Source organism: Mesocricetus auratus, unplaced genomic scaffold (assembly GCF_017639785.1).
Source record: "Mesocricetus auratus isolate SY011 unplaced genomic scaffold, BCM_Maur_2.0 Super-Scaffold_4256, whole genome shotgun sequence".
Lineage (NCBI taxonomy): Eukaryota > Metazoa > Chordata > Mammalia > Rodentia > Cricetidae > Mesocricetus > Mesocricetus auratus.
The window spans coordinates 4,250,871-4,535,780 of record NW_024429182.1 but is presented as its reverse complement, the minus strand read 5'-3'; the positions used below and the strand labels follow the sequence as shown (position 1 = coordinate 4,535,780).

General features: G+C 49.6%; 4 protein-coding genes and 3 long non-coding RNA genes across 13 annotated transcripts; 4 read left to right on the top strand and 3 right to left on the bottom strand.

Annotated features, from left to right (window-relative positions):
• Nucleotides 1-56,373: 56,373 nt before the first annotated feature.
• Nucleotides 56,374-89,850, bottom strand: Ccdc186 (coiled-coil domain containing 186). Of its 2 annotated transcripts, none has more exons than XM_021227049.2 (16): nucleotides 89,832-89,850; nucleotides 81,115-81,785; nucleotides 78,629-78,755; nucleotides 77,523-77,651; nucleotides 76,330-76,542; nucleotides 75,399-75,518; nucleotides 69,420-69,524; nucleotides 68,822-68,920; nucleotides 68,576-68,662; nucleotides 67,714-67,856; nucleotides 66,226-66,481; nucleotides 65,197-65,386; nucleotides 63,695-63,775; nucleotides 62,030-62,240; nucleotides 60,760-60,979; nucleotides 56,374-60,066 (listed from the first exon to the last, which is right to left on the bottom strand). In XM_021227049.2, exons 2-16 carry the CDS (start codon nucleotides 81,777-81,779, stop codon nucleotides 59,962-59,964), a joined length of 2,751 nt encoding a protein of 916 aa, XP_021082708.1. In that variant the 5' UTR covers nucleotides 81,780-81,785; nucleotides 89,832-89,850; the 3' UTR covers nucleotides 56,374-59,961. The 2 variants fall into 2 exon arrangements, with proteins under 2 accessions (XP_021082708.1, XP_005063194.1); XM_005063137.4 differs by lacking the exon at nucleotides 89,832-89,850 and adding an exon at nucleotides 89,222-89,433.
• Nucleotides 89,851-93,567: 3,717 nt separating this feature from the next.
• Nucleotides 93,568-131,283, top strand: Tdrd1 (tudor domain containing 1). 3 transcript variants are annotated; one of them, XM_040742341.1, is made up of 26 exons: nucleotides 93,568-93,690; nucleotides 96,402-96,735; nucleotides 99,095-99,153; nucleotides 102,218-102,362; nucleotides 104,288-104,393; nucleotides 105,052-105,112; nucleotides 106,005-106,112; nucleotides 106,364-106,546; nucleotides 106,964-107,107; nucleotides 107,246-107,417; nucleotides 108,275-108,346; nucleotides 111,120-111,287; nucleotides 111,373-111,480; nucleotides 112,154-112,324; nucleotides 113,564-113,806; nucleotides 114,505-114,642; nucleotides 117,404-117,514; nucleotides 118,243-118,413; nucleotides 119,523-119,795; nucleotides 122,530-122,649; nucleotides 124,003-124,119; nucleotides 126,346-126,513; nucleotides 127,927-128,154; nucleotides 128,651-128,697; nucleotides 128,777-128,869; nucleotides 130,757-131,283. In XM_040742341.1, exons 2-25 carry the CDS (start codon nucleotides 96,408-96,410, stop codon nucleotides 128,867-128,869), a joined length of 3,534 nt encoding a protein of 1,177 aa, XP_040598275.1. In that variant the 5' UTR covers nucleotides 93,568-93,690; nucleotides 96,402-96,407; the 3' UTR covers nucleotides 130,757-131,283. The 3 variants fall into 3 exon arrangements, with proteins under 3 accessions (XP_040598275.1, XP_040598267.1, XP_040598265.1); XM_040742333.1 differs by having other exon boundaries at nucleotides 93,690-93,795; XM_040742331.1 differs by lacking the exon at nucleotides 93,568-93,690 and having other exon boundaries at nucleotides 106,008-106,112.
• Nucleotides 131,284-137,192: 5,909 nt separating this feature from the next.
• Vwa2 (von Willebrand factor A domain containing 2) lies at nucleotides 137,193-172,448 on the top strand. The gene is made up of 14 exons (XM_040742328.1): nucleotides 137,193-137,342; nucleotides 140,312-140,373; nucleotides 144,809-144,883; nucleotides 146,295-146,428; nucleotides 153,371-153,480; nucleotides 156,281-156,472; nucleotides 160,099-160,232; nucleotides 160,791-160,923; nucleotides 163,258-163,313; nucleotides 165,761-165,868; nucleotides 166,907-167,479; nucleotides 169,522-170,073; nucleotides 170,384-170,509; nucleotides 170,881-172,448. Exons 1-14 carry the CDS (start codon nucleotides 137,302-137,304, stop codon nucleotides 170,973-170,975), a joined length of 2,391 nt encoding a protein of 796 aa, XP_040598262.1. The 5' UTR covers nucleotides 137,193-137,301; the 3' UTR covers nucleotides 170,976-172,448.
• Nucleotides 172,449-172,778: 330 nt separating this feature from the next.
• On the bottom strand, nucleotides 172,779-271,435 carry Afap1l2 (actin filament associated protein 1 like 2). Of its 3 annotated transcripts, none has more exons than XM_013117101.3 (20): nucleotides 270,892-271,435; nucleotides 210,800-210,928; nucleotides 205,381-205,455; nucleotides 204,140-204,234; nucleotides 199,593-199,683; nucleotides 196,059-196,142; nucleotides 190,572-190,777; nucleotides 188,736-188,915; nucleotides 186,253-186,342; nucleotides 184,530-184,614; nucleotides 183,959-184,063; nucleotides 181,217-181,428; nucleotides 179,784-179,929; nucleotides 178,928-179,039; nucleotides 178,106-178,354; nucleotides 177,858-178,026; nucleotides 177,396-177,551; nucleotides 174,942-175,135; nucleotides 174,718-174,840; nucleotides 172,779-173,981 (listed from the first exon to the last, which is right to left on the bottom strand). In XM_013117101.3, exons 1-20 carry the CDS (start codon nucleotides 270,905-270,907, stop codon nucleotides 173,955-173,957), a joined length of 2,544 nt encoding a protein of 847 aa, XP_012972555.1. In that variant the 5' UTR covers nucleotides 270,908-271,435; the 3' UTR covers nucleotides 172,779-173,954. The 3 variants fall into 3 exon arrangements, with proteins under 3 accessions (XP_012972555.1, XP_040598255.1, XP_040598252.1); XM_040742321.1 differs by lacking the exon at nucleotides 270,892-271,435 and adding an exon at nucleotides 264,919-264,972; XM_040742318.1 differs by lacking the exons at nucleotides 196,059-196,142; nucleotides 270,892-271,435.
• LOC121139206 lies at nucleotides 238,430-241,698 on the bottom strand. Of its 2 annotated transcripts, XR_005876061.1 has the most exons (3): nucleotides 241,635-241,685; nucleotides 239,393-239,525; nucleotides 238,430-238,923 (listed from the first exon to the last, which is right to left on the bottom strand). It is a non-coding gene; the product is annotated as an uncharacterized LOC121139206 (long non-coding RNA). The 2 variants fall into 2 exon arrangements; XR_005876062.1 differs by lacking the exon at nucleotides 239,393-239,525 and having other exon boundaries at nucleotides 241,635-241,698.
• LOC121139207 lies at nucleotides 259,548-261,693 on the top strand. Its single transcript, XR_005876063.1, has 2 exons — nucleotides 259,548-259,959; nucleotides 260,279-261,693. It is a non-coding gene; the product is annotated as an uncharacterized LOC121139207 (long non-coding RNA).
• A 10,837-nt stretch (nucleotides 271,436-282,272) lies between the features above and the next one.
• Nucleotides 282,273-284,037, top strand: LOC121139196. Its single transcript, XR_005876050.1, has 2 exons — nucleotides 282,273-282,369; nucleotides 283,483-284,037. It is a non-coding gene; the product is annotated as an uncharacterized LOC121139196 (long non-coding RNA).
• The last annotated feature ends 873 nt before the right edge of the window (nucleotides 284,038-284,910 follow it).

Sequence of the window (284,910 nt, the reverse complement as noted above, 5' to 3'; positions counted from 1 at the left end):
AGCAGAAAACTTGCCCATGCAGATGGCCCCCTGGGCCTCCATGGCTCCTTCTCTAACTGTAGTTCCTGTGCCCAGTGACCTTGGGGAAGTCAGAAGTCTCCCCACAAAGCCTGCTCCAGTAAGTTTGCTTACCGTCCCCTTTGGGAAGGTGGAAGAGGTCCTGTCTGCTTTCTTAGCTCACCGTCTCCTACCTTCCTCTAAGACCGCCTTCCCCTCTCCCTTTCCTAGCCACCCCACTCACTAAAACCCATGGGGCTCTTTTTATTAAGTGAACAGCACAGCTAAGAATAGCAAATATATATATATATATATATATATATATATAATACCCCATGCATCCAAACAAATAGCCCTTCCTTTTTAAAATTGCACTTAAAATTCCAAAGAAACCACAACTGAATAAAATAATCTGCTTCCCAAGCATCGGATTAGAAAACCTGTTTGCTCCTCACTGCATGAAAGCAGTCTAACGATTCTGAAACCACAGGCACTTGGAGAAGAGCAAGTCAATTTGGAAAGTCCCTCAACGCTACAATTTGGTGTTGAGTTGTAAACGCTAATAGTAACTATCTAGTTTGTTCTTTTTCTTGGAATAGCAATTTGGAGATGAAAAGTGCCGAGAGTTTGCTTTTTTTTTTCCTACCTTTTTTTACTCATATTTGTAGCTTGTGGGATATTGGGGGGAGTTTAGCTCCCAATTTAATAAACAGCATTAAATCTATAGGAACTACACTGACTTCAAGTATCTTGTCATTTTAACTACAGGATTTAGCTGCAGTTTTGAGACCCTTGTTAAAAATCCATTTAAAAATAGTGAACATTAATAGATGCAGCACTTGCATTTTCTGCATCGTGAGGAGCTTTTAAAGCCATTATAGGTGACCTTTTTTTAGGAAATTGTTCTTCCGCGAAGCATGATTGCACTTAAGTGAGTCTGTGATCAATCCTTAGATGGTACTCCCCCCCCCCATAGGTATCCCCAAGAAAACCTGAGTCACTTAGGAAGACTCCAGATTTGGCATGTGAGAAATCTTGAGATGGCTGGTTGGTGATTCCCCAACCCATGCAGGATTCTCCCTCAATGCAAAACCTCTGACAGTGGCATTGGAACAACTCGAGTATTAAATTGCTGGTCTGTCACGTATTTGGCCTTCACCCTGCAGACGCTTCCTTCACAGCTAACTCAAACTCTTTGTGGAGTTTTGACTCCTGGTTGGTCCCCGTGGCATCTGAAGTAGTAGCTCAGCTCTGCTTTTCTTACAGAGCTTTCCGGAGAGGTACGTGAAAAATCAGCACCAACCCTTTGTTAGCTTTCCTAACACATGTTAACTACATCTTTACAAGAGTGTCAAAGGTACTTTAGATGTTTTCCAAGGAATCATTTCTTTTTTTTCTCTTTCAAAAGATTGATTTTTTAAATTATTTTAATTATTATTATTGCATGTATGTATTGGGGGTGGGGTGCGTGCTGCAACATACCATGCGGAGCTCAGAGGTCAACCTCCAGGGGTCACTCCTCTCCTCCGGTCTCTTGTGGATCCCAGAGATGGACCTCCGGGCTGTCAGGCTTGGTGACAGGCACCTTTGCCCCCTCAGCTGTCTCCACGGTTCCTTCCCAGGCTTTCTATGCTTTCCTCAGCGACGTCACATTTTCTGGATCATCTCGCGTCCCAGAGATCTCTCCTAGCCGAAGAAGAGAAAAACCACAGCCCATTACAAAAGGTTAGCCAGCACAAGGGTGCCACCATATTGCTGGAATTTTGTTGGTTTTTGTTTTGTGTTTTCAGTCAGGGCCCTCAGAGCCACACAGCTCTGAAGATCTAAAGAGGAGGAGAATGCACAAGGTGCAGAGGTGTAACGTGCAAAGTGGTAATCTTTACAGTCCCGCCAAAGCGTCCTGCAAGGACGGACGGGACAGAGCTGGCAGAGCAACAGCACAGCTTGCTCCCCGAAGAGCACAGATGCACCACTCTTCCTCCAATCTTCGGTGTGGCAATACACCTGAAGGGCCTGTGTGTGCGTGTGCACACATGTGCGTGTGCGTGTGTGCTGTCCTCACAGCAGACACTCTCCGTCAACACGGGGGCCGCCTCCCGAGACCACTCTGGCATGAATCACAGTCATCCAGCTACAGACTCTTCGTTGGGGGTGCTATGTTCAGCCCGCCCCCCTAAGTCTGTCCTCAAGGCATTCCCACTTGGGGGAAATGAGGCAGCCCCAGCCCCAGAAGATGTGATAATGAGGCAGGTGTTGTTAACGTCCCAGGCATGTGGGCTGGAAGGGAAGGACTAAACCAGCTCCGTGCAATAGAAGCACAATGCAAACTGTGTTTAGTTTTGCGTTCACTAGAAGCTTCTCTTCTTGAGGAGGAGGAGGAAATAAACAGATGAAATTAGTGTCCTGGCATACAAATGATGTGTGAACGCATTATCGATGAGGTATTCCGTGTGTGTGTGTGTGTGTGTGTGTGCGCGTGCGCGCTTGCGTATGAGTGTGTATATATGTGTGTATGTGTGCTCTTCATTAACTTGACCATTTTGTTTTTCTATTTTAATTTCAGAGAGCTCACTCTGAGAAATGCACCCTTACTGAGCAGGACTCTAAGTGCTTAAGGCCAAGGAGCAGGCGTTTGCCTGAAGCTCATGCCCCGTGGGTGTAAGGCTTGTGAGTTCAGAAGGTCTGCTCAAGGCATAGCCAAACACAGATCCCGCCTGGGAGATGTACAAACTTCTGTTTGAAGTTTTGTCTCTGCATGCCTTTGCCACAAGGAATAGCAAAAAATCCCTTACAAACAAGTTGCGTATTTCTTCATGTATCGTACATCATACTATACACGGCGTATGCGTGTCCCTTTACTCTTGGGACAGACCCCTCCTAAGCATTATGTCATTAAAGGGAGATCATTAAAGGGAGAGCGAGATCCTACATGGAATCCTCGCTGCTCAAGGGGAATCGCATCTGTCGCATTTAAGACTTACATATTATTCTTTCCTCTGCATTTTATACATCTGTTTGTTCTCAGCAATGCACATCCATTTTGAACAATACTATGTTTCTTTTTCATTAGGATATATGAATGTGTGAAGAGTTTTTCTGTGACATTTTCATACAAACATATGGATGGGATTCACCCCCATCACCCTCTCCCAGACCTCTTCCTCCCTCCTTTCAATCTCTCTAGCTTTACTAGTCCAACTTTCAGTTTTAATGTCCTTTTATTAATTTCACATGATTGAAAATGTGTGGTACACAGCTTTGCAAGCCGGGCTGATTTTTTTTTGGCTTGGTTCTGTCAATTTTCCTGCAAAATAATATAACTTGGTTCTTCGTGGCTGCATATGCATGTGTGTACATGTGTGCATATATGTACTTATGCGTGTGTGCACATGTGCGCATATATGTACTTATGCATGTGTGCACACGTGTGCCTCTTGCATTTCCTTCTTCATTCATCTGTTGACACCTAGGCTGATTCTACAGCTTGCCTTTAGAAACTGCTGTTGTCAACGTTGGTCTCCAGGTATCTGTGGTAAGCTGACCTGATCACAGTGTCTGTAGCAGCTTAGCAGGTTTGGCCCCTGAAAATGACATGCTCTGTCCGGCCAGGCAGGCTGCAGCCACAAGAGGCCAGATGTCCATGAGGAGAGCCACATTTTGCCCAGGGAAGAAAAAACGGTGAATTTCGTTACGGCACCGAGGAACTGGGATCAGTATAACACCGTTTAGATTACAGTCCTAGAGCAAAATCTGAAATGTGTGCGAATAAACTGCTAAGTTGGATGTTTTGTTTCCCCAACCAGCATATTACTATATTGACATTCTGCTGTATCACAAATCAATTTGTAGTATTTACTCATTTATTTCTCTAGTTGTGTGTGGTGGCCTTATAGACAGTCTATTTATTTATCTTTACATATGTGTCAGCATTTTGCTTACATGTTGTGTGTAAGCGCTCCATGTACATGAGATGAGAGGTCACAAGAGGGCGTCACATCCCCTGGAACTGGAGCTGCAGACAGATGTGAGCCACCACGTGGACTCTGGGAACTGAACCTCGGTCCTCTGCAGGAGCAGCCACTGTTGAGTAACTCTCTGGCCCCGAGACAAGAGATCTTAAGTATCAGGCAGGCACTCTCTTCCGTTGCTCTTACTTAATCTCATGTATATATACTATATTTAACTTTTTATTGTTTAACTGACATAACAGTTTCATATATTCTCTGGTACAATGTGAGATAAATTGTGAGTGTGTGTCACATACTGATGATTTAATCAAGCTGAATAGCATATCCGTCTCCACACATAACTGCTCTTTTGTTTGCTAATTTTTCGTTTTTGGTTTTTTGAGATAAGGTTTCTATGTGTGTAGTCCTGACTGTCCTGGAACTCTCTCTCTGTGTAGACCAGGCTGGTCTCGAACTCACAGAGATCCGCCTGCCTCTGCCTCCTGAGTGCTGGGATTAAAGGCATGCGCCACCATTGCTAGGCACATATCCTTTAAAAAAAAGATTTTCTCTCATTACGTTTATTTATGTATATGTGTATGTGTGAATTGTGTATGGGTGTGTGAGTGTGTGTGTGTGTGTGTGTGTGTGTGTGTGAGAGAGAGAGAGAGAGAGAGAGAGAGAGAGAGAGAGAGAAAGAAAGAGAGAGAGAAGAGAAGAGAGAGGGAGGAATGGGTGTCCATGGAGTCTCGAAGAGTGTATCAGATTCTGGGGCTGCAGGCATAGGCAGCTGGTGTGCTACCTAATGTGGGACTGACCTTGAGTCCTTTACAAGAGTTCTTAACTCTGCCCTCTACTTATGATGCAAACAATTAAAATCTAACTTTATAGCATCTTTGACACATACAGTATGTTATTATTAATCATAGTGGCATGTCCTGCAATCGGTCATCTGGAACCTCTTCCTCTACTAGAGCGTCTGGGTCCTGCGACCTTTCTGGACTCCTCCCTCTTCCAGGCCTTGCTAACACCTTACTAGTCTTTCTGTGAGCTCACAGACAGCCTTTTGTTTCTCTAGCTTGTACTTCTGGAGTGTTAGCAGTGATGGAGTGAACAGGTTCTCCAGAAGTTTATTTATCAGAAGTGGCTGTCATCTCAATCTTAAAAGATAAAGATTTTGTCCCTTTTTTAAAGGGACCAAACATGCACCAAACTCATGTCCTGAAAATATCAAACGTAGACTTGTACATATTTATAGGTGCTTATGTACACACAAACACACACACACACCTGTGTCTGTGTGTCTGACTGTCTGATTGTCTTTTTACGTAAACTACGTGAATAGGACCACAAACCCTCATCTTAAAGTCCCAAGGGGCCATTATGCTTTTGGGTTCAGATCGTTTTTAATTTTAGGAAGATAAAATGGCAATAGAAGACATTACATGCTACACTAAGTAAGGTCCAGGTCAGGATCCTATAATCAAATATTAGTGTCTCTACTGTGAAATGTATGATTATTCATGCCAAGAAGATAAATAATGACTATAAATAGCCTCACGCCAGTTCAAGTCAGATTTTGCTGCCAAATGAGTTCAACTAAGGTCACATTAACTGCCAAGGGGACTATGGAAAGCTCTCTCCAGAGCTTTCTGGATCTGGGGATCTGGCATAGGAGGTTGTAGACCTGTGTGTTGACAGGTTCCTTTGTGGACCATGGCCTGCTCATGAGAGGCAACAGAGCGTTTCAAACCTATCACATAAGGTCTGTCAGTTCATCCTCCTGTAATATTACTCCGTAAACACAATGAGACAATAAAGGTTTGTCTAAACAGACTGGAGTGTGTGTGTGTGTGTGTGTGTGTGTGTGTGTGTGTGTGTGTGTGTGCTGATTTTTTTAAACCTAGGACCTTGTGCATGTTAGGCAAATGCTCTCCCAGTGAGCTATATCCCTTGCCCAAACAAAATAGATTTAAAAATAACTAAGACCGAATCCTAGAGCAGACTTCAGTAGTGAGAGGCATCACAGCAGTGAGATGAGAGAGACATTTGGGGGAAGCAAAATCATAAAACTAGTCTTCCATTTACCTGCACCAACCTCTCAGCAAGACAATGTCCTTGACAAGGTCAATTCCCTAGAATTACAGCTGGAAGACACCTTTAAGAACAGTTGTTGTCATAGTAGGGGCTTCAGCGATGGGTAATTTGTTGGGCGTGGCCACAGGTGCCTAGTAAGATCTCTCCCTGCAGTAACTGGTAAAGTACTTGCTGCAGAAGCCTGAAGATCTGAGTTTGATACAAAGTAGGGCGTGGTGGCATGTGTCTGTAACCTAGCACAGGGAGGTGGGGACAGGATGATCCTGTGATGGCCAGCCAGTGTGGGCAATCTGTGAGCTCCAGGTTCAGCGAGACCCTGCCTCAAAATAAGTCACAGGTGGGGCATGGTGGTGTACACCTTTAAATCCAGCACTCTGGGGGCAGAGGCAGGCAGATCTCTGTGAGTTCAAGGCTGACCTGGTCTACAAAGAGCTACAAAGTGAGACCCTACCTATAAATGGATATGGAGAGGGGTTGAGGAAGGCATCTGTTGTTTACTTCTGGCTTACACACACACACACACACACACACACACACACACACACGCACGCACGCACGCACGCACGCACGCACTCCAGAAAGATGCACACGCATTTCCATGTGAAGTAGTCACGGTGTCTTTCAAGCCCCCCCCCCCCCATTTCCTACCTCAGATATTTGCCACATTTGAAAAAAAAAGGTGAGTGTTTAAAACCCTCACAACCAGGCCAGTGCTGCAGAGAGTGCCTTCGTCTCAAGCTGCCTCAAGCTGGCTATGGTCATGTGCCTCGGTAGCTTCTGTGACATTTACCTCAACGGAAGATTTTCAATGCAATATCCATAAAATAAATATTTCTGAACTCACTGGGACTCTTTAATCTTCATCTTGAAGGTTGGAAGAGAGGAACAGCAGTGGCACAATTTTTTTTCAGTTTTTCTTGTTGTGTTTTCTTGTCCTCTGTCATGCAAAACACGGGGGTGGGGGGGGGGGTGCACGGGGAGAAACCCCTAAGGAAAAGACACGGGATTCCCGGACCAGCAACTTCATCAAAGCCTCCATTTTCAATTTGACATTAACTGGGAAAGAAATGATGAAGCAATTTTTTAAAGCACTGAACTGTCACATGGGGTGTGTGTGTGTGTGTGTGTGTGTGTGTGTGTGGTGTGTGTGTGTGTGTGTGTACAGGGATTTACAATTGTCCCTGGCATCAAATCATGACTTAGATTGGACAGTTTTAGGCCCAGAATTTCTTCTCTTTGTCGTTTTGAGAAATCTGATGGGAGGGGATTCTGAGAGTATAGTGGTTCCTGTATGAGAGCATCCCTTGTGGTCCAGCATCAAAGGGAGACTTCACCACCAGCGGCACCCTGCCCCCGCGAGGATAGGAGCTGTTCCCACACGCGACCGTGGACTTTTGTGGCCTGGGGAAGTGACAGCATCAAGCAGCCTCTTATCCTCTGGAGAAACACAAAGCTGTGACTGCAGTGAAAGGGACCCCAACCAGAGCTGTCCCCATTACTTGACTTTATCCAGCTGCTGGCCCTGCTCACCCAGCAGGAGAATTCCAGGTGCCTGGCTCCTCCTCCCCAACCCTTTGTCTTCCCTATCTGGGTGTGCATCCTGGCTCCCGCAGCTTCCCCCAAGAGCCAGGGCAGTGAGGATGGGCAGCTCCTCCTAGGTCGGCTGGCCAAGGCCTGCATAGAGTTTCCCTTCCTGTTGTTACTTACCTCTGAGGATCACTCCCCGCTGCCAGCAGGGGTAAAGTGCTCCAACATGGTGCCGGCTGTATTTGGCTGGCTCCTGTGCTGCTACTCGGCATGAAAAAAGATACCACCAGAGCTGGAGGAACAGCTCAGTGGGCAAAGCGCTTGTTTCAGAAGCGTGAGGACCAGAGTTCAAAACCCAAGCCCCCATGTGAAAAGCTAGATTTGGGGGCAGAGGTGGAGCTTGGGTGTGTCGTGGATACACAGAGACCCCTGGATCTCACTGGTCCTTAAAAAAAAAGTGGAATCGATACAGGGAGACACTCCACACCAATATCAATCTCTGGCCTCCACGTGTGCATGCGCACACATGGAGAAACATACATGTACCACACACATATAAAAGTAACAGCGCAGAGGCCCACATCTGATGCTCCCAAGATAACAGTCTACTAAGCCAAAGAAGGCAGACTCCTCCCCCCCACCCCTGCTATAGACGCCACACGCTATTGGTCCATTTCTACGAAACAGTCATGAATGTATGCTTGGACAGTTTCGTGCCTGTATGAACACCATAATCACACGTCCTAGCGTGGCCATGCACTGCTTGCTGGGCCGTGCAATCTTATGGGACCAACGTCACACGCACAACCCCTCATCGACCAAGACATCGTCACGCGCTGCATTAAACACACCGAGCATGGGCAAATCATAGAGCTAGAATATAGTGGTTTCCAGGAGCTGGGGGTGGGGGTGGGGGGAGAGACATGGTAAGCGATTGCTTAATGGGCCATGGAGTTTATTTTGGGGGTGATGAAAATACAGTGGAATCAGAGAACAGTGACAACAGCTCGAGCTATCCCCAAGCTGTGCACATTAACACACGGTTAAAATAGTCTTGCTGCCTGTTTCACACACACACACACACACACACACACACACACACACACACACACGGGGGGGGAGAGCGAGACAGAGAGAGGGAGACAGAGAGAGAAGGGGGGAGAGAGAGAGAGGGAGAGGGGGAGAGAGAGAGAGGGAGAGGGGGAGAGAGAGAGGGGAGGGGAGAGAGAGAGCCCTTTGCTGTGCTTGCATTTTGTTTAGATAAATCTTAGAACATTTTAACAAAAGAGAGAGAAGAGAGGAGAGGAGAAAGGGTGGCTCAAGGGATGGTTAAGTTGGTTTTTTATTATTTATTTATTTAGTTAGTTTTATTTGTTGCTCTTACTGAGACAGGGTCTCATGTAGTCTAGACTGGTTTCCAACATGCTAACTGGCTGTCTGGCTGAGTCTCAGCCTTGAACTCTAATCCCCTCGAGGGCTGAAATTACAGGAGTGTACTACCACACCCGGCTTGGGTTTGTTTTTAGCGGAGCTTGAGCAAGGCGGGCTCCTAGGACCGCAATGAACCGATGTAATCCTCTCTGGTTGCAGAGAAGGAAGTGACGGCCTCTGTACTAAGGCAGTCTTGGAGAGCAGACATGTAGATTCCAGTATGGTCCTGCCGGTCTATTGAGTGTGTGACAGTCAGGCTCTCGGGGCCTGCTTCCACAGCAGGAAAGCAAGACCGAAAACGTCCGGTGCGCAGCACCCTGAGACAGGGGACCTGCAAAGCCAAATCACATGCATGGAGAGCAGACCGGGAAGGGTGACGACGGCCGTTTGTGGGGCTTCAGCATGGGCGCATGGCCCTGGGGAGGCCGTTCACAGTGGGGCCGATGGAACGGGGCGGCCTTTGTGACAAAACACTGGTGGACAGTGCAGAAGCAAGTCTGGACCGGTAAACTGCTGTGTGCATAGCAAGCTGTTCGCCTGTTGTCTCGGGCAAACCGCTGGGCGTAACATATGCCCTCAAGTGTCACCCCTCTGCAGAAGGACGGGCTCCTGAAACAGTGTGGCTGACACGGGGGGGGGTCTCCATTCCGTTCCTGAGCTCTGCTGCTTGGTAAAGAGCACAGAGCTCACGGAGAATGAATAGCCCCAGGGAGTTCATCCAGTCTCAGGAATGGAGATTCCTGTTAAAACAGAAGCAAAGCAGGACAGAAAACCACCACGTCCCTAGTAGTGGCTGCCAACCAGGTCTAGGACCAAGTCTCCCACCTCTCAGACCAGCGCCTCCCACAGGGCATCCTTAGGCCAGGCTTCCCCCCCCCCCCCAGCGCCAGCGACTAATTCAGCTACAGCAGAGATTCCCAAGTTGCCTTTCCATTCTGAAGGAAGTTTATTTTATTCTCATTTATCTCCATTCCTCACTCACCTTCCAGGGTGGCGAGGGCGGGTCCCCCAGGATGCCTTCACAGTGCAGTCCTGAGCCTGACCTCAGAGGACAAATTCGGGATCCTAAGGGAGAGACGGCTCAGACGTGACCCATGGACAGGGTTCCAGGACCACTTGCTGATCTGAGCATGACTGGGCCGCCTCCTCACACTTGGCTGCGGTCTCCTGCTTTCCGTGACTGCCAACACCTTCGGGCGCCGCCTGGGGTGAAACGTGCCACACTCCCTTCCAGATCCCTTCTCTGTCCAGGGGTCAAGCTTCCGTTTCAGTGTCAGTATTTAGCAGTCTATCCTAGGCACTTTTCTGACCTTGAGGTGAGCTCACCCAAGGATGAATGAACGGCAGGGCTACATCAGCGTTGCGGAAGCTGTAAGTATTGCCCTGTTTGGACGGTTCTCAGAGTTAGGAGCAGTGTCCTAACTCAGGGGGCCAGAAAGTTGCTGGTAGGCAGTGCCTCCCAACATCCGTTGCCTCGGGTAAGCGGGGGCTTGGGTAGCTTTTATGTCTGCTAACCTTAGTGTCGGATGCAGGAAGGGTGACAGTCGAATTCTACCCCTGCTTAGGTCTCCTGTCGCTTTTCACCGTCTGCGTGGTTTTGCGCGCCAGTGACTTTCAATTAACGGAGGTCTTCCCATCAAGGAAACAATTTATTAAGCTCTAACTAAATGCCAAGCCCTACACTGGATAAGGGAGACACAATGACGCCAGCCTCGGTGCCAGGGACACTGGGGCCCGGGGGAGAAAGTGACCAGTGTAAGACTCCAACTCAATTCCGCGAAGCGCGGTTCACTGGGGAACCCTAGAGAGACCAGGGCAGAGCAGGTTGGGATGGTTGGGGGAAGCCATCATCTACGGTGCCCCAGGGAGATGGAACTTGGGTGCTGGATGCTTTTTGCCAAGAGGGAAGATTATTTATTCCCAGCCCAGGAACAGATCTCACAGGCAGGGAAAGACACCAAGAAAAGTTGCACAGCTTCATCATAAGGTTTCCAGGCTCTAAGGAGGCAAAGGGAGGCTTGAGGGAGAGGTAGGCTGCCCATGTGATCAAGACCGTGGCCTTGGTGGTTCTCCGAGGAAGGGTGTCCCTGGAGTGTGGGGATAAAGGAAAAGCACGTCAGCATGAGGTACACCACACCCGCTCCACAACACAAAGGAGGTTGGCCTGCTGGAAGAAGGGATGGAGAAGGGCAGGGCTGGAGAGACAGCTCAGTGGGTAGGGATGCTTGCTGTCAAACCCGACCCTTAGTTAAACCCCCAGAACCCACGTGGCGGACTCCTGAAAGCTGTTCTCTGATTCCTGCGTAGACGTACGCATACACAAAGACAAATGGGTAGATGTAAAACAAGTAAATAAACGAGACAGGACAGAAAGCAGAATCCGCCGTAAGGAAACCCCCCGTGAGCAGAGTCAGATGTGTGGCTCCAGGCTCGGGGGGTCTGAGGGACACTTGCCAGGGGAGAAGCCCACTAAAAAGCCAGGGAAGCAGCTGTGTGGCTGGGAGTGGGACTGAGGTCAGATAGGGTGTCTTGTTGGCCCAAGGCAAGGACTAGCTGAGAGTGAGAACGTCCAGATGGAAAACACACGCACCTCGAAGAAAGTCGGGGAAGTGTGGTGGGGAGGGGATGGCCTTTCTACAGCTTTCCTGTGACTGTATCCCAAATTGATGGTGTCTCTTCCAGCCTCTAAAGACATCCATCTTAGAGAGAGCTATCCCTTCTTTATGTTCAACTCCAACATTAATGTGCAGGAGAAACACATTGCATATTAACTGGTACTAAATCGACCCCCTGCACACACTGGAAAAGTCACTGGCAGATAGCTAGGGAAAATTTTAGTTCTTTAGACCGGAGTTGCTGTCCTCACGTGCCCAATTTTCATGCAGGACCTTCCCCCTCGTCACTGAAAGTCTGTGTGTGGCGCGCAGGGCCTGGCGTCAGGCATACGGCACTGCGTCTCTCACTTCAGAAACGCAAGAGCCCTGAGAACAGGAACTGCTGCCAGGAATAGCAGGGCGAATTCACCCACTTCCAGGAAGGTCACGCAGTGTGAGAGCAGGGTGAAGGCAGCTTGAAGCGGAGTCTTGGCACTGCCGCGGCCATGCCTGCCTGTTGCATAACTCACGGCCTTTGGTTCCCCCGACTGAGAGCACTTGTTGGCCTGGCATTTTCTGTTCCTCCGTCTTTCCAGCCACAGCGTGCTCATCGCTGCCTGTCAGGCGACCCTTCTCCTCTCAACAGCTAGCTACCTGTTGAGAGTCCTATTTTTAACGAACAATTATAACCTAAGCGCTGTCACCTGTCAGGTTGTAAATGCGCGTTAAAAATAGGAGCCCCAGACGCGCAGTCGTTAGACAGCAAAAAAGCCGGAAGCAACAGGAAAAGCCACGGTGGCGGGAGATGTTAATTACGTCCGAATTTATTACTCACGCTCACCCAGGGAAGGGCCGTAATGAGAAGGAGGGCTGTCGCCCTTCACAGGAACAGTTCGTGTGTTCTTCGGGGTGCTTTGTTTCTGTGGTACCCTGCTCCCGTCAGAACCCAGAGCAATTGCTTTTATACTCCCCAGACTTGGCTTAGCACTGGGGGGGGGGGGGCATACAGAACGGCCTCTGAGAGAGATGCCCACCTCAAAAGGAGAATGATTTGAAACAGCAGCTAGGTCTCCTTCCCAACGTCCGAGGCTCCACATCGACTTTGCTTGTGTGCCCCAGCACTTGAGGGAAGAGAACGCGGAGTTAACGCTCTGTGCTAGAGCTTTCTGGGGATGAGGAAATGGGGGTTTAGAGAGGTCAAGCAACTGGCCCCTAAGGAAGAGCCAGGAAAGGGCTGAGTCCCTGGGCACCCCACCCCCCAGCCTGACCCTGGCCGCCTTGATCCGGGATGCTTCTGTCTCCTGCCTGTCACCCAGAATGTCTTTCTAAGGGGCTGAGGCAGACCACCCTCTCAAAAGCTCCCCCTTTAGGCTGCCTGGTGCAAACCGCACTTGGTTGGATGGCTGTGACAACTTGGGTTTCAGGCAAGAGAATCTCCAGTTCATTTTCTATCAGGGAGCGGGGGAGGCAGAGGGGGCAACGGTTACAATTGTTCCACGTCCCCCTGTCCCCTCTAACTCAAACCCCTCCAGGACACCTTGGACAACTGTTAAGACTCAGGCTATAAAAGATGCGAGCTCCACAGCTCTAGCTTCACAGGTTGAGGCCCCCGGGGTTGCACCTGCTCTCTGTTCAGGCCTGGAGCACGGTTCTCCCTTCCCATGAAGTGTTTTTCCCAACACACAGGATCCTCCCCCTGACTGGGAGACATTCGCATTCTGCATTCACAGAACACTGGGACACAGCAGCCTATTAAGTTCATCGGAGCCGAAGGCCTTTAAATAGCAGTGTTTCATGTGACAGCTCCCACATCCACCAGCCGGGGGAGGGCAGAGAGCCTTACTAGTGGACGACTGGAAAGCATCTCAGAAATGCTGATTGCCAGGTGTCTGCTGGAGTCTACCCAGGTGCCTGTGACTACTAATATGAGATCCAGCCTGAATGCACCCCCAAACAATCCAAGAAAATATATGTAACCAGGTGTCCCGGGGTGAGGAGCGTGGCGCCATTGGTGAGTTTTCCTTGTGTCATTATGGATCTGGTACAAATAAGGCCACTCCAACAGCCACCAACTGGGGATCAAGTCTTCAAATGCTAGAGACGTATGCGGGGAAGATGGATGACTTTCCTCAGCTGCTCGTTGCCTTTAGTTTTTGGGTTCACCGTGGGACCTTGCTGGAGGAAGTGTGTCACTGGGTTGAACTTGAGGTTTCACCAGCCCGATGCTATTTCAGATTAGCTTTCTGCTTCCTGTTTGCAGATGGGGATGTGAGCTCTGAGCTGCATGTGGCTGCCATTGTCTCTGACCGGCTTTTATCTCTCTGGAACCATTAAGTCCCAAATAAACCCTTCGTTTTGCAAGCTGCCTTGGTTGTGGAAATTTATCATAGCAGTAGCAAATAATACGACACTCCACGTCTGCTTCAGTCAGGCCTATATGCTCACACATGTGTGTGTGTGCACACAGAATGCACATGTGTAACCACACACACACACACACAGTATTAGCTACTTCTCTATCTCTAGGATTACATACCACACTGAAGGGAAAATTTATTTGGGCTGATAGTCCCCAAGGGACAAGGACCCATCACAGTCTTAACAGGAAACACAGCAACAGACGTGGTGGTGGGAACAGCAGAGAGCTCACGTCTCAAACCAAAAGCAGGAAACCAAAGCTCACGGCATTTTAAACCTCTTTGGGGTGGTGGCAGCACACATCTTTAATCCCGGCACTCAGGGGGCAGAGGCAGGTAGGTCTCTGAGTTGGAGACCAGCCTGGTCTACAGAGTGAGTTCCAGGACAGCCAGGGCTACACAGAGAAACTTTGTTTAGAAAAACAAAGCAAAAACCTCAAAGCCTGCCCCCTAGTAACACACCTTCAGCAAGCCACACCTCCTAATCCCACCAAACCAACTGAGAATAAAGTATACAACTGCCCAAGACTAGTGGTCACCCAACTCAAAGTACCACGCACACAACTCAACATCTCCTTTTTCTTTTCAAAAGCATCTTGGAAATTTTCTAAGGAACGTGGTCAATTTCGCTGCAAGTAACCTCGGTTGTGAATAAAAAGTTACATGCCCACCCCTTCCTCAGACTTCATTCCATAGCTTCATGACAAGGATGACACTGTTCTGAGGGCTTTCAGGGCCCTCCCCTCCCCTGAAATGCCTCTACTGGGAGTCTGCAGCCCACAGAAAGAATTCTCAAGCTTCTAGAGAGAGAGAGAATGCTTCGCAAACCTCAAAGCCAACATCAGACTTTGATGAGGGAAGGACAGTGCCGTGGGTGAGGAACGCCCAGAACTTCTGCATTCCTCCCTCAGCTCGCCGAGCTGCAGATAACTTTTTCCACGGAGCCGTCCAACCCCTGTCCCTGCGAGACCTGGCCTTTTTTTTTTTTAAACAAGTCAGTAAACCAACAAGAACTTCTGTCAAGTCTGGTGTCTCTATATAAATGGGTACAAATTTAACTTGACACATTAATTTCTTTCTAGAAAACAATTTATATTCATAGAATCTCAGAGTTGGATGGGCCTTGATGGTCACCCAGTTCACAAGCCAACCTCGTGCTTTTGCGGACCCACTTCTAAAGAAGTCTGTTTCCCTACGTGTCCTTGATGAGGTGTAGACTTCCAACCTTCATCCCACTGGGGCAGATGGGTCTCAGCATTGTCTCATCTGTGCCTCTTTCTGGGTAGGGAAGCTAGGTTCTCTAAAGTAAGGAAAGTAGAGACTAAAAATCCTACACTGGGAGCTAGGGGTTTAGTGGTGGGTCCCCAGGATTGAAAAAGAAAATCCCGAATTAAGTAAAATTTCCATTGTCATTAACTCTAACTGTATTTAAGTTTCATTTCCTTTTGTTGTGGTGGGAAACTCTGACAAAAGCCACTCCAAAGGGTGGAGGGTCTATTCTGACTCATAGTCTATCCATCACCAAGATGCATGGGGGTGTCACAGCGGCAGGAACACGAGAGAGTTGGCCATTTTGCATTCCCAGGAGGTGGAGGAAAATGCCAGTGTGCCCAGCTTGCTGTCTGCACTAAGTATACTCCAGTCTCGTCTACGAGATGGTTACCCCACCACAATTAATGCAACCAAGATACCCCCCCATGCCAAGTTGGCAACTAACACTGGCCATCACAAACTCTATCTGAGGGGGCGGCAGAGCTCGAATCAGGCCAGCTGAGATCCAGAGTCCACGCGGCACACTGCCAGAATATTTTCACAAACCAGAGGAAAAAAACTGGGGAAGGACAGAACGGCCGTTTCAAGAGAGAGATTAGAATAGATCATTAGTGTGCAGAACCAGAAACCGGTTTATTTTGGTCGCCCAGTAGCTATAGTTATCGCTTATGCTCCCGTATTTCTCTTTTCTCTCTAGAAAAGTCTACACGTGTGGAAAGTCCAGCATTTGTAGTTTCACTTCGGATAGATGCAGAACCAAAAAGTTGCTGTGCCCCCATGGGACAGTGGCTGCAAAAATCAGTGCTGGAAGAGTGGCCAGCCCAGGAGCTAGAACAGACAGAGAAGGACGCAGAGGCTGGGAAACTGGGAGAATCTGGCTGAGCGGGTTGAAGGAAAGTCAAGGACAGCAGACCGCAGCAGGGAGACCAGGAGGAGTCCAATCTTGCAGTGCTAGCGTCCAGGACACTCGGTGTAAGTCTAGCCAGCAAGGACACTTTGTGCAAGTCTTACCCACCTGCTAAGTGACAAGGAAGTTCAGAGTGCTGGCCCAGGCTTTGGACAGCAGCAGGGGAGAGAGAGAGAGGGGGGATAGACAAGGAAGACCTGACTTAGATCAGGTCAAATACGTGCCCAAACCTCATTGCACTTACCTTCTGAGAGTCAGTGTGTCTTCATAAACCTTCTGCATGGGCCAGTAAGACACAGTGTGCACAAGCCAGAAGCACTGGCAAAGGAAGCTCGGCCAGCAAAGTGTTTATGTTGTAGCCCCAGGGTCTTTGACCCAGACCCAATTATTCATCTATGCATGCATGCATCCATCCATCCATCCACATATTTTTCTGTGCATGTGTATTGCATACATGCTTTTGTGTTTCCAACAGTGCACATGTGTGTGTAAGGAGGCCTGATGCTAGTATTGAGAGTCTCCCTCAACCACTGCCAGCCCCATTCATTAAGTCTTTCTTCTGAACTCAGAGCTCATCACTGTGACTGACTAGTCTAGCTAGTCAACTCACTCTAGGGATCCTAGGGATACCTGTCTGTGTGTCCTTCAAGCTTCGGAGTTACATTATGGCTGCCATACCCACTCCGCATTTACATGGGTGCTGGGATTTGAACTCAGGTCCTCACGTGTTTGAAGCCATCACTCTATCTACTGAGCCATCTCCCCAGCCCTCCTTATTTCCAACCACAATTGCTCAGCAATGCCTTTTGAGGACTTTAAGTACGCGTGACAGCTGGCCGTAGAAGACAGGATGCTTCCTGGAGGGCAAACACTCCTCCTAGTCACTGAAAGATTAGAGTGTCGAGAATTATGGGCAAGAAGAAGAAATTAAAAAACGCACAGCACACTTTGCAGAGAACCACGGGGGCCTCTGACTTACCAGGTTGAAAGACACATATTTAAAAAATCGCCATCAGCAAACCTTTGGTTGACTTCAAGGGAATATTTTATTGAATGAACGTGGTTCCGTGATGTTTTCCCTCTGTGTGGAATTAAGTCACTCGTGTTGGGATTCGCTTTGGTTTTCTGTTCTTCTGCCACAGTTTTTCCACCCAGGGAAGCTTTCCCTTCTCCCGTGAGTCACGTGGAATGGTGGTCTAGAGGGAGGGCTCTCTGACCTTATTTCCCTTGTGGTTTCACCTCATCCTTCCATGACTTCGTTGTAGGGCAGTTTTTTTTATTTTAAGGACCTCATGCTGGCAAACAGGAGTTGACTTACTAGAACATAACAACTTTCTGGAGTCTCCAGGTCTGTGATGTAATTACCACAGTTTGTTTTCTAAAAATGTTTTCATAATCCGTTATGTAAATATCCATATTTACATAATTTCCAAAACTCACTGCTCTGAGTCCACAGTGTTTCCAGCCTTGCTTAATTGTCAGTCATGTGGACACTGAGGATCTGCAGGTTTGAGCTCTGGCGTGTCATTTTGTCATCTTCAAGTTTAGAGAGAGCTGGGACTCAGAAGAGAGACTTCCCCTCTCTGCTTCACTGAAACGTCGTAAGCTGGCCGTCTGCTTCAGAGGGAAGACTCTAAGGAACGTGACCCTTGTGGAATTAGACCACAAGGAACCCCAGATGAGGTGAGTATTTGCAGGCACTGGCTTTACACTGTCAATCACCAGTGCTTGATCTCAGCTTAGACTTGTTCCCAACTAGGTCTTAAAGCTTCAATGAACCCATTTATATGAATATGCATTCTGCCACTCGGCTCGTTACCTTTTCTTGGCACCGTACATCTGACATCCTCTGCATCTGGCTGGTGAATCCCTCACCCCTCAGATTCCTCCCTGAAGTTCCTCTCTCTCTCCCGGAAGTCCCACCTATCCTCTCCTGCCTAGCTATTGGCCACTCAGCTCTTTATTAAACCAATCAGAAGGTGCCTTAGGCAGAGGAGGTAAAACAGATACATCTTCCCAGTGTGCAAAAAGATTGTCCCACAACATGCATTTTTTTTTTACTTTGAACAACCCTCCTCTATGCACTCCATTCTGACTTTCTGACCAGGCCACAGGTGAGAGTTGACAAAGTCAACACACGGGTGGCTGGAAATACTGAGCCCTGCCCAGGATAGCACAGTTCCTAGAGTGGTTGATATACCCTTGCTTGGGCTGTGGGGCTGGCTGTCGACGGTTTGAGTTTTGCTTGATTTTGTCTCTGTTTTAAGGCAGGAGGTGAGGGACACAGAGGAGAGTGCTCTGGTAGACCCTGATGCTCAGCGGCAGCTGAGACCAAAGAGCAGAGACACTTGCAGCTACTCTAGCAAGCCCTCTGCCGGGTGTGCCACCTTGACTTACATATCTCTTCAGACGCGTCTACCAAGGAGAATCCCGTCCGAATTTTTGCTTCAGTCAGCTGTCCAGTGTGGTATTCTCTTCTGGATGGTCCAGTCTGACTGAAGACGAGTTTTCCCTTGACACTCGATGGGTTACACGTGCGTGCGTGTGTGCGCGTGTGCGTGCGTGTGTGTGCATGTGCGCATGCGCATGCATGCGGGTGTGTGTGCGCGTGTGTGTGCTGTGCACATGCGTGCTTGCATGTGTGCGTGTGTGTGCGCGTGTGTGTGTGCTGTGCACATGCGTGCTTGCGTGTGTGTGCGTGTGTGCACACACGTGTGTGTGTGTGCATGCATGCGTGTGTGTGCACGTGTGTGTGTGCTGTGCAATGCGTGCTTGCGTGTGTGTGTGTGTGTGTGCTGTGTGTGCTGTGCACATGCGTGCTTACGTGTGTGTGTGTGTGCCTGTGTGTGTGTGTGTGTGTGTGTGTGTGTGTGTGTGTGTGTGTAGTCACTCACAGAAGCTAGGCAAGGGCTCCACCACGGAGCTTCATACCAAACCCCTTTTTGCTATCCCCTCCCCCGCAACAGACCAGTCTCACTCTTCTGGAATTTGTTGTTTAGCTCAGAGAGACCTCGAACTTTTGATCCTCAGTCTCAGCCCCCCCCCCCCCAAGTAGTTGGGATTTCAGGCCTTCACCACCAGGCTAGGCAATTGCTCCTCACGTGTTACCTTTTATTGCTGCCTGTGTTGCTATAATTCATTTTACTAACAATTTCTCTTCCTTTTCATCCTTTGAAACTTAAATGAGACAGTAAAGGGAAAGAATTTCAAACAAGGGGGAGGGTCAGATGCCATTCACGCCGTGGGGAGCTCTGCCGCCCTCTTGTCTTGTCTGCCAGTCAAGCTTTGGCCCCAGCTCCAAAGGAGCCTCTTCACCTTGAAGACAGTTTTCTGGTGGGACCCTAGTCTCACACTTGAAATCACTGCTCTTGGCAGCTCAGAGGCTAAATATTCCCTCTTGGGAGGTGGGACCCCAGCCCGAAAGATGGCTCAGAGAGGCCTGGAGCTGCCCTCCTGTCTACAGATGAACAAGCTTTACCAATTAAAATTCTTGCTTTCTCATTTCCATAACTTTCTCACGCCTTTTGAAAAGTCAAAGGAGCTATATAAGGACTGGCCCACGATTTGATTCCATTTCAGTCATCATCACGAAGCAGACATTAAATGCCTTCCTTCGGGGGGAATTCCTACTGTACGCAGGCATATAAAGTGTCCCCCCTGCCTCCGCCCCCCTATCCCAGAGGCACCACAATGGCTTGTGACAACAGGATCTGCGTGTTTATGTAACACAAAGAGAATGAACAGGGAGGTGGGGAAATGCCCGAGTAAGGACACCGACCACACAAACACGAGGGCCCGAGTTAGGGTCCCTTAGTGCCCATGTAAAAGGCTGGGAGCCGTGTCAAGTGCCTGCGACTGTGCAGCACCGATGGGCGGAGACAGTCCCCGGGAGCTTCAGGACTAGCCAGCCTAGGCAGAAAAATCCGGGTTTAGTCAGAAGCCCAGTCTCTGGGTGACGAGGCAACAGAGTGAGCAGGATGCTGGATGTCCTCCACGGGCAAGCTTGGGTACACCTGCATATGCTCTACACCAAACACGGGTACACCTGCATATGCTCTACACCAAACACGGGTGCACCTGCATACGCTGTACACCAAACACGGGTGCACCTGCATACGCTCTACACCAAACACGGGTGCACCTGCATACGCTCTACACCAAACACGGGTACACCTGCATAGGCTCTGCACCAAACACCTGCGTACACCTGCATATGCTCTACACCAAACACGGGTGCACCTGCATATGCTGTACACCAAACACGGGTGCACCTGCATACGCTCTACACCAAACACGGGTGCACCTGCATAGGCTCTGCACCAAACACCTGCGTACACCTGCATATGCTCTACATCAAACATGGGTAAATAAACAAAACAACTGCGGGGAAACCAAGGCTGGAAATGAACGTTGAGGCACTAAGGAAAGAAAACTGCAGCCTGGAGTGTCTGTTCTCACCACACAGGGGACACCGAGGGAACGGCTGGGAGGAGTGGTCGTCTACCAAGGGACATTGCGTGCACAGAGAAAGCCTCGGTGTGCCTGACCACTTACGGCTCTCAATGCTGAAGGTGGGCTCCCTGGCTGCGAGAGTTGTGCCCAGGCTGTTTGAATATGTGGGATGCAGAGTAAGCGTCTGGGGCACCGCTAGTCAATAAAACTTTACTTCTTGTCTTCTCGTTGGGCAACTTTCAAAAGCCGTGCGTGTTTAACTTTAGATGAGCTATTTTTATTTATTGTGGCCACATCAGTGCTTCTTTAATATCCTTTTTTTTCTTCTTTTTTTCTCTTATGTGCACTGGTGTTTTGCCTGCATGCGTGTCTCATGAGGGCTTCGGGTACAGGTACCATGGAACCGCAGTTACAAGTGGTTGTGAGCCGCCATGTGAGTGCTGGGGACTGGACCCCCGTCCACTGGAAAAACATCCAATGCTCTTAACTGTGGAGCCATCTCCTCAGGCCCCCTTTTCAATAGCTTAAGCGAATATATGTATGTTAGGGATGGGAAAACTCAGCCTTTTAATCAAACCATCCTAAAGAGTTGTCATAAAAAACAAATGGCAGCTGGGCGTTGGTGGCGCACGCCTTTAATCCCAGCACTCGGGAGGCAGAGGCAGGCGGATCTCTGTGAGTTCGAGGTCAGCCTGGTCTACAGAGTGAGTTCCAGGCCAGCCTCCAAAACAATACAGAGGAACCCTGTCTTGAAAAGCCAAAAACAAAAACAAACAAACAAAAAAATGAAATGGCATACAGCCACAAATACAATCAAGATGTTGAGGTTCCTATAACCCCAAATCCCTCTACGGTCTTTGCAGGAACCCTTACCTCTCATATCTGACCCTTGCCCCCCCCCCCGTCTGTTTTCTGCTCACGTAATGTGGCCTTTCCTAGCATGTCACTCCCAGTCTTACACTTCCTACCAAGCTCCAGAGTCTCACACTTTCTGTTGTACTTTCTGTTGCTGAGTAGATGCGCCAAAGCGTGTTTATCCATACACAAGTAGAAGGACATCTGGGCGGTGTCTACATTTTTGGCATTTACCAACAGAGACTTTCTAAGCGCCCGTACTCAGGTTTTATGTGTGAGCCTACATCTTCATCTGTGTACATATTTAGGAGTGAGTCTCGCTAACTACGTGACTGCTGGCCCATGGTAAGTGTATGCTTAGTTTTATGTTTAAGAAAAGAACAAAGCCCTGCCAAGCTATTTTCCAAAGTTATTGTCCTATTGTGCTTGCCCAACAGCGGCATGTGAGTTCCGGCTCCTCTGTGTGTGCTCGCCAGCACTTGGCATTGCCATTTTGAAATGTTCAGCCGTCTTAGTCTTTGTAGAGCTGTATCTCATTGTTGCTGTAGCCTGCATTTCATCTTGCGTAATACTGAGCATGCTTTTTATCGCACCGGTGCGTTTTTTAACTCTGTCTCAACTGTACAGAACCAGTTCGCCCGTGCTCGCAGGGGACATGTGTGCCATGTCTAGAGGCATCTTGGTGTCTGGTTGGATGTGTTCCACTAGCTTCTAGGGGTTGGAGTCCATGGATGGTGCAGTCCTGACAACGTAACCGCCTGCACCAATGCCTCCATACTGCCAAGGCACGAGGCGGCTATCAGGAAAATGCAGAGCAGAGGCCAGCTCAAAGGATATAGAGCCTGTGCGTTAGGTAACACGCATGTGAAATAGAAACGGGCCTAGGTTCTGACTCAGCCCTGGAAACACATACAAGTAACGTTATTATACAGGTTAAATTCAGCAATGTATGCATATGTACATACATATGCATATATACATATACATATATGCATATAACAACTGATTGAAAAAAGAGGCCACCAATTTGAAAGAGAGCAAGGAAGGGTCTATGGGAGAGGCTGGGGGGGGAGGGAAGGCAAGGATAATGCAGTTGTAACCTAGGAAATAAATCTCTGGTTGGTACTGTACACACTTTAAACTTTAAGCCCCAGCGCGTGCCTCAGTGAGAGACCCGGGCTGTTGCCAGTCTGGGTGCCTGCTGCCACATCCGTGAGTAAACACCAGCTCCTGGGCTCTCCTGGGCTCTCCTGGGCTCTCCTGGGCTCTCCTGGGCTCTCCTGGCCTCTCCTGGCCTCTCCTGGCCTCTCCTGGGCAGAGACTTTGGATTGGCTATGGGCCCACAGCTAGCCATGCTGTTCATCAACACTCCTGAAAAACCCTGGACTCCAGGGGCCACACCCGGCACCCCTGCTTCTCAGTGTTCAGCTGTAATGCAAGAGACAAAAAGAACAATTGGTAGCTGTGGCCGCTTGGGGCTTTCACGGGCTTTGCTCCCTAAGGAGCTTTGGGTGTCATTTTGTTCTCCAGCCACACAAGGGAATCGCGCATGAGCCATTTGGGGTGCGCCAAAGGCCTGTGTGGATTTAAGACACCCCACATCCAACCCTGCCCCCACCTCTAAACACCACAAATCAATTTTAAGAAGCAGTCGACAGGCAGATGTGACCCATCTGGGAAGACTGTTTAAAGGCTGCCTGTAGAGCGTACTCATTTTGGGATTTAGATGCAGCTTAATGCAGAAATAGAGGCATCTCTGGTCTGTGGGACCCAGGAGCTCGTCTTCAGAACAGATGTACAAAGAGCAGGGGGACTCTGGGAGATGGCGCCCTCTGTAAAGTGCTGACCATACAAGTATGAGAATCTGAGTTCAAATACCCAGCATTCACTTAAAAGCCAGGAGCTGGTGGAGCACGCCCATAATCCCAGCTCTGGGGAGGTGGAGGCAGGCAGGTCTCTGGGAGGGACTGGCCAGCCAATGTATCTGAATCAGCACACTCCAGGTTCAGTTAGAGACCCTGTCTAGGTAATAAGATGGACAATGATTGAGGAAGAATGCGTGCGTGTGCGTGCGCACGCACACGCACACACACACATACACACGCACTCACACACACGGAAAACATGCAGCACATACACACAGCACAAGGCACACAGACACATGACACACACGCATTCATGGCAAACACATCACACGCACACGCACACGCACACACACACGCACACACACACACGCACACACACACACACACACACACGCAAACACACCATGGGGTGGCAAGCAAGGGGGCAGAGGAGACAAGTGACCACTTGCTTACTAAAGCAGAATTCTGCCCTGAAACATTCTCACTGCAATTACCAGTCGTGCAAAGGAAAACTTCCTTCAAGGGCAGCTGTGTGGCTGTCTCTCTCCGCTCTCTGCCAGAGGGTTTGGCAGACACAGAAGAGGCTCAGGCTGTGGCACCTGACCTTCTGGAGTCCATTTTGGCACTAAGAAATGCTGGAGGGTCACCCTGCTACGGCTGAGTCCTCGTTTAGCTGGTGGTTCATAGCCGGAAGCTACCAGCCCCTTGCAGGTTCACACCCCTCACATGGACACTCCCACATAGCAAGCCCCAAATGCTCCGTTGAGTGCATCTCAGTCTTTGGGTGGCAAACGACAGTTGTCAAAACCCCCGCCTGCTGCAGAGCACCACCCAGGTAAAACACGCGAGATGATGCCGGCAGCCACAGCAACGCCGAATTCGTGTGCAAGATTTATTTTTTCATGCTTTCTCTCCACATTCATGCTTTCTCTCAACTTCCGTGGCTATCTCATTGTTGACTAATCACCGTGATAACACACCCGTAGAGCAGCGTGGTTCACAGGACGCAGGTTGGCAACGTAGAAGGTGGAAGAGGGTGCGTAGTGCCCACTGAGAATGCCTGAGTCCACAGCTCCCACTCAGGTCGCCTACCAAGTCCCGGGGCTGCTGCAGCGATGCCACTGAAGAATTAGCGTGTCCTCAGGCCCCATCCGCATGTGCTGGTGCCACCAGATCTGATTCCGCCGAGGTCCGTTTTTCTGCTCAGCCGCTGGATGCGCGAAGCAGCCCAAGGCAGAGGACGGGGACATGGAAGGCAGGTGCAGGGTTCTCCAGTGGCTGAGACCCATTCAGAACGCGCTGGTGAGGGTGTGGCTCTGCTCACCTCCCTTCACTCGGGTCACCTCAAGTTGATTCACCCTGCCCACCCTGCTTGCCTCTCTGTTGAGCTGAGATTGTGTGGCTAGGCTCTCACGCCTCCTGTATTTGTCACTGGGTGGAACCTGTCGCATAGCATCATGGTCAGGGCACTCACCTGCCACCTAGAGCCTCTCTAATTAGGTTCCAAACTCACTGAAGTACGGCTCACGGTGATCCCAGGCTCATCCCTCCCACGGTTCCTCCAGCAGGACCGACTCACCATAAGGTGGCCAGGAGAGATTTTTTTTGTTGTTTTTTACTTCATTCTGTGGCCAACTGCAAACCAGTGACCTGGAGAGGAGTCACCCGCCCACAAAGCAGCCCTGGGTATCTATCTCTCTGTGCAGAAGAACATTTTATTTTAAGAAACAGAGGGAACTGGACTGTCATCGTGAAAGCTCTCCTACAACTATGGTTGAAACTTCATTGCAAAGTCAAGGAGGCAGCGGAGGAGGGACAGGATGTTAGTGTTCTCACCGCTCTGGTTTCCACGAGAGAGAAAAGACACCCGGAAGCTCCCTGCAGTGCCGAACATTTTGCAGAACAGGGCTACAGGAATTCTCTTAGTGACTCATGATTTAACTGCTTTCATGAAAGAACATGAAAAAGAAGAAAGCCATGTGTTTAGGTCACTGGAGTGGTATTTTTAGCACTGGTATTGGTGTTGTGGTTTCTGATTACTCAATAAGACAGGAAATTAATTTGACCCCAAGATGTAATTGTCATACAGAGGTGGGGATGTTTGTGCCTTCCTTCCCGACACTTTGACATAAACTTAGGAGGAATCAATACTCAAGTTGAGGTATGGTGACCAGAACTGCCCCTGAGTTGAGGTATGGTGACCAGAACTGCCCCCGAGCCTATCTGTCTGCCTCTCGTCTGATTTCCACCAACCTTCACATTAAAGTCCTCTTTCTAAAACACCCACTGGGCGGTGGGGGAAACCCCTGGGTAGGAGAGATTGAGAAGTCTGCAAGCATGAAGCCTTGAGCTTGTACGTCCTGACCACACACAAGAAATCAAGCACGGCTATGCACACCTGTGGCCCCAGCCATACCTGGGCAGAGAACGGAGCCTGATAGCTCACTCTCCATCCCACAAGAGAGAGAGCTCCGACTTCCAGTTCAGTGAGAGGTCTCATGCCAAGGCAAAGAGCAGCAGAGGAAGACACACAAGCTCCTGCCCTGACCTCCATAGCACACACGCACACACACACACACACACGTGTGCGCACATGCGTACGCATGCACACACACACACACACTCCTCACACAGCTCTCTTCTGCTCAGAAGTCCACAAAGATAACCAATAACATGCCTTAGAGAGTCCACCTTGTGAAATAGGAGGCCCCTCAGCTGTCCCTTTATTTAAGAAAGGTCGTGAAAAGATGGCTTACTTATGGTCTTTAGCCAACAAGGTATAGAACTGAGAACTTCAGCTTTGGAGCTAGTGGGTGGCTTGTTTCTGTTTTGTCTGTCTTGGTCCCGCCCCAATAAGCTCTCACATCACAAATAGGCCCCCATCCCTGCGGAACACTGTTCTCCAAGTCCCACCCTGGTGCTATGTAGAGATCTTCCTCCCCCTGTGAGCCTGCTCTGCCCCGCTCCCCCACTACTGAAGTTTAGATAGAGGCAACAGCTCGGCCTGGGGAAGGTGGGAAAGAAGACATTGTGGGCAAAGATAGTGCGTGATCTTGTTTCATTTTGTTGGTGTGTGTGTGTGTGTGTGTGTGTGTTGCAGGGTGGGGGGCGTGTGTTCATACTATGGTCCGAGAGTAGAGATCACTTTCAGGCAGCAAACTCAGGACCTTGGGTTTGGCGGCAACACCTTAACCTGCAGAGCCGTCTCCCCAGACCTGCCCCAAGTTTTAACGCACAGGAGAGATAGATAGTAAGGTACGGTACCCACCGCTGTACCGAGGTGTGCTGAGACACGTGCTTCCCGGACACCTCAAATGGCCATCTAGACATGGGGGGGGGGTTGCCTGGCTTCCCCTACTGTATGTGCATGACCCATTTTCCCTCATGGGGAGGCTCTGGCTCCCCAACACTGATTCGTTTGCTTAGTTCCACCGCAGCTACTGTCTCCTAGTTACTACAGATGCATACTAACGGGGGCTGAAAAGTCCGCTTGCAGCTTCTGCTGCTCTGTACCGGCTGAGCATCTACGCTCCCGTGGTACTGCGTTCAACAATTACTTGGTTTGCCTGGACCTTCCCACCCTCCGTCGTGCCTCGCGGTTTATTTCTCTTCGAAATAAATCCGGGTCCTGCAGCCAAACCCCCCACTGAGCGCACCCACTCGATCCCGAAACACATTTGAGCTGATTCGCTTCTGTCAGGGTTCACTTGGAGGCCCGTCCTCCTATCTTTGCCGACATTATTTTTGCCTTGTTTAATATGTGAATCGTTCGCGTGACGGACCAGAGGACCCCGTGTGACGCTGGTTTGCTGCCTCACTGAACCATTCCTAACAGGCAGTCACCGTTGACCTTTTGATCGACTGACTGCTGATGATGGCTGGGGATTATGTGTAACAGGGACGAGTCAGTGAGAGAACTTTACGTGGAGATCCTGTAAGGTCATGCCTTTGACATCCATTCATGACAAAGTCCCACGTGCTCCAAAAGCCTCTAGCTTATCCAAGGGCATGGACCCAGATGGCAGCCTTGGGAAGCCCCATAGCCAAGGCACGGCATCTGGGATGCCACTCAGCGGAAACCTGTCCCCAGGGCTTTGACCTTGATGGGGTAGTGGCTGATGAGGGATTTTTTTTTTTTAGAAGCACTACCTGCAAAACCAATTGCCTGAGACAAGTGCCTCTTCCCCCTCTTTGTGGGAGAGGCTGCGGGAGGAAGGAAAGGGCTAACCTTCCCCCGAGGCCAGGGCAGCTCTGCACACATGGCGCTTCTCCGGTGCAAAGAGGGCGATGTTGTCATAGAGAGCCTGGCAACTGACCGGCAGCCAGGATGCCCTCTCCCTGGAGGAGAGATAAGAACAATGTGACTCATTAAATAAATCATTCTGAGAAAAAGGGCTTTAGTTAGCACACAGTCTATTTTGTCCCACTTTTTAATTATATTTATCAGTCATAAAAATCATTCACAAACTATTTATATAATTGGCCATAACCTATAAACCCAGGGCCAGTGGACAAGCTACTCTTTGAGTCAAAGACAAATATCCTAAGGTTCCCAAGAAATTCTGATGCATTTTGCTACGCGAAGTTTTCTTTTTCCTCTTCCCGCTCCGTGGGAAAGGAGGGAAACACACACAGGTTCACGAGTACCCTCTGGGTGCCTTTAGTCTGTGCTGATGTGGAGGAATGGTTCCTAGGACGGGAACTAAGCTCAGGAGCCAGGGGACTGTTGAAATGTCCACCAACTGGCCCAGCTGACATCCAGACTACTCCCCAAAGCCTTCAAGTCATCTCACCAGTTAGAGGAGAGGAATGAAGTAGGAGACTGGGTTAAATGTCTCCCCTTCGAATGCTGAAGACATCTCTCTGACCTCAGGATGCAGTTAGAGGAGTCAGCTGCCAAGTGGGCCAGGTGATCTCCCACATGGAGACGATATTCTGAAAAGGCCAGCCTCAGCACACAAGCACTTTTCAAGCTTCTCACACCATGTTTGACGGTTTCTAACTGGCACAAGAAAATCCCATGCTGGACCCAGAGTCACCACGGGAAGAAGTCAGTAAGGGTGTGAGGACAGAATTTACTGAGGTCACGACTGTTGTAATCTCTCTAGAAGACAGGCCATGGGCACTCAAATCAAAATCACAACACTAGGCTTGCTCCTGAGTCCCAAGACCCCAGGCCTGGTCCCTTTCTGTCCTCACTAGTCTGCTTCCCAGGTCCTGGCTGCCACGAGGTTCCCAGCAAGTTTTGGTGACTCAAAGCATCCTAAGGATGTGAACTCTGAGCCTAGGACTGCTTTGCTCTTGAGCCAGCGGCCCGCAGTTGTTTATGTTCTCAACTAGCTTAAAATATGGTAAAATAAAATATGTACCTGATAAAAGATGTATAAATAGTGCATATAATAAACAGCTAAAATTAAAGTCCTGCTACCCCACGTTATCATCTACCCCATGGATTTTTTTTTTCTTCTGAAGATGTCTCAGGGTTATCTGGTCTCCCAAATCCTCATTTCCAGCTCTGGACTTCAAAGCTACAGGTTTTCTTGGGTTTGCAAAAGCAGAAGGGTATGGACTCCTCCTTAACCCCTCCCAGTTGGCTGTGGCATTGGGTTTTGTTAAATTCAGAGCTCCTGATCAGGGGTCACCTCCTTCCCACTGTAAATGGTTCTGTGGGGCTGGTGGCTGATGCCTTTCTGTCCTTAGCCAGCTCTGTGCATGCAGTGGGCCACATGATAGGTGACCCCAGAACTGTGGCAGACAGTGAGATGTTGCACCGGAAGTGTCATGGAGTCCTGGTACCTGCTACCCGGGAATAAGTCTTCGTTTCATATTCCAATCAAGATGGATTTTTGCCTATCAAACAAGCAGTATTCGTCTGTTCTGATCACACAGTCTGTGCCCTCTCCAAAGAGTTAAACGCTGCACTCAGCAGCAAGCAGACGGGGGATAGGTGTGTGAAACCGCACGCCCAGGCAGCACACAGCAGGAATGGGCAGGCAGTCACACCGCCGCCGCCGCCGCTGCCGCCGTAGCCTCTGTGTGAAGACTGTCCTTAAGCCAGAGAGGGAACAAGGGCACCATCAACGCAGTCCGCAGTCCGGGGAAAAATAATGAGCATCCTCGCTTCAGACCAGCACAAGCCCCGCTGCAGGGGGTCGTGGGTCATGCCTGTAGGCCTGCTTTTCAGAAGATCTTCACCAACCCCTACGCTTGGAAAAGCACTTCCTGATCATAGACATAGGAGCACAGATCCCCACGACACAAGCAGCTTTTCCATTGGCCCTGTGGACCACAATGCTCATGGCGATGGTTTCAGTGACTCCGTGCAGACCTTCTCCTTGTCCTCCTGAAGCCCCAAGTTAGAGCCCTCTTGTTTCTCCATTGTCTGCCCAGGCTCTCTCTAAGCCTAGCTGTGATGAGCGGAAGAGTCCTATCAGTGTCCCTGCACAGTCTGACTGGGTTATTTTTTTTTCTGTCTGTTCCTAGGACAGACCAGTTTCCTGGTAATGTCCAAACGCACCCTTCCCAGGAAGGCCCTTGCCATTCTCTTCCCAACCCTCTGCCTCTGTTTCACCCTGGATTCTCTTTTTGTGGTTATGTCTTGCTGTTAAACCAGTCCCATGGTCTCTTCTAAATCCTCCTTTTGTTTCTGGGAGAATTTCTCAACTTCCCGCCTCCCCATAGTGAAAATCTCCCCCCCCCCCGGGGTTTTTGTAGTTTGGCAACCACAGCTTTCCTTTTTTTTTCCCAAGGACGCCTGGATGGCTTCTCCCACTGCCACGACCTCTTAGATCCCTCTGACACCATCGAGTGTCCTGAGTCTCCCTCACCGGGGAACTGTTTGCTCAGTTCCTCAGATAGGCGTGGCGATGGTTAGCTTTAACTGTCAACGTAGCACACTCTAGAGTCACTAGGAAGAGAAGCTCCCTGACGGATTGTCTGCATCAGCTTGTCCGCTTGGGGACTGTCACTAACTCAGTCGGTGTGGGGAGACCCAGCCCACTGCGGGCAGCACTGTTCTTTAGGAGGGCCCTGAGTTGGGTTAGAATGGAGAAGAAAGCCCAGCGTAAGTGAGCAAATGCCTGCATTTGATGCTCTTGGCTCTTGGCCATGGCTGTAACTGCACTACTGTCACAACTTCTCTATTGTCATGGGCTGTGACCTAGGACTGTGACAAATCCCTTTATAAATCCTTTAATTTCTTTAGAGACAAATCGTTTCCCACCTGTCTTTTTGTTGTTGTTATTGTTGTTTTGTTTGTATGTTTGTTTGCTTGTTTTTGCTTTTTTCAAGACAGGATTTCTCAGTGTAGCTTTGGAGCATATCTTAGAACTTGCACTGTAGATCGGGCTGGCCTTGAACTCACAGAAATCCACCTGCCTGTGTCTTCAGAGTGCTAGAATTAAAGGCGTGCGCCATTACCACCAGGTACGTAGGGTGTTTTTTTTATCATCCTAGGATGACAACAACAAAAGAAGCTAGAATAGACCCCTTCTTGATTTTTTCAATTAATTTTCAATTGACAGATAAGATTGTGTGTATTGGCAGCATGATGTTTCGAGCTGTGCGTGCTTGGAAGAATGGTTACACTTAGCTAACTAACACGTGCATTGCCTCCCACAATCATCATTTTGTGGCTAAGCGTTCTCCTAAGGCTTTTTCAGAGGATGACCAATTACCCCCGGGAGACACAGCAGCACCCTCACGCTTCTCTTTCTCATCTAACTGTAACTTCGTGTCTTTTGAGCAACGTCCAGTTATCTTTAAGAAGGACGGGGTCTTTTCCCGCCCAGTGCATTCTGTCTGCACTGAAACTTCCAGAGACAGATACAATGTTTTCATTCCACACCTGGCAGCCCGCACCTCTTCCTAAGTGAAGAGCTGTCTGCTTAAATAGCTTGTATGCAAGTAAAAGAATCCCCCCCCACACACACACACACATGCAGTTTTGCTCTGCTGGGTCAGAGGCCCACAAGCGGGTATCAGGAGAGCCCGGTAGTGTTTACAGCAGCAAGCACACTTTGTCTGAAGCCACTGTCCTCTGAGCAAGCTCTTTTGCCACATATGTGGCTCTGCCCAACATCGTCTCCACCCTAGGTGTTGGAACTGGGGATGGCTGTCCCCCACACGTGCTGGAGGATCTGGTGGAATCTCTGCACTCCCTCCCCCACCCATTTCCTTACCCCTTGCTACTCCATACATTCTAACCTCTCTAGCTCAGGTCTGTGGGTCTGGATCTGCTTTGAGATTGTCCTAGAAAGTCTCAGTATTAAAAGCTTGGTTTCTGCTGTGATTCTGAGAGGTGACAGACCCCATGAGAGGCTGTTGCACCCTTCCCCCGTGGGGGGTCTATTGACCAGCTTGTGACTAGCAAAAAACACTTCTTGTCCCCTCCTCCCAGTAAGGCCTGCATGCAAGTTCCTGTTTTCCGGTCCATCCTTATTGCCTAAATGCTAATCCCTGGTTTTGGCTCACCCTTTTGCCAGAGGGCCCTGGGAACATAGGCTTCTGACCTTGGTGGTTTTCCACCATGCCTGCCGCTGGTATATAAGGCTCCACTCTTGTTAAAATAAACGCCATTCTCCTTGCAAGAATGAGCTGCTGTCTTTGTCTTCATTTACATCCTTAGCCCTTTGCTCGGATCGTTGTGAAGTGTTGTAGTGAACACCGGCTCTCTACAAGAGGTGGGGTCTAGTAAAAGGGTGATCACTCATTGTCATCGGGGATGTCACCATAGCAAAACCTCAGTGCTCCCAAGAGCAAGTCAGTATGAATTCCTCCAGCTTCTCACTAGGCTCCCGTTGCCATTCACCGTGTGGTGATGTGACCAGGAGAGCCTCACCGGAGCCTGTGCACCTCCAGTACTGTGTATTAAATGAACTTCATAGTACCCGGTGTTGGGTACTTTGTGATAGTGACAGAAAACAGACTAATTAATTCAGGACCCAGACCCCTTCCATGTGCTAGATAGGAGTTCCTTTATGGCTTGCTAACACGTACCTATCAGATCTCCTCTTAGGGAGTTCACTGCGTTTAGAGGAAATGATTTGATCAGCTACAGAGTAAAAATGGGTGAATCTCCAAGCCATGTTCTTGTTACTAAAGACACATGCTTCAGTGCAGGCCACGGCGCAGGGAGAGGGATTTGTTTTCTTCCTGAATCATAGAAGAATGAGATGGGGAGGAGGAAATGGGGAAGGGGAAGTCTCGGATGGCGGAAACCCATGCACTACTCAGCTGCCAGCCGGGTTCACGACCGTGGAAGCCTCAGCGCAAGCACGTAACCCTTCCTGGAGTCCACTCACTAAATGCTGTAGCATGCCACTCCAACTGCGGCAACTGAACATCTCCAGAGGTCACCAAATATCCCCCGAGGGACAAAATGGCCCCAGTGAAACCCCTGTTCTAAGACACCTGAACCCACACAGTGCTTAGGAGGAGTGAATTCTTGGTGGGATATGGTGAAAGCTTTGCATTTCTGGTCAGGCTGACAGAGGGTCAAGCAGAGATAGCTTGAGGGACATGGAGACGAAAGAAGGAAGGGACTATGAGGAGAGAGGCCCTAGAGCTCAGAGATCTGGTGAGTAGGACTTTGCAGTCCCCGGGCTATGGTGTCTGGGGCCTGGGAGTGTGCCCCACATCTGTCTCCGGTCAGCCGTGGGTCAGCTCCCCTTTCCCTTTAATGGAGCCAAGTCCAAGCCATATACAACATGACAGAAATTCCTCTCTATTCCTGGCACATGACAGCCTGTCTTCCTTAGTATCCAGTGGCAGACATTCCATTCAGAGTTTTTAGTGGGCATCTAGAAGAGAGCTCAAAGTCACCCCGCCCAGAAGTCTTCCGGGGAGGCTGTGTCTCCTCTGTGGATCAGAGGTAACCGGCCATTAGTGGGAAACAACAATGAACCCCTCGAGCGGGAGACAGACATGGGGCGTCTTTAGGGCTGCAGAGGAGCAGTGGTTTCAGAGGCTTCCCGTAGGAGAGACAGAGTCCCAAGCGTTTGAGGTCAGGGTTTGCCTTGCTTCGGCACATCGGGTCTAGGCTGGTCGGAGCTGGACGCAGGGATCTAAGATCCGTGTCCAACCTGCCTCTGCTCTCTTCCCACGGGAACGCTGAGCTCAGCTTACTCAGCCTGGTGCCCCCAGCTTTTCCCTCAGCCAGCCCTGCCTGACCTCCAGAGACTCTTCGCACTTTACTCCCTCCCCTCCTCTCCTGCCAGATGCTAATCCTCCGTGGATTCTCAAACTCACCCTGGTGTGAGGAATGGGCAGTCAAACCAGCACCACCGTCTGCAGGCTAGGGTAGAAAGACTGGGAAACAATAACTCTGACGTCACTGCAGTTACAGCCCATAGCACATCAGCTAGGACAACGCCACACCTCGGAGATGACGCAATGGAGATTCAGAGACGCTAAGTGACGTGCTTGCCTGTCATCACAGAACTAGTAACTCTTGGTCTGAAGGCAAGCTTGTCATCGCAACGTTGCTGCGGGGTGTGAACGGAAAAGGCGTCCACTAGAACTTCATAGCTCCTGGTTATTTAGAGCAAAGGTCTAACTTTTGTGCTGTGTCGGGAGTTTGGAGTCTCGTGCAGCCCAAGTGAGCTAGTAGCTCATAGGTCAGGATGACCTCGAACTCCTGATTCTCCCACTGAGATGATAGACCTGTGTCCTAATGGTCCATTTTTAGGAGCGGCTTGAGATTCAAGCTCAGATCCTCTGCTGTGCTAGGCTGGCCCTCTACCCTAACAGTTCTAGCTTATGGGAAGAGTATTCCTTTTTAAAGTCGGGTCACTTTCAAATTTCTACCCATTAGAAAGATGTCTGAAGGTGGAATTTGAGGTCAAAGATGATAAACATTTTTTTTCAAGATTCATGTCACATTTTGCCACAGGCCCTTCCCCCCAGTTCTTTGCCACTCTGCCGGGTGGGAACATGCGCTCGGGACACTTACAGGGTACGCTTTCTTTAGCTGTGAAGCTGGGCATGACCCGTGCTCGTTAGGCGGTCGTTTCTGTGCTCACGCCCATCGCCTGCTGTGTTGCCCTCCTTTTCCTAACGTTTTGTAAGGTTTTCTTGTAAAACAAGGACAGCAACCCTTCCTTCCAGTGTCGAAATGTTTCTGTGGGCTTGTGGCTTGAGTTTCCACGTCGCTGGGGTCCGTAAATCCCTGTCTCTCTCTTCATTTGTTCGATTGATGTGGCACCCAGAGAGCATCCAAAGTGGGGGGTCTCCCCCGATCTTAAAAGGCTTTCTGTCTCACTTCTGTGCCAACGCATGTGCAATGCACTCTGCTATTTCAGATGTGGCTATAACTGTGACCTTTTACAGATGACCATCTCCCCCACCCCTCTCTGAATCAATCATGTCTCTACTGGTTCCCATCTTTAGCAGTTAAACATTCTTGTCGTCTGGGCTAACGCTTGAGTTCTTTCCCTGTACCGACGACGCTTTGTCTGCAGCATTTCCAGTGACTCTCCAGTCCCCCTCACTGTCGTCCCCAGATCTTTCCTCCTCCCTCCGTTACCCCTCTCCAAACCTTCCTTAGCTATGCAGCCATCTGCATTTTTTTCCACATGAAGTTCGGCATTGCTGCGCCGCGTTTCTTTAAGAGAAGGAAAAATCCCATTGCTATCTTGAAGGAAACCGGTTGGGGTTTCCTACCGGCAGTCTCCCTCACAATCCAGCTTTCTGCCTGTGCCCTCTCTGCCTGGGACTCCCTCCCCACCTAACTATGCCACCCTGTGACTCCAGCTGCTGACTGCCTGTGCCCTCTCTGCCTGGGACTCCCTCCCCACCTAACTATGCCACCCTGTGACTCCAGCTGCTGACTGCCTGTGCCCTCTCTGCCTGGGACTCCCTCCCCACCTAACTATGTCACCCTGTGACTCCAGCTGCTGACTTGAGTTGCCTGGCTGCTCCCGGGCTGCGCCATGTTCCCACTTCCTGGGCTCCATGGACACTGGCATCTGTGGGAGCAGAGGGAGCAGTTTATTCTTATCCTTTGCCCAGCAGCGTGACATCCACCGGAGGAGCGAAAGGAAAGGTGTTACGGGATTGGGGACCGGCACTTGCCATGAAAGCACATGGACCTGAACCGATCCTCATAGCCATGTAAGAAATAAATAGGTGAATTTGTAGCCCCAGCGCCACAGAGACAGGGGCGCGGGATGATTGCTCCCTAGGGCTCGATGGCAGCCAGCCTGGCCCAATTGGCGAACTCTGGGTTTCTCCCAGTGAGAGACCCTGTCTTCTGTAAACATGGTAGGGCCAGAGGAAGGTTCAGCAGGGAAAGGTGCTTGCTGCCCAGCCTGAGGACTTGAGTTTGAGCCACGTGACAGGAGGAGAAAATCAGTTCTCACAAGCTATGCTTCTCGTGAGCGTGCTGCTACCTGTATACCCCTCCCTCCCTCCTTCTCTCCCTCCCTCCCTCCTTTCCTCCCCCCCCACACTAAATACATTTTAAAAATTAGGTAGGTGACTCTCAAGGAATAACATCCAACGTTGACCTCTTGCACACTCATGCACACACACACTAAAAAGAAAACCAGTGCAATGGGCCAGGTGGAGTGGGCAGAGGGGTAGGGTAGGAGTGGGCCGGGGGGAGTGGGCAGGGGCTGAGTTTCACCCTGATCTTTAGACAGCCTTGGTCTCAGAAGTTCAGCTGGGCTTCCTGATCTCAGGACACCCACCCAGAGACCCCTCCAAAATCTCATGTCTATCAGATTTCTGGCTGATTGCAATGTTCTGCAGACCTCCCTTAGCCCAGTCCACAGTGAGATGGTTATGAAACTGAACTTCAGTTTTGACAGCAGTGCTTGAATAAACATCGTCATGCTTTGTTTCTCCAGGTCTGTTGCTAAATCCACTGCTTCTCCGCAAGTTAGAAGCCCAGTAAACAACTTCTGCCATGCTCTAGCATCTACCCAACTGTCATTTCACACGCTCTAAATGACACATACATTCTTGGGAGTTCGAGCACTGAAGTACTTGCTTTGTGAAGCATTTGACCCAGAAGTCCATGATTTAGGGCCTCCAGGAGCAACTGGGGAATAAAAGCAACCATTGGCTACAATGGTACCTTTCCATGTTGGGGTCATGACCTCCAAGGAGGACGTGTGATAGCGTTTTTTTCATACCTCCCCTTCTGCAACCAAGGCTGCAGGAAGGGTGGCTTTCGAAATGGAGCAATCCTCTCGTTGCACTTGGAATAGAAAAGGAATCCTATTTCCCTTTGCTTACATCCCTAACCGTGAATGCTCCGATATCTACCCGGGATATCCTGGGTAAATAATCACCAGCCCCTCCTTCTAAATCTGCACTCACACACTGAATTAGAAAGTAAATGGTAGGACGGCTCCTCCTTTGTGTGTGGGAGTGCTAACTTTTCAAATCTGTGCCAGGATTTCATAAACAGTGTGCTCAGTGGTCTCTCCTATATATAGGAGGAGCAGGGCGCTGCCTGGGGAGTGGGATGGAAAGGCTGCTTGCCTTTGTCACACCAGCTCACGCCCACACCCAACTGTCACCCATCCTGAAATCTCCACCATTAGAGATACTACTTTTGATCTTGACATAGGGCTTCAAGAAAACCTCCACTCAGGCACCAGAAAATCTCCACTCGGGCACCAGAAAACCTCCACTCAGGCACCGGGTCACGGTACTGTTGCTTCCTCAAGCTCAGCTCCAAGTTGCATCAGGCTTATTTTTCTATTGCAAATTTCAAAGGACTGGAGAGGCTTATAAAGGCTAGAAAATGGAAAGGGGAAAATAATCCTTTACCTTGGGGACACTGGGCAGGCATCCCCTAACCAAGCACGAGGCTGACACATGGATGGTGTCGTGGGGCTGCCATACTGTAGTGACTTCTCTAGTGGTGAGAAAAGTCTAGACAAACCCCAGGTAGGAGGCATTCTACAAGATCACTGGATCTGTCAAGATTACAATCATTGCTGGGCATTGGTGGCGCATGCCTTTAATCCCAGCACTCAGGAGGCAGAGGCAGGCAGATCTCTGTGAGTTCGAGACCATCCTGGACTATCAAGGGAGTTCCAGGACAGCCTCCAAAGCCACAGAGAAACCCTGTCTCGAAAAAAAAAACAAAAACAAAAACAAAACAAACAAAAAAAAAACAAAAAGATTACAGTCATTTAAAAAAAAAAGGAAGGCGGAGTTATGCCATTGTTCAGACCTGACATGACAGGATGGTATCAGGGGTGGACCCTGCTCTACAGAGAGAGCATTAGTGGAGAAACCGATGACATCCAGAGTCATATTGCACCAGTATGAGATGTACTAAGGAAGGGAGCCGGGCTGAATGGAGTCTGAGAATGGAACAGTTAACAACCATGCAGATTGCACGAGGGGGTTGACAGAAGTAACTGTACTATCTTGGCAGCATCATTCCCAAGTACATTATGCGGGTTCTAGAGGAATAGAAGCAATGAGGGCCCAACGATGGCTGCTTGCAGGCTGGAGAGCCAGAGAACCCAGTCGATGCTCAATCCGCGAAGCAAGCGGGTTGCCTCGGAACTCCTTATCTGGTGCTGAAGGGGAGGGGGGTTCTCAGAGAGCCCTTGTCCTTCCATCCATGTTGACAGGCTGAAGAAGCTAGAGTGTAAGGCCAGTGGAAGATGGCAGCTGTGGCAACAGACGTCCTGCTTGGGAGGAAGCAGAGACAGGCAGGGGACAGTGCCTTTCCCCTCAGGTCACTCATTGGAAGGCACCACACTTGGGGGCAGTTGTCCCGTCTCAGTCCTCTGTAGAAACGTCGTCACAACCACACTTAGACGTGAATCTCCTAAGTGATCCCAAATTACCGGAAGCTGGCAGTGAAGAGCGTCCGTCCACTCCAGCGACTGAGGAAACATGGGAGGGCACAGATGCTCTCAAGGGTTCTCTCTGTTTGCAGCTGATGCCCGGCTGCGTCACCTCCCATCACCGTGTTGTGGTGATACTTCATTTGCAACCTAACAAATAAAGCTCGCCTGAAGATCAGAGTGCAGAGCTAAGCCACTAGCTAGCCGCACACACACACACCAAGCAACTTGTTAACCGTAGAGGGCAGGCAGTGGCGACCACACCTTTAATCCCAGCACTCGGGAGACAGAGGCAGATGGATCTCTGTGAGTTCAAGGCCACCCTGGGCTACACGAGAGTGGATCAGTCTAAAAGAGAAACAGAGCTCAAGCCTTTAACGCCAGCACTAGGGAGGAATGTAAGGCGGGTGGAGACAGGAGTACAGTGTTCTCAGTCTGCAGTCATGCTGAGGACAGCATCGCCCCAACCTTGGTAGAGGTGAGCCATGACTCTCTAGTGGCTGGCTGCTTTGCTTCTCTGATCTTCAAGCGAGCTTTATTTGTTAGACTACAAACAATGTATCACTACACTCCCTCCGTCCTGTAGGTGCCCGGGGGTTTCCCTCTGCAATGAGCTTCGCTTGTTCCTTAGGCCTGGGCTATAGTGGTTATAATGTTGCCAAGGAGGGAATGGTGAGCTTGTGCCCCGCCCTCAAATGCTGGACTGGGTCTCAGGGGCACTTGTGTTGGCCATCAGGGCCCTAAGGGTCAGTAGTGTCTTCTCTGGCCTCCAGGTAGCCCCGCCCTCCTGGAAGACACGGCATTGCTCAATGGAGTGTCTGCTGGCCGAAGCAGGGCTTCACCATTCCACATCCTGGGCTCTTCCGACCAGCCAGACTCAGCCTCCCCACCCACCTCTCCTCTCTCCTCCCTTCACTCCACACAGAGCTCTCCCTCTTCAAGCGGGATGCATCCCTCTCCCGCGGAAGCCAGGCATCTAGGAGAAGGCCAGGCACCTAGGACACAGAACCAGGTATCTTTCCCGAGAGGAGCAGCATAGAATTGCTCTTTCCTTCCCAGTAAGAGTACAGTGGAAGGAAGGGGAAGCTAGGAGCTCTCTGGCTGATCCTCTGCCACATTAAATATCCAAGACACGGCCTTGGGCCGTGAGCACACGAAGAGTGACAAGTTACACAGAAACGGGGAGAATTGACACCACGCCTCCACGGCCCTCCACCCACCAGAGGGAGATGGGAAAAGAAAAAAAATGATGTAAGAGACTTTACCACCCGTGGTCAGGAATGCCCCACAGGCCACGGAGAAGAAAGTGGTCCTTTACTGTTGTACGCGATCCCAAGGTGTCTGGGCATGAGGACTGACAGCTGCTGCTGCACATGACATGGGAGCATTTCCTTTCTTGGTGTAAGTTTAAACTGCCCTGTCCTCGGAGACCTAATATTCGTCCCTCCCTCGGAGACATGAGAGAGCTCATTCCACCCGGCAAAGAATCAGAGGCCCTCTTGAAGCTCACGGTGGATGTGGGGATCAATCTCTGCAGCCCAGAGGTCCAGGCTCAGGGAAGTCTGGAACGCCCGTCTAGACACCGCTAACCATCACGATGAAGCCTGGGTACCACCGTGGACAGAACAGCTTCAGCCTGGGCAAAAGCAACGGGTATTGGGAAAGGAGCTCAAACCTCAAGGTGAAGAGAGACAGGTTGGAATTTGGGGGCGTGCTGGCAGGCCGGTGGCCACCAACCAGTTCACAGACAGTCTGGCGGCTTAGCCGACGGGAGGGAAGGCCCTCCTAGTGTGGGCTGCGGTGTCTTTACCAAAGATGGAGGCAGTGGGCATCCGCTAAACCATCCCAGTGACTGACCTGAGACTCTGTTACAGACTTTTTTTGCCCCCCAAGCTTCAACCTCCAGGCTTGGTAGGATTCTAGGAGTCACCTAATATGTGCTAATGCACTCCCGTTTCTTCCTCGAAGTGTCAGATTTGGTTCTTCGCTGTTTGCTATTAAGAGCGCCATATAGCATGTTAACTCCCTTTGTCCCTAGTTTATGTAAATAAACCACACACAGATGATTTAAAACATGGAGATGGAACTGAGCTGAGCTAGCAGAGAGTAAAGCATGGATTTGTTCTCTCCTCCTGTGTCGTCTGCTAAGTAACATCCGACGTTACGTCTGAGACCCCACAACCACCAGCGGACCCATGAGTTAATTATAATGGCTTTTTCTAGGTTTGGCTGTGGTTCTCGTCTTATAATCAAATGTCAGGCATTGGGGGGAGGGAGGCTTAGTCCGTGGGTTGCCGTGGATGTTTTAAACCAAGAATCTAAGGCTGTTTGATATTTTTGGCTTCGTAATTCCTATTTCCAGTCCTGATTTGGGAATAAAGCAACACTGAAGTCCAAATGAAAAAGAATTCCTGCACGGAAAACAGTCTGGAGTTTCAAGGTAAAAAGTAAAGTTAGGCAGCCAAGGTTCTTTGCTCTGGTCCCCCGAGTTTCCTTCTGTGCCGTTTCGAATTCATTCGGCGAGCTGGGCGTTCTTGCTTTCCCTACTCCTAATCTCTGCCTAAGCCCTTCACAGAATTTTGAAATGTTTATTCAATATTCAGCATCGTCCCCTTTTAAAAAACATTTAGTGTGTGTGTGTGTGTGTGTGTGTGTGAGAGAGAGAGAGAGAGAGGCAGAGAGACAGAGACAGACAGACAGAGACAGACAGACAGAGACAGAGAGTGAATGCCAGCACGTATGCCTGTGAAATCAGAGGATAATTTGTGGAGTTTAATTCAATCCCATGTGGGCTCCAGGGATTGAACACAGGTTGTCAGGCTCGGTAGGGAGGGATTTTTCCTGCTGAGCCATCGTACTGCCCCGTTTTGGTTTTCTGTTTATTTCATTCTGTTTTGTTTTCATGGCTGCAGACTTCTCATATCTTGTCCTTTCTCTTATCCAATGAGACTTTACACTCAGCCCTGGCACCAGCAAGCACGGTGTCTCTTTTTTGCTCTGCGATGTCCCAGGAAGGCAGAGCAGGGTTTCTTACCTTTCTCTCGCTGCGTCTCATGAAGTAGGGCTCCACGGAGGAGGTGGACACAGTAGCGGCAAGAGGACACCTGAGTGCCTCGCTTCTCATTCGACTTTGAAATTCCAAAGCCTGAGAGAGCACTCACAGACAGGATGACACCGCGCTCAGGCTTCCAAATACAACTCATCCGGGGCCAAAACTACACATTTCTAACTTGCCTTCATTGAGCATGCAGATTCTTTTTCTTATGACGACTCCTTAAACAATGTATCACAGCAACAACTTACATTATGTTTATCTGGAATTCATCACTACAAGTGATCTGAAGATAGTTAAAGTACATGGGGGAGGGGGTTATATGCAAACGACACCATTTAATAAAAGGTAACTCAAAAATCCATGGGTCCTGGTGTCTGAGACCAGGACCAACCCCACAGCTCTCTAGGGATAAATATGGCTTGCCTCCTGTGAGCTGAGGCCACTCTTCAGTATAGAACCATACGGGTTGTGAGTGCAGCTCAGTGACAAAGCACCAGCCCAGCAGACACAAGGCCCAGGGTTTGAACGCCAACACTTCATCAAAGGGAAAGCCTCTAGCAATGAAAACTATGAATGCTATTCTCTCTATCAAAAAACAAGTGTGAAGAGTTTTAAAGTCTTTTAGATATCCACCTTAAAGACTTCTAAATTTCTGGTTCAATATGGTTCGTTACACAGTTTATCAGTTTATCTCCCCCCTTCCCCCCATCCCCAAACACGGTTGCATTTGGAGCATAAATCCTTACGGCTTCTGTGTGCAAACATCACTGGCTCTTGTTTTTCATGAAACCCAGAATGATGTCACAGTGTCAGCTGTCCTGTGTGAGACATCCAAGTCTAACAGAACCTGAATTCTGTCACTGCCTTGGTTTAGACCGTGTGGCCCCCGTCTTAGACCCAGGCTGACCTCCACATGTCCAGACCCTGAACAGTCTTGGTAACTGAGGAAGAGCCAGGCAAACACTGCTGAAGGCAAGACTGTGTTCGGTGAGGGGTGAGGTTCCCAGCGTGTCACACACTGGGAGTCACACACAGTCGTCCCCTTATGTTTTCTGACACAGAGGATGCATGTAGTTGGATGGACAAACACAGGAACAAATTACTAGCATTATTTCTCAAGACTCAAATTCCCGAGAAGACGTGACATTTAGCTGTGTCTTCAAAAGTTTTTCTTTCCAAAGAGAACTTGGTCTCCAAACAGGACTTTTACAGACCCCCCACCCCCACCCTCAAAACACACTGTGGTAAGCTGTCTGTCCTGCCTATAGAGTGACAGCTTGCTTTTATTTATAGCACTTGGAACCCTTCAAAGTTCCTTTTCTTACCCCATCTCATTTGCGTCTCAAGAAAGAAAAGAGAACAAGTTTGATTCCAATTTTACGAGTGAGGAAATTGAATCATGTCCTTCCCAAATCCCTAGGATATGAGCCTTAGATTGTGCAAACTATGTTTGCTGTGTTTGAGGCAGAGCCTTGAAAGAAGTAATTATATTGAAACGGGGTCACTGGGGTGAGCGCTAACCCAATCCTACTGGTGTCTTTATGAGGAGAGATTTGGGCACAGGTACAAACACCCAGGCAAGCTCACACGGGCACACACCAAGAGAGTCCTGCAAAGACAAGAGGGAGGCCTCAGAAGAAACCAGCCCTCCCCACATGTCTGTCTGGACGTTTTGGCTTCCAATGTGGGAAGACAGTCTACTTTCTACTGTTTAAGCCAACTGTTCCTTGTATTGCGTTATGGCTGCCATTGCAGACTAACACAGGCTCCCAGGTTCTGAAGCTCCCCTGAGATCTCGTGCATATCAGCCAGAGCAAATTTCAACTCCCAAGCTCTGTGCTTTGTAAATCCTTTACGGACTAAACTACTTTGCATACGGGAACCAGTTCTGCTGCGTAGCTGGAGATGCGCGGTGGGTCTCCAGCTGACCGCTATGGGGATGACGGTGGGCCTCTCACTGACCGCCATGTTGTTCGGTTAGCATCTATAACACAATGTCTTCAGGCCTTGAGGGAAGGGCTAAGGCATCCCTCTAGCTATCCTTGCTTGTCCAGTGTCCCTTGTGCCCAGTCTCAGCTCCAGGGAGAGAATGACAATGACTCTGACTAAACTGACGTCTCAGGCAAGTCCAGTGAGAACAGCCTTTGGTGGGCACACTTACTTCCTCTAGACACCTGAAGCGTTCCCTGTCCCTTCTCAGCCAGAGACCAGCTCCAGGCTCTGCTGTTGATCTGCCCACTGCCTCCTGGTGACTCCTGTCTGTGGCCTTTCACTTTGCATTGGGACACGGAATTGAAACTCGGGTGTGAGCAGGGTTTTGCATGGTGAGTGCATTTCCCACTGTCCTCTTTGCCTTGGGACGGGAGGCTCACAGGCTCCAAACTGGGCTTAACCTCGGGAGGAAAGTTATCAAAACACAAGGAACAAGACTTCCTCTCTCACGGAGGTGGCCCCAGAATGGGTGGCTAAGGAGTTCCCCCTCTATCTTACGCCCCCCATGCTTACAGGGCTGTAACTGTATTCGTCCCTCCTGGAAGTGGGGTGGGGACAGGGAGTCAAGGCTGACTTTCCCAGCAGGCAGACATCTCACTATCTGGCTAAGATAGTAACCACTGAGAGTGACAGTGACATACTCCATACCCACAGACACAGGCAGCATGCTCGCTTTCTGGGTTGTGGAGCAAGGCTCTGCCTATGTCTACCACACATAATGACATTGCCATCCCACCCAGCTCCTAAGGGTTCTGAGAACGTGCACGTTCTTTCTTATTGATTTAGATAATGAAAAGCCCGGGTTGCCATTTTCTTATTAACATCTTTGTAGCTTCTAGAAGGGCCATTAGATTCATATCAACACGCACATACACTTGGCAATGGTCCCAAAACACCAATAAAAAGCCAATTTCCAATCTGTGATCTCCATGCCAAGTGGTGGAGTTGGACCCTTGCCTGGACTAAGGCGTGGTGGCTCTGGAGTTGTGAGAGTCTTAGACAAGTCCTACTGGGGGTGCGGGGAGCAGCTCCCCTACCTCTGTCTTTGTGACGTTTGCATTAAGGCACACTGTAGGGCCTCAGCCAAGCACCAGGGTAAGCGAGGAACAGGGATGGGAGACTACCGCCCATTTTAACAGGACCCCCCACGCACACACAACAGGACACTCGTGTTTTCCACTTGCTGCAAGTCTCTAGCTACATCTTAGGGAGGGTGACGGTGCTGGCGTTTGAACCCCCCGGGGGCCTTGACAAGCTGCACTCAGAAAGCACTCAGCCAGTGAGCTGCCTTTTGGACCCCTCATCCCACCCAAGTTATCATCAAAACTCCAGGAATGTTTCCAGCCAGCCAGAGATGCAAACCAACAGCTTCCCGAGGAAGGGTTCCCCAGATTCCAAGCCAGAAATGCATCAGGAAGAGAGGGAGTAATTTAGGGCCGCTCTCTTTCTGGCTCAGCGGACCCCATGGGTGCAAAAGGGAGGTGGTCCAGGGAGACCAGTGGATGCCTACCGAGAGATCCGCTCCTGGGAAAGTCCTCAAAGTCAGGTGAAGTGTAGGATCCTGAAGGAAAAGGAGGGCGGGACAGTGGACCACTCCGCGGGGAATCAAAGTCGCCGGGTGGGGGGGGGCGAGGGGAAGGGGGAATTCCGGGGGCGGGGAAGAGGGGATTGTGGCGGCTGACAGAAGTGGCTGGCTGGCTGGCAGCTCCAAAGGAGAGCTGTTCCCAGATGGCACTTTTCAAAGCCCCGCGGAGACACGGGGACAAAGGGATGAGAAGCTAAGCAGTGAGGTGCGGCTCCTCCCCGCCTTTGAGCACCAGCAGCCCCGGTGCCGCTCTTGGCCGCTCCTCGCTGGTGTCTTTTGATCCATCCACTGCTCCAGCCCCCCTTTCGGGGCAGCCAGAGGAGCCCAGGCGCCCAGCTCCCCAAGAGCTGGGAGGTAGGATGTCTTTGAAAGGGAATGACGACCCTGTTGGTTTAACAGGAAGCTGTCCACCCCGACAAAGCTGGATTCTTCTCTTCCACGCCCCCGGCCCCCAATCCTAGAAGCAGGTCCATTGCAGGAAAACTCCCTCCTCCTGGGAAGGTGACTGTCACTCGCAGAGGGCCTCAGTGGATAGATAACCTTAAACCACCGCCGCCTCAGTTGGTGCTGTTATGTTAGGGGGTGAGACTATAGCGCCTGTACCAGCTGGAAGACTGATCACCACCCGCAGGCAGGTCTATACTGACAGTGGCCTTGGCCACAGGTAGGAGGAAAGGCTCGAGACAGGACCGTTCCTCCCTCCAGCATCTCGTGGGAAGCCAACGCCTGCCTCTGATGAGTTCCTTAACACCCTATGAATGCTTAGCACACCACACCCTGCTCTCCTGGCTGGTTCCACTGGTTGTAACGACTTTAAAACACTTTAAAACGGCTGTCTCCCCTCTGTGTTTACAGACTGCTTGATCATTCCCATCCTGAACTCTTCCCGGATAGGAGACAGCTGCTCTAGAGCTCAGCCTTTCCAGCTAGGCTCAGAGGCTTATCCTTCAAGCCACAAAAAGAGAAACCCTTGAAAAGTGTCACCCAAACTCAGTTCAAACAAGCACCCCAAATTTTGGAGTACCGGCCGCTCCACCTAATAGCCCCCGAAGAACAATTTGTGAGATTAAGAAATTACGGACTGAGAGAGCAGGATAGTCGCTTGCTGGTCTTGGAGTGAGGCGGGAAGATGATGTCACAGTGATTCAGGCAAAGCGTCTGTCTGCAAGCATGTTGTCCTTTCTTCCAAATGTCCAGCCCACCCTCTCCTGCGGGGAGGACATAAACTTCTCAGAGGTCGGGACGCTCTCTCTGTCTCCTGGGTTAGGACTTTGGGCAATAGTGAAAGCACACTCACAATACACTGGCTTGGGGAGTGCTTGCAGCTGGGCGAGGACTCCTCTAACGGCTGTGACACCTGACTCTGGAAGGCAAGGAGCACGGCTCACATTACAGGTATCTGAGGATCCTGCCGACAGGCTGGGTGATAAGACTGAAGATACTCCCAGAGCTGGACTGTGATGACTGGTTTGATGACGTTCCTCTGCCATCTAGTGGCACCCAAAGCCCACATGTCCCTCCCAGAGAAGCTTCTAGCAGCTCCTCCGTGCCGGAGCACCTAGATTTATCATTATCTTATCTCTTTCGTTCAAACTGGATTTTCAGTCGGCCAGTGAGAGGTTCGGCAAGCGAGGGTGCTTCCCACAAAGCCCGGCAGTCTGAGTTTGAGTCCTGGAACCGTATGGTAGGAGACAGCCTACAGCGGTCTTGTGACCTCCGTCTATTCTCGGTGACAACGGCATGCACTCACAAATGAAATGAAATGTAAAAGTCTCCCAGGCAGCGGCGGCGCACTCTTCTAATCCCAGCACTCTGGAGGCAGAGGTAAGTGGGTCTCTGTGAGTTTGGCCAGCCTGGTCTACAGCGTGAGTTCCAGGACGTCCACCAGAGAAAGGAGAACTCATGAGAATGAACTTAGGGTCTGCTTGCTGTGATGGTCAGGGACCGTAGGGAAGTCACCTTACCGTGGACATCTGGCTTGATAGTCTGTGACAAGTGACAACTTGCCCCCCCCCCACTAAGTATGTTTCACAGCACAGAAACCACACACACATGTAAGAACATCCTTGGCCTCTCCGTGCCCGCAGACCAGGCATCCCACAGACTCCATGCTGTGTCTGCTCCGTGCCTTGCTCTCTGAATTGCTTGAGGAGGAAGCCAAGACTTCGATGACATCATGTTATTCACCCGACTGCAGCCTTCCACTCTGCCTGGAACCCGGATGCTGCCCAGAGAACCATGTTCCACACAGGTGTCCTGAACTCCGTGTTTACAACAGCTAACATCTATTCAGCACGATGTGACTGGGTCTGCGGGTACTTTGTGCTCTTGTTTCCCTCAGCTGTGACAGTAGTAACCGCATGTCATTCCTCAGAAGGTACATCCTTCGCATATGAGGAAAACAGGGCTCCAAAGGTAAAACCAACCATGGAGTCAGGACATGCTCGGGCAGATTCTAGAGCATACACTCTTAGGCATAAGGCCACAGCTTCCTTCAAGTTCATATTGCCCTCCACTACTGGAATTTTAGTGAACCTATCTACTTTTTTGGGTGATCAAAATTGCTTAAAAGTTCAGTCTTGGGCTGGTGAACCCCAGGTTTGGTCATCAGCACTGCAAAAGAATAGGAATTAAAAACAGGGCTGGGGAGCTGGTGAAGGTAGGTAGAAATGTTTGCCAGGCAAGTCTGAGGATCTGAGTTCGAATCCCCAGAGCCACATATGCTGTGCTCACAGGGGAGTGTCTGTGACTGCAAGCGTTGCTGCAGCCAGGTGGGAAGGGGAGACAGAGTTCCTGAAGCTTGAGAGCCTCATCTATGCAGCAGAACAGCAGCGAGACCCTCTCACCCCAGATCGATAATGTATGCAGCGGAACAGCAGCAGAGACCGTCTCAAACAAGACGGAAGGTTGTCCCCTGACCTCTGTATGCTCTCTGTGCCAACACTTCACACTTACACACACACACACACACACACACACACACCAATCAATCCAGGCTTGCCTCCACACATAATTATTTACATGTTTGGCCTTCTACCGGAAAGCAAACGAGAAACAAAGCCCAGTTCCCAAAGACACAGTGTGCTTCAGTTTCAAGACATACAGAAATGAAGCTGGAATTGAGTTGGAAACACACACACACACACACACACACACACACACACACACAGGCTAACTTTCACAGAGCTAACAGGTGCTATGTGGGTCACTGGGGTGGCAGAAATGCCTTCAGTGACCCTACATTGACCCTACATGCTATAGAGTTTCCTCCCGTGCCAACATCACCAAAAAGTCCCCTCCTCCGCTGCCAACCATTAACTGTGTAAATTCTCAGGGTGTGTGTGCCCAGCAAGCCCCTCCTCCTTCCGTGACAGTGTTGCTGGGTCCAACCTTCTGCAGATCTTGTCTATTAAGGTAGTATCTTTACCATGGGTAACGGAATTTAAAACTGGGAAACTGTAATTCTTTCTCTCAGTCTTCACATTGGCATGAACAACAAAAGTCTTTTATATATCTTTGGAATTCTAGCTGAATTTCTAAGGAAACTTTTCATTACAAAAAAAAAAGAATTTCTAAGAATACAAAAATATATTCCTAAGCTTAAAAAAATGTGAGAGCCTTGAAGACAGTGTTTTTTGTTTGTTTGTTTGTTTTATTTTGTTTTGCTTTTTGATTTTTCGAGACAGGGGTTCTCTGTGGCTTTGGAGCCTGTCCTGGAACCCGCTCTTGTAGACCAGGCTGGTCTCGAACTCACAGAGATCCGCTTGCCTCTGCCTCCCTAGTGCTGGGATCAAAGGCGTGCGCCACCACCGTCCGACTTGACAGTGTTTTTTCTTTTAATACAAATGTCTAAGCTCTGCCTCCCTTCAGCTAAACTGTGGCCCCACCCACTGCCAGGACAGTTTTTGTCACTGCTGAGCCGGACAACTAGCAAGAAACACAGTTAGTTCTGTTTTATGATGACATGGGCACTGCATTTTTTTTGTTGTTGTTGTTGCAATGCCCTGCAGAGTAAGTTGTATCTTATGCTGTATCAATTAAACTGAGGTACCCAGGGGAAAATGTGACCACACAGGATCCACTATGATACTGTTTCTATGCACGTATTTTATTATTTTTTGGAACTGTGTAATTTGGTCTTGTAACTGCTTCAGCAAAAAATGTAAAGAGGACACTGGATCTATCTATATGTTGAGAGTGTGTGCTTTCTTTACGCCTGGTGCTGAGTTAGGGTTGAAGATGCTGATGACGAGAAATGGATGTCACCATTTGTGAGCACAAGTCTTCAAAGTCGGCTGGCCTGAGTTCAAACCGATTCTTTGACTAGTCACCTAGCTAACTAATGGGGTGACCCCAATAACTCGACAGAACTTTGCTTAACTTGTCCATGCCTAAAATGGATTTATCTGTTGGTAAGCACCAAATGAGTTAATACAAGTATCTAAAGTGGTACACATTTCATTGTGATGACTGGAAGCAGAGCCTCTGTCCTGTGCACCAAGAGAAGTGTATGACTGTGAAATTGCCCCTAGACCACTGTCAACTAGTGTTGTCACACGTTCTAATCTTTAAGGGAAAAAAATCAGTCTGTTGCAGTGTGCCTTTTACAGGAGTTCATTTTAGATAGGGTACTGAGGCTAGACCAAAGAAACAACAGCACCCAGACCTAGCTAAGAGGGCCAGTGATTTTACCGGAGTTACTCCCAGGAGCAAGAGCGAATCAGATGGCTGCTTCATCACTAAGCTTGCTTGGGTGGTAGGGGAGGGCTGGGAGCCAGACACAGCACGAGCAGCTCGGCCAATCCAAGGGAGCATGTCTCTTCTCTCCCTGCGACTGCTACCTTGCAATCCTGTCAGCTTTGAGAGTTTCCTGGGGCTTGTGGGATTTTTTTTAGTTTTGTTTTTCTTCCTGAGCCTGAGCACCCCCAGCCCCATGAGGGGAGTGTTTCAACTGGGAGGAAGGAGAGCTACATGACTGTGGAGGTCAGGTCAAACCACAGAGATTCCGGTCTCACAAAAGTCCACCGACTCTGTTGTTATGCGGTTGTTGAACCGGTTGCATTGCTCAGCCAAAAGCAGACGAGTTCCCCAAGTGCCCAGGAGCCTCTTGTTCTGCTTTTCCATACTCGTATTTATGTATTTATGTATTTATGTATGTATTTATTTGAGACGGTGACATTCCTCTCACCAGACCTCCATTTAACTCACTTCACCTCTGGGATACACTGTGGACTTCGAGGAAAGCGGAAGGTTGAAGGATTCCGGTGCTGGCTCATCGGAAGTTTGGATTTGCTGGCTACCTGCTCTGCAGTCGCTCACCTCCAGGCTGGTCCTTGTAGGCCCGAGTCATTTTGCTGTCTACCCATCTGTTATTTATATTCGTTCCTCATCCCCGATGTCAGTCACGTGTCACTCACATCGTGGACGGCGCCAGACATTTCCAGCATACAGTTTCTCCACACATCTGCTGGCGACAGAACGCAACCCAGGGAGGCATTCCGTTTGATGCAGAGTGACAAAAATCAGCTTGTCAACGAGGTTAGACGAAACGCAGTCTTCTATTTGGAAGAAAATGTTTCAAAATAGCTTCTTAAACTATTTTAAAGCTGCCCTTCACCTGAAATCAAACACTAATATGGCAACCGATAGACAGCCTATACTTTATTTAGGGTGGTTGAGACTTTCATGTAAGAGACTGCATTGCAGCAGTTTTCAGATGGATGGTGTGTGGTGTTCACGGCTGTTCCCAGCCTTCTAGTTAACTCCTGAAGGTCCCTTCCATGCATATGCGCCTCACCATTTCTTGTTGAACATGGTAAATGTTGGCAACAGGAAGAAAAACAAGATGCCTTCATTTGGGCCAAGAATATGATGCAGGGGGCTCACCAGTTAAGAGCACTGGCTGCTCTTACAGGGGACCCAGGTTCAATTCCCAGCACCCACATAGCAGCTCACAACTGTCTATAACCACAACCCAGTGCCTTTCCACAGGCAAAACAGAACACCAGTGCATATTAAAAATAATTAAGAAAAAAGATGCAGATGCAGGTTCTGCCAAACCCTATTCCTGACGCTTCCTACGAGTCCTGCGTTACTGCCTTGCACATACTTCACTGCCCCGTGCAAGTTCAAGCCAGACCAAATCCCAGTGTGGAGGGGGGGTGGGCAGGAAGCCCCACGTAGCCAGGGAGCTATTATCAATTGCTAGCTTCTGGGAGAGGGACTATTATCCATTGTGCTCCAGAAGGCCACACATCCAAGACATATATATGTGTGTGTGTGTGTGTGTGTGTGTGTGTGTGTGTGTGTGTGTGTGTGTATCTGTGCTGCACAGACTGGTCTTGATGGATGTGTGTGTGTGTGTGTGTGGGTTGAGCACAAAGTTGGTAGGTAAGATGGGTGGATCTGGGAGGGGGGAATACGATTAAAGCACACTGTGCAAAATTCTCAAAGAACTCCAGCCACTGGGACGGATGCTTCCCTTGCTGACACACGGTCGTGCCCAGGAAGCGTGGGGATAGGGGGTTGGGAAGAGAACTACCAGGATTTCCCTGGTTGTGGTCTCATCAATCTACCCGCAGTCTAGGAAGCTGCTGACGCCAAAGCAGGGTCGGAGAGCACAGTGGACTACATACACGTCTGAAGGGAGGCTGCTCCCTCCCGGTCTTGTTCCAGGGGAATCAGAAATTGAACAGGATCCATTCAGTGAGTAAGTGTACCCCCTCCACTCCCTTTTCTTGTACCACATGCCATGGATGCTACAAGACCCTTAGAGTAAAAATCTAACCAGGAGTGTAAGTGCCCTCTGAAAGAGTTTTGAAAACAGATTATCAAGTGAAACACAAGGCCACCGTTCCTCAGCGGAAACCACCTCACCCACAGCTCTTCTGCCACACACTTACAGGGAGGTACTCCTCACACGCTGGCTGTCTTGTTTTATGAAGGCTGTATCGTCAAAGCAAGTTTGGGAGGACACATGCACCTCACCCTTAAACGTTTTCAATACTTAATAAATCCTGTCTTTGGTTTTTTGGAGACACAGCTTAGAAGCCCAGGCTGCACTTCTCAGAACTCTTTCCTACACATTCTCCCATTTAGACGGCAGCACTGCTCCGTCAGGCATACTCTATCATCCTCCAGCTGCTGAGAGAAAAATCGAAACTCAGAGAGGTTAGACACTTGTCTAGGGGCCGCCGTAGTGGCAAGGCGCTTCATAGCGCCTCTCTCTGATGGCCTTGGCTGGAGATGGGGGCAGGGAAAGGAGCCTGTGTTAGGCAGGATCCGAGCGAGGCATCGGTGTACCCACAGCATAGCTCAAGCGGAACCTGCCCATACCACAGTCGAGACTGCCAGGGAAACCACGCTGGTGCCACAGGCTTCAATCCCCGCTCTCCTCCAGACCTCTACCAAGTTCAACAGGCAACATGATGTCCTCTTCCTTTTCCCATGGCTGCAGTTGGGGGAGCAACCTCAATATGACTACTGGGGTGTTAGAACTTTTAACCTGGGGAGACAGCAGATTCATGCAAAGCATCCCCAGCCTGAATTCCTGGGAGGGGCTGAGAGTCCTTTTCATCTCACAGGGTGGTCTGAGCGCTGTTCCACAGTTCATGAGGACATCCCTGTCCCTCTTGTCTTTTAAATTTAACTGTGTTCCTTATTGCCACAAAGGAGAAACAAAACGTTCTGAAAATACAAAAGCAGTGCAGCCGGCCGTATTTAACCTCTGACCGGAATAGCCCCAAGTGCTAATTTGCTTTCCACGAAACACACCACAGCAACTCTGATGACAACCTGTGTCCACATATGTAGCTACTTTTGAGAAGGCTACCCAGGGTGGCTTGGGACCTTTGGGGACCGCGCTTCATACAGACAGCTGCATCTGGGACTCGGGAGCCCCTGGCTCTCCAATTACATCTGAACCCACCCTTTACTGTGCAACTCTACGCCACGCACCTCCAAACCAGCATTCCTCCCGTTAAACGAATCTGAGACTCGAGGCTAACCTGGGAAATCAGATGCAGTGCCACCTGGTTTCCTAAAGTGGCTTTTAAGAACTTCCCAAAGCGCAACCTCAGGCCAGGTCGGTGGGACTGCATAGTGAGTTTAAAGACAGCCTTAGGCATCTAGGTAAGTCTTGATGGGGAGGTCCTTCTGTACATATGCTTCTCTTACTGGCTGATGAATAATACACCGATTGGCCAGTAGCCAGGCAGGAGGTATAGGTGGGGCTACCAGATGAGAATTCTGTGGGGAGGTTGCAGATAGAAGTTGCCATGTAGCTGCTGAGGGAGCGAATTCTCCGGTAAGACCATGTGGAAATACTTAGATGAATAGAAATGGGTTAATAATTAAGAGAGCTGGCCAATAGGAGGCCTAAGTCATCGACCAAACAGTTTAATAATTAATGTAAGTCTCTGTGTGCTTATTTGGTGCTAAACGGCTGTGGGATCAGGCAGAACAGAAACTGTGTCTACAGTCCGATTCAGGGATACGGAGGTCAGTGGTGTGGCACCTCACTGGTGTGATATCTGAGGTTCAAACACTAGTGCCCCTAAAGTCACCTTTATGTTACACAGTAGACTGAGGGCAGCCTTTCAACCATTCCACAAGTCCCCATGCACCCAACACATGGGCACAGACACACCCACTTGTATGCCTTTTTAACATATCTTCTACAATCCAAAAACAAAAAACAGAAATGCTCAGCCGCCAGTTTGCTACTTACCAACAATAACAAGTCTCTGGCTTGACTTGTAATTAGGGAATCACCGAACGTCTTTTCTGAAAGTCCTATCAAGTACAAGGATGTCTGTTCTACTACATTTATAGCAGCATTATTTGTAATAGTCAGAACCTGGAAGCAACCTAGGTGTCCCTCAACTGAAGAGGAGATAGAGAAAATGTGGTACATTTACACAATGGAGTACTATTCAGAAAAAAAAATGGAATCTTGAAATTTGCGGGCAAATGGATGGCACTAGAAGAAACCATCTTGAGTGAGGTAACCCAGTCACAAAAAGAGAAACATGGTATGTACTCACTCATTTATGGATTTTAGACATGAATCAGGGGAGTGCCAGCATACAATCCCACTGCCAGAGAGTCTGGGAAACAGAACCTTCATCCAGCGACTGATGAAAGCAGAGGCAGATACCCACAGGCAAACACTGAACTGAACTCCTGGAATCCAGTGTCAGAAAGGGAGAACTGATAAGCAAAGGAGTTAAGACCAGGCTGGTTTAACCCACAGAAACAGTTGACCTGAACAAGGGGGAGCTCTTGGACCCCAGAGTGATGGCTGTGTGGAAAGCATGGGACTGACCCAGAACCCCTGAATGTGGGTGTCAGTGAGGAGGCTTAGGTAATCTATGGGGCCTTGGGTAGTATTTATCCCTGATGTACAAATAATAAGACTTTGAGTGCCCATCCCACAATGAGGGATGCTCTCTCAGCCCAGACTCTTGGGGGAGGACCTAGGCCTGCCTGGATGAAATGACAGACTCTGGAGATCCTCCATGGAGGGCCTCACCCTCCCTGGGGATCGGAGTGGAGATTGGGAGGGGGACTGGGGGGCCTGGTGGGGAGGGCAGGGGAGGAGGGGAGGGAGAGGGAGCTGAGATTAACACGTGAAACAAGCTTGTTTCTAACTTACCGCCTTTATTACAGGTGACATCCAGTCTATATCCAATGCACAGCATCGGAACTTCGTGCCTTCCCGAGCTGCAGACTCATCCATGTGCTTAGTTTATTATATCCGCAACAATTTAAAGCTGTCTCCTTCGCTGTGGGCCCGGGGGGCAAGGTACGGTGTGAGGTCTGACACTGAGGAAGACTTCCAGGGAGCAGGGAGAGAGGCTTCACTGCCCCACCAGTGACCTGCTTCCAACTGGGCCTCATCTCCTCATCACCATGTTAATAAGCTAAAACCCCATCAATGGATCAATCCACGGAAAAAGATCAAAGCATGCAGCATCCTGTGGCTTTTCTCAGTGTCTGGGTCCACCAAACCTTCAACACCTGAGCCTTGCTGAGGAAACTGTGGTCACTGTTCAAAACCATAAGCAGCCTGTGTGCTCTGCAGCTGCACGGGGTGAACACTTAAATTGAAGAATAGCTTTTTGCATTATACAGTCTTGAACAGGATCATCTGGGTCTCAGAAGGCACGGGGAACTGATGCTTTTTTGTTTGAAGTTGGTGCCATGGAACCCAGAAGGCATTCAGTCATGTACTTCTTAAAAGGTAATGTTTTCAAAAGGCAAGCACACACCTTTAAAAGAAATCTATTAAGTTGCAATTAGCTCTTAGGTGCTCACGCTGTCAGGTGTGACCTGTGCTGGAAGCTGACCTTTCCCAGCCGGCTTCACTCACAAGCTCTCCACATAATCCTTCACTCTGCCCACGTTCATCATACCAAACCCCAAACCGAGGAACAAGCTAGCTGCAATTCCAAACAAACATCTGGGTTGGCATGGGCATCTGGGTGAGAGAAGAGACTTACAGGGTGACGTGGAGCTGGGCACCGAGTTGATCTTACACAGGTGACTAGCCAACAAAGCCACGGATGCTCACACAGCAAGGGGAGCAGAGCTGTGTGCACTGAGGGGTGCTCACAACACAGGGGCTAATCACTGGTCAGCAAGTTTAGCGGACTGTTGAGGCAAGAGACATGGGGTGGGGCTGAACATACAAACCCATCTCCCACCCTTAAGGTTTAATTAGCACTAAAGACAACAATTACAAAAAACTACACCATGCAGTCTCTCCAGAAGCAAGCAGCTCCTGGTTTAGTGTATCTAGACGCTGGCATGTCAAAGGATAGGCAGTCCAGTAAAAAGCATGGCCCTTGGGTAATGAAAGATGACTGGGAATTGCCCACACTCCCTTCTGCTTGGGGTGTTGTTTTATACAAACTGCTGCTTAAGTGTTAGTTGATGACTAGCTGGTAGAAGCAGCGTGTCTGAGCACACATCCACTGGTTCCTGGAAGGCAACTATCAACACACAAGCTTCCGCTACTGTCAGTTAGCTGCATTCCAAGATCTGAATGTCAGGGGACTGTCCCAAGAAGGAACAGCTCATGTGATACGGCATAAAGCAAGCCCCAGAATCCTAGAGAGCTTCGATGTAACACCAAGGGATGTGAAATACTCATTGCGTGTCAACCAGAAGAACTCAACCCTGCTTTAGTCCACAACTGGTTCTTCATTGGGAAAGAAGCTGTAAACCAGGACACAGAAGCCCCATAGCTTTGTGAAATGTCAGAATGTACCACAAGGTTACCAGCCCAATAGGAAACTTCCTAGTCTGTGGGATTAATGTCTTCCATAAAAAATGTCTGGCTTTGCTATCTATAGTTTAAATTGAAAGTGAGACCTGACATTCAATTAAACCTTATTTCAATTGTATTTGATTGGATAAAGAAACACATGGGAAGCAAGAATAATCAGCGTAGTTTAAAAAGCAACACCAAGCAGTTTTGGAAGAGTCTTACAATGATGGCAAACTCGCTTGTTCAGCCATGTGAAATGTGTACATCATTACAGATGCCACTGAGATACAGCTTGGTAAACAGGCATTGCATATTTAATAAGTACAGAATGTACACAGACTCCCCAGAGGAGCATCACTTTATACAGGGTATTTACAGAATGCACAGTGTAATCCGGGGTCACCTATACAGTGCAGATGCCCACGTACTCGGGGATGGAGGATAGCAGACATCATGAAGGACAGCTGTGTGCGGTTCCAGAGTCCATTCAAGAAGAGACATACATTTCCATATGCAACTAAGTCCTCATATAGTTTGCTTTTCAAATATTTCTCTTATTCACCTTTGGCTGCACCCTTCCCCATTTTCAGGTCACTAGTGCCACCAACGAGTGTTAGAGAGTAACAGCATCAGCGTGAAAATGAACTGAAAACACACCTTGAGATTAGTAGAGTCAACAGTCCCGGGCACGAATGACATTTTTCATATAAAGAAATGTCCTTATGGGGCAACATACCACTTTTACATTATTAACAATCTCTGCGTTTTTTTTTTTCAGATTTAGCCTAAATTTTCTTGTAAAAATATTTAGAAAATATTTAGAAAATAATCAACAACCTGTAAAAGAGAACTTGGACATGATTGGACTCATTTCTGGACATCGAGCAGGCACCAGTAAGCCGTTTCCTAAATGGTAAAGGTCTAGCATCTCGCTATGGTCTTCGGTTTCCCTGGTTTCCCTCCAGAGTGAGGAGCTATGCAGGGGCACCATGGGACCTGCATGTGCTCCCAATGCTCCCCAGGTCAGAGCGTCAGGTCAGCCAGGACCTCTGGGCCATGGAGCTGTACACGTTCACTAATTCTTCTCAGTCCAGTAGTGAAGGGGCTGGCTTGAGAGCGAAGTCTGAAGACTGGTCCTGCTGCTGTCATGAGACCACAGGTCCCAAGAGTGGAAGGCGATAATCATGATACCTGTAGGGTGCCTGACAAGGTGTCTATTAGGTCACTCTAAATGGCTAGGTAGAACAAAACCAAACCACCAACAGTTGTTCATTCTGTCCAAACTCACCATGTTCAATCTTTGAGACAGACTCAAAATCCCAAGTGGCATGGGAAAAAAGGAGGCACGAATGCCACCCACCCCCCACCCTTTGTTCAAGGATACCAAAGGATTGATATATTTGTAGCTAACAATGAGCAAATATAACAAATCCCTGCTGGGGTCTCAGGTTCTTTACTACACATATTCAATCAGTAGGAAGACCTCAGAGATCTACAGTAGGAGCTGTTTATACATCAGTCGAGAACGTTTTCTCTTACACACACACACACACACACTTTTATGCATACTCTTGCTCACTTCTGACCACGTATGCAAGGGCTCAGGAGATGTCAAACAAAAAAGAAAATAAGATGTTTCCAGGTTTTGAAGTCTCACAGACAGTGGGATGATCAAAGTATGGCTTGTCGTAATAATGTTTTTAAATTTTCATTAGTAAGCTCTCCAAGTACATCATGGCATACATATATCTGTGCCAAATGTGTATATACTTTAAAGAGCACAGGTACGGATACTGTGGACAAGATCACTATTTGGTCTCTGTTATGCATGTTTGTGTCTTGGAATTAAAAAACGCAATCGCTGTAACTCATCAATCACTATCACCTGAGGAACCAGGAAAGTATAGCTACTACACTGTCTATGCTATGTAGATCTTTGGAGTGTTGCAGTATGTTCAGGAATAATTGGGAAAATAATTCAGAATTTATTGCACTTACCCTCTTATTTTATTCTAATAAATTATTAATAATAAAAGAGCAGACATTATGACTAATACTTTTTACAACTATTTAAAACTATTAAAAATAACTTTTGAATGCATTTTCACTCTGAAGCTAAGACATTTTTCAGATAACAACAGATATCACAAAAAGATACTATACTTACATCTAGTATTTAGTAAATTACATTTATAATCAATGTTGATTTAAGGAAATGATAAAACACATTAAAAGGGCATTGACATGATCCAAATTTTTAGAGCCCACACAATTCTATTTATAAAACAGAGTTTCATGTAGCCCAGGCTAGCCTCCAACTCACTTTGTACTTGAGGCTGGCCCTTAATCTCCTTGTACCTCTGGGACTGTGGCATATGTTACTATGCCCAGCTAGAGTTCACACCATCCTTTAAAGGTATCTACCCTCAAAGAAGCTCAAGTTCTTAAGAGGAAGAAAAATGTCCAAACACAAAACAAGCAGAGGCTTGCCAAACAGGCTCCGAGTCTCCCAGGACACAGAAGGCATGAACATAATGCAGTGTTCAGGTTCTGATAGATGAGACCAGAACCTGATGACAGAAACACCTGTACTGAGATTGGCAACATTTACGTATACATCTTAAACACTGTAAATATCCAACAAGATACAACAACCTGGCTCAAAGTTCCTTTGGCTTTGAAGATATAACTGTGTTTGAAATAATATACTGAAACATCACGTTTGAGGAAACAGTGTTTCATTATGCTATGTAATTAACTATCAAGAATTAAGAACAGATGGCCACATTAAAAGTTGACAGTGCTAAGTGCTGGCTTTTCTTGGGAATGGGGGGTCTTCATAAACACATTAGTTCAGTGATTCTCACCCCTCCTGATGCCACGATCCTTTAATACAGTTCCTCATGTCCTGGTGACCCCAACCATCAAACTTCTTTTGTTATTACTTCATAAGTGTAATTTTGCCATTGTTAAGAGCTGTAATGTAAATATCTATGTGTGACCCCTTGTGAAAGGGTCATGACCCACAGGTTGAGAACCTCTGCCTTAAGCCTGTTTGTTACATTTACGTCTATACAATGTCAGTAAAACTAAAGCATGTCATTTCCAAAGTCTTCATTTATATGTTCTAATGACTGGATTCATCTCATAGTTCTAAAATACAAGTCCACAGGAAATTTGTAAGTATACACATTTTAAAAATCATAGTTTAAAAACATTCAACAATTCCAATGTGAAAATGTAACTATGACAAATAAGGAATTCTGACAGACGCAAATAGTGCCTGATCACTGCTAGTTACCAGCAGCTAGCTTTCCTGTCTCGTTGTCATTACAATCAGAATTAAGTATTCATATGCCTACCACAACTCAGGGCTACTCTGTGATTCAGGCTAATTGTGGTGGGGTTTTGAGATGTTGCCCTGGCTGGCTTTGAACTCATGAGCTCTAGATCCTCCTTAGCCTTTGAAGTAGCTAGAACTACAGGGTGATCACTGTGTCCAGATCAAAACAAGAAAGCTTCATGATTTCTCTAGGTTTCCTTTCATGTTGCAGAGATAAGAATGGTTGGATGGAGAACACCTGTCTTTTCACGAATACCTGTCAAAGGCTGAAATCACCAAGGGAAGAACTACGGCAAAGGTTTTTAACCCTTGTACTAACGTTTAGCACTTTAGATATTGAGTCAGTGACAAGGTGGCTGAACTGTACCGCGAAGAAATGCACTTCACTGGGCTCACAGTTACGGCACACACACCAATGCACTCAGAAAAGGGCACTTCTACACAGGGAAGGAAAAGCAAGTATTCATTAGTTGACACAAAGCAAGGGCTGTTTCAGGACAGCGGACAGTGGCACCTGCTGCTCTGTGGCTGGTCTGTCTACTGGGCAAGAGCTTTTGTGCTAGGTTTCTTCGTCCTCTGCTCCAGTTCATGCTGGTGTTTAATAAGGCGTTCTATTTCTGTTCCAAGTGTTTGCAGGTTTTCCTTTAATAAGTGGGGAAGAGAAAACACACGTTCTGAGTATAATACAAGTACCCTGTGGACTGCTCTTGCCTAAACTGAAACTGAGTGATTAGTTCTTGGTACAGGGACAAACTAGACACACGTGTTTTAGGGAAATGGGCCTGTCATTTTTTTGTTTGTTTTGTTTTTTTTGAGACAGAGTTTCTCTCTGCAGTCCTGGTTGTCCTGGAACTCACTCTGTAGACAAACCATACTGGTCTCAAACTCACAGAACTCACCCTGCCTCTCTCTGCCTCCCGAGTGCTGGGATTAATAGAAATTAATCCCGCCCAAAGTTATAATCTTTTCAGTGCAGCTACAGCAAGTTTTAATATATAATGATTACTTAGATTTAAAACTATTTTTAAAACCTATTACTATCAAGGCCCATGCATACATAGCTAAGACAGAAAAGTTGGGTCAGACAACAGCTAGAAAAAAAAGTCACGAAATTCACCTAAAATGCTGTAATATTAAAAAATTATAATTAATTATAGTCATATGGAAAAAGCCATCCATGGTGAAGTGAAAAACCCACCTCAGCATTGGAGGCTGACTTATCTCTGGGTACCACGGTATCCTGTGTCAGGTAAACAGCCCTGTGCTAGCTGAGACTATGAAGAGGCATCGTTCTGCCACACTTACTGAGTGGTGATGAATAAGAAATGCAAATACCTTCAAAGTAATATTTTTTAGCAATGTATCTTCCAAAACAGCCTGTAATTTTCGGTTGATTTCCAAAGAGAGCTCCAGTGTTAGCCCACTGTCAGCGGGATGGGATGTGTATAAGGATGCCATGATGCCACCGCGTCTACTCAAGTGCACTTTGTTAAAGTCAGATGCTTCCGAAGAAAGTGTGCCTGACTCTTCTCGTAAAATGTAACTCTGAATTATTCTGCAAAACAAAACGATACTCTGTGTGCTTGCAGAATAAAAAGACCAATGAATCACAAGCATAAAGATGATTAGCATAAAATATACATCTGTCAGGCTAATAAATAACCTAACTTGGCGTAGAATTTTCCTTACTTGCTGGTCTCTTAAACTGTCCCTTTTTTATTGTATCGTGGTATTTACAGAAATATAAACACAGTTTTTCTGTGTTTCTTTCCTTACTTGTATGTAAATATTTTAGTCATTACTTTGTTGGTTTTATCTCTGTTAATTTCTATTAAACTCTATTTTGCCCTTTCTTTTAAAATCTACAAGCAAAATTTTCTATATGTCTAAAATTATTTCAGAATAACTTCAGAAGGCTTAGAAGACTTGCATATGAAGCACCTCTTACTTAAGTGTGGTGTTTGTGAGGACCGTGACGCCACACAGAACTGTGGCTTGGTCAAGCTGGGTTTGGGTGTAGCTGGGGTCTGTTCCTCACAGGCAATGGCTGGTCTTAGATGTAGTGAACTAACCTGAAGATCTAGAGTGCACACTGCTGCTGAGTGGGCGTGAGGGGTGACCTAAGGAACGGATGGACTAAAGTACAGGCTCTTACACCAAGAGGAGCTTCATCATTACCCCATTAGGTTCTCACCAGAGGAAAAAACTCTCAAAACTCCAGGCATCTGTTAGAGCCATTCACTTTTAAAAGCTAAATAATTAAAGAAAAAAGAGTCTAGTACCCCCCATTCACTATCTCTCCTGATGTTCCCACTCTTAAGGTGAGACTGGGTTTTCTATCATCTTTGTGTCCCCTAAACCTGGATCAAAACAGACGGAGCCCGGGATGCTGTAAGAATCACTAAGTCAGGCACAGAGCCACTTGCCTATAGTCCCAGCTACTCAAGTAGCTGATGTAGAAGGATCGTGTGAGCCCAGGAACGCAATGCCAGCCTGGGTAACATGGTGAACCCCATGGAAAAGATCAGCCAGCGCCTCACCAATTTCTGAGGCCACGCGAGTGGCCGTCTTCTAACACAGGCCGTGCTACCACAGTAATACATACTTGGTTTTCTTTCTTATCTCCTCTACCAGTTGCTTGACGTGGTCCTCCATGAACTCTATCTTCTCGTTCTTCCGGGCATGTGCTTTCTGCAGCCTCACTATCCTCTCAATCAGCATGGCCTTGTCCACTTCTGGGAAGTTGTCCACGGCCACCGAGGAGCTGGTGTTCTCTGGAGATCGGTCTTCAGCGCTGCTGCGAGCATTAAGTGACCCTGAAGACAGAAAAGCAAGCTCAGTCAGTGTGTGTGATCTTGGTCCCCCAACTCATTCATTCCACAGCACTGTCCAATGCTGGGCTACTTGTGGTAGCCATTCTTTTGTGAAAACCCATGACAGCAGTGTCTGTTACATCTCACAGGAACGAGGCGAAGAGCTGGCAACAGAGACAATCTTAAAAACAAAACCAAACACACAAGAGCAAGCCTAAAGAGTTCCAAGAGTAAGTGAAAAGAGCACTGAGGAGAAGGAGCAGCAGAGGCAAAGGGCGCGTGTGCGAGGGGAGAGGCGGAAGCGCACCACAGCCTCTGTTCAGCTGTACTCACGAGGCACTAGCGTGCTCTGGACACATGACTTACCCTCAGTGCACACATCATTTCTGCTAAAAATAGCAATTTACTCATAGGATTACACCCTCACTTAAAGCCATTACAACAAGGCATGCAGTGTGTGTGAGCCCCACACCTCCTGGACTTTGTGAATGCCAGTGTCCCAGCAGAACCTGGGAGGTCAATGAGCCTCTTCAACCATCACCAATGGCCTTCGCAGCCATGTTACAGACCTGAGCAAATGATGCCCTAGCCCCACTGCACAACCAAATAAAATGGCGTCAGCTGGGACCTAAGACACAGTGGTGATTTCGAACCAGGTACTTTCTGTTCACAGGTTGTTCCTATGGCAACTGCTGCTGAGGCTCTGAGCCTAACAAGATTAGGATAGTGCAGTGATTCTGTCTCCCTGTCTCCAGAGGGAGACAGGGAGACAGGCGGGGGTGGGGGGCAGGAGGGTGGGAGGGAAAGAAAGAGAATGAATACAGACACACAATTGTTGCCTCCATATGTATGAGAACCCCATCTATAGGTTCAACAAACCCCAGATTGGAAACACTTTTTTAAAAGTGTCTACACTAACCATGTACAGATTCTTATGTCCTAAACAAACAGCTTAACGATTCCCTCCTCCGCATTCACTGTGTTAGACAGTAGATACTATCCACACACTCTACACAAGTGATCTGCAGATGATCTGAAGTCTGTGGAAGATTACATACAGAGACTGCACCATCCTATAAAAGGTTCTATAACCCATTGCATGCTCTGGAGCCAACCCCTCAGATACCGAAGGAGAGGTATACGTATAACCCTGATGCTAGCTAAGGATGGCCATTCTATCACTTCTTAGTCGTTAGAATTGGGAAGGAAGAGAGTTCACACAAGCTATGGCTAGACACAGATCTAAGTTTCAGAAGTTAACAGAGGAAGTATTGCACAGAATACAGCAGTGGCAGGTAAAGAACACGGGGCTCACACAGAGCTCAAGACAAACCTGGAACCTTGGCAAAGAGCAGAATGTAAATATTTAACAATGTGATTATTCGCAACTTCTAAGTCTCAAAATCAAACAAAGCATATGAATACTTCTTAAAATAAAAGATCAAGCTTGTTCTTACCTGACGAACTAGAGCGGCTTCCCATGCTGCTAACTTCTTTGTCATAGTTTCCATTCTCAGTCTGGTCTAATTTTTTCCGTGCTATGAGAAAAAGAAATGGGTGACCTGTGACCGCTTTAATGACCACTTATTTGCTCATACCATCTGACACTAACTGCTGAAGTTACTTGGGTAAAACTGGCATAAACCACAAGACAATGGTCCTTGACCTGTATCTTACAACACTAGGGATGCCATTCATGGACAACCAAGAGCAGCACTGTTTGCTTTCGCTGACTTTAACTTTCAGATCCTTCTCAACATCAGAGATCTCTCCCAAATCTACCTTCACTTACATGTGTATAAAACAGGGTGAGAGACGAACCAGAGATTAGAGCACTGACTGCATTTTCATAAGACCCAGGTTCAATTCCCAGCACCCATATGGTAGCTCACGACCATAACTCCAGTCCCGGAGGATCTGGGGCCTCTCCTGGTGCCTGTGAGCAGCAGACAAGCATGTGGTACAGGCCAAACACCCACACACATAAAAACAGACAGATCTTGGGGCTGGAGAGATGCCTCAGAGGTTAAGAGCACTGACTGTTCTGCCAGAGGTCCTGAGTTCAATTTCCGGCAGCCACATGATAGCTCATCTACAATTCAATCTGGTGCCCTCTTCTGGCATGTAGGCAGAACATTGTATATGTAATAAATGAATAAATCTTTAAAAAAACTAAAAGCAAAAAAAAAAAAAACCAGACAGATCTTGAAAAACAACTGAATTCAGCTGATCTTGAACCCACTATGTAGCTGAAAAGGAACCTTCTAGATTACAGGCAGCACTAGCATACATGGATTTGGGGGGACAGGCATTTAAACAACTTCTGCAGGTAGTAGAACACAAAATAAAAAGTATGAGATTCTCCCAACCGGGCAAGAGACTTTCCTGATTTTCACATTCTGTGGCTTTGTGGATAAATAGCCTTTAGCCAGACTACTCACAGAATGGCAAATTTAGCCATCTCAGTATTTGTAATTTAGTCTGTGGATACTAACATAGTGAAAAAGAATATACAGGCTGGACACAGTGGCATACCCTTTTATCCCTGACACTGAGGAGGGCGAGCAAGGCAGAAGACTGGGTATGTAAATTCAGGAAGACTGTCACAAGGATGGTGACAAGACCTGAGCCTAAGAGAAACCCAATCAACCACACAGCTGAGTGCACGTGGCAGCATGCAGAGACAGTGCGTCTCCTGCATCAGATCTGGTTTTATTTTTGTTGTTGTTTTTTTCGAGACAGGGTTTCTCTGTGGCTTTGGAACCTGTCCTGGAACTCGCTCTGTAGACCAGGCTGGTCTGGAACTCAGAGACCCGCCTGCCTCTGCCTCCGGAGTGCTGGGATTAAAGGTGTGCGCCACCACCGCCCGGCTATGCATCATCTGTAAGGCAGCTGAGTGCACGTCTCCGGCACCCGGTCTCTAACAGACGCTCTGGGGTCAGCGTGAAGACAAGAGCACCTTGCTGGAGCTGCTTGCTCAGGTCCTTGACGTTGGCGGCCAGCTTGCGCCTCTGCGTCACCAGCTCGTCTTTCAGCTCCTCCACCTGGGTGCCCAGGGCTTTGACTTCCGCCTGGGACGTGGAGAGCTTGGCCTGCAGGCTCTGGACTTGCTCTTTCCGCAGCTCTTCCTCTCTGAGCAACCTGCTCTCCTGAACAGAGTAAGAGATGGTCACAAGGCACCCGTGTCTCTTCAACTGCCCCGTTTAACCCTTAAAGGACGGGAGAACAGGCTCTCCTGGGACAGCTCCTCCCATCTTCACCCAGCAGCCCAGGAGCATCAACAGAGTGGAGAGACACTCTGTGAGGGACACAGCTGCAGGGTAAGTGTCTGAAGTTTTGGAAAGATTCATCTGTTTTTCTTTCTTTTTTTTGAGACAAGGTCTCACTGTATCTCTGGCTGGCCTGAGACCTCTCTCTGTAGACCAGGCTGTCCTTGAGCTCAGAGACCCACCTGCCCCTGTCCCCAGAGTGCTTGCAATACCACTTACCCCGCCTGCTCAAATTGTTTTTATGAGCAACGAAATGGCACTTTTATTACTCAGGGTTAGCATTCTAAACTACCAAATTAATTAATAAACACCCTAAAAATGGAGACTCCAACTAGGAATGACAGAAATTACAGTTTCCTTATTTTTGAAAATATAATATCATTTTAGAAAAAATTATTATATTATGTTCATCAAACAGAAAAGCAAATATATCCTTACAAAATTTAAAATTGCCAGATACTATTAAAAGAACATAAAGCTAATTAATTACACTATACGTTTTACCAGAGAAATTCAATCTGTGCTTCTTGCTATGTTGTTTTAAGAACTGAAGCTGGGGGCTGGAGAGAGATGACTCCGTAGTTAAGAGCACTGCTGCTTTTCTAGTGGACAGGGGAACAGCGCCCCCTGCAGGCCTAAGCAGGCACTACCTGGTGCACAGACTACATGCAGGCATAGGCCCAGGAAGAAAAAAGAACAGCATGTGCATTTATCCTCACCAGATTAGCGTTGGTCTGTGTCATTTGCTGGCACTGGCTTTGCAGCTGGCTCTCACTGCAGGAGAGGCTATCCACTTGTGACTGCAGAGAGCTGGACTCAGACTGCAGCTGTGCATTCTTACTAGTGAGCTTTTCCGTGAACAGCAGGAGCTCGGACTCCCTTTTCCTGCTGCCTTCGATGTCTTTCTGTAGGTCATTAATCAAAGAATTAAGGCTTTCCATTTCTTCCTTCAAATGTTCAATTTCTTGTTTACCACTAAAAAACAAAGTTTGTATTTAAGAAAAATTAAGTAAGCTACTAAGAAACATTAAACTAACTGTGGGAGTTTTCCCTTACTAGCATGCTTTACAGAGGCAAACATTCACGACAGCCTCTCTCGTGTTAAGGGAGGTGAGCAAGGCTAGCAGGGCTGCTTTCACAGCGCGTTTCTCCTGCTCAGGTTAGTGCAGGTGTGTGTGCCACACTGAGCAGGCAGGATGCCTGAGCTCATTAGGTGTGACACCGTCCTGTGGGAGCCAGGGTTCCGCGCCATGCTTCTCTTGTTTTTTTGTTATTTGCCTCGGTTGTATTTTGTCACTGTGCAGTGAAAACAGCCACAGACAAAACTCGATGGATCGTGGTGGCTATATTCTAAAAGGCCTTCTGTTTAGGGGCTGGAGAGATGGGGCAGCGGGTAAGAGCACTGGCTGCTCTTCCAGGAGATCCAAGTTGTTTCCAGCACACACATGGTGGCTCACAACCATCTGTAATTCCAGTTCCAGAAACCTCACTCTCTTCTGGTCTCCAGAGGTCCACGGGCATGCATGTATGCACACACACAGGCAGGTAACCCTTCACACACACAGACGTTCTTAAGATCCCAGAGTGAACAGAGGAGAGTCGGGAGAGACAAGAGATAGAAGAGAAATCACAGGACTCTCAGCAAAGGTGGAAGGAGTAATCTAATTCTGAGTAGGAACATTTCTAGCTAACAACAGGAGAGAATGCGTGTGAATGCTGCAGCTCAAAGAAGAGTCGCCAACAGCGCCTGTTTCCTGTCACTGCTCTCAGGCTGGGAGGGGACAGGGCTGCTCACAGGCACACTGTCCTCTAGTTGAGGAAGGCGACTGAGGGCAAGGAGCACTTCTTCATGGAGATGGCAGCACGGACAGTAACACAAATTTAACCTGAGCCCAGGCTCTGCTGGATGGGATCACAAATCAAGTTTAAATGACTCTGAAATGTCAGGAACGATGTCGGTTCTGACCTCAAGCCACACACACAAAGTTAAAGATCTAGGTACAGAGTGACGACTGTGCAGCTAAAAACAGATAAATTCTCCCCATCTATGAATGATTCCTGTTGTGGCTATGAAGTAAACTTGATTTGACTTTTGGTAGTCAAAGGCACAAACTGAAGGATTATAAACATGGCTCTTCTTTGATATGGTGGGTGTTCTTAAAGACGCTGCCTGGAGGCAGATTAGAAGCTTGTTGCTGATGCCGTACCTTTGAAGCCGCTCCTGTACCTGATCTGCCACTTTCACTCTGTCCAGTAAATTCTGAATCTCAGCTTTCTGACGATTGATAATTTCCCTGTATTTTGACAACTCATCTTCAGTCCTTAAGCGCTCATCTTCTAGACATTTTGCCTGTAAAATATCACAGTCAAGGTGAAGCACAGCCCTTCAGGCTCCGTGTGAACTACCTCAGACAGGGTGGACACACAGCCCGAGATAACGCTGCAGTGCTGGGGAGGACACAGTCTGATGTCACTTTGTTTACTGACTCCGTCTCCCTGTCTCAACAAGAACAGCCTTCCCTTCCATCCCAGCTGCAAACAGCTGACAGAATGGGAAGGGCAGGCACACACTGTACAAAAATCCTACTTCTAGGTAAATGCCACTACAGTGGAGACAGCATATGAATACTAAAAAGCTGGCTCCTCTGACAACAAAGACTATGAACACAGGAATCACCAACATCAGAAACTAAAATGGCACCCATCTTCCTGTTAAACACTGTTCAATACAGCCAGAGGCATTCCCAGCCTTAAACAATGTTTTATGCTGACACCACCGTGAGGTCCGCCCATCCTGCCAACTGCCGTACTGTCCTTAGCTCTGAAGCCCACAGGTGAGGTACAGACACAGCAAGTGTGCTACCCACAGGGACGCAGGGCAAGCCCTCCCAGTGACTAACAACACTTCAGCTCAGCACAGTCAGCTGCCTTGCTAGGAAAATGCTATTTTCCCTGAGTTCTTTAATTTCAAAGAACTTGGGAGTATGCCTTCTCTAACCCTTCAAGGACCAGAGTCAATTCTAAGTGAAGGTATTTACCCCAGCTGAGTCAGGCTTGAGATCTGATTACCTTTGTCCTCAGTGTCCGGAGCTCATCCATGCCCTCCTTAAACGTCCTCTTCAGATCTTCCAGCTCCTTTATCTTGGCATGGTGCATCTGGGAAAGACACAATCCTAATGCAGCACTAGCAGGTTTTTGCCTGCTTCTTCTAAAAAGGCCTTAGATGTGGACAGAAATGAGTGCTCCATTCCTTTCTGCATCACATAGTCTAGACCATCATATATTCATTATGCAACACAGGAAAACCAAACTCACCTCTAGCTGGTCAGACTTTTCTTGCATTTGTTTTTCAAGTTCTCCTTTTGTGACTCTGAGCTTTGCATCAAGCTCATTTGACTTGATTTCTTCTGATTCCTAATGTAAAAACAAAAAGTGCTTATACTTTGAAAATGAACAAAGCTTTGCAACCAAATTTACTATGTGTAGATTATGCAGCTAAAACTGAAGAATGCATTGAATGATTTTAAATAACTTTTCAGAAACAAGAATAGTGCACTTTGGGGTCACAACACAGTACAGAAGAGTGGCTTTTTGTTTGTTTTTTTAAGTTGTGCGTGACTTTGCTCTCTTCATTACTTTGATATTTTCTAAGATTTTTTTGATGCAAAGATCTCTAATAAGATTAGGTGCCACACCCAGCTTTTTATGGGGTGCTCTGGTCCTCATGCTTGCATGGCAAGCATTTTCCATCACACCGGCTCCCTAGTCTTGGGCTGCAGGTACTTTAACACAGGAACTAACTTGCATTTTAACTTCACTGTCCTAAGAAATCCATGCACACTTCAAATTGGGCAGATATGGAAAGTCTGTGAAACAGTTCGAACAATTAGTCTATTATCAAAAAGAAACATACCTGATATGTTTTTATCATATCCTGACAGTTTTGCCGGATCTGATCAGCCTCTTCTTTTGCCTGTGTTAGTTTTGTAGCTGTTTCTTTGAGTTTATCTTTGGTTTCCTGCAGTGACAAAGTGACAGACAAAATTAGCCACAGTGATATGAAGAACGGTAAGAGCAAGGATGGTCCAGTTTGTGATGGTTTGCATGAAAAAACGCCCCCTAGACTCAGGGAGTGGCACTATTGGAGGAAGTGTGTCACATGGGATGAGCTTTAAGGTTTCAGAAGTTCAAGCAGACCCAGTGTCTCTCTCTTCCTGCTGCCTGAGGATCTAGATAGATACAGACTCTCAAGCTCTCTCCAGCACCATGTCTGCCCTATGTCCCCACGTTTCCTGCCATGATAATAATGAACTAAACCTCTGAAACTGTGAGTCAGCCCTAATTAAATGTTGTCTGTGACCATGTCTCTTCACAGCTACAGAACACTGACTAAGGCCCTGCTGTAGCACTAGGCTGGGGACTAAACAGGAGTCCAGCGGTAGTGTTTGTGTCTGACAAAGTTAACTGATGGACAATAAGTTAAAATGCACAGTTTTCACCAAACTCCTGAAAATGACTAAGGTAGTAAGAGCAGTGGAGTGTTCAATGGCTCTGGCTGTAGCTGGGACATCCATTTGAAGCTCCCTTGGCTTCAGTAGCTACTAAACATGGTCTGTTTCTAGCCTCTTTACTAAAATAGCAATTCTTCACACAGGATTTCCAAGGGTTACTCTCATCAAATCCAGTTGTATTTTTTATTTTTTAGTCCTCTGTTCTAGTCCTGACTGCCCTGATTCCTCAAACACCCTTTCCCCTGTTCCCACTAAAAACATACAGACTCTCTTCCATGCATCTTCATTATTCCTTGCTGGCTCCATGCTCACCAGAGGGTGATCTCTCCCAGCCTCCTGACTGCAGATGCAATGTGATCAGGTCCCTCAAACTCCCAGTCACGCCTTTCCTGCTTTAATGCAAAACCATGACCAAAAGACCTTCCTCTACTGTAGCAGGTGTGCTAGCGTGGAGAGAGAAAGGAAAGCAGTGACCAGAGCCTACTGCATCTGTGGAGAAGCAGTGACCAGAATCTACTGCATCTTGGAGAAGCGCCAGGCAGCCGCCTGTGCTCGAGGCAGGTTGGTGTCTCACCTTTATCACTCTCCTTGTTCTTATGCTTGAATAGCTTTGCCTTCCTCTCCTAAACGTCAGCACTGCACCTAGGCTCCACACACTACTCTACATGTCATCCTAATAACAAATATCACAACTAAGCATTTACTTGTCTCCCTTGAGCTACTGGTCTTTGACACTAAATAGCCACACACTAAAACCCAGTATCACTTAAAATAGAAATAACGTAGTAATATGGGTAACACTGCGGTTCTGTATCTTCACTATCAGAAGTAAGACACAGCTGACATATTGCTCTGGCCTGTCCCAATACCCAAACCAATCAGCAAGTAAGACTCCTGTGTGCCAAATAAATGTTACTAACTAAATGAACATCTGACAGACTAAAAAAGAACCACTGTTTAGGTTAAGGATGCTCACTGGGTTTGACCGACCTATCAACTGAGCATTTCAGGCACTATTCCTTCTCTGTTAGATGTCATATGCATGTGTGTGCATGTGTGCAGAGGTCAGAGGACAACCTCAGCTGTCAGCCCTCACGGCCCACCTTGCTGCAGCTGCATGCACCAGGCTAGCTAGCCTACAGGCTTCTGGAGATGCTCCTGTCTCAGCCCCATCTCACCGGAGTACCCTCACTTTACATGGGTTTTTGGCGATCTGAACTCAGTTCTCATTTGCAGAGCAGGCACCCTGACACACCGAGCCATCTCCCCAGTCTGCACAGATACTGCTCTATTCCCAAGGGAAATGGCTGTGTAAGCAAACAAATTTCTCTACCCCCGTGAAGCTGACAGACTACTGAGGGAGTTAAATAAAAAAATAAAATACATAAGTAAAGGGTATGTTCATTATATTAGGAACAGTTGCTACAGAATAAAAACAAAGTTTAGAGAGGGGATCAGAGCTTACAGACTGGCTAAGCAGTTTTAACGAGGCGTTGGGTAAACACAGGCATGAAAAGGGTAAGATGAGAGGCTGGATAGGATGAGACATCAAGGCTGAACCCAAGCCTTTTCACCTGCGCAACTAAAAGAATTAGCTGTCATTTATTCAGATAGAAAGGTGACACAGGGAAGAACGCTTTATTAGTTAATTTTAAGACAGTGTAAATTATTGAAGAAGTCAGATATAAGGAACACAGTGGAACATAGGCCTTGGAGTTATATGTAGGAGTTATATATTTGGGGATCACTCATTAAGTTTGCTACTGCTGGGTTTTGAGAAAGAGTTTCTTGCAGTCTAGCCTGGCCTCAAACTTGCTAGGTGGCTCAGGATAATTTGAACACTGCCTACGTGCTGGGATCGCAGGCATGTACCAGTAGACTCAGTTTTATGGGGATTGAATCCAGGGCTTCACGCATACTCTATCAACTGAGCTACACTCCAAGCCTCTCTACTGCTGTTTAATCCAATCATCTTGTCTTCTGCAGTACTTCATCTTCTGTTAATTCTACACAATGTTTTCCACCATGAAAGTTATGTCAATACTAATTTTAAATACTATCCATGTCTCCTTTTATCTGACTTAAGCCTTTATTTATCTCCTTGGAGACATAGAAGATACTTATAATTTCGACTTTAACATCCTTGCCTACCATTCTATACTATGAGCCATTTTGGATCTGTTCCTATTGACTGATTCCTTTGTTCTATGAACTGAATTTTTCTGCTTCTTTGCATGCTGGTTATTTTTCATTAGATGTCAAACGTAGTGAATTGTGTACTTTTTTTTTTTTTTGATTTTACAAGACAGGGTTTCTCTGTATTGTTTTGGAGGCTGTCGGTCCAGCCTGGCCTCGAACTCACAGAGATCCGCCTGCCTCTGCCTCCGGAGTGCTGGGATTAAAGGCGTGCGCCACCACCACCCGGCTGAATTGTGTACTTTTAGGCAACGATTTTTACAATCATTTGAAAATATTTATATAATTTGTCTTAGCGCATAACTAAATTGCTTGAAATAAGCTTGAAGTTGTCTAAGATGTCCCTTACGACTAAAGCGATATTTTGCTGAGGGTCACTTGATGCCCAGTGTGCTAACTGTCTCCCTGCACTTTGGCTGGTGTCAACAGTAACATTTATTTCCTAGCCCTCGTGAGCTCCAGAGGTTGTTGACCCTACTGCTTTTGCATCTCTGAACCCCACCCTCCTGTTCTCCACACTCTGCATTCTATATCCTCCATCCAGAAAGGTGCTGGGCTTGGTTTCCGTTCCTGTCCGTGTGCTGCAGCCAGAAGCCCAGCAATAACGTACCTGGTTTGCTCCACTTAGGATCACTCACTGGACCTTATGCTGTCTTTTGTCTCAGTCCATCCTTCATTCACATAGTTTTACTGTTTCCTTTTTCGCCTGTTTCTTTCGCCTTTCAGTTTCTGTATTTTGGGTGGGTTTTTAGTTTAAGGTACAGACTTCTGTCTGGATCTTGCTATCCCCAGGTGGCAGCTTATGAAGTGGCATGCAACAGCGACGCTAGCATCAGAAGTTCTAAACTCTAGCTCACATCAGAGCCCCTGACAGGCCGTGAGGATGAGGCAGCACTGCCACAGGGACAACAGTGACTGCGGGAGCACAGGAAGCAGAGGACCTGTCTGTCTGTAGGCAATCCAGCAGACAGACACATGCACAGGCCTCCGGTCTAAGCTCTCATGTATCCTGCCGGTCTCTGCAGCTGCTGCTCTGATTTCAGCGCCACCACCCCAGAATGCTAGCTTTGGAGACAGAACTGCCTGGCAAGCACCCAGCACAGCCAACCATGCTGCCAAAGGACCACGATCATGTCTGCTGCCAGCCAAACCTATGCTCCAGTGAGATCTTCTTAGTCTGAGGTCAGGCAAGTGAGACCATGGCAACCAGACAGATAAGCAAGTACATGAGGTACAATGTGGGAGTCTTTCTTCATTATTCACTACATTCGAAATTTCAAAAACAACAACAACAAAAAACTTGTTTTTACAGGTTAGATATTGGAGAAATAATTGTAGTCAACCCACAAAGGAGCTTGGGGGAGGCAATGATTCATTTCTGTAGTCTGATCTTGACCTGGACATCAGATGCACACACAGTTTAGACTTCAATTCTGGTAATGTGCTCTGGAGGGCTGACCAGGAACTGCTCACAGCAGACCTAGAACCCACAGTGTCCCAGTGTTAGCACTGAAGACTGAAGCAGGGACCAAGAAGGTTTACAGCTGCTGTTTCTTGCTCATCTGAGTGGTTTCCCACGCCGCCAGATCCCACTAAATCCTGAGTCAGTTCCTGCTTGTGGCAGCAGGCAGATCACTGAACTGGTGAAGCCAGAGCCCTGGTGCAGACTTTAAAAGCAACGGCCTTCTGATTCTCACATCTCTGCACTACCTAACCAGTGCTGATGCTTGGTGGCTAAACCAAAGGCCTTGCTTACAAAGAACCAGGAGACACCAGTTTCCACACGGCAGGTCAACACGCTTACCATGCTTATGTCCTAACTCGCTAACCGACACTACATCTCCTCACAGGAGTCAGCCTTCTTTCTGCCACTTCTCAAGACTGTCTGGTCTCACCTCTCACCATCCCATCCGTGAACACCCAGTACTCACAAATACACACTTATTCCAACAGACTTTAAGAGCCCCCCTCTCTCAGGAGCACAGATGGAGGAAAAAAGTGCCACAGACATTAGAAATGACTCGGTATTGTGTTCAGAGTTTAAAGCAACTCAGGCAGTTACAATTTATTTTTTATGAATTTTGAATTTTCACTTCTCACCACATAACACACAGTACAGGAAAAATCCTGAGTAGCTGAGTGAGCCAGGTTGCCCCAACTGCTTTCTGAGTGTTTTCTGTAGTTTCCCACACACCCATCAATTTTGAGTGACAGAACACAGCTCACTAATCTGCCTTTGACCACTTCAATATACACTGCCTACAGTTTTCTGATACTAACACACAGATATCCAAAGGTGACTCACAACTCTGCTGACCTGGTAATCCTAAATAAGACAACATGGCCAGGGGGAGTACTGAAAACCTTTAATTCCAGGGAGACAGGAAAGCAGATCTCTAGTTCAAGGCCAGTGTGGTCTAGCGAGTAAATCCCAGGACACTCAGAGCTATGATCAGAGAAATCATGTCTCAAAAAGTCAAAACCAAAATAAATGATGATGATGATGATGATAATAATAATAATGCAACCTGGAATTATGTTTTAGATAGCATCATTAAGCCTATTTTTAAAAACCTGGAAAGTGACACATTATTTCCATAACATCACTCTTCTGTTTAAGCCTCATTTCAGAGTTGAATTTTACTGTGTATTTTATCATCTGCAAATTTTTATTTCTCCAAAGACCAACTCTATTTCTGTTTAAACTATGCCATCAGTAACTGGACTTCATAACTACATTTCATTCTATTAATTTTTAAATAAAATGGTATTTGCAGCAAACAGTTCAGTGTTTTTGCTAGTATAGCAGCAATAGAATATTTATGAAAATATAAGCTATTTATATTAGATTAATTATATTTAAATATGAACATGTATTTTTAATAAGCATCTTAAGATACTTTAGTTTTTTTCATTTTAATTCCAATAACATATATTGAAGTTTCCATCCTCTCAAATTTTGAGTATTTAAAAAAATGATAAGTAACATGGGAAATTTAGGTGTTGTAAAATCTGAAATGCAAATTTAACACTGTAAGCCACACCAGAAAGTTCCCTTCTTATGATGACCCAACATTCAGATCCAAACTGCCCTGCAGGAGTCAGTGAGGAAAGTTCCACGGCTCACTGTCCATCAGGGAACTGGCCCTCACACTCACGGCCACCCCATGCACTGCCACACTCACCTTGTGTGAATCCATTTCCGCCTTTAGCTTGTTTTGTGCCCACTTTACTTTAATGACGTAAGAGCTGATCTCCTCCTTTAACTTGTCTGTTTCTCTGAGGAGTCTAGACGCTTCACCTTCCTAAAAGGACATCAGGTCGCGTTTTACTTAAACAATCACCGTGCGTCTTACTGTGCAGCAACACAATAGTTCAGGGGTGGCTACGCTACAGGCCAGAGGTCATAAAGCTGACTTATGGTTCAAATGATAAGAGTAATAAAACTCTAAATCAAATTAACAGATGTGAGGGTAATTATTACCTAGTGTAGCCAATGGGTACAGTGGAAGACAAACAGTCTGATTCTTCTTAACTGCCTGGCAGTACAGTAAAACATGACTGAGCTGGTTCTGCCAGAGTCCCTGAGGACAGTGACAACATAAAAGACAACAGCAAGAGCTCTCAATAGCCATGGCTTCAGCTACTCAACCTCCTAGGACAGCTCTAGAATAAATACGTTTTTCAGTAAGAAAAACATAAACTATATTCTCCAGTAAAGTCAGTATTGCACTAAGACCCTGGCCAGGCCTGGAGATGTGCTCAGCAGTGGCGACCTCACCCATCCCTAAACCCAATCTCTAGGACTGCAGGGAGAAAATGTATTAAATAAAAAACAAGATTGTGGTCAAATTATACTTTTGATTCTAAAGCTATTCACAACTGACACTAATATGTACATATTTTAGCAAAATATTTTTTTGAGATACAAACTATTGTTTTTCAATAGATTCTAGAAGAAAGTTTTAAAAATGATTAAGAAAAACCTTTCTACCAACAGGGCATGAGGCACCTAAGTAAGCTAAGGAAAAGCACTGTAAGTCTGAATGCTTCGGTCCCACACCGCCGGGTGACTAAGGAAAGAGGCCTGGCCTTCACGCTAGGCACGAGTTATACCTTTGATTCATAAAGTTGCTGCAGCCGCCCTTTCTCCTGAGACAGCTGCTTAATTTTGTTAGTGTTTTTCTCCAGTTCCTTATTTGCATCTCTAAGTTTTCTCTCAAGGGTCTCTCTTTCTTTTCGAAGATCTAGGGCCTCCTTCTCACCTCTCACATACTTCATTACCATCACTTCCTTCTCTTGGCGGGCCTCTTCACACTTCTTATTAGCCTTTGAAAGAAAGCATCACCTAGCATTAATAAAAACATCTGGCATGGAGACACCTATGGATGAACACTGTCCTCTGCAGGGTTGGCTTCGGCTTCTACACTAAGCTCCCAGCCTTTTTCTTACTCCTTTCACTTTGGTTGCTGTGGTTTCTATGTGTATATACTTCCCTTCTCCACACGACATGCTTCCTGGCCGGTTTCTGGGCCGCTCAGGGCCCTAGGAAGAGACCCATCCACCGTGGCCCACATTAACAAGTCCCTGCAACCTCACACTGGCAGTGGGGTTCAGGCAGCAGGGCTGGTAGGCAAGGGCTTGGGAAGAAAGTGTGGCTTCCAGGTACAGAAGTCATCTAACATCACTCTCTCTGAGCTGCCCAGCTCTGAAACCTCTAGAACTATAACGTAAACATGCTTCTGATTTTGTAATAGAGTATCCAGACTCAAGCATTTTGTTGTAGCACACGAAAGGGGCTAGAAAAGACATGGACACACAAGTGGGTGTCACTAGTACACGTGTATGAGATAACAAAATGTTAACAATTAGCTCTCCAACAAGGAAAGGGACAGAAGGGACTGGAGACACAGGGGAAGAGGTGACTCATTTTTGTCCCGTGTATGCCTCAATTTTTAATTGTTACAATTAGCATGTACTTATGATTGCTTTACCTGAGTTTTACGTGCTTTATGTGTATGTGTGCGTTTCTGTCTGAGCACACGCATGGGAATGCCCTGGAGGCTACAAGAGGGCATCAGAACCCGGGCACTGGAGTGACAGGTGGCCGAGAGCCACCTGATTGGGTGTTAGTCTGCAAACTGCTGACCTCTGCAAGACCAGCAAGCAGTCTTCCCCGCAGGGTCACCTCCTGTCCTCTGCTTCCTTTGAAGGCTCTTTATATGAATACCACTGGAGTCACACTAGCCCAATGGTCATAGTCTAATAAATGGATACCAAACTATCAAGTTAACAGTGACATGAAATACCTGGTCCATCCTCTGCGCCATCTCTTTGTGGATTTGCTGAATTGCATTTTTAGCTGCGGCGTCCTGTGCTACTAACTGATCGCGGGAAACTTGAACTTCTTTATTCAGTTCCTCTATTCTTAATTCTAACTGTAAGGAGAATGGTTTCGGGTTACATTTTACAGCTGTTTCCACAGACTAACGATATAGTTGATATACACAATGCAAATGAAGAATGAAAAGTATGGATCCTGACTATTCCTCAGGTCCCCTCACAGGCTTCAGCCCTTTAAGTCTGGCTTCCATGTAGAACTGGAGCACGCGCGCACACACAGACACACACGCACACAAAATCACAATTAACTACTGTACACAACAGCTTACAGTCTCCTTTCAATTATGTACAACTATAATAAACACATCAAAACACAAATAAATGAAAACTTGATTTTACTTCTGTAACCCAGCCGTTTGCTGCTGCGTCTTTAACAGCTTTCTAGGAAATTTGCATGATGATGCTTGTGCGAATGACAGACTGCAGGCACACTTCAAGACTGCACCCCTGTCTCACAGCACTTTTACTTGAAGGGCACCTTATGATACCCACACAGGGAGGATATATTTCTCAGAACACGCCAGTGCTAAGTTCTGCCACCCACACCCTGTCCACAGAAGGAAGAAAAGCAGAAAATCCAAGATTGGCTTTTGCTCTGTTCCCAACCTAAGCCCTCGCCTGTGCGTCTGTTCAGCAATCACACCCTGAAAGAAAGTACAGTTCCAGCTACAGACACCAGTTAGCCTAACACGACACTCACAGTACAACTAACTCACAAAATGAAACCACACTGGACCCACAGTGAGAACAAGATCCTGAAGGCAGACATAAATGTCCAGGTGTCACTATTGTTAACTACATCCTCCCTAAGTAGGTAAGAAGTTAAATCAAGTCAAGCCCTTTTCATGGTTTGGACAGAAAATGTGTTATATTTAGAACAGCTACACAAATCATTATATAAAATAATTCAGGCTCGTTCTCATGCTTTAAATAGGAAGTAGTTTCCTCATCTGAAATGCTTTAACTTATTATATTTTTTTGCAGTTTACTTTATGAAGATTTGTCTCTTTACCTGTTTAATTGTGTTCATATGCTGCTTCTCTGTTTCTGTTCTTTTTTTCAGTTCTTCTCTTAAATTGTCCTTTTCTGAGCAAATATTTAAGATGAGTTCCTGATGATTCTTATTTTCTTTAATTAACCTAAATAGTAAAGGGCAATAGAAATAAAGCAGGAAAGGGAAGTGAGATACGGAATATTATCTACAGACTAATGTAGACACCTATGATTATGTTTAAGTAGAATGCCACATTCATATAAGAACAAAACCCCACACCTAACGCGTTCTCAGAGTATCTCTTTACCACTGAGTGATGGTACGTTCAAGGATAAACTATTTCTAGTCTTGTCTACAGAAGAAGAGGTAGGAAGATGAGAAAGACAAGAGCAGCTACTCTCATCAGCAAGCCTAAGTAAATGCTCACTTTCTTGATTCATACACTGGGTATTAAAAAAAAGCAAATGGCAAACAAAAAATCCCCTACTCTGGTCAAGCAGCCCTATTCGGCAAGCGCCTCACCAGTGGCCATACCCACAGTCTAAATTTGTTGTTCCTAGACCTAATGTACACACTCCACACAGACGACTGTCTCAAGAGTTCAAGTTGGGTCACTGAACAGTACTACTGACGCATGGGAAAACAGAATACAAACAGAGTGGGGTGGTGTTCTCCAGGAGTCAGAACGTGGAGGACACAGGAGATGAGATCCAATGGGTACAAACTCCCAGGTCCGGGAACTTAATGTACAACCTGGTGATAACAGGTTGGGGGCGTAACAGTACATATTATTATTTGTAAGGACCCTTAGCACAATGTGGGGAGAAGAGGATGAAAAAAAAGAAAAGGGAAGAAAGAGGGGGAGAGGAAGAGAAACAGAAAGAAGGAAAGGGAAGTGGGGGGGTAGGGAATGAAAAGCAAGAGACAGACTCAGAGAAGGGAGGAAACAGTATTTTGAACAGGAAATTTGCAAAGAGAGTAAATCTCAAGGTTTCACACCACACACATAATTACATGAGAGGATAGATATGTTATCTAGCTTGACTGCAGAATCATTTCGTAATGACTTTTAAACCATCGCTTTGTACATCTTTAATGTACAGAGAAACAAACAAACAAAAACCCCCAGCAAATCAGGCTTTTGGGAAAGGATACATTTATGAAAATGTCAATTAAAGGAAGTGAAAGGACATTAAATGGAGATAAAAGTTAAGAAAAACATCTAGTAGCTTACCTGAACCAAGAAGCATTTTGATTTGTAATTAAAAAAATATTATATGTAAAACAAACAAAAAAATCAGTCAAGTTTACAATAACATTTGACACTTATATGATGCCACAGTATGCACAGGAGTGAACAATCTGACTCAGCAATGGGACTCTTCCCATTTAAGGGTTCTGACCAGCGTCCTCATCCACTCTGCCACAATGCTCCTGCTCCGACAGGGTGGACAAAGGAAGAGCTTTTGGTTATTGCTGTTTACTGCACTCCTCATACTTTTAACCTGGTGACTTCCAGTGACACTTGGTAAAACTTGTAAAGCAAACTCAGAAAGCCTGGCTCTTACGCTGTGTATACTGTATATACTAAAGCAAACTCAGAAAGCCTGGCTCTTACGCTGTGTATACTGGCATCTCACCCTCTAGCAGGCTCTTAGTTTATGCCTCAGGACCCACATGCACAGTATCTACCTGTCACATAATTAATGGCATATGAGATAGAAGATGTAAGTGCTGTCTAAACTGTTAAGATTCAACGTCTAAGAGAACCAGGAAAGGGTATCAGGAATAATCTCTTGGGGCCAGGGCTGGGGAGTAGGTGCAGACTGTAGGGGATGAAGACGTTAGCCTAAGCTAAGGGATTTGATCCCCAGAACCTATGTAAAGGGAGAAGGGAGAAATGAAATAAAGTTGTCCCTGACTTTTAATTGTGCACACTCCTTACATCAGAACACACTTATTTTTTAAATTAAAAATTTAGAAAACTTAAATTTAAATTAAAAAATAGAAAAATTAATCTGGGTGGTGATGGTGCACACCTTTAATTTCTGTACTCAGGAGGCAGAGGCAGAGGCCAGCCTGGTCTACAGAGGGAGTTGCAGGGCAGGATTGTTACACAGAGAAACCCTGTCTTGAAAAACCAAAACCAAACCAAAAGAACATGCTGAAGAAACTCAAATTCTCATCAAGCACTGTACAAACAGAAGTCTAAAAGCACAACATGCTCAATCAACTAGTTACTCTGCTCTCCACATTCTAAGCTTCCAAACTTAAGTTTCCTGACTCTTCATTTCCTCTTGAACTTATTCTGCCATAACTTGAATTGCTTTTATAACAGAGTCTCACTCCCTAATGAGCTCCCACTATTTCCTGTATCTATTCCCGTAGGCTCACTTACCCATCAACTACGTACATGCTGCACTCTGAAATGAAAAGTAGACAGGAGGCTACTTTCCTGAGAGCAACTGTGGTTTTGCCTTGTGTCTTCCCACAGCACCACTTACTTTTTAATAGTGAGCTCCTGCTGCAAGTACTTGCCGTGCACACACTTCTCAAACAGGGCTAAGGCCTGCTCTCCTTTATTCACTCCGTTTGGTACTTGGTGCTCCTCTGTCAACTCTGCAGATAAGAGCTCAGTCTCGATTTCTCCCAACAAATCGTCTGATGCCGAAACAGTCTTTATCTGAGAAAGGAGTTTCCTGGTACAGTCTGTATCGTAGAGGCTTGCTGAGGAAGGCTTTGCATTGTTGGCCTCTGTGAATGCAGACGACCTTAACTCTGCCAGTATCTGAGTCACCATCGTTGGTTCCGGGTCACTTGTTTTTGATGCTTGTTTTGCAAAGTCCCCAGCAGGAAAGCCATCTGCTTGTTCAGAGTTTTCTGAGCACGTGTCTGTTTTAGCACAAGAATTCTCACCACCACCACAGTCTGGAATACAGTTTTCTTGTTCAATTTGACTACTGTGTTCATTAGGTTGACATAAAATTTTGTCAGAGTTCAATGACAGTAGTTCAGATTCAGTTTCTAATTTGTTGCCCGGGTCTTCCTCTGGCTCAGGGCTTTTCCCAGGATCTGCATCAGAAGAAATGGAGGCCATGTGCTCTGTCTCAGACATGCTGACTGGCAACAATTCACTTTGCATTTCTTCAAATCCACTCCTGATCTTCATCTACATCTGAGAAATCAAGTAAAAAAAAAACAAACTAAGAGCTTTACATCTTTACACACATGTGATGACATGACCATAATGTGTACCTACCACTCATAAATCCTGTAGATAAGGGCCTTCCCTAGAGGACAAAAAGAGAACAGCTAACCCAAAGTGGACACAACCAGTAGGCCACTGCCATCTCCCAGTGTCCATCCTCACTAGCTCTGGTCTGCAGCAGCAGGCACCGGAACAATGCATGGGACTGGAAGGCCTGAAGGAAGAGAGCCCGGGGTGTGTGATGGGCTCCTGAAGGCCCATGAGGAAGTGGGCAAAAGGAGAGCGAGCAAGGGACCTGCTGGACTCATCTCGGAGCAAGACAGCACACTGTGCGCACGAGTGAGGGCGACAGAAACTCACAGGAAGGATGCTTAAAAATAACAAGACACTGCTTCAGCCCAGAGGCCTCGCTGGGAACCAGCTTCTCGGTTGACTGTAAAGCACTCTCCTCACTGCAAACCAGAGACAGCCTGGATCTACTGTCCAGGTCAGCAGAGCAACCCTTTAATGACTAGATGAGGACACCTTTTTATATTATTCACGAAGATTCCGTCTCTGTCTTCTTTATGGAAAGTTAGTCAACTTCAAAAATTACCCTGAAATACAGAATATAAAATCTTCTACCAGGGCTGGAGAGATGGTACAGCAGTTAAGAGTGCATATTGATCTTGCAAAGACTCAAGTTCAGTCCCGAGCACCTATGTTGGGGCAGCTCACAACTGCCTGTACCTATAGCTCCAGGGGATCCAACACCCTAGACTGACATCCTCTGGCGCTATAGCCATATGCACAACCCCTAGCCCCAACAAACATACTCATAATTAAAAATAAAAAACGAATCCTATTTGTCTTCAAGAAGAGAATTATCAGCGTCTCTGGTCATGTTTCAACAGTGCAGCTACAAACAGGTAAGTTACCAAAGATGAGATCAGACCAGCTGGCCAGATGAGCAACCACAATGAAGTAATTTCCATATGAAATGTACATGTAGGAAATTTAAAAAAGATTAAACTGTATAACAAAAAAATGCATGCTTACATCAGACTTTGAGATGGATGATGATCAGAGGACACTGGCATAGGGAAGAGAAGACTGGCCACACAGAACCCTCAGAATACTAAGCATCAGTGAATGTAGCTAAAGATGAATTATAGTAAATTCTAAGACTCGTAACAACATTTGACTTTACTGTATGATTCCCAGCACCCAGTAAGCTCTCAAGTACTTGCTGAAAATAAAGCCAGCGCTTGAAGAACATTATTCTAGGGTGTGGGAAGGAGTCACTGTAAGTAAGAAAGGGCCTTGGTGTCTGTCCAACACGCTGTTCCTTTGGACCAACTGTGGAGACAATTACTACAGCCATCGATCTCAGGCTCCCAATCACTTAGCTATGCATTACCTACCTGCACATGACACAAATGGACACTATTATGCTGTATAGACTTCATAAATAAGCCCAAGCCTGAACTGATTCAAAGACTTTAGGCTAGACAAATGCAGTGAACACACGAGAATCTCAGTAACTTATTCCAAGAATCTTGGAATAAAAAAAATACCATAGTTTTTGTTATAGGATCAGACAGGTGTACTAGCCTCAAAGCAACATAAAGCTAGTTCACTCATAGTAACTTTCTTTAAAGATACAGCATGTGCTATGATATACAATACAATAAATGTAAGATATAATTCGCTGCTGCTGAATTTAAAATCTTACAAATGTAAAACTGCAGTGGTTTTTAACTTCCTAACCAGTTAATGCTCTATGAGCAGAAGCTGAACTCAGAAGGAACCCTGAGACAGAGATGGGATGATAGAGGCATTGTGACTCGCCAGCATTCCGTTAGTGAGAAGAAATTCCTGAACAGCTTTAGACTCCTCTTTACGTGTTATCATCTATCGTTCCGCTTCCGTGGTCCCCAGGGTTCATTTGAATCCTCCTCCCTGCCTAGCACTTACCCAGCAGTAAGTCAGAGCTGTGCCTAGGTCAGCGTTTTCAGCTCTGTACCCTGAGTCCCAGGCACAGAGCTATGTCCTCTTGTTCATGCTATATTAAGGTCTACCTGAAAACAGGCATTCCTACTGGAGTGCTCTCCAGAGTCTTACACAAAATGGCCAAACTGAAATTCTAACCACAGTACATGTAATTGAGTCCCCGCCGATGGCATCATACACTCAATCATCTGACTTCTCCCTTGTCCTTTGCTTTCATAATCACTCAAACAATTTGTTCTCCTGCTTTTCTGTCACTATTCCCCAGTGCAACCCAGCCCAGGCCTCATCTCACACCTGCAACACTTGGTTTCTCACTCATTCAGTTCTCTCTTCCTGTAACTTCAAGTCAACGAGCAAAGTAGTTAGTAGAAGGGCAGATTATTTGGGACAGTCACAGGGGGTGGGGACAGGGTTACTAAGGGAAGTGACAAATCATCAAATTCAGAGAAGCTATGAAGTTTGTAGCACACTGTCATAAGGACCAGGAACTACTTGTGAAGAGAGCTCTTGCCGCAGTTGAGACCTGGCTCTTCTTCAGACGGTGGTCGCACACAGTCAGACTTGACTCTTCAGATGGTGGACACACACAGTCAGACTTGACTCTTCAGACGGTGGTCGCACACAGTAGGACTTGGCTCTTCTTCTGATGGTGGTCACACACAGTCAGACTTGGCTCTTCTTCTGATGGTGCTCGCACACAGTCAGACTTGGCTCTTCTTCTGATGGTGGTCACACACAGTCAGACTTGGCTCTTCTTCTGATGGTGGTCACACACAGTCAGACTTGGCTCTTCTTCAGATGGTGCTCGCACACAGTCAGACTTGGCTCTTCTTCTGATGGTGGTCACACACAGTCAGACTTGGCTCTTCTTCTGATGGTGGACACACACAGTCAGACTTGGCTCTTCTTCTAATGGTGGTCACACACAGTCAGACTTGGCTCTTCTTCAGACGGTGGTCTTTAAAGCTCCAGTTAATAAAGTTCTGTCTCCACCCTAAAGAGGCAAGCCAGAGAAGAGGAAAGACAGAAAACCTGTCTCTCTTCGAATAGATCAGACAGACACTGTTCAGTCAAGCAGTTAGGGACTCATAGCTTCAATTCTTCTTCAGGGAGACTATGTGATCTTCTTTCCTGTTACTTTTGCTTTGTAAATGACATCACTGTGATGCTGCACTAAAGCAGTCGCTTTAGTTCCCACATCCATCCATCTACTGTAGTGTCGTGCTCCAACAATACACTCACAATCCCCACCGCACGCTCCCATCCCACGGATTTGCCCTATCTAAAATGTTCCGCCTTCAGTCTGCCTAGACACTGAATCTCATGCTGTATCCTCATCCAAACTGCCCCTACTACAAGCTCAAGAACTATGTCCTGTAAATTGAAACAGTATGTCTACAGCAGACAGCCTTTCTTGACCCTTCTGAAGAGGCAGCCACCTTTTAAATGAGCACAGTTCTTGCAACAAGTAAATTTACTCTGAACTGAAACGTTCTGTAACATCAACAATAATAGCAATAAGCAGGTAACAATAACACATACACTCTGTATGACTTTTACCACCATTTTTGCAAATACTGTTGAGTTCTTTTCAATGGAAGCATGGCCCACTGGTTTTGTGAAATGACCTGGGTCAGAAATGCCTTTAGTGGTCTTTAGAAAGGTGATTTCCAGTGTACAAGACAATGCAGAACAGAAAATGTATTGCACATTCTACAGGAGCTTCATCTAGGTAACAGCAAAACAAAACAACCTGTTTACCCACGCTTAGAATTTGTTTAAATATTCTACCAATTAAAGACTAAACTTAAAAGACAGGTATTTACATACCACCTCTCAATATGCTATGACCTGTGCGAATGTCATTATATAAACTGGCATCTCAGTCAATGCCATCAGGGCTGTGCAAATTTAGTTTCTGAAGTTCCAGTGAACACTGACTGGTGACCAGAGGAAAAAGAGATGTTCAGGAGGGCCTATGCTCGTCCACGTGACAATGTCCATACTGAGGAGTACGTGAGAACTGCGGCAGACACAGACCGGCCAACCCCTCCATAAACCGACCTGTCTACCATTATAGGGTCAGGGGTGCCAGCTGGGTTTCCCACAGGCGTCCCCACTTAGCAACACTGAAGAAGTACTGGGATGCTGTCGAAGTTTTTCCTTTTAGAAGAAAAGTGTCATCAAAATTACTGAAGATGACAGTCTGCCAGTAGGCTACAAAAGGGAAGGAAGGTAAAACTAGACTGTTTTAAATGCTGGACAGACCACAGACACACCAGGGTGTGTGGTTATTATAATGTGCACGGCTATTTTGAAGTAAACTATTTTGACTTTGCAATAAGTCACTCATGAAGGGAAATACATTGTTTATAACACAATCACAAAATCCCTCTTGGTTATCCTGCTGTCCCCACAGCTCTCCCATCTCTGACACAGTACTACAGGACACCTCATGCTTCAGCCTGTTGCAGTGGGAGCTGGTTTCCCTCTGGGTGGAGCACATCAGCTGTAGGCAACCCATCACCAAGGCTCACCACCAAGCAATATTCCAACTCCATCTTTACTCCTCAGGAAGCACACTCACATTCCTAGAAAGTTATTCCACACAAAACAATTAGTACTTTATGAGCAAAAACCATAGGCTCATTCACTAAACCTAATGAATTCCATTTACAGGTAGTTGGTAACAGGTCATCAAATAAGCCTCACACGAAGAGCTCATCTGCCAAAGAGACCTGGGGCAGCTTTTCCACAAGGGTATTGTTTTAGATGTTGGGGACATGGAGCAGAATTAAACAGGAGCACTCAGGTGCAGACCTGACGTACAATATCTCATTTGTTTTGCTGCTAAAAATGCTGAAACATTACAGGTCAGTATTTACGTTATTACAGTATTTTACAGTCTACCAGCATTTCACAAGATATGTATACAAATACATACAGATATATGTGAACCTGTTTTACATCCAGTTGAAGATCTTGGTTCACAATACTTTTTACAATTTTGAAATTATGTGCCACTCCACTCACAAATAATACTAGGTGCGTACTTCTCTAGTCAAGATACATTAATACATGCAAACTAAAACTAAACCCATGAGCTCACTTCTGTTCTTTAATAAAATAGTTCCTGTCCTTTGTAAGAATGTCCTCATAACCCTAAATAGTAAATTGTAATATGCATTAACCCTGACACACTTCTCTAGATTAAGCTTTTAAAGTAACAACATAAGGAACGGAAGACAACTTGTGTAAGAAACACTAAGTCATGCTTCCCTGATGAAAACAGCTGACACTGCATTTTCACTGAAGGCAAATTTATGCAGATCAATTTTTACTTAGAGATGAGGCTGAGGCAGTGTCACAGAATTCTAGAAATGGTTCTGCAAGAAGGCTTTTCAGAGGTACAGTAATGTACTGAGTGCCCTTCAGTCCTTTACCCATTACACAATGACACAATGCTGACAGGTTTATGTCTTTCTTTTTGATCTTTTCACATTTTATCTTCAGTGAGATACTGAGTAGTTTATACACCCTGCAGTACTAACACCTCCTTTGTAACAGGCAATCATAGTTTTGGGACTTTAGATCTATGCATTTTTACATGACCCTAAAACAGCTCTTAAACTATTAAGGCAGAAAATTGATATAGAAATTTTACTTTGAAGCTATTTGTATAAAACCCATCAACTTCAAGAAAAGTCCAACAGAGTATTATCTCCTTAAAAATCTGAAAACTGAATAGAAAAACAATTGACCTCAATTAAATGGGATTTGTAAGTTTCCTTTAAAGAGTTGGACTGATGCCTAGATTTAGTTAATTTACAAACAATATTTATTAGCATCTACTACATAATCCTACTTAAACACCTCAACAGACAAGCATTAAGAAATGCACTCTTGACAGTCGGTACTGTGCTGGGGTTTCTTTTAGCTCTTGGTGTCTAATACCCCTTTGCGTCAAGATTCTACTTCTTAAAGCAAACAAAATTCTGTTAAGAAAGTTCAAGTAAAGTTTGAAATGGTGTAGGATTGTAGTATAATTTGTAGGTCTAGATTATCTATCCTATTGCTGCCTCTAAAATACTAAGTAGAACAATTAAATACTGTTAGCCAAGTGATGTTTGTGAGTTTATGAGAAATTCAAAATTGGTCTTTGTCATTTGAAACAAGGAGAAAAGAAAAAAAAAAGAATCCTAGTTTTTATCGAAAGGAAAATAAGCTACAATTTGAGGTTTGGGATTCTTTCCCCACAGGCAGTCAGACAACTTTGGCAAACCCGGGTAGAGTCCCTAAGGAGTTGTGTTGAGGGTGCTGTTTACTAAAGTCACCGTGTAGCCATAAATGCCTTTGAGAACTCAATGTGCGAACCATGCTCAGCGGTGCCGCCTCACTGAGTAGCATCAAAGGGTAATAAATATTCTTTAGTCCGTGGGAGGAGGAACTAAATTTTTATGAGTGGTCACTGCACTACCACACTGCCTTCCAAGCAGCAAAAAAATTAAGACTCCAGTCATACTCCATGGAATCTGCTTAAGAAAACAAACAAAAAGCCCTTACGCTTCTATTATTCTGAATTAGAACAAGCCTTAAAAAGTAAATAAACAAACAAGTCCACGCATCTTCGGGAAGTCTTCCAAAGTTATACTGAAGCAATACTACAAGATTTCCGGCCTACCTTCCAAATCTTCCCTGCACTTAAAACAGGACAAGACGGAGGAGAGAGAGAGGGAGGGAGGGAGGAAGAAAGCAGGCCAATCGGCGCGGTGGTCTTCTGACAACAGCGAGCTGGACGGACACACAGACACACACACACACACACACACACACACACACAGGTGATGCTCGCCACACTCACAACCCTCAGCAGACTGCATCCAGGGTCCGTCCCCCTGCGACTCTGTCGTGCTGATGGTGATCCTGCTGCACCCTTCTCCTGCCCGGCACCTCAGAAGAAACAAAGAGAGGCTGGGCATCGGTGGCAGGCAGGCGACGCGGGGTCTTGACTGAGGAGCCCCGGGTGGGTAGCAGGCGCGGTTTCACCGTCTCCTCCTCCTCCTCCGCTGCCGCCGCTTCACAAGGGCAAGCGGCGGGGCTCGAACCCCAGCTGCTCCGGATGCAAAGCTACCCGAAAGCCAAGGCGTGAGCGAGCCTCTCCCCGGGGGCCCGCTCCTTTAGCTACGGCAGAAAAGGAGATCGGAGCGGTTCCCCACCGAGGTTCGGGGAGATAGATGCAACGTTAGAAACCCCCGGCAGCCGCGACCTCACAGAGCCGCCGCTGCCGAGCGACGGGAACTCGCGGTCCACTCGGGAGAGCGATGCGGGCGAGCACACAGCCCCCGAGGGCCCCGCCAGCCCGCCCCGGACGCCCCTCGCCCGCCCCGGACGCCCCTCGCTCGCCCACTCACCGTCCGTAGCCCGACCCCGGGCCGCGCCTTAACGAGGCCGCTGGAGCTCCGGCTCCGGGGCGAGCGCGTCCATGGCCCGGTCACGCCTACACGGAGCGGGCGCGGGAGTCACGCGTGGAGACCGCGGCCGCCGTCTCCCCACCCCCCGCCGCCCGGCTCTCAAACCGAGGCTCTCCCAGGAACCCCAGAGGAGCTGACACATCAACAAAGATGGCGGCGACGCCGGAGCCGGCGCGGCTGCGGCTGAGGGGCGGGGCTCCCGGGAGGAGCCAATCAGCGCGGCGCGGACTCCGTGACGCCGAGCACCTGGAGGTGGGCGCGGCTTCGGAAAGCCCCGCCTCCTGCCCTCCCCGCGCCTGGAGACCTTGCCCAGCGGCTCGCACCTGCGCCCCGGCGGAGGGCTGGAGCAGGCCGGTTGGCTTTGCCGGTGCTTGCTTTCTGTCTGTAGGAAGTACTTGCCATCTTCCGCCCTCACCCTTTGACCGGCCAGTTAGTGAGTCAGTGGCATAAAGTAATAAAAGAGAATTCGAGAAGTGGCTTCCCGGTTCCGAAAGGCGTTGCAAACTTTGCACTGGACGTGGGTGGGCCAGGTGGGCAGGAGCAAGCCTACCTGTGCATGCGAGCATTCGTCCCTGGGAGCCGGCTCGCGGCAGCGTTCCCTTGACACCCTTGATTTGGAAACTTGAGTGGCACTCGGTACCGTCGCTTACTAAAAAGCTGTTGGTGCGGCTGTCAACTTGCAAGAGGACCTAGGGCCCCTGGGCTGCGTGTCCCAGTAGGTTGCATGGCTGCAAGAAGGGTGTTAATTATTAGTGACCAAGCCCATTTTGGGGGAGGGGAGGAAGGTAAGCAGTTTCAGTTCTGGAGGTTTTGCAAACCACCTCTGTCCGGTGGGGGAAAAGTGTTTAAAGTTTAGAGTGGTATAGACGTTAAGTCGTGAGTGAAAATAATTAAGACTTGTCTTCAATGGCAAGTTTGAAAAGCAACATTCATTTCTGTTAAGCTACTTTAATAATTGATGGGGAGGAAAAAAAATGTGACGCTAATGTCTTTTTGATAAGACGGTGATGCTGCCTCCTGAAATGACGGTAATGTATTACAGCGCATTTTGCAATTAAGATGCCTGTGGCAAGCCTGGGAGTGGTGGCGCTTGCCTTTAATCCCAGTACTCGGGAGGCAGAGGCAGGAGGATCTCTGTGAGTTCGAGGCCAGCCTGGTCTACAGAGTGAGTTCCAGGACAGCCTCCAAAGCAATACAGAGAAACACTGTCTCGAAAAACAAAAACAATCAAACAAACAATAAGATGCCTATGGCTTTTAACCTCTGAGCCTTCTCTCCAGCATGAGCTGACACTTTCAGAGCTCATGTTATCAGGAGTAACTACCATTATTTCTGAAATGTTTTTTCTGAATTTGTATTGGTAATAAAGCATATTAAGTATGCTTGGGAACTATCTTTTTAACCACAAGAGAGAAGAAATGCTGATGCAAAGCCAAAGGACTGAGATAGAAATACTGCAATCTTTTATTTGGATTTACAAATACCACAATGAAATTGGTGGGTTTTATTTCCATGAAGAAGTCAGTGATGCAACATTAGCCTCGCATGGACAAGACCTGGAATTCAGTCCTTGGAGTGACAGGTGTCTACAGAAAAGAACCGTGAACAGCCTAAAGAACACCCCTGCTCGCCAGATCTCTAGTTTCCACCAAATGTGCTTGACTGAAAAGTTACAAGGCCTGGCTCCAAGTTTGGGGCAGGAAGTGTGGAATAGCTTAGAAAATGCTCTAGTCAGACGAGCATTTGGTATGATGGCTTTCTCCCACAGCACACTGCAGAAAGGAGAAAACCTTACAGAGGAGACATGTAAAAAATGCTATGTCAGCTACATGATCAAATCTGTTAGCTTTATCATAAGTTCATAAAAATGTGTGTTTGATATCTATTGATTTTGATCCTCCCGTGCAGACCTTGTGTGCTGGACCTGGGATCTCAGGACCTGAAAGAATGGGGCTGTAGACAACCTTACTTCCTTTTCGGTGTACTTTTTATACAGAGTGTAACAAAGTAACAAAGAAATCAATGTGTTGGGCCCCAGCCCGCACAGGACCTCTGTGCATTGCTCGTCAGCTGATAGCATCAGGTGCATCCTGTTCTCTAATCCTGGCTTACAGCCCCGGCCTTGCTCACCTGGCATCAATATCTAGCACCAGGGAAACACAAGCTCTTACACCTGGGGTTTCTCCACTGCCCTGTGAGTCTGTATATAAGGCTGCTCACTCCTTATGGGCAGACATACAGATGCAGCACATACACAAACGCATTCTCTTAGCACAAACAGCTGGGCGTTGCCTCTTTCATTTCCTGATACCTCGGACTTGTTCGTGGCGAGGATGCCACGGCGATGATCCAGGGAAGGTTGTTTGAACTCAGAAAAGCACGTAACTAGATGCCAGTGCACACATACTATTGACGGAGCAGCCCTTTCTCAGAACTGTCTCAGGACAGACCAATTTAAACACGATGCCTGGCGCGTACTATAGATTGTATCTGGGAAAGCAGGAGAGCAAGGCAGAGGCTACGTACAGATTCGGGGTACACTGACCAGATCGGGTTCTATAGCTATGATCTGACCTCCATCTGAGTGTAAATGTTTGTCGCAGGAGGCACAAACTCATGACCAAAAACAATCCAGAGAACGAAATGCACCTGAGGTAAAAGGCCCTCTCTCTGCCTTTTCTCCCAGAGCTTCTCTCACGGTTCCCCAAGGCGTTGTTCACCATGCATCACTCTTTTCAGGTGTTCCAACAGATACCACACAATAAAAATGTCACTTTGCCTCCGAACAACCCATACTCCATTCCTATCATGAGAACTGCATCAGACAAACTTCATGATCATGGGGCATGCTTCCAAATGCCGGGTCAGTACTCCCGGAAGTTGTCAGCCGGGAGAAACGGCCCCAGCCATGGAAAGATAACTAAAAATAACATTGGATTCTGGCTCAGAAGATGGATAGAAGCTGGGCAGGAATTTGAATAAATTAGGGGCTTCGGTTAATGATAATCATTCCTTAAAAAAGTGAAGACTTCATCACTCTAACATGGTCGTTGTAGGACAGACTAGATTCTAAAAGTAACCTGTTAAAACGGCAACGTAGGGCACGGTAGCTGAATGAAAAAATGAAAAAGGAGACATGACTAGGTATTTTTTTTATAGATTTGGGGGAGAGCATAGCCAGAGGCAGAGACATCTAGGAGAGTCCACAGTGAGCATGACCCTGAGCGGGGGCCATGTAAGGAAAGAGAGGAGAGTCTGGAGACCAGGAGAGTAAAGGGTAGACAAAAGACCGCATAACTAAAATAACTGGATTATATAGGGAGGGCAGCCTGGGCTGGAGAAGTTTAGGGGCAGGGTGGGCTATGCCAACCATACCCTTTAACAGGTAGGGACTGAGGGGTGCTGGGAGGACTTGGTAGCCAAGTCCAATTTGGTATGCTAAATAGGTATCTCAGCCATTTGTTTTGGGTTTGAGACCTGACAGTATCCCATGCCTTTAACCCCAGCGTTCCAGAGACAGAGTCATGAGGGTATATGAGTTCATGGCCAGCCTGGTCAACATAGTAAGTGCCAGAGGCAGGAGGATTTCTGGTGAGTTCAGGGACCGCTGGGTCAATATAGCAAATCACAGGCCAGCCAGGGCCTACAGTGAGACACAGTCTCAAAAAACAAAACTGATTCCCAAAAGCGGTCCCCTGAATTCCACATACGTGCCTTGGCACAAAATAAATGAAAAATGTAAAAATTATAAAGATATACATCTGGTCATTGCTTTTTAAGATTCAAGAACGTGACCAGGATGAAAATGTAGGCAAGAGGCCAGGCAATGGTGGTGCACGCCTTTAACCCCAGCACTTGGGAGGCAGAGGCAGGCGGATCTCTGTGAGTTCGAGGACAGCCTGGTCTACAGAGTGAGTTCCAGGACAGCCTCCAAAGCTACCCAGAGAAACCCTGTCTCGAAAATCAAAACAAACAAGTTTGACAATGAGTCCTCTTGAAAGTGGCTGACAGGCACATGGAGATGCCATTCTTTTGAGCACCTTAGTAACGTTCCTCCCTTCCCCAAAAAGCGGGCCCTCAGTTGGGAGTCTGGGGTCTGGTGTGCTTAGTTTCCAGCAGAGGTGGAGGAGTGGGTACTCTGGAAAAACTGAAAAAAAGTCGCTAACGGGGCAACCTACCCTCTCCAAATTAGCCCCCGGTGCTCCCGGGGACACCTGTCCGGAGAAAGCTACAAGAGTCCCGCGTTGGTGAGCCTGCACCGCCGCAGCCAGCACCTGCTTCCAATCCACGCGGCCTCGCGGCACCTGCGCCCTGGGCGCGTGGGCGGGGTTGGGCGCACGTGGGCGCCCCACTGCGCAGGCGCGGGGCCAGCCGCTCGCACGAGGGCGGCCTTGGGCGGCCAAGGCGAGGTAAGCACTGGTGGAGCTGCTCCTGGCCCTCGGGGGATGGCGAGCATCAGCACCACCAGGCTCCCGAGACGGGCCCGGGGTAGAGGCCACTTGGGCTCCCTCCAGGTCAGGAGGCCGGGGGCGCCCCGGGGCGCGGGAGCTCAGCGTCGAGATGAGCTCGGGCTTGGGTCGTTGGGAGCCGGAAGTTGGGAGCTGGACGTTGAGGTCGGGCGTTAAGTCGGGCGTTGAGCGGGCACAGGACGTGCACATGGGACGAGGCTGGAAGGGCAGAGGCGACCTCCGAGCCTCGCCGAGAGCTTTGGGTGTGGGTGGAGGGAGCCGGAGCCCAGCCACTGGGGTGTGGACAAGCAGGGGCCCAATTTGGAAACGGCACCCCTCAAGTGTCAAAAGCTGTTTGGTTTGCTGTCTGTCTGGCTTTCTCACCCAGAGACTCGTGCCTCGGCTGAGGTCACAGCTGGAGTGCCCTTAGGACTCCTCAGGCCCTTTCCCCTAGACCCGCTTGTGCCCAGTAGCATCTGCTGGGTCACCAAATCTTAAGAGCCCTCGCCGGCCAAATAGGCGAGTTAACGCAACCCGCCGTGTGCCAATCACTCCTCTTGGCACTTGGCTTTGCCAGGGCCCCAGCTGTAAGTTTCTCCGGCTGGGCCTCGGGCGTCCAAGCAGTCGGATGTCTGTCTTTTTTCCTTTTTCCCCCTGACATCACGGGAATTGCACAACTAGGTACCTAACCCCCGGATTCTCAAGCGGGCGCTTGGCCTGCCTGAGTCGGGGACGGTGGGTGGAGGGTGACAAGTTGTTGAACTTTTAGCAGTCGACTTAACGTTGAGCAAGTGAAGAAATCTACTTTAATCCCGAGACTTCTGTTTCTAAACGTTTCGAACTCCCCTGGGCATGGTGGTTTACTGAAATCTCAGCTCTGAGGTCGAAGCAGAGGGAGGGCAAGTTCAAAGCCACCAAAAAAAGTCTTGCAAACTCCTTCCTCACGACACAAAGATAGGTTGGAGGAGTGTGTGTCTGTGATGGTGTGTGTGGGGGGGGGAGAGAAAGAGAGAGACAGACAGAGAGACAGACTATAAATGTGTGTGGTGTCCGTCCATCCTAAATGAGTTGTTTGCTGCTGTCTGCCGGGAGAAGGGTGTTGGGAAAGCAGCCTCCATTGCCCTGGGTGGTTGAAATACAGGTTTGTCTAATCATGGTAAGTGTTGTGGAAGTTACTACTCCTGCCTGCAGTCTTATAGTCACCCAAATCCTAGAAAGATGAAGTGTTTTGAGCAAAATAGCATCACTAAATGAGGAAGGTGGGGTCTGAGTCTGGTTTCAGAGCTTGCGATGTGCGGAACCATTGAGTTTTGCAGCTCCAAACCAGCTTTGCCCATTGCATAGAATGTCTCTCCTGAAGTGCACAAAGGCCACCCCAGAAGGCAAGAGCAAGCTTGGAGAAGGAAAGCAAGTCTGGCAGGGGTGTTTGGGCCAGTGTTTGATGGCATTGCCAGACGGAGTTCAATGGAGGCATAGATCATACATGCTGTGCGTTCAACATGAAGACCCCTGAAGGACTGCACTGGAAGTCTATCAGAAATACAATGGATTGTCTGTGTACTTGAATCTGAATCAGAAATACAGGGGATTGTCTGTGTACTTGAATCTGAATCAGAAATACAGGGGATTGTCTGTGTACTTGAATCTGAATCAGAAATACAGTGGGTCGTCTGTGTACTTGAATCTGAATTAGTGTTTTGGATATTTCATGTTCCGATAACTTTTTCTGTGGGCAGATGTTTTTCATGGCCCCCAAATTCAATCTCTTATGTATTGTCAGGATTGTATTAAACTGTATCTAATTTAAAACGGGAAATGAAATAGAAGTTTTAGGACACAAATCCCTTTTTCTTCTGTCTGTCCAAAATCACCTTAACTGATTTTAGTTTCTGGCTCCTGCTCCCTTTGAAAGTTTTGGAAGAATAGGCAGTTTCACCTGCGTGCTACATGTCACTCTGCCAAAAGGAGTTGTTGCTCCACTTCAGCTCCCCCCCCCCCCGGGCTGTGAGGACACTGGGCAGTCCTTTAGAGTGATGGGCAAACCTCAAGCCAGCAGTGTTCTGACAGGTGTCCCTCCCAGGCACTTTTTGCAGCCACTGAAACTCATTTTCAGAGAAAGCTGCACACATAGGTCCTTGAAAGAAATAAATGCGTTTCTTTACAGTACATGAAGCTCAGCTGGGGGTTTTCAGAGCAGGATGCCCGAGAAAACCAGGGAGAATAGGGATCAGCTGAGAGGAGTTGAGACAGATGACTCGGACGATGAGGCAGGTAGGGGGCCGGGGCCGCCTTGACAAGTGGCAGTCATGATGTTAGGTTGGCATGGCTACACCGTACTCCACTAGGAAGAGGGAGGCTTACCCAGAAGACGGTGTTTCCCATTGGGAAAGGTCTTCTCTGTCTCTTGAACTTCAGAGTAAGGAATGGTGTGGATCTCTGAGACAATGGTTCGGATGCTCTTGAGTTGCTGGTGCAAGTGAATCTGCCAAGCCTGGAATTTACACCCAGTGAGGAATGTTTGTGAGCTGTAGGCCAGATCTTGATAGCAAGGTTAAGTCGGCTTGGTATTGTATACAGGAATTACCAGATATATAATGTTTGAAAGAAGTCACCTGGGTTTATAGTCCTACTTTCACAATTAAATTCACCTGTTGAATGTATTTCTTCCTCAGAATTCAATGAATGTTAAGTTGCCACCTGATATGATGCCACGAAGTAATTTGGAAGCCTCTACTTGTAAAATGGCAGAGCCATTTAATTTTGAGAAACAGGAAAACAAGCTTCCACCCCAGGATTCACTAAGAAGCCCTGTAGCACAGCATAACCATCCCAATTTCAGGCTGAAAAGCCCAGAGAATGGAAATAAAAAGAACAGTTTCTTGCTTTGTGAGCAAAGCAAACAGTATTTAACTAGTCAGGAAGATAACCTGGTGGTGTCTTCAAACGCTGCTTGCATCAATGGAGAAGTGGGTGGGGCCAAAGGAGAGAGGAAGGCGTTACCAACAGGTGAGTGAGCACTGCCCTCTTGTACTTGCTTTGACGGGTTGGGTTCTGACTTCAGTTAAGACCGAATGCGGGTGGCATAACAGAGCAGCCAATGACTATAGAAGAGTTCTTGCATCTAATACCAAGTAGTATCCTTGGCTTCATTGATCACAGAAAAGCTCCCACAGGAGGGGGTGACTAGAGATGACCCTCTATCTCCAGGGAAGTGGAAAGGAAGGCAGGCTCCTTGTGAAGTGAGCTTGCTCTTTGTGGAAGGGAGGGCCTAAGGGGATTTAACATCTGGGTGTGTTCACTGTGATCTTTTAATGCGTTGTTAATCCAGTGGGAAGTGTAGCCCTCTAGGAGGCCCCTAAGTCAGAACTGAGGCTGTGCAAGCTGCGCACACCTCACAGCTCAGTTTAGGGCCAGCACCAGCCTGGGCCAGGGGTCCTTGAGTTTTTTCATGGACAGCATAGGACTGCAACCTGGAAAGGATGCCAGGCCTCCTTGAGACTTGCCAAATGTTTTCTCAAAACCTAACAGTTTCCTACTGCAAGGACAACAGAAAATAATTTGCATTATGTGAAAAACAATGTTTAAATTAGAATATCTGGAACATGAACCTGCACTTAGAGCTTCATGTGTGGTAATGCTGACATTGGACACCAGCATCTGACAGTTCTTGGAAATGCAGTAAACCAGTACTCCAAATGGCAGCAGCAGACCCTGCAGTGTGAAGTTATATGATCTGGAGCTCCATACTGTGTACTAGCATAACTTTTAAATATATATATATATACATTTTATTGAATTCTTTTGTGTAACATTCTGAACATGGTTTCTCTTCCAACTCCTTCAGATCCTTCCCCCCCAATTCCACACTCTCCTTAGAAAACAGGCAAAACATTTTTAAAAAAGCACAACACAAAACTCTAAAAGAGAAAAATCAGAAACCATAATATACAAACAAAAGATTAGTAAAAGACACGCATGCACACACATGAAGCAGCGTGAGGAAACATCTACAAACGCTGTGTTGGCATCAACTGCAGGGCGTGGGGCTGCCCTTCCATGTGGTTAATTTACCCAGTCAGATTCCTTGGTAAGCAGACAGATATCAGTTGCAGATAGCTTCTTGGTTAGGGGTGGAATACCCTGTCTACTTCCCCTCTGTGCTAAGACCCATCTGGCTGGCTTGGACTTGTGCAGGACCTGTCAATGTTGGCGCTGTCTCTGAGCTCCTAAGTGTCACCCTGCTGTCTGGAAGACGGTGCTTCCTTGGTGTCTTCCATCACCTCTGGTTCTTAGAATCCTTCCTCTGCCTTATAGACCTGAGGCCTGAGGAGTTTGACAAAACATCTCCCTTAGGACCCAGTGGGACGGGCGCTATATTAGTTCCCATCCACTGTACAGGCTTTTCTGGTGGTGGCTGAGTGAGGCACTGATCTATGGGTATAGCAGAATGTCTTTAGGAGTCATTTTACGGCTTTGCTGCTTTAGCAGAACAGTAGTATTTGTTTTTCTCCTAAGTCCGTGGCCTTTCTAGGTTCTTGGGTACCTGAGCAGTATAGAGCATGCGTTCTGTTTCACGGAGTGGGCCTTAACTCAGAGGTGATTATTCTCAAAGTTTTTGTGTCACTGTTGCCTCTGTATTGTGTAGGCAGGTCAGCTGTAGTAGAGTTCAGGATGTGTAGCTGGCAGTTTACCTTTTCCCCTCTGCTAATGTGCAGTGTCTTTCAGTACCATGAATACTATTAGTAGGGGTTAAGGCTGTAGTAGGCACCCTCTTGACTTCTCTGTGTTCAATGATATATAAGTGTTAAGTAGTAGGTTTCACCATCAGTTTGTGGAGAGTAACCAGTAGCCTTGGCAATACCCTGCATGTGTGGAAATTTTCCATGGGGTCCTTTTGGCCAAATACTGAACCAGATGTAATCCATCCCTGGCACTGGAGGCTTTTACAATACTAGGTTTCCATGCAGCCCCTGAAATGACCCTTAGTGTTAGTTGTCCCTCCTATCTCCCCTCCTTCCCCCCCCGTACAGTCGCCGTGTTAGCACTGGCTCTTACTTTGCCATTTCAGTGTTGATGTGCTATTAGAAGGACAGTATTCCCATCCACATGAGACGACCTCTTGGCGCTCCTTTTCCTGTCTGTGAGGCTGGCTGGATTCTTTGAGATGCTTAGAAGCAGCATGCATACCTGTGATGCTAGAAAATTCTTTTCTGTCAAGAAGATACCGTTTGTTTTTTACAGTGTAGCTGGGAGGTGGTTGGGGACAGCTACTGTTTGGACCTCACCCAGTTACACCATTTACATGATCAGAAGTGATGAAACGTAGTGTTTGGCATTTAATAGAATTGTGTTTTCCCTCTCCTAGGAAACCCAGTGTCGCCATTAAGTCTTGGAAGCAGTTCACCACCCAACCAAGTGAAAACTGTAAGTTTCTTTTTTCCATCGTGACATGTTTTAGGCTGTGGGGTGGGGTTCAGGGCCAGGTTTGCTTTTCTCTAACCTAGACCGCTCTTGGAAAAGTCCTTTGTTTTTTAGGTAACTGCAGATTCACATGTGGGAGGCATAGGGTTAGAGTGAGGTCCTTCCCACATAACCTTTATCCAGTGACCTCCAGGGTCATAGCCTGTGCTGAAGGAGAGCATTGCTGTCATCACAGGGTTCCTACATGCATTTCTGTGGCCACCTCCATAGGTTCTGCCCCTCCTTTGAACCCTAACAACTGCTTAATGTATTCAGAGTTGCACAGTTTTGTTATTTTGGGGATGTTTCCTCGGTGGACTTCTATTACAGGCTTCTCTCTCAATAATTCCTTGAGGATTGGGCTGAATTTGTAGTATTTTAATGTATTATTTAATAATACATTATCCATTGGAGAAATGTCTGTCTTTTGTTCATTTCCTGGGCAGGTCATTGGTGTTTAACTTGTAAGTTTTGGAAGTTCTTTTCATGTTTGTTTTTGTGAAGCATGGTTTGCCTGGTCTTGCTTCTGCCTCCAACCTTGTCTCTTCATCTCCCAATGAAGCCTTTTAGCAGATGTCTAGCTGATCAAACTCTTCTGTGAGTGTTGAACTTGGGTGTTAAGACTGTAAACCCCTTGCTACTGTAGATCCCTTACACCTGCTCCTCGTGAGAATGTTTCATGGTTTTATGTTTTGATCCCGTTTGAGTTAATTTCGTTTAAGGAGCTTGGCTTGTGGTTTCGCTGTCTTTGTGGGTAGGTGTTCTGTTGTCCTGGGTGCTGTTGGTGGCAAAGTTAGCATTTCTTGGCTGTCTGTGAATTAGTCCAAGTCAGTTGATATTTGCGAAATTATAGATGCCACAGAGCACCTCCGTTGTTCATTGCTTCCCAGCCATTCTGCAGCACCCAGGACAACAGAACAAGGGCACATGGCCAGATAGTCCTGAAAGGGAACTGATTGTTCAACTTTATTTTGCCTTTCAGTACCTTAGCTTCTTTGCCTTCAAATAGACTGATTAGAATAATCTTGTTCCCATATCTACAAAGCAATCCTGTTTGTCAGGAACAGTGTTGAATCTGTCACCTGATGGAGTTGAGGTAGACCCCTCTTCTGTACTGGTCTTCTGATCCACAGAGGCGTGGGTCTGTGTACTCTGATTCCTTTCGCTTTGCGGTTTTCAGCTCCTATGTTAAATCTTGTTAGATTAATGCAGAAGAATGTATTTTGAGTGATTTTTGTGTCCTTGAGTTCATTGCTAAGAAGTAGAAATGGTAGAGCTTTTTTCTTGTGTCTTTGCTGAAGGCATTTATCTTAGGAATCAAATGCGTTTACTGTAATGATTAATACAGTGATGGATATTTTAGTCTTTTGTGGGTTACATTAATATCTTAATTGTACCTTTGAAATAAATACCATGTGGTCATGGAATGTTAACTTCTTACTGTTTGTATGATATCAATGAAATATTGACCTTGATAAAAGTATTGTTTCCTCAAATTGTATAATTATTTTTGTTACTGAAATATTTAGCAGAATTCTCTAGTAAAAATAGTCCAGGCTTTGTCATTTCTTTTGGGGGTCTTAAACTGTGATATAATTTCCCTAATATTTATAACTGTTCAAATTATTTCATGTTATTTGTTTACGAAACTGGTCTGTTACTTGTGTAGTCAATGTCTATGTATGCTGAGTCCAGTCTGTTCTGGATTAGTTATGTGATGTTTGTAGGGTGTGTAGTTCAGTTGTATTCCATTTCATTCTTTTGACTTGGGACTTTTCACGTGGTGCTCTCGGTTTTTCTCTCAATGGAGCTTTGACAGTGTCCCATAAGTTTAGATAACGTGTGCGTGCGTGCGTGTGTGTGTGTGTATGTGTGTGTTCTGTCCAGTGTGCTTTAACTCAAACTCTGAGACCCACAAATTATTTAGAAAGTGTTTTTGAGTGTCTGAGTCTTTGTCACAATAATCTTGCTATTTTCTGAGTGTTCATTCCGGGCTGGAGTTCACTGTGGTTGGAGAAATCTGTGTGATTTCCATTTCAACCCTCTTTTCTTGGCTCCATGCTCCTTTCCTGTGCTGGTGATGGAGCCTGGCTCTTATGAATGGTAACCACAGGGGGCACATACAGCACTGAGCTGTGCCCCTCCTCAAGTCCTCAAAGTTGTGGTTTGATCTAAAGCTTAGGTTCCAGGCTGGGTGTTAGTGTTCTGTTAGCACTTGCAGAGAGGGCTCCTTCTGCCCTGGCAGGACCTGTTGACTGAGTGATGCCTAGTTCTGACTCGTGCTGTTTTCTGTCTCGTCCATGCGTCAGTGATGGAGAGGGGATTTACGTCTCCAGCTCTCCTTGCTCACTGCCTCTTTTCACACTTTTGCTTCATATTGTGGCGCTCCGCTGCTGACCCTGTAGCAGCCCGGGGCTGTGAGGTGGTCTTGTGGATCGACCGTTTGTTTGGTCATATACTGTCCTCTGTGGAAATTCTCTCCTTTGTAATCTTTTATCTGATAGCAATACTCTGTCCCCTGGCCTCTGTTAATTCACATTCATGAGGTAATGTTCCATCTTTCTACTACTGGAGTTTCTCATACAAGATAAAGTTGAGTCACCTTGTTAATCCATATTGAAAGCTTATCTTCTGCCACCCGCCTCCCTGTATTCTTATGAAACACTTCATAACTTCATTTTGATTGGTACATATCTCTGAACAGATTTCCTAGGGGTTACTGTAAATTTTACATTATATGTACACATTATGTGTTGTAAATTTATGTATCTTACAATATATAAAATACTGTAAATATTTTATATAGATACAAACTAAAATGTTTTTACAAACTTGTTTAAATTGATTTTAGCAATTGAGCAGTGAGTGCCTCCTCTGCTCCCTGTCAGAGTTGACCTTACACTTGCTTTGTGTGCTAACCTTAGGGTTTCCGTTGCATGTAAAGTCTTACCTACACTGTTAGCAGTGAGTCGGTCCCAATGCAGTCCTGAAGAGACATTCTAATATTGCTGTTCTTTGTTCTTCATAGAAGCCCAGCAATAACGTGTCTCCTGAAAAACCAAAAAAATCTCACAAGCTGTTTGAAAATGCCTTGTCTGTCAATAACCCAGCACTCTTCAGCTCTTTGGGACCGCCCCTTCGGTCAACAACCTGCCACCGCTGTGGCCTGTTTGGTAAGCAAGCCCACTTGGGCTGCTCAACAGTGTGCTTGTTCTGTGCATCCGGGAATGTTTGTTAGGGTGAGCATTGAACGTGTTGACTATAAATGGTTGTGTGATGTCGTATGCCCATTAGGAATGTTTTACTAGGTGGACATTAAATGTGTTGACTATAAATGGTTGTGTGATGTCGTATGCCCATTAGGAATGTTTTACTAGGTGGACATTAAATGTGTTGACTATAAATGGTTGTGTGATGTCCTATGCCCATTACTCATCTCCAGCAGCCTGTTGCTCTTCATATCTTCCTGTTTTTCCTGCTTTCTCAGTTAATGTCATGATTTTTAAACAAAGATTCATGTCCTGAAATGCACAGAAATACATCTTATCAAAATAGCGAATTATTTCTGTAGCCTTCTGCTTTCCTGTCCCTTTCCTGTCATTGTAACCCCCTCCCGGGCAATCATGTTGTGCTCTCTCACATAAACAGAAGTACATAGCCATAGGCCATTTGTTTACATTATTTCATCTAGAATGGGTATCAGATAAATCTGTCAATGTATCAAGGTATTTTGAGAGACTGCAGTTGTATGACTGTACCAGTGTTTTTACAATTTATTTGCCTACGTGAACAGATGGCTGTACACCGTTGCTGTGAAGAATGTGGTGTTTTGGCCGGGCGGTGGTGGCGCACGCCTTTAATCCCAGCACTCGGGAGGCAGAGGCAGGGGATCTCTGAGTTCGAGACCAAGCCTGGTCTACCGAGCGAGTTCCAGGACAGGCTCCAAAACAATACAGAGAAACCCTGTCTTGAAAAAACCAACCCCTCCCCCCCCCAAAAAAGAATGGTGTTTTGGTAGGTGGCCTGTCTGTTTGGTAAGAGATGCTGTGCTCATGTCTAGCTTTTGGCTCAGGTGAGCAGAGCTCTTGGCACCTTTGCCCCAGGCTGTGTGGACCTGAGTGTCCACCCAGGAGTAGAGCATGTGAGCATGTTCTATAAGAGACCACAAAGCATTTCCTAGGTCTCTCCCCGTGGCCATGAGTTGTGCTTGTCCAGGAGCTTGTCCAGTCAGCATTGGTGGTGTTAGTCTGTGATGAAAGCCTTCCCCATAATGGACAGTGTGGCTCATGGTTCTGGTTTGTAGTCTCCTCAGGACCTGACAACTTTACCAACTGTTCCATAAGCTTACTACTTGGAAATTGAGCTTTTTATTTTTTTCATTTTTAGAGTTGAAGCATTTAAGATCTTTTTGTTTCTTAGTTTTAGATTAGTTTTCTTCCACCGGCAGACTGATAGGATTTTACTCAGAGGTGTCCCTGCTTCCCCAGTGACTCTTCACCGTTTTATTTTGAACGACACATGGGAAGTCATTCCCTGTGCCTGCCATGCACCCTCCAGTCCCAGCGGCAACCCTAGACCTCCATTTCTCTTTGTGCAGTGCGTCCCAGACTCTCCTGGGGAAGTCCACATCCCCAGCCTGAACTTGAGCTCACTTTCAGCCTTGCTGTTTTTCTTTCTGTATTTGATAGAGTCTTAAAATGCCTCCCAGGGCCTGACCCTGAGCAGTGTCTTCATGGTCTCCTTGGTGATTAGTACAGTGATGTGTGACCAGCCACCTGCAGCTCATCAGGGTTTTGAAACATACTGAAATGATTTGATTTATCCTGTGTGGCATTTTGTCCGTGTGTCTGTTTTGTCCGTGTGTCTGTGTGGCATTTTGTCCGTGTGTGTTTTCCATGTGCACACATGGCCCGAGGAAGCAGAAGAGGACAGTAAATCTCTTGGAACTGGGGTAAGAGAGGGTTGGTTGTCAGCCACCGTGTAGGTGCTGGAACGCAAACCTGGATCCTCCAGAAGAGCAGTCATTGCTCATAACCACCGAGGCCCCTCTCAGCCGGCCTCTTCTGTGCCTTAAACTGAGACTGAGTGTGCTCTACAGGGTCACTGAGGTGTTCCCAGTGCAAGCAGACATACTACTGCTCCACAGCATGCCAGAGGAGGGACTGGTCTTCCCACAGCACCATCTGCAGGCCTGTGCAGCCGAGGTGAGCATGCGTTCGATAAATGAGGAATTAATTCAGCAAGCTTAAGCTATGTGCTTGGTGTTATTTTGCAGCCCCTGCCAGGCCTGCTTGCAAGTCTGAAGCACTAGCTAGTGCTTAGCAAGATTTAGAACCTCAAAGTGAATTTTTCATGTTGGATTCATTTGACTGTTTTGTGTGTTTGTATATACACCACGTGTCTAATGCTGGGAAGTGAACCAGGGTCCTTTGCAAGAGCAAGAGTTCTTAACCCAAGCCACCTTTCCAGCCCCTCAAGAGAATTTCCAATCCAGCACCCGCTAGGTGTCGTTCGTGTGTGTGTGTGTGTGTGTGTGTGTGGGTATGGGTTGTGTGTGTGCCGGCGTGCCTCACGAGGTGTGGTCAGATTTACACACGAGTTCCCTATGGGCTTCTTGGACTGTCTGCATTTGAGAAATGAGGACAGCGAAGCCTGGGCCGTTAGGCCTCGTTACTGGGGGCGTTAGAGGAGATGCACTGCCCACCGTGGTGAAGCCCTTCCCTGGGTACCTCAGGGCTACTGTTCTCTGCTGTCAGTGTCACTCTTGGCAAGTTTTTGCCCTCCTAACTTTGGTTGAATTCTAACCCTTTCTTAAAGAGTTTCTTTGTACTGTAAGAATTATAATCAGTTGTCTTATTTCAGTTTGCACAAGCTTGAAGATAAGCCACTATATGAAACAAAGAACATTGAAGTGAAGAATGAGGTAGGATATATTTTGGCATTAAAGAAAATTTTAAGTAACTCTCCTTTATGAAGACTTGAGCAAGTAAAGATATTTTGAACTTCTACATTCTAAACAAAACACGACGCCATTAATTCCATACCCAGTAGTGGTGGTTGGCATAGTATGGTATGGGGTGGGTTTGGGGTGGCGTGGCTGCTTGGGGTTTCTTGAGAATTGTTTCCAGTCTCTGCCAAAAATGTTCTTGAGGCAGCCATGTTTCTGTGTAAAATGTGGACCTCCACAGAGACCCAAAAGCACCGGGTGTTTGCCTGCGGGTCTTCTTCCCAGGCCTGTCTCTCTCCTGTTGTGTGTTAGCTCTTGATTTAGGGAAATCTGAACCAAAGATTCATTCTACCATTGTGTCCAATTCGTGTTCATAGAGAATTCTCCTTTCTCAGTAGCTGCTACCTCCTACTGAAAAAACAAAAAACAGCCTCTACAGTGTTTACAAAACACTAACAGGTAAACACTTAAACTTTTAAATGTTGCCAGATATAGTGACTTGTCCCTGCAAATCCAGAACTTGAGAGGCTGAGGCAGGAGGATAGCTCTGAGCTCTAGGCCAGTTAAGGTTACATAGTTTCAGGCCAGCCTGCATTATGGAGTGAGTCTATTCCAAAAACCAAAATGAACATTGCTGAATGTTGCATGGATTAATCTGTGTAACTGCCTGAAGGTTGTCTTTCCCATGGCCACCGCTCCTACTCTGGACCCCTGTTGTGTCTGCTGCCTGTGGAACGTGGCTCTCAGGGCTCCTAGAGGAGTCCCAGCTCCTGTGCTTTCGTATCTGTGCTTCAAGATGGGGACATCGTGGCCGCCACACCTTTGAAAGTCATCTTCCTGTGTCACAATTTCCCGTGCTTTTTCCAAGCAGAGTGATTGCCCCCTTGGAATTCCTGAAGAAATGACTACAGGCACCGAGCGAGTGATGTTCTCTGACTTGAGAAGTCTCCAACTCAAGAAAGCCATGGAGATAAAGGTGTGTGTGTGTGTGTGTGTGTGTGTGTGTGTGTGTGTGTGTGTGTGTGTGTGTGTGTGTGTGTGTGGCTTTCCATGGGGAGATGGGAAGAACTGTTGGGAGGTTTTTTCCTCATTCATTGTCCTTATATTTTTACCATGTGACTAAGCGCATCTGATGAAAGCAGTAAAAATTAGGAAAACTGTGCACTACTTTTCTCTCTTGGGTATAAAATTTAAGGAACTTGTTTTGTTTTCTCCTGACTTTGAAAGGGCACAGTTACTGAATTCAAGAGTCCAAGTAACTTTTACGTCCAGTTGTATTCTTCGGAGGTTTTAGAATACATGAACCAACTCTCAGCAAGCTTGAAGGAGACCTATGCGGATACGGTGCCTGAAGATGGTTACCTTCCTGTGAAGGGGGAAGTCTGCGTGGCGAAGTACACGGTTGATCAGGTAAACTCCGGCAGGCGTGCGCCACCACCGCCCGACAGGTGGATTGTTTAACAGCTGCTTCACTCCCCTCGCTGGGGCTGCTTCATGAAGACCGAGCTGTCAGAGTTGCACGCGCTACCCTGGGGCCAACTTGGTCACCCTTGTCACACCCCTCCCTGCATTGGCCCCCAGGCTCTGCTGCTTCATTCCCAAGTGACTGTGTGCATGCTGTGTGCTGGCCTTCAGAATTGCACTCATGTGTAGCTGAGGCAGTGTCCGTTTAGACCATCTTGGGGATTTCTCATCAAAAGCTTGCTCTTGAGCACCTGTAGGGGAAAAGGGGAGCATTTCGTTTGCCCGCTTTCTGGGCTGGTCGATGGCTTCACAGACTAGGATTGTGAAATTGTTTATAAGCAGATGTCCCTCTTTCCCTTGCAGACCTGGAACAGAGCGATAATACAAGGCATCGACGTGCTACAGAAGAAGGCACAGGTCTTATACATTGATTATGGGAATGAAGAAGTAATCCCCATAGACAGAGTCCACCAGCTAAACAAGAGCATAGACCTGTTCCCTCCTTCAGTGAGTCTTTGTAAATTCCTGTCCTCCTCCCCAGGGAGCAGTGACTGTTGCCATGGATACAGTGTTTACTACTGTTTTCTGTGTCACTGTCCTGTCTGTGACAGTGTGGATGAAAGTAACTTTTACAAATTCTTTCAGGCCATAAAGTGCTTTGTGGCTGGTGTCCTCCCCGCTGAGGGTGAGTGGAGTGCAGACTGTGTCACAGCTGCCAAGACATTGCTGCTGGAGCAGTACTGCTCCGTCAAGATCGTGGACATCTTAGAGGAGGAAGTGCTCACCTACGCTGTGGATGTTGTTCTAGAAAGTTCGGGTAAGATCGGAGTCCCTCATGTTTCGTTCCCATCTGTTTCTCAGAGGAGCAGCAGAGGCATGGATGTGAGGCCAGGTAGTCTCTCTCGAGTCATTCCCTGTCTTAGCAGTTTGTCAAAACTGTATGGTTTAGAAGGCCAGATTTGGGCTATCATGGGGTAGCTATATTATTATCCTTTTAATATGTAATTACAATGTCTGTTTTGTAATGACTTCTGCACTTCATGGGAAGAAATTAACAAGTGGCTCCGAGTGTTCCCATCCCCATGCATTTTCTCAGAGCGTGCACACCCACCTACACCCACACACATGCACCCACCCCCACATACACATACGCACCCCACAGGTTAGCTAGCACTTAGTGTTGGTGCTGCAGAGTGGAGGCCTCTGGAATCCTGCCAAAGTTTGATGCGTGACTCCTCCTAATGTAGCACTCACTGACTCAGTTCCCAAGGTGCTGTCCCTCTGCTGTCAGGGCGGAGTGTCTGTTGAGATCTAGTATACAATCTGTTTTTGTTTTCTTTGCCATGTGTATTTATTTCATGCTGTGACTTCAGCTCACGTCAGTGCTGGCTGACTTGACAGTGGTTAATGTGAACATGCTTCTAAGCCAATAACTGACTTTATTACTCAGAATTTTGAAGACAAACCTTTTCATGAAACTTTAAGTGACTAGGAATTTTTTGTTTAAGAACTGCTTTTCTGGGTGTTATTTTGCCTGTCATAACTGCCTGGTAAAGGAAAGCCAACCTGTGCAGGATAGAACACCTGAGCCGTGGTTAACATGTCTCTCTGGCTTTTCCCACCCTGGAGCTTTAGACGTGTCCAGTGAAGATGCATTTTCTTAACCCCTTCTAGGAAAGCAGCTGGACCACGTGCTTGTGGAAATGGGCTATGGGGTGAGACCGGACAAGCCGAGTGCAGACCAAAGTGAGTACACAGGCCCTCGTGGAACCGTTACGGGTAGTTTTCACCTAGAAACACATTATCTAATGTCAGTTTCACTCCCGTCCCTTCTGAGTCGGTTTTTCAGATTGGTCTTAATGTGATCATTGGAGACTATAAAGCACAGTGGTGAGGGCTTTTCACTCATTTTGCCTTAGTTTGTTTTGATCTCTGGTAGAGGTTTTTTTCCCTAGTAACCAGATCTCTGAAATTCTGTGCTAGTTGGATGACATTTCTTAAGATCTTATTCTTTTACTCATTAACTGTGTGCATGCCTGTGCATGTTTACATCAGGTTTGACAAGAGAATTAGATTCCCTAGGACATCTTTCATGACTTTTCATATGCATAGATATTATGGTCTATTTCTCTTTCCCTTTTCTCATTTGCCACTTGCTTTGGATGTAGTCAAAAATGATTCTTTTGTCAGTGTAGAGGTGACAGCAGGTTAGTGACTGTTCATCCCAAAGACAGACTGGACCCCCCTGAGGTCTGCCCCCCTTCCTGCCCTGTACCTTGTCTGCTCGGTTGCTCAGTCATTATTGGTTTTTCTTCCCAAATTCCAGTGTTTCTTTTCCCTCCCTCCCTCCTTCCCTCCCTCCCTCCCTTCATCTCTTTAGAAACCTTTACCACAACGAAAACAACCTTCTGTGGTTATGTTTATGTTATCTTCTGTCTGTCCTACGGCATTTGCTTTCCCAATATCCCTAAAACAGAAATCTTGGTGAAACCTTTAGCACCCAGAGCAAGAATACAGACTCAAGCAATAAGGAGCACGTTTGTAAAGGGCATCCATATAAAAGGGCGTGGTCAGGTCTGAACAGCAAAATGTGAGGGGTGGCTGGAGTTGACCACCAAGGGAAGGTGCAGGAGAGGGAGCACAGTGTGTGGACGGGGTCGACCACAGAAGTCCCAGCTGTGCTGAAGGGGACAGTGGCAGCAGTGTGGAGCCATGCCCCTGTTGGAAGAGAGGAGAGAAAGGAATGAAGATTGCTAAATGTCCCGAGGACCTCAAGCTGTGCTATCCCTGGACCTGGCCAGGCTGATAAAGCTTTACACCCATCTGTGGTGATTTGAATAAGAATGACGTGTATAGGTTTGTATATTTGAATGCTTACGCCCCCGGGAGCGGCACTGTTTTGAAAGGAGTGGAGGGACAGGCAGGTGTGGCCTCGTTGTTGGAGGTCTGTGACTGGAGGTGGGCTTAGAGGCTCTAAAAGGCAGCCCATGCCTGTGGATCAGGGTTAGCTCTCGGCCGCTCTCTGGCACCTTGAGTGCTGCCATGCCAGTCACAGAAGCGGACTAACCCTCAGACTTAGGCTAGCTCCCGTTAAATCCTTTATAAGAGTCGCCACGGTCATGGCATCTTCTCACAGCAGTAGACACCCCAAGGCTTTCTCGTCCATCCAGAGGCACTGCTGTGGGCTCTGCTGCAGCCTCCCTGCCCTTTCTGCTGAGGACTGTCCGTGCCACGCCCTTCTGTGCAGCCTCTTGATGGGCTCACCTGCCCACAGGCCTTGAGACTTGTGAGAGCGAGCATAGGTTCCTTACTCGGCTCCTTCCAAGTCGCCTTATGTCAGATGGCACACAGTAGGCTTTCAGCATGTGCTTTGTGGGATCTCGGGAGCCCTTGGCAGATGCTCTGCAGAATTTGCAGAGCTGAAGGGGAGAGTGTGATGATCACACTCAGCCAGCTTAAATGTGGGGGCCTCAGATGCTGACAGGACACTGAACTCCCCAGAAGCTGGCAAACCTTCATCTCTGCTGTGCAACCACAGGTGGTTATTTGTTTTGCTACTGAATTTTTCTTTTGTCCAAGTCTTCATTTATATTTTGATTTTTCTGAAACACAAATATTTTTGATGTTTACTTTGTTACATTTGAGATAATTGGCCTTTATCTTGAATACGGTTTGGAGCCATTTCAGAGGGATTTTGAGCTAATTTCTAGAATCTCTTGCACTGCATTGTGGGAAGTTGGTCCTAGAAAGCAGACTTGCTGCTTTCGGAACCGTCATAGTGTTCCGTTGGCCTCAGGTCTGTGAGACCTGACAGGTCTGTGATGTTAATCCTGCAAACTCTGCTTATCTGCTGATGGACACATCTGAGTTAACATGAAACTGACCTGGGATTTTATATGTACAGTGTCATCGTCTTGGTTTGTCTTGTGGAATTCTGATGTTGATGTCATTGAGAACATGAGAGTTCTGTAGACCATCTGTTTTCATTCCTCAGCGTTTACCTTGCATCCTGAGTTGTTTTCAGGGTGTTGAGGCCCCTGCTGCTTCAGTCTCTGACTTGGGGGGCTCTGAGCCCCGCCATGTGGCATTTGTCGCTTGTTCCTTATCTAAACTGACTAATGCATTTTAAGTGTAATTTTAACTAAATTCAGTATATTTATCATAGCAAATGGTTTTCCATGGGGTTCCACTTTATAGTAAAATGTGTTCTGCTCTGTGTCTTCAAGACCCTGTGATATAGCCAACTCTAACTTGCAGCTCCCTGAGCTCCTTAGAGAGAGGCTTGAATGCTTCCGTTCGGCCTGATGTTTTTATGCCATGGTTTTCCTTCCTGAGACTCTTTGAGCTTTGGGTGATGCAGAGCCCCCCCCCCCCACTGGGTGGGTGCTGCTCTCATCTCCCAGGACTGTGGCCACTCAACGAGGTCGTCTTTTGAAGCCATCCGGGGGGCGTGGTTTCCTGTTGCTTTGTTACTGTTTCCCCCGTGATGCCAAGACGCATCTCTCTGCTTTCTGACAAGGCGCTGCTGAGGACGTTGGAAGAGTGACTCCTGAGAGCAAGGTCGCTATAGACAGAAACGCCCTGATCCCCAAAGTGCTGACCTTGAACGTGGGTGATGAGTTCTGTGGCGTAGTTGCCCACATCCAGACACCAGAGGACTTCTTTTGCCAGCAGCTGCAGAGTGGCCGTGAGTCAGTTTGCTGTGTTTGCTGTGTCCCTCCTGCAGGGTGAGGAGCCACCTCCTGTGTCTAAGATGTGATTTCTGTCCACAGACAAACTTGCAGAGCTTCAGGAATCCCTCAGTGAGTACTGCGGCCAAGTGACTCCACGCTCTGATTTTTACCCAACCATCGGGGATGTGTGCTGCGCTCAGTTCTCAGGTGAGGACATGTTACATACATGTACTACATACAGTTGAGTGAGTGATTCACACCAAATGACCACACTTGGGCTTGAATAGTAACATGCACCAATTACATGCCTAAACACACCCAACCAAACTAGATCAAAGCAGTGTAGTATGGCATATATAAGAACAGAGTTTGCATCAAAAGCCTGGAGTAGTAAGGTGCTTTTGGTTTTTTAACTATTTTTCCCAACCCCTTACTATTCGGAGATGAACATCAGCCATTCCGTTTGCATGTGTATGGGATGTAGAGTCTTCCACTTCATGAGCTGTGTTTGAAATATCAAGAGGGCCTGGGAGCCTCGAACTGCCTTGACCTTTGTAGCTACAAAAGTTTTACTTTGTAGAAGCCCAGTTCTGTTCCCCTTAAGGGACAGCCCAGCTAGCTCACCAAACAGTAAACAGCCATTTAACTCATCCTGCTACAAGTTAGCTGGTCTGCCCCTCCATGCCCCAACCACTATGGGACTGACATCCCTGACACCATGAGCAAACACAGGTCCTGCCTTGGGGAAGCGAGGGTTCTGGAATGCAAGACTGCAGTGTTTAGTGAGTGCTTGCTCTCCTGGCAGAGAGGACACGCATCTGTAGATGGGGAGCACTCGTGCTGGCTGTGGGGGTCTGAGATGGCTCTCTCCTTGTTTCAGAGGATGACCAGTGGTACCGCGCCTCGGTTCTGGCCTATGCTTCTGAGGAGTCTGTCCTGGTTGGATATGTCGATTATGGAAACTTTGAAATTCTTAGTTTGAAAAGACTTTGTCCCATAACTCCAAAGTTGTTGGACTTGCCGATGCAAGCTCTGAATTGTGTGCTGGCAGGTATGAAATGCTGAGGTGCTCCCATTCTTTAAGTATTAAAATGAAAACAAGTGTGAAAAGGTGCTTGTGACAGACAAGGAGACTGTGCATGTCAACAGTGAGAACTGAGACCCCAGGCTTGCTGTTACTGGGAAGGTGCTTATCCACAGGACCCAGGGCTTCCTCCCATGTTGATACATTGCCTTTAGCAAACTTCACAGGTCTGCCATTATAGCAGATTGTATCTAAGACATTTCTGAGTTTTGAGCAATGATGTTCTTTTCGTTCTTTTGGCTGCGTTCTTTTTGCATTATTTCAAGACCACTCACTTCCCTTGCATGTGTTGCAAGATCATACTGCAAAATAACTCCAAAGGGTGTGTTCCCCAGACGATGAGGCATCCATGCGTGTGTCTTGTGGCTGTTGGACCTACTGTCTCCTGTTCCTTGGAAAGAGTTGAGTTTGCTTGTGCACCCTCAGGAAAGCAGCAGGGCTGCAGAAACGCCTCCAGAGCACTCCCCCTTCCCCCTCTCCTCTCCCCCCTTCCCCCTCCCCCTCCCCCTCTCCCCTCTCCTCTCCCCCCTGCAGTTTTCCCAGTCAGCTCAGTTCAATGCAGTAACCAGCTGGCTGCAGGGAAGACTCACTTACCCTGCTTTAGTTTTGAAGTGACTCCAGCTGAACTTGAATTACTGGTTTATGAATACCTTCCAGTATTGATTTATTGATTTGTATTAAACACATGCGCGTGCGCGCGCACACACACACACACACACACACACACACACACGTGACCCTCTCATGTTAATTTCTTCCTAGGGTGTTTTATACCTTTGTGATTACCTTAATTGCTTTATTGAACTGTAACTTAGGCTCTGTAGGAAACCTTGTTTTAGGTATAAAACTCAGTAGGTTTATTTATCTTTTTAATAAACTTAAGTGGTTTTGTACACAGCTAACCAGGATCTGTCTAAGGACATTTCCATCACACCCTGAGATCTCATGATTTACAGGACAGCCTTTTTCCAGACATGGCTAATCTTTCTCTGTAGATTTGACCTTCTGGACATTTTCTATGGATGGAACTAAGATTTTTTTTATATTGCCGAACAGAAGCATTTTTAATTCTCCATGTTTATAAAATCTTGCTGTTTAGATGGCATGCTTTGGTTCCGATGTTTGACATAGATTTGTTTAACTCTGAAGAAATGAAGTTAAATGTTTTAGGACTGATTTTAACATCTTTTAACACTTATTTGTTAGGAGTGAAGCCATCATTAGGAATTTGGACTCCAGAAGCCGTTTGTCTCATGAAAAAGATTGTGCAGAACAAAATTGTCACAGTGAGAGTGGTGGACATGCTGGGGACCAGGTCCGTGGTGGAGCTTGTAGACAAGTCGGTGACACCTCCCGTCAGCACTTCGAAAGCTCTCGTAGACTCGGGCTTCGCTGTTGAGGAAAAGGAGGTAGCGGCCGACAAAAGCAGCGGTGGGCGCACAGCCAGTGGTAAGTAGGCCGCACAAGGCCGGGTCTCCCAGCCCCGAGTACATGGCCGGCCCGGAGGACTGATGGTTGAGTGTCTTGTCGGTTGAACAGTCACATAAGTACGCTTCTGGTGTGTGAGAGATTTATGTGGAGCGCTTCATTAGTCAAATGTGTGACAGTCACTCAGGGTACAAGGTGAACTGCAATCCTGAATTTTAGGGTTTACCTTCCTATAAACTCATCAAAATGTCAGTGGAAATTGAACTTTTCCAGTGTTGAGGACCTGGTCACTGTAGCACTTCCCAAAACTCAGGCGTCTTCCCACAGATGGCCCAGTGCCATAGCTTAACAAGGCTTCCTTAACACCTGCACTCCCCAGTGAGCTCTCCTGCCCATGACATATCAAACTCTTCCTGATCCTAACAGCCCCCTGCCTCTCTCTTCTCAGCGTCTCCCCAGTCTAACAGCCTCTGCCCCATGGCCAATGCCATATGCCCCTATATAACCCTGGACAAGACCCTCAATAAACGCGGCTTGACCGGAGAGTCTGTCTTGCTGCCTGTTTTTATCTCTTGTTCCACCATTCCAGGTTCCTGTCGGTTCGACCCCCGTTGTGCCCTGCTGGCCAGGGCATTCCAGATTCCTCCACAGCTCTGTCAGTGACAGCACCCCCCATTCCAATTATGTCTCCTCCTTTTGCAAAGTATTTATTTTCACAGTTCCCTTGGCCATAGAAGAAACAGTGGAGCCATTGGAGTGGACATGGGTTGAGTTCACCGTTGACGAAACAGTGGATGTGATGGTCTGCGTGATGTACAATCCTGGGGAGTTTTATTGCCACTTTCTTAAAGATGATGGTAAGTGGGCTCTCATTCTTTTTCCGTCGGGCACTAATGGGGGGTAACTTGTGCAAGACTGCATGATAAAGTGTTCTTTCTGAGCAGCCAAGCAGGGATTTGTGTTTTCACAGAAGACGTGATTGCACTTAGTTTACCTTTATTATGTCTTACTGCCCTATTCTGCGTATTTAAACCATTTTATATTTCATAGCATGTCTCCTAACATCATAATTGGAAATTAAATGTATTTGTTGATGCCATCAACTGTTGGATTCATAGAGACCAAATGCTGTATCAGGAGTGTAGTGTAAAGGTCACAGGTCATCCTGGTAGACATCTCATCAGCAAAGAAAATGTTACCCAGAATCCCCGAAGTTTCCTGGACCCCCTCTTCCTGTTCTTACTCATTCTTTCTCCTTCAGAAGGAAGTGGGGTCTTACATAGATTTTTTTTCTTAGTTTTAGAACCTCAACATGAAACATAACCATGTATTATGTATTTTTAGCTTTGCCTTGGTTACTATTTCTTCACATTGTTACAAGTAATTGGAATTTTTTGTTGTTGCATGATGGGTATACAGCAGTTTCTAGTTCTGTTTTGTTTTGTGGTCTTGGCTGGCTTTTGAAATGATGGTAATATGAACACTCAATTGTACTCATGAGTGCGTTTTTGTTGGGTCGTCCTGAATTCCTGCTGGGTCGTTGTGCATGCGTTCCTGCTGGGTGTCAGTGCTAGCCATCTCTCCATCTTGAGTCAGTTTCCCATAGCTCTGACGGCTGTCACTTGGAGGTTTCTATTCACCCCACATCTTCCTACCTTGTATTTTATTTCATTTGAGCTGTTGTGACTGTGAGCATCGTTGATTTGCTTTTCTAAATCCCATTTTTCCTGCCCAATTAATGTTAGACTAGATATTTAAGTCTTTGACTCAAGTTCTAAGATAATTTCTTCGTTTAGAATCACCTTAGAGATAGACTGCTATTTCATAAAGAGCAAAACTCAGGGGCGCTAGAGACATGGCTAAGACATGCTTCTGTAGAGGACCCAGGTTGCGTTGGGATTTTAGCACCCACATAGCTGTTTAGTCATCTGAGACTCCAGTTACAGGGAATGGGGGGATCTGATACCCTCTCCTGACCTCCACTGGCACCAGGCAGGCACCTGGTACATGCAGGCAGAACACTCATACATATACAATAAAAATGTCAAACAGTTAAGGAGTCAAAACTTTAAATTCCCCTTTAATTTACTTTCATAGGTGGACTTCCAAATACATAGTACAAAGTTCAGGAATAACAGAGTATATAGTGGTAAATGACCCCCATCCCTCTTCTTGTGGCCTGCAGTTCTTTTGCAGAAGCAGCCTAATGTGTGTGTAGATGTCATCTAGGTACATTGTATTTTCTTTCTCAATGACTTAGATACCAGCTCGCGTATCTTTCTTAGTAGGTTGTTTGCATAGGCCGTGTGGAGAGTGCTCTGCATCCCTCACCCAGCTTCTGTGTGTGTGTGGTGAGCCTGGGAGAGCAGCACTGGATGGTGCTGGGTTTCCAGCAGGTGACCTTTCCTGTTCTAAGATGTGGTCCAGCATAATGCTTCTGTCTCGGCTCTGTTTTTCATAGCTACATTGTTTCCATTTGTGTGATTTGAGCCTAGCTTAACAGGTATTGATAGGGGCTGGAGAGATGGCTCAGAGGTTAAGAGCACTGGCTGCTCTTCCAGAGGTCCTGAGTTCAATTTCCAGCGACCACATGGTGGTTCACAGCCATCTGTAATGAGATCTGGTGCCCTCTTCTGGCCTTTAGGAATACATAGACAGGACACTGTATACATAATAAATAAATCTTAAAAAAACAGGTATTGATAAAGCTTACAGCCCTTATATTCTGATTTCAAGACCATTCTTTTAAAAACATTGTGGGTATTTGCCTGCCTGTATGTGTGGGTACCACATGCATGCAGTGCCTGCTTGGGCCACAAGAGGGGGCCACATCCCTGGAACCGGTGTTGCAGTTGTGAGCCACAGGGTAGGTGCTGTGAACTAAACCTGGGTCCTCCGGAGGAAGCACAGCTGGCACTCCACCCACTGAGCCAACTCTCCAGCCCTGAAAGCATGTCCTTGGGACACGTCACCATCACGTGACAGGTTAGAGGGCTCTGTCAGTGCTGCTCCAGCTGCATGCCCTTGATCCCTGAGGGTGGAAGGTTCTGTCGGTAGACGGTCTGTTTCTGAGACAGCCTTTGCTGTGATTCAGGGCGTTGGCTTGTCTCTGCTCATTTGGCTGCTTGGGTCCCTTTCTTTTAGATGCCTTCAGAGACTGTGTGTTCATCGTTGGTTCTCAGAGGCTCCTCCTGCCGATTCTCTGCCATCTTTTCCCCACCAGCTGCCTGTTCTCCATCTGACACTGACCTCTCTCTCAGTGCACGCTTCCCTGCAGAACTGCCGTCAGGCCTCTGCATGCCCACTGACTGTGCCGTGCATTTAGTAGTTACGTTTGCTTTTTCAGGACAATATTAGCTTATGGGAGCCACCCGTGCTCAAAGCCCATGTCGTGGCACACTGATGGCAATGCCAGCTTGTGATGCTGTGCACAAGATGTCATTGGTTTCCAGTTTATTAAGAATTTAACTGAATATTGTTGTATTGGCTTAATTGTGAAAGGAACAGCATTTGCTGTTTGTAGTTGTTTGGGGTGTAATTGAGATTTTCATGGTGAACCTGTTTTCTGACATTAAAGGAAATCTGTTTAGCATCACACATTCTGTGTATTGTTTTCAGCTCTGACGAAGCTGGAGGACCTGAACAAATCTTTAGCGGAGCATTGTGCACAGAAGCTGCCAGAAGGCTTCAAGGCGGAGCTAGGACGGCCTTGCTGCGCATATTTTGCAGGTGAGCTAGTGTTGGGGTCAGTGGCTGTGCAGACCTTTGGTTCCTAACATTTAGACCTTACCCTGGTGCATAGATGACATCTTGCCTTAGCACTCTGTCCTTCCACACCTAAACTGCCAGGTATGAAAAGCCATGTACCACATGACGAGGCTTTTACCATTTGCTTTTACCAACAATAAATCCTCCAACCCCTGAGCAGTGAGAATGTCAGGGTCTACTCCCACGTCCCTGCTTGGACAGAGTATGAACTCTGACTTGCATCAGGTGTTGTCAGTACTGTAAGAAGTCTTGGTAGACATTCTAAAACGAATGCTGGGGCCCCTGAGCAGTGAGAATGTCAGGGTCTACTCCCACGTCCCTGCTTGGACAGAGTATGAACTCTGACTTGCATTAGGTGTTGTCAGTACTGTAAGAAGTCTTGGTAGACATTCTAAAACGAATGCTGGGGCCCCTGAGCAGTGAGAATGTCAGGGTCTACTCCCACGTCCCTGCTTGGACAGAGTATGAACTCTGACTTGCATCAGGTGTTGTCAGTACTGTAAGAAGTCTTGGTAGACATTCTAAAACGAATGCTGGGGATCCTCCTCAGATGAGGGACTTTGAGGAAAAACTGAAGTTATGACCGGAGGAGAGCACATTTCCCAGCCTTGTGGTAGGGAGCATTTTCCTGAGAGGAAACTTGGAGTGTAAAGGAAAGGCAACTGTCAGAGACTCTGTGCTGCTTCTAGGTGATGGCAACTGGTACCGGGCTCTGGTCAAGGAGATATTACCCAGTGGGAATGTTAAAGTGCGCTTCGTGGATTATGGCAATGTCGAGGAAGTCACCACCGACCAACTCCAGGCAATATCGCCACAGTTGTTACGACTTCCATTTCAAGGGATACAGTGCTGGCTAGTAGGTAGGTGTCCCCAAGGGCTGTCTATAAACTCCTCGGAAAACCAACTTTGTGTAACACCCTAACCTTTCAAGTGAGCTAGAGAATCCCACCTCATTCCTCAAAATGTAGAAACTGAGTGCTTTGGCCAAAATGCTCAGTATGATGTGGAAGACTTGGCACTATTCTGGGAATGAAAACAGGCAGGACTGTCTTGAAGGGGTTTCCAAGGCTCTGAGAACCTCAGATATTCAGACCTTCTGGCATTTACTTTCAGTAACTTATCCTAAAGTAACCTGGTCCAGCTGCAAGGAAACTCATCCTAAGACCGTTTCCTGACAGTAGAGGATTGGGTGTTCGTGCCAGCATGTACGTGCCATGATGTGCACATGGAGATGAGAATAGTTAGACTTTTCAGTTCTCTCACTTTGAGAACTGAGAATCAAGTTGAAGTGCTCAGGCTTGTGCGGCAAGCGCCCTCACCTGTGGGGACCCTTTGTGTCTCCGCTCCTCCTTAGTCACCGAGTTCATGCCGGGGGTTTTCTGAAGATGGAGAGCCCAGCCAGCAGCCGCAAACAAGGGAACTTGTTTGTTCAAATTCTGATGCAATCTCCAGCCCTCAACTCCGTGTTTTAACAAGTACTGTGAGTAACTTGAGATGCACATTCAAGGCTGGAATCCATACCTACAGAAAAAAGATAGAAAGTGAAAAGCCCGGATCACTATCCCTGGCTCTTAGGCTCAGCGAATCAGGAGGTTGAGGAGAGAGGACCCAAGAGTTGAAGATGAGCCTGGGCAAGTAGTGAGGCCCTGCCTCAAACAGACGTGAGCAAGGCAGAGTTGCCCCAAACCATTGGAAACGAGAGGTTTGGTCACCAGTTGGCAACTTCTTGTTGGTCACATTACTGTCCTCTATGACAGTAATGGCAGCTACCATCTCACTGGGGAGAGCTGACCTGAGCATCCTAACTCTGGTTAGGTACAGTGTCTGTGACTTGGGTTTGAAAGATGTAAAGTTTTTACCACATCTGTGTAAATATTAACAGTCTCTGATTCAATGTAAGGACTAGGCCTGCGCCATTAGCTCACCTCACTGGTAGGATTTTCTTTAATGCTCTTGTCCTTAATTCCAGATATACAGCCCCAAAACAAGCACTGGACAAAGGAAGCGACAGCAAGATTTCAAGCATGTGTTGTGGGGCTCAAACTCCAAGCCAGAGTTGTGGAAATCACTGAGAAGGGCGTGGGAGTTGAACTCACCGACCTTTCCACTCCCTATCCGAAAATAATTAGCGATGTTCTCATCACCGAACACTTGGTTTTAAAATGTGGTTCGCCACAGAAGGAACCATCGATTTGCAGACTTGCTAATAAACATAACCACGTGGACATCCAGGGGGTGCAAGGTGATGCCTTTAAAGCATGTGTAGACTTTGTGTTTGCCTTGCTCGTTAATGCTTTGACAGCACACAGCAGCAGGTTTCACTGAGTTTCAAGCATCTCAGTGCACCATGCTCGTAGCGCCCAGCCCTGCTCTCCCCACCTCCCCACACTCCCTCCGCTGGTCTCCTACAGTTCATTCCTCTTCTGCTTTCTCTTTCTTCATCATTTTTTATGTCTTGTTCATTGGTGTTTTGTCTGCATGTCATATTGACAGCGTCAGAAGCCGTGGAATGAGTATGGACAGTTACAAGCTCTAGACAGGGATTTCCTCTGTAGCCCTGGCTGTCCCAGAACTCCCTCTGTAGACCAGGCTGGCCTTGAACTCACAGAGATCCACCTGCCTCTGCCTCCCAAGTGCTGGGATTAAAGGTGTGTGCCACCACTGCCTAGCTTCTCTTCTGCTTTGTGTGTGTGTGTGTGTTTATAGTTTTGATTCTGCTTAGGAAAGTGTGGTGTGGTATTCTTTTCCCTAGAATCGCTGTTGCTCACCCCTCTTTTAGACCTGTTCTCACCCACAGTCCCTGTTTCATGTATGTATACATAATGTACATATGTATGCGTGTGCATATGATATAATTTTACTTTATAACTCAATAAAATTCTGTTATGTGTCAACTGTTGCTGACCACAGGCTGGGCCCATGTCTGTCCGATCACCGTGTGGTCTGACGGTGTTAGAGTGAGCAGTCATCTTGTGCCGTGCCGGCTGCATCCTCCAGGGACCCGTGTGCCATGCTGAGGTGCAGCCGCCTGCCAGGACTCTGTTGTGAGCTTTTGAAGCACCTCCACACAGCTTTCCATAGTGGTGGCTCAGTTTCCATTTAGCAGTGAAAGTGTTCCTTTCCCCACATACTGCCAGTATTGTTTTAAGATTTTGAAATCTTTGTTTTTTTATTGAATTTTATTTTTTTGAAAATTTCATCCATGAGCACTATAGTTGCATCGTTGCTACCTCTCCCCATGCCCTCCTCAGTGCCGCCTGTTCCTCCTTCTTGGTTTTGGTGTTTTGATTGGTCAAGGTGTCTCCTTGATACATTTTGGATTTGTAGTCCCTTGATTACTAAGGATCTTGATCACTAAAAAGTTTCATGTTGAATTTTACACTTTTCCTGGGGAAAGTCAGCTTTGCACCTTCTAGAAATCTTTTGTTACCTCACAGCTTCAGAGCAGTCATTCTGAAGATACAGAGATTCACGGAGATGCACAGACCATGGGTCTGGTTAATACGCGTGCGTGAGTGCAAGTGTGTGCGTGCACGCGTGAGTGTGTGTGTGTGTGTGTGTGTGTGTGTGAGAGCGTGCTCTCAATTTCTAGGTTTTCAATAATAAAGCTAACTAGAAATTATAAAAATTGTTGGCCATGTGTACTTATTTGAAAACCATCTGTCCAGGTTACTGGCTGTATGCTGATTGACTGATTTGGGTATTTTGACATTTAATTTTTGGAGTTCTTTATGGAGTCCAGATGTTAATCCCAGTCAGGTGAAGAGTAAGTTTTTCCCAGCTGCAGGCTGTCGTTGCTCTCTGCTGGCTGGTGTCTTCTCTGTGCAGGAAGCTGCTGATCCTGTGCAGTGGCATGTCAGTCTGTACTTGGGTCATTCCCTGTGCTGTGGGAGTACTTGCCTAGGGCCCCCAGCTGTTTCCCCTGGCTGTTCCAGACTTTCGGATCCCAAGTTCTTCTGTCCCTCTCAGCTGATTTAATGCAGGCCGAGAGGGATCCAGCTTGGCGTTTGTGCTGTGAACCCCAGCTTTCGCTGCTGCCTTTCCTTCGCTGTGTGCCTCTCAACCTTTGTCAGACTGGCTGCCCGGCCGCGCAGTGCAGGCTTGTGTCCGGGCTCCCCTGCCGTTGGTCTGCAGGTGCTGAGTGCTGGCCTATTGCCGTGGCTGCGGGATGTGGTATTGGGATAATTGAGGTACTTGCAGCATCTCTTTGTGTTCTGTGGACTTTTGTGTGCCCATAAATGCATTAGAATTGTTTTTCTCTAGTTCTGTAGAGTGTGTTTAATAATGCCGTCACTTGACAGTATTCACTCTCCTAAGCCCTGAACATGTGAGGTCTTCTAGTTCCCTGTTTTCTGTTGTCTACTCTTATTTTATCACTGCAGCTACACAGGTGACAAAAGGCTCAGGGTTGAGGAGGGTAGAGTCTGAGCGTGGCAGGGAAGGCGTGGTAGCAGGACTGGTGGCTGCTGGCCACTTTGTGACCATAGTCGGGAAACAGGCGTGAACACTGGCGCTCAGCTCACTTCTCTGTTGTAGCTTTTTACTCAGTCAGGTGGCTGGTCCCACCTCCACTCATAGTGGGTCTTTTTGCCTCAGTCAAATCTCTCTAGAATAGTAGGATCTTTTTGAACACTCATTTTAAACTTAGTAATGTTAGATAAACTTAAATAATCACTTAAAATTTGAATAAATTGAAGAATTGTATTTATACCTTAGAAATAGTCTGCAGGAATATATTAACTCAGATCCTTATTGAATAACTTTGTAATGTTGTACATACTCTCGGAGTTGAGTTAATCCATTTGTGAAACAGATACCTCATATTGGGAACTCAGATGTTGATAATCAGCTTTCAATGATCAAATTTATTGACTGAAAAGTGGAGAAAGGGGTAACTGTGCGTGTTTAACTGAAAAGTGGAGAAAGGGGTAACTGTGCATGTTTAACTGAAAAGCCCGTGCCTCGTGTGTCTCTAGGCCTCCCGTCAGCAGAGCAATGGAAGACGGTGGAATTGCCACTTAACAAGACCGTGCCAGCAAACGTGCTAGAGATCGTAACCCCACACTTGTTTTATGCCATCCCCAGCGAGATGCCAGGTGAGGCTGCTTAAGAACTGTAACCTGAAGCCTAGTTTTAATGACACAGAGGATATGCCCTGTATTCAGCCACCTCCTCAGCAGCCTGGGTTTCTTGTGATCTATAGCTTCCTAGAACAAAAAATTCCTTAATTTCCTTATTTAAAACACACATTATCTATATTGAATTGTATTTACTAAGCTAACCTTCAGTCATATAAGTGAGCTTCAACCAGAACTATTTCCAATATTTAAAAAAACTTAATCAGTTAAAGATCATAGTTTTTTAATTAAGAATTATTACCTGCATGTCTGTATTCTGGGTCCATATAGTCTTCAGAGCACAGATAGGAGAAGCATGCTGTGCCTGATATGAGTGAAGCCCTTCTAAGAAGCACGGGGTATCAGTGTCAGCTATATGTGAGATGACACAGATTTTGGTGTCTTCATTTCATTAGACACACTGAGAAGGCAAAGCCGAGATTTCATGAGCTTTTTATTCTGTGCAGATTATTATTCAGTAAGGGTATAAAGCTGAGTTATAAAAATGTCTCAATTCTCAGTAATTAAGCAGCATTTTATGACTATTTGTATACTACTCAATATGTCATACAAAATAAAGTGATGCTAAATATTACTCAGGCCATCGGAACCATAGATTGTCACAGACAACCCTGAACACTGTCTTTTCACTTACAGATTAAAAGTAATATTTTGTGATTTTTTTGGAAAATAAAAGAACAATTGTTATTACCACTATTCCTGGGTTGACAATTTGAAGCAAGGTTCATTTCATTGTTAAAATGCCCCAGAATAGATATGAGCAGACCTTGCCAACCGTACCCCGCTGACTTTCTAATACTGCAAGGATGGTTTCACATACATCCAAGAGATTGCTTGATCATAAGCTTCCATTAAAGAGGAGGAGAAACCGCAAAACTAAGCTTTATATGCTACTTTTCTTTATGACTGGGCTTTAGTGTGAAAATTTTGTTTCTAAACAGTATACTTGAGGCTGATGCGGGCCCAGCTCATGGTAGCTGTCTCATAACCCAAGTTCCATCCCTAGAACCTTCTCCACGGAGGTGCCATGGCATCCCCCTTTATAAATAAGTGTAAAATGGAAATAACAAAACAGTACATTTTCACAAGAGTGAGCACACTTGCAGAATCGGCCTCATTAGGAGATAGGTCCTCCAGACACTCACCGGCCCGTCAGTCCAGTCTTCCTGCATAAAGCAGCCAATGGTGAGTGTATTCATTTGAAAGCGGTATATATTTAATACCCGGGGCTGTTGACTGATTAGACTGGGGCTTCTCTGTACACGGTTTCTGTCCTGGAAATTGTCACACTGAAGATTACTTGTATTTCAGAAAATCAAGAAAAGCTGTGTGCGTTGACGGCAGAATTGCTAGAACACTGCGGCGCTCAGAAAGCCCAGCCGTCCTACAGGCCCCGGACGGGCGAAGCCTGCTGTGCCAGATTCACAAGTAACGCTCCTCGCGGCGAAACCCTGGGCAGCAGTTGCTACCTTCGTGTGGGATGGTGTAGATTTTGGTACCTTCAGTGTCTAACCACATTCCATTTGGCTAGACAAATTAAGAAAGGGAAAATTGGGACTTAATTGATGTGCTTGGTGTAGGTTATTTTTAGGTAGGGGCACAGCTGTCCTGGGCTAACCAGCTCCGAGTACTGATGCTGGCCAATGCTGTATCATGGTGGCTCACTGATGCGCAGTCTTGCTAGTCACGGAGCTCTGCGTGTGAGTGGGAAGTCGACCACCTCGGGGGAAAGGCTTGACATTTCATGTCAACAGATTGCACTGCTGACATAAACAGCACTTGCTGTGGATGTTCTGATTTGTTTCTGGAAGTGGAGCCGATCCCAGAGGTGCTGTGGGGGTGAGCATAGTACCCATGACTCCATGGGCAGGTTGGGGCTGCTGGCAGGATGGCAGCCAAGCAGGTCTACAGCAGGGTGTCCAGGGAGACTAGACTGCTTCTAATCATAGCACCGTTTGAAAACAGTCTCTGCCCCTCCCTGTCCTGTTAGCCTGATCTCTGTTCTGTTCCACTGAAGAGCTGATCCCTCCGTCCTCCTCTTGACCTTGCCTCTCTCTCGTTGGGTCTACTCCAGAGGTGTCTCCATGTGAGGTAAAATTCTTGAATTTGAAAAGGCCAGCCCTGATAACTTGCCTACATATAGAACCTGGGTTAGAAGCCATGTAGTAAGTACTTTTCTGTCAGGAACGCCAGCCTGCAAATGACAGACTTACTATAAAAGCTGGGCTTTGGCTTAGTCTTGTTCTCAACCAGCTCTTAGGACTTAAGTTAACCCATTTTATGTTAATCTGTGTCTTCACCTCATCTGCACTGCCCATCCTGCTGGCACCTTCTGCCTCTGCCCTGAGGGCCTACCCTTCCCTTCCCCCTGCCTGCCCCTCCCTCCCCCTGCCTGCCCCTCCCTCCCCCTGCCTGCCCCTCCCTCCCGCCTGCACCAGTCACAGCAATACATCTTCATGCACTGTGCAAATGTCCCACACCAAACGGTTTTCCCTGAACATGTTGAAGCATTGTTTTGTGTGTTAGCTGTGGCACTTTTGGTCAGATGATGGACAGGTTCCCCACATCTAGCCTGCGCGGTCAGGCCTTGTGTGATTTTCATCCTGTGGTTTCAGGTTGGACTGCGTTCACATGGTGGCTTCCTTTCCACACTGTGGCAGGGGACTCCTGAGGAGCTCTAAGTCTGGGAATGTTTGTTTGGGCCTTTCCCCACACCCTGAACCTACGCCAGCCCTTCCTTCATTTTCTCCTTTGGTCTCTGCCCTGCTGAGCGGCTGCCAAGTCTGCCGCCTGGCGTGGGCTCTGCTGAGTTTGCTTCCTTCTGTTCTATTTCAAGGCTTCTTCATCCCCAACCTTTCGTACTTGATGGTTCGATGTTGCAGTTAGCACCACTAGCTCTTTAGTTTTCATGGGGAGGTGTGTTTCGGTATTGTCCCTTTTGTGTTTTTGAGGGTGGCTGCGTCCTTCCCCCTTTGCCTCTGCTTTCCCTGGGCCCTGTGGCGTTGGCTTTGACTGTCTCGGGAGAGGCTCTCTAGGATGGACACCAAGGGCTATTTGGTAGTTCATGCACAGCAGCACTTAGCCACTTGTGGCTCTGGTTCCACTGGCAGCTGGACAACATCTGGCAGCACTCCCTGTGTGGCGGCTGAAGTGTACATTTACTGTCTTTGGGAAACTTCTCCTCTCCTCAGCCTCGCACTCCCCTGTCAGGAGTCCTCTTTGGAGAAGGACCTTCTAAGCATGGAGCTCATCATGTTCTTTGGTAAACTTCAAGCTAGGTGCTATGTGTAAGCGTGCTTCTAAACTGGTCTCCTCCCCTGCCTGGGCCCCGGGCTGGCCCTGAAGGGCACGTGTGACGACACTGCTTGGCTTCCTCTCCAGCTTCACATAAACTCGCTCAGCTGGGAGTTTCTTCCACTGAACATGCTTTCCAGCTGTGCAGAATTGCATGATCTCCTCTCATATTCTGTCTTGTAGTTAAACAAAATCAGAGTATTAGAGTCTCCATGGAGGGATTTGGAAGGAATACAGAAAAGAAAACCCTCTTAATTAGATGCTTTGGTGTGAGCTTTTAAGTGTTGTAGATAGAACCATCTCAAGGGATGGGAAGGGCTCTGGCCTGCTACTTGTAGGCTAAGATTCCTTTGTTTGCAGGTGATGACCTCTGGTACCGGGCCGTCGTCCTGGAAACATCAGACTCTGATGTGAAAGTACTCTACGCAGATTATGGAAACATGGAGACCCTGCCTCTTTCCAGAGTGCAGCCAATCCCTGCCAGCCACCTGCAGCCTCCCTTCCAGATCATTAGATGCTCACTCGAGGGTATACAGTTCTGTTGCTTTTCTGGATTTGTTCTGTGGGATTTTTATCTTCATATTTCATAGCTCTGTGTCTGAATCAAATGGTTTATATCAGATTGTTACCAGTGGTTGGAATCTGGACTGGGTGTTTCCAGGTTCTTGGCCTCTTCAAAGAACTGGGAATTCAGGGCTCACAGATCTGCAGGAGGCTCACAGGAGCTGTATTTGGAGCAAGCAAAAGTGTGTTTAGAAGGAAGCGCTGTTGAGATGGGCAGCAGACCAAGCGAGCACCCGCAGGGCTCTGGTTATGGTGTGGGGTCCAGAGAAGGAAGACTTGGTTCCTGAGTGAGTACATAGAGCATACAGGTAAAAGACCTAGGCTGCCAAGGACAGTTCAGGAGCATGCAAGCAGGGTCCCAAACTAAATTAACCTAAACGTGCCTTCCACTACCTAACTTCTCAGCAAGAGTTTTCAGAGAAATTCTGTATCCTTAATTCTTCAATTAGACTATATTCCATTTGTAATTCTGTTGGTGAGGTTGCGGGGTGGGGTGGGCTGGGGGTTGGGGGCTTTCCTTCAGAGTGGCAAGGTTTGGAGATGGTGTTTTCCCTGTTGTGAAGCTCTGTTGGCAGGTGGCAGGGTGTGACCCCGGTGGTCTGTGGAGTACCAGTGGTTTTGCTACCTTGTCACTGCTCCCTGCGGGAGCCAGGCATGCTCAGTGGTAGGTAGCATCTGGCCTCCTGATTGTGCCTCTAAAGCAGCCAGCGATCCACTGTGCAGTTGGAACTCGTGTAGAGCAAACGGAATGATTAAGGTGGCCCTGTCCCATAACTGTCCCTTTCCTCCCAGACGATGACCATGTGACTGCTCGTGGAACGCTTGCTTTCTGTGCTGCACAGTGTCGTGTCCTTTAGAATACGGAGGGAGGCCGGGTTGTCTGCTCTTGTCTCTGGGTGCCTTACAGCTTGTTTCACACCCGCAACCATGCTACTTGTTATCTCATTATTGGATAACTTACCTAAAACAGGTCTTTTTTTTTTTTCTTTTTTTGGTTTTATGAGACAGGGTTTCTCTGTTTTGGAGGCTGTCAGTCCAGCCCGGCCTCGAACTCACAGAGATCTGCCTGCCTCTGCCTCCCGAGTGCTGGGATTAAAGGCGTGCGCCACCACCGCCCGGCTAAAACAGGTCTTTTAAAAAGAGACCTCTGTTGGTTAAGAGCTCTGTTTGTTCTTGCAAGGACCTGAGTTAATTCCCTTCACACACACGGTGGCTGGCAGCCATTTGTAAGGACAGTCCAGGGTAGCCAACACCCTCTGACTGCCATGGGCACCAGGCACACACAGTTCACATGAGTGAGGCAAAACTTTCATACATGTGGAAAGTCATCTGTAAGAAAGATAGAGTAGTTGACTAAGCAGTGTTTCATCTTTCCAGGGCTGATGGAACTGAACGGAAGCTCTTCGCAGCTAGTGATGGAACTACTGAAAAATGCCATGCTGAATCAGAGTGTGGTTCTTTCTGTGAAGGGAATTTCAAAGAATGTCCACACAGTGTCAGTTGAGAAGTGTTCTGAGAATGGTATGGTCAGCATAGCCGAGAAGCTGCAGATGTGCGGTCTGGCAGAAAACCCCACGTGGAAAAGGGAAGGTGCTTCAGCAGCAGGTACCTTCCAGATGCAGTACACACGCAGATGTGTGCGAGCCAGCCAGGTGGTTGGCTTGAGTTGGCCTGACGGGCTTGCTTCTTGGGCTTTAGTCCCCTCTACCCACTCCTGTCTGTCCCAAGGCCGGTGACAGCTTTGCATCAGGAGTCAGGACCCAGAGTTTTGGGATAGTTACACACCATACCTGTGTCCTTCTAGTTCCCCTTCGTCCTCAACAGCAGGGTTCCTTGTGTATTTGAGATGAATCTTCCTGGCATCCCATGAGGTCTGCATTTGGCAGACCCGACCTCACCCAAAAGTCATCCCATACTTCGTGGAAGACCTAATCTTCAGAGGGGGGGAGTGCTGGTCTTTGAGGGTCTAGAACACAGAAGATGGGTGGGTGGAGCCCGTGGTGTGTAGTTGACACTCACACAGGCTTGCTCAGGTCTGGGGCTGCTGGTTTCTTCGTTGACGTGACCTAGTGATGGGTTTTGTTTGCTTGCTTGCTTCTAGAAACAACACACAGCATGGACTGTTGCTGCACAGAGTTACAGAAGCAGGTGGGTACAGTTCCCTTACACGGAACTGCTCTCCCGACATCGTGAGAAAGTCGATTAACTGTTTCCTTTTCATCTGTAGATTGAAAAACATGAACAGATTCTTCTCTTCCTCTTAAACAATCCAACCAACCAAAATAAGTTCATAGAGATGAAAAAGCTGCTGAAAAGCTAAGTAAGTTTCATGATTGCCCACAGCCATGCCGCCAGGATAGAGCCGGGCACCTTGAGAGCCGTGCTTATTTGGGGGTACCCTGTCTTAGTCGATGCTTGTACTCCCAGCATACCTGACTTGTGGGTTTCCACGTGCGGAAGCCTTTTCTTACTGTTTGACTTTGGAATTGCTCGTGCTATTGGTACAGAGAGGCTTGTAAAGATAGCGATGGGTTGGAGCTTTGCCTCAGATCATCTCAGGCCATATTTGCACTCCGCTGCAGTAAGTTAACACTTAACTTTGGGGTAAGGATGGAAAAGAGCCAGAAGCGATGGAGCAGGCTGTGCTGGCTGCACCATTAGGGGATCTGGGGTTCTCTGGGGTTCTCTGGGGTGTGGCTCCTCAGGACCAGAGCAGCTGTGACTTTGATATGGATCCACTCTGTTATGTTTGTTAAGGAAACCCAGGTGAGCCCTCAGCCAGATGCCAAGAGCAACAGTTCTTACTGTCATGATTTAATGTCTTATAGATGATTTCTATTTTGTGTGCTTGTGCTTGAAATGTTGAGTTTGGTGATTTTCACCAGAGACAAGAACCTGCAGTGAGTGACAGGCTGGAGTTAGCCCAGTGCCAAGGCCACCCATTTAGTCACCATTAAACTCTACTTTTGTCTATTGATCTGTGCACTGGGCTTCCTTTAGAAAGATAGTGACAATGCTCTTACGCAATTTCAGATACAAGTGGTATTTCTGTTTCTAGAAGATGATGGGGGTTGAATATCTTAAAGGCTTGGTTTACAGCACACACCAGACCCCATCTGAGCACATGGCACCGCACTTTGCACTGGGCTGCACCCTGTTTACGTCACACAGGCCCAGTCCTGACAAACACCCTTAAAGGAATTAGAACACAAGCCAGGCTGTGCCTGCTGTCGCATCCCGGCCCCGGGGAGGGGGGGGCAGACTGAGTGACTGCAGCCCCGTGGCTGCCAGCCTCGCCCACTTGGTTAGTGCCAGGACAGTGAAACACTCTTGCTTCAGAGTGAAGCGGGTGGACAAGAGCCCAGGAGCCTCACAGGCTGTCTGCCACTGACGGCTACGCCTACGGGCACAGCACGCACGCACCTTGCCCTTCCCCCGTATGCCTGCACACTCTTGTATACCCCACATACACAATTCCATCGTCTGATGAAGAAGCAGAGGCTCACGACATGTACACACATGCACGCGCACACACGCGCACGCGCACACACACACACACACACACACACACACACTCTGCAGTCTGGGTCTTACAGCTCAAAGGTGAGAGCTGTCTTGGGTCACAGCATCTTTCCAGGTCAGTCCAGAGCTACAGAGCGTGGCGCTGGGAGGTGACAAACGCAATTGAATATTTATTCTCCCCTAATCTTCTAGAGATAGAGAAATGTGTTTAAAATTTTGAGACTTTAATAACTTCTGTTTTTGTTGTTTTTAATCATTATGAGTCAGGTAGCCTGTAATGCCAGCCTTGGAATTTGAGGCAAGAAGACTGAGTGTCAGGTCAACTTGGTCTAACAGGACCCTGTCTATAAATTATTACATAATTACATAAAAAGGTGGTACTCAGTTACAAATTTCCCAGATAGGAGTGCTGATACATTTCTTAAAGAGACAGGTGATACAAAATCTGTTTTCATATTTGGGAAGAGCTCTAATAGCTGTGTCTTGCTTGTGAAGGAGGGAATAGTTATCTCTGAATGCTAATATCAATAAAAATTAAACACTGTTGTGGCATTTGATGTTTTATCTGACAAGTACAATCTAAACTTACATAAATTCAGTTAAGGTATTTGGTTTGCTTGTACTTAAAACTTAAGAACCACAGTCTTTTTGTGTAAACTGTAATGATGGTTGATTTCTCTTCCAGAAATGGCATCTCTGGGAAATTCAACACTCGGGAGGAGAAGCAACAAAAGCTAGACTTGAGAGAGTTCGTCTTCTGTTTGTACTTGCTTAACTTTGTTCTTTTGGGTTTACTCCCCCACCCCCACCCCCGTTCTTTTCACAAAACATTTGAGTCTTACATGAGAGATTCATGTAATAGCCAGGCGTGATGGTGCATACCTGTAATCCCAGCCAGTTGAGGCCAGCATGGGTTCTGTGGTTTGATACTTTGTCACAGTTTCTAAGGAGATGTGAGGCGGAGTCTGTATGTTTGCTCCACTGAGTATGGAAGCTGGAGCCTCACATGCGCTAGGCAAGGCTCCACCGGAGAGCTGCAGTCCCCGGGTAGCCTCTGCTGAGTGACGGTGCTGAAGGAAGTAAGTGGGTGGTGAGCACTGGACAGGTCTGGCAGAGGAAAGACAGGCTTCAGGACTGTACCGTCAGACATTTGCTAATGAGACTCCCAGTCACCTCTGCCTCTTCCTCAATAAATGCTGTTTGGTTCCTTTGCTTCTGCATTGCGTGATCCAGTTCTGTGGTTAGTTGCAAGAGCAGACGCTGCCTCTCTCGTCTCGGGCGGTGGGGTGTGTCCATGAGCTCCAGGGCTGCACTAGGAGGGGAGGGGAGTCGCAGCTCCGGCCCTCTCTGCCCTTTGGCTGTGTTCTGACCAGTGTGTAGCCATTTACTTCATTTCTTCATTTGACTTCTGCTGCAGAAACAATTTAGTGTTCTGAGACACACATTCAGCTATCAATTAAATTTAAAATGGAGAGCACCTTTGTTTTCCCATAGCGCATGACCAGATTCTGCTCAACTGACCCACATGAAGAATTGCGAGCGGACAGTGCAGTTTCTGTGCAGTTGTCCCACGGTTTCCTATCACTGTGGCAACCCAAGAAGGCATCGCCAACTCAGTCAGTAAACACTGCTGGGAGTGGGCTTGTTAAGTTTTTCCTTTTTTCTTTATTGTCAATGTGTGCCAGCTCTTCTGTCAAATAGAACTTTTCCTCGTGTAAAAACTCGATGTGCCTCTGCTTAGATGACTTGTTTGTTGTGTTTGTCCAGTAAAGCCGTTTGTGTCCACCTCACCCTCGGCTTAACTGCTGGCCTTTGGGATTCCCGTGCCCTGTTAGGCATGCTGGGACACTCGGTACCGAGGTCACTCACCCCGCTTGGCTGCACTGCAGCAAGCATGGAGACAAATGCCACCGAGACAGCTTTGGAAGAGTGTAGATCCCAAGTCAGGTTTCGTCGCTTCAGACCCCATGTGGCCCTGGGAACTGGATTGAGGATGAGCTTGCTCTCGAGGGACTGCTGTCCCCATGAAGCCAGGCTGGCAGGCAGGAAGCAGTGCAGACCTGCTGACTCCTGCCTGTGGGCTGCAGCTGTGCATGACCCACTGTAGAGTCGGCTGTGTTCATTCCACAAGCATTCCATGGACGCCAGCTGTGTGCCTGACAGTGTGGTACACACTTGGTTGTTGTACAAGGCCATGGAATGGGCTTCAGGCGCCCTCACGGTACCCATCCAGCTTGGCTGTCACTGAGGGTATTAAAACAGGGACCATGTCTCCACCAACAGGCGACCTCCTGGACAGAGGCCTGACAAGTGTCAGGATTTTGGGGAGGAGACCTGTTGAGTGGACTAGAGGACTATTCCTAAGTACTTTGTTTTCCCAGGGTTATTTTTCTGCAGCTGCTTAGAATTGCCAAAGGCTCAAAACCGGGAGTGGAAGTGATGAATGCTCTGGAATTTTGCTCTACTGCATAAATGAATCTTCTGTCTAGATTCATCTAGACTTGTCTAGGGGATCCAGAGCAGCAGTTCTCAATCTGTGGGTCAAGACGGGGTGTGTGTGTGTGTGTGTGTGTGTGTGTGTGTGTGTGTGTGTGTGTAAGACCCTTTCACAAGGGTGGCCTAAGAAAACATTAACATTACGATTTATAACAATAGCAACATTACAGTTGTGAAGTAGCAATGAAAATGATTGTACGGTTGAAGGTCACCACCACAGCAGGAACTGTGTTAAGGGCTCACAGCATTAGGAAGGCTGAGAACCACTGGTCTAGAGTCTACTGTCAAATTCCTGACAGGACTTAAGGCCTCGTAAGCCTGCCCACTGGAAGCATCGAGTTGTTGCTCTGCTTCAGGTGGGCTCATCCCCAGTGGGCAGGTTGGTGAGCTGGGCATTAGCTCATGGTTGTTCATGTGGCTAAAATTACTGTTTATATCCTCTACTCATCTTCCCAGGGAGGCCACAACTTTCGTACAACCTAAAACTGGTTCCATGAAGGGTTTTAGTTGCCCAACCTGAGTTGTTTGCCAGAACTTGCTTTGAACTCTGAGAACTTCAAGTGATGCCAAAAAGTCTGGAAGCTTGGTGGTAACAGTGCTCACCCCTCTGGTGAGAGCGTTCCAGGGAGTTAGGGCCCCTAGAACTTGTTACAAGTCAGATGCTGTCCCTGTCCCTCTCCAGGGTGTACAGCTGTGTCAGTATTAAGGCGCATACCTTGTGAGGACTCAAAGCAAGCTGACGACCCAGGTCAGTTTGGAGAAGCGCTGCCAGTGTGGCAGCAGTGTTGGCTGCTGAGCACTGGCGGAGCAGAGTGCGGCAGACTCGAACCTTCGCCTTCAAAGAAGCGCTGCTTGATTGAGTTCAAAGTCCCTTCCCCAAAGGCACCTGTGCATACAGCATGGCTCCTCTCCCCACCTTGAAGTTGAGGCTCCTGACCTCACTCAAGGGGGGCCTTTGAGATGCCCTCTCTGCCCTAGAATCCCCACCATATCTTTGTTCTGACCCCTGTTCTTAGCCCGCCCCACCGTCTTGACCTGCAGCCCCTGAGGAGCACTGCACTGGCTCCCTTAGGTTCCTGGGCTCTACTGCTGAGCGAGGTGTTCGCTGCTCCCAATGGGCTGCCCAGTGGGACAGAGATGCACATGGCCGTTCTGTGGGCTCCTGACTCTCCTCTCCCCTTTCTTCAAGTGTGCTCTCATCATGGAGGTGAAGAATTAGGATGGGCGCTACCATCAGGAGATGAGACCGAAAGACTGCAGGAATGGTCGAGGAGCACTGAAATGCTATCTCAAAGCCACGGTCATTCCACCACACTCATGTCTCAAGAGTGCTAAAGTTCTCACGCATCTCTGCGTAGAACCCATGGTGTGTGTTTGAAGCTGACACACTACAGGGTAATGGGGGATGTCCTTCTGTATGTTATTGGTTGATGAATAAAACACTGGCCAATAGAGGCAGGGAGATAGGCAGGAGTAGGAGAGGAGAATTCTGGGAAAGGTAGGCAGAGAGAGACTGAAAGGAGATGCCATGTAGAAGAGGAAGGAGTAACAAGACTGGACCCTTCTCCGGAAAAATACACATGGAAGTACTAGATTAATAGAAATGGATTAATAATGAAGACAGAGCTAGTCGATAAGAGGCCCTAGCCATCAGAAGACAGTTTAATAATCATATAAGTCTTTGTGTGTTTATTTGGGGCTCAAGGGGGGCAGGGCCTGGGAGGACAAGAAAATCCAGCAACAGGGCAATTTGTAAAATCACATGATAACAGCAGCTAGACAGTGGTGGTACACACCTTAATCCCAGTACTCCCAGAGGTAGGTGGGTCTCCAAGTTCGAGGCTGGCCTGGTCTACTGAGCGAGTTCCAGGACAGCTAGCGCTACACAGAAACCCTGTCTCAAAAACAGCAACAAAAAAACTGAAGGAGCCGTTACTCTGTAACTAAGCACTGGGGCCCAAAAGGCAAGGGAAAGAAAGCCTGCATCAGAGCTCACGAACTTCGGATAATGTCCCGCAGAGTAACGCAACTCTCCAGAAAGGAAGGACTATCACGTCAAGTAGCTGCCCAGTTTCTGATACGAGAAGCCTGTGCCTGGGCTAGCGACTTCTCCAATGGACCTCACGAATTAGTCCAGAAAACCTCCGGGGCAGGCTATGGTGAAAAGTCTCAGCAAGGGCTATTTCTGAGCCAGGCTCGCATTGCTACCTTCCCCGATGTGTTTGCAAGGTTGGGGGTGTTAGGATAGAACACAGGCAAGTGGTACGTTCCCAACCTATGTTGAAGCTTCAGTCACGAGATGAAACGTGAAGCAGCCAGAGGTTAAAAGACGTTAGGATGCCCAGAGTTGAAATAGGGTCTTTCCACGGTAAGCCTGACTGGGGGGGGGAGTGCAGGGAGACGGCGAGAAATCACCTTAAGGGTGGGAGGGCATCAGCAGTGACTTCCTCCAGGCTACCTTAGGAGCAGCACGGCCATTTGCCACATGCACCATCACTGTTAAGAGAGTGAGCTGCTGGGTTTCCAAGGTTCAGTAATGTATGCATTGATGACACGCTGAGACCTTGGGACCTGTGGTCAATAGTGATAAGATGGAGTTCATCTTTCTATAGTCACTAAAACATTTAACACTTCACACGTGCCTTGCATTTCTCTGAAAGAACGCTGGCACGGAGGTAGAGACCCTCTCTCTCCTTCTCCCTTGGGAGGCAAGGCCCCACTGTGGGCTCAGGGCCTACTTAGGAGTGATGCTGTTTTTACTCTTGTGTGCTCCAGTAAATGCTAATAGAAGGAATAGGTTGAATGAAGAAAGAAACTAAACTCCCTATCCAGTGAAGTCAGCAACATCAAAGAAAGCTGCCAGGAGCCCATTTTCCTGAAAGCTGCCTGACAGAATAGTTGGAAGCCAACTAGAATTATAAAATAAAACGCAACAGAAACGTTAAACGGGAGGTGTAAAGGCAGGTGTGGTGCTGCGCGCCTTGAGAGGCAGAGGCAGCGGGATCTCTGTGAGTTCGAGGCCAGCCTGGTCTACAGAACCAGTTCCAGGACAGTCAGAGCCATTATATAGAGAAGCCCTGTCTTGACACTGCCCCACCCCCAAAGGAAGTGTAAAAACACAAAGTTTGGTATTTATCTGCCAGGTTGGGTTTTACAGGAATAGTGGGGAAAGGTGCAGAAAATGGGGAACGGACCAGCTTCCTGGAAGACAGTTTGTTTAAAAAAAATCTGCCAGGTGGTGGTGGCACATGCCTTTAATCCCTGTTGTAAAATATTAATTTAAGGCTTGTTATTTTTGTTTATGCTTTGGAACATTTGTTTAATGATGCAAAGATGTGTTTGATGAAAGAAAATTCACCTGCAGGCAGGAGGCTGGGTGGGCAACTAGCTGACAGGAAGTTGTATGGAGGAGCCAGGTGGAGAAGGGTTTATAAGGAGGGCGAGGAAAAAGCAGGGGGACTTCTTGGGAGATGCTGAGAGGTGAGCTGTTTGCTATTCAGTCTCTTGGGGACTCTGTCTCAACCTTTGAATCTTGATTTCTTAGCGGGACAGAGATTTAAATGTTTTCTTAGTAGCTTTGAAAGAGTTGGTGCCCGAGGAAACAGAATTCCCCCAGGCTTCAGCTCTTGCAGCCTAGCTGCTGCTGGTAGCGGCAGAGTGTCAATGCTGAACAGGACAGCCTGGCTTAAGAAGCAGCAACAATTAAAAAAGAAACGCAAATGGGCACCCCTGTTGGGCACCATTATATGTTTTTTCCCTCAGGCCCCCCAGCTCCTGAATGAATTACGCACAGAGGCTTATTTTAGTTATGAATGCCTGCCTGACCTTAAGCTTGGCTTGTTTCTTGCCAGCGTTTCTTAAATTATCTCGTGTACTTTTTCTCTTTGTGCTTTTGTCTTTTCTTCTGCATTATCTTACTTTCCTTCGTACCCTGTGGCTGGCCCCTGACACCCTCCTCTCCTTGTTCTCTTGCTGCTCCCGTCTCGGCTCCCCTTCTATTCATGCCCTCTGCCTGCCAGCCCACCTAACCTCGCTCCTACCTCTCTATTGGCTGTTCCGCTCTTTATTAGGACCAACAGGTGTTTTAGACAGGCACAGTAACACAGCTTCACAGAGTTAAACAAATGCAGCATACACTAGTCACACACCTTAAAATAATATTCCCCAAACAAATCCCAGCATTTGGGAGGCAGAGGCAGGCAGATCTCTAAGTTCGAGGCCAGCCTGGTCTACAGAGCCAGTTCTAGGACAGGTTCCAAGGCTACAGAGAAAACCTGTCTGGAAAAACGAAACAAAGCATTGTCATTGTCTAACACCTGGAAGGCCTGGGCTAGTGGGAGGTTCGTCGGTCTGAGGACGAGGGAAGGGCAGGGGTTATGTTTTTGTAGAATGAACGTGCGGGAGACTTGTCCGCCCACTGCAAACATCACCCGGCTCAGCTCTGTCGCCTAGCCTTCTCCAGCCTGCCCTGGACAGGCCTTAGGATGTTTTCCCTAGCTGGCCATGGTGATGCATGTTTGTAATCCCAGCTACTTGGGAAACTGAAGCAGGAGGATTGTTTGAATTTAGCAGTTCCTGCCCAGCCTCAGTAACATAGCAATATCTTGTCTAAAACAGACAAGACAGAGAGAGAGGGCAGAGTGGGGAAGGGGAGGGCAGGAGGGGCTCTCTCTGGCATATCACACTAGAAAGAAAAAATTGTCCTCAGGTCTTTGGGCCTGAGCAAGGTATTTTATGTGGAAGACAAGGACAGCGATTGTTACAGCAAAAGACAAGTAAGGACTTCTGACCGCGTGGGAGCCTTCCTCTGGCTTCAGTCTCCCTGCTCGGGCATTGGCTGTTATATAGAACTCGGGTTTCCATCCTGCAGACTGGAGAAGGCTTAAAAGGAGCACGCTAATGTCTGTGGGAGGAGTTCCATTTTCTCACGAGGTGGAAGTGGTCTCCCTTTTCCCACCCTCGCTTTGGCTTTTGTTCCTTGATGGGCGTCTGAGAAATGTAGTTCTCAGTTTCTTAGTATGATGGGGGTGATTTAGCCACAGACCCTCACTCACCTGGTGCAGGTGCTTGCAAAAGTGAGACAACCCGAGGGGGGGGGATGGGGCGCAGCCTCCGAGCCCATCTGTGAGCTGCCTGGAAGCCTGGAATAACATGTGTGGTGAGCATAGGTAACAGAACGGGAGAAAGGGGGCAGTGAACAAGGCATTCTGTGACGGAAAGGGCTTGGCGAGGTTTTGCAAGCAGCGTTGCTCCCTGCCTCTGGCTTGCAGACTGTCAGCGTGAATGCACAAGGCCCCAGAAACCTCACCACGTGCTCCAGTATAGGAATTAAAGGCAGGTGCTAGCCGGTGAGAACTGCCGAAGGACCAGATTCGGGGTGTGTCATGCTTGTAATTACAATTCCCGATTCCCTTTCTTTGTTCCACCCCATGGCTCATAGCCGCCTTCTTCTGGATCCCAAACTTCTACCACAGCGCTGCCTTGGGCCTCCGGCCCAATAGTGCTCTTCCTCGCTCAGCGTTCTCCTAGAGTCCTCCCAGGGTCCTGGAGGAGGCGATGGATGGAGCAGTGCCCTGGGAGGCTAGAATGGACTCTAATCCACTGAGGAGCCCTGTGGTTTGGCATCTGTAATGGGGATGACACCATGGGGATTGTAATGGCCTGGCTTTGGAGGGTTAGAGAGAGGACCTGAATTGTGTGGAGCCTGGTAGCAGCCTGTAATGGATGTTTCCTTGGTAAAAGCGGTTGTCTGTTCTTGCTGCAGAATTCATCCTTGTCTGAAAACTTGTCTGGGCTGTACATAGTGTACATGTGCATCCACGGCCACTCCGGAGGCTGAGGCACACTTAAGCCCAGGAGTTCAAGGGCAGCTGGGACAATACAGATAGACCCGGTTGATTCCCCCCCCCCCCTTGGCATAGGGTTTGACTGTTTCAGTTGTGAGAATATTTTGAGATTTACCAAGACCATGATAAGCTGGATATCTGTGATGCTTGGGGTGGGAAGAGCCTTGGGTGCTAAGGACACTTTGCAGGATACCACATAACAGCTCACCAGCTTGGCAACAGCAAATTCAGTGGGTGTATGAACACCAAGGTGTCCCCGAAAGGTTCCTTCCAGCCCTCTGCAGATGGCATTACTGTGTTACCCAGGCTTGTGACCATCCTTCTGCATACGACCAGGCAGTTACAGGTACCAGGATTCCTCCAGAGACCAAGATGCCATTCCTGGTGGCCTCTGGCAGTCAAGGTAGTCAGATCGCAGGACAGTCTGGCTGTGTGACAAACGGGGCCAGGCGAGAGAGATGCCACGTGACCAGCATTTGTGGGTACTGTCTTCCATGCAGTTCCCACTCGCAGAGTGCCAACATAAATTTTGTGTTAATGAGCAGAAAGGTAGGGTACCGAGAACTCGCAGCTGGGCAAGCAGAGGCATATCCACAGAAGTTGCTTAGATTAGCCTGTGGCGTGGAACGAGGGGCCTGTGTTCCTCGTGCCCCAGTAAGCAGGAACCTCCCATAACCTCCCAGCAAGCTGGGAATGTACTTCCAGAGACATTTTACAGGCATGAGCCCCTGGCTTCTGCACACGCTCAGGATTAGAGGTTGCAAACCCAGAAAGCCACACGGAAGCTAAGAAGCAGGACAGACAGCAGCGGGGAGTTTCTTGAGTCCCACAGTACTTTGCTTCCCACTGCCTCCTCCACCTGCTGTCTACCCCATTGGCAGGTGGTCCCACATCCAGTGTAAGGTATGAGGAAAGATTCACGCTGAGAGAAAGTCCCGCGTCTGCCATGCTGGCAGACCCAGGATCCGGGATCACAGGAGCCCCCTCTCAGCCGTCCAACAGCCTCCCCAGCCCCCTTTCCCTTTGATGTACCTGGGACTCTCCTGGTACATCATTTTTCCTGGGAACACCAAGTATGCAGGTTTTTCTTTGGTTGGTTAGTTGGTTTTTGTCAGCTTGACACAGCTAGAGTCATCTGGGAAGAGGGATCCTCAGTTGAGAAAATGTCTCCAGCAGACTGGCCTGTGGTGGCATTTTCTTGATTAGTGGTGGATGGAGGAGGCCGAAGCCCGTTGTGGGTGGTGCTGCCCCTAGGCAGGTGGTCCCTTCCTGTATTATATAGGAAAGGAGGCCAAACAAGCTAGGAAGCGGCTTGGTCTCCGGGGTGAGTTCCAGTGTCCCAATTCCTGCTGGCTTCCCTCAATGACGGGAGCCAAATAAACCCCCATCTTCCCGAGCTGTGCTCGGTCATGGTGTTTCACCAGGGAAACAGAAAACAAGCCGGGGCACTTTGCAGCTGTTCTCCGCAGTCTCAGTAACTGGAGAGTGTGGAGAGTGGGTTTCCTGACTTGGTAGAAGATACAGAAAATGAGGGTGGGCAATTAGTCTTTGCCTTGCTTGCTTCTGGAGAACTGGAGTTGCCTTAAAAGGGATCATGGCCTGCTGGGACCCCGAGGGGGTGGAGAATGGGGACTCTTCCCACAGGAAATCTCTCCTAAAGGCTGTGGAGACCTTGACTGGATTTGAGGCAACAGTGATATCTGGAAATATGTCACATGACTGCTTAAGGTTAGAGTGTTTGGGGAAAGCCTTCATGGTTTGGGGCACTTGTCTTCTCCAGGCTGCAGCGTTCATGCTGAGGCCTCCAGGGTCCTGTCCTTGGGTATGTCTGTAGAGACATGCTGCGGCCAGTCACAGAACTCACTGCTGATGTCTGCTTTCTTTTCCTGGCCCTTCAGGTCTGACAACATGCCTCCACTTCTGTCTCTGTCAGCTGTCTGCCTTCTACTCTTCTCCACAGGTAAGATGTCTTTTGACGGTCTATAAATTTTGAGGGTTTGGCCTCCTTTCTAATCCCACTGACTTTAACTTCACTTTTGAGAAATATCTTTGTGTGCGTGGAGAGGACAAAGGGCACGCTTGCCTATGCGAGCGAATGCCGAAGGCACAGGTCGGTGTCCCGTGTCGTCTTAGTTTTCTGCTGAGCCTCCAGCTCACCCTTACAGCTGGGCAGGCTGCCCTGTGAGCCCTGTGAGCCCCTGAGATTGTCCCGTGCCCCCCCCCACTAGCGCTGGAGTGAGCAGCACGCACTGCTGCTCCCAGCTTGTATGTGGGGCCTGGGGATCCGAGCTCAGGTGCTCGCGCTGGTCCAGCAAGCATCTCACCCGCAGATGTTAGCGTCAATGGTCTTTAGATCTTTTTCTCCACGGCTTGGTAGTCTCCCTAGCCTAGCCCAGTCTGCTTGGACTTCTACAGTTGCTCCGGACAAACCGCGTGGGGGTCCACCTGGCCCCTCCACACCACTGCCCACACAGCGGCCTTTTCTGTGTGTACAAATCGGATCACATCCGGTCCCACCAAAAGCTTCCAAGTGACTTTCTACTTTGTGAGTCCCCCGTGGCAAGTGTCTTCCTTTTGTATACAAAAGAACCCTTACTTTCTCCTTTTCACTGAGGTTCTGATTTCACACACACCCTCCCCCTCCCCCTCCTGTCACTGTCACCCCAGTAAACTCACTCCCATCTCTTAGTGCCCAGCACAGCTCTTCTGGCCTCCCAGATTATGTCAGCTCTCTGTTCAGCCACCTAGAGCCCGTTCCCCGTTAAGAGCAGATACGGAGCTTCTGTTACTTTCTGACTGGGCGGTGACAGATGACTTCCGTAGGGAAGGGCTCTGAAGACTGATCCCTCATCACTGTGTAATCGCTGTGCCCCGAGGAGGACCCGCAGCTCCGGAGGTTGACTGACAAACCAGAGTCCCCTTCCTTAGCCTCCCGTGTTGTCCCTGTGCTCTGGCCTCCGTGAAGGATGAACTGAGGTGTGGGGAAGGACCCCGTGTGTCTGCAGGGGATCACCCTGGAAATAGGAGCAGGCCCACTGAGGACTCGGCTGTGCGAGCCCAGCCTGGGGGGGCTCAGGGCTCTTCTGCAAAACTGAGGTGTCAGACTGAAGCCTTGAAGACCGTGAATCCTCCCTGACCTGTAGTTCCGAGAACAGACATCTGCTGGTCTACAGAGTCAGCCTCCGTCACCTCCCGCCTGTCCCCTGAGAACAGGAAGGCCTAGACCACTCCGTCTCATCTCCAAGCCAGGGAGGATCCCGTCTCACTCGCTGTCTTCATGGCCTAGCAGCTGATGTATACTGTGCCATCTTGAGAAGCAAGGCTGAATAAGGTTTCCCGTCAGCTTCCCCAGCCTGAGTTCTGCTCTGTCTTGTGATGATGCTGGCACCCAGGCCTCCTGGACACCTGCGTTGGGTCCATTGACTCAGGGGTCAGGGCTGCGGAGTGTAGCTCTCTGTCCAAGCCTTGCCTCGTGAGGGGGAGTGATTACATCCTTGGCTGTCAGCATTGTCTACATTATCATAGCCCACCCACTGGGAGAGTAAAGTCCTGGCACCGTGGCAGGTGGTCTTTAGAAGAGGCTGCCGACTCTGTTAGAAGCGGCTACAGCCAATCGCTTTTATTCTGTGTTCCTGTTCTGTGGCATCACCAAGCGCCTTGCATGAGGCACTGGGAGGGCCGCTCAGGCTGAAGGTAGGCTCAGCCGGCTCCTGGTGCTCGCTCTGACTCTTCAGTGCGTGATGCAGAGGGCCACAGGTGCTTAACAGGTGGCCTTTGGCCATGGATCTCAGCAGTGTTCCTGTCATGGGGAAGGTGGGTTTTGGGGTTCCTGAAAAGCCTTTCAAAAGTGAACAGTCAAGAGGAAAGTCCTTCTGTGTATACGTTGTCCTACCGGTTGATGAATAAAGCACTGTTGGCCAATAGGGAAGCCAGATAGGTGGGACTAGAAGTCGAGGAGCATTCTGGGAAATGTAGTCAAAGGTAGGGGCCGCCATGTGATCTCCCAGGAGAAAAGGAGGGTGTCCTTGGAAAGATAAGTCCTTATAGAAATATATATTAGTAGTCATGGGTTAATACTTAAGAATGAAATAGCCAGTGAGAAGCCCCAGAAATTGGCCAACAACATTGTAACTAGTAGAGTCTCTGTGTGTTATTTGGGGTTGATGCAGCACTGGGACCAGGCTGGTGGGAAGAATTCTCCTTACATAACAGTACTTCGGTGTTTGTTATGTGGCTGTGAAGAGTCTTTGGCTACTTGGCTTTTTTCAGGAAACTTCAGTGTCTACAGGAATGTAAGAGGAGAGGAGAGCTATGGAAGACAAGGCCTGTTCCTATGCTGGGGAGACAGAGGAACCCAGCCTGGCAGGTGCTGAGTGAACAGGCTGCCCGAGTAACACCTGTGTTGGTATCATTCCCAAGTCCAGCACGCTCTTCGAGAGTCTGCGATCAGTTTCCTGGCAGTTTTGCAAACGCTGTACCTCCAAGCTGCCATACCATCAGACTCCTTCCCCTGTGGGTCCCCCGTGCACTGTCCCAGCAGCTTGTCAAAGCCACTTCCTCCGCCCTCTGTGATCACTTGCTGCAAGGCTCTGTGTCCCTGGCTTGTCCCCTCTGCTGCCTCTGGTTGAGTTATGCCTGTCCAGTAACTCACATTCACTTCTGCAAATAAACACCCATACTTTGATGCTTCGGGGGAGCTGACTTTGCAGGGTAGCTCCCTGGGTGTCTTCCCACATTGCTTTTGGCTCATCATAAAACGGTCCTGAGACCCTTTGGTGTGGTAACCCCACCTTCGAAGGTCCTTTCTTGCTTTTTCTTTAAATCTGGGCTGCCAGAAGTTGATCTCACAGCCTTGAGTCTGGCACACAAACAGTCTACCACCGAGCTACACCCTCAGCCTTAATAGATTATCCCTAGCTGCTCTTAGATTATCCCTAGCTGCTCGTAATCGGTTACAATTTAACTGAATATGAAAAAGCATTGAAAACTTACCAGTGAGCTGGTTACTCTCAAACCTTTCTGCTCTCGATCATATTAACTATGTTGCTAATATGTCAGCATTTTTCACGTTTCTGTTTGTAATCTGTCTTTGGCCCTTCCCTAGTATAAAGAATGTTGAAAGGTGAGGGGCCTATCCTGTGTTCCCTCTCACTGCCACTGTTTGTCCCCGATTTGTTTTCAGTTACAATACTACAGGGTGGAAGAGCCTTTTATTGTTTTTTAATGATTCCTAGTTCACTTGGCCCAGTTGTTTTATAGAGAGCTTTTTTTTTTTTCTCCACCCGAGACAGGGTTTCTCTGTATTGTTTTGGAAGCTGTCCTAGAACTTGCTCTGTAGTCTCTAGACCAGGCTGGCCTCAAACTCACGAGAGATCCACCTGCCTCTGCTTCCCGAGTGCTGGGATTAAAGATGTGTGCCACCAACGCCCGGCCCTCTAGGAAGCTTTTTAATCAATTTACAGCATCACCATTTGTGTGTGTATGTGTGTGAATTCCCAATTGAATCCTCCCTTGATTGTAATTTAAAATTTAAATTTTATCCACGGGTTTGCACGTGTAAGCATCCAGGTACCCCTTTGAGCGTTTGCCCTGGTGCTTTTCTGTGGATTTGCCTCGTCGGTGAATTTTAAGTTTTTTGACAGTGATGTGTTTTTTTTTGTTTTGTTTTGTTTTTTTTACCACGGCAACAGATTGAGAACCTTGCAAGAATGTAACCTGGACCCACAGCAACGAACTGTACCCAGAGGGTGCACAGTTATGATCAAGGACAGAAATCCTCAGGGTGGTAGTCTCTCCATAGTCATCAGCGTTAAAACAACAGTAAAAACTACCTCCCACCACAAGCTACTCAAATACAATAATATGTCACAGAAGTGGAGAGATTTCTAGAACTTTTTTTCTTTTTGGTTTTTAACTTTTTTTTCTTTTTGGTTTTTCAAGACAGGATTTCTCTGTGGCTTTAGAAGCTGTCCTGGAACTCACTCTTGTAGATCAGGCTGGCCTCGAACTCGGAGATCCGCCTGCCTCTACCTCCTGAGTGCTGGGATTAAAGGCGCGTGCCACCACCGGCCACCCGACCAAAGTGGAGAGACTTTGGATGCTCTCCATGTATCCAAGCATCCATGGTACTCTGGGCTCGTGGGCTGGGAACCGAATGCTAAACCCGGGGCATCATATGGGTCCCAAGTGCCACACCCCAGCCCTGCCAGCCCCAGCCACACCCCTCTGGTGAATTTTGAGAGAGGAATGTTGGACTCTACTGCTATGTTTGCTGTTTGTTTAGGTCGTATGACGTAGAGATGCCAACACCCCCCCATCTCCCATCCTACCACTTCCTGACTGCTTCTGGTTTCTCTCTCTCTCTCTCTCTCTCTCTCTCTCTCTCTCTCTCCCAGTGGACCCATCCATCCCTCTTCAGGAAGTCCGTGTGAGCAGGGAGACCATTGGCAAGATCGCAGTGGCCAGCAAACGTAAGTTCGGCTTGGCCTGCTCCTCCAAACACAGGAAGCCATGCTCTACCTGAGCGTTTTCATAGTAGCCCTGACGCTTCCTGTAACGAATGGTGAGGCCGGGCACAGCCCCCCTTCAGCCCTTCTTATAGCTCAGTGACTTTCCTTGGTTAAATGGTGATAATTACAAGCAGCAGCAGCAGATCAGCCTCTGTTACTGAGTTTTAAGTTACATGTCTATTTGATTTATTCGTTTGTGCGTATGCATGCATACTTGTGTGCATGGGTGCACTGGTAGGGGCCTGCACGTGGAGGTCAGAGGTCACTTGGGGGAACTACCTGGTTCTCTTTCTGCCGTGTGGGTCCCGGGGATTGACCTTAGTGGGCAAGCCTGGTGGTTAGTGACTTTACCGCTGAGCTGTCCCAGCAGCCCCCTCTGTGACTGAATTTCTTCCGTCTGTCCAGGGGGTTTCCGACTGCTGTCTACCAAATCACCCATATTTCCTGCCGTATTTCTCCTCCTGCCTGCTAAAGCCAAAAGTAGTGCTTTCCCGAAGCCCTGCCTGGCTCCTCCTCCCTTCCATCCTCCTAGTTTGGGGAACTGGGGTTCCATTCCCTGGCCCCACTACTCCCTGGTGCTGGGTTACTTGAACTTACTGGACCACACTTCCCACCTCCTCCGTCTGTCCGGTGGGAATGGAAACCCAAACCTCAGGCTGAGGAGGTGACCCGGTGGGTACGGTACTCATTGGATCCTCAGTGCCCACGTAAGGCTGGGTGTGGAGGGAGGCTGTCACCCCAGCACTGGACAGTGATGATAGGTGAACAAACCCCTCCAGGCTCCCTCGTCAACCCCGTGAGCTCCAAATTCAGTGAGAGACACAGTGTCAAAAAAGTAAGGTAGAATGCAGTTGAAGAAAATACGTGCCATCAGCTCTGTATTGCACAGACATGCACAGGTGTGCACACCTGCATACAACTGTGTACACACACACACACACACACACACACACACACACACGAACAGACTCTTTAGGAGCAGAGTTGAGAGCTAGGTGACAGCTGAAAGCACTGACCATCCTACTGAGGTGTGGCAGAAAAACGTTCCTCCACCAAGTGTGGTGATGGTGGGGTCCAACGGTGCACGCCCTAAAAGTGTTAATCATGCACCTTAAGTGGCGAATTGTGAGGTGGCACAGGAGGTCTCAAGAAGACATTCAAAGAAATAAAATAGTACGGGTGCTGATGGGGTTAAACGGATGGGCGTGTCAGATACATCTTGCGCTGGACAGTTTTATGTCAGCCCAGAAGACTCTCTTCACAGGGATCCCATAGTATGGCTGAGGAATGTGTTTACAAGCAAACCCTCACGCCACAGGCTCTATGACATGGGAGCACCTGGTGTGACCCCCTCCCTCTGCTCTGTCTCCAGTGATGTGGTGCTCTGCGGAGGCCGACATCCTGTTTCTCTTAGATGGCTCTCACAGCATCGGGAAAGGGAGCTTCGAGAGATCCAAGCGCTTTGCCGCCGCTGTCTGTGATGCTCTGGACATCAGCCCTGAGAGGGTGAGTGCAAGCGCTGACCTTGGTTTCAAGCTACAGAGGCAGAAGAAAGAATCCATTGTCTGTGCAATGTAGGGGAGTAAGGGGCAAATTGAAACATGGTGGGATTGACACTGTGATCTTGGGGGTCAGCCAAGGCAGGTGAGGGACCCCTTCTTCTTCTCCTCCTCCTCCTTCTTCTTCTTCTCCTCCTCCTCCTTCTTCTTCTCCTCCTCCTTTCTTCTCCTCCTCCTTTCTTCTCCTTCTCTTTCTCCTCCTCCTCTTTCTTCTCCTTTCTTCTCCTTCTCTTTCTCCTCCTCTTCCTGCTCCTCCTCTTCCTGCTCCTCCTCTTCCTGCTCCTCCTCTTCCTGCTCCTCCTCTTCCTGCTCCTCCTCTTCCTGCTCCTCCTGCTCCTGCTCCTGCTCCTCCTCTTCCTGCTCCTCCTCTTCCTGCTCCTCCTCTTCCTGCTCCTCCTGCTCCTCCTCCTCCTCCTGCTCCTCCTCCTCCTGCTCCTCCTCTTCCTGCTCCTCCTCCTCCTGCTCCTCCTCCTCCTCCTCCTCCAGCTCTTCCTGCTTCTCCTCCTCCTCCTCCTGCTCCTCCTCTTCCTGCTCCTCCTCCTCCTGCTCCTCCTCCTCCTCCTCCTCCTGCTCCTCCTCCTCCTCCTCCTCCAGCTCTTCCTGCTTCTCCTCCTCCTCCTCCTGCTCCTCCTCTTCCTGCTCCTCCTCCTCCTCCTGCTCCTCCTCTTCCTGCTCCTCCTCCTGCTCCTCCTGCTCCTCCTGCTGCTCCTGCTGCTCCTCCTCCTCCTCTTCCTCCTACTCTTGCTGCCCCTCCTCCTTCTGCTCTTCTTGCTGCTCCTCCTCCTCCTGCTCCTCCTGCTGCTCCTCCCTCTCGCCCTCCTCCCTTTCCTCTTTTTTTCCTCCTCTTTTTTCCTCCTCCTCTTCATCTTCCTCCTCTCTTTCCTTCTCCTCCTTCTCCCCTCCCCCTCCTCACCCCTCCCCTTCCTCAGTTCTGCTTGCTTTGGCTTTTTATCATCTTCCCAGCACACATGGAAGTTCTTCTGCACTGTCTTTCCAGTTGGTCCACTACAGTGGGGATAGAGGCTTTGAAAGTGCCCCTCTTTCCTCGTGGGTCAGGCAGAGCTCACAGGAAGGCGCTGAATGACTTAAATCACACGACAAACCTCCTCCCAGTCACGGCACTGGAGAAGAGGGCCTCATCCAGGTTTGGGACTGGAGAGGAATGAACATGGCTCCAGCTTCCACCGACAGAGACGGAGTTTAAAGCATCTTAATTAAGTTTGTGGATGCTCTATGGGTAGTATGTTGTTGAAGTGGGTTAAGGCGATGGAAGTCCTCCCTCTCAACAATTAAGATCTCATCCATGGCTCCTCGGCAAAGGGAATGCTCACTGAGCAGACTAGAGTCTCAGTGTGAAGCCCAGCTCTGTCCTCCCTGGTCAGTTGAAAAGATGTATTCCTGTCCAATCACGTCCAGAGAGCACCTTCATGTCATGTTCTTCCTGGCTTCAAGTGTCCCTAATAACAGAGTGGGGTAACTGTGGCTCTTGTTCCTAAAAGAGACAATTTTGAATGACCCAACAACAGCATGATGTTGTGGTCCTCAGAAAGAGGACCACAAATGGCCCTCAGCAGTGTGCCGAGTCCCCCCCACTTCCCTGACTCAGCATCAGATCCCCCACTCTGTAGCTGTTTTCACTCGGTGACAAGCTCCATGGGCAAGCCTTTAAGAAATGACTGTTCAATGCTCCAGAAGCATAGGAGTGTCAAACGCACTTCCACGGGGGGCATGCCAACTGTTCCAGCACAGTGACAGGCTTGGGCCCTCCCATCTAACAGTCCACTCCTGAGGACTCCCCCACCCCCATACAGTCACTGATTACAGTGTCACTTGTCACCATAGACATCTCAGGCCATCTGAAGTGCGTTGGTAGAGGACAGGTAAGAACTAAGGTTCCCCGTCCATCCTTAATTGTGAATGAGGTAGGGTTCAAGTCCAGAAAGATAGACTGGTGCTATATATAAACACTTTCTGACTTTTCAACCATGTAAACCCACCCAAAAAAGGAAATTAAAGGAAGGGTGAATTAGTTTGGAAAGCCACAATTATCTGAATTAGAGACTAGTCACAGAGGGAGAAAGGAAATGGCTTTCCAAGGCAGCATTCCTGGCTTAATCCTGTAAAAACTGGAGGATTTGGGAACAAGCAAGGCTTGTAAGGAGTGTGGGGCCAGGTTGTCTGGAGAAGGGGTGTCATTTGCAAGTGTGAGCGCATTGCCCCGGAGTATAGGCCTGGTCTCTGACACTAGAGATGCCGTTCATTCGGTCCATACAGGAGCAACCCAGAGGTTCTGAACGTCGTATCAGCACAGTATCAGCCTAAAAGGGGCTGGGGCAGAGACCTGTTGGATTTCCGCCTTCCTCCAGCAGAAACCCTGCTTTAAAAATGACCCCCACCATGAGTTACTCCTGGAGGAAGTGGCATAAAGATCAAACATAGTTGATCTTGACATTAGCCTAATGTGTCCTAGAGACCCCGAGGGTGACAAGTTGGGAGGGGAGAAATATGACATGTTGAGTCTACATACATTTGCTGCATGTAGGTGTGTGCACACGCATGGGGTCGGAGGACCACTATCAGGAACCAGTTTTCTCTTTCCACCTTGTGGTTCCTGGGGCTCAAACCGAGGCCATCAGGTCCCACATGAGCAGCTCGCCGGACCTGATTCATGCATTCTTTTTTTCTTTTTCTTCTTGGTTTCTCAAGACGGTTTCTCTGTGTAGCCCTGGCTGTCTTTGGAACTCACTCTGTAAAGCCAACTGTCTGAGAACTCAGAGATCTGTCTGCCTCCGCCTCCCGAATACTGGGATCAAAGGTGTGCGCCACCACTGCCCGGCCTGATATGTGCGTTCTTTATACCACGTTCTGCAGAAGGGGGGCGGGGGGAGAAACAGGCTCAGAGACATGAAATGATGCCTGAGGGTCACAGAACAATCTCAGACAGGGTTAAGTGGGGAGCTTGACTATGAGCCCAGGATTTGGCCAACTCATCCATCCGTCTCTCCCAGTGGGCAGCCTCTGGGCTAGGTTGCTGTAATGACACAAATGCCACCCCCCCCCCGCCCCGCCATCCACAGCCAGTTGACAGCCAGCCAGTGGTGTGGCAGTCTGTGATAGTGGAGGGGATGGGGGTGTGGAACGGGGTGGAACACACGGAGAAAAACAGGCCAGCGGCACTTGGGCTGATTCTGTCAGGAGGGGAATCTCTACAGCCCAGGGGGACGTAAGTATCGCTCTGTATTTGTGGCTGTTTTTGTGTCCATTGTGACCAGAAGGGGGGAAAAGGTTTATTTGCACATGGAGTCAGGGAGCTTTTAGCCCATCGTGGTGGGGAATGCCTGCGTCTCTGTCTGTGAGAGCATGAGGCCATGTGGCTACTCTGCTGGTACAGCCCAGGGAGGAGAGAGAGCGAACTGAAACCAGGGCTGGGTGGACTGTGGAGAGGCCGGCCTGTGCAACCCACTCCCACCAGCCAGCACCCCCTTCTCAAGGCTCCGCACCCTTCCAAAATAGCACCACAAGCTGAGGACTGAGGGACCGAAACGGGGACCTGAAACACAGACTCCAAGTGCTAACCGTGGTGTAGAAATGTATGGAATTCTAGGGCAGGGCCTGTAGCCTAGCCAGGGCAGTGAGGAACGTGGGAGCTTCTGTGTAAGAGGCTCACGTGAGACAGTGCAGGGTGCTCCATCTTAGGACAATAGATCACAGATGCTTAGGGAGACCTGTGAAAGACTCAGCAAGACTGAGAAGCTGAGGTGGGGGGGCGCACTGGGGGAGGGAGCCCAGACCACACAGGACAGGTAGAAAGCCTTGCTCCATCCCGGCTTGAGTTCTGTGCCCCACACCCACGCCCATGTAAAAAGCCATGCAGGGCGCTGCATACTGTCACCCTGGAACTGAGGAGATAGAAATGGGCTAGCTACTCTAGCCTGATTGGTCCCCAGGTCCCAGTAAAAGCCCCTGTTTCAAAACCCATAGAAACAAGGACACCCAAGGTTGGCCTCTGGCCTCCTCATTCTCTTACACATGCAAATACATAAGTGCATGCGTGCGTGCACACACACATACACTCAAACACACACGCACATGCACAAGCACATGTGCCTGAGGAACAGGGAAAATAGTGTCTGTCTGGGTGAGCCAGTGCCTTGACTGACAGACGGACCACAGGCATTCTGTACAAAGGCTTGCTGGGCGGTGTTTATGTGGCTTCAGGTTTTCTGTTCGTTGTGTTTGGTTTGCCACTTATTTTGATTCCTTTAGTTTTAGGACTCATTTCCAAGTAGCTTTAAGTTGGCACTACGGACGGCCTGTTGTTTAGGTAGAGTTGGAGTGTTTGAAGTCTTAACACTTACAGACACTCAATTCCGGCTTTAATGACTGCACGCAGAGAGAGGGAGAGACCTGGGTGGCTTGCTTCTGTGTACAGTAAGCTGCAGATAAAAGGCCTGATTGTGCTCCCACAGCACCAATTAAGTGAAATGCCTTAACTACTGACTAGGGCTGTTTCCTGTGTGATTTGCTGTGAAGCCGTGTCCTTCCTGCTTAATCCAAGCGAGCGGGCCCAGCTGCTGGTCTCCAGAGAATTCCTCCCACCCCTTGAACCAAATAACTCCTTTACGTGGTTCAATAAAGAGGACAGTGAAAGGAAGAAAAGGAGAAAATGCACCCAACTTTTCCCCATTCACCAGACACCCCACCCGCTCTGGTCACCGGCTCCCCTGCCTGTTTGACTGTTCTGAGGAGCCTGGCAGACCCACTTTGGGCAGGTACAGGCAATGCCAAGATGTTCCATTTTCTCCAAAAGTCAGTGCAGTCTGCTCGTGACTCTCCTCCGTCTCTTGTCTTTTTATGCCACATTATCTTGGCATTCTCATCTGTATGTGCCTATGCAGGTAGTACAGATAAGTAGCCCATCCTGAGGATTTGCCAGGACTAATTAGCCAGCCCTATGGATGGACTGTTGCTATTACAAATACGCTGTGATCTTGTAAACGCCTCATTTTACGTTGCTGGAGAATATCGCTAAGACAATCTCCAGCAGCCATACGCATTTTTAGCCGTTAATACATACTGGCACGCTGCTCCCCATGGATCTGATACCAGTTTACACCCCTACCCACAATGGCGGGGACCGGTTCCCTTTGTAGACATCGCATCTGGTTTTTGTTGTTGTTTTGTTTTTTACTAAGCTGATGGGAAAATGGTATTGTTTTCCTAAGGCCGAATGTCCTGCCGTTAAAGAACCATTTGTTTTTCCCTTCTTTGACCCTTGTTCCTGCCTTTGGCCGGCTCTCCGCTGGATTGTTGTCCTTTCACACGAGGAGACCAACCCTGGCCTCCATGAGCCGTAAATCCCTTTCTGTAGCACCTTTACCCTTGACTGTGTGAAAGTGTGCTCCACCCCAACTCGTGTTCCAAGCACTCACATTTATCAGACTTTTACAATGTTTGAAAGAGTCAAGGCTGGATTTTAGTTCCTAGCAAACAAGGGATGCCTCCCAAGAGTTCTTCTAGAATGTTCCTGGGTGAGACACTCAGCCTTGAGGCTTGAAGGCATTTGCATTTCTCCTTGTGTTCATGGTGGGTGACTTTCTAGCTGTCACAGAGTCATGTGCTGAGCAGACGGTCTTCTCCACTGGCTGGAGACGTTCTCTTGACTTCTTACGTTCTGGGGGGAAACTGCAGCAGGCTCCCTCCCCCTGCTGAACTTCTCAATCTGCTCCCCTGCTCCGACTTGACCCGTAGCGCCCATCACCCCGCATGGCCACCCAAGACTTGATGTCTTTCTGCTTTTAGCTACCAAACAGCTTCCAGTCTGTGGGACGCCAGCTAGGTGAACCAAGGGCATTAATGCATTGTCTTCCAAGTGCCCGGCCTGCTAAGGGATTGCACTGGGGACTCAAGCTGTGTTTTTCACCCCTTTGAAATCCCTGCCAGAACTGGCCTTCATTCAGAAACTACTCACGGAGAACGTGGCACGCACCTCTAGGGTTTGGTGAGCTCAGGATTAGGAGCTGGTTGCGCCCTGAAGAGAGAATGCAGAGTGTTACAGTGCTCGCTCCAGACGCTCAGTGCCCCAGCTCCAGCCTTTGGGGGGGGGCATGAGTGGGGTTTTCTCCTCCAACCTCCTCAGCAAGGAAGCAGAACCTGTTTACTCACTCTCCAGGTCTGTAGCTCCCTCTCTGCAGAGGCTCCACTAGCTCATGTCTCCGTTTTAGAAGCTTATTGTCACCCTCTGACTCTGGTCTGGAGACCTGGCAGGAACAGGTCATCAGGGGGTTGGTGGCTGTGGTTAGGTTAGTCAGTGGCCTCCCTAGAAGCTTTGGTTGGATTTGAAGGCATTTTGCCACCAGTCTGCATCCACTCCCGGGGAGGCAGGGGTATGCCAGTGCCTCAGAGAAGTTCAGAGGCCGGAAATTGATGGCCCAGGCTTCCTTTCCTCGCTAGCCCAAGGAGGCTTACACAGTGCCATCTGTGTATTGTAGTGTTGTCTTCAGTCGTGTGGGCATTAACTGGGCCCCTGTGGATCAAATGAAATAACGCATGAGTCTACATCCAGCAGCTCCTGAGCCAGGACGCATCTGACAGAGGCAAGCAGAGACTAAAGTGGCTTGCAGCTCAGCCTGGCAGCTGCCAGATGGGGAGCTGCCTTTAGGGGCGGGTTCACGAGATGATTGACTGTCACGGCAGCACACGGACATGTCTGACCATGCCCTCCAGGATTTTCCAGCTGATCTGTAGAGCCCATGTTTCAAGGGAGGCTGTCCAGAGTTCCCACACAGAATTTGTTGAGTGGCCAGGAGACAGACGTCAGGCTTTCTTCTTGGGATGTTCATGATTTGTCTGACATCTTTGGGGCCTCTGGCCCTCTCTCCTCCTGCAGGTCAGAGTGGGAGCCTTGCAATTTGGTTCCACTCTTCATCTGGAATTCCCTTTGGACTCCTTTTCAACGCGACAGGAAGTGAAGGCAAACATCAAGGGGATAGTTTTCAAGTAAGCATAATGGGATAGCGCTAGCTGCTTGTTCCCTCCCTCCCTCCCTCTCTTCCTTCTCCTCTTCCTCCTCTCTTTCTCTCTCTCTCTCCCTCTCTCTCTCTCCTTCTTTCCTTCCTTCCTCTCTCCTCCCACCCCTTTTGAAACAGGGTCTCACTGTGTAGTCTAGCCTGACCCAGAACTCTCCCTGAAATCACAGAGATCCACCTGCCTCTTCCTCCCTGAGCGCTGGGACTAACGGTGTGGCCCCCACACCTGGTGAGGCAGCTGCACTTAGAACTGCTGCCGTGAAGGGTTCAGGCCAACTCACCCCCACACTTCTCCAAGCCTTACGTTTTACATCCTGGAGACTAAGTTCCCTTCCGTTATTCAGGCGCTTTAAGATTTTGGAGAGCTGTTCACATGCTCATCTGCATACACAGTGCATGGATGTAAGCATGTGCTCATCTGCATACACAGTGCATGGATGTAAGCATGTGCTCATCTGCATACACAGTGCATGGATGCCCTTGAAGTGAGGTTTCTCATGTGATATCTTTTGAAGTCTGTCCTATGGTAGCTCACTTCCCTCAGAATTGTATTCATGAGAGTGGGCAGAACTGGTTTATAATGTAGATTGTCTAGCCCTGGGGAACATACCTGTCAGTCTGAGCTCATGGGGACTGGGGTTCTGAGAATCTACATCTTGAAGTGACTGATTTTTATGTCTGTTGGGACTTGAGACTGATCTTCAAGTTCAGCTGCTTACACTGGCCTGTGGGTGATCACTGACTCTGGTGTCACTCACACAGCTTCTTACAGTGGCCTGTGGGTGACCCCTAACCCTGGTGTCACACAGCTTCTTACAGTGGCCTGTGGGTGACCACTAACCCTGGTGTCACTCACAGTTTCTTACAGTGGCCTGTGGGTGACCACTAACCCTGGTGTCACTTACACAGCTTCTTACAGTGGTCTGTGGATGACCACTAACCCTGGTGTCTCTCACACAGCTTCTTACAGTGGCCTGTGGATGACCACTCACCCTGGTGTCACTCACTATAGTCCTAGATGGAGCAGGACCACGCCACGCTTTCCCTACTCTAGCATGGAAGGACAGCTGAACTCAGGCTGGATCACTTTTTTGAGTTCGCCTGACTTAAGCCTTCACAGTAAAGCTATTCGAGACCCTATAACTCAAGAGCCCCCATGCTTATTCACTTGGCTACACTGATAGCAAATGCTTAGATGCTAGCCCCGCCTCTCCATGGAGAAAACCTAACCTCTCCTCCGCTCAGGACAGCAGTCTGCTGCAGGCCTTCGGCTCCCCATTTAGCTTGGTGCCATGGCGATGTCAGGGGAATCTTAGCGTCTTAGCCTCCAGCCACCATGTGTGGAGCCAGCTGTGTAGCTGAGAACAGATTGATGGGTCTATGGCATGGTGAGAGTTTCTTCTCATGCCCCGGAGGCCAGAGTCATTGGGAGACTCTCCTGGGCTTGGCGGGAAGGCGGCGGCGAAGGCAACCTGAGCAAGGCCAGTGGGATATGGAGAGAGGAGGGCAGCGAGCACGGCGCCTGTGTGCTGAGCTGTGAAGACGGTGGACACCATGACCATGGCGGAGGTGTGGGGGGCTGGACCTCTGAATAATTAGTGTCTTGCTAACCACGGGCTAATGGCAAGGAAGAGGCAGGTCCAGACCAAATCAGAAACATGGGTTTGGGAGTCTCAGACTCCCCAGGCCTTAGACTTTGTAATGGAAATCTGGATTAAATCCATGACTTGCCCTGCATGTGGTAGAGGGACAAGGAGCACAGTGTCACCCTGCAGGTGTCCAGGGCCCCCGGTGTGACACATGGAGACAAGGGTCACGGAGGACCAGTGCTGTTTCTTCTGGTCCCTAAGCCTCGACGAGCCTGTAGGAGGAGCAGTGGTGATGGACCAGGAGGCAAGAGATGCCCCCAGAGTGAGAGCAGGGCCTGACTGTGAAATGCAGAATCCAAGGCTACAGCCAGGAGCCCCCGGCGCTCAGGGCCCAGGCAGGGGAGGATGTGAAGACGCAGGGCACTCATGGCTACCGGGCACCTTGGCATTGGGAGAGTTGTATGAGCACTTAGGCAGACCGCACAGAAAAGCGTTGAGACGTTTCCAGGAAAAGCCTGCAGGACATGCGGTCTCTGTACAATGCACAGAAATGAACAGGAATGCCTCTTTTCCAGTAAAACCAGGAAATGGGCAGCAGGGTCTGCCCATAGAGAGGAAAGAACATGGGCTTCAATGAGCTCAAGTGGGTTTAAACCCCAGTTCTGGCCCTCTCCTAGGTAGTGAGAAACAGGTGGATTGACTGTGAAGACTGTCAAACCACAGAGATAAGACCTTGGGGCTGGGTGGTGGTAGTGAACACCTTTAATCCCAGCACTCAGGAGGCAGAAGCAGGAGGATCTCTTAGCCTGAGGCCAGCCTGGTGTATGGAGCGAGTTCCCGGACAGTCAGGACTGTTATTCAGGGAAACCCTGTCTTGGAAAAAAAAAAAAAAAACAACCACAATACCAAAACAAAAAAAGAACTTGGGGCCTGGAAGCAGAGGACTCTCTCTCTCTCTCTCTCTCTCTCTCTCTCTCTCTCTCTCTCTCTCTCTCTCTCTCTCTCTCTCTTTGTCTCTGTCTCTGTCTCTGTCTCTGTCTCTGTCTCTCTCCCTCTTTCTATGTGTGTGCGAGTGCGCCTTTGAGCCTTTGTTAGGAGTCACTGCTCTTCCCTACCGATAGGGCTCTGGGCTCTCTTCCCAAACTTCCCCCACCCACATCTTCCTGTGTCTCCTGTCTTCAGGGGTGGACGCACAGAGACAGGCCTTGCTCTGAAACACCTGCGCAGAGGGTTCCCCGGAGGCAGAAATGGTACCGTGCCCCAGATCCTTATCATCATCACGGATGGCAAGTCCCAGGGGCCCGTGGCTCTGCCGGCTAAGCAGCTGAGAGAAAGCGGCATCGTTGTGTTTGCCGTTGGGGTCCGCTTTCCCAGGTGAGTGCCTCCTTCAGTCTGCGTCACCCTTCACGCGGTGGGGTCAGCATGCAGAGGCCTTCCAGAGCCTTCGCCGCAGCAGCAAGATTGGGGCTCTGGGAGAACCTACTGGTCTTTGTGCCCCTCTGCCTTGTTTTGCTGGTTCTGGCTGCACTGCACAGAACGTCCCCCGCCTTTGAAAGCACCGGGTTTCCGAGCTTCCCTCTGCTTTCAGATGAACGTGGGTTGTAAGCATCCAAAGCCAACTCAGACTCATTTTGACAAAATCAGAAATTAGTGGAGTCACCACCTCATTTCCCCCTGTGGGTCAGCAGCCCCGCTGGTGGGTGAGAGCCATGGAGCTCAGTGCTGCTCAGCTCTACTCTGTCCACCACACGTCTCCTCAGCCTCCCCACTGTCCTCTCAGCCTGGGAAGGTTAGGGTTAGGAGCTGGGGCCATAGACAGCATGCCAACCCCACAACTTCTCATCTCAGTGTTGGTGGGAGGGGGAGGGCACCATCTCCAGCTTCTGCTAACCTAGTTCTGACCAGTCTGAGGCACATGCGCACCTGGGGGAGTCTATGAGTGGCCCACCACCCCTCCAGCCACCCTCATCCAGGTGTTGGGCAAACTTGCCTTCCTGGAAGAAGATGGCCGCATTCTCTCCCTGTGCTCCCAACCTTAAAAATGGACATGTACACAGGCCTTGGGACTCTAATTGTGGGTTTTAGGTGAAATGACTTGGGGACAGGCACCATGCTTACACTTAGGAAACTTTTTTGTCTCTCAGAATAGGTTTCCTCCTCATGCTGACACTATGATGGGTTCTTAGAGAACATGTAGATGCCATCTCATGGGAAAGCACTAGACAATAAAGGAACGAGTGGGTGTGTAAGAAGTGTGACTTCAGGCGAGACAGTGGAATTGGGCAGAGGGTAAGGACTGATGGGGACACGGATGGTAGCTTTGAGAGAAGGCTGCCAAGGCTGCTTTCAGGATTTCCTTTTTTTTTTTTTTCAAACAAACAGGGCAGTCAGGTGGTAGCTAAGACCCGAGGCAGTATCTGTGGACAGGAGCTCAAGCATGCTGCTCAGTCCCAAGGAAAAACGTACACAGAGCAGCAAGGGAGGCCGCGGGGACTCTGCTGTGGGTGCTGGGCAATGGCTCACTTAGTACAGTGTGTGCAAGGGTGAGAACCTGGGTTTGGATTCTCAGCACCCAGGTTTAGTAAACGAAAAGAAAAGGGTGCTGCTACAAGGACCTGCAGCCCCAGAGCTGTAGGGGCAGTGACAGAAGAATCTGCAGGAGTCGCTGGCCATCAGCTTAGCACCAGCCCAGGAAGCCCCGGCTTCCCTGAGAACGGCTGTCTGTGAGAGCACAATGGGGACTGATAGAACCAGACACCTAACACCTTCCTCTGGCCTCAGGACATACATCTGCCTGTACACACACTACACACAGACACACACACGCCACACCTCCCCACCCTCCCCATCACACTTAAATATATCACACACACCACAATACACCCCGCACTACACACATACATTCAGCCCACACATACAGATACCACACATGTGCACATCACACATAGCCCACCACATACAATGCACCCACAATACACTTACCACACACACACACACACACATACACACGCCACACCTCCCCATCCTTCCCATCATACTTATATATATCACACACACCACAATACACCCCCACTACACACATACATTCAGCCCACATATACACACACCACACATACACAAATCCCACATAGCCCACCACATACAATACACTCCACAATACACTTACCATACACACATGCACACACATGCACACACCCACACCACACCACACATGTTTTTAAAACTCTGTTGTGGATATTGCTGAAGACTTTGGAGTTTATTGTGAGTAGATTGGGAAGCTCTTGGGGATTTGGGGACAGATAGAAATGGCATTTTCAGATGGTCACACTGGCTGGGGCACTAGGGAGGAGGCTTTGGAGTAGCTCAGACCAGAGACAGTTCTGTTCAAAGGACCAAGCTTCTGGGTCATTCTGGGAAACGCTGGGGCACTCTGGGAAACGCTGGGGCACTCTGGGAAACGCTGGGGCACTCTGGGAAACGCTGGGGCACTCTGGGAAACGCTGGGGCACTCTGGGAAACGCTGGGGCACTCTGGGAAACTCTGGGGGGCACTTTGGGAAATGCTGGGGCATGCTGGGAAACTCTGGGGCATGGGGGCATGGCTGGACTCAGGTGTGTTGTGACAGCAGATCAGCACAATGGCTGCTGAGTCAAATTGCACTGGGAGTGGAGAAAGGAGGATCTGGCCTGAACCCTAGAGTGAATGAATGGTGGTGCCATTTCTAGCCGCAGAGATGAAGACGAGGATGCTATCTGAAAGCATGCCGTTCCATATCTGGCCCCTTTCCCGCTCACCGAGCCTCTTTGCTGATGCTTCTCCACTCTGGCTAGCACCGGAATTCCTTGGGCAGCTTTGGAGAAAGCCTGCCGTTGGGCCAGAACAGTAGAACTGGCAACAGGAAGGCCACATCTGAGAAGCTCCCTTCTGTGCGCCAAGGGGTAACTGGGTGCTGCGTGGAAAGTTTGGCCTCCGTGGGTTCAACAAGAAGGGAGAGTTTGGCACCAGTAAAGTTGGGGTGGGGTGCGCGGTGACTTTCTGGTTCTGTTTGGCTGAGTTTCAATAGTGGGATTTTTCACACCACAGACTGCCTTATCTTCACCGGGTTTCAAGGTATTTTCTTCTTTGTGTCAGGGCGGGGCACACAGGCATGCCATGGTCCATTTGCGGAGGTCAGTTCTCCCCTTCCACCGTGTGGATCCCAGGGATCAAACTCAGGCTATCGGGCTTGGCACGAGTGCCCTTACCCGCTGAGCCTCTCTCGCTGGCTCTTAAACACACAAAAACTAAGTTAGCATTTATTTGTCTTATTACGGAAAGATTCTCAGTGCTCTCCCTTCTTCCTGACCTAGGGTCATCCCAAATACCGTTTTGTCCTGGGCACTGGTGGCGACCCCCTCCGGGCACTGAGGGATTCCAACTGTGTCCTGTCCCCTCCGCAGCCCCACGTGGCTGACCCTGGGGGCTTGTGTGTCTGTGGTGTCTCCAGTGTTCTGTTGTCGCTGGCTGTCCTTATTTGCCCTTCTCTTTCTTGCCCCAGACAGCTTTCTCTCGTTTGCTTTTCAGGTTGGTTATAAGTCATTAATATTTAACTTTAAAAAAAACAAGAGAGGAATGTACTACAAAAGAGGATGTTAGAAACGTGAGCATGTGTACGTTTGTGTGTGCGGCATCCATGGGAAGATTTCCCATAGTTAGAGTTTTTCTTGTCAGCTATGACTCTCAGCAGAGTCAGTTGGACCCGTCAGCGCTATGTCTTGCGTGCATGAGCTTATTGGTCTGAGGATGAGGAGTTTTAGCACAGGGTAGCCCATAGCTGGGCTTCCTTGAGAACTTACTGAGTTTGCGTCTCCATCTCCCCCGAGCAGGTGTGTGTTCCTAGGAAGTGACTTCTGGGTCAGTGGGATGGTGCTGTGGTCCAGGAGTTAGGTAGGCAGAAGGAGAGAGGGCGCGGCATCAGCTGCTGGATTAACGGCGCTCCCCCTCCGCCCCCCGGCCCCCAGGTGGGACGAGCTGCTCACACTGGCCAGTGAGCCTAAGCAGCAGCACGTGCTGTCAGCTGAACAAGTGGAGGATGCCACCAACGGCCTGCTCAGCGCCCTGAGCAGCTCGGCACTCTGCACCCCTGCTGACCCAGGTAGGACCCACCAGCCTGCAAGGGAACAATGGCCTTGAGCCTAATGAACTCTAGGGTGTGAGCTGAACAGGGCTCCCCAGGCAAGGGCTTCCCAGGGAGGGCTGCTAAGAGACAGGCAGGCCCTGTCCTGGGCACTCTGTTCTGTCTCCCTGTGACTGGCCTTCTGGGTTTCCCAGCTGGAGTTCTGAGCTTGCGTCTATGCGGTAAGAGGGACCTGGGTTTATGGTCAGACTTGGTCGGGCCCTCTCCCCTGTTGGGGAGAAAAACCAAGTCTTGGCTGCATGGAGGAAACTGAGGGAGGTTTTGGGCTTATCCCTCCCGTCAGGGTCCAGAACTATAATGACACTCATTAGAGAAATATTTGTGTACGTGCTCCCTGTGGAGCCCTGGCCAGAGGAAATCCCGAAACTGCCTCACTTGGGTGTTCTGCCCCAAGAGAGGCCACAGGCTCCACTGTCAGGGGTAGAGTAGAACTCCATAGCAGCCGCTCTGGAGAGCAGAGGCAGAGGCACGCAGCGTCCCTTGTCTTACTGGGAGGGGAACTGTTTTCTGACACAGATTGCAGGGTGGAAGCTCACCCCTGCGAGCGCAAGACGCTGGAGACCGTCAGGGAACTCGCTGGCGATGCCCTGTGCTGGAGGGGATCGAGGCAGGCGGACGGTGTGCTGGCCGCACGCTGTCCCTTCTACAGGTTTGTCTGCATGCTCTGGGGCAGAAGTACCACAGGAGGCCAAGGATGGCGCTCTGAGGAACAGGGAGAGCTCAGCTACCTGCTGTAGGCCTCTCAGTCTCCTGAACACTTAGCTGGGCCCGCCTTGGTGGCCGGGGCTGGGGAGAGCGGGGCCAGGGTTACATTGGAACTGGAAGCCAGGGAGAGCCTGGACGGGGAGGTAGTATTTGTATCTAGACCTGGGGAAGGTAGGGACAATGCACATGCAAGTTTCTGTGCACATAACAAAGCCTGAGAGACGGGGTCATACATGCCTGCATGTATGTCCAGGCAAACACACATGCATGTGCACACACACACACACATGAACCTGCACGCACACATGCATGCACATGGTGAGTGCATGTGCTTTCTAAGCCTTCAAAGCTAAGACTTCTGTGAGGCCAACAAGAGCAGGCTGGGTAGGGGGAGCTGGCAGCTTTCCTGAGTCTGTGCTTCCAGCAACTTCCCAAGGTCTCCCTTGGCATGCTCTATCAGTCCCCACCCCCAGAAGTCCTATCAGTCCTATCACAGAGGCCATCTATGAGCCTGTCTCCGGGCAGGCAGCCTTTGCAGAAAAGGAGTCCTGTTCAGAGCGTGGCCAAGGCCCTGAGCCTCCTTAGCTAAGGCCATGTCAGAGGCTGCGGCCTGCCAAGGGGAGACATGCTGCCCAGCGGTGAGGGACACTCTCGGGATTTGCGGGGTGGAGAGCAGTCATGGCTTTGGAGTAAGATGGCCAGTGTTCCAATCCCAAGCCCATGCTGCTTGGTATGGACGCTATGTGGCTGTCCCAAGAACAGTGATTTCTGTGTTACAACAGGATCCTAGTTCTCAAGAGGACTCAGGAAAGAACCAAGTATGGTGGTTTTCAAATCCTCTTTGAGCTTGGGGTCTCTTGAGGACATGGGTCTAGATGGATGGAAACAGCAGGGTGAAGGAACAGGGCTGGGGTGCCGGGGGTGGCCCGGTATTATGGTTATTCAAGCCCTTTCCCTCATCATCAGAGCCCCACAAAACTCAGTTGAGAACTACAATGTTCTGATGTAGAAGAGGGGACTGAAGACTAGAAGGCCTATGCCTGGTCACACAGCCAAAGCCAGACCCTATTCCCAGAATTCCTCCTCCCTGCACCTGAGCCTGCTGTAATGATGGTGATGATACATCTGTTCCCAGGGGAAATTTACACACACACACACACACACACACACACACACACACACACACACACGCACGCGTGCACACACACACACACCCTCTAACCTGTTTGTTTTTAAAGACAGGGTTTCTCTGTGTAGCCCTGGCTGTCCTGGAACTTGCTATGTAGACCACCAGGCTGGCCACAGTCTCAGAGGTCAGACTGCCTCTGCTCTTGTCTCCCAAGTGCTGGGACTAAAGGCTAACATTTCTGACTTTTAATGGGACACCTAGTTAACACCTTTTTTGAGGATGGAGGAAAAGGCTCTGGGTGATCTGGAACATTCCCCACTTTACTGAACAAGGAAGGAAGTGAGCGTTTAGTGCTATGATCTCTGAGACCTTTGGTCATTCCTGTTGTAATTTAAGAAAAGCAGTACTCGAGAAAAAGACACCATGAGACAGGGTTCAAGCAGGGTTTTTTTTTTAAATTAGGGTTAGGGTTCATAAACTGGGGAAAGGGGATGGAGGAGGCCAGCCTCTGGGGACAGGAGCTGGAAAAGGGGAGAGAGGAAAAGAGGGGCAGAAAGAGAGAGAGAGAGAGACAGACAGAGAGACAGACAGACAGACAGACAGAGACAGACAGACAGACAGAGACAGACAGACAGACAGACAGAGACAGACAGACAGACAGACAGACAGACAGAGACAGAGAGACAGACAGACAGACAGACAGACAGAGACAGACAGACAGAGACAGACAGACAGAGACAGACAGACAGACAGAGACAGACAGAGAGACAGACAGACAGAGAGACAGACAGACAGAGAGACAGACAGACAGACAGAGACAGAGAGACAGACAGACAGACAGACAGAGACAGAGAGACAGACAGACAGACAGACAGAGAGACAGACAGACAGACAGACAGACAGACAGACAGACAGACAGACAGACAGACAGAGAGAAAGAGATGAACCCAGAGAGAGACAGACGGACAGAGGGAGAGAGAGGAGGATGGGAGGCGGGCAGGGTCCTCTTAAAAGGGAACACAGTTAACATACACAGGTGGTGCTCTTAGTGGCTGCAGCTGAGGGTGTATCCTGTCAGAACCCCGAGGACAGGCCAGTACAGAGGCCTGAACACTAACAATCCCACCACTGTATTTCCTTGGATTGTAGCTGGAAGAGAGTGTTGCAAACACACCCTGCCACCTGCTACAGGACCACCTGCCCAGGTATGATTTCCCTCTTGGACCCACCGGCTCTCTGTGAGGCCAGTTTAAGAAGGGGCACGGCCATCCTGAGCCTGAGGTGGGCTTGGGATGAGTTCCAGGGCAAGAGGGATGGGCATTTAGTGGCCCAAGGAGTGGTGTGCTGCTGTACGTAACTCTTCCTCTGCCTGGTGGCCTATTTTCACTGAGCACGGACTGACGGATGGCTTTGGAGCTACCCCCTGCGCCACTTTGCATCAGTGATGAACACCCTGAGTTACAAGGCAAATGGTCTCACATTTGTTTAGCGTTACCTAGCATTAAACCTGGGGCAAGACAGCTGAGTGGTTTCCACCTCCGTCCAGTGGAGTTACATCTGCCTGACGTTTGCAGCCTCGCTTTCCCAGTCTTCACCACAGAAGGGCCTCACTCCTGGACCCTGCTAAGAATCCGCTAGGTATCGCTTGTTGTGGAAGGGCTTGATCACTGCAGCAGGAGGGAGCATCAACGGCATTAAGCCTCATTCACCGTGGTCCCCAGAGTGCTCCCCTCACGGAGGTCCAGCACCTCCCACGTCCTACAAGCAAGCATCCACCCTGAGTGTTGTCTTTTTTGGGCTTGCCTCCCTGGTAAGGGGCAGACAGTAGATTTCAGGCATGGAGGGGGAGGTTCCCTGCCTGGGTCAAGGAAGCCCCTTGGCACATTCTTTCAAAGTGTCAAAGCCCCAACATCACTGGTCTGATATGAAGGAGAAACTGACACTGAGGTCATGGCTGTGGAGAAGTTGTGGAATCCCAGTGACCTGAGCTTGAGGCTCAGCTTGGGCCTGCCCCGCCCTGCCCCGCCCCGCCCTGCCCCGCCCTGCCCTGCCCCGCCCCGCCACCTGACTTTCAGTGAGAGACTTCTGCTCATGGAGCTACAGCTTCCTGTCTGCAAATAGTTTTTGTTTTTAAACATGTTTTTCTTCCTTTTTTTAAGATGTATTATGAATGCAACACCCTGCCTTCATGTATGTCTGCATGCCAGGAGAGGGCACCAGAACTCATTACAGATGGTTGTGAGCCACCATGTGGTTGCTGGGAATCAAACTCAGGACCTCTGGAAGAGCAGTTGGTGCTCTTAACCTCTGTACCATCTCTTCAGCCCCTGAGTTTCCATGTCTTAAGATGGCCATGTGGTTGAGATCAGGCCTGGCTTGGGCTGTGGTTAGCACAGGCCTTGTCTCCATGGCAACAATGTTTAGCTGGAAGTCTGTGGCTGTAGTTTCCGAGGCCCCTGAGAGTTCCCCATGATGCTTAAACTGTTAGTACAGCGGGCCAAGGAAAGGCCCAGAATGTGTGTCAGCCAGGTCTGTCACTGGAAATCTGTCCTTAACCACAGTGATGTAACCGGTAGACAGAGATACTACGATGCTTTTTTGACAAGAACTTTCCAGCCTCAATGGTGACACACTCAGCTGTTCCCTAAGCTTGCGCTAATGCCTGATGATCCCTCTTGTTCCTGAGACTTTGGGAGGAAGGCGGGGGGGGGGGTTAGAACCGTATTTTAAGAACTGATAAAGAGCAAGGAACTCGAGGAACTAGTGGCCGCAGAGTACCATTGGCTAGATTCTTCAGAACGGCCCAGCTTCCACATACACTGTGCTTCCCCGTGATTCACACCAGCCTTGTTATGCACTGTGTTCACACCGGCCCTGACGCACACTGTGTTCACACCGGCCCTGACGCACACTGTGTTCACACCAGCCCTCAGGAGGAGGCATTACTCTCAATCTGCACTTTGCACTCAAAAGCAAATGTCTTATCTCTCCAGCGCAGTTTGCTTCACACGGGGCCATCCCATGGGTTAGGGTGCTTTGTTTCCACTGGTAGCATTGTGGGAGATAAGTATGAGGACCGCAAACCTCACTTGCAAAGCTCGCGGGGGGGGGGGTGAATTAAGGTGCCCGCAGAAGTTAGAGGTGGCTACATCCGTCCCGGGCGGCCTGACTACCATGTGTGTTGAAAGCATGTCGCTCTACTCTGTCAAGAGGCAGCAGCCTTAGGCGACAACCACACACTGTTCTTTGACAAAGAGAGGGGCTGTCAGCCCACGGTCATGCGGTTTCCACCTTGATGCGAGGAGACCTCCGTCCTTCGCAGACTCAAGTGAAACACAAGGTAGTCGTTATGCCCCCTCCCCGCCCCCTAGTCCTTTCAGCGGGCAGACAACGATGCCATTGCACTAATATCACTGTGGGAGCACAGCTGCGGGAGCACGGCTTGCATACACTCACCCTGGAGTGGTCTGCAATGCTCTCGGCCCGTACCTGGGTCTTCCAGCTGTGTCCAGTCCCTCTCCTAGGTATTTGAGTCTTTCTTGTCTGCTCTCTTACTAGACAGTGAGGGCAGAAAGCAGGGACCCCCCTTCAGGAAACAGTCTACACCCTCTGCGCCTGTGTTCTTGATTTTTAACGTGCATTTCTCTGATAGGCCCCTGTGACTCCCAGCCCTGCCAAAATGGAGGCACATGCATTCCAGAGGGTGTGGACAGATACCGCTGCCTCTGCCCGCTGGCGTTCGGAGGGGAAGTCAACTGTGGTGCGTACGCCTTGGGATCCCCGAGAGGGGGAGGGAGGTAGGATCCGGGTCCACTCTTCTTGTCCCCTGCTGGGTTGGAAGGAGCCCTTACATTTCCATGCTGCCTTCCTGCCCCTCACAGCCTGGTCCCTCACAGCCTCAGACACTGCATGATTGGCCCAGACGGTGGCACTCCAGCGGCGCTGTCAGACAGCTGCTGCCTAACATCTGGCCGTGTCTGTGGCTTGGCTCACATCTTCTGCAAAAGAGGAGCAAGGAGCCCTAGCTTCTTTTGGTTTTGAAGCCGTGCAGTGAAGACTCTATAACCCTCGGCTCACGGCGGGGAGTTAGGGGGGGTTAAATAAGGTCATGAAGAGTTACTGGGTGCAGTGTTCAGCTCACAGCAGGAGCCCGCCACATAGCTTTTACAAGTGTGCCCGCTCTTGCCTCAGTCGGAGACCTCAAACCTACTCAGAGTCCATCCAGGATGACATGGAAAAAAAACAGCAAAATAGCAACGCTTCTAGAAGAAATGTAGGGAGTGTATTTCCATGATCTTAAAAACTGACAAAAGGGGGCTGGAGAGATGGCTCAAAGGTTAAAAGCACTGACTGCCCTTCCTGGTATCCTGAGTTCAATTCCCAGCAACTACATGGTGGCTGACAGCCATCTGTAATGAGATCTGGTGCCCTTTTCTGGCCTGCAGGCAGAACACTGTATAAATAAGTAAATAAATCTTTAAAAAAAAACTGACAAAAGCTATCTCAGGACACAAGGGGCGCTAACCACAATGGGGGAGTAAGAAAACAGGTGCGTTTTGCTTTATAAAAAAGCAGGACTGCGTCCCGCGGGAGAGAGGCAGGACAGAGCAGTGCATCTCTATCTCCTCTGTCTCTCTCTGACCACTGGAGACTTACTCCAGGGGTGCCAGCTTCTCTGCTCCAGCGTCTTCCTGGGGGGCTCCTTGTGCTGGAAGCGGTATGGAGGCACCTCAGGTAGGACTGTCCTGTACACTGCAATGGCCCTAGGTGACAGTAAGCATCACTGTGATTCTCCCAGCCCCAAAGCTGAGCCTGGAATGCAGGATCGACGTCCTCTTCCTGCTGGACAGTTCGGCAGGCACCACCCTGGAGGGCTTCCGGCGAGCCAAGACCTTTGTGAAGCGCTTCGTGCAGGCCGTGCTGAGTGAGGACTCTCGGGCCCGCGTTGGGGTGGCCAGCTACGGCAGGGACCTGAAGGTGGCCGTGCCTGTCGGGGAGTACCAGGACGTGCCAGACCTGGTCAGGAGCCTCGACAGCGTTCCCTTCGGTGGTGGCCCGACCCTGACCGGCGGTGCCTTGCTGCAGGTGGCAGAGCATGGCTTTGGGAGTGGCAGCAGGACAGGCCAGGACAGGCCCCACAGAGCCGTGGTTCTGCTTACTGAAGCACACTCCCAGGATGAGGTGGCCGGGCCAGCAGCTCACGCGAGGGCTCGGGAGCTGCTGCTCCTGGGCGTGGGCAGCGAGGCCGTGCAGGTGGAACTGGGGGCCATCACAGGCAGCCCGGAGCATGTGATGGTCTACACGGACCCTCAGGATCTTCTCGGCCAAATCCCGGAGCTGCAGAGGAGGTTGTGCAGCCAGCCACGGCCAGGTAAAATTGTGCAGCCTGACCTAGGGCTGGCTTGCCAGCAGACGGGTCCGTCTTTCTTCTTGGTGTCGCTAATCATTCTTTTCTGTAATGCCCTATGCTGGGGACTGGAATCATAGTCACATGGCCCACAGGGAGGGAGGGTAGCACTCCGGTGGGTCCTTCTTGTGAGGACTAGATAAGGCAAGGCGCACGCACGCCCTGCCGATGGTAGGCATCGCTACTCATCATGCTCGGTCATCGTTACTCATCCCCGGCAGTTCCGAGTCTACCAAACCTGCTTGAGAACGCTGGCCTCTCCAGTGGTAGCTCATTAAAGAGAAATGCATTCTTGGGACATGTGCATGCACACCAGCTTGTTGCTTGCACACTCCAACACAACCACAGCGAACATTTTCTAAGATGATCCCTAGCCTGTCTGGCTGGCATGTGCTATAGCGCTTTTCTGTCCCGTTTCATTGCCCACAGGGCTGATTTTTTGTGAGTAGCGGGCAGAGGGAGAATGGCAGCCCTGGGAGTAGGCATGGGCATGCAGGGGCTGGGCTGGTGCCAGAGACATCAGAGCCAGAACACACCCTTAAGAGGGCACTTCAGTGCTCCCTTCCTGGGGGGCTGAATGGGGGAAACAGCAAATGGAACTCTGTAGTGGGATATCCACTCCACACCCCCAACTCCCCCCCTGCACCTGTAGCTCTGACTATGCCCATTTGGGTGTGGCCACAGGTGTGTATGTGACGGAGGTCTGGGGTCCCGACCCCAGGACGCTCTCTTCCTTCTGGTCAGGTCGCAGAGAGCAGCCTGGGTGTGGATCCTTGGAGCGGGTCATCTGTTTATTGGGTTAAGTGCCCCCCCCACCAAACACAATTATATTAACCTGCACTGACCCTGGTCCCATGCCTCTTGATCCATGCATCCATAGCCCTGAGCATGCTAGGCTGTGTTACTGTCCCCAGAGGCGAGAGTGCCCAGTTCTGTGACAGTATAGTCACGGGTGTGCGGAAGAGGCGTGCCCATTGCAGAGGGTCCCTGCATTGGTTCCCTGGCATTAGAGCCGGCCATTGTCACAGCTAGCAGGCCAAGACTGATAACTACTGCTCAGTACAGCTCACCTTTGTTCACGCTTCTCAGCCTTTACCTGGAACCTCCTTGTCCCCAGATGCCAGCAGTGGCCCCTCAGGACAGTTAGTGAGTGGCCCTGTCTCCTTCGGCTTCTGTGGTCGTGGCAGTATCTGTATTTTCCTGGTACCCAGTGTGGTTTTTAAAAGCCAACAAACCAGACCCCTCTCCTCCATCTTTAAACCTCCCCAGTGGCTCTCTCTGCATCTGAAAGAAGCCTGAGCTCCTCCCACTGGCTTCTGAGAACTTCCCATCCGGCTCCACGGTTCCCACACACTGAGAGATGGAGGAAGATACCGCCCCACTTAGAGGCACGCCCCCTATCAGCTTCCCACTTTCCCTTTGGAGCTAACAGAAGCATCCTCAAGCCACGTGTCCCGCTGTCTGCTCTGGCCTGCTTCCTGCTTTCTCTACTGCATGGCTGGCTCTATTGCACATTCATGTTCATTTCCCGTATACACGTCATAGGTGGCTAGTCCGTGGGGGCGGGTCTCAGCCTGATCAGTACACGTAACGATGTTAGTGTCCTGTGTACGCTGGGCAGCACGTGATCGGAGGTGAGTGACCCGAGCCGGCAGGTGGTCCGACTTTGCCATCTTGTGGCTTCCGTGTTGAGGTCCAAGGTCACCCTTTGCCAGCCATCAAGAAGAGGAAGATGGGGAGGAAGGTGGGGGGCCAACGGCTTCCATGGGCACGCCGTCAGGGTACCGCACGGCCACACCTAGAGGCCAGGGAGACCAGGAGGTGGCATCCAAGTGGCCGCTCGCATTCACGTTTGTATGTTAGAAGAGCCCAGCTGCGGTTATGAGGAGAGTGGGTGCTACACGTCCGTCCAGCACACCGAGTGACCCGGGCTCCACGCAGCCCACAACAGCCCCCGCTGTGCCAGGTAGGTCCAGGCAGTGTCCCTCTCCTGCTTGCTCCTCCAGGCTGCCAAGCACAGTCGCTGGACCTGGTGTTCCTGCTGGACGCCTCCGCCTCGGTGGGGCCGGAGAACTTCGCCAGGATGCAGACCTTCGTCAGGAAATGCGCTCTCCGCTTCGACGTGAACCCCGACGTCACTCAGGTTGGCCTGGTGGTATACGGCGGCCAGGTGCAGACAGCCTTCGGGCTGGACACCCATCCCACCCGCGCTGCCGTGCTGCGGGCCACGAGCCAGGCTCCCTACCTAGGGGGGGTGGGCTCCGCTGGCACGGCCTTGCTGCACATCAGTGACAAGGTGATGACTGTCCAGAGGGGCGCCCGCCCTGGTGTCCCCAAGGCTGTGGTGATGCTCACGGGAGGGAGCGGGGCAGAAGACGCAGCTGTCCCTGCCCAGAAGCTGAGAAACAATGACGTCTCGGTCTTGGTTGTGAGCGTGGGGGCTGTCCTCGGGGAGACGGTGAGGAGGCTCGCCGGTCCCCGGGACTCCCTGATCCACGTGGCAGCTTACTCGGACCTACGGTACCACCAGGACACGCTCGTCGAGTGGATATGTAGAGGTGAGTGGGGAGAGAGTATGTATCCCGTAGAGCTGTCTTAAGACAGGGCTTTAGTCTGAGTAGTCACACACGTCACGATGAGGAAGACCGCTTCCTAGTCCTCATTTGCCACGCATCAGCTCATGGGCCAAGCCCTACAGTCCCACAAAGCCCCAGTCTCGTCAATCCCATGCTAAGCTGTTGCCGCAGGACCAAGGGAGACAGATGCTGGGGTGTTAATTCAGCTCCGCATTCTCTAGGATGGAACTGGGCTTGCTTAGAATAGGGGCCTCTGGATCCGACCCAGGCTTGGGCACACTCTCCTTTGCAGAAGCCAAGCGGCCGGTGAACCTCTGCAAACCCAGCCCGTGCATGAACGAAGGCATCTGTGTCCTGAAGCATGGCGGTTACCGCTGCGAGTGCCGCGGTGGCTGGGAAGGCCCCCACTGTGAGAACCGTGAGTGCTTCCATCCCGCGTGGATGGGGGTGTGCTCAAACACGGATGGGGGTGCTCTCCTCAGTCCTGCCAAGTTTTACATTTCTCAGCAGAAGGCAGGCTGGAGGGGCTGTAAGGAGAGCCGGGGGGGGCACGACACAGCAGCATCTGGGCCTCCTTAGACCAGGCAGAAGACAACCCCGAGTTGTGGGCGTCCAGCCCTTGGCACACACTAGGCTTCCAATGGCCGAGGAGGAGGTCTGCGCGGTGGGATGGGGTCTGACCTGGCGCCTTTCGCTTTCGGGGTTGAGTGTGTGGGGTAAAGAGGACACGGAGTAACCACTGGCTGAGGGGGAGACTCAAACACCCTCGGAATTCACTTTCTTTCCCAGGCGTCTTGAGAGGGGATGTACTCATGCCACATAGCTCCCACCAAGAACCTGCAGGAGGACAGCAGCCAACCCCCTCCCAGCATCTCAGAAGCTGAAAGGCACCAACTGTGGCCTGGTGCACCCCCCGGGGGTCCTGTGGGACATCTGCTTCCAGCTCTAAGTGTGGCCGCCCTGCCCTACAGCCTCTGCCACAGAGTTGGGGACTCCTTCCGAGGTGTCAGTATTTACCTCCTGTGACAGTTTGTCACCTCTCCTGAGGATCAGAACTGGGCCAGGGAGACTTGATGGCCCGTCTGAGGGTCATTTTGAGCATCACCGACACTAGACAGAGTGTTGAAATGGCGGGGCGCTTAAGAGGAAGGCGTCTGACGGCCACCGCACCGTGCAGTGACGGGATTGACACAAAGGGCAGCCTTCTCCACGCCCCCCAGCTATCTCACACTGGTTTAGTTTGGATAGGGATCAGTGCGCCATTTCTGACCTTTTTCCAGTGACCAGAGACCTGTGTGTGGGAAAGACCTGGGAAGGTCTCCGACAGCAATCTGACCAATGTACCAGTTTGTGTCTAGGGAAGGGGGGCATATTTCCTAAGGGTCCTCCCTCCCCGTGTGGTTGGCCTGGGTGCTGCGCAGTAAGACCTTCGGGAGGGGGGGGCTTCCTTTTGGGTTACTCGGGAGAGGAGGCGACTTGGTAGTGCGGGGGCTGTCTATCCTCTTTGCAGTGGTGGAAGTGAAGGGCAGACTTCTCGGGCTCAGCCGGTGAGGGTGACGGTGACTGGAGCTTCCTTTTCTAATGTGCCTCGGGTTACTGTGTCTTACGCGCTCCTCACACCCCGTCGTCTGTTGAACCCTTTGCACATGGTATCTGTGTGGCAAAGAGGACCCCGTGGAGCATCTTCTGCTAACCAGGCACCTAACCGCAGTGCTCACAGGTGCTCTTCCCTGACCCCGCTTGCCCGTGCTGTTTGGGAGCCGGCTTTTCAGTGGCACCATTGCCGAGCTCGGGGAGCTGCAGGGCAGCCTTGGAGAAGTAGCGGTAGTGCCGCGTGCCGCGTATGACTTATGCGCCCTCTACGAGACTCCCCCCCACCATTACAGGTGTAGGGAACTTTGCCGGTGTTCTGTGGGTCCATCCGTCTGTCTGTCTGAGACAATACTTCTCTCTCCAGGTTTGTAGTATGCTTTACCTACTCCATTTTTTTCTTCACATATAGACCATGGATGCGAGTGGTTACATATTGTTATATTTTAGTCACTGAGTCAATTTTTTTTGCCTCCTGGATTAAGATTTATTTTTATTTTGTAATACATAGACCTTTTCATATTGGAGCAGTGCTAACTTTTCATGGAACACCTGAATTTCCCAAACTTTTACACTGCTGTTGTAGTCATAATATTTCCTTGTAAAACCTCGTCAGTGTCTGTAGTTAAGGCTTCCTAGTCAATTTTGCTACTTCGTTTGCTTAGGCTCTTTTTTTTTTTTTTTTTGTCACAGCAGCATGTTCAAGGAGTCAGGATTTTGGTCGCGTTGATTTTTAAATACAAAATAAATACATGTATGTTTCTGAATTTCCTTAATCTTTGCATAGGCAGCCTTCTACATGTTGGTATGTTTCTTCTCTCCAAGAGTTGCTTAGGAGCCTGATTAACCACCGGAGGTTTGGCTTTCAATTGTCTGCCCGAAGTTGGCTTCTGGAGGCGTTTCCTGTGTGTTTGGCACCTTACTAATCATGCAGTGATTAACTTGGCTTACTTAAGGAAGGATCCTTACTGTGTCATTCCAGGCTACCCCATGTGGCTCTTGCTGGCTTTTTTTTTTTTTACAACATCTGTTTAAGTTCATTGTGTAAACAGTCGATACCTTTGCCCCATGCCACGCAATACAAGGGAAACCCAAAATACAATGAATATTTTATTTTAAAAAATCCTAACTCACCACTTGGTAAAGACCACCAAGCATTTATGACACAGGAAATAAATGCCCTGGGATTAGAAAGACAGTATGCATAAAAATATTTAGCCTTCAGGAACCAGTGTTCTATAACCGATTCTGAAAGCCCAGGAATGGGGTGGGTGATAGATGAAATGTTTCAACCTGTGTTAATGCCATCACAGATAAGAGACAGACCACAAAAGGATAGCACTGGCTGCCGATCCGAACAGACGAGAAAGGCTACTCTGACTCACACCTGTTTTTCCTGCAAGGGGACCAGAAATTAAGAACATCTTTAATATGGGAATGAAGAGGTGACTAACTCTTTTCTTAAAGGTGGCCTGGCCACAGGACGGAGTCTGTAAACACAGGGAGTTTCCCCCATACAAGACAGCATTGTTTAAGAGTTTGTCTTTTGCTGGGTGTTGGTAGCTCACACCTCAGGCAGAGGCAGGCGGATCTCCGAGTTCAAGACCAGCCTGGTCTACAAGAGCTGGTTCCAGGACAGCCTCCAAAGCGACAGAGAAACCCTGCCTCGAAAAAACCAAAAGAAAAAAGTTTGTCTTTTAAAGGTGGTTGAGTCAGGACTGCTGTGGAATAGGGGGAAATCCTTAGTGGGGTCAGAGCCTTAGCTTGGTTCCAAATGTGTCCCTGCTGCTGAGTTCACGCCATTGGTGGCTAATGCCATTAAGATCATCAAAGACCACCACGCTGGGCCCACTGGTATGGAGTCAAGAGTGATTTAACCCTTAATCTTGCCACACACAGGATAAAAGACACGGGTCGGAAGTTTAGGTTTTCTTGTCGCCAAAACCACATGGTCATTTTTTTTCCACTACTTAAAAACCTTGATAAAGCAATAGATTGACGGATGAAGTCATAAAAAAAGGAAAAAAGTACAATGTCTCGTTGACGGCCAACAGACGCAGGTCTCCAAAGAAGCCACTGCCGCGTTCCCTCTGTCTTGAAAAGGGGACAGGGCCTTCCCTAACCGGCGCTCCGTTCGGCATCTCATTCCTCGCCTTCTCTTCCGCACAGACTCACCCTTCCTCAGAGCTGCTGTATATATCGAAGATCTGACTGAAGCAGGATTGTCACCAAGGTCCACATGGACATTAGAGTCTTTAGGGGGTTCTTGTTTCCTAACTGGCTCCTTTCTTCTCCCATTCCTACGGTACCAAAAGAGAGTTATCCTCTGTAGCCACCTTCCTAGGTGTGGAGAAGGTAAGAAAATCTAGAAGCTCAAAAGCAGTTACGAGCACAGCTAACCTCATCCCTGTCCCGTGGGGAGAGAGATTTTTGAGGTGGGTGGGCCAGCCACATGCTGTGATTGACTAGTGATGCCTTCGGGGGTCAGGGCGTGGTAGGGGCTCATGCGGTTGAATGGGTTTAATAGCCACCACTGGTGTGGGTGTCTGACTTTCTCAGGAAGCATGTCACAGGACGGGAACAGAGGGCACTCTCAAGGCAGCTCTAGGCACATGAGTTAAGGATTAATAAGGCTTCTTGTGTAGCGCTTGGGCAAGAAACCATGCCGTGGGACCAACATCCCCCATCCCCACCCCTGTGTTTACTTAATTGAGCCTTTTGAGCCTTTTGCTGCTGGCTGCTTTGGTTCTGATGGTAGAAACCCTCCGGGTTGAAAACACGTCAGCCGCAGCCTGCCCCTGCAATCTATCCTGAATGGAGGGGAGGATGCCCTTGGGCTCACTGGGCAGGACACTTGAATTTAAGTACCTTTCTGGTTAATCAGTGGCAAAGACCAAGCCATGGTTGTTTCTGCCGAGAGCATACCTCTCATTCAGAGCTAGTGCCAAAAGCCACTGTGTTCCACCTGGAGGCCCCAGCTTGGAGCATTTCCACCGGAGGGGTGTGGTGGTGGGGAGGGCAGGGCTGTCCGCTCACCTTGGCTTTCTGCAGGACAGTGCCTTTGCCTGTGACCATGACGGAGAGGGGCCTGCTCTTGAGCACAGAAGCCGAGTTGACTGGGGTAGAGTCTGGGGTGGGGTTGGCAGCTTTGGGGTGTGGCTGAGGAGGAGAGCAAGAGGCTTATAAACACGAAACTCATCTCTCTCAGCCCCGTGTCCAGGAGGTCCCTGCCCACAGCAGACCCAGCTGCCAGCACTCACGCGGGGGCTCACGCTGTCCAGGTGGGTGGTGTCCACAGTGGTGCCCAGCGTCACCGGGCCGGCCTCAGCCTTCTTCAGACTGTCCTTCACCTCCATGATACTGAGCTCAAGGTCCACGCGCCTGCCCTCCTCCATCCTGCACTCCTCGTCCACCCTCTTCAGCTTCTGCTCCAGGTCGGCCAGGGCTCCCTTATCTGCAGGGGAGGAGGACAGCGCTGCAGCCGAGGCCGGGGGACCACGCTGCATGGAGGCTGGGGTTTGCACGCACCCCTTCATGTGGCCCACAGGCCTGGATCTAACACAGAAAGGCGGGAACGGGCTTGCTGGTGTGCAGCAGGCAGGCAGCCTTCCAGCCCGGGTCTGAGTCACTGTGTTCTCACGGGCTGGAGGCATCCACAGAGGGGGGGCTCTGCTCTGCTCCCACAGGCAGACCCAAGTCGGGAGACCAAGTCCCTGCTGGTAGGTTCTCACCGCTCAATTCTGGCCTGAAAGCAACACCACCAATGGTCCCTGCAGGGTGGCTGGCATGTTCTGACCCTGACCTACACTGTTGCCTCTATCCCCTGGTGCCTGGTGCTTCCCAGAGCCCGAATGTGGTCCTCAGCGTGGAGTTAAGAAATGACTGCCTGCCAGAGCAAGTGAGGGCTTCGCCTGTGTTCAACACGGAGCCCCCGGCACTGCTGTTCAGAGACTTGATTTGCTAGCCTTAAGCCCTATGCGAGACAACCGGCAGCCGGGGTGGATGACAAGCGGTAATGGAGCCGCCGTTGCTGAAGGATTCAGAGGAAAAGTTAACTAGTGTTGGCGCTGCTTGGGATTCTGAAATTAGCATATATATCGTATTTATATCCAGTGTCAGTGCTTTGGGATCACTTTCTGATCTGTGACTGTAGGACCAAAGAGTTTATTTGCCAAGAGAGTAAACCATAGTGAGCCTTTTCCCACCTATCTGGAATATCCGTGTCAGAGAGCTGGGGAAAGCCTAGACCCCCTTCCTCACAGCCCGGCTTGGTGTATTTAGGGGATTCCAAGGACTGCCGTGGGGTAAGCCTCTGTCACCCCGTGTCCCAGCCACCTTCAGCTGCGGGCCTGATGATGATGTTCATGATGCTGAATCTTGATGGCCAATTTGGCCAGGCTGAGCGACACCCAGGAGATCAGCAAAGCATTTCTGTGGTGTGTCTGTGAGGTCATTCCCAGAGATGAGCTCATGAGGGCTTCCAACTAAGCAGTGGTTGGTCCTCAGGGCGCGCCTTTGGAAGGCGTGTTTTGGCTCCGCTCTACCGCACTCAGACGGAACCAAACCACCATGGAAGAAACAACCTCTAAGTTGTTCATTCCAGATACCACACACCGCAGCAGTAAAAACCTGGCATACAATATCTAAGAGCTGAACCCCCCAAAAACCAGAGGGACCCCACTTACAGAGATGGAAGGAAACAGGAAGTGTCTGCTTACAGAGACAGACTTTTCGGGGTTCGAGAAATAAGCTGTGGTGGCAGCTGCAGTGGTGTGGTGCCCACTGGCCCCTATGTTTGAATGCTTGGTCCCCAAAGAAATGGATCAGGAAGGGTCAGGGGCTGTGGCCTTGCTGGGGTGGGGCGGGTGGGGTCACCGGAGATGAGCTTTGATGCTTCGAAAAGCCCTCGCTGCTCCTGGTTAGCGCTGGCTCCCTCCCTCGAGGTTCTGTCCACAACACGTGCATACATGTGCTCTCAGCTACTGCTCCAGTGCCTGCCTGGCCGTGACAGTCATGGACTCGACCCCTCCCGAACCATGAGCCCCACAATGCGATCTTTTATAAGCTGCCTTGGTCATGGTATTTTGCCATAGTAGTGGGAAAGTCACCAATGCAGCTGCTGACTGACTACAAGAAGAGACACTGCCTTGTGCGGTGAACTCCATCCTGACAACTAAAAAGAGGAAGGACTCTACCCCGCCCCAAAACCTTCAACTGCCATGCCATAAGCTTCCCAGAAACCTGTTGCATTTGTCTCCAAACCTGCTAGGCCAGTTGTGCTTGCTGAGATCCAGGTCAGGTCATCCGGAAAGGCCTCAGAGGTAGGTTGCTAGGACACCTCCCTTGAAGGATGTGAGGGCTTGGAAAATTGCCTAGAAGGCCTCAGATTTCTTTGCAAGTGTCTGGGCTTTACCCACGTAAAGCGCACTGCGGGTGTGCGTGCAGAGGATGACCTGGGACATCAGTCGGCCGACCCAGATCTCAAACCTAGGCTCAGATGCAACCCGGGAGCAACCTAACAACTACCTGCTGGTATTGAGGATCTGGGCAGAGACAGCCTCAGACAGGACCAGAAGAGGCAGGGCCTTCCCCAGGGGCGAGGGGCCTCAGGCTGGGGTCCAGGTGGCAGACTGACAAATCCCAGGCCTTCCCTGTGAAAGCCCTTGTCTCTTGGGCCCAGGCTCCACCCTGGCCGTCGACCCGGGAGCCCCTACCTGTGCATTTTAGCAGGGTCTCTTTGAGTTCCCGCTTCTCCCTGCGGAGCTGAGCCAGGTGGCCCCGGATCTCCTCCTTCCTCCTCTCCAGCCTCTCCTTCTCCTCCGTGTACCGCTTCACCTCAGCCTCCGTCCGGTTCTTCCCGAGTTTGATCTCTGCAGACCCAGACGGAGAAAGGCTTGCACCACCCAGCAATGGATGGTGAGGGCTGGACCTAAGCCCACTTCCTAGACTTAGATAGAGCCCAGGGCGTGGCAGAACACCCAAGCTGATGTCAGCCCAGCAGAGATGGTGGTGAAAGTCAGTCCCTTGCTCCCCCCCCCCCTCCGCCCTGGGTTCTGGGGGTGGGGGTGGGATTTCCTTCACCTCTTCTAACCGGTTTCCTCTAACGAAAGGGAGGGACTCGCGCTAACATCAGTACACCATGTCTAAAATGTTAGGCCTGGGCCTCGTCCGCGTACCTGCACTGGCCACCCTCAGCTTGTCCTTCACAGGGGGGCTGGCACTGGGGGCAGAAGCCACGGTGTCCCTGCAGTTGGCTGGGAAGGATATCCTCTGCTGCTCAGCCTGCACTTTAACCGTGGTGATTCTCAAGCCGGGCTCCGCGGACTCCTGACTCCCCGCCTGTCTCTGTGCCAAGAGAAATCACTCCTGTGACGACAGGGCACAGCAAGGTGGCAAGGCGCCTGCAGGTGGGATGGGCGTGTACCTGCTGCTCCTCCAGGCTTCCTGGAGGCTCCGTGAGGGGCTCGTCTGGGGCAAGGCCTGGGTCTGGGTCTACTGTGAGGGTCTCAGCTAGGTCATCCGGCTGTGGCAGTGCTGGGAGAGAGGCCTGTACCCCATCGGGGCTCTGCAGGAAGGACTTGACAGGTGTGAGGTCCAGGTACACTCGGTCAAGTTCGCCTTCACTGTTAGCATCTAGAGCAGCAGCGGGGGCGGCTTCCTCGGTGGGCTCTGCCTACAGGAAGAAGTCAGGCGGGGGTTTTACTGCCTCACACCCTTGACTGAAGGGACCTGGCCTCAGGTCTCCAGATCCCTTCCAAGCTGCAGTTTCTGGGCAGCCCCTTCCCTTTCAGAGGAACTCTCTGTGGAGTCCTGTGTGGGATGGAAGACCCCAGACACAGCCCTCTATAAGGAGGAAAGTCTAACAAGGTCTTCGTAGGGGGCGGGGTAGGATCGAGGGAGCTGACGCTACCAACAACTACTTCATTCCAGAACCAGGACCCTGCCACCAGCGTGCTCAGCCCACCTCAGCTACTGCTGTGGTCCCCCGAAGGCTAATGGTGTCGCTGATCCCACCATCTGCTCGCCACCCCAAGCACTGAACAGAGCAAATAGCCAGGTGTTTTTTTCTAGCTGGGTCTCCAAGTTAAGACCACACAACCCCCTTGCATGAAAGATTGAGTGGTTTGCATTGATGGCCCTGTAGGTGACGAGCCTGGGAGCCACTCATCTTGGGGACATCGTGACCCTCTGTGACGATGTGACCCTCTGTGGTTTAGCAGAAGGGAACCCGGCAGCCCATGCTTACCACCGTTGTCAGCTCGGACATCTCCACATCATCGTACAGCTCTTCCGGGCAGTCCCGGCTGGGCAAGCCATCGATGTATGTGTTGGGCTCTGAGAACTTCCTCTGCATCAGCCTGGAAGACATACATAGGTGCATGAAGCTTCCAGGAATCCCACCGGCCTCAAGGGATGCAGAGTAAATGCCCTTGGCTACACAGAGATCTGATGTAAATGCCCAGCTCCCTGCAGCTAGAGTCCTCTCCTCCTCGTTGTTCCAGAACTCTTGGGTCCACACCCCCTTCCCGAGAAAACAAGCTGCCTCGTCAGACTCCTATGGCCGCCTTCTGCAGGTCCTAACCTTCTATACATCCCATCTAGCACCAGCCACAAAGTCCCGGCACATTTCATCCCCACAGTGCGGGGGGGAGGGGGCAGCTCAGAGAGGATGCACCCTCATTTTTGTATGTCCAGGAACAGGCTGGCTTCTGCCAGTACGGGCAACACCTCCTTGTCTAAGACACCCCTGCCCAAGCCTGTCTGCCTGTGTGCAGAGTAGACGTGCCTGCCTTACTCTGTGCCTCCCAGAATGCATCAGAGACCCAGTGAGGAGTCCAGAGGAAGGGCAAGGGAAGTCACTTGCTTTGTCCTTGGGAGCTGAGGAGGATCTAAACCGGACTGGGCCATGCGCTCCCCAGGGCTGGCTCTCATCTGGGTCTCTGCACCATGCAGCTCCCTTCTTTGTCCCTCCCTACTGCGGGACCAAGCAGGACTCAACTGACCCCATGCTCTCTCGGTGGCCACGCCGCCCTAGCTACCCAACCAGGTCTAGAAGCAAGGATGGATGGGAAGACATGTGAGGAAAGCTGCTTCTCACTCACAGGAGAGAGGTTTTGGCCGCACTCACAATACAGGAAACCCTTTCAGCATCCACGTAGTCATAGGTGAACTCTTCCGGGTCTGTCTTGGAGCCTGACTCTGAGAGCAGGAGGCCTAGCCAGTGGCCCATCTCCTCCGAGGACTTGGCCTAGAAGGGCACCAAGAGTCATGAACGCTATCGAGGCCAGTCTGTCCCCCTAGGCGAGAACGGCTCACTCCCATCCTTACCGCCAGGCATGAGACAGCCTGTGCAGGGCACCCCCCAGTTTTCCCAGCATGGTGTATCCCCAAGTGATCTCAAATAGCATTTCCCGGCAGTGAGACCACGGTGCCACTCTCAGTGACACTCCAGACATCGGTGGGGGGGGCATCACATGTAATTTGTAGACACGTGTTTCTAGAAGCTGAGAACTACACTGGGCAGGGGCAGTGACTTCCCGTGGTCTAGGTCATCATCCCCACACTGGGCAGGGGCAGTGACTTCCTGTCTTATTTTTGTTCCTTCTTATCCCTTTTCCATCTACACTTCCCCAAACAGCAGCATCTCAATGTCCCGTTTTGATCACGTCCTCTCTCCTGAACCCCTCCAAGGGTTTTCTAAAGCTCCTAGGATCCAAGCTTTCCCAGCCTCATCCAACACCCAGCGGACAGTCATGGTGTCCTTCTCCTTCCTTGAAACTGTAACTAAACAACTAAATTGTGTAATTAGCCAAATGACACTATCACACAAGAAAATAAGCTCTGAGGGCAAAGACCAGTTTTCTCTGTCATCCTACAGGTAGCTGTGGGCTGGTGGGCAAATCAGTGTCTCTGTGCAGCCGTTGCCGGTGTATATGTTTCAGCCACCAGAGGGCAGCATTGAAGCAGACTTTGAAAGACTCCTGGGGATAACCGGCTAAGTGGACCGGGAGTTAATGGGCAAGAGCTTACTTGTGTGCAAGGACCTTGGTTGGCCCTGCCTCTAGGGCTCCTCGCAAGCTTGCATTATGTCATCCCTTGTTTTTGTAACTGTAACAACGCACGAAACCAAGGGCAGGGAGAGGCCAAAGTGTGATTGTATGCAGAGCAAGTCGTGATCCCAGGTAAGTCCGCACTGCCCTCATATTTGTGCACTGGGTTCTCCTGGCTGGGGCAGGCAAAGTAACTAGCACTCCTCTGAGTTTCAGAAGCCTCTCTGGCAATTGTGGGTATGAGAGGTACTCCTTGACTGCTGCAAGTGCAGGAATCCACCCACAGTGTCACCCCTGTAACAAAGCCATCCACCCCGAGGTCCAAACAAGCGTGGGCATTTTTTTAAAAAAATGCAAACAATTGCAGATGGCAGCGGCGGTAAGTACAACATGAAGCCACACCCGATTCTCTCTCAGTGGGATCATGGCCCTCCGTATTTCAGCTGACAGTGGAGACTGCCCGCCCCGCCCCACGGCCCTTGTACCTCAAGCTTGGCCAGCTCCTCGCCGTTGTGAAGGATGCGGAAGGAGTACAGGTGGTCGGGACTGGGGTCTGGAACTACTTCACAGCCCACCAAGCTGAGGGGCTGCTGGGCTGCCTTGCTCCGGTTCCGGTCCTGGTAGAAGTGTAGGTGGCTGTCTTTGACAAAGCACCAACGTGACTTCCACTGGGTGTTCACCAGCACGTTCAGGTAGCCTGCAGAAGGGCGAGCAGACAGGGGCGTGAGGCCACCGCAGGAGGTGCACCGGAAGAGGGCAGCCCTTACGAACAGAACAGGGGCATGGCTGCACGCAGGGGCACCTGGAAAGCCTCGGCGTCTGGGGAAGGCACCGTCACTGGGCCTCTTTGAATATCACCTGTTTCTGACCCCGTTGTACCATCTCAGAGTGCCATTATTTACTCCCTTTTTGGGTAAACAGGCCCACCAAGGCAGGGCAGTATGCTTGTCTGGTTTCACGGCAAAAGCATGACCCGAGGAATATGGGATTTGTCCTCTGTTATAGCACTGGAGATACACACTCATTGAGGACACAGACTCTTCCACTGTGCCTCACCTCCAGGCCTCCATATGTCCCAGCAGTCAACCCTTCCTTCCTTCCGTTACTCAGGCCAGATCTCCTGGATGCGGAGTCTGCGGCTGACTCTGCAGCCTCAGTTTCTTCAGCTCCCTGGGTATGTTTGCCCAGACCCCGCCCATGGTGCCTGGCCCTCTCTTTCCTGCTCAGCAGGTGTGCATGTCTTCTCTAGCCCTGACTCAATCTACCTTAGAGAGTCTAGAGCCTGGTGCAGCAAAACTCTGCTTCTGTCCGCGGGACATGCGTGCATCTCCAGGAACTGCAGCGGCTATTCCGCACAACCCAGGGCTGCAACCTTTTTTAGCCATTTGACGAGGGACCCCACTCCCCTGCAGCACAGAGAAGCTACCAGAAGCAGGGTGCACCCAGGATGCCATCCCTTTCTCCCTCACGGATGGCGGCGTGTTTGTGATCAGCTTCTCAAGGGGGAGGGAGGCCCTCCCCCGCCTCTGATGACCGCTGATGGAGAAGCTATCACACACCGGTGCAGCCTTGTCCCTTAAGCAACAGAGATGAGGGGAGCCTGGCTCCTAGGCCTTGTACACACCCATAAGTGAGGAATTACCTCCTCTCTAAGCCTTACTACCTCAAATACACAGACTTATGAAACAGGTCTTCTCCATTATGAGTGACTGGCAGCTGCTTTGGCCCCACCCACAGCTGGTCACGAGGTGGGCACTGGGGATCATGCGCACATCTCTACAGCATGTTTATGTCAAGTGGAAGCTGGAGACCCCAGAACCTGAGCTCTAAGCAGATGCTTCTGTGGCCATCGCGGCCCTCCGAACAATAAAAAAATTTAGTTCAGGTTAGTCCCTGAATGCCCGTGTCCTCACCGCCATGTCCCCAGCCACAGGGGGAAGAGTATGTGTGAGCACAAGATAGCTCCAAAATAATCTGGTCCCATCTCAGACAGTGATGCACTGGGGGTCAGGCTCCCAGGCCATGCGCTGCTTCCTAAGGATGCGGTGACAGGCAGAACCTGGTCACTCCCCAGCCTGGGAAGCAGAAAGCTCCAAGGGGAACCTTGTCCTGCACCAGGAGGGCCTCAAGACCTCTAGCAACAAAATAACCAGGGTCTCACGAAAGAGCCCAGGAATGGGGCAGAGAGAAAGACCCAGAGGTGAGCACTAATGGCCTCCCAGCCCCACAGCCTGGGAATTAAGATACGACATTTTCTAGGCCTGGCCTGTCTCCCTCCTTGTGGGAACACCAGACCTTGAGCAGAGACCCACTTCCCCTTCTGCCTGGGAGTAGGCAGCTGTAAGACAATGTTTACTAAAAACATGTTTACTAAAAACAATACAATGCCCGGGGCAATAAGTTCCTGGAAAAGGCCTGCCCACAGAAACCACCCTGACCTCGACCTTGTCCAAAGACTAACCGCCCCTTCTGCCACGCCCAGATCAGTTTTTGGGGTCAGAGCAGAACCAGCCAGGGTAGAGGAGAGAGCAGAAGCTTCTCTGGTGGGAGCCTTTCTTAGGAAGTTTTCTTGAACCTTTTTGGAGCCTGCTTAAAGTTTTCTTTACATCGTTGAACGAGTCTCTGTGTTGTCAATCCCCGACACCCTCCGCACGTTCTCGGACACAGGCCGCACAGCAGACGCGACACCTCCTGACCTCAGTTTCTTCGAGCACAAGCGAGAGAAGGAGAGATAACCCACGAGAACCCACGAGAACCAATCAGCACCACCTGCCCTGTGAACCTGCCACTCGGGCTTCCCACGGTCCCCAGCAGGTGTCACCTCCCTGTCCCTATCTCAGAGGCTTTTCTCCAGGCTTAGGCAGCTAAACCCACCCGAGGACAAGCCCTCTCTGGTCACAGGGCATGAAAGGTTCTTCAAGCCCCAATCCTGATAACTAGGAAGATGGTTCTGTGTGTACTCGGGTAAAGGACTGTGCCGTTCACCCACCTTGTTCCGACACCGCCTGCCATACCCCGCGCCACGCAGCAAACAAGAAATATTTGCTTAAGGGAGCAGGGAGTTGGCACCAACCACTTACCCCTCATGTCCTCAAAGGACGGACCTGGGGGAGCATAGAGAACCCACAGGGGAGACAAGCCCAAACCCCAGTTTTGTGTGCACGCCTCTGCCCTCTCAGATGGGCACCAACACAGTGAAGAAGCCCGGGGGTCTGGAGGTCACTTACTAGATGTCTCGAGGGATCGTTCTGGGGGCTCCAGCGAGGTAGACTTCTTCCTGCCCAGGTTCATCAGGTTGCTGAGTTTGAGGCCGGCCGAACATTTCTTCTTGACTGTTAAGATGAGAGAGAAAGCCATCAGTGTTGGACACAGCCTGTCCACATGCAAACCACACTCCCTGCTTATGCCTCCCAGCCTACACATACTCGTGTGTGCACACACATGCCCAGGTGTACACACACACATGGATTGCAGGCCAAGTTGGCTATTCCAAAGTCACGCACTCATGGGGATCTACAGGTATCTCAGTGGAGACGAACACTGGGTGTCTTCGTAGATAGACCGTGTGGCCTCAGAGAGACTTGAAACAGGACCAGAAAAGAGCTGGAGGGATGCTGTCTCCCCCAGCCCGTAGCAAGACTTAACTTTGGTTGGGCCCTCTCTCCTTTGGTTCTGTTGGAGGCTGTGTTAGCATCAGCTGCCTCCCAAAACAACTAGGGTTGAGCCAGACAGACAGCCCTCACACCATGGACTACTGTTGCCCTCCCAACCCAGGGTAGAGGGTCATAGTCTGGTTACCGTCTTTGGTCTCTGGGACCTCAGGGTGGCTTTCAGTGGAGCTCCCGTACTCTGAAGCTGACAGGTATTTCTCAGCTATATCTGGCTGTGGGCAGAAAAGAGATAGACAGGGGTCACGATCTGGGAATAGGTACTCCGAGAGCCAGAACGTAAAGGGAAACAGAAGGCTCCTGTGGGCATGCTAGAGATCACCCGACCAAACCTCTACCAGCCAGGACCGAGGTCACTGGTAGGACACTGGCCACAAGCTTCCTTTTGGGGCTCTCTGGAGCACCTACCTTCCTGAAACCCACACTCCCCCATCCTCAGAGTACCTCCCCTGCCATCCTGTTTGCAAGTGTCCCAAATGGATGTTGGACCTGATGACAACAGGCCTGTGGCCAGTGGGAAGGGAACCCAAACTCATCCCTGTTGGAACCCAAGCAGTGAGTGAGACCCTGAAGACAGCCTTGCTGAGCTGTAGGGGTTTTCCACGTGGCATTCAGTTCTGGAGGATAAAGAGCCTCCCTTCTCCTGCTCTTCCTCCTCCTCCTCCTTATTTAAGGGCTCCATGTGCCCTCTTGCTTTCTGTACTGTCAGTGCTGGGGACACAAGCTGAAAAAAACCATGCCCTGTGACTGCTGGTGGTTCCTGCCTGTTGATACTTGAGACTAGGAAGGGTGACCCACAGGTGACTGCACTTAGTCCCACCTCCTTAAAACCAACGTTCCTCAGAGTGCTATGCCAGGCAGGCCTGGAGCCATTGGCTGGACCCACAAGGGGCTGGCACCACCTGGAGGCTAGGGACTGAGCGGAGGGGGTGAGGTGGGGGGGGGCCTCAGTCTTGCAAAAATAAATGCCCAGCTGGAGAATACGAAGTAATTCCCGATAATCAAGCTGCAAGATCAGCCTGGACCCCATCCAGAGATGAGTAAAGGAAATGTGTCACACAAACACAATGGAGTTCTATTCCACCGCGAAGAAGAATGAAACCGCGTCACGTACAGAAAAAAAAAAAAAGAACAGAAAAAAAAAAGTAACGACTATAAATTGGAGATCGTCACACGGAGACAAGTCAGTCAGACTCAGAAGGACAAACACTGCACAGGCCCCTCAGTTCTGTGCAGGCCACATAAAACAACTCTCACATGACATGCGAATGGCAGCGGTACAGCAGGGGTTGGGAGAGCCAAGGGCGCTAGTGGATGGAGATGCCTCATACACTTGCCTGGAAACGGCTCTCGAAACCCGTCACTGTGTGCAGCGAACTTGGTGCACTCAAGTTTCATATGCACCAGGAACGCAGGGCAAAGGGACTTTTGCTCCAAGAGTGTTTCCTCCTTAAGCAAGACAGCAGCTAGGTTCATCCGTGTTTCATCCCTTTCCCTGCCAAGCTTACTCCCTGCTCTCACCCGAGCCTCGTGCGTTTCTTATTACTGGGGTGTAGGAGTGAACCCCACAAAGCTATCCGCCCATGAGGGTGGGGACATGTAAACTGACACAGGTAGATATAAAAGTAAGTGAAAGAAAAAGGAACCTCCCTTTTCTCCTGGAAGCCAGCCTCGCTTCTAACTCCTGGTTTGTGCGACTCTTTGGTAAATATATTGTTTTCCTATAGCATTGACTATCATTAATACTGGGGCTGCAGGACAAGAACGGAGAATGGGGCTTTCGATCCTATACTCTGAGTTCGTACTGAGAAGACACAGAACTGGATCCTCCCTTGGGCAGGGCGGGGCCTTACTTTCTGACAGTTCAGGCGCTGGGCATCTGGCGTGTACTGGTTCCCCTCTGCAGCTCCTTCGTAAGGCAGGCCACTCACCTCCTGGATGACCTGGATTGAGGAAGCATGGTGAACAGAGGCTGTGGTCCTTGCATGGCCCTGTTCCCCGGCCATCACGGCATGGTGGCATGGTTCCTCAAGCACGGAAAACGGAACCGCCAAGAACAGAAGCAACTGTGCCCTGGTATAGCCCACAAGCATTCCGAGGACACAGATGCCACTCACACACGCCCCACAGGAACCCCCTAATCCGGGGGTGTGCTGGGGCCTACTGCATCAAGGCTCACAGAAAACAGAGCAGCCATCCCTGGATGCCACCATGAGGGCAGGGGTTCTGTCCTGTTGTGCTGTAATTGTGAGTATATGCTTGCTGATGCTTCCCTGACTTTCCAAGGCTCTGGGCCCAGGACTGTGGTCTCCATACCAACTTGGATACGACTTTGACCTGATGTAAACTCTGCACACTTGCTGACCACGGGCCACAGGGCCACCTCACCTCTTCAATAAATGACTGTATAACTGGTACTTGGTGCCTATCCTGTGGACGCACGGGTCAGAGATGGCCCTGACTGCACTAATCAGTTCTGCATTCCTCTTCTGAGCCCAGGACCACCTAGGGGGGGGATCCCCAGAGGGGTAAGAGGGAGGGAACTAGACTTGGGAGCATTATGCATGTGTGTATCACTGTACAAACGCATGCTCATACATGTGCGTGCATGCATGCGGTGTGTCTGTGTGTGCCAGTGTGCGGGTGTGCATGTGTGTGAGTGCCTGTGTGGATGCACGAGTATGAGGATGGGCGTGACTGTCAGAAACCAAAAGGGAGGCCTGGGAAAGAGGAAGGGGTTCAACGAGCAACTCAGCCTTGGGTCCCAGGAACTCTGCAGACCCCGAACAGCGCCTTGCATTCTCTGGGCCTTCACTGGCCAAGTGTCCTACACTTGGCATACGTGGGGCCCAGTTGCTGAGCCCTTTGCATGCATTGAAAAACACAACTTAAGATCACTTTACATACGTGTGAGCACACACACACATATGCACACACATAGGCACCCACACACTCACAGCATGCATGTATACACACATACATGTGCACGCACGCACACATACACACTCACATGCATGCACGCATACACACCAGGCTTTACTCTTCAGAGTCAAATAAACACTCAGCAATCCTTCCATCATCCAAACTGCACCTCTGTCTGTACAGTGGCTCCTCTGTTCTCTATGACAGTCTAAAAATTCTTCTGAAAGGACTGAATGAATGCCTGTCATTCCATCCCAGGTGACTGACTTGGCCAGACATCTCAAAACATTTAGTGGTTTAACAAAAACAGTTTGTTAGCTGTTCTGGCCCACGCCTTTAATCCCAGCCCTCTGGGAGGCAGAGGCAGGCAGATCTCTGAGTTCGAGGCCAGCCTGGTCTACAGAGCGAGTTGCCAGGACAGCCAGGGCTACACAGAGAAACCCTGTCTTGAAAAAAAAAAAACCAAACCCAGCATGTCAGCTTCAAATCTGGGGTACTCGGCACACGGGAAGGGGGCCAATACCCGGGCAGGTACCATTTTCGGTCATGTTTTAATGACGTGTTTCAGGCTCTTCCCTGACAGACTCACGGTGACGGCTATACTTAGCCAGGAGGGGTGGGGTTGTAGATACAATGCCACAAACTGCAAGAGTGGGCACGGTGGTGGAGCAGGTGGCAGGAAGGGGACAGGGGGTGGCCCTGGCTGGCTGCTCTTACTGGGGTCCCCAGGAGCCCTGGAGGGCTTTGAGACCTTACTGAACCGTGAGTCTTCTCTTGCTCAAATAGCAGACCCTCTGGATCCACCATGCTCAGCATCTTTAGTTAGGCAGGAAGCCCCTCCCCAGGTACTTCCTCACGGCAGCTCAAGGACACAGAGGCAGAGCTGCTCAGACACATCCAAGGTGGCAGGGAACACAGTGCGGTGTAGACAGCCCTGAATCTACACCCAGCTGCAACTCATTGGCCAGGGGATGGCTACCTCTGCCCTCCGAGCCTTCATCTCCAATCCCATAAAAACAGGCTCGCCAATTGCCCAGCTACACCCAGGGTTAAATCTGCTTGAAAAAGCCCACCACCCTTGTGGGTACTTCACCGACGCAGCACATACACTCTGCCTTTTTTTTTTAATCATGGAAGAATCATGACGCCTCATTAGAAGGAAGACTGCAAGGAGATTCCAACTACAGCCACTTGCGGCTTCCAGGGACTCCCACTGAGCAGCGGGAACACACTGTAATCTGGTCCACGACATTGATTGCCAATATCCAGAATGCTAGAGGCCCTGAGCATCTCTGAAAGATCATAGACCCTGTCTACTGTCGACCTCGTCACCCACCCTTTAGAAGACGCCGGGGGACCAGACCTCCAGGAGCCCTCCCTGGAGTACCCAGGGAAGCCTGGCACGTCCCCTTACCCGAAGCCACTGCTCAGCCTGGTCCCTGCTCTGCAGGCCCAGCACAATCACGTCGGCATTCATCGGCATGATCTTCAGCTTGTGCTCTTTCTTCCGCACCTGCTTCTCCTTGCGCACAACGCTGCTGCCCAGCAAGTTCACGTCCAGCTGAGGGCTGTGATCCTTGGACGATTTGTAGCACTGGAAGAAAATGGAAGACGCTGCTTTGCTGGGGAATGGGGTGGATCCTGCAAAGGGGAAGCCCTTGAACACTGAGGTGCTCCCTCTCCTCCATGAGCCCGACTATACCCCAAGCCGTAGGGCTGGATCCTCTCTCTCTCTCTCTCTCTCTCTCTCTCTCTCTCTCTCTCTCTCTCTCCCTCTCCCTCTCCCTCTCCCTCTCCCTCTCCCTCTCCCTCTCCCTCTCCCTCCCTCCCTCCCTCCCTCCCTCCCTCCCTCTCTCTCTCTCTCTCTCTCTCTCTCTCTCTCTCTCTCTTCTGACTTTGAGCAGGGATGTTGCAGGACCTGAATCACCCAAACAGTTCTGGATTGCTCTGGGCTCAGAGAAGGGGATCCATGTGCTACTTAGTGATGTTCTGCTCATGGGTGGATTACAGCAATATGTGATGGCTTCCCTTAATGAGACAGTTTGTCCTAGTTTGTGTAAGAACCTATGATGCTCACACAGTAATGGCATCACCTGGGGACACACTTCTCAGAATGTGTTACCTCCCCCACTAAGCCGCGTATGACTCTGCCCCCTGGAGACAGAACTCACTTCTCCACAGTGGGACAAACGTATATTTCTCTACCTTTCTGCGTGTCATAGCAGCCCCAGCAAAAGATCAATTGGTCATGAAAACCAAGCTTACAGTCTAACTTGCCAGATAACAGAACTCAAAGGAAGGGACCATCGCCCTTTAGTCCTTTACCAGAGAAGATATACCGCCCTTAAGCGTCTCACTGTAAAAGGAAGGCCCTCACAAGACAGCTGGCAAGACCACTCAGGAAACATCTGGGGTGAGGTGGACATGTTGTGACCAGAGTGAAGGTGTTTACGAAGACCTCATGAAACTTCAGGCCAGGGCACAAAGCTGTCAGTGTTTGTCCTGGTTTTGGGGGTAAAGTCCTGCTCTGATGCCCAGGCTGGCCTTGAGTTCTGAAACTCAAACAATCTTGCCCTACACTCCGGAGCAGCTGACCAACCACACCTAGTTCAAAGCAGTGAGGTTTTTTCTTTTATTTAGAACATCAGGAAGTAGAAGTATTGTCAGAGTCAAGTCTCTGGTTCCTCTGCAGGTTTTGACTGAGAATAGGTGGGGCTAAGACTTGTAATTCTTGGGATGATGCCAACAGTCCTCAGGTTGCTGAGGCCAAAACTGTAGCTGCAGCTGGACTGAGAGTGCACACCATAATGTTAGAAGGACTGAGGGACAAAAATAAAAGATGGAGGACAAAAAAAAAAAAAAGAAGCAAGGAGACCACTGTGGTGGTGGCTGTAATCTCCCCACTGACTGAAGATGCTTTGTCAAGAGAATGGTGTATTCAAGGCCTGCCTGGGCTACATAGTGAGACCCTACCTCAGCCTCCCTCCCCCTAAAACCAAGCAAGGTGCAAGGGACAGGATGCGGAGAGCAACCTTCTGCTTTGGCAGTTTAATTAAAAGCTACCAGATCTTCCTAATGCAGACACAACACACTCATCTGCACGTGCAAAACTCTGCACACGATCGTAAGTCAGGGGCCAGGTGAAACTCTCCTGCTGCTATCAAAGGCTCTACCCCCAATGTCACATCAGGGAGCACTCGCTCTTCCATCCGCCCCCCCCCCAGCCCCGGTAGAGAAGATGAGGACTGACCAACAGCCTGGTGTCCCTGATCACACAGAGCTGCTTGGCCCACTGGCCCAGCCACTTCTTGCGCCACAGGAAGGCACAGATGCGGGCGTCACGCATCAGCTCAATGCTGGCCTCGGGCGAGGGCCACTGGTAGGGGGCTGCCTTGCCTTTGCTGTTCTCCTCTTCATCATAGGACTCGTAGGAGCTGCTCACGGCCTCACCGTCCTCTGCAAGGAGACCACACCCGGTCAGTCAGGGCCCAGCCGGACAAGAGGATCCACAGGCAAGCAACACGTCAGAGGGCGGCAGCAGGGGCAGCTGAAGACCCCAGGCTGCCCCCCACCTGCCTCCCCCATCCTTGACACAGCTCAATGGCTTCCCACCCCCCCCCCAACCCACGTGGAGAGACTTCGCAGATGCTGACTCAGACCGCAGAGCACGTTTCCCTGCCCAAGCCCCAGCTCATGGGTCCACGGACAACCCTGGGGGAGATGTGCTGCCCCTATGCGTGAACCCTATGCATGCCCTGTGGGCCTCTGGCTCCTCAGCCAGTGGGGGTTCCAGGTTCTGGGCTGGGTCTGGCTCTGCTCCAGGTCTGGGAGGGGTCTGTCTCGGGGGGGGCGGGGAGAAAAGAAAAAAAGGTCACATAACCCATGGTGGGAAAGCGGCTGTTTCCCTTGTTTAGGCTGTGGTGGCGCACACCTCTAATCTCAGCACTGGGGAGGCAGAGGCAGGTGGGTCTCTGAGTTCCAGGCCATCTTGGTCTACACAGTGAGACCCTATCTCAAGAGGGAAAGCAGCAACGGCAAGAACAATGTGCTGGGTCCTGTTCAGGGCCGTTCTTCACAAACCTGCCAGTTCCCGGGCTATGTCCCATTGTCTTCTCCTTGGAGCAGCCCCGGCTCCTTACTGGGCTGTAGCTTACAGCTTTCTCCTACTGTCGGCCGGGGGCTGCTTTGCCTTCCTTCTTAAAGAACCCCTTCACCATCTCCCAAGTCTAGTTCATATCCCTAACCGTCCCGAAAGCATGGTTCTCTTCTCCAGCATCACCAGTGCGTTCTGGGCCAAGGAAGCCACAGTGAAAGAATCAGCGTATCTCCCTACTCATGCATCCATCCATGCGTGCGTGGGTATATTCATCCATGCACTGATAATATCCATGCATGCATGCATGCATCAAACCATGAATGCACCCGCCCACCTATCCATCATCTCTTAAAGGATGCATCTAGCTATCCTATAAGAAGTATCATTGAAGTGAAAGGGGGACTCTGGAGCCCCATGGCAACCCCTGTCTAGTGATACCCTTGATACCCTGCCTGAGTCCCCAATGGACAAGGGGCTCAATCTTCTCCCATCGCCAGACAATCCCCAATTGCTGCTTCCCTCCCTGTGCCCTCCACACAGCAGTTCCGGGCCTGTCCCTGAGGTCGACTGAACAACCCCGACATCCCATGACTCACTGTAAGAGACAGGACGCGGGGAACCCCTGTTTCATCTTCTTAGCGGGGTTCCTGCATATTAGTTAAACAGGGTTGCAATGGAATCAGAATATAGGAGAGAAGTGGTGCTTCTGGTCATGGTGCCAAAGACATATGCTTACTATGTTTCAATATTTCTAAAAAGCAACACTTTAAATATTTTCATACCAGTTTTCTCTAAAAGCGGCATGACACTGTTCATCTTCCTGGCTTACCAAATACATAGAAAACAAAGAGGCACCCAGTTCATCATTCATACCTGATATACCTATTAGATGTACAAAGATGGAAAAATCATGACATTTCCCAGAGGGGGACCCTAAGGTCTTGCGTCTGTGTGGTGGTATAAATCCGTGTAAGCCTCTCAGAAAGCATCCTGGTTGCCTGTTGTTTCAAGAGCTGTAAAGCATACATACTTTCTGACATCTGACCTACACGCAAGTGCTGTAGCGTATGCATGCCCCTCCCCCACCTCCTACACCTTGCTCTCAAATAAATAAATAAATGTAAAAATCAGAAGAAGAGATTGAGCTCTTGCCTAACCTGCACAAGACCCTTGGCTAGATCCCAGCACCCAAACAAATAACTACTTAAAAGGAGGAAGAAGGAACATCCCATGTATTAGCATATCCATTGGAGTGCTACTGTCTCACAGGCAGGGCATTGAGGAAGGCAGAGTGTCCCACAGCTTGGGCTTTAAGGAAGGCAGAGTGTTGTGAGAATTTATTCCACTGATAGTTTTGGTGGGTGTGGCTTCTTGTCTTTGGACCATGATTGCTTAAAAGGAAAAAGACGAGGTCGTGTGCTCTCTTGGGCCATGAAGACCAGATCAGGCAGTATGAAGCAGCGTGTGGTCAGTCCCCAGTCCCTTGGGCAGAACAGAAGGACTTTGCAACTGGTTATAGCTTGTCCTGTGTCCATGAGTCTGTTTTCCTCACAGCATCCTTTAATAAACTGATACATCTTTGTGAATCTCATGACAAGTCGTGCCCACTTGCTTGACGACTGTTTTACCATATGTAATTTTACTAAGTCAATGTTAAAAAACCTTCCTTTTTAATTAGACAGAAAAGGGGAGATGATGTGGATGTCCTTCTGCAAATATGTTGCTTTTATTGGTTGATAAATAAAGCTGATTTGGTCAATGGCTAGGAAGGATAGAACCAGGTGGGAAATCCAAACAGAGATACGGAGAGAAAACAATGAGTCAGAGAGAGATACCAGATAGCTGCCAAAGAGGTAAGATGCCAGAACATTACTGGTAAGCCGTGGTCATATGGTGTTAGTAAAATGGGTTAATTTAGCTGTGAGAGCTAGCCAGTAATGTGCCTGAGCCATTGGTCAAACAATTACAATTAATATTAAGGCTCTGAGAGATTTTTGGAAACTGGCAGATGAGAGAGAAAGACCTCCATTTACATATGACATCAACTCAGGGCACACACATCCACATAAAGCCTGAGAAAGTTTAAAAAAAGGGGGGGGCTTTTAGACACACAAAAACGGGAGTCAAGAGCAACTTCTTGGTAGCTGCATTTTTCCCCAGATAGTCTCTGTTTCCTGGCAGCAATTAGATGCTCAGATCCTTTACGAGATGGCTTTCTGATTCATGCTCTTTCAGGAGTGGGGTTTGTGAGCAGCATGCTGCAAGTTACTGGACAGATTTAGCTTTAGCTCATACAGACAAAGAAAGTTTGCAGGCTGAATGCACGCTACCTGATGGCAGCATTGGGTGGGGGGGGGGTAAGCATGAAGCTCGTTGCTACCGCCACCATGTTGGGAAGCTGAACAGGGTAGAGCCAGCAGCCAAAGCCACCATTTTGGTTCTAGCCACGCCCTTTTAACATTTTAAAAACTCCTGGTCAGAAAAAAGATTACAGATACACAATAAGAACAGATTCAGACAAAAAAAGGCCTCTAAACAGGTCACATAAATGTGCATGGGCTTGGGAGAAAGAAGATGAGATAAACAGAGTCATAGATAAACAATTTAAGGATAATAAGCTGAGGCCCTTGAAACAAAATTATAACGGACCATGTAAAGATGGAAAACACACAGAGAGTCTGGATTGTGCATATTATTGTGCTTTCTTTGAATTTTTGATGTTAATGAGCTAACTACAGAGAGAAATTTGATTGTGGGGGCTGCTTAGGTAAGCCAACATATATACTTTAAAGGTACCTTGACTTCAAATTTTGGGCCTAAGGATATGTTGCTTTTGTTTCCACAGAAGATGAGAAGCTGTGGATTCCTCCCAGGCTAATACAGCTTGATCAAGTAAGATGCCCTAAGGGGTCTTCTATGAGAGTGATGGCTCAGGCGATCCAACATCCAAAAAAGCTTCAAGACAACTGACTGAGACAGTGCAGCCTTATAGACTAGCACAGCCCAGATTTAACCATAATTCTAAATTTTCTCAGGATCCCCATAAGATTACCAACAGAAAACAGTATGTAAAAGAAAACTACACACAAATTCCCAAATACTGTTTATAAATGCATGTTTTCATTTAAAGGGGGTTGGTTGTAAATGGTTAATGGTCACAGTCAATCTCTTTCTAAAGAAAAGTAGGTGATATGATATAGAAATGAATACTTTTCATTGGTATGGATTTTGGTTTAGTGATACAAATTTAAGGTTAATTTTGTTATACTATATGTATATGTCTGCTCTTGTTTAAGGTACTATGTTTATGCAGCTCATTTAAAATATAATATATGGTTAAGAGATTCAAATTAGCAGTCATCTATAATAGTCAAACTTATAGACACGTTAGGTTTTCTAGATATACAGAGATATATTTCAGATGTGGAGGAAATCTTCAAACACTTCGAAGACCTACAGAATATGGCATTTGAAATGTTTTAAGAGCTTAGGCTTTTCATGGCAATGAGACACGTCTGCTCCTGGCAGCACCAATTTACTTCAGTGAAGACAATGGGCATCAAAGACACTCCATGTGGAGTTTGTTTACTTCTTGCTAAAGCTGCCCTATGGGGCCAAGAACTGCCTCGATGGCTGACAGTAAGCATGTCCAATCTGGTCAAGCAGGTTACCAGGAAAAGAGACTGCTGAACCTTGCCAAGACAGGGTAGGACAGTCTTTCAAATTTTCCCACTTCTAAAACTGGCCTGTCAGATATTCTCTGTAGCCAAAGCTGGATGCCCCAACGTTGCCCCAAAACATTGGGTGACTGTCCAGGTAGCCGGCTGTCTCTGTCATTTCTTATATGCTTTGGAAGTGGCTTGCTTGCACTTCCTGCGTACTCAGATATCATTTTCCTTCTCAGTGTTTGATGGGGTTGAAGATTAGATAGTCACAGTTTACTATCGTCTTATATCTTAGCTAGGGCATATTAGATACAAGACTTAGACGTTCCAGGATAGGACAGTTATTGGAGTAATCTCTGTAATTTGCCAGTTACTCATGGCCTGGACCCTTACTATGAGTTTCTTACTTGATGTTGTTCTCGTTGGTTGTAGTTTCATTTTTGTTTATTGGTTTTTGTTATTATATTTGTTTATTATTATGTTACTACCTTTTCTTTCTTCTGCATAATACTTGATAGTTGTTCTTAATGTAAATATTTTTAGGTTAGGATTAGAGCTTTCTTACTTAGAAAAAAAGGGGGAAGTGTTGTGGGAATTCATTCCACCAATAGCTTTGGGGTACTGGCCTTAGGGTGTGGCTTCTTGTCTGTGGACATGAACACTCAAAAGGAGAGAGACAGCGGTCACACGCTCTCTTGGGTTGTGAAGCAGTGTGTGGTCACTCTCCAGCTCCCTTGGGCAGGAAAGAAGGACTTTGTGGCTAGTTATTCCTTGTCCTGTATCCACGAGTCTGTTTCCCCATAGCATGCATATATATATACTTTTTGTGCAGGAAACATGTATGACTAGTGTACATGCAGGACCCAGCCATGGGGACAGGAAGAAGGCAGTGGCCTTCCAGGGCATGCACCCATTTCAGAGCAGGTAACAAGCAAGAAACCATCTGCACTCCAACTCTGGGGGGGACAAGCAGTACCCAAGGTGATTGTGGCATAAATGACTCCTTCAGGCAACTGTGCCAATCTGGTGACTCCAGTGGGGAGATGTGCTCCATAGTGGCCTGCGTGATTGACGTTCAACAGCGTAGACAGAGAGGACGGGGGAGGGGGAGAAGGAGCGAGGGGGAGAGAGGATGAAGAGAGAGGGGGCACAGTTAAGGACAGAGGCTTGGATGTGGCCAGTGGCTGCCCACCACTAGTTCTCAACTTGCGGGTGGAGACCCCTTTGGGGGGTCAAACAGCCCTTTTATGGGATTGCCTAAATCCACCTGCATATCAGACACTTACATTGTGACTTGTAACAGTAGCAAAACTGCAGTTATAAAGCAGAAGTAATTTTATGAAAATAATTTTATGGTTAGGGTCACCACAACACAGAGATCTGTACTAAAGGGTCGCAGTGTTAGGAAGGCTGAGAGCCACGGCACTATCGGCCACTTGCGGCTGTCCCCTCTGAGGTCTGGACTCATCAGGAGAGGGCTAAGGACGTCACTTACTAGCTCTGTCCACATCTAGACGTCATCACTAGTCCTCACCAGCGGCATGTGGTCAGAGTGACATGTGTCATTTCCAGGTAGTATTTTTAAAGAACAGACAGGTACTTTCCACTCTCCCTTTACAGAGGATGCTCTGGTCCTGGAGGGTGGGTGAACAGGAGCCGTACCAGAGTACCCAGCTTACACAGGATCAGAAATGCCACACTGCTCAGAGTACAAACCAACACCAGGGAGTTTCGGCTTACAGCAACTGGTATTTCCCTGGTGGCATGACGCATCAGGATAAAGACCCAGCATCTTGGGCAGAGAGGGACCTTAGTGTCTTAAGCATAAGCCCTGGGGGTCACTTGCTCAGAGAGTGGATCCTGGCTCAGTGGAGCATCAACTGTGTTATCGGTGACACAGCAGGAGAGGAGTCCAGGAGCTGGGCTTGTCAGAGAAGCCAGAAGTGCAATCCTGTGGGCCAGGCTGCTGGAGAAACACCTGTGCTTAATGCTCCTTCCTGTTGCTGCTCAGGATGCAGGGGGCAGCAGGCAGGAAGTGATTGCTGCCCGTCTTGCCACATGGGCAAAGTTCTCTGTCACAAGGGTGTCCAGCTCCCCAGTTGTTCCCAGGTCTCGTGATGGCAGGAGAGACGGACAATCTTCCCATCACCTGCTTTGCCGGCCCACTCCACCCGGTGAGCTCAAACCGACCGAGTGAGAGGCCGAGGCCAGGTGGTAGCCACCAGGGACGCTCAGATCTGAGACAAACACCAACAGGCTGGGCGTTTCTGACCACTTGTTTGTGTGGCGGTGAAGCGTCTGCCCCTGTGTGTTTAGGAGACAGGTTCTGGCTGGCAGGGGCCACGCCCAAGAGAGGAGATGGTCTCAGGATACATGGAGGTGCTCACTAGGTGAGTCACTGTTTCTGCCATCAGGATGCACCCAGACAGCATCGCCACACCCTTGGTTGGCTTGGGTCTGAGATCACCGCCTGGCTGGGGCACGCCGACACCTCATTAGCTGGGTGGGCTGAAGTGAAGCTCACGTACCCACAGCGCCGACCACTTATAACACCCTGAGTCCTGACAAGCCCCCACCTCCCGCGCAGTTAGTTCCTGGGACTGCAGGGGGTGGGGGTAGGGGAACAATAGGTACGTGAGGAGAAGGAGACAAGGCCAGTGTCGAGTTCCAGGTCCCACCTCATTCTAGCCCCGTTGTTGAAGAAACATACAAGGCCCCCGAAGAACCCAGGTTCATTCCCACTACCAGGCACCCATGCTCACCTTTGACCTTTCCAAAGTGCTGTTGAGACTACAAAAAAAAATTCACAAAGGAAGGAGTAAGGGGTGCTTGAGGAGAGGCTAGGCCACTTGTCAAAGCTTTGTCCCCAGTGTGGTGTTACTGAGAGATGCTCTGGACCATTACGAGTCTTTGGGGTTGGAGAGATGGCTCAGCAGCTAAGCACACTTGTGTTTGCAGAGGGCCCAGGTTTGGCTCTAATCACCCACACAACTCCTCACAACTACTGTAACTCCAGTTCCAGAGGATCTGACACACCCTCTTCTGGCCTCCTTGGGCACCAGGCACTAGTATTATATACATGTTACATAATATTATATATCTATATATAGATATAGATATTTGAGCGTATGTATACATACATATATATGCAAAACACTCATGCCAATAAAAATAAATTATTTTCTTAAAAAGAAAGCTCAGCCGGGCGGTGGTGGCGCATGCCTTTAATCCCAGCACTCGGGAGGCAGAGGCAGGCGGATCTCTGTGAGTTTGAGGCCAGCCTGGTCTACATAGCGAGTTCCAGGACAGCCTCCAAAGCAATACAGGGAAACTCTGTCTTGAAAAAGAAAACAAAACAAAAAAAAAAAACAAACAAAAAGAGTAGACACCTTGTGAGAGGTTCCAGATATTGGGGTGTCCTTAAAGGGGTCACGGGAGCCCACCCTCCCTACCCTGCTTTTGCTTGCTGATTTTGAGGTAAGCAAATTGCACCTGTCCCCACCACTGTCCCCTGGCAGGTCTCAAGTAGAGCCTTGAAGTAGAGCCTCCAAAAATCTTGGGCCTAATTCTCTCAGGTGTTCCATGGCAGTGAAAAAGGGGCAAATGCCAGCTGAGGGCCTGGTCAAGGAGAATGGGAGTCCAGCATCCAGCTCAGCTCACACAGCCCATACGCAACGTGTCCCAAAACCTAAGCTAGGCCAGTCACGGACTGACCTGCAAAGGGAGGCTGTAGTCTCATTCCAGGAAAAGCCCAAGCTCCCACCATGGCCTGCGGCCCCTTTGTATGTCTCTCGTCACTCTCCACTGACTCGCCTGGCCCTGCCACAGAGGCCTCCTGGCTTGTCGAACACACCAAGGCATCCTCTGACTAAGACCCTTTGCTCTCTGGCCCGGATTCTCTCTCTCCGAGGTTACCTGCCTGCTCTGTTCTCCCCATAGCTTCAGACACCTGCCTCAGGCCACAGGGTCGGACTAACTGCTTTCCTGCAGCCAGCGCAGGAAACTGTCCTGTTCTCTGCCTTAAAAGCCCCCACCAAACACAATTCGATTTATGTGCGGTCTGTGCTCTCCCCGAGGAACGGGAGTGTTCCCGCCCTGCTGGTGAGAGCAATGGCCCTGAACCTTGAGTAAGAACATGAATGGTTCCGTCAGCCTCAGCCTGACCTCCATTGCCTTACAGGGCCCCTTGGCCGGCACATCTCTCCTACACCACCTCTCTATGCTCAGGAAACAGCCAGGTAGGATCTGGAACCCCGTAGATATGGGAAACCGCTCCCGTGAGTGCCCCAGTCCCTCCTCATGGGCAGGCAGGGGCTGGGCACGCCACACAGACCAAACACGGGACTGCTGTATGGCCAGTTCTCACCTGAGGCCATTCCTGCTTCGAGTCACTTGGTCTACCTCTGCCTAAGAGCCCCGGGGGAGCCTGCTCGTCACCAGATGATGAGTCAGCCTCAGCCTGTGGGTTATAGCAGCTAGAACCCTCTGGGCCCCAGCCCCTGGGACATACCATTGATGGACGTGTCATAAGGCTCAGCCTCTTCGTAGTAGCCCTCGGGACACTCAATCTTTGGAAGGGTGAGCTGCTTCCGCTCTGGAATCTGTAACACATGCAGACAAAGCCAACAGCTTCAGACGGGGACACACTGGGAGCAACCACAGAGAGGCTTTCGTGAGGGAAGACGGGAGTAAAATAGGCCTGGCTGGATACTCGGCAAGCTGTCAGGAGCAGGGTCTACCAGGAACTCTGCCTTGGGGAGTGGGATGGGCTCCAAGCCTTGTTTGCCTCCCACTCTAAAAAAAAGATTCATAGCAGGACTGTTTTTGGGGGGGTACAGAAGTCAAAGTGTGAGAGACTTGGGTTGGAGAGATGGCACAGAGGCAAGCAGTGCTTGCTGCACCATCTTGGGGAGCAGAGGTGGGATCCTGGGACCCACATGACAACCTGGGTGTCCTGCAGATGCCACAATTCCTGCCGTGAGAGAACTCTTGACACCTGTTCCTGGTCCTCTGTATGTGTGCATGCTCTCTCTCTCCCTCTCTCTCTCTCTCTCTCTCTCTCTCTCTCTCTCTCTCTCTCTCTCTCTCTCTCTCTCTCTCTCACACACACACACACACACACACACACACACACACACACACACACGGGGGGGTTAAACTTGAGAGTGTTTCCACAGGGCATGGCCCACATGAAACACGAGGAGATAACTATAATTGTTGAGGGGCCTCTACCACCCCAGGGCCTGCAGCCTGTGTGGAAAAGGGCAATGGGAAGGGCAGAAGCACCCGCACCCCACGACTATCACGATGTCGGCTGAGGCAGGCCTGCACGATGCTGGGTCTAAGACCCCTGTGCCCACGGTGCTTGGCTTCACGCCGGTGTTGCTAGGGCAGGCATGAGGTGGGCTCTGACCTCCCCTTCTCCTTCCACAGCCACACAGGAAGGAGAGGGTCATGAGGTCAGACCCTAAGGATGGCAGGGACTGTGGCCGCTGGCAGAGCTGGCTTCTGAGATGGGACACGCCCCATGGGCTGACTCCCCCCTGAGGCTGGGCCTTGCACGAAGCAGGCATGTTCTCAGGGGTTGCTCAGGCTGATCCTGGGCTTGTTGCCGGCAGCGGCAGCAAAGTCTCTGTCTCCCTCATCTGTTCAGCCAGCAGCCTGAGGAGGGTGGCCTCTGAGACCACCCGTGACTCCAAGGGCTGCCTCCCAGGGACTGAGGGGAAGAGTTCTCTCCCTGGACAGCCTAAGGGCTTGAATATCTTAAATTGACTAGCTTCTCTGTGAGGAAGTTGCTCCAGGCACACTCCAGGTACCCAAGGTTTGGCTCTGGGTCAGGGACTTGTTAGAACTGAACACTTGGGAGCAGGGGACCTCTGTCACAGGGTTAGCCCTCATCACCATGGCTCTGTGACTAGAGGAGGCCATCTTGTTCAGGGTAGAGTCCCAGACGGGGTTCTTCAGATTCTCCCCAGAGTAAAATCTACTGTAAATGGAAGAAATGGCGTAGGACCGTGTGAGCGTTCTATCTGTATGACTTTGGAGATGTTGTCCAGGTTGTGGTGTAAAAAGAAGTATAAATGCCTATTCACGGAGGATTAAGCTGTGTTGGGCAGTGTAAGTGTCCAGTAAGTGTGCGTTTCCAAAATCAACAACAACAATAACAATAATAATAATACAAAAACATCCAAGTCCCATGCATACATTCGGTAGACCCAGAGACAGTGAGTTATCATCAGAGGTTGAAGGACAGAGAACCTAATGTTTCAGAACCACTGTATGAAGTAACAGCATCATTAAGATGTGAAGACTGTGATTGTGGTAGGTGTTTTTTTTGTTTTGTTTTGTTTTTTTTGATTTTTCGAGACAGGGTTTCTCTGTATTGTTTTGAAGGCTGTCTCTCTCTGTAGACCAGGCTGGCCTCGAACTCACAGAGATCTACCTGCCTCTGCCTCCCGAGTGCTGGGATTAAAGGCGTGTGCCACTAACACCAGGCTTGTGGTAGGTGTTTTACGTCAACTTGACAGAAACTATAGAGTTGTCTCAGAGGGGGAAGCTCAGCTGAGGAGATATCTCCCTGAGAGCCAGCCATAGGGCATTTTTCTCAATTAGTGACCCATGGCGGAGGGCCCCGCCCATGTGGGCAGTGCTGTGCTTGGGCTGCTGGTCCTGGGTCCAGTAAGAAAGCAGGCTGAGCAAACTCATGGGGAGCAGGCCAGTGAGCAGCTCCCCTCCATGGCCTCTGCCTCAGCCCCTGTGCCCAGGATCCTGCCCTGACTCCCTTTGGCGACCAGCAGTGCTGTGGAAAGTGTGAGCCAGATGAACCCTTTCCTCCCCAGCTTGCTTTGGGTTATGGCGTCTCATCGCAGCAATAGAAACCCTAAGGAATGCAGAGAGCATTAACCGAGGGCGCAGAAGACGTTTGATCTTGATGCTGAAATCATCAGCCACCGGAAAATACACAAGGAAGAACCCTCCCTGAGCATCAGAATTCACCAAGACCCATGTGCCTGCTTGTTCTCCAGTGAGCACGTATTTTAGGGAAGTGTTGCCTCCTGGGGACTCGTGTCTCAGCTACTCAGTCCTAGGGTTGCAACATGAAGAAATCATGCACAGACCACGCATGCTAAGGAAGTGTAGCAGGTGCAAGAAGATGTTACTGTTGCAAAGAGGTGGCTGGCGACTGGACCAAAGGGCTGGGGGCATCCCTAAAGATGAAGGGTGGCCCAGACCACCCTATGAGCTCATGCACCCTTCCCTGGGGCCATGGCAAGTGGGTAGGCCACTTCACACACTGACCATGGAATTGCCATGTGGGCGTCAGCTGCTTCCCCGACCCCCTATGAAGCTCCTCCCTTGAGATCAGTGCTAATGTCATGGTCAGGGCTCAAAAGAGGGGCGGGGTAGGGAGGGTACTCTTGCCAAGATGGTATTGGCGGCCAGCAAGCATCTGCTTCTCTTGCGATGACCACGGCACCTGGCTGTGCAGCCTGGAGAGGCCTCAGCTGAAATCAACCCTTTCCTCCCCGAGCCACTTTTTATCACAGTGCTTATCACAGCAATAAAAAACCCCAGTGTACCCTGACATGTAGACACCGTGACTCATTCTCACCCGACGCTGCCTTAATGTGGCACCTACAGTCCTGAGCGCCTTACAGACTTAGCCCAGTGAACTGGACCCATTTGGTCACACAGATACCGGCATCACTGTCACTTAAGTGCTGAGGACCAAAGGGCTGGAGACTTGAAGCAACTTGCTCATGGCCAAAGAGCAATCTGAACACAAGACTGTACGATGGGTAATTTTACTCGCCACTCACCTGCTCATCCATCCAGATATCCACCACCCGCCTATCTATCCCGCTATCATCCACCCAACCACGTGACTATTCGTCCACCTACCCATCTGTCTATCTAAACGCCTACCATCCTTTACCACCTATCCATCCGTCCAATCACCACCAACCCACCTACCCATCTGTCTGTCTAAATGCCTATATCCCTACCCATCCTTTACCACCTATCCATCTACCCAGTCACCACCAACCCACTTACCATCCATCCACCCATCCCAGTATGCAACTGCTTCTGCCCCGCCTACTCGGCAGAGACACTAGGCAGGAGGTGGTGCAGGAAAGGTACCACCCCCGTCCTGTGCGGCTCGCATCTCATGGAGGAGACGAATAATAAGACGGCGATGTTAGTAACCACAGGGGCTATGGTTGGACACTAAGGCAGAACAGGAATACAGTAGCTCCTTTATCCAGGCCAGGGAAGTATAAGAGCTTTCGAGAGAAGGGGAGGTGGCAGTCACGGACGAGCCAGGAGCCCAGAAAGTACGAAGTCCCTGAGGCGGAACCAACCTCAGGGCAGAAGGGCAGTGAGTTAGAAGTCAGTGTGAAGAGGCTGCACACACTACCGCCGGGCCAGAGGCGCCTCCCGGGGATCGTGTTGGGAACAGGACATCTGTTTCCAAGCTTTACAAGACCCACTGGTGGGTTTCAAGTATGAGGTGCAATGTAGTGAGAGCCTTTACTAGGTTCCTTTGGGTGTGGTCATAGGGGTGTGTATATGAGCGTGTGGGATTTAGGTTTGAGGGGAAGGACAGGTTTGCTTTCTCTCTGGGTTCTGGTCAGCCCTCGGAGTACAGCTGAGCTCTGATGCTTGGGGTTACCGGTTTCTCATATAAGTGATTTCTCTCCAATAAAATTAACCTACTTCATCCCAATCCCATGTATCGTAATTTGTGCAGCCTATCTAGGAATTACCTTTTTGGAAGACCACAGGCTCATGGACTAGTGACCAGAGCAATTTATGGCCCTGCAGTGTTAGGCACAAGGGGACACTCGGCAAAAGCACTTGACCAAGCCTCCCCAGGCATATTGCTCATAGCACCTGGGGTGTCCTGGTAAGGCTTCCGGTGTTCTGACTTTCCCTGGCTGTGTCCTGCACACAGAATATACTTAGAGTATGTCAGCGGCTTGGAGGACTGGTAGATACCAGTGAGGACAGAGGCAAGTTCTGGGAAGTGACCAGGTGTCCTGGCCCGACACTCACCATCTTGGGTGGAGGAAGATCTGGAAGGCTCTTCTGTGGGGCTGACGAGTGCTGGCTGGGCTCCCCATTGGTCAGTGGACCCTGCTGCTCGGGCGCTGTGGGCAGCAAGAGGAGAAGACTTCAGTGAGGGGCGGCAGGCTCTCATTACCCAGGGATGCCTGCTCAGCTGTCCCTGTCTTGTGTGTTCTATTTGAACACGTGTTAATTACCCAGGCAGGCTGTCTAGAGCCAAAGCTGTTTTTTTTCCTCCAAGAATAGGTCAGCCCCACACCGATTCCTCAGAAGTATCCAGCGTGGGGGTTTCTGGAAGACTCTGCAACCTTCCCTACCTGCCCCATTTTCAAAAACGGCCCAGCCACAGAGCCTCGGTGAGCAGGGCAGCTGCTTGGCAGTTACTATATTGAGCCACACAAAGCACCGACCTGGTGATTATGGCTCTTTCCTCCCACCCTCTACCCAGAAGGTAGAGTGGCTGTGGGCACTGCGTGAGCTTCTCAGTCCCTGACTTGTGGTGGGGGAGGGGGAGGAACAGGCATGGACACCACACCAAAGAAGTTAGGCTACAGACTTCCAGGTCTCTCCAGTTCAACCAGCCCAGCAGGGCAGTGCAGGCTGGCTGGACGCTCAGAGGACAGCCTTTATGGGGGACGTGGCTGGGTCTCTGGGGGAGTCCCTTCCCACCCCTTGAAGTCCTTCTGTTTGGGAATCGGAGAAAACCTTCCCGTGGCCCCTGATGCTGAATATTCTATAACGTTCTGGGGCCACATACACCAGAGGTTCTCAGAGAAAGAGCTTGAGGCAGAAGAGAATCCATTCTGCCCTAGAGTATGCCGTGAGCCTCATCTTTTAATGTCATGGTTGCTGACACTGCTGTTTCTCCTGCCTCCTCCCAAGCAGACTTCCACCCAAAGAGGCAGGGTTGGAACCATGGGACCAGTGCCACGTGCGGCTGCTTTCCTAGCATGTCTGAATTATGACTTCCTCTTCCTGCAATGCTGGGAAAAGCCGAGAGATTTTTAGGGGCATGTTCCTTGTCCAGTAGGCAAGAAGGTGGTGGCCCCATTGAAACATCCAAAAATATATAAACCCAAAAATACCATTCACCAAAATATGGATTCCAAAAATAAACCCCTGGGTCTGTCTGTGAACTGCCTGGGAGGGAGGCGAGGAAGATGGGGGAGGCTTGTGGGTCCTCTGCCTGAAGCCAGGCAGCCCCAGCCCAGCCCCTTAGGGTCTCGTACCTTCATGTGGAGATGCCGAGTTCTGTTCCCTGTTCACTGACACTTTGTTCATGTAAATATATTCCTCATCAGAACCTGCAGGGGGAAAGACAGAGATGTGGCTTCATGTGACTTTGTTTTGCCTCCAGAGAGAGACAGTATCCACTTACGGTATCTTCACATGCTTGCACAGGGAAAGCGCCTGACACGGGGTTGGAGCAATGGCCCAGCGATCAAGAGCACTTGCTGCACTTGCAGAGGACCAGGGTTCAGTCCTCAGCGCCCACATGACTGCCTGAAACTACCGTTCCTGGGACTGCAATACTCCCTCTGCCTCTATAGGCACCAGGCATGCATGTGATGTACATGTACAAAAAACACCCATACATGTGAAATAAAATAAGTAATTAATTATGAGAAAGGAGCATTTGGGATCTTGAGCTGTTTAAGGAGTTAGTCACAGAGACAGGTGGCAGACTTCTAGTGTAGGAATGACCAGATGCTGGCCACTGGCTTTCTACCCCAGAGGTGGAGGCTGGAGGCTGGAAGGACAGCTTCAGGACCAGAATGGGTAAATGAAAGGGCACTCATCCCTCAGAGAGCTATAGCGCATTCCACAAACTGAAGATGTCTCTACTTCCTGCCTGCCTTTCCCATGGTAGTGTGAATCACCATGATGCACTACAATCAGAGGTGTCTAGATTAAAGCAAACCACACTAAGGACCTGGAATTTAGCTCCCAAAGCCCAGAGTAGGGGAGGGGTCAGCATAGGCTGGGGGAGGAGGGGCAGCAGAATGAACAAATCATCAGGACAGAAGGCTAGGCACAGGAAGTGGGGCTCACCAGTCCTTTGGTCTGTTCTGTGGATTGTAGTAATACGACCCACGCCCTCCTTTAAATTACCGTTCTGGTTGGTGCCTGCTGGCAGAGGGGAGCTAGCCTCTGCCACATTGCCTGGCTCTTAGCCCCCTATGTACCCATCTCTCAGAGGCTGCTGAGAAAGCCCTCCATGATTTTTTCCTTCTTTTGAATCCCCTTGATGGTCCTCTGTGGCCCTTAGTTTGTATTTCCTAACAGCACATAGTTGGTAAATTCTTGTGGTTGGACAGTATTCCTGAGCCAATAAGACTCAATGCAAACCTCTGCCTAAGGATCCAGTTCATGGCCAATCTGCCATGGCCATAGACTGCTGATTCCAGCCAAGGGCCTGCAAAAGAAGCTTGAGAAGGGGCAGGAGGAGGCTAGATGGGTTCTCGGCCGTCGGTCACAACGGCACCATCTCAGTGTCCAGTCACGCCAGGACCGGTAAGCAACATTGCCCCAGCCCCGATATCTCTGCTGAAGTAGCAGGGATAGGGAAAGGTGAGAGACAGAGCTCCGCCAAGCTCTGCTATGAGCGGCAGCTTCTGGCAAGGACCCTAATGCCTCGGTGGTCTTCTCAGCCCAGATGGAAAGCCATCAAGATGAAAGCCTGCCCATTGACCAAATGAAACTCAAATCCGGGAACATGAAAAAGTAAGATCACTTTATAGCTGACAAAGATTAGAGACAAGTAACTTAAAGGTTCAAAATAAGGAAGCAATAAAGGAAACCACAACACCCCAGATTCGGAATGCTTCGCCACCGTTCTGCAAAGGCAAATGGATTCCCAGAGATGGTCAGTTGACAGCCACGTGACCTTGATTCTTATACAACCACGTCCTTTTTCCTATCATCTCCGCAGTCAGAAGTCCGTCTCACAGATATGCTCTGGTGCACAGGCAGAATCGTCCTTGAAGTTGTTGTCGTATTTGTCTGAAGTCTTTGGTTTTGTTTGAAAGCACCACAACTGAACTGCCTACCAATAGTAGACCAGGGGACCTGTGATCTGCAGAGAGTGGCAGCTCCCACAGAGCCGGGGTGAGGGAAGAAGGGAGGGCTGAAGCTCTTGGCTACAGTTGGATGGGCAGAGAGCACGTGTGGGCGGTATCTCCTGTCAGAGTAGCAAGTGCCAGAACCTTCTGCAACCTTAAGCAGGGGAAGCAGAGGACATGTTTCTTGCTGACAAAGGCATGGCATGCCACAGGCTGCCAAGTCCCTGATAGAAGAGCATTCAATCCGTGCCCTGTCATCAGCCAAAACCAGAGGGGCCTATCAAACTATCAAACACATGCTCAGAAAAACCCAGATAGATGATCCCATTTGAAAAGCAGGAAAGTGCTCACAGGTGCGCGCGCACACACACACATGTGCACTCCATGGACATGGACAGAGGACACACACACACACACACACACACACATGCATGTCCTGTCCCCGCCCCCGCCATCTCATATTCTGTCCCACACGTGAGGATCACAATCTTTCTTCAAGCAAGCAGAGCACCTCCCCTCCGAGAGAGTGGGCTGAGTCTGTGGAGACGCCCAGTGAGGCAGGGTCAAGGGGAAGCAAATGCTGTAACGGGATGGGGGTGTTTTAGGCGTCAGTCTAGGGTGGCACATTTGATCCAGGTGACAACTGGAGAGAGAGCACGAAGGTGAGGTCTGCCTGCTCTGATTCCACCACTCATAACTGGAAGCCTCTGGGCAAGCGGTTTGCCCCTGTCACTTCACAGGTAAAGGCCATAACACCAGCTCCCTCACAAATAGGAGGTAAGGATTAAGTGGCACAATCCGAGTCACTGTACACATTACACATTGTCCTAAAACACCACGGGTGCCATCTATGCTGATTCCCTGCAGTCTAAGCAGTGCAAAGAAGACCCGGAGGCAACTGTGCAAAGTTCTCAACTGTGCACAAGAACAGCTGATTTACACTGGTGTCAGTCCTGAGAAGTTCAAGCAGTGGTCACGAGCCTCAATATGGCTGAACACATTCAATGGTGGATTTGGGGATCTCTGGAGCTGTTCACATTGGAGACACCTGATCAGATCCCCATAACTGCTCACCATTGACCTATAGACTAGGCCAAGAGTAGGGAAATTCAGAGACATAAAAGACCACTGTGCTGTATGCTAAGCCAAAAGGGATCAGGAATGGAAGGCATTGTGGTACACTGGCACCAGATGACAGCCAGGGGCAGTCTTTGTAACAGTGTTACAAACTTACAGCTTTACAACAATGCTACATCTTTATGACAATGTCACAGCTTTTAAAACAATGTTACATTGTTACATCTTTATGACAATGTTATAGCCTTTTATTATAATGTTACATCTTTATGCCAATGTTACAGTGTTACATCTTTAAAGGTCTGGGATCCTGCTGTTTGAAGAGTTCTATCAATGAGTCCTCTGTGAGGTGACTCATCCCTCTCTAACCTTCCCTCTTTGTAGTGTGGATTCCCCTCTGTTTCCCACCGGTGCTCCTTTGATGTGCAGCCTGGCAGACGCTGCTACAAAGCCAGGAGCCTGGGAACCATGCCCGTGAGCTCCAGAGGGGAAAGGCAAGCACTTGATAATGGAGAGTGGGTAGCCAGGATGGCTCCTCCAGAAGGGAATGGCTACGGGAATCTAGAAACACACTTCAACTCATCACTCTCTACTGGGGACAAAGGGAAGGGAGCCCCAAAGAGCAGCCTGCAATACTCAGGCTAGATTCAGGGAGCCTTCTGGACTGGGACAGCTGGAGCAGAGGAATACTTCCTGCCCTGGCAGGGATGGTGGCCACTCCCGCTGAGAGGCAGATGGATTTGATGCCCTCTGATGGTCCTCACTGTCCCCACATAGAGCACCTAGTTACAAACACCCGGCATAAAAATCGCCTGCACTCAGCTGTCAGGATTTCTTCTGAGAGAAATTCTGAATTTGCTAGAAATGAAACCATCTGCCTAGAAGAATTATACAGGAGCGGTCACAGAAGCCATTTGGCTTCACGGCTGAAAACCGTGAACACCTCACACAGACACACTCAAGTGAACAAGGGCAGAATACACCATCAATGAAAGAGGCAAATCAGACACGGATCTGATGAGTCTTCCAAGGGAGAGAGCCATGGTTATAAACTCCAGAGAGGAGAGGAACAAGCTACAGGCACATCCACAGCTCCAGTCAGTCTCCAGAGGAAGCCACAGTAGACTCGGTATGATGGCCTTCACACACAATGCCAGAACAGATGTCTTCTTAAGGTGGCAGAAATTAGGGCAATGTCTGCCTTGGAGTGGAGATGGGAAGGAGATTAGAGAAAACAGAGCAAGGCTGAATTTAAGAAAAGTAACTGTGTGTGCGTATGCACGTGGGGGTCAGAGGTCAACTAGAAATCTCTGTCCTTAATTTCTCTTTGCCTTTTCTTGCCAGTGTCCATGTGTTTGAGTGTGTGAGTCCTCTTTTACGTATACAGGCACAGTGCACAAGTGTGGGTGTGTTTGCACATGAGTGGGCTCACCTGTGCAGATACCTGTGATGGCCAGAGGCTGACACTGGGAATCTTTCTCAATTGCTTCTCCGCCTGCTTTTTTTGGCCAGCACCCAGTAGAGATCTCTCCGCCCTTCTCCACCTCCCCAGGGGAGTACAGGTGCATGCTGCAATGTCTGGCTTTGTGGGTGGTGGGGATCAAACTCAGGTCTTCCGAAGCTTGTGCTGCAAGAACTTTACTGACTAAGCCATCTTCCTAGCCCAGAAGAGAGAATTTTCTGGATGATAGGGGTATCCTGTTTAGTTTTAGATAGGGGCCACTCTGGTGTATACAACTATCCAAAGTCACTGAATCGCATACATAAAGTCTGTGCGCTCTGTTGTATGTGAATTCTACCACAAAAATGGCAGAACAGTTATGAATTCGTGATTCTGCAATTTACAGTCTTAGAGCCATATTTATTCTCCCCTCAGGCTACAAAATACTAGCCAAGGTATTTAGACCCCACAGTCTGCATGCCCTGTGTGACAGCGGCCCCAGCCCCATGGGGTTGTCTTGAAGAAACGAATTCATACAAGTGCAGCCTTCTTAGGCAGAACACAAACCCTAGGCATTCATAACAACTTTCTGTTACCCAAGACAGCCTGGGCATTCTTAACAACACCCTGACTCTTCCCTTTCAGCCAGTAGTGAGAAGGCTTTGGACACATTCCACTAACAACCCCACTCATCAGCTGACATACGGAGTGTGTGGAGGGTTCCCAGACAAGTCAGGTTACCGTGCATCACTGCTATGAGTTCAGCTGTACCCTTCATATATTACACCCTTGTCTCCAGGCTTTCAGAAACTTTATTTGGACAGAGAGCCTAAAACTGAGGTCTCAGGGTAGTCCTAGTCTATGTGGATGGAGTCCTCACAAAATGAGATTACGAGACGTCACGCAGAGGTGTCTGAGAAAGTCCGAAGGAAGAGCCAGCCCTGCTGACTCCTTGCTCTTGGAGCTGGTCTCCAACGGTGTGCTATGGAAGGTCCCATGACACTGTGCTGTGACAGCCCCAGCAGGCAAGTGCCCCGTGGGCACCCGAGGCCCCAGGCGGGTACTTACTGCTGCTCTTGGTGTAGAGCCGCAGGAGCTCGGCCAAACCACTCTTCCTCACCACGGCTGCACTGCTGAGCTTCTCCTGGTCTAGAACCTTGAGGAAGTCATCCAGCTCTGTCAGCAGCTGCTCCAGGGCTAGAGACAAACACAAGAGAATGTGCTCAGTGACTGTTTCTCTGTAGACCCAGCAACACCCACCAAGGACCCGTGGTTCCCAGCAGGAAGGGCTCCTGTGAGGCTTGGGAAGGACGCTGTCAGCTTCAGAGCTTTGGTGGGAGAAAACCAGGACCTTTAATTTGACACAGATACCCTCAACGGGAGCCACAGACCTACCGCCTGCCAGAGAAGTGGTGTTGGCCTGGCTGGCCCAAGATCCAGAGGGCATCTCCTCCTTCACCAACGTCCAATTTCAGTTAACAAAGAGGAAGAAACACCCTCCAAAGGCCTGGCTGGCTGCTGAGCTACGGCCCCAGCAGTGATTATTATCCCCATCTTTCTCCCTAAGGGACGTTGGTTTTGCAACTTGACCTCCTCAAGTCACTTAGATACACACTCTGCTTTTTAAAAGTCCTTCCATCAGCTGGGTGTTGGTGGCGCCCGCCTTTAATCCCAGCACTCGGAAGGCAGAGGCAGGTGGATCTTTGTGAGCTCCAGGCCAGCCTGGTCTACAGAGTGAGTGCCAGGATGGACTCCAAAGCTACACAGAGAAACCCTGTCTTGAACCCCCCCCCCAAAATCCCCCAAAAGTCCTTCCATCAAAGCAAATACCATTGTTCTGTCACAGGCACACAGTAATAAAATGACACCTCACGATATATTCCACTATGTTTATAGATCAGTGTCTCATTCAGACATCATCAGAGAAACTTCCCCCTGCAGTTAAGAGGTAATACAGAGACCCACAACTGGGCAGTGTGTGGAGGCAGAGAGACTTTGGGGTACATAGCCCCAAATGGGACGCCTTCTTCAAACCCCTCCCCTTAGGGCTCAGGGAGCTACGCTGCTGAAGAGGAGGCAGAAAGACTGTAAGAGACAGAAGGGCTGGATGACTCCAAGGAAGCAGTGTCTTCCAGATACAACAGGACTGATGCACACACGAGCTCAGAGGGACTGTGGCAGCACTCACAGGTCCAAGCCAGTCAGAGTCCCAAGGCTGAGAGGAGGAAGTAAACATGAGCTCCCATCCCTAACCAAGAAGCTGTCTCCAATTGACAACTGCTTGCAAGGGGAAAGTCACTTTCCTATAAGGGAGCCTCACAGGGTATAGTAGCCACATTTAGAGGCAGGTCCCATGCTCAGTCGTAGATGACCAAATGAAAACAAACTCAATGGTGTTTCAGTAGGCTTTTTTTTTTTTTGTCTCACATTGCTCTCTTTAGGCATGCTTTATCTTACTGGTCCTTACTGGTATCTTGCATGTATATTATGGGTTCCAATGTTGGCTTTGTGTTTTTATGGGTTTTGTTTGTGTGTAGGGGGGGGGGGGGCTTTGTGCTTTTTATTTTGCTTTTTTTTTGTCTGTATGTTTGCTAGAGACAGAGAGAAGGAAGTCATGGATTTGGATGTGTGTGGGAAGGTGGGAGGATGCAAAGGGAAACTATGACCTGAACATATCATATGGAAAATTATTTTCAATTAAATAAAAAAGGTGGGGGAGGGGAGTCATTCCATCACTGAAATGCTATGACCCCAAGGGTGACCTTAGTTTGGGTCTACAGCTCTCTAAAGTACAAACCTGCTCATGGATGTCCGTGACAAAGAGCGTCCCCTGGTTCGTCCCTCTCCAGAGTCTCACAGTGACACCTGCCACATTTGCTGCCACACTCTTTATAGCCACGCCTATGCACCCCCACCACAACATCTTGGGGATTTACATTGTAGCAAGCGCCTCTTCTGTCTAAACGCTGTCCACCGCCCCACCCCCAGGCCTTGCTCTCCATAGGATCCCTCCAGAAGCACGAGGGCTAGCCTCCAAAACCCATGCTACCAGCTTCAGCCTCTAGGAAAGGCCAAACCATGGCCCAAAAGACATCTACACTACTTTGCACAACGAAAGGGACTTCACATGGCTGTGGCCAAAGGAAGGAAATACTCCTGGGCCATCCAGGTGAGTCCAGTCATCACAGGTGCCCTGAGAAGAGGAAAGGGGCTGAAAGTCAAAGACAGAAGTCAGGAGGATGGGCAGGAGCCAGAAAGGACTGAAGCTGTCACAATACTGGCTCTGAGGCTAGAAGAAGAGGCCATCGGCCAAGGAATGCAAGAGACCAAAAGGGCAAGGGACTGGGACATCTTTGGGAGCCTTTGGGAGGACCAAAGTCCAAAGGGTGCTTTGTTGTTCTAGAATTCTAAGTTAATGAATTTGCATCACCATGAGTCACCGAGCTTGGTGATTTGTCATAGCCAATCAGAAACGGGCAGCACCAGCACCCTCTTGAAATGCTGTCTGTGCCAAACCCTAGCTGCCTGTGGCAGCACGCATGTACACCCTCCAACAAAGGGCTCTGCACTTAGCTTATGCTTCCAAAGTACCTGCAAAATGCCCAGTGTCTGCTGACTGAATGAGAGAACGAAGTGAAAACAAATTCACTCACTTCCTATGTACACAGAGTATTCCAAGGCCAGAATAATGCAAGTAACGAGACAGAGAGAGAGAGAGAGAGAGAGAGAGAGGGAGGGAGAGAGAGAGAGAGAGAGAGGGAGGGAGGGAGAGGGAGAGAGAGAAGGAGGGAGAGAGAGAGAGAGAGAGAGAGAGAGAGAGAGAGAGAGAGAGAGAGAGAGAGAGAGAGAGAGAAGTTGTCAAATGTCTACCCAAGACATTAGGGCACAGGCGTCCTGATTAAACGGAGATGAGACCCATCACCACACGGGATGGGAAGCATCACTACAGGATGAGCGCAGCATCCTGGCGGCCCCATGGCTAGACGAGGCTCTACCGTCAGAGCCAATCGGGCATCTCTCCTGGAGCCTCTACGTTGGCCCCCAGGCTCACTAAGATTGGAAGTCACAGTGCTCTCCTCCAAGGTGAGGTGCAGCATGACCCAGGCAGATGGACAGAGGTAGGACAGCCCTAGATATGAGTAGAGTGGAATTAAATGTGTGTGTGTCAGAGGCAGCATGACGGCTCTCATGTGACACAGGCTGAGAAAGGACAGCCTCTAAGCCAGCTTAACCCGGAACACTGGCACTCAACAAGCAAACCTGGCCCTCGGGAAAGCTGACAAGTACTTAATCAGGGCTGACGTATGCTGGCCCCAGAGAGCTTGAAGAGGCAGAGGCAGATGCCCAAAAAGCCAGGCCTTAACTTGGGGGGGAGGGAGGCCTGTTGTATTTTCAACGGCTATTCACAAGCTTCCCGTCTGCTGAGACGACAAGTTCAGAGGAGACTCCAGGGCAGAGTGAGCACAGGGATTCCCAGCTCCGCTCTTAGCTCCGGTGGACAAGAAAAGTGAAAGGGCCACGTGAGGAAGCCGGGGTCCGGGATGCGTTCTCCCTGAACTTCTGGACCTCTCCGAGAGGCCAAGCCCCTGCCACCACTCGGGAACGACCCAGAAAGGAAGGAGGATGTCACTGGAAATGCCTCCCTGCTTCCTCATCCTTAGCCTTTCCCAAAAGCTACCCGGTTTCTGGAAAAGAGCCTTCATTTACATTTCACACCAGCAAATGCGAACTAAGCCAAAGGGTATGAAGCTGTGAAGCGCGTTCGCGCCTGGCCCAAGGAGGCACAGTGGTCTCAGATGAGTCCTCAACACCCATGGGGTTATGTCTGCTGAACACATGGGGGTAAAACCAGGTTAATCCAGGAATGTCTCCAGTGTTCCAGCGACGCAGAGGACCGGGCAAGATCTGGGGTTCGGCAGGGAGAGGAATTTGCAGTTGGTCACTGAAGCAGGCATAGAGCTTAACCGGGCGAGTGACTCTGTGTCACAGGCACACGAGGTGTGGGGACTGGTGGGGGATGGACTTCAAAAGGACATGAGTCCTGAGGCTAAAACCGAAGGCAGTGAGGAGAGCCCCCTCTCCCCCTCCCCCTCCTCCCCCCTTCCCCCAAGAGTGTTTGTCCAGCAAGTAGAGACTGAGAAATTCTGAACTCAGTCGGGGAGGCACCGACAGATGGGGAGGCCGGTGGGATAACTGCCCAAGCAGCGATGGAAGCGACGAGGGCTTGCCTAACCAGGATGGCTGGGCATCAGCTGTACCCCACCACCTCTGGCTCCCACAGCCACTTAGTGCAGCTATGGGAACGGAACACTGAGGCTGGATGATAACCCAGTGCCATGGCGACCCCAGGGATGGTGACAGTGAGGGCTCAAACCCAAGTTCAAAGCACTGGATGTCTGCAGTCTGCCAGCTGGGGTCACTTCCAGTAAGCTGTGGAGGGCCACCAGGGCCACAGCTTCTGCTTCCTGGCCTGTCATAATCCACAGAGGCTGGAGAAGAGGAAGGCATGAGGAGACAGCCGGAGCCGAGGGTACTTGGAGATCAAGATGTTCGATGCAGGGTCTATGAGGGAGGGCGCTCAGATGCACTAAAGCCACCAGGAGTGTGCCCCGAGGACAGCAGGGTTGTGACTGTGCTCCCTGACCCGGCAGACTGCAGGGCGCAGTGGGGACAGCAGCAGCAGCAGAGGCTTGCCTTACTCTGAGAACAGACCGACATACTCCCTTTTCTAGGACGTCTGGGGGAAGGGCAAGCATCCAGAGAGACATAGCTTGAAGAAACACAGGACTGAAGGCCTGCGTGAGACTCTGGGGGACCAGCGGGCACCATCTCCCTTCTCTCCTGGATGCACATGGCAGACAGTCTGCTGAGTGCTCTCTCTACGACGTCACGGGTGACCGGCCACCCTCAGCTCCCTCGCCAGCTCAATCCCTCTGGTTCCCAATGTGAGGGTACAGTCATGGTGGGGGGGGGAGCATGGATGGTGGGAGCGTGAGGCAGCTGACACATGACATCCACAGTCCAGAAGCAGAGGAAGATAAACACTGTGGGGGGGGTCAGGCCACCTTCTCTTTTTATTCAGTCTGGGACCCCAGCCCATTGGACGGTGCCTCTCCACATTTAGGGATGGGTCTTCCTTACCCAACTAAGCCATCCTGGAGACACCCTGATAGGTACCCAGAGGGCCATTTCCATGGCAATTCCAAGTCTCATTAAGTCAGCAAGGGAGGTGAACAGTCACAGACGTCTAGCAGGGTCCTCTCCAGACATCTCTCCGAGGCTCTGGCTACAGGCTCTTGGGAGTAACAATCAACAGAGGCAACAGGCCAGTTTGCACCAACCCCTGTGACATTCTTCAGCCCCCGGGGCCCAGAAGGGCAGGCCACCCCTCAGAGGAATGTGGCCCGTTTCCACGGAGGTTCGGGGACCCTGCTCATCACATTTCCCGTCGCCTCCAGCCTCCCCCACACTTTCCTTTCAGTTTCTTCCTTGTCCTTCAGAGGACGGAGGGGAAAATAAGAACGCAGTTCATTCTGGAAACTGTAAGGCCCTTGTGTGGGTTTTCCATCTTGGCTTTGTTCAAATCCAGGGTTGTGTGCTTGGGGTGACACACCATCAATAAGAGTCTTGTTCGGGACCTCCAAAGCCCACATGGAGCTAGACTGCACAACTGCCCGGTTCATTGTCCTCCTCCTCAAGACCTCCCCCCCATTAGATGTCCTCACCCTAGGCAGTCACTAAGTTCCCCCCATGGTAAAATGTCTCCCCAGTACACCAGGCAGGCTGGGCTTCACGGGTCCCCTACAGACTCCAGCAGCAAACATGTATTTACACAGCTGCATCTTCTGCCCGAGAGCCCTGATTCGGCCCGATCTTGCTTTCAAACACCAGACTCAGCAGACCCGTTCTTTATAAAAAGCCGTATCCCAGGCACTGCAGCCTCAAGCACGCAACTGCCGGGGACGGAGAGCAGCTAGGAATGTGGCAAAGAGCCCTCAGGTTTGCAGGGCCAGCACCCGGGAGAAAAAAAAAAACACCCCCTCCACCCTACTTGAGAAGAGAGGTCAAAGTCCAAAGGACCCATTTCCTCAAAAGTGCCAAGAATGGACCTACTGTGCAGGCCCCTTAGCAGGAAGTGGGATTCTTCTCTTTCTTCCGTACAGTAGTGTACACATGCACGCCCATGCGTGTGCACTCACGCCCCCCTCCATCCACACACACCCACATACACCATTTGCCATCCTGACTATTTCACAGATTACAGGCCTGTGGCGTGAAAACATACGATGTTGTGCAACCACCACTGCTGTCTTATTCCAGGGCTCTGCTGTATCGTCCCCCGGAGAAAGCCGCTCGGCGGTCATTCCCCACTCCCTCCTTCCCACAGCCCCCAACGCTACTCTGCTCCTGTCCCGGTGGCTGGCTTGTCCTGGGCATATCCTACGAACAGAATCCAGGTGATGTGTGGCCTTGTGCCTGCCTTCTTTTGCTTAGCATTACGGTCTCAGGGTTCCGTGTTGTGGCAGGTGAGGAGACTTCCTTCTCACGGAGAACGTAATCCCATTTTAGGGATTAGTTATATTCTGCGTGCCCATTCATGGCCGGTGCTGTTTTCTAACAGAGATGGTTTGTGGGGATAAAACTCACACCCTATACCGCACTCCACTTTACTGTCTCATGCTTGGCAAACACACTTAGCTGCAACTGGCCACTACCACGAGACACAACACACCCGCCACTCAAAAATGATTCTTTGGAGGCAAACCTTTCCCTAGGTCCAGAGCATGGGAACTACTTGATCCTCAGAGACCAATTTCTTTAACTTAACAAGAGGCATCCGCAGCTCACAAGTCTATAAGGGAGATGTGGCTGGGCTATGTGTCACCCTGATTTCCAGGGTGTGACACAGCATGGTCCACTCCATGTGTATCCTTCACAGAGGCACCTGCTCAATTGAAAAGCATGGATTTCCTCAAAAGGGGAAGGCGGCTCGTCAGTGCAGGGTAGCTGAGAAGTCTGTCCCTTTTCCTTGCTGTGTAGTATTCCATTGTGTGGACATCAGCCAGTTTTATGCTCTTCTTCTACACAAACTCATGAGATTTTTGCATCTTCACATAAATGCGTTGTCTCAAAGACATCTTACCGCTGACTTTCGGCAACTTCTCTGCCTAAGTACATGTTTTTCCACCACTCCGAGGCATGCACACTCAAGACAAAGGGTGGATATGACCATGAAATCATCTTCCTGCCTGGATCCAGTCATGGAAGTGCCCCTCTCATTGCTCCTCTGGTGGTTTGGAGCTTCAAGAACTTTAAAATGTTTCCCTGGTGAGTCTAAGGTACCGCTAAGGTTTCCTCTGGGCCAGATGATGGAATACATGAGTTCGTCAGAACATAAATGATGTGCTTCGGGACCAGTCTTTTTAGAAGTATTCACACATGGTCCCTTCAAACTGCACACCTCAATTCTGATTTACACGCAGAACTTTGTAGATCTGCACCTGTTATATGAACCCAGATGCACTTGGAAATGTATTTCTTTTTCCGTCTGGACAGGAGGATGTAGAAGACAAGGGATAAAGATATATCTGTATTTACACACTGCCCAGCCCAAGTCTCCATCCTGCTGGGTAAGCGAGAGCTTAATCCTGCCACTGATGAGCACTCCCAAGGGTCACAGACGGCCCCTCGGTGGACTTGGACCCTGGGGGACTGGCCAGTAATGTAAATAGCTTTCCCCAGTGTAAATACTCCAGAAGCCATTCTTCATCTCCAGCTCCAAGAAGGGCTGAGGGGGAGAAGGTTTTACTAGCAGTGAGTTCTGTTTCCCCCACTGGGCTCAACCTCCCAGGGTCCTCTGACCATCATTTTTTCCAGGTCTGCTTTTTTCTCACCTACCTTCTGGGGCTCATCACTTGAAACACTTCCCTTATGGATCACCCTCTGTGTTCCCAGACTAGCTAAGCAAGCAAGGGGAGAAGGACATGGGGCAGACGCTTGCTGTGGCTCACGACACTGGAGGAACAACTGGAGTTGCTCACGGCTGACCTCTCAAAATGGAAAAGACCTCCCTTGGGAGCAGAGTCCCATTCCCAGCCAAGGAGCCAGCTGGAACCCCAGCCACAAAGATGGGCCCTGCAGAGGCGCTCTCATGAACAACCGAAGGCACAGCCCCAAGCCCTGGGGGCAGAAAGGGCTGTGGGCCTGCTACGGGGCTGCCACCACAGTGCCTTGCTGCATTCCCATGCACCCAGCCCAACCAGCACGGGCTACCTGGTGACTCACAGTGTTTTTCTATTCGTCCCACGAACAGAGGCCCTGAAAGCTCTGTGTGAGCAAGGGACACATGTGTTCAGGGCTGGCTTCCACCACCGTGCCCAAACAGGTCTTTGTGCAAAGTCAGAAAACACCTGTTGAACACCATGCAGGCAGGCAGGCAGGCAGGTAGGCAGGCAGACAGACAGACAGACAGACACACACACACACACACACATACACACACACACAAACGCTCCTCCTAATAAAAAAAAGTTAAATAGGCCCTTTCAGTGCCCTGGAAAAGGACTTGCCATTCCCTGGCTGCAATTCCTGGACTGAGCAAGCAGGGGACTGCCCTGGTAGCTGATGGCCTGGGCAAGACACAGGCACTTGGTCATAACATGGCACTCTTAGAGGTCTTTCTGAAGGGTATAAAGGATACCAGGCCAAGCAGAACCACACACTCCCCGTCCCCAGGCTCTCCAGTCACTCAAGGGCACAGGAGAGCAAACTCAAGACTCTTCAGGTCTCTGTGGCCTCCGGGGTCCATCCAGACAAAGAGGGTTTGGGACTTGAAGAAGGTCTTTGTTCCTCACCCTAGTGAGGAAATTCCTGAGATGCACTATGCCAGACAAGCAGCGTCATTCAGAGTCGGGGGAGGGGGTGTGGGGTGTGGGTGGAAGGCACAAAGGTCTGGCTCAGTGTCTCTCCCCGTGGCAGAACACAAAGCAGGCACAGCCCACCTCAGCGCCAGCGAGGCTGCTGGGCATCCCTGAACTCTGGGGAGCAGTGTGTTGAAGGGAAGCTGGAAAGTGATCAGAAAGGTTATTATCTCTTGGCGGAAGAGTTACGGGTGATCCGTCTATCTGTCCTTCCTTCTGTCCTCCTCTGCCCCTCAGTGCAGGGGTGCATAGAGACGGGGTAACCACAGTAGCCCACTCCATTCTCTTTGATCTATAAACTCCAGCTGGTCCCAGACCACTCGATACTTGAGTTACTGGAAAGGGCGTGCAACCAAAGGACGATTAGGAAAAGATGCCTGCACTGTCCCAATTATTTGCCCTCCCTCCCCAGAATCTGGCCAAAGTAACAAGATGCCACTGAACTATGTACCACACAGGACTCTGCCACCAAGGTGTCAAGATCGGCCCCAGAAATCCAACTGCCCTGGCCTTGGAGTTAACCAGCCTGGAGGCACTGGCTGATCTCTGTGCTCCATTCAGTGTCCGGAAGACCGCGCCCCCCTAGGCGAGACCCCTTCCTTCAGGTGCTAGGGAAGTCAGGGTGGGAGAAACAGGCTTCCTGGGCCCACAGCTGCTTTTTCTGGGCTGAACCGTAGTGTCCATTGGGACCTGGGGTGTCTCTCATGCTCCCCTAAAGTACTGGAGACCCTGGGAAGCAGCTCCCGTCCTTCTGGGACCCTGGTCTTGGGGGACTTGATCAATCTTGCTTTACTTTTGTTCCCGTGTCTGTAGGGCAGCGCTGGTGAGAGCACCTATCTTACGACTGGTGCCAAGAGCGTTAACACAGCCCCACCAAAGCTTACATGAAAGGGTGCGTGCCGGCTGCTGGGTGAAAACTCCAGCTGAACAAAGGCATAAGAGCGCCTACACTACTTTATTGTCATTTCATGTGTGTGTGTGTGCTCGTGTGGACGTATGGTGTGTGTGTGTGTGTCCATGGAAAAAGATGTTGGAGCCCCCTGGAGCTGGTGTTAAGGTTGTGAACTTCCTGACACAGGTGCTGGGAACTGAATCCCGGTCCTCCACTGAGTCATGTCATTCTCTTGTTCCATCCCTACACTCCTTTAAACACACACACGTGCATTATAATTTCAATAAAACAAATTCTAAGAGGCGACCGGAGATGGCCCCATCTGATATCTATCTCAGGGCTATCAAACTGTCCTGGCATTGGACAGCAAGAAAAGTGTAGGGAGAATTTGGGTTACGCTTTCCCCGGAAAGCAACTTCCCAGAAACTCACAGCACTGAGAATAGACACGGAAAAAGTCTCAATGCTCCTTGTGGCTTAGGTCTGGTTTCAAACAGGTTCGAAGCAAAAGTGGGGGTCGGGAGGTGGGGTGGAGAGAGGTCTTGGTGGTTAAGAGCTCTCACTTCTCTTTCAGAGGACCTGGCTTTGGGTCTAAGCACCCACGTCACAGTTCACAACTGGAGTCCATAACTAGTTCCGGGGGACCCAATGCGCTCTTCCTGTTTCTGTGAGTACCAGGCTCGCATGTGGCGCACACAGCCAAATGCAGGCAAACACTCACAACTGACACCAGGAACAGGTGAGGAGAGTCAGAGCTGGCACCAGGCTGGGGCGGAGGTGTCTGCCAAGTCTTTCTGTGTCTTCTCCTCACGCCTCCCCATCCGCCTCTGCTCCCACCGCCTCTCTGCTTCCAGCAAAGCCTCCGTGCTGAAAGGGCAGGCACGATGCTACAGGCAGCACTGCTCCCAAAAGAATGAACCGTAAGCATGGGCAGCAGATGCCCACGGCTGTGTCCTCCTCTCCAGCCTCCACCCACACTAGATCACAGCTCAGTTGGGGGGGCTAGAATGTTGTTCTTGGGTGGGGTGCTTTCCTAGCCTGGGTGTTTGATCCTATGGCCCCACAAGCAAATGGGGAGGAGGGAGGAGGAGCTAAGGGAAGAGGGAAGAAAGTTAACAAAAAGAAAGGGAAGGGAGGATGTGCAAGGCCCTGGGTTCAGTCCCTGGCATGACTACAGAACAAACCAGAACACAGCAGCCGTGAGTCATGCTCTGGGAAGCCCCTCCCATGCTGCGTCAGTTACTCCTTTTGTGACTGTGACAAAAAGCTTCATTTTGGCCCACATTACAGGGAGCACAGCACTAGGAATGTGAGGCATACACAGTCAGGGAACAGTGAGATGAGGGTGTTGGTCCTCAGCTCACTCTCTTCCAGCCCACAAGCCTAGCCCATGGGCTTGCCGATGCTCATCACATTCAGTGCAGGTGCCGTGGAAATAATCCTCTTGCACACTGTAAAGACTCGCCACTGGTTTAATAAAACGCCGACTGGCCAGAAACCAGGCAGGAAGTACAGGATGCTGGGGTGAAGAAGGGCGGAGTCAAGAGAGTCCGGAGGAGTTGTCATGCTGTACTGAGAAAAGGTACCGAGACACATCGCAAAGTGTAGGTAAGAAATGTGGGCGAATTTAAATGTAAGAGATAGCTAGTAACAAGCCTGAGCTACGGGCAGAGCATTTACACTTAGCGTACGCCTCTGTGTCTGTTATTTGGGAAACTTCCACGTGATCAAAGCCAAAAGCCAACTAGCATCGGCCAGGGAGCGACTAGAATGCGGACAGCTCCTCATCCGTGGTCAGCGTCAGGCCACGGCGGCCATCTCCAGGAGGCACGTCCCCAATGGGAAAGCAGACACCGGCCGCTCAGAGAGCACCATCCTGGCGTTTCCATTCAAACTAATCTTTTCTGCTCTGTCACTACGTGTAGCTGGGCATTTTGTCTGTCTGTCTGTTTCAGCAAGACTGGGCCAGGTTTCCTCGTGTAGTGAGCTACCACAGCACATTGCTGACCTTGGGGTCTGGATCTTCATGTGAAATCCCTCTTCATCCCGGCGAGGTAGGCACTGTCAAGCCCAGATCTGAAACCAAAGGAAGCTACCCTGTCCTGCCAGGGTCACCCAGCTCAGGATCAACAGGTCCTTCTGGCCCTGTTCCACTTGTCAGAGCTGCTGTACACTGGGGCAGGGACTGAGAGTGGAGCTCTGTGGTTAGCGCACACTTGTGTGTGTGTGTGTGTGTGTGAGCGTGCGTGCATGCACGTGCTCGAGGTCCCGGGTTCAAGTCCTGACACACTCCCCCAACGAAACAAGAGGCAGCGTAGTGAGTGGTGAGGGGAATCAACTAATCTAAGGAAGGCAGTATGGGGACAGAGCCAGAGAAACAAAGCAAAAACAGAAAACCACCTTGAGAAACTGGGGCTATAAAGTTACCAAGATCTGGGGAGGTGGGGGGAGCTGAGGGACAGAGCCGAGAATACTGAAGCCTCCAGTGGCCTTAGAAATAAGGAATGGAAAGAAGAAATTCCATAGTTCACAAGGCACAAGACTCCTGGGAGATAGAGATAGAAAGATAGAGAGAGAGAGACAGAGACAGAGAGGCAGAGAGACAAAGAATGAATTTCTGACCATAATTACCACTAAAGAAGCTTGAAAAATACCACTTGAAGCCCCCCAAAGATTGCAGTTTTTAGAAATATTCTGTGGTACAGATTTCCCCAGCAGGGTCTGAGAATGTTCAGGAATTGAATTTGTTAATATTCTCTACAGAAAAATACACAAATACTTGCACTGAATGAAATAAACAAATGATAAAACTGTCTCATTATTTCAGGAAAGAATGTGTTTCCGTGTCAGTCTTCGCATAACCAAAAGAAAATAAACAGAAAACCTTTTGTTCAGTCTGGGAATCCCGGAACTGCAAGGGGGCTGGAGAGAGGGTGTTTGCTGATGAAAGGCACCCCAAGGTTGGAAGGGTTGTTTTGGTTCACAGTTTGGGGGGATATAGCCCTCTGTGGAGGGGAAGGTGGCTGCATGGCGGCTCACAGCCTGACGGACCAGGACAAGGAGTGCACAGGAAGTAGGTGGAGAATGCACAGGAAGTGGGGTTGAGTGTGCACAGGAAGTAGGCGTGAGTGTGCATAAGAAGTGGGGTTGAGTGTGCACAGGAAGTGGGGTTGAGTGTGCAAGGAAGTGAGGTTGAGTGTGCAAGTGGGGCTGAGAGTGCACAGGAAGTGGGGCTGAGTATGCACAGGAAGTGGAAGTTCAACGTGAACAGGAGGTGGAACTCAATGTGAACAGGAAGTGGGGCTGAGAGTGCACAGGAAGTGGAAGTTCAACGTGAACAGGAAGTGGAACTCAATGTAAACAGGAAGTGGGGCTGAGTATGCACAGGAAGTGGAAGTTCAACGTGAACAGGAAGTGGAGCTCAACATGAACAGGAAGTGGAGCTTAACGTGAACAGGAAGTAGAGCTGAGAGCTCACAGGAAGTGGAGCAGGCATAAAATCCCCAGCCCCACCCTCGACGGGCTCACTTCCTTTCCACAACTTCCAGGAGCAGTACCAGCTTCAGGCCCAGTGCTCCAACCACGAGCCTGTGGGGACACTGAACATTCACACAGAACAGAAGGATCTCTCGGGGCCTCCTTCCCTCTATCGGGAAAACCGCTCCCACTGTCAGACTTTTGTGGAAACAGGGACTGAAGCTAGGGCTTCCCCACACGACACAAGTCTCCACCACCTAGCTGTGTCCCAGCCCTCCTTTTCTCTTAAATACTCTAAGGGTTTTGTAGCGCTTTTTTATTTCTGTTACGTGTGCATGTGTATGGACGTCAAAGGACAACTCTGAGGCACTGCTTCTCTCCGTCCACCGTGTAGGTGCCGGGAACAGAACCCAGACGCTCAGCCTTGGCGGCAAGCGCCTTTATCCACTGCGCCATCTCACCAACCCCTCTTTTTGGACAAGGTCTTCCTAAAAGCTGGCCTTGAACTTGCAATCCTCGTGTCTCAGCCTGTGGACCAGCTGGCCTGTGCGTCAGGCCGGGCTCCTCACCAGAGTTTCAGTGGTTGTGTGAAGCTGTGATTAGGGAATTTACAGGGCTATGGGCAGGAGCCAGTCATCCTGCCCCCCCCCCCAGTAAACTTGGCTTCTATCTAAGGCTCATGCAGAGACACGCCTTGACACATGTAATGATTAAGTACATGGATGTGGCTGTCCCGAACTGAAGTATACTGCACTTGTAAAAGAGATGGAATTTTAATAACATGTTGAAATAAAGATATTTGGGATGCTCTGATTAAAATATATTCTTACATTAACTATGTCTGTTTTATATGTCTACATTCTTACATATAACTTGAAATTGTATATGTGTGTGCACATATAAACAGCTTGGGATTTTATATTTTATAGGCCAGCACTGGTACAAAGCCTTCACTAGGGATAGAACATTTTATGGTTGTTGTCTCATGCTGGGGATTAAACCCAGGGCCTTGTACGTGTTTAAGGCTCCCAGCTTGGCAAGAACGACACCAGGGGGATGGGAGGTGGGGGAGGAAATCAGCTTTTGAAAATCAGTCCATGTGCACAAAGGTGCAAACATACCCCGAGTCTCACAGTGAGTTTGTAGAAAGTCCACATTTCCCAACGACATTGTCCCTGATCATACACTTTCTGAAACTGGGTCATCAAGGGTCACTCTTTAGTAAGAGCATCCCAGGGGCATTGAGGAAGCCTGGGACACTTTTTCTTTCTTTCTTTCTTTCTTTCTTTCTTTCTTTCTTTCTTTCTCTTTCTCTTTCTTTCTTCCTTCCTTTAGAGACAGGGATTCTCTGTAGCTTTGGAGGCTGTCCTAGAACTTGCTCAGTATAGCAGGCTGGCCTCAAACCCACAGAGACCAGCCTGTCTCTGCCCCCCAAGTTCTGGGATTAAAGGTGTGTGCCACCACCTTGTGGTTTGGTGGGGGGGACTTTTTCAAAGGGCTTTGAGAGATTAACCAAGGTGGGCAGGAGCCTCAGAACAGCTCAACCTTGACTATGATCACTCGGTTCGGGCTGCACTTTGTTTATTTGCACAGGGACCAGTGTTCTTCCCAGAATCATTCTCAGTGAAGCCCTTGAAGTCCTGTTACACAAACAAATTGAAGGTGTCTGAGTTTGGCACTGGATCAGTGTTTTTGTTCCATGTTTCAGCCAAACTGTCGAAAAGGAACTGCTGATGTACATCCTCCAACATTCCACGTTTGTTCCTGGCCCCCTTTCCATCCCTGGACAATCTCAAGGGGACCCTTTGCTCCCTGCCTCTCCCCCTAGCCCCCTCTTTCTGCTCCAGTGTCTGAAAGCCTGTGCTCTCAAAACTCCAACACCCCGAATGGTCAGTAGCCACTCTGCCTAATGAGATTCCTGCAGGGGCCTCAATCTGATTGCCCCGTGGACCTTGATGTCCCGGTGTCCCAAAGTGTGACCGGCAGCATCCCCTGCCCAAAGTGTGACCGGCAGCATCCCCTGCCCAAGTCTCCCAGATCTCACTGCAGCCCTTCCTAAGATGTAGCTTAGTTTTAGTTATATGCCCGTGTCTGCTTCTGTGTGTGGTTATGTCCACATGAGTTCAGGTGCCCACCCGGTCACACAGGCATCACATTCTCCTGAAGCTGGAAGTACGGGTGCTGGGAGCAGCCCTACGCAAATACCGGGCACCGAGTTAGGGCCCTGTGTAGAAGTGTGGCCTTGGCTGCTGAGTGTCTCTCCAGCCCGAGCCCTTTCTCATTCAACACGTTTCCTAAAAAGTTGTTCTGCAGGTGTTTCTCAGGTGACAGCGGAGGGCTACCAGGTGACAGCGGAGGGCTACCCAAGTGGTCCGTTCAAAGATGTGTGGGTCACCTACTCTCTGCCAGAGCCAGGCCAAACAATGTAATAGCAAAGACAGACAGACAAACCCCTCTGTAGATTCCCTCCTGTAAATGTAAAATGTCCTCCGCAGGCCCCCGTGTTTGTCTTTAGCAGGGAGCACCGTTCTGGGGCGGCGTGGAGCCTTGGTACTGCCATGTAGCCAGCGCACGTATGGAGCTAAGGGAGGACCACGGAGGGAATGTGGCTTCTGGCTCCACCCTCAGCTCTCATCTCTCATCTGCCAAGATGTGAGCGAGCCACGCCATAAGCTCCGCCCACCAAGGATGGATGATGCCCCAACAAGCATACCTCCCCCAGCATGGTGGACCCCGCTAGCCATGTGAGGCCAGATAAACCTCTGCTTTCCTAAATTGCTTTTGTTGGGCATTTGATCAGAGGGATGAGAAAAGTAACCAATACAGCTGCTTTCCAATGTCGTAAATAAGCAAGTTGTGGTTCTGTCTGCCCACCACACAGGTGTATACGGTAATATCGCCTTTGGTCTGCACAATGCACAGTAGCGTACGGTAATGCTGCCTCTGTTCTTGCCTTTCAAAGAGGGAGGCCTTTGAAACTGAGGACAGAGGTCTGAGGCCCATTCATCAGCTCCCCTGTCCATCCAACTCCAGTCACATTCTGTTCTCCTGTGGGGAACATAGCATATTGCTAAGCTTCTTTGATAGTAAAATTTCTACCTTAAAGCCCAAAGTTGATCTCTGCTGCACAGGTATCAAATGTTGGAGTCCGTGTCCCCCAGACAGTCCTAGTTCTGAATGCCAGCTTTGTTAAGGAGTTGCTTTCTTAGAAATGAAGCTGAGTTTCACTTTTTAAAACTATTACTGGTGAGCGCGTGCGTGCGTGCGTGCGTGCGTGCGTGCGTGCGTGTGTGTGTGTGTGTGTGTGTGTGTGTGTGTGTGTGTGTGTGTACCACAGAGCCTGTGTGGGATCAGAAGACAACTGTGGAGTTGCTTGTCTCCCTCCACCTTCACAAGGGTCCTGGGCATGGCCCTCATGTCTGTTAGGCACTCAGGGAACTACCTTACCCACTGAGTCATCTCACTGGCCCAAGGCTTGAATTACCAAAAACAAAGATGCAGAACCTAGGAACAAAGGAGCCTCTTCTGCCCCCCCCCCCGCCCCCGTTTCTGAATGTGCCCTGGCATTGTAAAAGCAAACACGCCTGGCACATTTACATTGAGAAACTTTCTGCTGGAACGGTGAAGATACAATTCCAAATGAGTAATGAGAATAATAGGGAGACAGCTAAAGGGAGAGAAGAGTGGAGTCTCAAGAGGAAAACTGGCCAGGTGTGACACCTTATCCCAGGAAGTAGAGGAAGTAGGAAGAGTTCAAGGTCAGCCTAGACTGTGTAGCAAAAAAAAAAAACAAAAAAACAAAAAAAAACCTGTCTCAAAAAAAATCAAAGCAATGGCAACAATAATCAGCCAAATGACAGCAAATGTTACCTCGTTTGACACGGGCTTACAGTACCATGTATGTTCGTATGTATGTATGTGTGTACTGTGTATGTACATATGTACATATCTATGCATGCACCATTCACCCTGTAGATAAAGAAACAGATCCAGGTTAGGTAACTTTCCCAGAGTCATACAACTAGTAAAGCAGACCTGAATCCAAGTCACTCTGAATCCTCCCCCCATGGTTTTGGCTGTGCTCCCTCATCATGTCCCCCTCCATGTACAAAGAGATAGATGAGAAATACAGCAATCCACTATGATTTGAAATGGAGCACAGATGTGCAGGCCTGTCTACAGGGTTTGCTTAGATCTGTAATAAAAACGTAGAACGATTCTGCCAGTCCATTTCAATCCAACTCATAATTACCTGTGATGAGATCAACCCCCTGAGAATAGTAAAAACAATAAAGTCAACAGCGAAAGGCAGACCGTGGTAGCTGATCTTGAGACTACTGTCACTAAGGTCTCTGGTGTATGGCGTTGAGTTGTTAAGACATCTGACAAATTGGTCAACAAATCTTGCAAGGTAATTATTTTGCTAAGCATGGACAGCCAAATTGCAAAATGTATCTACTTCCCTACTGGGTTTAAGATGACTTTTAATATTACAAAGACTAAATGACTTTTTAAAAGCTCGCTGATAAAACAATTCGCCATCCAAACGTATTCCGTGGGTTGCAAGTATAAGCATAACTTGTGCTTCTCAACATAGCAGTTGGGGAAGGACATTGGGCAGGGAGGAGGCTGGATCGCACAATGGAACCACTGGTGCCTCATCTGAACATCTGGAAGTGAAACCACTCTTCCTGCCCATGCCCAACTGTCCTCAGTATAGTGTGTACACAGCAAGTTACAAAGGCTACTGGAGAGGTAAAGATTGGCTAGGGCACAGTGTTTTAATGACAGCCTTTCTCTGGCTATCAGGAATGGGTTTCAAACAAGTGCTATCTTGGCTGACTTAGCGGAAGCAACATAAAAAGGACCCCTGGCAGCTTTCACCTCGTGGTAATTACTATCTTGCCCATCTTGTTTTTCACCTATTAAAAAATTATACCGACATGGTCAGGGCCAGAGGCAAAGGAAGCCAGTGGAGTCTCAGAAGAAAACATCCCGTTGCTAAAACCCTCTTTTATGTTTCTGTCTTGGATCTCTCCAACCCTGTTCAACCGGGAATCATTTCACCAAGGACACCAAAGTCACATAGAACGCTTCCCGCAGAGAGAAAGCATGATAGCTGATCGTACGTATCAACTTGATGGAGCTATGGGGTACCCAGACACTTGTTCAGGTGGGCTCCAGGTGTGTAGTGTGACCATTTCTGGGTGAGAGTAATATTTGGATCAATGCACCGTAAAGGGGGATTATCCTCCTGGTGGGACTGAGCCTCTTGCAACCTACTGAAAACCTGAATTGAAAAGACAACTACTCCTGCCTGGCTACCCTGGCTGAGGCATTTGTCTTTTTCGGTCTTTGGTCTTGAAGTGAAACTTGGTTCTTTGTGGGTCTTGAATGAGAGTTGCTTTTGTTTTTGTTTTTGTTTTTTTTTACTGGAAGTTTGAACAGCAGCTCTCCTGGTTCTCAAGCCTTTAGACCCCAAGTAGAACTATGCCATCGACCCCCCAGCTGCAGATTTCGACACCTCTCAGCTTCTGTCATCACGTAAGCAGATTCCTTACGCTTTCCTTCCCCACACACTGAGATCTTAGATGTCCTATTGGCTCTGTTCCTTTTCTTGAGGAAGACAAAAGCTTTTGCTAATAAGGGGATGTATTGCTCCAAATAAAATATACTTAGACAAAGGTAAAAAACATTGACATGGTTAGGACCACCCTCCTGAAGCCTAAGAGCTCCTGGGGTCATGGATGAGAATGACCCCATAGGCTCAAAGATGTGAATATTTGGTCATCAGGGAGTGGCACTATTTGAAAGGATTAGGAGGTGTGGCCTTGTTGGAGGAAGTGTGTCCCTGGGGGCAGGACTTGAGGATTCAAACAAGCCCACTCCAAACCTTTAGTCTCTTTCTTCCTGCTGTGTGGAGATCTAGATGTGGGACTCTCAGCTACTTCTCCAGCACCATGTCTGCCTGCCTGCCTGCTGCCATGCTCCCTGCCGTGATGACAATGGACTGAACCCCTGAAACCCTAAGCAAGCCCCAATTAAACGCCTCGGTCATGGTGCCTTTTCACGGCAATAGACGCTGACTAAGACGGTGCTTCTCTCTCCCAAACAAACAACAATAAGCACGGCTTCCATCCCCACAGACCCAGACAGTCTCTCCCATGCTGAGGCTCAGGAGTTCTCACAACTGTGGGTGTGTTGTTTTTGGTTTTTTTTCCCCAAGCAAAATGTGTGCATTGATTGGTATAATGACCTCCCTCTCAGGTGTCTGCTTCTGGTCAACCACAGGACCAGGAGTCAGGACATGAACATGGACAGATAATGAATGTCAAGACTCATCTGGTGATGGGGAAGTCCTGCGTGTATGTCAATAAAGCACTGTTGGCCAATAGGGAAGCAAGATAGGTGGGACTAGGAGTCCAGGAAGCTGCTGTGACACCTTAACCAATGCTGGTCTAGACATATCGACTAGATAATCAGAGGAGAGTACACCCAGACTCTTAACACCTGATCCTCAGGGAAGGCTCCTAGTCTAGGGGACAACTGTGGTCAAAGGTCAAAGGTTCCTAGTCTAGGGACAACACTCACTCAAGACAGCATGACAAACTTGGGAGAGGGAGGCTGAGAGAACCCCAATATCAATTCTGTGAGTGACAGAACTACCTCGACTCCTCTTTGACAACCAGGACGTCCTGTCCTGTAGTGAGCATGGTGTTTCTCCGCTAACCCTGACACGGTGTTTCTCATACCGTTGTTTCTTCATTCACTCATATCTCCACTAAGTATTTATCATCACGAGGTACAGTAAACACAGTCCTACATGGCCTGTTAGTTCTCTTGCTATGGAAAAAGTCAACATAAACACAGACACCATCTACCTTGTGTTTCTAAAACAGGGCTTCTTACTTAGCTTGGCACAGGCCAAGAAGGCTAGGCTGAGTGGCCAACGAGCCCCAAGGATCCATCTGGGTCCACCCCCCCCCCCAGCAAAGGAAATGCAAATGTGTACCACCACGCCCAGCTACTTTTTTCTTCTCCTTTAAAAAAATGTGGGTTTTGGGAATTGAACTCAGATACTCTAGCATTTCCCCAGACCCGTTTTTCCCCTTTCTGATGGCAAAGGGTGACAGGGATGTTGGGGAGTCTGTGTGTACAGGGTTTTACAACTTCCTTGAACCTTAGTTTTCCCACGAAAAGGGAAGTGGGAAGATCATATCTGCTTCACAGAGCTTGTAAAAGGATGACATGAGATAAGCCATGAAAACACCACACCCGAAACATTTTTCTGTAGTCGTTAGTTTGTACTGAACTGACTACACTCGGTTCAGCTGTGCCCTTCAAGTGGCAAAACCAAGTCCTAAACCCAAAGCCTAGGTTCTTCAGGAGGGAGGGAGAGGAGAGAGAGAGAGAGAAGGAGGGAGGGAGGGAGGGAAGGAGAGAGGGAGGGAGACAGAGGGAGGGAGGGACAGAGGGAGGAATCTCAGGACAGAGAATGGAGCTTAGCAACAGCAGGAAATAGCAATACCCCCATCACAAAGGCCGGGAGAGGTCAGGAAGAAGGTTGCAGTCATCTGAGAGCCTGGCCCCACTGACACCCAGACTTCAGATTTGTGGTCTTCAGAACTGTGCAAGAACACACTTTCTTGGTCAACCCATTGTGGTGCTTAGTTATATGGCCCCAGGAAACCAGCCATGGTCCTCACGCTCCCTGCCTGATACTCTGCTCTAACATGTTCTGGCTGAACCCATCCGGTGATGTGTAGCCCTCCATGCGCTGTTTTTACTTTCTAAGACAGGGTCTCTCTGTTCCGAACTCCTGAGCCCAAAGCAAATATCTTGCTTCAACCCTCTGAATAGTAGCTATGCCCGTAAGCATGCACAGTGGGTGTGTGCACAGGCGTGTTCACATATGTGTGCACGCGTGGATGCCAGAGACAACATAAGTCTGTCTTTTACAAGCACTCTCTGTGCCATCTTTACAGACAAGGTCTCCCTGTGACCCTGAGACTCCCTGACTGAGCTGGGCTAGCTGGCTAGAGCGCCCGGGAACCCTCCCCTCCCAGCACCGGGATCCCATACGTGTGCCCCCTCCACCACACGCATTTGCGTGTGGTTTTTCCATGTGGGTTCTAGAAGACACAACTCGCTCTTCACGTCTGCGGGGCAAACACTTCACCTACTGCATCCACTCCCCAGCCCGGCCTTGGCAACTTTAGGGCAGACTCATTATCCAATCTTAGCGTGCAGAGCTTACAAACTAAGGTAAAAAAAAAAAAATCAAACCTCAGATCTCTGGCCAGGTTTACTGCTCATGCCCTGCCCACCTCAGAGCCCAGAGTTTGCCCTGCTCTGTTCATACCACGGAAGGGACAGGGCTGTCGTGGGACAGCCTGCTGTGGCCAGGCACCATTCTAACATATTTTCCTCTCACCTTCATAACAACCCCTCACACGAACGGCATCGACACGCCCATGTTACAGATGTGGAAACTGAGGTGTCTGAAAAAGGAAGGGCCTTGTGCAAGGGCTGAGGTGACACGGGCAGACTCTGGGCCTGGACACCACAGCCCCGTCCCCACAGGCTGTGGCAGTGCTGCTGACTCATCATCAGGACACCCTCAGAAGCAGCTGCCACTGTGAGCTAACTAAAAGCCACATCGGGGACAGCCAAGCCGTCACTTACAATCACTGCCTCTGTCCCTTTTCCCAGGCGCACATTCTCGGCTGCTTCATTGTGGGCTCAGGACAGGCATAGCTGTGACAGCTGAGGAGCGTTTGTCCCTAAGGTCCTGCTGCTGGTTGGCTGGGGGTGGGGGGGAGGACTGGCAGCCACTCTTCATAAACTAGGGTCTTACCCCAGGTCTCCACAGCAAGGCACCGAGTGCAAAGCTTAACACAGCAGAAACTTACTGTCTTCCATCACTGCAGGTTGCAAGTTCAAAGACAGATGTCACCAGGGCACTGTCCACTCTGGGGAAGGAAAGACCTTTCCCTGCCTCTCCCTGGAGGTGACTGGGGATGTCTAGCATGCCTTGGCTTATAGCCTCATCACGCCACCTACTATCCTGGGATGTCTTCCTCATACGTCTGTGTCTGTATTGTCCTCTTCTACAGACAGCAGTCCCTGGCTATCTGGATAAGGGCCTACCCTCATGCACTGTGACACAATCTTAACTTGATGGCGTCTGCAATCACATTCCTGAGGCTTGAAAGTATCTTTTGTGTTGTTGCAACTCAGTCCACACACAACAAGGTACACAAAAACCCAAACGTATCTTAGAGCCAAAAACCCAAACATATCTTAGAGCCACCACCCTGTGCCCCCAGCTCAGGGCAAGGCCCTTCCTCGGCTGTAAGAGCTGAGCGGACGCAGCAGGGTGGTCACAGTGGGTGTGAGGACGGATCTCTCTGGGCACGCCTGCTTCCCGCTAGACCAACTAAGTCAGACTGCTTCTTCAGACTCCAGGCCACACAGGTGACTCAAGTGACAAGGCAGCTCACTACGCCGTTGGTTCAAGAGCAGTGGCAAGTCCAAAGTCATCCGTGAGTGCTATGCTTCCGCAGCACACGATCAGGGACCCCCACCCCGCACCTCAGTCTGCCAAGGCTTGGTGGAGGCCAGCACTGTCTACTTAACCTCTCCACCCTGTCACTCGTCAGTTTCGTCAGGCATCGATGGTGTCTTGAGTACAACTCACAGTGAGTGCTGAGTCTACGGCTGCTACCCAATGCTGATGGACAGATGGATGGACAGACAGACGGATGGATGGGACGGACAGATGGATGGATGGGGCGGGTGGACCTATGGATGGACAGACACATGGATAGATGGATAGATAGACAGATGGACGGGAGGACCAATGGATAGACAGATGGACGGATGGACAGGTGGGTAAATAGATGTAGGTATTTTGAAGTGCCTTTTGGTATCTCAAGTCCAACCACTCGGCCATCCCAGTTCCGTCTGAAGGGCATTTTGGAAGAAGACAAAAATCGGTACGGCAAATTGAGTCCCTGTCAGTGAAAAGTCCCCAAAACCCAGAAGGAAGAACGAAATCACTATGCCACAGATTACATGACTCGGATTCTCTAGACGAATTGAGTTGTGGTGAAGGACTGGGGTTTTGGGAAGAGGAAGGATGCTGCCTGAGTGACTTTCTGAACAAATGAAGATGGCCAAAGAGAGCTCCAAGAGATAGAAACAAAAGAGCGGAGAGGGAGGGGTGGCTGAGCACATATCTCAAACAGATGACCGCTGAAGTGTGACACCAGCCAAGCAGAGATCGCCATATGTGGACGGAACCCGGGTTCCCTAGGCAAAACCATCCAGGTGGCCGTGAGAAGTCATGATGGTCTGCGGCAGAGAATCGGAGTTTTGAGTTAGCTGGCTGTGGTGTGTGACGACATGTAATGGATGGAAGCTGACCAGCAACCTGAAGCATCTCTCTCTGTTTCTGCTCAGCCACAGATCAAAGTTCACAGCTCTCTGACAAGGAGCCTGTCTGGTGAGCCCCCAAATGCTGTCCAGAAGTCTTAGCGAGACATAGCTTACAGGGCCAGAAGCCTGAATCAGGGCTTCTACCCTTTGGGTTTTCAATAGGAGGGAATCCCTGCTCCCCCTGATGGCACACACACTCGTTAAATCATGGTCATTTGGCACAAAAGGCAGCTGAGTTCTCCCAGCTAAGTTCTCCAAGCCCTGAGCAGTTTGGTGCCAGACAAAGAAAACATGCACAAGTGTCTGGGGTGTATCTTGTCGTCTTCCATCCTCCAGCCAGCTTATGGCCAGAATTCTCGAGCCTTGTGACCTCTCCCGGAGATCTAGTGCTGTTAGCATGTTATCTGTGGCACAGCAGGGAGACACCTGATACTTCAAATCCTCACTCAAGAGGCGACCATCCAGTTGACCCAGAAGACGTCACACGTTAACTTAGAGACATTAGTGAGAAACTCTAACAAGTAAAACCTGCATAGAGACCTACATAGACACAAATAATATGCCGGGCGTCATTTGAGAAACATAACTCTCATCCGGTGTGGCTTTTGAAACTGTCTTCAGTGGCTGCCGATGAACTGGGGCCCGTTCTCAACTGTGATCCCCCCATGACTCATCAGTCCTCCATCATTCCTTCCCAGCCCAAGTCTGCTCAGACCCCACTGTCAATCAGCCTAAGGACAGCCCAGCCTTGACCATCCTTGATCTTGCAGATTTCCACCATGAATCTGTCACTATATCTTCAGGACTGAGACACGGCGCGTTTCCAGGCAGGGGGTTTTAAGGGGCAGATCCACTCATTACAGGGAAGTGCTATGTGTCTTAGTTCTCAGGGAAAAAGGAAGATTCCTGAATGCTTGTGCAATAGGCAACCGGGGCAGGCCAGGGCTATATCCAAGCAAACCTGGTGGTGATCCTGTCAAGAGGACATCCACAACAGATGCCAAAAGGTGGAGCCATGAGAGTCCTCAGAGCCAAAAGGCAGAAAAGACCCACGGAGGGGGACTGTCCCTCCCACTCTCTGATCAGGCCACCGGCTGGTACCCAGTGTGTATACTTCCTACAGGATTGCTAAAAACAGGACAGAGAACCAAAACCAAAGCCAAGAAAAGGATAAAGACTATGAAACTGCTTTTGAAGGGGGTCACAGCAGGAAGGTAGAAGAGGAGAGAGAATTATTTTTCTGACATGAAAAAAAAAGCTATCGGCCGATTCCCCGGGAGTGACAGGCTTTTTCCTGATGCTGAGTCCTGGCAAGAGGAATTCCCCTCATTACACAGACCAGGGCTCTCCAGTGCTTTCCCAGATTAACAGCTAGTTAAGACTAAGCTGCTCCGGCAAGATGGCCAGGCCACACCACACCCAGGAATAAGGCCCCAAACGCGTGGGAGGTGGCAGCCCACACATCACTTACTGGCTGAGCCAAAACGAAAGCAGAGCTCTGGGCAGCATCCCATCTCTCTGTCTCTCTGTGTAGCAGGGGCCTTGCTAACAAAAGGAGGGAAGACAAAGAGCCCTCCAGGAACACCCCGTCCATGCCAGGCAAGACTCGTCAGCCGTGTACAGACGAGCATGCAGGAGCTTTACATGTGCATCCGGCCAGCACTGTACTCTTGGAGAACTTCCAGCAGAGAGCAAATACAGGGTGCATCTCGCCCCTAAAATGCCAGGGGTGGAGGCACTGTGCAGAGTTTCCAGGGGTTGCCCACAACACGCCCTTCTCATGCGTCCATGCATGCAGTGCAGCCCAATCCCCCGACAGCAAAGGGACAGGATATGGTTGTGGGGATGAACTACGTGGATGAAAGGTTTTTGCAAAGCAACACAAACTGACCAATCGGGAGCCAGCCCCTGAAGCTGGAGCTGATACTGAAGGCCAGAGAGGCGGGGTTAGAACACAGCCCCCAGCAAATCACAGCTGACTGCGTGAGAGAGAACGAAGGCTCTGCTTGAACTTGCAAGTTTGTTTCAGGTTATCCCAAAGGCTTCCCAGGCTCCTTGGCAAGGAGGCAGAGGCGGGCGAAGGGAGTGGGGGAAAAGGCCAGTCCCCGCCCCTTTCTAACTGTGGGATAGTGTGTTGCAACACCAGCAGTGGCAGCTGATGGCTGTGGGAATGCACACAGACTGAATACAAACAGAAACCCAGCTTCCCCTTCCCAGACTCGTGGGCCAGGCTGCGGTGGGGCCTGTGGAATAATCAACAGCACCAGTCCATGGATACACGCCACCAAGACAGGGAACAGGGACAGCGGCGTCATTCACAAGGGGCGAGAACCCACCCATGAGGGCAGAGTGAGCAGGCACGACAGCTTCCTAGCAGACCAGATACTCAAACACAGGGCAGATAGGTGGCATAAATATGTCACATGTACACACAGCGGGAGACCAATAAGCCATGAGAAAGGACACCACACGGATGGACCCAGAAGGCAAATGGCGCTGAGTGACAAATACTGCCAGACTTCAGTTATGTGGGGAATCCTCACAGGAGAAGAACTCAGTGGTCTAACCAAGGCTGGAGCTGGGAGAGACAGGTTGCAGTCACAGACACAAGCTTTCAGCTAGAAAGCAGATGACTGGGGTGGAAGAGATTACTGCTTCGGAGCCTGTACTACTCTTTCAGAAGACCAGAATTCAGTTCCCAGCACCCATGACGCTGGGTGGATTGCAACAATCTGTAACTGTATCTCTAGGAAATACAAGGAAATATGACAGTCCTCATACACTGTCCACTTGAAGTTTGCTAAGACACAGATGCTCTCATCTCACACACACACACACACACACACACACACACACACGCGTGCACGTGCGCGCACACACATGCACACAGGCACCACGCACACACAGAAGTGTCAATTATGTAAAATAATGATGTGTGGATCTGACACGTGTGCACACACACGCACACACATGTGTAGTGTGCACACACACGCACACACAGAAATGTTAATTATGTAAGATGATGATGTGTGGATCTGCTCGGCTATAATAATCATAACATGTGTTTGCACCAAGTCATCAGGGCTGAACATCTAAATGTGTACAGTCTTTGTTATTTATACCTCAAGAAAGTTCAAGGGAGAAAAGGACAACTCTTCCCTCTCTATAGCCAATGGCTCTTAATAATTATGACATATATAACATATATGGGGCAGGAATAAGATGTTGCCATTCAAACACACACAAAGATCATGAGATGCTAAGGGTATGACTGTAGGTATCCCCATGGCAACAGTTTCCTTGCCTGAGTATGAAAAACATTGGGTGCATAAGAAGACCTGACTAGGAGACTGTCTACACACATGGTGCAGAATAGCAAAATGAGCCCAGGTAAGCCCACCTGTGACCTGCCCATCTGTGAACCTCTTGTGGGTACAGACCCTCAACATCCAGGGTGTGAACCCTCACCATCCAGGGTGTGAACACTCACCATTCATGTTTTGCCTCATCCTCTCTTTCTTTGCTAAGGCATTTAAAATAACTGCCTTTGGAACACAGTACATATATAAGTATTGCAATAATTTACAAATACTTCAATGAACCTCTAGATGCTCACGTTGGCCATAACCAGTAAGTGCCACGTTCAACTCGAAACTAGAAGAATCCCTTGCTTGACCCACTTGGGTTAAACAACATCACCAACCCCTTTCTGACACCCACCTTAAGGGAATCACTTGTGGCACAGAACACTGCCCACCCTGGGTCTGTATGTAGAATAGACGGTAAAAAGTTCCAATTCTTGGCCCCGTTTGCTAACAGGCATTTGGAGTGCAGCTACGTTTGGTCTGAAGCTTGCTTTTGTTTTAGTAGCAGTTGGGAGGGAAGCCGTAGGAAATAAAACTGAAGGCAACCCTTGCATGTTTTACCACTATGGGGTCACCCAGGTTAGTCAGAAGCAACACCACAATAGTTATCTCCTTGCCTTTAATCACTCTCCTTTATCTGGAATACCCCTCCCCCCCTTTTTCCCTGCTCTGTTAAGTCCATGCTTCCTCCAAAACGCCTCTTCCAGCACCAACACGGTGCGGAACTCAACTGGACATTTGCCATGGCTGTGAAACACATCTGAGGACTACAGGAATGCCGTGTACACCTCCTCGTGACAAGCTGGCGTCTGCTGTGCCTTCCACACCATCCAAGGAGGAGATTCTTATAGATGCCCAGTCATTGGCCGGCAAGGGACAAGCTGGGATTGCACTTGCCCGCTGTGTCTTCCTAGGGGCTAAGGAAGGCTGTGAGCTTTTCTCCGTGCGGGCAGGAGTCAGGTGGGTTTGTGCCAAGACAGCCGGTGGGCTGGAGAAGGACAGGACTTGGCAGTCAACGCAGAAGGGAAAAATACAGTTGAGCAGGAACAGCAAGTTTTAGGATACAGGCATCTGGCGTGGGCGGTGGCAAGGGTTGACTCTAAAGAAACAGCAGACCAAAAGGTCACCGCCCTCATCAGCCTAAAGTGGGGAAAGGTGATGCCCCGAGGTCAGAATCTGGGTCATGGAAACTTCTCTGTTTACTGCATTTTCTAACAGTACAAGAACAGGGAAAGGTGTGTGTGGGTGGGGTGTGGGTGTTGTGTGTATATAGTATGTGTGTGTATTGGGGGTGTTGAGTGTGTATAGTGTGTGGGTGTGTTGTGTGTATATAGTGTGTGTACTATGTGGTGTGTGTGGTTTGTGTGTGTGTATGTGGCATGTGTGTATGGTGTGGTGTATGTGGTGTGGTGTGTGTGTATGTATGTGTGTAAATCTATCCTCTCATAGTTCATAAACCTAGTGAATTAAGTAGGATCCTAGTATATGGGCAATATGGATGAGCCCTACCATATTTTATCAGTGAACACACAACCAAATGACTTTCTCCACAGGAGCCACCACAATACCTTGTGCCCAGTGAGTCACAGTGTGTGAAGACCGGGCAGCAAAGACCCCAGTTCTCTGTCACCTGGACGAAACAGCACGATTCTCCACCAGTTTGTCCCAGTTGAAGTTTCCCGCTGGGCTCGAGGGCTGGCGCTGTAAGATTTGTTTTTGTGGAGAATCCCCAGATGGCCAGTGTGATCGCGTCCCCTGGTCTCCACACAGTCGCTCTGGCAGGCCCTGGGTTGTCCTGGGAGCCCTCCCTTCCCACCCAGGAGTCTTGGGCTCCATGCTACATTCCAATAGGCTCCCAGATTTTCCTTCTGTCAATAGAAGCCCAGCCCTGGGCCGAGTCGCCATTGTTTGTATCAGGATTTATGGTTTAGTCTCGGGAAGTGGCACAGGGCTGGGTGGGGTGGGAGGGGTGAGGGCTGCCATGAGTAAAATAATCTAGTATTTTCTTTTGCTTTATTCTCCATATCTCGATGTCCAGAGGGGCTCACTGTGGCCAGCTCCGGAAGCTTTTATGATGCCAAATACTTTCTCAGTGACTTCTTTTGTGTGTTTTCATCTATGTTGATGAATTTAAGGTCTTGTTGGGAAAATGGGAGGTGTGCACATGGTGGAAACATATACATACACACACACACATTTTATATATATATATATATATATATATATGAAGAAGCAGGATAAATGCAAACAATGGAGAAGTTTCCCTTTCATCTCAGACACCCCTCCCCCCAGCTCCTCAACCCCTTTCTTGGCAGCTACTATCAATGGATTGGATGCACTTACAGGAGTTTTCAGTGCATAATATTCTATATACATAACCACAGAAAAGCACAGACAACGCCCTTGCTACAAATAAGCACACACTGTACACAGCATTCGGTGCCTGATGTTTTTACTTGCGAATATCTTCCGGAGGCAGCAAACGTGCCCACTCTTTTTATAGCTATGTGGTATTTCTCTGCACGGACGTAACGTGTTTTTGAAATACACCTTTTTGTTTATGTAGTTCTAAATGATCGTCATTTTTAAAAATTTGCATTACCGGAAATGCAGGTTAATGACGAGAGTCCCCTTCCCCCCCTTTTAAAAGGTGGCATGCATGCCCCTGTGTGCTTACCTGTGTGTGGGACGAGTACAGATCGATTTCTGCTATCTTAGTCTGTTCTCTCCGCCTTGTTTACATTCTCACTCATTTCTTTTTGACTCAGGGTCTCCTCACTAAACTGGAATGGCTGGCATGAGACGCCCCCAGAACCAGGGTGACTGCTACACCCACCTTTGCCTGGGCTCTGAGGATCTCAACTCAGATTCTCATGTTTGTATAGCAAGTGCTTTACCCACTGACCTATCTCCAAATCCTTCTTTAAAACTTTTAATTCTAGCACTCAGCTTCGTTTTCTGAATGATTACTCCAGGGTACTCTCTTATTGGCAGACTATTTCCTTGTCCCTGTCTTGGCCATCTCTGGACCTGAAAAGTCATAGTTAAACCTGCTAAATATTGTCTCCAACCCCATCGATTCCAAGTTCCAGCATAATCCTGCCCCTGAGGCCTGGTTCACAGTCACAGAACATGCTGACTGTGGTCAACTTCCCAAGACCACACCCGGCCTAGCATTTGCAGGAGCCTGTCCTCCTGGAGTGCAGTGGTCCAGGAACAACACAGGACTGTCCCAGCCATTAGAACTGTCTCACACAGATCCTACTGGCATAATCCAGTCTTGCTCCTCTGTTGCTCCAGGGGTCTGGGCCTGGGATGCCTCAGTGTTATTCATAGACTTTAAGCTGCTCACTCTACAAATCTCCCTGGCAACGGGACCCCAAACATACCAGCTGCAGATTGGGAATGCCTGTGCATTATCTTTGGATGTTTCTGAAACGTGGTCATTCAAGCAGAAAGGGGAAAATGTGTCTCTGGAAAACTTCTCCGTGAAACAAACAGCACAGCTGGCCAACCCTCTGGCACAGAAACATTGCAGCGGAAGCAGCAGGCCCTAGCGGGACAGCAATGTCGCCTAATCTGTGGTCTTCCCTGGAGGGTCTTCCTAGACACCCAGTCGAACAAGGAAAAAAAAGAACCTACTGTGTGTTCAACTCTCTCCACCCCTGACTTAAAATAACAGCAGCTGCTTGAAGCCCTGGCTAGGGGACGTCATTCTCACTGCTTTTGGGAACAGCAGTGTTTGCTCTAGATTTATTCTGCCTTAACTACTTGGTATTTACACAGGAGCTCCCAGAGTCCTGAACTCACCCGACAGTTGGATGGTTCTAGCAGTGAGCTGGGGTGGGGGTGGGGTGGGGTGTAACTGTTTCACCGTCCTTGGAAAGAGCTTCTAACTGGGAGCTGGAAGGGGCCCAGGGATGAAGTCGCACCCTGGAGAAACTCTTTCCTAGACAGATGGAGAGAATTGGGCCTGTGGGGAGGGAAGGAGGGGTGAGGGAAGGAGGGAGGGAGGGAGGGAGGGAGGGCAGGAGTAGGGCCTGAGTGCTGGGCTTAAGGGAGCATGGCTATGGTGAGTTTGCCCACACACTACCTGCACATTCCTCCAGGTTTACCAGAGTACCTGAGCTGACCTGGTCATGGAAGACGTTTACTGGGCATGGTGTGGGGCGGGGGGGGGGGGCCAATCTCATCAAGCTCATTACCCATTTCTCTCCATCCTCTCACCACACAAATTGTTTCTACAGTTTTGGATGGTAGAAAGAAAAGAGAATCATGCTTCATGAATCACTTTCATCGTGAAAATGATACGGAACTAAAAAAATCTGTGTCTCTTAAATAAAGTTTTATTGGAACAAGGGCCATGCCCGTTTGTATACATAGTGCCTATGACTGCTTGCTTACACACCAGGCCAGAACTGAGTCATCGTTATTCAGACCAGATGGCCACAAATCCTAAAATAGTTGCCATCTGCTCTGTCCTTTACAGAGAAGTCCCTGGCCGCTACTCCAGAGCAGGTTAACAGGCAAAACCTAGGAGCTGAACCTGAGTAAGATGGAGGTCTACAATTTTTTTATTAACAAAATTGAATGTGTAACAAGAATTCAGTATGTTTTGCATGACAGGCCTACTACTGACAAAATAAATATTATTTAAAACAGTCTCACTATTTCACTGTGTAGCCTAGGCTGGCCCGGAATTCACCAGATAGCTGGGGCTGGTCTCAAACATACGGCCCTCTTGCCTCTCCTCCCCAAGTGCTAGAAACCATAGAAATCTTTTTTTTTTTTAACGACATACCACTGCACCCATTTGGAATTCAAAGTTTGTGTCCCTTTCATCAAATCGATTGCAAATGTCTACTTGCAAAGATAAATAAATAATTGTTGGCTTGAAGGTCCTTAGCCAATGGGCTGCAGGCGGCGAGCTCTTACTGTGAGACAAGAAGGAAGTCGAATGTGAACTTACAACTTCATATTTCAGTTCCCAGCCAGTGTCAACTATTAAGAAGTATTTAAAATTTTAAATTTTACATAAACAGTTGTATAGTTTTGTGCTGCGTACCTCAACGCCACCTGTACACCTACACTGCTGAAGAGATCCTGGGCTCTCCAGGGCAAGGGCCATGTCTGTTTCCCGCCTGTAAGGGTAGGGCTTTCACACATAATACAAAGAAGAATGAAGCCTTGTCTGCAGGTAAAGGCTTAGAAGAGCAGAAAGGAAACAAATGAACCAGTCTGATACTGCCAAGCAAGTGGTATTGGGTGGCATCGAGACAGAGTGCCATCTTCACTGGATCCTATAAATGCGATTTTTTTTAACCTGAAGTAGAGCATTTGGTCATGTTCCTCAGAAGCAGAGAATCTCAGCCATCTTTGCTCCTCCTGGAATTAGACCTCAGTGGTTACCTAACTGAAAAACCACAGGGAAGGGTATTCTGTCTACACAGTCGCAGGGGCTGAGAGGACTCTGCGGATCTGGACCCCTGATAAACGCAGCCAACACCACACTTGTTTGATCCAAAACCGTCAACACTCAATTTAAACACACACACACACACACACACACACACACATACAAACACACACACACACAAGAGAGAGAGTGTGTGTGTGTTCACACCAGCCAAGGAATTAAAATGCTTAAGACAGACGACCAGAGAAGCAGGGGAGAATAATGGACCACCCAGGCAGAATCAGCTAGAGATCAAGAAACCATTGGAGCTTCAGGCCTCCCTAGAAGTCACCACCCACAGAGCAGGGGGCCAGCAGGGATAGTCCCTGTGGACCGGACCTGGCTGATGCTTTGCCTGCCTACCCGACACAGCGCAGGACGGAGGGGCACTTAACATGGCGTTTTCAAATATCACTAGGAGGTATTTTCCGAGTGCAGGTCACGCCATGCCACATCCGTGAATCATTTCTTCCCACGCCTAGTTTACTCATTCATACTTACCCTGCCCCTTCCCAGGTCAGAGTCCTGGTTACAATTTGACTGTGAAATAGTCCTCACAGCCTCAGGTGTTTGAACACCTGGTTGTCAGCTGGGGGCGCTGTTTGGGAAGAGCGGGGAAGCTTTTAGGGGCAGTGAGTGCCTGGGTGGGAGGGGCCTCGGTGCTGTCTCCCCCCCCCACTCCACTTCCTGTTCACTCTGCTTCCGACTGCAAAGGCAATGTGACAAGCCAGCCTCCCGCCCCTGCCCCCCCACCCCCCCCTCACACACATACATGACGGACTGTGCCTCTCAGACTTCAGTCCACAAGAAACTCTTCCTCCTCTCGTTGCTTCTCGTTGGGGATTTAATCACAGTGACGAAGAGTCATCATCGCAAGAGTGTGGATGAAGGGCAATCTCAGCGAGGCTGTCTGAGAAGTCAGACAGGGAGGTTTAAGCAAAGACTCAATGTGACATCAGGCATGATCTAGAAACTGGACTGCTCTGGAGGACTCCAAACCAAGAAACCGTGTGCTTTATGGGGGAAAAAAAAGTTATCACTGTAGAATGGGTGGCAGGGATACTATACGTACAGACACAGCGTCATATTGCACTGGTGTTTAATCAAGGGGGGTGCAATGTTCACACCTGTGAACGATACAAAACCAGGTCCTTAGTGGAGCAGCAGCCATGTATGGAATGGATTACTCCTCCTCAGTATGGAAAACCAGTTTCCTCCGCAGCGATGAGCTGAGCTCCATAGTAGTCCAAATACAGACTGACGGAAACGCATCGCTACTCTCAATGTCTGTCTTAATTCAGAGAGACAGGTGTGAGCCCTGGGCTTGGGAAACTTGAGGAAAGGCAGCCTAGTGGCCAAAGAGGCTTAAGGAGGGACGGTGAGATTGATGGCCCCGTGTCAATCGGAGTCCTCTGTGTGTCTGAGAGACCCTGCCGAAGGCTGGAGTGTGTTTTCTGTCTACTCTTTATGACATTTTTCAAGAAACAGAGTCTTTACACGTGCCACCAACAATGTGCTGGGACCCCGTTTGCCAGGGAGCCAGCCTCTCAGGCAAGGAGGCTAACAGAGAAAAGAGCCCAAGTCAATGGGGAGGCCTGCAGAACAAGGGTGCAAACAGCCTCCGGCACCTGGCTTGTCTGTTCACAACAGACCTGGAGGTGTGTTCCTTGCATTAGTCACGGAATTCATGAGACAGATGCTGACAACTCTATCCAGCTGCAATGCTCAGTGTGTTTCTAAAACAAGCATGTGCTCGGTATAGACACAGGAAACGCACTTGGTTCTGTCTACACCACAGAAATATATGCTGACTACTCTGCTCACCTTTTTCCAGTTGATGCCCACATAGACGCCTACTAAGACGCCTGGATGGAACCCAGAAAAGGTTGAAACCCTGGGTCAATGAGGTCCCGAGTGACGTGTGCTTCTGATGGGACACCGGCTTGTCAGGGACCACAGCCTCAGACCCATGGGAAATGGCAAAGCAAAGCCTCCGAGGGTGAGGCCGACATGGAATCCCACCTCCTCATTCAGCAACACCCCCACCTTTCTGTTCAACTCTTAACAAACAAGCTGGGCTTCTGGGATTCTGCGGTTTCTCCACCAGAGAGCCCTGTCCACTCTACCCCAGCTTTCTCTGTGTGTCTTTCTTCATCACCCTGCCTCCACCCCTGGAGCCATGTTGGCGATGGCACGCACACACACACACACACACACACACACACACACACACACACGCACACGCACACACACGTGCACACACACAGGTGCTAAAATCACAGCAGATTTCCTTTTTCAGTTGCATTTATTGACATGTGTGTGTACATGCACGTGCATGCACACTCATGCCTGTGTGCACACACGTACATGTGCACATGTGTGGGTTAGAGGACAATTTGTGGGAGTCAGTTCTCTCCTGGGGACTGAGCTCAGGCCATCGGGTTTGGTGACAATAGTCTTTATCCACCGGGTGGCCTTTTCAGTCCACACTGATAAGATTTCTTCATTCTCTTAAACGTGTCCTCCATGGCCGGGAGATTGTGAATGTACACAAAAAACATCCTTTCAGGCAATGGACCAGATCCTACGTGGTAAATGACATACCTCCCAGAAGCAATGCCCCCTTGTGCTTCCTTGAAAAACATGCCACTTCCAAACTACCAGAAACTTAGACACCTATGACAGCGCCAGAAACTAAAGCTGGCACACAACTTTTCCGGAGAAGGCTTGGTCTCCAGGGCTGCCCTAGTCACCACTGATCACCACCACCAAGGGAGTGTAAGCCACTGAGTTCCAGCCCCACCAACCAAGAGGAAGCACTCGACCGTGGCCATGCACCCGAGGGATAACTCCCTACCTGAGCTCCTCAGCACCGCACTGCCTGAGATAAAGTCAGCAAAAACCACCCCACACTGACCCAGAATTCTTCTCTCACCCATTCACTCACCCGTGATAAACAACAGAGTCGCTCACCACCCAGTGGAGAGCTAAAACGCTGGGAGAGTCTGTCCCGTTACACAAACGGCGCTGAGGATGAAAAGAGGGGGCTGAAGAGACAGACAACAGACACGGTTCTCCTTTAGGAGTTCTGCGTACTGGGGCAGGCTGGATTGCATTTGTTCGCTATTTCCAGGCAAAGCCATGTGGAGATTTCCTGTCCCACACAGGCCTATCGCGTGTTCCTAGAAGCAAACACTTCCAGGGCAGTCACGTGATGTTCTCCTAATCCCATAACCCTTGACTCCAAGTGTTGGATAATGTTGGAGAATGTGAAAGTTAAGTAGATTTCTTTGTGGCGTAAACCTTGCCTTCCATCTCCCCAGAGAGTGGAGAATACCCCGAGCTCACAGGCTGAGTCTGCCTGGGAAGGGACGATTATTTCTCTGGTTGAGATTTAATGGGGCTTTGTGTGTTTTAGTTAGCAAATACTTTCACTGTCCCTTTAAGACAAAAATCTCACCCTTTCCAGGGAACTTGACTCATACCATCTAGGAAGAAAATGGAGCCAAAGTCAAACCCTCTCCTTCCCCATTAGCTAGGTTCTCTAAGGTAATTTAGGGGCTGAGGGATGGCCACATTTAAAAGTTCCAAAAAGCTTCTGTGCCCAAGCAGGTGACTCTCCTCACATGACTCATCATTCAGCCCTGCGTCTACCTGGGGAGCTGCAGAGGAGCCACTAGACAGACCTTTGCGACTCTGTGTCCTGAAGAGTCTGGCCATTCGCCAATTCTACCTCCAGGTTCGTAAGGGTTACATGAGACAACATAATGCCCACGCTATCACATGGGGGAAGATCTATCCGCCATGAATCACAAGCTTCTGGGTGGTGGGAGTGCAGTTCTTTACAATTTGTAACCCAACAAATAGAAGTCTACAAATGGCTCCCAATGAGAGGGGTGAGGGGTGTTGTAAAGCAAAAATGAGGGAACTTGTCACGAAAGCATACTAATTAAAACAGTGTAACAGGAATATGAATGCACAGATGATGGAAAAGTTGACACTGTACCACATGGGCCATAACGTACCTATCCCAATGATTGCTTTTATGATAAAGGTGCTGAAAAGAAAGATTTTGGGAAAAGCGCCACCCGTGCAATGCTGACAGCCACGTGGGAACGTACTTAAGTAGAACCTCTGTCATGCGTTACGAAGAGTTTCAGATGTTCAAATGTTTAGAACAAACGCAAACACAACGTATGAGAAAGGAGAGGTTGAGGGAGTGAAATGGGCCCTAGAGGACATTGGGAACCAGTGCAGCAGCTACTGAAATGGTAAAACAGAGTGAGCATGGGGCCAGGTGATTCAGAAGGTAGACAGTGTGAACGCAGGACCAGCAATTTGGTAGATAGTAGGTAGACAGTGTAAGCATAGGACCTGACGTTTGGGTAGATAGTAGGTAGACAGTGTGAGCATAGGAGCAGTAAACTTGAAATTTGGTAAGTAGGTAGACAATGGGAATAGATAGATAGATAGATAGATAGATAGATAGATAGATAGATAGATAGATACACTTGAGAGGAAATAAGGACACATCAGCAACAGAAACAATGACAACAGCAAAACAACTCTGGTAAAAACTGTCAAAACAGCATCATTCACAAGAACCAAAATCATCAACAACTAGTGTTTCTACCGTCAGGTGAATAAGCTGTGGTATCCCCATGCATGTGCATCAGGTGGGATACTGTTTGCCCATAAAAATGGATGCAGTACTCGTGCATTATTCAAGTTGGACTGGACCTTGAAAACATTATGCCAAATGCTGAATGCATAAGTGCCTACGTGTGTGGTTCCAATCCGTATCAAACTTCAGACCATGGAAATCTAGTTGGTGCTTAGAGGGTGGGGTGGCTTGACTCAGGGTGATCACTAAAAGGTTTGGGGTTTCTTTCTGAGGTGATAAGAGTGTTATAGATTTGGCTGGAGTGATAGCTTAGCATAGACGCATAGACATGAATAAACTAATAGAAAACACTGTACCATTTATTTTTAAATTGCATACGTTGTGTGGGTCTGTGTACCTGTGCGTGCAGGTACTCACTAAGTCTGGGAAAGGGTCAGATCCCTTGAAAATAGAGTTACAGGTAATTGTGAAGAGCCTGACATGGGTGCTAGGAACAGAACTCAAGTTCTGGCCAACAGCAGTAAGTGCTCTTACCACCCAAGTCATCCATCAGGTCAGTGGTCCAGCCTCTGAGCCTTTGTTTTAAATGATGAACCGCGAACGACACCAACAAAGCTATTCTTTAAAGAAAAGAAAAACATGGGTCATTTTAAATGTGTAACTTTAGAGGAAGACTTCCTAAATGTAATGAAATCCCAACGGCCTAAAAGGAGATAAGTTTAATTACAAAAAAGAAAAAACTTGACTTTGCAAGAATAAATATAAAAGCAAGACTAAAGTCAAGAGTGTGGGGGAAATCCAAAGGGTTGATTTCTTTAGTTTCTACAAAATTAACTGTGAAAGACCAACAATTCAGCACAAAATAAAAGATTGGCGAAAAACGAACAATAAATGCATATGAACAGAGATAACACCACACACACACACACACACACACACACACACACACACACACACACACACACACACACGCCTTGAGGAACAGGGAAAACAGTGTCTGTTTGGGTGAGCAGGTGCCTTGGCTGACAGACGGCACACAAGTTTACCTGCACGGATGTTCTGGCCACGGTGAGGCCATGACAGAGTCTGACACTCGGTCCATGAAGGCGTGAGGAAGGTGATTCTCTGGCACTAGCTCATGAGACTAAACAAGGACACTGCCACTGTGGAAAACACACTTGTAGTCCAAGCTACTCAGGGAGGCTGAGGCGAGATGACAGCTTGAGCAATCAAGACTAGCTTGATCAGCACGATGAGATACCCCTCAACCCACAAAAGACAGCACACACACCCCCAACCTCCTACAAGAACAATTCGGCCAAATCTAAAACACACACTAATAAAAAATAAATCTTTTTTAAAATATTTATTTATTTATTACATATACAGTGTTCTGCCTACAGGCTAGAAGAGGGGCATACACCATATTGAATTGTAGATGGTTGTGAGCCACCATGTGGTTGCTGGGAATTGAACTCAGGACCTGTGGAAGAGGAGTCAGTGCCCTTAACCTCTGAGCCATCTCTTCAGCCCCCCAAAATAAATATTGATAAAAGAAATCAAACAATAACCATTCAAGGACTGCAGCAGCTCCCTGTTGGGGGGGAGGTGCACTCTGGGTTGCTTTCTCAGCTTGGATACAGGGCCACCATGGTGGACCCAGGAGACCTGCATACAGGTGTCTGTTCTCAGGTGGATGGCATTCAGAGGACGCATAAGACTAAGACAAGAGGCTTCATCGCTACTGTACTCGTTGGCTTTCTAAAACCTCTTGCCAAAGAAAATGCAGAAGGAAAGGGTGAGAAGGAAAATGGGAGGGAGGAGGGAGGAGGGAGGAGCTGGAAGAAGCAACCAATGGGATTATTAGAGGACAAAAAGTATCTGGAGAGTCAGGAGTATCCTTGACACATCATCATCACTGCGGGTAGGACATGGGGGAGTTTGCATTCCAGCCTGCAGGCTCCTGCTGGAGCTCCTGATGCTCACACGTCATCCATGACAAGCATGGGGCGTGCTTACAAAAAAAAAAACAGAGCAAAGGTATGCTTGCATAAACATACAGACATGGAGTTACTATACCAAATTCTTTATAGGATGGCGTGGCTTTCCGAAATACTGTTTAATGCTATTTTAAATCATTTGAAATAGAAGAAGAAGAAGAAGAAGAAGAAGAAGAAGAAGAAGAAGAAGAAGAAGAAGAAGAAGAAGAAGAAGAAGAAGAAGAAGAAGAAGAATGGAATTTTCCAGTAGGGTCCCCCCATGCCCTGGCTGATGGGGAGAGATGCCTCTTTCCTAGCGGGTAATGGAAGCAGAACCCCCGACAGAATGAGGGCCGTGACTTCTCACCTGGGGGTGCAAAGGCTGAGGTACCTCTTTCAGCCGTGGACAGCTACAAGGCTGGAGACCTGGCTCTGCCCCACATCCAGGAATCCCCGCTCTGGTCTTCCTCCTAGCCCCCTTCCCCTCCCCACCTGGAGACTGAAGCAGACAGGCTGGGAGCAAGGGCCTCGAGGCCTGGTGCTGGCCCGACCCTGAGTTCCAATGCCCTCATCCACTCAACCACAATGGAGGCCACAGGCAGCATGGGCTGTCCTGGGAGAACAGACCCTCCAAGACCCAGGGACAGGTGACTGCAGAGATAGAGCCTTCACTCCATGGATCAGGTTCTAGAAGACAGCATTTGAGAGAGAGCACGCGCCGTGGCTCTCATCACGTAGGACCCTCTTCACCAGCCACCACCCCCGGCCTTTCCGTGGCCGTACCATGGCAGCCTGAGTCTTCCTTGCTCCATCAATGGCCCTGTGTCTTGCGGCCTCACCCCTGCTTCCAAGTGATGAACCAACTTCATCGGGGATGTCTGCTGAGGGCTCTCTGAGAAGGGCCATTGTTCCTCCGTTTAGGCCAGCTGTGAGCATGGACGAGCAACATTCATTACCCGGGACCTTCGCCAACAAACGAGAGACAGCTGTTGGGCTCCAATGGCGTGTGGCCGCACATTGCCTTTAGCGGGGTTTATTTTCCAAGTGGGGAGCGTCATTTCTCCCAGATGCTAAGAAATGGGGAAAAAACACTCACCTTCGCCGGCTAAGTGGTCACTCACTAATTATGTATTGCCTGAGGTATCACATGTACACCAGGCCCCCAGGGTCCTATCTCCTTCTAGTCCCAAAGAGCAACAACCCAGGTAACAACCTGAGGCACGGCAACCTGGTTGCCATGCCGCCAACACAGTCAAGGAAAGCACTTTCCCTGGCTCCTCCCTCCGTGCACCCACGGCAGGGCTGGGACCCAGTGCTCTGAAGGGACTCACGAAGGCTCCAAGTCTGGTTGAAGGAGACACGTGGAGAACTTGGCAGAAACTTCTAGAAGCCATTAGGAACAAAGTGAGGGACTGCCTGTGTGCCAAGCACTCCATTGGTGCATGTTTTAAAATCTGTAAGACCAGCCACGGGGATCAATCAGACAGGATGCAGGGGAATAGAAACCCTACCTACCACCACGGAGTGAAGTTCTGTTAGAGGACCCTTGTGGAGTACAGCACCCAGCACCAGATTTTACTTAGAAAGGCTTCTGGGAGGAAGGTGTGGTATGGTAGCATGCTCCCTGTTGTGAGAGACGAACTAACCTGGAGAGGACAGCAGGTGACAGGACACCTGAAAACCAGGCACACTCGGGAGCCTCTCCCCCCCCCCCCAGAAGGGTCAGATAGTCCCTGATTCAGCTGGACAACACAGTGTTATCGTCCCTCATCCTAAAGCATGCACCAGTGTGGCTGAACCTGGCCATGACCTGATCCCCAGAGATGGCGAATCTAACCCTAGCTGCAGGCCATCTGAGGACAGCCATCACGACAAGGTTGATCAGGTTAGCCCAGGCTGGGCAGAAGGCTGTGGGCTAGCTGTGAGCTGTCTGTACATGCTATCTCTGGCCTCCATCCTCTTCGCCCCCACAGAAAAGAAAGCAATGTTTACCTCTGGACCCTGGCCTCCCCACCCCACCCCACGCCCCCATGCCCGGTTCTGACTTTGCTGGTCTGGAATAAGATGAAAGCGTCTGATAGAAAAGCTTGGGGAAACCTTTTATTAACACGCTTAGCTCGGCCGAGTTCAGACGGCAAGCCCGGCATTCCAGGAGGCTCCGCCCTGAGCGAAGCAATGCCAAGAATGCCAATGAAAGGTTACGATACACTTTTCCAGTGGGAACCCTGCCTAGCCAACCCCAGAAGGTACAGGAATCTCACAAAATGGGGGTGGGGGAGTGTTATTAGGTAGTTCAAGATCTTCCCACCGCTTTTCACAAGTCTCCGGGGGTTAATCCGAATCTGGATAGTGGGTAAAAAGTCCGGGGGGGAGGGTGTCACTGGTGAGTCAGTGAGCACGGTCACCATCAGGTGTGTGCAGTATGGCTTCCACGCTCCTTCCGGTATCAAGTGCTCCCTATAGCAGAAGGACAGTTAGAGTCTCTGGTCCTAGCGACCCCATGGAGAAAAGGCCCGTCACTGGACTTCTGACATGGCTCCCTGGGATGTTCGTTAAGGAGCGTGATGGAATGTACTTTGAAATAGGACACACTAATACATCTAAGTCGTTTCTCAAGATCTTGATCTTTGCTGGGTATCAGAAGGCTGCAGCACTCAGAGCAGAAGATGGGGAGTCAAGGCTAAAGGCGGGGTGGGGGGTGGGGAACCTCCCTGTGGCCCAGACACTGCTGCCCAAGGGGAGCATCTGGGCGAGCATGTTCTCAGTAAGACAGCTCTATGTAGGAGGTGCTAGCACTGAGCCCGCTCCCGCAGCTGCAGCCAGGCTGCAACAACCTCTCAATGCCCAGGGGCAACCCATGGCCACACCAAGGAAGCAGAAGCTGAGGAATGGCCAGACACAGTCCACCTAATGCAGAGTGCCCGCAAACCATGATCCTTCCAGAACTCCAGCTAGTGTGCGCTCACAACATGGTGCTGCTCTTGGGACTGCAAAAGACCTTTTCCCTCGGCTGTGCTTTGCCAAGCGGAGACACGCATGCTTCAGATAGGCACGCTGGCATGGAGGGCCTGCTGTGTGCAGGGGTGAGGCACGCTGGCATGGAGGGCCTGCTGCGTGCAGGGGTGAGGCACGCTGGCATGGAGGGCCTGCTGTGTGCAGGGGTGAGGCACGCTGGCATGGAGGGCCTGCTGTGTGCAGGGGTGAGACGGTCTTTGCCAACCTGACTCTCTCCCTGCACCTTTCCTCCCAACCATGCTGTCATCAGGCAGTCTCAAAAGAGTCCACCTCCCCTGGTTCTCCAGGACTAGGAGAGTTTGCCACTCCCCATAGTTATTCTAGCAAGGATGTGTCCAGGAGCAGATTGGCCTTGGCTATCATGGCACTGTGGACTTCTCCTAGCCCAGGGTTGTAGTCTGCCCTACAAAGCTGTGATCGTCCCCTTTATATATTTATGTTCAGTTTTCTAAATGCTTCTTTACATAGGCTTTGAAAACGGATTGCTATAGATGGGGAAAACCGAGACTGCGGCAATAAAGGAGCAACAAGATATACAAACTTCACAACGGCAGGTTCAAAACCAGCTCTCCATGCTGAACTTGCATCCCCTCCCAAGCCACAAATGCTTGCAGGGTTGCATTTCAGAGAGTAGAGCCTGCAGGCACCAGAAGAAGAAAAAAAAACACAAAAACAAAAACAAAGAAGCTATCAATCCAGAGCAGATTCCGTCCTCTGTCTGGTTTTACTACCACCCCTGAACACACTACCAGGCTCTCTATCCACAAAGTCTCACCCAGTCGTTACAACCCCCACAGGAATATGGTGTCAGCCTCTTCCTAATAAGGAGGCGGAGCCTCAAAGAGTAACTGTCCAGTGCTGCAAGTGCCCAGCACGTCCAGGAACCGCGTCTATGTGCAGCTGCAGACCTCCCAGCAGCTTCGAGCATCCTTGAGCTTCCCCACAGCGAGGCACAGACCGCAGACACTGAGCTGCAGGAGACGAAGAGCCTGATGCTTAAGGAGAAACAACCTGGGGGGCTCAGAGGCGAGGCCACCTCTGGGCATCGTGGGAAGAGTGTGAAGCATCTTTGGGGGTCCTGGGAAAAGGCCCCAGCCCTGAAGCCCACGGCCTGAGAGATGCAGCGCTTCTCCCAGGCTCTCAAGGACACCCAACTCACTTGGTACAATGTGGACGACAGTGGTCAGTCTGCAGCACCCGACCTCTTAGGAAAATATGAAAGAGGGCATCCCTTCAGGGTGCTTGGCTTTCCTGGTGCATGTGCGTATGTATGTGTGCAGAGAGGATCCCAAAGTCATCTACCTGGTGAGAGTGTGTGTGTGTGTGTGTGTGTGTGTGTGTGTAGGGGATCCCCAAATAATTTACCCAGTGCGTGTGCATGAGTTTGTGTGTGTGTGATCTACCTGGTGTGTGCATGCATACATGCATGTGTGTGTGTGTGTTTGTGTGTGGAGGGGATCCCAAAATCATTTACCCAGTGTGTGTGTGAGTGAGTGCGTGCGTGCGTGATCCCAAAATCATCTACCTGGCGGTGGCCTAGACACTTGGAAGAGGCAGCAGAGAGTGGATGGATCAAAAGCCAAGTGCTCTCAGAGTGAGATACAGACTCCTGAGCATGCCCAACCTCTCTACCTTCCCTCTCAGCAATCAACTCCTGTCTCCAAACACACACTGTTCTAACACAAGACGGCTCCACAACTTCTGGACTTGCTCCTCCCGCCCGGCCCTCTCTGTACGTAAAGCTCCTCCTCCCCACTTAAGTTCCAACTCAAGTGTCTCCTTCTCAGACGTCCTCCATTGGCCACCCTGGCCGATGCTGGACACCACACTACCACCCATAAATGTAGGGAGAGATTTTAGGTTCCTATAGCGCTGATCACACCCACCTGGGTGTGGCCACATGTAGTAGAAGATGCAGGGGATAAAGAGCTTAGGGGAAGGGCACTTGCTCTCTCTTGGGGTTCTGGTCGGGTCTCGGAAAGCAGTAGAGCGCTGACCTGGGGTTCTTGGCTTTTCATGTAAGTGATTCCTCCCTAATAAAGTATATGACATCCCAAACCTGTGTAGGTTAATCTTTCTCAATATGCAATTTCTCTCCCATCATTGGGCTTTCTTCCGCACTCCTTATGTTTCCCTCTGAACCTCTCTTGTAGAACTGCAATCCACTGTCCTGCATGAGAATAATAAATCAGGACTCAAGTCTCCACCAACATCAGGCCTGGCTACCTCAGGACCCAAGCAAGGCTTTACATAGCAAGGCCTCAAAGTGCCCATTGTGTGAACACTTGGAAATATTGTAAGGTAATGTCATGATGACATCACAAATCCTTTGACCCAGAAAGGGCTGACATGGCCTTGAGGGGCATACCTGCGAACTTGAAAAAAAAAACAGGATTGAAGGGCTTAAGGAAAAACAGGTCAAAGATCTTTAACGTCACATTGCTTGAAGACTCGGAAACTGGAGTCATGAGTCTGGTATCCAGGTCCAGAGACGTAGGGCAGAAAGGGAAAACTGTCAGCCAGGTCAATGGCAGGGCAGCTAGAAGAGAATGCTGTGCATAACTCATCTGGAGAACCAGCAGTGGGAAACAGACCACCAGAGCTGACCTCGCGGCAGCTCCCATTTCCTGAAAACACTGAGCTTTAGTCCTTGACTTGAGACACTCAATTTCGCTGTCCACGGCCCATACCCAAGAGAGTGAGCTTTTTCCTTGCCCATGCTAAACAGCCCCAGGCTCTGTCTCCTGCACCCAGGGAGAGCCCAGCACTGCATGCAGTAAATGGGGCACCTCGTATCCTGGTCCAAATGGCTCTTCGCCACGTATACCTTTGAGACACAAAAGAGGTTAAGAAGAAAACAAAACAGGAAAACTTTGAACTCAAGTGGGAATAGAGATCATGGGACATAAAATATCAGTGGTCAGTGTTGTTCTTTTGTTTAAGATTAACATCAGAAGGCGCGAGATAGACGGAACAGGAGATTCGAGAGATCCATTAACCATAGAGTTTATTACTGGTGGAGAGGGAGAGCGAGAGGGGGAGAGAGAGACACGAGGCAGACGAAGAGGGTAAGGAGAGAGAGAGAGAGAGAGAGAGAGAGAGAAAGCCTAAGTGGGCGGGGAGGTGTCTGTCTTTTAAAGGGGTCCCTTGCAGCTGCGTGCAGACTAGCTTTCATGGAACCCTGGGCTGGCCAGAGTGCTGCCTGAGTGCATTCTGCCAGGCCACAGGGCCAGGCCAGCGTGACGCCTGAACCTTTCAGTCAACTTTGCCCAAGTCAGACAGACCCAGAATAGGAGCTTCTAAATATATTGATTGTATATGACTATTTCACACATGCCAGGTGGGAGGGAGCAGAACGGGCCCTGGATTACAGTCTAGCGACCTTACATCCAGGCAGTCAGGTACCGGAAACGCCAACATCTACAGCTTTCTATTCAACAGGACGAACATTTGGATGCTGGCTATCAGCCATGACCTGTACTTAACAACACAGACCCAAAGACGGCCAAGAAGCAAGACACTCGTCATGGCTGGTGGGAAGGAAATGGAAGACACAAAACTATCAAAGGCCAGCCTGACCGTGCCAGGTGCGAGAGAAAATGGTCAGGACTGCCCTCCCTCTGGGACCATACCGGATGGCTACCCTCCCGTCCCCACCTCTCCCCTCTGTGATGACATGGGTGGCTACCCCACACCCCAGCCCCCACTACAGCTCTGACAGCTCTGTGTGAGCTTTAGGGTTTAGCATAAGGATGGTCTCTTAACCATAGCCTCCCGGGAAAGGGGCCTTGGGCAGGCCAGCAATTCACGGGGCAGGCTCAGGGCAGAGGAGCCCTTCCCCCTCTTATGTCTCAGCTGGCTGCTTCGGGGTCTCATATGACCCTCTTCAGCCTCACTCTGCTTTGGGTTAGAATTACACGTGGGCTCTGGTCGCACAGGTAGAACACAATATAGATGGAAATGCTACGGTAAAGGCCTGTGCCCTGAATCAGCACCCAGTTCCAAAGATCACCCCAGAGACAAGGAGGCTCTTTCCGGCTCCTGACCACAACAAGGAAGGGCACATGCACAGTTCGCTCTCAATTCTGCCCCCGGGAACTTATCCTTTTGGTAATTTCCAGGTCACCTGGTAAACGGGTATTGTATTCGGTGCAGCTAAGACACACCGGAGAGCTCTGTCATACAACATGGTCCCGTGCTTCCTCGATCAGTCCTTAGGCTGGAGGGGTGACATTCCCGATGAGTACCTGGCATTGTGCATGTCTGCTAGACTCCTGGGCAGTCAGTTGGGCTGTCAACGATGACTATGGGAGCTAGAGCATCTTTCTAGATTCCTGGTTTCTTTAGGTTTCTGGTGGCCTCTTTACCTGTAAACTCCTATTAATACCCTTTGTCTCTTTTTGAGAATTCTGCTTAGTATTGGTTGACTTGCAGGAACTCCTTGTAAATCTGAAATGTGAATCCCTTGAAAATTTTAGATGGTATAACTATGATCCCCCCCCACACACACACTTCTGCTAGCTGCCTACTAACCACAGGGTAATGGATACCTTAACTTTGAAAACTTGAAGGAAACCTAGGACAACAATTGAAGAAACCTAGAACATCAAAAGTTTCTCAGGCAACCAATTTCTACTTTGTGAGCACTCAAAATACATCACACCCAGACTTAGGTGCTGTAGACACAAAGAATAATGCTTTTAATCCTCAATGATTACATATACATAAATATATATGTATTATATATGTATATATATGTATTTATATATATGTATATGTATATTATACATATAGTCCATTAATTATAGCATCAACACAATGGCTATGGCCATTGAGAACTATGCAAGGTATACCGATGAGGGCTAAAAGCCGTGTATGCACACATGTGTGTTGGGAAGAGTGATGGTCAAGACATCCAGACTCGGTAAACATTGACAAATAAGCTTGCCAGGCAGTCCTGAGGGGAGGTCATTTAGCCCTACGGTCAAGCACTTGCAAGAGTCCCCTGTGGATGGATGTGTACAAGGAGTCTAGTATGCCTCTAGCACAGAGTGGAGTAGGATCGCAGAAGCTGGGCTACAGGAAGTGGGTCGTGTATCAAAGAGACCTAGTATGTCGTTAGTACAGTACAGGGGCCGCCATATCTCTCCTTGCTTTCCATTGGAAACATACTGCAGGCACTCTTCATATCCAAGGAAGAAGGCCTCCTGGTCAGGGGCCTGAAGAAATCTGGGCTTGCCTTAGTTATGGTAACAATGTGTTCCAGTGTCTGAGAAACCAACAGACAGAAAATACTGGAAGACAAGGATTCCTGTGCATCAAAGTTAACAGTATCCGGGGGTAAGAGACATTCACTGAACAGTCTCCACCGCCCTGAAAGAAACTACGCATTCCCTTCATGCTTCAGTTCTCGGTCACAAAATTCCCCACCGCCAAGTGTACCTGTGCTGGAAACGTATGGAGTAAAGTCATTAGTGACACCTGGAATCTTACCCTTGCCAGCCACCTGTCCCCTCTTCCATCGTAACCATTTTCATACTCTATAATGGCAATTTCTTATAAAGCCATTTGTGGAGAATTTTTCTCTAAGCTGTTGACTGCTTCTGCTTTTTTTTTTCCAACCAGGGAAGAAAGACACACAGGCACCCAGCAGCCAGTCATGAAGACACGCAAGAGGCAGAACTCATGTCCCGCCAAGCTGTCAGAGCCAGGCCTCCCAGCATCCTCTTCCCCTCACCTTCAAGCCACTTCAGCCTTCCCTTCCCCAGGAAAAAGAGTATGAGATGGAAAGACATCAAGGAATCAGGGCTGCCGTCAGTCCCCCACACACACAAGCACGCCGTACCTGAGATCTGTAAATGCTCAGATCTGCAAACAGAGAAGAAAGCAGCTGGACCTCTCCAAGGCAGACTCCCCACATCTCTCCACCCTACCAAAGCTATTCCCTATACAACTCCCCATCATTTCACAATAAGATGACTCCCAGTCCCTATTGCTAAGGACAAGAAAGTCATCAACTCTATACAAGGCCATCTACATCCTTGTGGTTTCCTATGTGGGACAAAATGACCACATTTATGAGCCGGGTGTTGGTGGCGCATGCCTTTAATCCCAGCACTCGGGAGGCAGAGGCAGGTGGATCTCTGTGAGTTCGAGGCCAGGCTGGACCGACAGCCTCCAAAACAGAGAAACCCTGTCTCGTAAAAACCAAAAAAAAAAAAAAAAAAATGACCACACTTATATAACACCAAAGTCCACGTCAGGGTGAAGGGGACTGACCCACCCCTTGCTCTGGTTAGGCATTCCCGTGGGCTCCAGCAGAGAAAGTGGGCTTCTGATTTCCTCTTTCGCCTCCCTCCATACTTCGAGAACAAGCATTGCACAACCTTGCTGATAACAGAGCAAAGCCCACACAGGCTCAGGACCTAGCATTATATCTCCTCCATGTGTCAGGCAAAGCGGCGAGTAAGGACACGCATTGCAGGGAGAGAGGAGGTGCCTCTGGAGGGTTCCACCTCACAAAGGCAGAAGCTGAGATTCTTCCTCTCTCTCTGAGAACACAGAAGCCTCCCCTCTCTCAGGGAAGCAGTGAGGCAGCAGTCAGGCAACACCTGGATCCCATAACTCTCAGGGATCCGATCCGGGTCAGAAGCGTTTCCAGCAGCTACACACACCAAACCAGCATCACGTGATAGCGATGGGCGCTTGCCCACTGGGAAGTCAGGAGGTCGATGAGAAAAATTATTTTAGCCTGTGCTGCGCCTTCATGTTTGGAACTTCTATCCAAAACAATGCAGAGTTCTCATGCCCGCTCCCTCCTCTGGGATGGTGGGGGGGGCTCTACACAGGCTTGAGACTGCAATCCCCCCTCCCCTATGGCCTGCAGGTCACACTGCTACTAAAGGCAGGGAGGGACAGGGACAGGGAGAGGACACTTCTAGTTATGACACACACCAGCCTGCGGTAAGCTAGATGGGTTTTCAGGGAAGGAAGCAGAATACTCCCGATGGATAGAGAAATCAGGAGATTCATTCCCTCCATTCCCCACGAGGGAACGCTGAGGTAAGCCCGGCGGCTGGGGGGGGGGGAGGTGATGCCCTCTCTGAGCTCATGCTCCAACTCTGAAACACACACACACACACACACACACACACACACACACACACACACACACACACACACACACACACACGGGGGTGGAAGGAGAGACCTGAGTCCACAAAGTTGTCCTCCAATGCGCATATGCATCACGGCGTGCATGCACCCGTCCCTCCTGTATGTCTGTCTCCCTGTTTCTGTCTCTGACTCTGTCTCTCTCTGACTCTGTCTCTCTCTCTGTCTCTCTGTCTCTCTCTCAAATAATAAATAAAATTTTTTGAAGGAAGAAGAGAGAACAGACATGGGAGACCACAGAGAGGGATGAATGAGAAGATGCAAGCTGAGAGGGAGGAAAGGGAAAGGGGGCGAGCTGCCAGTGAAGGCACGGGCTTATATTCCCCTAACAGAGCCCTCGGAGCAGCCTACAGCCGCACTTGCACGCGCTGTGTTAGGATGTGTCCTTCCAGCATTCCCAATGCCGGGGCTCCAGACATGTAGAGTGGAGGTGGTGTGAACCACAGACAGATTTCCGCGGGCTCCAGAGAGACGCTCACTTACTGAAGTGAGCTGAAGTGCGTGTAGTGGCTCCCCCAGAAGGCCACCAAGAGCTCTAGAAACCCGGAGCTGTCACGGGTCTGTGCTGCAACTGCATTTGACTGCCTTACACACCACGGCCTTCAGCCACAAGTCCAATGCCGACCGTGGCAGGGGTCCTAATTCCTAAAACACATCAAGGTCAAGGTGCCGAATAATAAGCTTTTTGGGCAGTCCCGTGTACACTCACGTCAGGCCAGTGGATCAGAACTTTCGGAGCCCGAGGTCACCAGCTACGAAGAGGCCAGTGTGTCAGGACACAGGGTGAAGATGCTAATGGCCACCTTGGTGTGTCTGAAGGCCCAGAGGCCCTGCATCGGGCATCCAAGCAGAAGGCAGGAGGCTGTCTGATGCTTAGTGCTCCTCTCAGGCACCTCCCACTCCATCTCCCGAATTCCTCCCAACTTATGCAAAATACAGCTGCGTCAGGTACTTTCTCCTGCTACCATGAGACACTCTGATCAGAACACGACTTGGAAAGGGAAGGGTTTGTTTCACCTTTGCGTTTCCGGGTCATAGCTCATCACTGAGGCAAGTCAGGGCAGGAACCTTGGAGGAGCACTATTTACTGACTCTGTCACCTTCCATCCTCAGCAACATTTCTCACACAGCCCAGGCTCACCGGCCTAGGGATGGTGCCACTCACCATTGGCTCCGCCCTCGCACGTCAACCGTCAACAAAGACACAGACACAGCCGCCGGCCAGTTGACAGTGAATACTGACCAGCCAAGCAGAAGATATTATAAGCCACATTGCCTCTATCTGCAGGTGGCACTATAAACTACATTGTCTCTAGATATCCAAAAGCATGCCAGTTGGGGATGCCACAAAAGTCTTCGTAATGCAAAGAGCGGCAGGCAGGGTGGGGCCGTCTCTGGTACATAGAGTCTGGGATTATGACAGAATATTTGCCATGGGAGAGCCAATAAAGATGAAGTTGAGATGCCCCCAGGCAGGCTTGCCACCCAACAGTTTCTGGCCCCGCAGCCAGGGACACCAAGCGCCCTAGCAGAGTCCCCTTCCAAAAGGCCACATTTGAAACTCAGTAAATCAGCTCAATATGTTTTCGGACTGTGGGTATTAAATAAAAGAGGCCAGTGAAACCTTCAGACAATAAGTTCATTCAACACAATCTCTTTTTTCTGCCCCCATCTGGGACTTGAATACAGTTAACATGAATAAATCCTGTTGTATAAGAACTGGGGGGGGTACGGCGGCAAAAAGAGGTTGGAAGATGGGAGGAAATGGTGAGGGTCCAACTTGCTAATCTCGCAGGATGGCTGACGGCTCCCCAAACCCAAAGGATGTCAGTGTGAAGGGCTAACTCTGAGCGGGTGGTCCTCACCTGCAGACAGGTGTGGCAGTAACTGAGCCCCCTTACCCATGTACCCCCAGATGCCCCTTTATGTAATCTAGCCTTCCAGGTTTTGTACTCAAACCAGAAGCAGACTCCAGGGCTCCCCCAGACTTAGTCTTTCTCAGGGGAACCGGCCACAGCCAGGCCTCACCCCGCCTCAAGGGATGCCTCATCCCGTCTCAAGGGTTGCCTCACCAGGAATGGGCTCAAAAATGTGTTGCTCTGTCACTGCAACCCCCACACCGTCAACAAGAGCAGCTATTGCCTCTGGTTCTGCTGGGATGCCCAGGAGACTGGGATGCCCAGGAGGCGGATCGGCGTTGGCTTTGGAGGTTGACTAGTGGCTTGAACGTGTCAGTGTCTAAGAAGAGATGTCTGTGTAAAAGTCTCCAACGTAATTCACATTCCAATGTGACCTTTCCACATGACCCTTGTAGACAGACGTCCCATGGATATCCAACACATCATTCTTAATAAAGGATGCAAAGACCAGCCCCAGCCAGCCAGGGCACAGGACCAATGAAATTCACCCAAAGAACACACCAGCTCAATGTGCTTGATTTTGCTCTACCACGGCTTCTCTCTCTGTCTCTCTGTCTCTGTCTCTGTCTCTGTCTCTCTCTCTCTCTCTCTCACACACACACACACACACACACACACACAAACCCTGGATAACACTTGCTAGTAGAACTGCCAATGCCGGGTAGTCAACAAGAATGGACTCCGGTGCAGCCTGGCCACTCCATTCCAGTGCGCTGGCCTTCTCAGAGAGGAGGGTTACAGAGATATTGCCACAGCCACCATCATAGAGCCGCAGGATGCTGGTAGCACAGCACCCAGGGTGACGTCCATGGCTTCCTTACCCAGAGTCCTCCTGGGCTCACTTGCTGTCTGACACTTAGGAGAACTGACTTTTCTAATGAGTTTCCGTCACTTAGATGTTTTTCTAGAAGGTCTCCACTTCCTAGGATGCCGTCAAAACCCAGTGTTTGTGCATTAGACCAGAATTCTGCTCTACCACCAGCAGCACCATCAAGACCATCAGCGAATACCTGTGATGACGCAAGGTGTCCCGCACATCCTCCATCTCACCCAAAGGGGCCACGGTCTGCAAGGGGGGCACAGGTGTGATTTTGTTCACAAAAGCAGCAACTCGATTTGTATGGCCAGGTGATAGCAAACATTATGGAGGGGTACCCTGTCAAGATGGACAGCGGGCCAAGTGTGAGGACATCCCCGGGGCCTGCAAAGTGTTTTTAAAAGGTGGTTTTTACCAGTTTATACGCAGAGTAAAACAAACCTGCCCTGTTAAACTGGACAGGACACAAAGCTGTCCAACCACAATCAGGAGGTTGGACATTTCTATCATTCGTGATACCGACTGTGCTATGTCCACCCTACCCTCCAGTGCATCCCTGGTACCCACAGAACTGATTCCCTTTCTCTGTAGGTGGTTTGGCCTTTTCTTGAAGGCCGTGTAAGCAAACTGGACAGTGTAGACTCCAGAGTCTGCCTCCTTTCACTCAGCGTCCTACAAACAACAGAGGACGGTTACAGCTTCTTTTAATTTCAGGTTCTTACTTTTTCTTTTACTAATTTATTTTATGTACATTGGTGTTTTGCCTGCAGGTATGTCTGTATGAGGGCATCAGGGTCCCCTGGAACAGGAGTGAGCTCCCTGTGGGTGCTGATTGAACCCAGGCTCTCTGGAAGAACAGTCAGTGCTCTTAACTACTGAGCCATTTCTCTAGCCCAGGCTTTCAATTTCTCCAATAACAGAGAGATGAAACACTGGGCTGTGGCTTACCCTTGCTGTGAAGACTCACACAGATTCAACAGCTGAGGTTCGGGAACAGGATGAGGCCCCCCACCTTAAGTTTTCCCAGGGCTACAGAGTTTCCTGGGAGCTGGGGTTCTAGGAGACAAGACCAGGAAATCCCAGGCAAGCCAGAATGGCTCACCACTTGAGTTGGGAAAGCAAGGGTAGATTGCCCCATGGCTCCATGGGATTCTTTCGGGCACAGTTGAGTCTCTCCAGCTAGCGGCTGGCTCTGTTTCCTTGGTTTAAGAAGTCTCCTAACCCTGACATTCCATGGGAGCACCAGTCCCTACACCCGGCCCACAGCTGGCCTGGAGTTCCTAGGAAGCCTATCTGAGCCCTGCCTCACTCTGTCCACCCCAGCCCAGAGCTATGCTGGCTCTGCCCACACGTCTGTGCATTATTCTCCGTGCCCTTCACATGGCTGGGTTTGAGCTCAGTTTATTTGGAGATTAAGTAGAGGGAAAATGAGAATCAGCTGGCAGAACATTAATTAGCAAAGAGCTTGAAGCTCCTGTTGGAACTCACGGGCCTGCCCCGACACGAACTCACCGAGGTGTCAGGGAAAATCAGGCAGGATGGGGATACAGGCTGAGGGGCCAGCAAGTCCTGTCTACCACTCCAGCTAGCCCGCCGGGAAAGGATGCAGATGGTGCCTTAGGGAAGCAAGGATGCTTTGCCTGAGTGCTCTGAACTATACATTCCACCCAAACTTTAAAAAAGGGCACACACAGCTAGAGCCTAAACTAACCGAGGACCCACACACACCTCAAGGGCAGGACCACGTCACAGAAGTGCCACAGACACCGCTATCTGTTCCCCTGACCGAACACAACACCGCCCTCGGCAATGTATCCGCCAATGGTTCTTGGGTTATCCCACCAGGCTGCCTGGGAGTGGGTTAGTGATCAGTAGTTTTACTCACACAGAAACAAGGCCCAGAAAGATTAGTTGACTTGCCCAAGGTCGCACAGTGTGTTAGTGGCAAAAGGCAGATTAGAAGCTCCAGCCCCTGTGTGCCTGGGCCAGAGCCTGGCTCCACGGTGTCCCCCTAACCCGGCATCCACAGCATGAGCTGAGCCAGGTCTACACCCACGGGAGCCTGGAGGCCGGCTGAGCTGCTGCAGAGGGCACAGACAGGCTCATACTCACAAGCAGAGACCTGCAGGATCCCTCTCTGTACCACCAGGCAGCAACACCCCTGTGCTGGAACAGACAGAGAAAGGACTCAAGTGGCTGCCGAGGACGGCGCAGGAACTTCCTTCCTCCCTTCCGGAATCCGGCTCAAAGATGTCGCTTCATTTCTTTTTCTGAGCCAGGTCTGCTCTCGAGGAGCCAGGCACAGGCAACACGGGTTCTGTACCTGACACTCATGTAGCCGCCCATTGGAAGGCGCAGAGAAAGCTCCCATCTTGACAAGAGTTTAGCCTAGCAGGGAAAACAGATCTGCATACAAGACTAAGTAGCGCCAATCCAGGACATTCTGTTGCGTGTCTCCCACGTGTTATGGAGGCTGTGATGGTTTTGTGGGGGACAAACATGGCCAGGTCCTAAAGATGGGGGAGGGGAGTGGTGTGGCTTAACTCATCAGCTAACCCCTTCCTGGCATAAAAACACTGACAGGGTTATGACATTGCTTCCAGAACTTTTTCTTCCCTAGATACATTCTTCAGCAGGAATTCTCCTTCTACAAACTCAACTCTTCATAGCCTGTCACTGACCCTGTGAACTGTTGCTTCCCCCTCTGCGGACTCAGTATAGCCCTGCTTCTCAAACGGGCCTGACTCATCTCCTTTAAACCCCAGCAATGGCCTTAACTATCTTTGGAGCCACAGTGACATTCAAGTCCTTCAAAAAACGAATTCCTCCCATGCTTGGTAGCATTCTCTTTCCCACTAAGTCTGCAACTCCCCGTCTCTCAACAGGAAATCAGTTTTATTTATAAGAATCACAATCCTAAACTGACCTTTGCTGGCAGCCCCATCCCCTCCCCCCCCCTTCCCAAGCACATTCTCCCGCTGAAGAGTCCTCGGTGACCACAGAGGAGCCTTTACCAATGATCGAAATGCCACATAAGAAACACATGACAGCTGCTTTCTAGATGGGGAAACTGAGGCCCGGAAGGGTCGGTGGCTGGCTCAGGGAAGCACAGCATGTAGGTCACTGGTTCTCTGGGTCCCCCACTCTCCCATCATGCCTGCCCCTCTGGTGGCAGCAACAGTGTCCTTCTCCCTGGCTTGGGGAGGAGTCTCCCCTCCCCTGAAGGACAGATGCCTTCCCAGGAGCATTTCCCGTCATTAAAGGGGTTTGGAGGAGAACAGGCACAGCCCTCTCGGCTTTGAAGTTCCCTGGCCCATCCTGGAAGCAGCCCAGTTCCCAGGGCTTCTACCCCATTCAGGAGAGGGGAAGGGCCCACAGCCGAATTCCTGGCTCCTGGCTCTTCAGCGCCAGCACGACCTCTCCCACTTTCTGTTTTAGACCGTTTCTCTGCCAGGCTCCCACACAAAGGGCTTCAAAGTCAGGCGTGCCCAGGGTCAAGCACAATGAGCAAACCAGGGAGCTCAGGCCTGCCTGCAAAGCACAGACATCGTCTTAAACAGCGTTCACGCACCTCCACTCAGAGCTTGCCTATGCTAGCTGAAGGCAAATCACAGGCTATCTCCTGCAGGTGCCAGAAGATTCCCTGAAATGACAAGGGGGCATACGCACTACCTCTCTCCACACTGTGTGCTGAATTCTAGCTGTCCCTCCATAGCCATAGGTTCTGCGGCCTCAGAGCGAGCCAACCCACGACCCGCCACATGGGGTGGGTGTGTTCTGTGCACTTCAGCCCGCAACAGCTGCGACCGTATTAAACGTGTGCTGACTCCTTTGCCATCATTCCCTCAACACTGCAATACAGCAACTGCATGCACTGTCATCTTGAGGTGGAGTAAAGCAGCCCAGAGGATATTGGGTCTCACGTGCGAGTCCTGCAGCTCTTCAGGGACCTGAGCATCAGCAGATCTCAGTGTGCCTAAAAGCAGTCCTTCTGCGGAGCAAACGGATGTGTGTGTGTGTGTGTGTGTGAGAGTGTGTGTGTGTGCGTGTGGATGTGTGTGTGCACTTGTGTCTGTGCTCATGCACGTGCACACACTTGTGTGTATGTGTGTGCTTTCTGTGTGCACACTTGTGTGTATGTATGTGTGCATGTGTTTTCGTGTGTGTATGCATGCCTGTGTGCGCTCGTGTCTGTGCTCATGCATGTGCACACGCTTGTGTGTATGTGTGTGCTTATATGTGTGTGTGCATGCTCCTGTGTGTGTGTGTGCTTGTGCATGTGTGGGTGCTCATGTGTGTGCGCTTGTGTGTGTATGCACATGTGTGTAGGCCAAAGGCTGTCAGATAATCTTCCTTAATTGCTCTCCACCTTACCTTTTTAGAAGTTAGAAATTAGTCTCCTGAGGACTTAGAGTCTGCCGTCTCGGCTACACTGGCTAGCCAGCACACACACCCCTATCTGGCTTGTTACGTGGGTGCCAGGGTCATGAGCTCAGGCCCTCATGCTTGCATGGCAATCATCTCCCCAACCTACTCCTCTGTCTTTCTGCTCTGACGCTTCTTTTCCTTTTTAAGCAAATATGATTCTCAACTTCGGATCACATTAGGGTCGCCTGAAGACCTTTGAAAGCTTCAGTGCCTAACCTACACTCTAGATGTTGAAATCCCAATGTCTGGTGGGGCCCTTACATCCCTGCCACCCCAGGCCCCACACACACTTGGTTCCATGTACAGCTAAAGTTAAGAACCACTGCTTCTAGGGCAAACATCAACAAAGAAAAAAGCCGAGCTCTTGGGCATTGATAAAAGACCATCCCTGAAGGGAAACTATAAGTTATCCATCTGCTTTATTTCCCTTAATTTTTTTTCCTTTTCAGACCCTCCCTGCCCACAGCTCTCAAGATCCCCAGCAAGCACTGAACATGTTGTTTTCTGGACCAGGTTTCACCGCTCCCTTCGCCCTCCTGTGCCACAGAGTCACCCGAGGAAGCAGCGATCAGACTGCAAAACCAAAGGCGACAGGGGAAGGAAGGTCTGCCCCCCAACCATTTCAGATGGGATCACACCCTTCTGAAATGAGGTCTGTACATCTCAGCCAGGCCAGTTAGGATCCAAGTGTGATGAAACGTCAGGAAGCCGAGGCATGATGTTCCAAGTGTGACCCACAGATAGGAGGAGGTCGGTCACATTTGGCCCTGGAGCCACACACCAGCTGGGAGAGCCGTAGGGACCAGGATCCTTGACTGCATGGGGTGAGGTCAGCCAATGGGCTCACGAACAGTGATACAGGATGCTCTTAGGAGAGTCATAAATATATAAACACTCAAGGATGGGAGCCTTTTCAAGGCACCCTGTAGGCCTTGGCACCGAATCTTGGACACTTGTAGGGTTCTCACTGCTTATCCCGTGCCAAAGAGATTCACACGCAGGGTACAGTGACTTTTCCAACACTTTACAGCAATTTACCGAAAACCTCCATTCCTCTGGGAAGGGACCCTTACACACTCCCACACGGCCCCGCCTTTGCTTGAGAAAGCCATGGTAACCTAGCTGAGGGGGTTGGAAAGAGCTGGGAGAAAAGTCTGGAAGTTGGTTTTTGCTTGTTTGTTTTGTTTTGTTTTTGTATTAGACACAGAGTGATGTTTCAGCCATCCGTAATCTCCGTCAAGACAATGGAAGGTTAGCCCAAGCTACTTAGGGGAGGAGGTACAATGGATAACAGAGAGGCTGTGGACATGGAAAACATTTTCCTCCTACGACAACAGCTTTCTAAGTAATCATTTCGAGTTAGAGGAGACACCTTTGGACTCTGAAGACGATAACCAGCAGTTCAGCCCACATGGGAAAGAGAGCTCAAAATTGGAAACTTTGAAATATGAAAGCATTTAAATTTTACAAAAATGTCTGATACCATCAGAACTCTTTGATCAATTTCACGTAAGTTCCAAGAGCCCAGATGAATCTTGTTTTTCTGTTTAGCTTTATCATCCAAACCACTACACCTATTTGTTCCGTGCTAACTATTCAGTCTTACCCTAAAAATATGGTGCGTGTGTGCTGGGGCTCAAACCCAGGGTCTTGCACATGCCAGGCAGGCGCTCTAACACTGGACTGCATCCCAAAACCTTACCAAAAATATGTAAAGGACCCAGTGTCTGAGAAGCAGGAGTAACCTGGTCTTGGCCAGGGTCCTGGTTTACCAGCCATGGAGCGTAGCATTCATTTTTCCCCGAGTTCCCAAAGCTCGACTCATCTGCCTCTCCTGAGGACAGAGAATGTAACACTCCCGGAGGAAAAGAGATTCCCCACGGTCTTCCCAGAAAAAATGAGCAGACATCAGTAGCACGACATCAGTGAGATCTGAAGTCATTTCTCCCCAGAGTCGAACTGAAGAGGGGTAGCTGGATTCTCTTCTGCAACCCAGGTAATCCTCAAGTCTATGGACTTGTGCATTCATAGTTTCCCAAACACGAACGCTGGCCTGAAACCAAGTTCCCTTCAGTTAGCTGGAAGCCCCTCACTAAGCCTGGTGGAGGATGAGTTTCAGCTCCCAGGAGAGAAAGATAAACTAAGCTGGTTTTATCCTGTCAAAGGGCCAATTCAGAAACTACAGAAAAACCTGCGGATGAACCCAGGCCCAACAGCCGCCCACCCGTTGCCTGTTAACTAACTTGAATCAGTTAGCTGCTTGGGCAAAGTAGCTTGCAACTTGGATCCTTCATTTGGGGTCAACATCTGCTTCAGCTTCACAATCTGAAGGGACCTTGGAAGTCAGCATTTCCAGTGAAAAGGCACTAGAGACCTCAATCTGCCGCCGCCCCCCCCCACACACACACACAAAGGGCGGAGACCCAGGGTGGAGGCGGGAGCAGCACTTTGACATTGCACCAGGAGAGGGGCTGTGGCCACCAGTGTTTGGGACTGAATGAGGGGCAATTTCAGCCTTTCCCGAACAAAACTGACCAGATTCCATCAGAACTCAGACAAGACCACCCGGTTAGACAGGGCAGAGAGGCTCCAGGGAGAGGTCAAGGAACAGTGATTTCCCCTGGCGCCCCTCCCCCACCTCAGTGCCGACAGGTGAGTCTCGGCGGTTACATCACTCGTCACTAATAATCATGATGAGAAAACGCAAAAGGAAAGTCAAAACACAAACACGTTACTTGTTCAGGCCGAGATTCCTTGGGAATCTGAGCGTTCGCCTTATTACCCTCCCTCGGGAAAACAAATATAGAAGCCGAATTTCCTCTCCCAGGTTTAGCCTCAACAACCCATGAAAAAAAGTCAGCGCAAGAGGGTTTTCCCAGAGGAAGGCATGTGGGGGCGCGCCGAAATATCCGCTCCAGGGGCAGCACCTTGAACCCCCTTTTCAAAGGACCTACTATCCAAGGCTTCTGGACTCCAGCCCCGGGTCTCCAAAACCCTTCGGGCATATCCGGGCCGGCCCGCCCACCAGGGTTTGGCCAAGATCCCTGGCCAGAGCCAAATCCAAGCTCGCTCAGCTGCCAGGACGCCTACAGGCGCTCCACCTGCTGGGCAGCCCACAGGGCTCCCAACCCACACCCCACACAGCTTGGGGGTGCAGGGTCCGCAAGGGGTTCGGAGAGGCACGGTTACCAAGTGGTGGAGAGGCGGACCTAGCCAAGAACAGAACAGGAGCTTTTCTTTCCACTCGACAAGGCTATTCCAGGAATCTGCCAGAAGCCCCTCAGCAAGGTAGCACCCACCGAAAACACGCTGCAACTCTCCCTTCTGCCCCCCAGCCTCCGCCCAGCAGCCCTCACTGTTGAGACCCTTACTCGGGCCCCTCGACTGTGCGGGGGTGTTACAGGATGACTCCGGACACACCCTTGGTTCTCTACCAGGTGAGAAGCCTCACCTTGACCTCCAGGCAGAGACCCCAGGCGCCCAGAAAGATCAAAGGACGCGAGCCGCGTTTTACGCCTAGGACCCGCGGCGCCTGGGTCTCCCGGTCTTGGGCTGTGTTCCTTTGGATTTAAACAGGCGATTCTGGTCACCTGAGCCCGAGCGACAAGCCCCCCGCCCTCTTTCCCCGCGGCAAGCAGGTGCGCCCCGCGCCCTCACCTTTGTAGCGCTCCATCCCGGCCACGGCGTGCGCTCTCGGCGCTGCTGCGATCGGCTCTGCGCCGCGCTCTCAGCGCTGGCTTCCGAGCCCCGGCTGCGCGCTGGCCCCTCCCAGTGAGGTCACGCTCGCCGCCCGACCTCTCGGAGTGGCCGCCGCGCCCCCAGCCCTCCGATCCGGGCTCCACCCGGGCGAGTCGCCCTGAACCGCGCCAGGGATCTCCGCAGCCGGTCGGGACAGTTGGCGCTAGCGCCCTCGCACACCCGGCACCGGACTCCCCGCCCCGGGCCGCAGATCACTTCCTCCAAGTCGGCCTGAGGGTGGCAGCGTGAGGGAGAAGAGACCGGGAGGTCCTCAAAGCCTGGGGGAGGCTCCGGGAGCAGCGAGCTCCTAGGTTTCCACCAAGATCTGTTTTCTCAAGTGCGGGGACTGCGAACCCAATGCCGGGAGGAGGAGACTGAGGGCCAGCGAGGAGGTGGAGACAGACCTAGAGCGCCTCCTGCTTGACCCGTGGAGCCAGTGCGCTCATGTTCTGTGCCCTCCAGGATGTGCCCCTGGAGCACTGATGAGGAGCCCGCACCAGGCGCATGCTCTCCGCCTTCCTGGCCTGATACCTGTGGATCGTGCACACTTGAGGGCACAGGAAAACATCTACCTGTATGTTCCCTGCTCCCAGGTTTTGGGGGCGTCTGTAGCCGAGGCTTTCCTGGGGGGGAACTAGAGTGTCTCGAGCCCCCTCTACAAGCCTGGACTTCCTGAAAAGATGACACTGTCCTGGGGATCGTGAATCTGATTGTCGACGACTCTGGCATCACCTCCACCGAGGAACCGTTTCCACCCTTCCCCAGTCCTTCCAGATGTTCCTAAACCCTCCCCCAAAGAGCCATACTTTTCTTTATAAACGGTTTTCACGTTTTAAAAACGTGCTGGACTCTGGATGTTTCGTTTCTTGACAAATTTCCCTATTTCCTGGGAAGAAACACTCAGGGGAGGTTTGTTGTTGTTTTCTGGGAGACTTCTTCATGCTGCCTTGGAGCAGCAGACCTCCTGCCCCGGCCAATTGCACAAATACTCCTCCTAGTTAAGGGAGCAGCTCGCAGGACAGAGCCCGACTGGCTAGCCACGAGCCTTGCTCAGGGCTGCAAACTGAGTTTGCCCACTCACCCTGTGATAACAAACAGGTCACTGTCTTTCTCTGGTAGGAGAAGAAACCGGCGGTTTTTGTATGTTTTCTCGAGGGGAGGTGTGGGGGGGGGCGGAACTAGCCTGAAGTCACATGACTTCAAAAAGGAGCCCCAGGGCTGCCTACTTCTGGGTTTTATGTGTGTAGGTCAGAGACCACCATATGATGCATGCATATGAAAACACAGACACACACACACACACACACAGAGAGAGAGAGAGAGAGAGAGAGAGAGAGAGAGAGAGAGAGAGAGAGAGAGAGAGAGTGTGTGTGACAGAAATGGTGATGTCCCAGGGATCTGGGGCAGGAAATGGTGGTCAGCTGGCCTCCTGCACAGCAGGTCGTGAACAGGGTCAGCAAGAGGGTGTCCCCAGTCTTTAGTATTTGTCCCCTCCCTTTCTCACTCTTGCAAGTGGCCCTGCATGGCATGCACCCTCTCTTCTATGCTGGCTAGAGACCTTTCCCTGTGGAACCTGGGTTTTCTCTGAGTCTCAAGTCTGTGGTCACTGGTCACGTTGGGTCACATGGCCGCTCTACCTGCTGAAATCAGGGAGCAGGTCCAGGTCCGGCTCAGCAGGGCCTGTCTGTGCTAGTCTCACTGGAAGGTAGACATGGAGCTCGCTAATAGCCCAAGGGTTAAAGAGTCTCCACTCTACAAATGAGAGCATGAAGCGGTGAGGAGGCTTGCCCAGCGTCTTCCAGACCTAGGACACAAACCAAGCAAAACCCAGGTTTCTTGATTCCAAATCCTGTTCTCCTCATACCCTTTAGTTCAGGCTTTCCTGGAACACTAACTGGACAGTGCTGTCCCCAGGAAATCCTCTGATACTGTCTCTTTCTACCTTTCAAGAAAGCATAGCTCCCCCTTCCAGGACAGCAAAGCTCCCTCCTGTCAACATCCTTAACCCCTGCCCATCTCTACACCAGTTAAACCAGTCGTTTCTTCCAAATCCTCTACACACACACACACACACACACACACACACACACACACCCCACAACACACATACATAACACACACACACAATTGGAAATGTAGTTCAAGTCCATCTAAAACTGTGATTCCCTACCCTGTCCCAGAACAAAACTGAAATGACAGGAATCATGAACAAGAATTACAGGCAGCCTTTTCTTGTCCTTGCCTGGGCAGTTTCTTCAACTTCCACAAAGAGAAAGTCACTGAGTTTCTGTCAGACACCTGAAACCAAGAACAGTGGTGAATCCTACATCAAACACCACTGATACTCGGTGTGCTAACTGATATTCGGTGTGCTAACCAAGCCAGATACAGAGGGTAGTATAGATTCCATGGACACACTAGAAAAGAAAAGACCCACAACAATACAGATGCTAGTTGGGACAGAGTGTCACCATAAGAATTCATATGTTTTGAAACTATGAATTACGTATTTCTGGAATTTTCTCATCTAATATTTCCAGATTCCAGTTGACGAGAGAAAAATAAAACTGTTAAAAATGAAACTACAAGTGAAGGAGTACTACTGCTACAGGACCTTAGCGGCGGACACGTTCTGTTGTCTTGTGTTTGAGTCAGAGTCCCATGTAACCAGGCTGGCCTTGTACTTACCAAGTAGCCAAAGATGGCCTTTACGCCTGATCTCCCCGTCTCTGCGCCCCCCCCCCAGGAGAGTGTTTTTTTTCCTTCCCAAACCACAAGGGGTCTTCTCCGGGTGAGGGACCCAGGAGGGCATGTCCAGTGGAAGGTGTTGGTTTGCATACCTTATCCTCACACGGCACATGTTACTTCCTCTCTGTTTTCAATGCAGATCTTCAGTGACTTGCCATGGTCAGAGGTGGGCAGGGCCAAGGCAGTCACATCAAAGCTGCGCCTCTGATGGTAGCCCCTGCAGGGCTGGGCTGCAGTCTCTGCTGTTGTTCTTAACGGCATCTCTACTCACAGCAGCTCAGAAGCCTCCCCTCTTGGGGCTGGAGAGATGGCTCAACAATCAAGAGCACTGGCCGCCCCTTCAAAGATCCAGGTTCAATTCCCAGCACCCACATGGCATGGTGAAACCATCTGTACCTCCAACTCCAGGGGATCTGGCGCCCTCTTCTGGCTTCTGCAGGCACTGCATGCACAGCTACACAGCAGGCAAAGTACCTATACACATAAAAAATCTAAAGGATTAAAATGAAAACTTTAAAAGCCCCCCTCCCCTGAGTCCCTGCTCCTCCTTCCTCACCCTCTCTGCAGTCCAATCTTCATTTATGGTCCCTTCAGGAAGACTGACCCCCCACTCACATTTAAGAAGAGATAGTTTATTCTTTGTGTGTGTGTGTGTGTTTATGTGTATGTGTGTATGTGTGTGCAAGAGTGTATGTGTGTATGTGTGTGTTTGTGTGTAAGAGTGTAAGTGTGTATGTGTGTAAGTGTGTGTAAGTGAGTATGTGTGCAAGTATGTATGTAAGCATGTGTGTATGTGTGTTTGTGTGTATGTGTAAGTGTGTATGTGTGTGGTGTATGTATGTGTGTTTGTGTGTATGTGTAAGTGTGTATGTGTATAAGCGTGTAAGTGTGTGTAAGTGTGTATGTGTATAAGCGTGTAAGTGTGTGTGTAAGTGTGTATGTGTGCAGGTGTATAAGTGTGTATGTGTGTAAGTGTGTGTGTATAAGTGTGTATGTGTGTATGTGTATAAGTGTGTATGTGTGTAAGTGTGTATTGTGTAAATATGTGTGTAAGTATGCATGTGTGTAAATATGCTTTTGTGTTTGTATGTGTAAGTGTGTTTGTGTGTAAGTGTGTATTGTGTATGTGTGTTGTGTAAGTATGTATGTGTATTGTGTAAGTGTGTATGTGTGTAACTGTGTAAGTGTGTGTGTATAAGTGTGTATGTGTGTAAGTGTGTAAGTGTGTATGTGTGTATGTGTGTGTGTTCGTGTCCACTGGAGGCCAGGAGAAGGGTTTGGGTCCCCTGAAACTTGTGAGCCCTGGCACAGTGCGGTCCTCTGCAGGAGCAGCAGGCACTTCTAAGCACCAAGCCATCTCTCCAGGCCCCTGGCTGCTGTGTTTAACATGGCTCCCAGCACACACTCCAATCATACTATTGGATGAAAACGCTAGTTTGACAAATACCCAAGGAAACAATTTAAAAGGGGGAAAGATTTCTTTGACTCAAGGTTTTGAGGATGGCAGTCCATGTGGCTGGCTGTGTAGTGTCTGGGCCTTCAGTGAAGCCAACATCGGAGCTGAATGGTGTGCTGGGGCAGAGCCACTGACACTGTTGCACCTGGGAAACAGAGAGAGAGAGAGAGAGAGAGAGAGAGAGAGAGAGAGAGAGAGAGAGAGAGAGAGAGAGAGAGAGAAGGGGACAGGGACAAGGTGTATGTGCTGTAATTTAAGAGGAGCAGTGCTAGAGAGAAACATGCCATGAAACAGGGTTCAAGCAGAGGGTTTTTTTAAAGGGGAAAGGGGAGGGGGGAGACCGGCCTCCTGAGACAGGAGCAGCAGGAGAGAGAAAAGAGGGAGGGAGAGAGAGAGGGAGAGAGGGAGAGAGAAAGAGAAGGAGGAGGAGGAGGAGGAGGAGGACAGAGAGAGGGAGAGAAAGAGAGGGATGGGAGGTGGGCAGGGCCCTTTTCAAAGGGATCATAGTGAATGTGCACAGGAGGTGCTCTTAGTGTCCGCAGCTGAGGGTGTGTCCCGTCAGAACCCCGAGGACAGGCCAGCACAGATGCCTGAACACTAACGTTGCATATCACTGCACTTGGCCCTATTCCCCCCACATAGGCCCCGCCTCCTCCTTCCCTCACAAGAATGCCACTGAGTTATGATTAAGTTGGAACCTTCACAATGCAGTCATCTGTCAGTGACTGGCTATACCAGCTGGGACCAGACCCTCAGCACATGAGTGTAGAGTTTGGGGTGGCAGTTCACGCATAAGCCAAAACAACAGATAAATGAATGGGTATTTAGGTTTTTTTCCTATAAAAGCAAAAACAAAACCCTCAAAATGTCTTTGCTGATTGACGTGAGTGAGACAGGTAGGTACCAGGTCTGGTGGGACACTGGGTGGGACAGGGTAAAGGCTTTTTGGAGGATGCAGCATTTGAACCAAGACTTAGAATGAATGAATGGATTGGGTTTTTTTAATTGTTTTCATTAGACTGGGGAGCTGGTTCTGTGGGTAAGACAGTTACAGCTCGAGCATGAGGTCCGTGAGCTCAAATCCCCTGAATCCATGTAAATGCAGGCGTAGGGGCATACATCTGAAGTCGCAGTGTTCCTGCAGTGAGAGGTAAGATATGAGAGTCCCCAGAAGCTGGAGGACCAGACATTGTGGCACAAGAAGATTCAAGCAACAAAGAGATCCCCGCCTCCATCCACGTGGAACAAAGAGACCCCGCCTCCATCCACATGGAACAAAAAGACCCCCGCCCCCATCCACGTGGAACAAAGAGACCCCCGCCCCCATCCACGTGGAACAAAGAGACCCCCGCCCCCATCCACGTGGAACAAAGAGACCCCCGCCCCCATCCACGTGGAACAAAGAGACCCCCGCCCCCATCCACGTGGAACAAAGAGACCCCCGCCCCCATCCACGTGGAACAAAGAGACCCCGCCTCCATCCACGTGGAACAAAGAGACCCCCGCCTCCATCCACGTGGAACAAAGAGACCCCGCCTCCATCCACGTGGAACAAAGAGACCCCGCCTCCATCCAGGGTAGGCTGGGACTGACCGGCAAGTTGATCCTCCACACCCCATGCACACTGACCCACAACTCACACATTCCATGCCTTATCCAAGACTCTGCAGTGAATATGACATGAAGCAAACATCTCTTAAATCTAGCTGGTCCATACGGCAGTGAGGAACACTGGGGCTGGGGTCCATATCTTACAAGAGCACATTCGAAGAAACTGGGTTTGAGGTTACCAGTGTGCACCCAGAAGATGAAGCCTCTGAGCCAGAGAGTCTAAAACAAACAGATAAATATTTGATTCACAGAAACAGGCAAGGCCTGAGAGGGAGGGAGGAGAGAGAGGGCTGAGGTGTATGGGGGCGGGGTTGGAGAAAGGACGCCCAGCGTCCTGTGAGATTGGCGACTTAACGAGAAAAGAAGGAGCAATCTAATGCCAGCCTCCAGGTGATGTGGCCTCCACCTTTCCTCAGGTGTGTCTAAGAGAGCTGGGGGGGGCACGGACGGAGAGCCTTGGATGAATGTGGCGGCTCCCGATTCTACCTCTAAAAACCCCCAGTTCAGAAAACTACCTCCGCTCTGCAGCATTTGGCGTTTACTAATTCCCTCATGACATCTGCATGAGGTAGACAAACCCGCAGATCTAAGGTGTGGAGGGAGGATCCAGGAGCTACCGGTCTCGGTTTGGGGAGTGGAGTTTGCAGGGCACCTCTGTTCCCACCTCGCATTCTCACCGGGAACGAGCGGGCTGATTTGCTCCAGTTAAAATGTGGGTCCAGGGCTCCCAGCCCAGAGCTCCGTAGCTGAGCTCTTACTGCCACCCCCAAGCTGTAGATAAGCAGAAGGGTACCTCTTCCTATCCTGACTCCACACACACAGCTTCCAGCCTCTCTCTGGGTGCCACGTGGGCCTGACCCATCTGTCCCTACTCCGCTAAGGAGCGCCAGAGAGGCTTTAGTGCGTAGTTATTCTAAACTTTGGACTCTGAGATGCCGCTTGCATGTCCCAGAAGAGATCAAACTGACCCACCTGCGGGCACAGCCACCGTGCCTAGTCAACAACAGCCTCAGGTGGGAGAGGACAAATTCCTCAGGACTCAGTCCACCCGGTTCAGAGGTGCTCTACCTCCGCGATCCCGGCTTTTCCCTGCTGTGTGTGCCTTCTTGGTCGCCCAGCACTGGCCCCGCCCACCTCTACACTCCTGGCTTCCCATTCTCTGCTGTGATCTCCACACTCCGAGAAATTCAGAGCTGTTTGGAAACTTGAGACCAATGACAGTCTACCCAGGAGACCTGAAGCTGTGAGTGTTCAAGGTTCTACAAGGATTCACTTCCTCTATGTGGCTGCTCTCCTGCTCCCCCTGCTCCTCCTGCTCCCCCTGCTCCCCCTGCTCCTCCTGCTCCCCCTGCTCCCCCTGCTCCTCCTGCTCCACCTGCTCCTCTTCCTCTTCCTCCTCCTGCTCCTCTTCCTCCTCCTGGCCTTCTCTTCGTCCTCCTCCTGCTCCTCCTCCTCCTGCTCCTCTTCCTCCTCCTCCCTCCTCTCCCTGTAGTTACTAAGACCTTCTTTTCCCAGCCCAATCTCTGGCAGAAAAGCAGGCACACCACACCTAGCAGCCCACAGGTTACTCGAGTCTCCAGACAGGGAGCCACAGAGGAGCCCTCCCTTCAGGTCAGGAAGCGTCCTTATTGGCCAAGCACTGCCTTCCCCAGCTGGCGGAGCCCTGGCCCTTTCAGACTCTGCCCACAGCATTTTCTTTCCCTCAAAGCTCCCGCCACTTCTTCAGAGACTGGAGATGGAGAGACCTTTGATTCTCTGACAGGCTCAGTCAAGATCCACTTCTCATTTAACGGCAGAAAGTGAAGGCCTTCATTTTAGGTCCACTCCTCCAGATAGGCTGTGGGGCCATGGAAACAGAAACCGCGTGGAGGCCCCGCCAGCTGGACTTACAGGTCACAGTTTTACCACAAGCCCTCACACTGACCCACCTACTTCTCCACATCAGGGGCTTCCCTCAGCATCTGCTGCCAGCACAGTGTGGTACACCCCGGCCTCCTGAGGCTGCCTGCATGCCAAGCCAGGCCAGCACAGCTCAGCTCCTTAGCATGGCCAAGCTTCCGAGAGTCTCGCTGTGGGATTTCAGAAATCCACCCTCCTAGTATCTCGGCCTGGACCTGGCTCCTGCTTCTTCCAGCTCCCGGGTGAACTCCTTGTAGACCCCCAATTCCCATGGCTAAGATTCATAAATGGGGTGGAATTTCAAGTCAACCGTCCCCTAAAGACACTGATGGGGTGAGAAATGGAATTGGGAAGACTTTTGCCAATCTTACCAAAAAATATGTTATTAGAATCCAAGAAAAAGATGGGCCAGTACGAATCCTTCCTACCTCTGTAGGAGCAGAGAGGAGCGGGTGGAGGGGCCTGGAGGGTGCAGGGAGAGAGTCTTTGCAGCCCCGCCCTGAGATGCTCTCCCCAGCAGCCCACCGCTCGCCACTGCCTGTGTCAGGTACAAGGTGGGAGAGAGAGCTCCGAGAGGCCACACTGGCAGAACCAAGGCTGGGTTCTCTACTGGTGACTACCAGGGCCCTCACTCTCTCCTGCAAGGCCGCAAAGACGCCATCTTTGGCCAAGTCCTGGCTCCTGCTCTGGCACCCGGCTCTTCGCTGTGGCCACAGCCCAGCACGTGGCAAGTCCCCACGGGTCACTTGTGAAGTGAGGGATAACCAGGCAAGCTTCTTCACAAAGCTTCAGAAACCGCATCCTGTGCTGGGCGTGGTGGCACCTGCTTGTGATCCCCACAGCACTTGGGAGGCTGAGGCAGAATGGTCTTGATTTCAAGGCCAGCCTGGGCTGCATTGTGACATCCTCCTGTCTTTAAAAAAATAATTGGATCTTGAGGACAGGTAATGAAGAATTGCAGTACATAAATACACATGTATTTATATAACTATAACTAGAGCATCTCTAAGTTATTTACAATGTATATAAGGCATTAGAATTCCACAGAGGCATAATTAGCATAAAGTATGCAAAGGACCCCCGAGAGGAGGCAATGATAGACTGATAGACGAAACATCGAGAAACATTGGAACTGTCTCAGAGTTCAGTGCAAATCTTCCTTCCGTCTCCTAGCTGGGTGACCTTGAATGACCTAACAGTCTCTGTTTCCCTAGTGACGTGGGAGCAAAAGGATACCCGCCTCCTGGGTTGCTGTGGAGTACACGGTGAAGACGTGGAAAGTGTTGGCACCCCATTTCACAGCGGATGCTGGATGCCTTAATCTGAGATTGCTGAAAGGAGGCAAGTGTTCCACCTATGTGAGGACACTGTAAGAACTAAGGGCACCGAGGTGGTTTGACTAGGATCGGCCCCCAGAGACTCATGTGTCTGAATGCTTGGGCGTCGGGGAGTGGATGGGATTAGGACAGGGACTAAGCCTTGCTGGAGTGGGTGTGGCCTTGCTGGAGTGGGTGTGGCCTTGCTGGAGTGGGTGTGGCCTTGCTGGAGTGGGTGTGGCCTTGCTGGAGTGGGTGTGGCCTGGTTGGAGGAAGTGTGTCACTGGGGTGAGCTTTGAGGTCTCAAACCTTAAGCCAGGCCCAGTCTCCTCTCTCTCTCTCCTTCTCTCTCTCTCTCTCTCTCTCTCTCTCTCTCTCTCTCTCTCTCTCTCTCTCTCTCTCTCTCTCTCTCTCTCTCTCTCTCTCTCTCTCTCCCTCTATCTCCTATCTCTCTCTCTCTCCTTCTCTCCCCCCCCTCTCTCTCTCTGCTCTCTCTTCCTGCTGCCTGAGGTTCTGGATGCCAATCTGTGTATGCCGCCGTGCTCCCCACCTTGACGATAACAAAACAAACCCCAACTCAATGATGTCCTTGTGAGAGTCGCTGTGGTCACGGCGTCTCTTCACAGCCATAGAACACTGACTAAAACAGCCTCTTGGGGGGTGAAACCCAGGCTCCTGGTTCTCTCACCAACAAGTGTCTTGCAGTCAAGGACCCTGGTTAGTGCGCTGTATCCAGATCATCCGGCCTCTCATTCAGTCACCTGCCTCTGAGCCGCCTCTGCCCCCAGTTAAGTGTAGTGCCAGTCTGTTGGGTAATAAGTTGCCTTATTCGCAGCCTATGGGGGTGGGGTAGGGGTGGGGTGTGAAACAGTTAACCTACAAAGCCAGAGCTTTTAGCACACATATTGACACCCTGGGGATCATCTGGGAATCACGCTGAACTGCAGACCCTAACTCAGCAAATCCGGGAGTGGACAGAGAGTCTGCACTTCTGAGACGCTCCCAGGGTGGGGGGAGCCAGTGTGACTGATCTGCTATTTAGGGAGCCAAGTTGCGTATAAACTGCCCTTTCCCCTAGTTAGCCAAAGCGGAAATGCTGCTCTCTTCCCTCTACTGACGGCTGCACATCATTTTGTCATCTTATGGGGCCCACGTTAGAATGTCTGTAAGTCTCATGCTAGAAAACTCTAGAACAAAAATCTCTTAAGGATTGTAACCTGGAATTACACCAGTCCATGCGTGAGAGTTTCTGTGACACCGTATTACCAAGAACTTGCCCAGGTTATGTTTTTCTTCCCCAAGCAGAGCAGGAAGGGGTGGGTGAGTAAGAGAGGAATAAGGAGAGCAGCTTCCTAACTTCCTGTTGGAAACAGCCTGAGGCAGCCACACTTGCTGCTGGCAGAAACAACCTAGAGAATGTAAATGGGATCCTCCACAGAGGAGCCCCCAGCAGCTCAGCAGGATATTTGACACCAGGTCCTACAACCAGACAGCATGTGGGGTCCTGCTCTGCCGCTCAAACTGAGTCTTCTGTATCGTGAAGTAATGTTTGTGGATGGCCTCCAAGCAGAAGGGTTCAGGGTGTGGCCTTCAAAGCCAGGAGGCGGGTCTCCAATAGCAAAAAAAGCAACTTTTTTTTCTCCCCCCGTAATACATTTGAGTAGCAATAGAAATAGCAAAGAGCCAGTCATTCGGACAGCTCAGAGAATGCAGTTGCCACAGGCATGCCCAGCTTGTGCGGTTGTTCTTGAGTGACCTCCTGGAATCCAGTCCTATCTCGCTCAGCTCAGTATCACCTCATTCCAGAGAGCCACTGAGAAAGACACTTTGGCTCCCCGCGCATGCGTGTGCACGCCCCTCCAACGCAGTTGGTTCAGCTGACAGGGAAGCCAGAGACAGGTTTTCCCGGAGCAGAGCTTGGGTCTTTCTTCAGGTGGGGGCCTCAGATGGTGAAAGCAGGGAAGCAGGGTGTGTAGGTTAGAAACCACGGACCCGTCACTAACGACTGCAGGTAGCGCAGGGCGCACGTCTTCCTTAACGAAACATGCGAAGCGTGACAAATGGAAATACTGATCTCGCTGACACGTTATGAGGGCTCCACTGGAGGCTGTGGTATAGCATGGCAAACTGGCCGCGTGCTGTTGGGGGTCACTGGGAGTAAACTCTGATGACAAGAGGTGGTCCCTGCCCCGCCCCCCACCTGTGACAAGGAGGGTGACAGCTAAGGGTGGGTGACAGCTAAGGGTATCAATGACAATGAGTCCCTGAGGACAGCCAGAAGGTAGACCATCTGAAGTCACTGTGGCTTATCCTGCAGCGTGAAGATGCCTCACACGGTCCGCTCGCCGCATAGGACATTCATAGATGGTGACAGACACATTTTGTGAGAGCTCAGCCATGGACAGAGTGGACTGAACAGGCTGGAGGAAGGAGCTCAGAGCTTAGAGAGAGAGAGAGAGAGAGAGAGAGAGAGAGAGAGAGAGAGAGAGAGAGAGAGAGAGAGAGAGAGAGAGAGAGCTGTCTGTGCCCCCAGAGACGAACTTGACGCTCTTAGCCTTGGCCAGGGATGATATACATCCCACTTACTCAAGCTTCCTGACCACTCCCTGCTGCAGCCACGCCTGAGCCTCTCCTACTGGAGTCCTGGAAGTTCAAGGCCCTGGTTCTCAGATGCTGCCTCTGTCAGCGTCCTGGGCCTTGGCTCTTCTCCAGCCCCATAACATCTTTCCCAACTATAGAAACCGTTCCCATTGTAATGAAAATAAGGGTTTGCGTATTTTCAGATTAATGCTATCGTCACTGGATGCATGTCCAGTTGTGATGGATGACGCCCCTTTTGGATAGGCTATACTTTGTATAACCGCTCCATTCTGCAGCCATAACCAGTCCAGTCGCCTCTTACACAGGAGCATTTCCCAGAGAAGGCACTGCTGACAGGCAAGATCCGATCCTTACCCAGTTAACACTGCTGTTTGTAATCATGAGGTTATGTACTTAACGTCTCCTTGTTCACAAGTTTATCTCAAGTGCTGAGCACAGTGCCTGGTTTATAGCAAGGCTTCCAAAGCCTCTTAAGACTAGATAATTGGCTATGTGTAAGGCTTCCATCATGATGTCTCCCAGCCCCAAATTCAGTATCACTGGTGATACGAATTTTTTATTTGAGTAGCTTTTCTATTTTTTCACTTTATCTTTAGATTTAGGCATCATTTACATACAGCACAACCCATCCTTTGCCGTCCACAGCACCGTAAGTTTGGGAATATGTAAATATCCATAAATCATCCCCATAATTAGGACACAGAGTACCTCATCACCCCTGAAACGTCCCTCTTCTTCTTTGTAGTCAACCTCACCCTTCAGCTCTAGCCCTTAACTAGGTAAGAGCCCCTGTGACTCTACAGCTTTCCTTTTCCAAAGTGTCGCATCAGTGATCCCACGCAGTGTGCAGTCTTTCTGATTTAGCCTTTCCTTCCCTAGCATAATGCACGGGAGACGCCTGCGTGATGTCGCAACAGTTCAGCGCACGCACGATGTCGCAACAGGCCATCCCTTCTTACTGCTGAGTTATGCACAAATGCAGAGTGAGAGACTCAGGAGCACTCGGTCCCAAATGAGATGTCTTCCCCAAACCCACCGCTCCTCTCAAGGCATGGGGATCTATACTGAAGAGGACATCAACGCAACCAAAAGAGACCAGAGACCGAGAGAGCCAGACAGGATGGAGGGTACCAAGAAGGAAAAGGTGTCTTCCGGACAAACAGAATCGGTGCACATAGGAAAACCCACAGAGACCACAGCACTCACAGGACCTGTACGGGTTCAAGCCGGATGGGGTCGCAGCGATGACAAGGGAAACTGGTCTTGGGATCTCACCTCTAACCAAAAGCTATTTGCAATTGACACCCACGGGCAAAGGAACAATCCGCTTTCTCCAGTGGTGTCCCGGGGCGTATCAACCATACTGTAGCGCGGGCCCCACGCCCAGCAATAGTTGGCCAACACAAAATGAACTCCACGTATTTTTTTTTTGTGGACTTTTTGTTTTGTTTTGGCATATTTTGCCTAATTGTTTTGTTTGCTTGAATTGTTTTGCTTTGTTTTCTTTTTTTTCCCATGGGTTTTAATTTTTGAGAGACCATAACTCTCGCTGATGCCAGGCTTCAGTTTTTTCATTCTTCCAACGTGGGGCCTATAGTTTCAAAGGTCTGATTCTCGAATTGGGAGAGCACCGGCGTCTCTTTAGAATCCTTTTATCCCTGCCCGGTCGGTTACAGCTTTAGGGTTTCACAGTGTGCAGTTCCTCATGGAGAGTAGAATAACAATTTTTAAATTGTAATTGTTATTTTTCTGCCCCTGGGGATTGAACCTAGGACCTTGTGCATGCTGGTCAAGGACTCTACCACTAAGCTTCATTGTCCTCATCTGGCTGAGTTCTGTTTATCTAACGCAACGCTTCCAATTCTTCATTAAGCACTGCATGTTTCAGGACAATGACAGGAATGAGGGAACCTATTTCTGTGCCAGCTTCTGCCCAGTGTAGAACAAAATATTATTCATGGCCAGGCCCTGTCTTGCTGGCATTTGTCTTTGAAAACAATATCCTTTTGGCAAATGACGTGCTTAATACTGTGGCAATCCCAGAGAGCTGTGGATGCCTGAAGATGACATTCTTCACACCTCTAATCCCAAGTACTCAGGAGGCAGAGACAGGTAAATCTCTAAATTCAAGGCCAGCCTTGACTACATAGCAAGTGCCAGACCAGCCACGGTTACAGAGAGACCCAGTAGAACAAACAGCAGTCATGCTGTCCAGATAGATGGAGCTGGGGGCCTAGAATCCCACTGCCAAGCCAGTGAGCAGGCTTCAGTCCCGAGTTTACCCTTCTCAGACTAACTGGAGTAATC

What these genes read in the sequence shown, in the direction of transcription:
- Vwa2 (XM_040742328.1), top strand. Translation starts at nt 137,302, where the DNA reads ATGTGGAAGACAAGGACAGCGATTGTTACAGCAAAAGACAA. An exon ending in ATCAAGGGGATAGTTTTCAA is followed by an intron (nt 153,481 to 156,280) that starts GTAAGCATAATG and finishes TCCTGTCTTCAG; the next exon opens with GGGTGGACGCACAGAGACAG. An exon ending in CTACAGGACCACCTGCCCAG is followed by an intron (nt 163,314 to 165,760) that starts GTATGATTTCCC and finishes TTTCTCTGATAG; the next exon opens with GCCCCTGTGACTCCCAGCCC.
- Tdrd1 (XM_040742333.1), top strand. Translation starts at nt 93,727, where the DNA reads ATGGCGAGCATCAGCACCACCAGGCTCCCGAGACGGGCCCGGGGTAGA. An exon ending in CGGTGGGCGCACAGCCAGTG is followed by an intron (nt 113,807 to 114,504) that starts GTAAGTAGGCCG and finishes TTATTTTCACAG; the next exon opens with TTCCCTTGGCCATAGAAGAA. An exon ending in CTGCTGTGCCAGATTCACAA is followed by an intron (nt 124,120 to 126,345) that starts GTAACGCTCCTC and finishes CTTTGTTTGCAG; the next exon opens with GTGATGACCTCTGGTACCGG.
- Afap1l2 (XM_013117101.3), bottom strand. An exon ending in AGGAGCTGGCCAAGCTTGAG is followed by an intron (nt 179,930 to 181,216) that starts GTACAAGGGCCG and finishes GTGCCCTTCTAG; the next exon opens with GCCAAGTCCTCGGAGGAGAT. An exon ending in TGGACAGCGTGAGCCCCCGC is followed by an intron (nt 174,841 to 174,941) that starts GTGAGTGCTGGC and finishes TCTCCTCCTCAG; the next exon opens with CCACACCCCAAAGCTGCCAA.
- Ccdc186 (XM_021227049.2), bottom strand. Translation starts at nt 81,779, where the DNA reads ATGAAGATCAGGAGTGGATTTGAAGAAATGCAAAGTGAATTGTTGCCA. An exon ending in CACAGACCAACGCTAATCTG is followed by an intron (nt 65,387 to 66,225) that starts GTGAGGATAAAT and finishes TACTCTGTTCAG; the next exon opens with GAGAGCAGGTTGCTCAGAGA. An exon ending in TAAAAAATATTACTTTGAAG is followed by an intron (nt 60,067 to 60,759) that starts GTATTTGCATTT and finishes CACTTATTAAAG; the next exon opens with GAAAACCTGCAAACACTTGG.